Raw genomic sequence first — 245,142 nt, forward strand, 5'->3', positions numbered from 1 at the left:
GAGGTGGAGGTAAATGTTTGGTTTACCAGCACTATGACAGGTACGCACTGAGGCCCTGCTTTACCGACATTGCGTGACTATACAATCAACCATAGAACTCCCACTGTGTTCAGTGGAAGCAGGGGCATGTCCTGATCAAATAAAACCTTCAGCATGGTCATCTCTCAGACGGTTTCTCTTACTTTCACACTTGATCCCTTTAATGTTCACTGTTGAGGGTGTTATCCTGCCAGGTAGGTTTTGTACAGGAGATTTATTTCCACAGCAGAACTGTTAAGCGTACTGCGATAGTCGGGCCTTAGCATGTGTCCTCCCCACATACACACCCCCCCTCTCCCTTGCCATTGTCTCTAGTGGACATTATGATTCGTCTTAAGAACACCAGGTGGGAATTGCAGAAGGAACTCTGGATGCTGGTATAAGAGGTGGGGGAGCTGTGATGATTGGGATTGACTTTGGTACACATTGGCCTACGAGAGTATAAAATGCTGCTTAAGAGTGGACTAACTGGGTAAACTGGCCTCTTGAGGTTGCAGGCAGCTCCCTGGTCCTTGTCCCCAGCCTGTTCCCATCACATCCCTCCAGGAATGCCTGCAGGGTAAGTCCAGACCTGAAACTGGGAACACTCACTTTAAGATGGGTGAGTAAAAGTGCTAAGATCTGGTAAAACACAAAGATAAAATTCTAAAGGAGTTACATAGATGCTTTGTTGATTTATAATTCTGAATTTTGAAAGGCCAAAGACTGTAAACCTGTGTTTCTAGCCAAACCTACTTATTTTATAAACCTTTATATCTGCTTATATTATATAGTGCATTGACAACATTTAGATGATGCATTAGCAACAAATCTAATCATAATAATCAACATAATCAGTGTCACATTTCTTCTGCCTGGCTGACAGTCTTCTCTCTACCACTCTGCTACACATACGTATCAGAAGGTGCCTATCCATTAGCAGGAAGACAACTCCTTTACCATATTATGTTGACCAAATACAGACATTTAAAATTTAAATTTAAAATTAAAAAAACAGGAAGCGGTGTGGTCATTGTATTGGTGCTAGGAAAACAGCCTACTGGTGTCAGGTAATATTTTGTTCTTACAAGATGGATCAGGGAATCTTACATGGTCCATGTAGGAGTCTTCCATTCCAATAAGAATTTTTTGTTGAAGAAAAATAAATTGGAGTTGGATAGTCTTGCTATTAAGTGGTATTTCTGAAGCTGTGACACCTGACAACACACAATATCTGTGCAGTTTAGCTGTTGGAAGAGGTTGTACCATCAGTTTAAGCCTGTGATATTTTGTAATTTTTGCATGCTATTTATACACATGATTTATCAGCAGCATATTATGATCTGACAGCCCTCTGATTATGGCTTCAGTGGATTATGACAGAATTTGAATTTCCTAACCAGAACTTTGTGACTATCATGTGTGGTCCTGAGGCTTCACCTTTTGGCTTCACAGTCTGCAAAAGAGCCACAATGAGAGTCATCAGGCATATCTTCACGGAACAGTTAATAAAGGAAACAGAAAAGGCGGGAAGAATCTACAGCATTAGAGAAAATGCCGTAGATGATGAGTCCTTTGTCCTTCTTCAGACAAACACAACTAAAAATTAGGTCTGATACTCGAAGCAGTGTTGTTTTGTATGAACATTTTCATTAACCAATTTATTTCTATGTAAAAAGAAGCCTAGGCCAAAACACCAGTTGTTCCTATTTTGAAGAATGTCTGATCCGTATTTCTTACCTTGTTAATCTGGTTCACTTCACTTATACTGTTGAAAGCAGTTTACATATGTTTAACTTATGTGAATTCAATGAGCATTAGAGAATTAATCAATGGTTAAAGCAGTTGTTAACCTGACTCTTGGGCACTATATTACATTCTTAGGCAAGTGAAAATTTTCGGTCAATTCTGAGAATTAAGCAAACAAGATTAATGCCTTTCTGTAACTGAGAGTTTAATTGGCTAGCCAAGTTGTGAATTCCAGTCAGCTTGCCCAGCATGAATGATAAAATAGGAATTAAAATAGCTGAAGTGGAAAACCACACTGTATAGATTTTTTTTCCTAAGAGAGAAAGTCCTGATTTTCTTATGTTGAGAGAATATGGAAATATTATTCTCTGGGATATTTTATCTAGTAGAAATTTCCACAGTACTCTATTATAGTTTGTCACTCTGGTTTTCATGACTTCCATAGTCATGAATTAGGTGTTAAACTAAAATCCATTAGAATTACATGGATATATCTGCAAGTAAGAGGAAAACTAGACCCATCATTTCTTAACTCAAGAACCTATGTATTTATAGGTTTGGGGAAGTTTGTAATTATCTTCTAAATGGGATACTTACCAATAAAGAAATTACTATCAAAGTGTTGTGTGTGCGAAATTTTACTGACACCTGATAGCTAGTTGTGCAACAGTGGCCTCTAATAGCCAAGAGGAATGTCATTGACACACAAAAGGTGATTTATTTTTCCCTCAGGGGTCTCTGGGCCTTTGTAGTTCCTGGGAAAAACTTCTATTTGTACAGGTTTTGTGTGAGTTACTTTATTTTACTGACTGAGAATATATTTTTAAGGAATGAACTAAAATAAATATGTATTTCTATAAAAATATTTCCTCTTTTTAATTAATTCATCTCATCTTCATTTGCTGTTTTTCTATATAACATGCTTTTCCTCTAGTGAAATGGCGAAGTCTGAGAACTTTAACTGAAACATATGCTTGCTTCAAATATGAAACAACATATAATGCAGACATTTGTCATTCCCTATGATGGATGGTGGTTTGTTTTGACATAAATGGTATTCATTTGAGGACATTGTTTTGTAAACACAGGAATGCACATTACCTGTACTGATCAACAAATGATTTTAGACTTTTCCATGAAATGTAATTTGGTTTAGGAGGAATGGAAATATCCTTTAAAATGTCGGATTGTAGGTTTAGTTTACTTTGGCAGTAATATGGGTGTGGAATTCTGCTGCTAGGACACCTAATTTTTTTTTGGCTTGTTCCTGGTCAGTAATACTGTGCAAATAATGTTTTCTTTTGTTTTGTTTTTTGTTTGTTTGATTGTTTTCTGGTTTAGGTGTGTCTGGTCTTTGCTGGAAAATTCAAGCAAGGAAAGAATGTATTCTAAATGAACTGTGTTCAAAAAATCAGCAAAGCTGAGATCTAAGTTAATTCAGAAAGATTTTGGATTTTTCATTTAATAAAGCAGAGAGATTCCAAATGCAGAATAAGGAATCTGATCACATTGCAGGTGGTACACGTTCCTGCCGAGTGTTTTTTTTCCTTTGTGTGTAAGCCTGTACCATCCATCACACCATCACAAACGGAACAGACTTCACGAATAACTGAAAGAAAAAGCACAATAGGGCCACGTGATATAAATTGCTACTAGCCTTGCAAGGCACACATTTAGTAGACTATTAAATAATCCCAGAATATTGCTTTGTATTTGCTGGAGTATAGAAGTTGTATTAGCATTTAATTGCCACGTGCCATATTCCCCATTGTGATTTTAACACACTTCTCATAGCTCCTCTGGCACAAGGAGAGCATGCCAAGTAATTTAAACGGGAGCTACACATCCTTTGTTGTCATTGTTACACAGACTGCGGCACACGCTCGTGGAGCTTTGTTGCCGTGTTGCCGAGCTTTAAATCGAGTTTTAGGAGCCCTGCAATTTAATGATACGCTCGCAGGAGCAAGAAAATCAGAACTGTCAGAATCAGCCTCGTGGCTGGATTCGCGGGCCAGAAGAACTCGGGCACTGTCTGTTCAGACCCCCATATCGCAGCCACAGGGAGCGAGAGGCGCCCCGCGGGTGCGGTTCTTTTGTAGGCAGCGGGACCCCCCGCCTCTCTGCCCGCCGGGCGCGGAGGGGTGTGCAGGGGGTGTGGAGAGGGGTGTGCCCGCGGCCGTGTCCGCCTGTCCCCCGGCTCTCGCCGCTGCCCTGCAGGGGGGCGGACCCGCTCCTCCGGCGGCGGCTCCGGCGGGACCCGCCGACAGCCAGGTGGGCGGGCGGGGGTCGCCGGCGGGCGCTCGGAGCGGCCGGGGCGCGGGGAGGAGGGACCGGCGGCGGGAGGAGGAGCGGCGGCCACACGTCACTTTCCCCGGCCGCGTGTTTACGTGGAGCCGAAGATGGCGGCGCCGGTGGCCCCGCCACGGCAGTTGTCGTCGCTGTGAGGCGGCACGGCACGGCACGGGACGGGACGGGACCGGACAGGACAGCGAGCTTGTGCGCCCCGGCTGAGGGGAGGGCGCGGGGCGAGCCCCTCCTCCTGTTACCTCTAACACCCTGCTCTCCCGCACAGACGCCATGGAGGACGAGGAGCGGCTGAAGAAGCTGGAGGCTGGGAAAGCCAAGGTAGGAGGAGGAGGAGGCGGCGGTGGTGACAGGGCGGCATGGAGGCAGCAGGGTGAGGACGGGGGCGGGTTGTCAGCGGGGCCGGCCGCGGTGCGGCGGCGGAGCGGGGCTGCGGCAGGGGCTTGGCGCGGGGCCCCGCCGCGAACAAAGCCGCGGGCGGAGCAGGCGCTTTGTGCCGCCCGCCCTGCGCGCCCCGCGCTCCCCCGCCCTCCCGCCGGGCGGTGGGTGCGAGTGCCCGATACAGCAGCCCCCGACAGCGGGCACGCCACAGGTGCCCTCGCAGGACCGGGCGATGACAGCCCGGACGGCCCCCGCGGCGGCGACGGGCGGAGGAAGAGCCGAGGAGGGGGGTTAACCTCCTTATCCTTCACACCCAAGGCGCGAATCCCGTTTGCCTCATAAGCCTGGGAAACCCTGTGAGCCTTTAAGGAAGTTGTATAAAACTGACAGCTGTTCCTCAGTGTGGAGCTAATGCCGTGAGAGAGCCTTAGGAGACAGGGGATTAGCGGTGCCTCCAGTGGTGCGGAGGGCTGGGAATGCCGGGCAGTGCGTGAGTCACCTGCCGGCGCCGCCGCAGCCGCGGTGCCCGCACACCTGCGCTCGGCCGTCACCGCCCCAGGGCTGTCAGGCGGCTCAGACGGTGCCCTGCGGGCTTACCCAAGTGGTAATCGGGGAGCTTATCCTTCTGCTCTTTAAGCACGGCTCAGTACACACCGGCTGAACAGCGTTTCGCCTTCTGGGCAACAGACCAGTTACTATGCTTTAGGAGGACCTCTTTTTTACTTCAAAGAAAGCTTTGGTGTGGTCAATGAGATAAGATAATTAATGGCATCGTAGGAAAATAAGATAAAATTAGTGTTTTGGCGTCAGGTATCATCTGTTTCCTTCCTGCAATCATTGCTAAATGATAAGAGTTCAGAAGTTGGCCGGTCATTCATGCTAAAGATATACATGTAAAGTGGCAGGAGGTAGTAGTACAGCAACAAGAAGACAAGCTAAAGATGAAACTATGAAACAACATCATTGCCTTATTTATGTGGATTATGGAAAAGAGCATATCATTCATCTGCAAAGTATGAATAGGTATTTTGCTGTATTAGGAAAAAATTAGTAACTTAATGTGTTTCTGTTTGGGTTCAAAACGTCTATTGGGAAATTCTCCTAGACAGAGCTGTGTGTAGAGGAAAACCTGTTCTTTAAACGCTTAGTGCAAGAATGGTGTTTGCACAACATTATGCAGTACTCCTAAAAGGCACTGGGACAAATTAAATCCTGGTGACAGTACATTCTGTCACACACAGATTGGCTAATTCTTCTGTGGAAAATTAGGCAGTAGTTCACAAGGAAAATGGTTGGAGTAGATTTGGCATTATTATAAACCACAAAGAAGAATTTATCAAGAGAATTTAGATTTTTCTGTCCATGTTGGCTTGACACAGAAAACTAATGACAATTACTGAAAATTGAACCAAAGGCTAGGACTCTAGCAGGAGTTCAGTGGCCTCCTTCATACTTTGAGAAAAGACATGTACACACTTTACTAATTTGTTTTGCGTTTTAAGAGTATTGTCGTAACTCTCACTATTGTTGTAGTCTTTTCTGCTTAAAACCCAATGATGTTCTTAAAAACCCAATGATGTTCAGTATTTGACTGAAGACTTTAGTATTCTATGTTTTTAAACATTTCCCATGGTTTAAGTAATTATCACTCTTTAAAAGTGTATGTGATTTATGTGGGAAAAGACTATAAAAGCAGGGTTAATTTTTCAGATTTTCCTTTGGTGTTCTGTGTACCATTTACCCCTTCTTTTTACATGTGAATGATGTAACTAAACGTGCTGTAGAGTGGAGACTAGGTCACAATCTTCCAGTGGCAAGTCACTGATAAAGGCAGAAAAGAAGAAATTGTGTTAGCAAAGAATGGAAGCAGGAGTTGCTCCTGTAGCTGCTTTTCTCTTTTTCAAACATATTCACAAGTAGCATAATTAGTGCATCTCTTAAGATGCTTGGCTCCAGTGAATATTTTCTGAGAACCGTGGCAACAAGCATTCAGAAAACTTTTGAACCTAACCACTTGAGAGTTGTTTAAATAAAATAGTTGAAAAATGTATTTAAGTATGTGTTGTTACTGTGCTAAGAGTGCAGGTATTGCTACACTGCAAATACATTAAACCATCCACCTGAAATTATAAATTTTAAATGTAAATAAGATGTCTCATAAACTTCGGGATGAATGTAGGTAACTGGGATTATGGTAAACGAGCCTAGTAGACGCCATGAAGACAGCTGCTACATTGCTAATGGTGGCATCATTGTTCGAAATTGAGACTTGCATTCTTCTTTGGTTTGGTTTTGGTTTGGTTTTTTTCTTGAAAGGTAGGTACTGCCAAATCTCAGTAGGTGCATATCAAACAACATGAACTTTCTGTAAAGCAACCATTTGGTTGTTTTCTCATCATAATGTCAAGTAGGCAAACTGTGGATTTTTGTTTTGTGTGATTTGATCTGCTTTTGAACTTTTTCTTGATGTCTTCCTAAGACACTGTCTCTCCACATAACTCTTTTACAGAGAAGTGTATTAAAAATGGATTTTCTGCAACTGGTTTCTTCTGAGTCCTCCTTTATTGTTACTGGAAATAAGAAGCTGCATTGTGAATCTTACCTTCATTGAATGGTGCTAAGTGTACTCAAGCCTGGCAGAATGGGTCTCAGTGTGAGCACACACAGCCTTTGCCAGTACATCATTTGAAAAATGGAATAAAAAGCTCTTGATGGAAGCTCACCAACATTTGTGTTTACCTGGTGATTTTTGGAGACTACGCCAAGTCTGTATTGTGAAGCAGTTGCACCACATGTTGTCGTTCTGTCTGTTACAAGCCCAAAAAGGCAAGGGAGGCACAAAGTTAAAACCAGTAAATTATGTGTTCCTTTTTCCAGACCTGTAGTCATTCATTTTGTTTAGCTGCAAGGTAAATGTGCTGGATATTAACCCAGCCTCTATAAATGCCTGTCTCCCTCCCATTAAAATGATCTCTCTGTTTAAGAACTCTCTTCTCTCCAAACAGGCAATTTCTTCATCTTATATCATGGTGTGATTATGGTGGAGCAAGAAAAGTGTTTGTTAGAAAGGCCACTTAAGGGAAACGGTTGACTGTGATGGAAGTTGGAAGGGAGAGGATGTGTGCCAGCAATAGAAATACAGATGCATGCTATTAGGTTGATCAGAGCCCTAAAACAAAGTGACATTAGAAATCAATCATATATGTTTTGTGCCTTGCTAAGGAAATTCTGTAATATTGTTGATGGTCTCAAATAGTGTAGATGTATCTGGCCTTAAAAAAGACTACAGAAGATGGTGGTTGAAGAACTTGATATGATATTTATGTGGACACATACTATGTGTGCATGCCTGCATGTATCAGTTTCCGTGGAAATCTCATCTAACATTACAGAGGATACTATTTATGGTAGTTAGCTTGGGTATTTTAATTTCATGTATTTATTTAGCAGCTTAGGAGCTGGCTTTTCTTATCAGGATGTGGCACCATTTTGATCAACTTTCAAAACTATACAGAGTAATTTTCTATCTTCAGAATAAAATCATCAGTGATTATATTCCCTTGTAAGAAAATGGCTGAGGGTATTTTGATGTAAAGCTTTTGAAACTTATAAAAATATTTTGATTTAATTTATCCTCACACAGACACACATGAAAGGCACAGCTATTATAACTGGTAAAATTGAGATGAAGCTATCAATAGCAAGTTTTATGGAATGATCCATTTTACAGTACTGAAATTTGGTTTGCAAAGTGTTTAAATACGTGTTTAAATTTCTGTTGAGCAAAGGGCACACTCCTTAGCTGTGTGGGAGGAGTGAACAAGGGAAAAACAGTAACATGCTTTGTAAATTCTCCCAGGTTGGTCTAGGATTTCTGTTCTAAGGTTAGAAAGGCATAATTTAATGTCTTTTCAAAGCTTCTATGTATGTTTGCAATACATGGTTGCACTGTTCAAAGAAACTATGTCATTGTTGGAGAAGCTTAAGAAATTAGGGAATTGGTTTAGTTAAACACTCGAGCATAGAATAAGCAGTTTTACTGCTTTTGATCTATACCAGAGAATTACTGAGCAGATGGAACAGTGAAGTTGGTTTGGGAAGCTCTAATGACACTCAATGGACAAGTACTACAGGTTGTATAACTAGTTGGAGAAGTTATCTTGACAAATTGAATAGTAGAAAGAAATAATTGCATATTTTGTGATCTGGTCATGCATGTAAATATTTCAGGCGGCTGAAGATGAAAATGATATGTATTATTAAAATAGCATTGTCTAAGAGTCTGGGAATGTTTGCTCTTTACATGCTACTCTTTTGAGGGTAGAAAAAGATTTTGCCTGCTCATCACAAGTCTATGGGACCAGATGGGATCCATCTAGGGTGATGAGGGAGCTGGCAGAAGAGCTTTCCAAGCGGCTCTCCATCATCTACCAACAGTCCTGGCTCACTGTGGAGGTCCCAGGTGATTGGAACTTGGCAAATGTCATGCCAATCCACAAGAAGGGCTGCAAGGAGGACCCAGGAAGCTACAGGCCTGTCAGCCTTACCTCAGTGCCTGGCAAGGTTATGGAGCATATCATCCTCAGTGCAATCACACAGCACCTACAGGATGGAGAAGGGATCAGACTCAGTCAGCATAGGTTTAGGAAGGGCAGGTCCTGTCTGACCAACGTGATCTCCTTTTATGACCAGGTGATCTGCCTGGTGGATGAGGGGAAGGCTGTGGATGTGTCTATCTGGATTTCAGCAAAGCCTTTGACACCGTCTCCCACAGCATTCTCCTGGAAAAGCTGGCAGCCCACGGCTTGGAGAGGGGCACTCTGTGCTGGGGTAGGAACTGGCTGGAGGGCCGGGCCCAGAGAGTGGTGGTGAACGGTGCTGCATCCAGTTGGTGACCGGTCACTAGTGGTGTCCCCCAGGGATCAGTGTTGGGCCCAGTTCTATTTAATATCTTTATTGATGATCTGGATGAGGGAATTGAGTCCACCATGAGCAAATTTGCAGATGACGCCAAGCTGGGGGGGGGGGTGGGAGGGGGCATGTTGATCTGCTGGAAGGCAGGAGGGCTCTTCAGAGGGACCTAGACAAGCTGGAGAGATGGTCTGATTCCAATGGGATGAGGTTCAACAAGGCCAAGTGCCGGGTCCTGCACTTTGACCTCAACAACCCCCTGCAGCGCTACAGGCTGGGCACAGAGTGGCTGGAGAGCAGCCAAGCAGAAAGGGACCTGGGAGTTTGGATCAACAGGAAGCTGAACATGAGCCAGCAGTGTGCCCAGGTGGCACACTTCCCTGATCCTGCTGACCACATTGTTCCTGATATAGGCCAGGATGCCATTGGCCTTCTTGGCCACCTGTACTCAGCGTTGGTGAGGCCACACCTGGAGTACTGTGTCCAGTTCTGGGCCCCTCAGTTCAGGAAGGATATTGAGGTGCTGGAGCAGGTCCAAAGAAGAGCAACGAGGCTGGTGAAGGAACTCGAGCACAAGTCCTATGAGGAGAGGCTGAGGGAGCTGGGGTTGTTTAGCCTGGAGAACAGGAGGCTTCAGGAGAGACCTCATTACTCTATAACTACCTGAAAGGGGGTTGTAGCCAGGTGGGCATCAGTCTCTGCTCCTGGCAACCAGCAATAGGACAAGAGGGCATGGTCTTAAGCTGTGCCAGAAGAGGTTTAGGTTGAATATTAGGAAAAAATTTTTTACAGGGAGAGTATTTAGATATTAGAATGGGCTGCCCAGGGAGGTGGTGGACTCACCGTCCCTGGAGGTTTTTAAGATGAGACTGGATGTGGCACTTAGTGCCATGGTCTAGTACATGGTGGTGTTGGATCAAGGGTTGGACTGGATGATCTCGGAGGTCTTTTCCAACCCGGTCGATTCTATGATCTCTGGCCTCTTCACACTGAGCAGTTTTGGAATTCTCAAGGAAAGGTGTTGATTTGGGTTTTTTTGAAATAAAATACTCAAGCAAAGCATAGAATAGTTATGTGAAACAGTGATTAAAGCTCTAATTTAAAACTCCCATAAGAACTCAAAATATAGACTGTTTGTAAAACACGGTCCTTTTAAGCTCCCTGTAATTTATGTGAAAAGGAAAAAAAGCAGTATCTCAGTGGTTCTTGAGAGTTTTTCATCACAGAAGTCAAATTAAATAGATCTAAATGTTATATTTCATTAGAGAACTGGGCTACTAACACATCATCTTCTGATTTCAAGTGTAAACAGTTCATTTTGCTTATTCTCTGTCTGCCTCAAATAACTTGAACAAAACTCATTAGACAAAATCAAGGAAGCAAGAATTTCCCTTTTAGTCTGCATTTTCTTAGTCTTCTTTTCTCTTAAAATAAGAAGTCATTTGCCATATCACAAAGTGCTTATTTCATCATAAAACCCTAGTCATTGCTGTCACTCTTCATAAATTATGGAGGAAAGCAGCTTTTTGAGTTAAAAGTTCACAGAATGGGAGTCATGCTGAGCTATATTTGAAGATGCTGGTGTGTTAGTGGACAGGAGAGGAAGCAATTGGATCTCTTAAGAGTTTCCTGGGCGAGTGTGGGTGAGTTTTGGCTCAACAGAGCCTAATCTCTTTCTTTGTAGCAAAGCAGGAGAGTGCAGTGAAACTATGAAAAAATGCTATAATGAAGAACATTTTATTTGAAGAAGCCCTTTTTCTTGCACAGGAAGATCCTTATAACCTGTATCTAATTCCTAGGCATTTCTCTGTTGTATTGCTTAGCTATTTTTTTTTTGTAGGTCCTTCTGAACTTGTGGATTTTGGCTTCTCTTCTTTTACAGGCTTCAATCTCCTCTCATTTGCATCTCTGTCAATTTTAAATGCAAATAATAGAAGGTATGTGGAATTACCTGTGTATAGTTTGATTATGAACATGACTAAGCTTAAAAGCTGATTTTTGTCTTGCAGAGGAAGTTGTAGATACAGGGACTGAACAGCACCTTACAGAGAAAACATGTGGTTTTAAAAGTGTTTGAGTAAAAGCAGATAGAGCAGAAATTGAGTAGAAGTGAGAAACAAAGTGTGAGGTGTTTAGCTTGTTGTCCATGTATTTGTTTTTGTTCAAAACAGTGGATATCTTCATTTTATTCTAGAAAAAAAATTTTTATACATTTGAGATGTATATAACTTTTATCTAGATAATTGATTGCTACTGGAGTGGTACATAAGCTTGGATGAGAGATCCAACAGAAAGATTATCTGTGAAACCATTTTCAAGACACCTTCTGTAGCAGAAAAAATGGTACGACTAAGCTAATTTTTCCTTTGAGGGTAATAGAACTACCAGCTCTTTGCAGTTTACTCATTGTTCTTTTTTTGCTTTGAAAAAATAAAAAGAAAGTTATATTTTTTTGTCATGTGTTCAAGTTTTTTGTGGACTCTATTGGGTCTTTGTAAATAAAAAAATAGTACTTGAGTTGAAATTTAGGATTTCAAATCTCTTTTCAGTTGGCACTACTAGAACTCTTCCTGTTTCCAAGTGTGTTCTCTGTTTTTTTTCCATATCTGTGTTTTGATCTCCATTTCCCTCATTTCAGAGATCTGTTCTTGCTTTTAATACAGAGTTTGATTATCGATTTTAAAGGTATATTGATAATAACATTTTTGTTCAAAGCTTTAAAGTAGCTGTCTACCTTACTATAGTGATGCAAGGTAGAATGAGCTTAAACTCATACTTGCTTTCTTCTGAGAATGCAGAGAAATATCACTTCAGATAACCTTTGTTATTTTGCCAGTTTAGCGAGAACTGTTGTTTAATCCAAGATGCCCGTGAATTTCACATTAATTTCATCATATAGAGAACTGTCAACACTGTATTGTTAGTAGCCCTGCAAAAGCAAGGAATTGCATTGTAAAAATGCAATTTAAAATTGCTCCTTGCGTAAGGAAAAGGAATTACAAAAATGAAAACACAACATTGCTCTTTGCCTACTTGTAGGACTTTCTTCATTTTAGCACTAGTCTCTCCCTCATTTCTATGGTCTGCTTTCCAACTACTTATTTTTTTAGTCTGGGTGTTGCAATAGCAAAACAGAGATGACTGCAATATTTGTTTCCCTCAGTTATAACAGATTGTAGACAAGTTTGTTTGTTTATACTGGTTTGGAAATCAGCTTGATCAGCACCACAAATTCTTTCTAAAGAACTTTCAGTAAAGTGTATCTGATACTCCAGGGGAAGCACATTGGACCTTTTGGCATATGTAGGTGTTGCCAGAAAATCCTGTGGGTTTTTTCCCCATAGGAAATACTGAAACAACAGATTGCTTTTAAATATTGATGTACAAAGGTATTAACTGCAGAATAATGTGTGGTTACTCTAGCATTTTAGAGTTTGGAATAGGGAAAAATCTGATGGAAATGAGGACAAAAGAAAAAGTAGGTTGTCCTACCTTATGTTGCAATATAAGATTATATAGTAGTAACACAATTGTTGGGAATCCTAATTTATGGAGTGGAAGCTCTGACTTAAATATCTGCCCTATAGAGAGGGATTTCAAGGTATTTCTCTCTATTTGTTTCAAAATAATTTTGTTACTAATACAACCTAATGTGTCATTTTGAATTTGAAAAGATAAATGCACCACAGTTCACTGAAACACAGCTGATAATTGCAGTCTTTTGACTGCCATACTGAAACATAAAGTAAGTAGATCTTGAATTTTATGATGATGAGACATATTCTGTTGACTGTGAAGTGCTGGCATGCCATATCACGTTGATGGTCCTGGTGTTCCTGTTTCTTGAAAGAAACAATAATCTTCATTTTCACATGATTTCTTGAGAAGCCAACATTTTATATTATAAACTACCTTTCCTACAACCAGTGGACAAAAGACAGAGGAATGAATAAAAATGTTAAGATTTCTTAGAATTCTTAGTTTCTTGGAAGTATGGAGTTGGTTCTCCTGCTTCCCTCCTCTTCTGAAAAGGAGCCCCAACAGGCTTCCAGATGGAACAAATTCAATAGTTGTCAGCTGAGCAAAAGAATGTGAGACTCTGGAAACCTAACACTAAGTTTAGGGTAGTGGGGGAGTGATCAAATCACAGTTGTAACAACCCTAAGTTGTAGCATCATCACAAAACAAAGAAGAGATGGTCTTTTGGACCATGCTTTTAAATCTCACAACATGAAGAAATTTTAAGATTCTCCACTATTGGAGATAATAATGTTAAAGAGAATATATAGCATTTTTGTGATATTTTCAGAGGAAAGCCTAGATTTGAAAACTACTGCCATGGCAAAAAGACAGCATATCTCTAAAACTACAATAGCGAGCAAAAGATCCAGGAAGATCGGTGAAGTTGAAGAGATGGAGTAGAATGGCATCCTGGGACTGAGTATGTTTCTGTGCAAATATTGATAAAATAGGTGTTCCAGAGAATAAGCAGGGTAAATTGCATAAGACTTGATTCAAATCTGACTTCACTGGTAGGCTGTTATCCCTTCATCCTGGATTTATTTGCTAAACTTTTTTCTTGTCATCAAACTCTTCTCTCTGAAGAAACCTCCAGTATCCAACCACAAAACAAGGGGAAAATATTTAAATATTCCTGAATCCATTTAGATTGCCTAAGGGAGGTATAAAATTTAACATTAAAACCATACATTTGCATATATATATAGATAGATAAAGATATATATATAAAAATGTATGTTGAGAACATATGTTTTCAATTAAAAGGTGTATAGGAGAAATGGCTTACAATTACAGGTAACAATGCTAAGAAAACCCTATCTTGGTATGTTCAGTCATACGCTCTCTTGACTAGCCTAGTTTGCTATGGTAAAAGAAATAAGGGAAGTCCTGATACAAGAGTCCTCAAAGAGGGATGTGTTAGATTTTCTTCATTATTTGGAATATATTCCTGGAATTCAATTTAGCTTTATTCAGAAAAAAAAAAAAAGTCCACTGCAAGTCTGCAGTTTTGTGAGCAGTATCAGTGTCTTTGTGAGTTCGCTTTTCTCATTATTCAGAAGCATGTAAAAAGTAATAAAAGCCTGTCAAAATGGTACAAGCCTGTCAAGCCTTGCACACTGAGCGTGAAATTCATGCAGTTGGTTCTCTCCTTATGTCTGCTCTGCTTCTTGCAGAGCTGTCTCTCACAGGCTGCAGAGTTCGGGGGCTTTATTCTCACTCTGTTCAGTCCCACATGGTATGAATTAATGTAAAAGTGGCATAAACAATGTGGGAAAGTGATGAAGCACAACTGAGTTTGACTTGTTCTACAGTATTTTACAATTTATTAAAAAAAGATCAAACCCCAAAAACATTTTTTAAAATGAAAATTTAAGCTTTGTTCAGTTTCCATACAGAGTTGAAGCACAGAGATGGCCAGAATGCCTATGAATAATCTCCTTAAAATGTATTGAAATTCTCCAGACTACTTTTGAAAACTCAACATGATGTGTGTGAAAAGATTGCATCGACAACTGGATGGAAATCATCACATTGCTTCAGTTTATTAACAAGGAGTGGCTATTAGTTCCTGCTCAGCTTAAACTGAATTCAGACTATTGATCTGTATCTGAACAGTTGATTGTCTTCTTGCCAAAGATGTAACCTCTCAGACTCTTCATCAGTTCCTTTGTCTACTTGAAAAAAATTATAATCTTCTGCTCATTATTAAAAAGTCTTATTTAGACATTGTCTCTTCATTCTAAAGGTACCTTTTTCTTTCAGACTTCTTGGTTAATGAGAAATTAACTCTTCAGGTCTTGCTGTGCCTTAATATATTCTGTCTACCTGTTAAGGGTTTTTTCTCAATTTTTGATCTTTAAATATCTCTGCCATAGCTACATTTTTACTAAAGAGGACACAGTGTGGAGGGAAAAAATCTAGGGGTATGCTACATAAATACAACTAAATTGGTTTCCTCTTGGAAGGAAATGTTAAATTTACATGAATCGGCAATATAAGCAGTACATAGAGTTTCAAAGTAAACTGATAGTCGATGCTTTTTCTAACATCAAAAAATACTCTCTTCAGCCCTTTTCAGCCAATATCTAATAAACTCTTCTTCCTTATTTAATATATAGACTAAGTGCTCTAGAAATGGTAGGGGTTTTAAGTTAATTAATTCTAATTTGCATTTGGTTATTTCCAGTGTGTTGTGGAAGAATGAACTATGGGACCTGGAATAAAATATTGATTAGGATCCCACAGGAAGCAGCAGTTGCCTGCTATGGTTTTCTTTAGACGTATCAGGATTTTTGTTGTAGGATTCTGATCAGTATTCATGGTTTTTGAGAAGCAGCTGATTACCCCCAACCCTGGCCCCCTGGAAGCTACACTGATGCTTGATAATACACTGTAACCAAGGCTGCAGTCATCAGTAAGACTCTGCATATATTAGAGAGTCTCAAAAGACTGGCAAAGATTGCTCTTTGAACAGAACAGACTTCTCTAAATGAATTGTCAACATTTAGGTCCTTGGGGATCTGCACAACTGTTAATACGAAACCACCTTTAGGTAACTAGCGCTGATCCAAGCAGAACTTACTGAAAGTGTTAAAATTTTTAATACTGTTTGACATGGTCTTATAAGCAAACGAAAGACTTGGTCTAGGTACAACCATCATTTCCTGGCTACAACCAAATAAAAAATTGTACTAAGCATTATTTGTTTTAATGGCTTACTGTCAAAGTAGGTGGTCTTTCAGTCTTTCACAAAGCCTGTGTCACTCAGTATTTACATTATTAGCAGTGGAAAAAATGCGTGGGTATATGTAGACAGTACTAAACTGAAGTAGATGGGAAACACAATGAAAAGACTTAGAATTCAAAATGATCTGGTACAAAAGGACACAGAAGCAACACTCGAGCGGTTTTTTTGCCTCTTTGATGATAAAGGCTGTCCTTGGGCTTCCCAGGTCCCTGAGTTTAATGGCAGAATTGGAGGAGCGAAAGCATTATCTACTGTACAAAAGGTCGAGCCGAGGACCAGTTCAGTAATTTTGATGTATACACATTTACGGCACTGTCAGCATCCTGCAGAAGCTGGATGCTGCTGTTACAAGACTATTTATTTCCTCATCTTTAAAAGGTCATTGTCATTAGAGATTTCAAATTAAGCAGGGGAAAAAAGCAAACATTAGATCCATCTTCAAGGAGGGTAAGAAGGAGGATCTGGGGATCTATTGGAAAGTCAGCCTGGCCGCAGTCTCTGGGAAGATTATTTCAGATCCTCCTGGAATCCATATTGAGGCACATGAAGGGCAAGAGGATAAATGGAATTTATCAAAGGCAAGTCAGTTATCTTCTATGGTGAACTGAGTGTCTGAGCAGATGGGGACATTGTTTACCTCAACGTTAGGAAGGCATTTGACGTGATCTCTTACAGGTGATTTGTAACTAAGCTGGAGATAGGTGGCTTGGGTAGGTGGACTGCAAGGTGGGAAGAAAATTATCTGGACTGCTATGCTCAGACTGTTGAAGCAAAGCCCAGCTGATGGCCTGTGATGTTCCTCAGGTGTTGAAACCGTGGCTGATACTGTTTGATGTTTTTTAAATGACCTGCAGAATAGGAAGGAGTGTGCCTTCAGCATGTTCATGGATGAGACCGTTAGGGAGAGCAGTTACTGAATTGAAGTGAGGGCTTCTTTTCAGAAAGACTTTGGCAGTCTGAAAAAACAAGGAAATAGTTAGATACAAATTCATTCTTCCCAAGCAACTGCAATAAGATATTCCTTTTTGTTGGGAGAATGACATTCAAATAATCCATTTCACAGAGCCAGATTAGAGCCAACATAAAGGTAATTTAGGAAAATACAAATAAGTATGTATTCAGTAGTTTAGTACTATACTACATCCTAAGGAGCTGGGCTAATCTGTGCAACAAAAGGGTTATATAAAAACTGCAGGTTTTTTGGATGTAATGCCGTATGATGACTAGCAATTAAGATAACTTATGAAAGTGTCTCACTCTGTCCGTGCTCCCTAAAATAAGTCTGTATTTTTGAGTGTTGTCTTCATCTACTTGGTTTGGGGAAGGACATCTTTTTAATTTGAACCATAATGTCTATGTAGCTCTATCTGTGTGGGGAAAATGGGTTTCAAGTATTTTATTAGGAATCCACTTGAAGTAATGTGCAGAATGCTATAAAACAGGTGAAAGTATATTTATTCTGGTGATTTTTCCCCAGCTGAAAACATAAACATTTTCCTTATAGTTATTTCTTACATAAATGCATGTAAACCAAAATATAAACCAGTCTGGTAATATTCAAAATCAAACAGTGCAAGGAATTTGTATTTAGGATACTGGTATTAGAAACATAACTATCATTACTTTCCTTCTTGAAGCTTTTTATTTTTATAATTTTTTTTTGTATTTTTATTTGTATTTTTTATAGTTTAATGTTAATAGTTCAGTCTTTGTAAAAATGAAAAGTGTCAACCTTAACTTTTAAACATGTAAGACAATTAATAAGCAGAATAAAGTGTCTGTGTTACATATAAACTTGCAGATTCCCAGTGATTTGATTGACAAGCACTGTGTGAAGTTCCTGGCAACCATTGCTTTTGCATACTTTTGTATTTTTGTTGTTGGCTTCTAACTGGCAGGCACAGATGGCCATAGATTGTGATTTTTGTGTGTTTCTGAATTAGGGTATTTATATGGTATTTTAAATTTCATTGTATAAATATCATGTGTTATCTACTCTATATGGATTTTTATATTGTGCTAAGTTGGAGTGTGGGATTTTTGGAGCCAACTATTTTTTAGTTAATAAGATATTCTGTGCCCAGCTAATAATTAGAACATTTGTTCTCAAGTAACTTCTCATTAAGCAATCAATGTTATTTTGTGGCGTTTAATGGAACTTCGCAAAAAAAAAGAATCTTTTTAAAGTTTTTCTTGAAAAAGAATTCATCAGATTTGACACTATCAAGCCTTTATCTTGGTGATAATGAAGAATATTCTACCACAACGTCAGAATTGGTTGTTTCATTGATATTAAAGTCTTAAGGTCATAAAGTATTTAGGACTGCTCTAACCTAGAGTTTAAAATGCTTTTAGAGAAACCCTGTGAACTTCTCTTTGAAGGATCAGGCTTGTTCTGCCCAATCCATGAAGTTCAGTGTCCTGTATAACTTTTTTCTCCCTCAGATTCTTCATAAAAATGAGGAGTAAACTCTGTGTTTTAGGATGTGATAAATTGCAATTGGACATGGTTAATAAGAAGAAAAATTATATTTGAGGAGAAAAATTACTAAATATTAGATATGAAAATAATTTTTTATTTTACCGGAACAAAACTTTGCTCTTTCGATCCATTATTACTGAAACTTAGATTGAAGTTTAGCATTAATTTGGGCTCAAGGAAAAGATAGATTTACTTTTTCAGTGCCCCATAGTTTCAGGAATGTTTTCATACAGTTTTGAAGAAGGGCAGCATGTGAAGAAAATTAAGGAACAAGGCAGAGATTTATTAACTGTTTGACTGCTTGTAGCATTTGAGGACATAGTTTCATTGCTTTTTAGACTATACCTATCCTGAAAGACATTTCTTTTAACTTGAACCTTTTTTAAGACCTAAATATAGTGGAATGAACATGCTTAATGCTTAACTGTGTTACTGCATTGCAGTTGTTTTCTTAAAATAAATTGTTATCCTGTAAGAACTCTGAGGGATTAATTAAAGGCGTCTCCAGCTGTTGATTCAACTATATTTAGTTACATAGCTGATACCACTATATGCTTGTTAAAGAACAGGTGTTAAAACAGTTGCTTTAAGAAGAAATAGAGTGAAGTTACTACATAAGCAATGCTCAGATTGTTAGTAAGTTTATTTTTGTGACACAGAAGGGAGCATGCTTACTGACACGTGTCTGATGACTCTCTTGTTTTCCAAAAATTAAAGTTCTGAACAGATTAATGTGTTAATGCCTATATTTAACCACTAAGTTGCTACTATGCTGTGAAACATGTTTGTTGGTGTTTTTTTTGAAGCCCAGCTAAAGCTTGTTATCTGTAAAAGTCCGTTACTTCTATCTGTATTTCTCTTTCTTGTTGTGTGGGGCATATTCATATATGTGGTTTGTTTAAGTAATTCATTGGGAACAGTTCATGAAGTATGGTTCTGCAGGTAGGAATGACAAAAATTGATCCTTGTTACTCACTTGACAGCAATGGGTCTGTAGAAATCAACTGCAGTAAATGTAAAGCCTAACACTACAATTTTGTTGAATCGAATACAGTATTGAAAGAAAAAGCACATGTAAAACTGGAAGCTACTACACAGTTTAATACTTAAGTAGCCTGGGGACCATCTCTTTTTGGTCTTCTGTTCAGGAGGGCAGTATCTGACTTTTACTTTCAGAAGATAGCTTGTTTCACAAGGCTCATTTCATCAGGAATTGAGTGGGAGAAAAGTACTTAAAATCTTAACCACAGTTGTAATTTTACAACCTTACAAAAAATGTCAATGCAGAAGCTTGTGAAAGAGTTCATCTTTATGAAATATTGTACTAATTATGGCTTCTGTCTAATGATTGTTCTGCCAAGTGTATTTTGTTGGTATTACTTTAATCTGTCCCAGAGACTTTGAGGTCTGGGAGTGATAACTTTTGCAAGTCTCAGGCCTTTTTGTTTGTTTCTTTGTGTGTTTGCTTTTGTTTTGCCTTTATCTTCATGTGATCCGATTTATTGAGCACAAGCTTTGTCTTGGTTGTTCTGTATACCTTTGAGCAGTGGAGATTCATGGCAGTTTACTTTCCATTTGGTTGGTGTCGCATGTAGCACGTGTACACTATCTCATTTAGTCTACTACGTGCCACCAGTGGCTTAGTTTTATTAGTTATTCTTAAGTTCTAGCACAATATTTGGCAGCTTTTCATTAAGGTGAAGGGGGATCATGTTGTTACACATCGAGACCATGATAGGTAAGGTTGTGTCTCCTTTTGGCACTCAAAAATTTTATTTATTATTCTGTCTGTCATAGCCTCCACCAGTTATTGTTCAGCTGTTAAGTGTTGCTAAGATATGATCATTTGATATCTTGACTTAAATCACCAGAGATCAAATTGCCTGTTCGCTTCCTGAAGTCTGTCTTTTGTTTGTGTCAGCAAAACATATCACATCCGGTGTTTTCATTTGGTAGGAAAGTGATAGTAAAATCACAGTGTAGACTCTCACACTTTAAAAAGAACCTACTGTTTCACTTTATAGAACCTCATCTACATTTACATCCTGCTTAGGGTCCTGCACTTCACTGAGCTTACTGTCCTTGCATGGATGTCAGAGCTGAAGTTATCTACTGCTGTATGTGGATACCAAAACACCCCAGAAAAGTGCCTGAAGATAAATATTGACACATTTGTTTCTAAAGGACTGTGAGATAACACGTTCATACAGTCCAATGAACAGTGCTGTAACTGTGTGGAAAGCAGCTAATGCTTTCAGAGTATCTAAATCTAATATTAAGATTCATTTTCAAGAATGAATTAGTATACAAACCCGTCTTCTGGGCAAATTTTCAAAACACTTTCATGAGATTTGAGGAACGGCATGACAAAGCAGCAAAGTTTTCCATTTCAGAGAATTGGTGGAGAACATCATATGACTCCTTAAAAACTAGCAGTTTAGCAAAGTAAGTAGTAAAACTTTTTTTCCTCATTCTTCTAGAAGATTAAAATATAACTGAAACATTTGTATCTCCTTTATTAAAATTCATTTGACAGAATTTTAGCTCCGACCTGGAATTTATTGGCTGTAGAAGTTGGGTTATTTTAGAAAGGCTAAGAGAGTAGAGGGAGAAACATTTTTCTTAAACATATTCGAGAATCCATTTGTTAGCATTGTGATACATCCTTCTCCTTCCGTAACTTCCTACCAAAAATTTATTCAAAAGATTTTAGGACATTTAAGGCTGACTTTGTGCCATGGAGTTTTTTCAGCCTAGCTAAAGAACGTTTCGGGATCCAGTTTTTAATTGGTGTTAATAAACCTAGTGGAATAGGAGTGTGTTTCTGTCAGTGCATAACTCTTTTTGCCTTCCCCTTCTTACCCAGCCTTTGAAACTCTGGGCAAAGGCAAAGGATAGATGGTGTCTTTTGATACAACCAGTGACCTTCATCACTTAATGGAGAGTAAAGAAGGCTCTGTTTTATGTCAGATCCCTTTGCCTTGCTGGCCAAAGACTTCCTAATGTTTCAGGCTTCAAGTACGGATGATCTGTGTTTTTTTAGAGAACAGCATGAAACAAGCTTCTGCTGCCCTCTCATTTTTGTCACTAACAGCTTGGCCCAATCCGTTTATTTCCTCTTCACTTTGGGGACATATGGTACCAATGTGGGTCAGATGTTTTTTTCACCCTCTACATCAGCAGAGGCATTCAATGTGAGAAGAGTAAAGTTAAAAGTAGATAGGAACAATATATAAATCATGTCTGTAGAAGCAGTTTAGTTAAGACACCAGCTGAGCAATTTTTTTTTAGAAGATAGTTTGAGGCATTGCATTTCTTGAAGCAGTCCAGCATTGAAATGTGTTTGGTGTACTTGTGTCAGTCATTGTAACCTGACTTGAGGGAATTTTCATACACTTAACTTCCATTCCTTGTCCAGAAAATAACCCAACTGTAATGAACTTAGCTGCTCCTAGATCTGTTCCTATTTAAACTCTTGGGACAGGGAAGAGCAGACCAGATCAGAACCACACTAATTCTGAGGCTTTCCAGCTCACAGTGCCATCTGGAGGGGTTCATTCAAGTTCAGCACCCTTGGTTATTAGCACTGCCAACAGTACTCTAACTTGATAGAGGCTGCTAAAAGAATTGCCCAAGGTGCTGTTCTTCTCATCCTGTGTTGACCTTTGTGGTACTTCAGCTATAAATGTAAATTGTGGTGGTCCCATTGGTTTTCTTCAGAGTACTGCAAGTACTGTCTCTGAAGCTGAAAGACTCACAAGTTTGTATTTAGGCAGAGACTATAGCACTTCTTTGGAAACTTTCATAGTCTTATTGTCATCTTGTAATACTCTGAGCCACTGAAGTCTCTATAAGGGGAGACATTCTATAGTCTTGCTTTAACTATTTGGGAAAATCTGGCTATGAATGCAACCTAAAAATGAGATCTGAATTACCTTGTTCCTGGGTGATTATTTCTTGTTCATTCAGCCTAATGTTTCCCATTTAGTAAATTCAGCATCTCTTGAATGGAACAAATAAAGGTCCACTTGACTCAACAGATAAGCAGATTGAAACTTGCAAAGAACATTAATTCTTCACTTAGAGATTGGATTTTCAGCTATGTGACATAATAGGTATTTGCAGGTTGCTTGCTTATCTTCTTGAAGTTTTTATCTCAGGATTTGAAAAGAGTTGTGATACTCTCCTATTTATTGATTAGCAGACTAGAATAGAATTGGTAGACTTCACTAGAAAGATGTCTGTTTATCCTCTGTGCTTGAGAATTTTTCATTTGTCTCACTGTGTTATCATTTTCTTAGTATAGGCATCAGGACTCTATAAGAAGCAGGCAGCACTATAAATTTGCCTACATGTGGAGTTAGTGCTTTCACAACACAACCCTCAGTGTTTACACCTTTTGAGAATATGACAAAAAGTGACAAAGTGCTACTTTCTTCTCTAATACAGTTACCAGTTAACTGTTCAGCACCTCTTAGGGGACAGACTGTCAAGCTTTTACAGAACTTGGTGGCCTAACAGCAAATGAGTCTTAAAGAGCCTAGGCGAGATTTACTGCCTAAATCTCAGTGTTGCTGTCTCCCAGACTCTTTTCCTTATCGCTTTTGAGGGCCTCTTATCTGCTGCTGTGAAACATAAAAATGTAACTGTATATTGGGATCACAAAACCAGGTAATGACTGAGAGAGAGATTATGGCAGGTATTTTTTCAGTTATCCAGAGTAAGGTGGGATAGATAAGCTTAAACCACAGCAAATATCCAGCTTCTGAACAATGTCAAAATTTCAAATTCAGGTTGGCCTTTCTGCTTTGTCACTATCAGCTTGCAAAACACCCAGGTCAAGATTTTTTGGGATGTATATGTGCTTAATAAATGATCAAAACAAATCCCACCTCAGGGCCCTGCTTTTTCTTCTTTATGTTTCACTGAAAGCCTTTGTAGGAATTATTGCTTACCTATGGTCAAGGGGAGTAGTGACCTATCATTACTAGAGCAGGTGTTTCTTAAATTAATCCTTCACCTTTTAAGACAAGGTGTCAGTCTGTCTTAGTCTACACATTTGGTTTCACTGTCACTCTCAATAATCTTTCAGAATTTATACTTTATTATCATTCAGTGATGAGTATTAGGAACATTACGACTGGAAAAGCCTGAGCCTTTCTATCACAAGACTGCTTATGATCTTCCATGAGTTTCATGATATATCTGAATGTTATCATGTACTTGCAGCCAGAGTCTGTCTGATTCTGGCACATATAGTTATCACCAGTACAGTACAGTTTGCCACAATGCATGTTGTACTTTCAGATGCAGCTTGCAGCAGACTCTTTAGCATTCGCTCTATATGCAGACTAAATATATCTTTCTGAGACAAATTTGTGGCTTTTGTGTTGGTGGCAAGTCTGAAGCAACACTTGACAAAGAATACTATTTCACTTTTTCCTACCCTCCGTGTGCTCAGTTGCAGATGCTGCAGCTGTGGAGAGTCTGCTAGATTGAAAGTTTAAGATATGTTTTCTGCAGTTAAACACATCTGCATTGAAGCGCTGAAGCCAGGATTTGTTTGTTAGGCTCCCTGAGCTTTTTTCCATTGTATTGTGGGACAGATTCTCAAATAACAAATGGTATTGTTACCAAATCCTTTTTACAAAACATGGAGTCTTTTTAGTCATTCAGTAAGTCATCATCATCATCATGGCCAGTCTTCAGGAACGAAGATTTGGGAAAGGTCATTACCCTTCGAGCCTGCGCAGTGGATTTTTTAGGTGAGACACAGTGTGCGCTGAACTGAGCCCACCCTTTAATCCTGAGGTTCATCTGCCGGGGCCGAGCGAGCTCGGATGGTGGCAGCGAGGTCCTCAGGACGTAGGTTTGTTTAGAGTGACCTTCTCTTAGATGGATGGCCTTACAGGGCTGACGAGCTCCATCTGCCTGGAGGAGTTCCCTGACCGGGAATCGAACCCAGGCCGCGGCGGTGAGAGCGCCTCATCCTAACCACTAGACCACCAGGGGGCCCCCATTCAGTAAGTAGTTAATTGCAAAACTGGTGTACAGGTAGTTGGATTTGTAACGTAGTCATTTACTATGGCAGGCATTGAGAGTCATTTCAGAGCTACACACCACCTCAGTCAGTTCCCAGCTGTTACTGCAGTGTGGGATAATTCCATCCCAGGTGCAGGACTTGATGTTTATTTTTATTAAATCACGTGCAGTTCTTGTTGGCTTCGTCCTCCAGCATGTTGAGGTCTCTCTGTATGATGGTTCTTCCTTCTGGTGTATCTGTCTTTCATGTTTGTTGTGATTCATGAACTTGGTTAAGGTGCATTCAAATTCATCATCCAGATTATCTGTAAAGATACTAAATATTATAGGTCTGTCAATTTTACTTTTAGCCATTAACCACTGCTTTTAGCTAGAGACCAGAAGATTCAGAAGTCCGTGTCTGTTTACATAAGACGAGTGATCTAAAGATGGCCTGGTCCAGCACAGAACATTTTTCACTGGATACCAGACTGTTTGAGAACTTCTGATAAAGAACAAGTCCCCTTCTGTGAGTAGGATACATTCATCTGAAGTTTAAGGAGTATCTGGAACCTCTTTTGAAGTTATAGTAGTTGAGAAATGCATGATGTAGATTAGATCTCCATTCATGCTTTTATTGTACTGTGTAGAAACGAAAAGAATAATGACTTGCCTGTAGCAGCTTCTCTGAGGTTCCTTTTTGTTGTCAATCTGTAAGTTTGCCACTCATCCTTCTTTACTTGTTTTTTAAATGAGAATAAAAATAGAGATTTTGTACTCAAGAGGAACTGTGAGAGGTGAACAGAGGTGAAGCAGGTGAACATGCTCTTTCCATAAGAGGTGCCTATGCAGCACTGAATTTGAGATGTGTGTGTTTTTAGAAAGTAAAGTTTGAATCCAGTAATGTTTGTGTACAGGTACATCAAGTATGACTGTACAGCTATACTTGTACAGGATGTGCTACCTATAAATTTCTTATCTTAACAATTAAAAGTTGTTTTTTTAAACAGTAGCTGCAGCAAACATTGTCTATCTTATTTCATAACATCCTTCTTTGGAGGCACTGAGAAATTTAAATTCTTGTTAACTGTAATACCTTTGAAAATGGTAGCAGTTTCAAAGATCTATTACTTTGTCTGAGAATGTTAAGGAATAATAAGCATTCACAAAGCAGCATCCAGTTTTAAATGGCACTTAGTGTGTTTCTGTTTTAAAAAGTCTTTTAAGCATGTGAAATAAAAATATAGCTATTCATGCTTTATAAATGTAGCTTCTTTGATTTCCATGGATTTTTTCCAGTATTTTTCTTCTGCTGGTATATGGGCAGTGATTAAATGTTGCAACTTCTGTTCAATTTTTTTTTTTTTTAAGTGCTTAAGAGGAGATTGAGTTTTGCATTCTGTTGGAGCCAAATTTTATTTTAACATAGACTTTTACTATAGAAATAGTTCAGTTAGACCATATTTGAAATTAATCGATGGACAGTGTAACCCAACAATCTAGATTGCTGGCAGAAGTGCCAAGGATTAGAATCTGCTGGAAGGTAGCTCAATAAATAAATAATGTTCCTGTTGTAATTATAGCAGTACATGAGCTATCATAAGTGGCATAGTTTACACAACTAATCCCCTCCATTCTGCAAGTTAGTTCCCTTCTGTCTCAAGAGTAGTGCCTAATAGCAGTTGATTCTCTTCTGCTTTTCTGACTCTCTAGTTTGAGGATGTCGGCATTTAAAAATGAAGATAATGTTGGTCTGTAATTTTGGTTCAGTCTGTGATGTGGGACTGGGGCCAGTGTGTTGTTTTGGGATTCATGAATAGAAAGAAGTTGTAATTAGAACCAGATAAACACATATATCCTCTAAATTCCTGAGTTCTTCTATTCAATTGTTATTTTACTCTGGGAAATGCTTTTGAAAAGTATACCCATTACCAATCTGCATGCTGCTCTATTGTAGTCTGGTGACTTTCAGTAAATGTTTTTCTGTTTATAAGAGTCAACATGTCTTATGCAGAGAATTTAGTGCTAACATTCATTTCCCATTTTCCAAACTGATAGAAAGCTGAGCAGCTATTGTAAATGGCACCTCTGGAAATCTGAAAATAAACATGTAATTCTTCCCGCGCAATTTTATTGTAGCTTTTTATGCATTAAAAGGAAAGAAACATAGTTTCATTCTCAGAGTTTAGCTTAAAACTTCAGTCTATTTATTATACTTAAGAATGTAATTGTACACTGGGTTTGATAGAAATATTTCAGACAATAAACATAGACTCCATAATTTAATTTTTTTAAATGCTATGAAGTGGACATGCCTGTTTTCAAGAGGATTGCTTTTTTGCCTAGAAGCAGGACTTGAAAAACCTATGAGCTGGGAATTGCGAGTTGTTAGTTAATTTAGTTGCAAAAGCTGAGGGTCAAGGAGGAAAATTAGTTGTTTTTCACTATTGAAAAACACTGATGGAGTTTTTGACAGGGTTCAGTATTGCTTTCAGGATCCAAGCAAGGTTTTATCAGCAGGATAGGAGAAGCTAGAGACAATGTACTGGCAGATAGGTGAATACTGATAAAAGACGCTCTAGGCTGGTTTTCAGATGTGCTAAAAGCTCTGGTAAAGTTGGATCATGGCTATTCTCCCAATACTTTCCCAGAGAAAGGTGCTCGTTCTCTGTCACTCCTTGGAAGTGTATCAATGCAGAGAGCCTATTCTGAGTTGTCCTTCAGCTTCGATTTTTTTGGATCCTTCCTCCTCCATGGGTACCTCCTGTGTTTACATACTTGCTTACTTTACATGCTCTTGCTTGCAACTTTTGCAACTTTCTGTAACTTGACAGAGACTTGACATTGAATTGTTTCAAAACTGCAGATTCAGAACTGACTGAAGCAGCTTTAAGTTCCCCACAGGCTTAGTTCTGGCATAATCAAGCTGATGTGCCTGGAAGACAGGATTACACATTGTATCAGTGTGTATTTTTTTCATGTTTTGTTCACACTGGAAAATATATTTTTTTCTAGAAATACAAAATATGGAAATACCTTTCTGTTTAATTGAAACTTTTATTTCTAAAAAATTTGTTTTCCTTGGCTCCCATAACTGCTGGCAGACTTTTTCCTGCTTGTCATTGAAACATAGATAGATCCTCAACTCTAGTTCATGAGAAGGAATTTGATATTTGAGACTCCCCTCTTTTGGTGTGAGCATCACAGAATGTATTTAGTCAGCATAGCTTTATGTTATGCCACTTCTCTCATTTCTACTTTTAAAAATCTAATTTAAAATGTGAATTTAAAATTACGTTGCATTAGTAGCGTAACAGTTTTGTGTATGCTTGAACGTGTGGGGTAAAAAGTGCTACGATTTGTGGGTGCATCCATCACTAATAGTGCAGTTGTTTCCAAAGTAGTAGATGCTCATGCAGAGGTTGAGAACCTGTGTAATACAAAAACGTAACATGCTCACTTTCCCGTGCGTTTATCTTTCATGTATGCCCATCTTCGTCGGTGTTTAAACAGAAAAAAAACAACGTCTGCTTATAACTGCCATGGTAGATTTTAATCTGCTAATTCTGAAGAAGTGAAAGTCGACAACTTAATTTTGAAAGGAGAGAAATCTGGCGTGCCCAGATGCCTCAGTTAAAATATGCAAAATACTTGAAGAGGGACAGGGAGTAATTCACTTGTCCTTGAGCTACACATCTAATTTTGTAGACAAATAAAGACTGTAAAGCTGCTTTAAAAAAGCCAACTTAACTTGCCATTACAGAAGGTTTTAATCAAGTTGGGAAAGAGAGTTCTTGACCAGTGGCACTACATGTCATTCATTATTTAAAAATAAAAAGTAAAAAAACCAAAATCTTTTTGTAGTTACACTTGAAGTCGGGTTGTCTGCTTTCTGTCTTTGGGCATTTGAACAAATTCTGCTTGTCTTTTGGATAAACTGAAAATATTTTGTTGAGATAAATTTAGAGTTTTAGGAGAATGTAGAGTGTCCTAAGGAGACAACTGAAACCTTCACCCTTCCCATTTTTGAGAAGCTAAATCTCTGTTTAGTTGGGTTTTGGGGTTTTTTGGTTGGTTGATTGTTTTTGTTTCTTTCTCTTAAACTTTGAAGTAGGAAGAGACTATCCTTTCTTTTCCTGTTCAGAATTTTTGGATTTAATAGATTTTTGATGAAATAATGTAAGATGCCTATTTTAAAAATAGAAAAAAAATCATGAAGTTGAACTAATTAGAGAAGTAGTAGGGAGGAGGTAAGTATTAAATACTTAGGTGAGCATATTTGGCTCAGCAAATCTTCAGGTCCTCCTCCTGTAAACAGAGCAGGAGCCATATGCCAAGCTGTCAGTCGTTAAAAAGGAAGAGGAGGCTGAAGAAACCCACAAAGAAATACAAATAAAGGGACAAAAGCATAAACCAGCCACAAACAGAATGGATCTGTCGATGCATTTATTTAGATTGGGGCTCCTCATCTCTCTTGGGGCCAGATGAGAACCAGAGAGCACTTCAAGTGACAGCTTGCACTGTAACCAAACGGAGACTGGGAAAGGGGATCCGTGTGCCCTGCTTAAGTTGTGTGTTCCTGAAGAAGTTGGATGGAAACCTGGTTTTCTCAACTGGTGAATATCATGAGCAAACATGCTATCTTTTCTATATATTTTTCTTAAAATTGCAGCATATTTAAAAAAAACCATGATATTTGGATATTAGTTGATGTTAAAAGTTTAAAGCTTTAGTGTCTTTATTTGTATGCAGATACATTTATAAAACATATTGTAACAATCTTGGATTCTTCAATTGGAAAGTAATGATTCTTGTTTTCAGATTATATTGATAGAATCTATTCATTTTGAATGTTAATTGGTAAAACCTGACATGTTTGTTTTTCTTATTTAAACAGAAATTCTGTTCTTGTTAAGAAAAAATATTTTAAATGGATTTTCTTGTGTAAACCACTGTAAAGTGATTAAAAGTGATAAGCTCTTCAAAAGGCAATGTCTTACAGTATTTGAATAGCTTACATACTAATTGGTTTTTAAACTGTGTGCCTGGCTCACCTGTGACTTCTTGTTCTTCAGCATGTTTTGCTACAAGGTAGTGTGTCTTGTAATCTGCTCACTGTTTGGTTTTGGACTATTCCCTCATTATGTATTTTGCTATTTTGCTATTTCTTTATGATGTTTTCAATAATTTGATCTGCTTTCTGACTTGTAACTTTTGGAAAAAAACCTTAATATGATACCTGCTGGAAGACAGGTTTGCTTTTGTCTGTCTCTGGAATAAAAATTAAAAAGAATTTCTGTAAATTAATTTTCAGGTTGCTATAAAATTGAAAGACGAGATTAGAGGTTATTTCATTACATTTGTTCTTTATAATGACATTTGTACCTTTACCTCGGAATATTTTGATTTCTAGATATCAATCTGTGGAACAGTAACTTGCTAGTATGAAACTAAGAAGGAATTCATTAATAGATTGTTGGTTTACATTTAAGATATTTAAAGCAAACCATGTAAATGGAAAAATAATCTGTCTCACATATGCAGCATTAACTTCCAACTTGTTTGCAGTAGTGATTAGTTTGAAGCTTTATGTAGAATAGCAGATAAGCCTTTATAGAGGATGTCATTACTAATAAGAGGAAAACTTTCACTTTTAACAAGATTGTGTCTTCTGTTCAGCTTGCCCAGTTTAGGCAGCGGAAGGCGCAAACTGATGGTCAAAATGGATCAAAGAAGCAGAAAAAGAAGAAGAAAACAGCAAACATCAAAGATGAAGAATCAATACAAGATGGGATTGAAACCGATCGATCTCGAGGTGATGAAATCTCCACATGCAGCAGCCGAAGGGGAGCAGCAGCTGCTGACTTTGCTATTATCAGGACTTTGCATAGTGGAGAAATTATCAAACACAGCCAGGCTTACACCATTGAGGTAAGTTTGTTTTGACCTATAAAAAAATCACTTTTGGGGGGGTGTAAAATAATCCATTAATTTTGAGAGTGAGAATAAAGGAATTGGATGAGATTTTGGGCATTATTTCCTTACCTCTTCTGTCTGACCTTAGTATGTTCAGAGCAGTTTGTAGCTGCCTACTGGCAATCAGGTTTTTTATTGTAGTCAGTGTTGTATAGATTATGGAAAATTTGTTGGTACTACTGTACTCCTTAAATGTGCATAAATTAATCTTGTTTTATTAAAAGTTTGCAAATTGCAGTGGATTTTTGATCACTGCACTTATGGCTACAGCAAAATATAAAACTGAACTTCTTTCTTGTATTCATAATTTGAGTCACTTTGGTTAATGAGGCAAAGAAATGAATTTAGAAAACACTACTTAGAACTGAATGACTTGAGAGATTAATAAACAGTTACTCTACTTTTACTACTTAATGAAATATAATCCTGATTGCTAGTGGCTGAAAGTACATGCTCTGGGAAGTCTGTAACGTGCTGTGAGACACTGACAGTCCAGTTCAGTTCTGAGTGGACATGAATTCACACACTGTTCTTCCATATACAAGGGACAAGAGATGCTGATGTTATTTACAGAATAGCTTAGTCCACTTGTGAAAGCGTTGCCTCTAAAATGACGTGGCATTCTGAACAAGCATCTCAATGCAGATTCCCTGTGTTTTCCAGGTGAATGCAGGCTTTTATGAGAGATATGGTACAGATACAGAGATATGGCTCTGCATTTTGACTTGCCCGTCCTGTGCTAGGATAGACCATTCTATCTCCATTATTTAATTTCAAGCAACTGAGGACTAACAGAGAAATTACACTTTTGATTTTTTTTTGCATTTTTATTTAAAAAAAGCTTAACTTGGTGGAGGGGCAGGCAGACTAAATCACACATGGAAATAAAAACTTGTAACTGTTTCATTTATTTTACAGTTTTAAGCCTACAGCATATCTGTACACTAGATATTTTGAACTTTATGGATACATACCTTTAATAAATAGCTTTTATTTCTTAGAAAGGTCATGTTAGGGCTTCAAAACTGTTTATAGTAAGTCAATAAAACTGTCTGTTCAACTCACAGATTTTCCTGGAGGAGGTAATAAATTTTTTAAGAGTATTTAATAACAAAATAACTATTTCAGTAGGTGAAGATGGGATTTTTTTTTGCCTTCTAGGAAAAGAGAAGGCAAATGCAGCAGCTGGTTATCTACAGCTAAAGAGAGAGGACTGCTAGGGCAGAGAAGTGTTTAGAGGGAATCACTAAAAATGTTGTAATAATGTAACAGTCTGCATAAATTCAACAACTGTATGAAATAACTTTCTTAATCAAATATATTTTGAAGTTGCAGATGGACTTTTCTGATGTACTTGCTTTGTTAGGATAAATATATCTACTACAATTGGAGAAACAGAGTAAAGTAGAGAGTCATAAAATAACTTAGGTTGGAAGGGACCTCCGAGGTCATCTAGTCCGATCCTGTGCTCAAAGCAGGTCTAATTAGATCAGGTGGTCCTAGTGAGCTATGTTGGCCTCTGAATGCATACAGTACAAGTCAGATGATGTTAGAAATGGAAAAAATATCTGTGCTGCAGTTGCTAAAGGTTGCACTCATAGATGCATTCTGAAGATTGGGTATGATTTTTTTGAGGTCTATCTTATTCCCAAAGCAACTTATCTTATGTTTAAATAAATAAATACGGAGATGCACAGATTTTTCTGATATGTTGGGGTTTTTGTTTTGCTTCTTTCTTTTTTAAAATGTGGCTTTGAAAGAATAAGCCTGGTGATCATGTAAATTTGTGCTTTGACTCTCCTGAATTACTTAATCTTAGTGGCTTCTAAAACAGTACTCACTTCCACAAAAAAAAAGCTACTCCCAATTGGGAGAGCATTTTAGTTTGTTAAGTGTGGTCTGTGGCCTGCTTATTCATGTTAAACAAGTAATTGGTGTTTGGAGTTGGAAGGGGATTGCTGAAGTCTCTGTGCAGTGTTAATAGAAGAAGAAAATATCTGAAATAGTTTCAGTGAATCTCGTGACTTATTGGTTTTACTCTTGAAAGTGCAATGATTGGGACAGAGAGCCTGTATTACAGTAATTGGATTGGACCTTGCTTAGTTGAAATGGCAGCCAATGTAATAGGCAGTTTCAGGCTAATCTCTGCAATGGAGAATTACAGACAGCTTCCTTGAGCTGTTTGCTTTTTCACCCAACACTAAATCTTCATAGGCTGCTGTGTCAAGAGAGTGAGACAGGATTACTGGAAGCATTATGCAGGATCATTTTCTAGCTAAATTTTGATTCCACTTATTTATTTCATCCTTTACTGGAATTGATATTTAGAATTGTTCTTTCTGTACCACAAAATATACTCAGAATGTCTGACTATTCTGCCTGTCTATCTAAAAATATTGACTGGGGTTTTTTGTGGTAGTTTGTACTTTTGTGGTAGTTTGTGGGTAGAAGTTTATCTCCCTGCAGTTTTTATAGTATGATTTTTTTATACCCCAGTGGAATTAGCATGTCCAAATGCAGATAAAAAAGAGTTATCTTACTCAATATGAATAACAGAAAATGAAATAGAGGTAATCCTCTGGGAGCTTATTTCCCTTCTGAAGTTAGACCAGTTTCTTTTCAGAGAGGACAAATATGTTTAGAGAGTGCAAAGTTAGTGTTTTGCTGTCATCCCTTTCCCTTTTTTTGCCCCTCTCTGTTCCTAAGGGTGGGCTCCTCTATCTCCCTGTATTCCCTCCAGTTACAGAATCTAATTGGAAGAACTCTGGGAGAACTATCCTTAGCCATTCCATTTTACCTTCTATCTGAACTTGTAAATCTCTAAGGTTTTCCATCCTTTGTCAGAGGAACAGTTTATTTACTAGATTTATTAGAGAAATGCCAGCTCGTATTCCTTGTTTAAAGTATTTTGTTTCATGCTAAATGCTTTTTGTCTTGTTCTCACAAAGAGAATAATATATTACTAGAGGTACTAGTTGTATTTGGTTTTTGTATTTATTGTGTCACACACGAGTATCTTTCGGTATTGACATCCGCAGTGTCCTTTTCCATAGAGAAAAAAAAATCTAGAACACACAGCCTGGAAAATAAATTGGATCAATGAAAATCTCAGGTTTAGGACTGCTTCTGTTTTGACTTCTGCAGTTAAAAACGGGAGAAAGCAAAAACCACTTCCAGAGTAAATAATTGCTGAGATCACCCTCTCTGGGAAGTCTTGAAACAATGCGTTGAACCACACTGCTTTGCAGGAATGTCCTAATGGCAGGAAAGCAAAAGAAATTAACCTGTGTCACAGTAAAATTGTCCTTGAGTCACCTGAGTAGTAAAAGCTATTATACAAAGCTTCTTAGAAAAGAAAAGTTTAAAGTTCTGTGATGAAGAATACCAGCTAATTGACTAAGGTTGGATTAGTAACTCGTCTTTTGTTTTTCACAGGGCAAATCCTTTTGGTAATAGTTTAAGAATAGCTTAACTGTTTACTCAAGTAGGTGATAGAGTTTATAAGCTCCATCCATGCTCATTGTTTCATTTCTATAAGGTACTCCACTTGTTAGTGCCTGAGATTTTGACAGGAAGGAACAGAAAGGGAGTAAGAAGGAGACACTTGGTAGGATTCTTGAGAAGAAAAGTGACAGAAAGAAGAAAACATAAGCAGTATGATGAAACAGAGAGGATGCCTCAGTGAGAAAAGGAGTAAGTGGTGAATGTGGGTAAGGCATTCCTATGATAGAAGCATGAAAGCAAAGAGCGACTAAAGGCTTTGACTAGAGAAGAGGTATTTTGGGATGTACAATAAGATGAGGGATTTGAAAAAAATAATAGATAAATAAAATGTAGTAAAAATTAGCCCAGTCACTTCAGACAATCTAGCATCCCTTGAAAAATGTTTTGAAATTGAAGAGTGAAGATAGGCAAATGTTTGGAAATAGCCTGTTCAATAGTAAAGTCAGTGTCACGAGAGAAGATAGTAGATTCTCAGCAGCATATGGTTCTGACTGAAGCCAGTCATCTTTCCATTCACCATCTGGCCAAAAGATTACTAGGATAACTTGCCAATTTTTTTTGATTTATAAGGCAACCTCTGGTATTATTCCTTCCTTTATCTCTGTCAATACTGATATATAATAGATTTACTGACAAAGAAATTACCTGTATTTGAGAATGGTCTTTGCAGAATTACATAGTATTTCACTTTACATTAAACATTTATAAGACCATGTTACCAAAGAATAGAAACCTAATTGAATGCTTAGGTTACCTCTCTGCTGGTGGTGTTTTCTGATATGGGAAATTTATACACTGAGAAGTCTGGTACCTTGATGCAGATTACATTCAGATTTGGCAGCCATTTGTCTCCACTAAGATGCACACAATTTAAATTTGATCATAGTAAGTTGGTTTGGGTCATAAATTACCAGGGAATTTGAATTGAATAATTTTCCTGTTAGGAACTAGGAAAGACATGATGAGGCAACATATAAGAATAGCCCTTCATATTCAGAATGTTTATAATAGATCCATAAAGTTAAGGATGACCCAGGGAGAGGGTTTTCATGACAGGGATTTTCAATTTACATTGTCTTTATCTCACTTCCCAGTAACAGTCCTCTTAATTAGACTAAGTTGTGGTCCTTTATGAATTACTAGAGACCCATCTGAAAGTGGCCAAGCCAAAATAACTTGGTTTTGTTTCTACCAATGGCTAGTACAAGTTCAAGAATCAATCCAGCCTTTTGTAATTACATTTTTGTAACAGTTTTCGTTGAGGTCATATAAACATCAGTAATTAACTTCAGATAGAATTCAGCTCCATGTATACTCAGTCTTGGTTCTTGCTCTTATACCTTCATCCATTTTAATTCAAGTAGTTTAGTACTGGATGTCCATTCTTGCAAAATGTTTTATTGTCACCTACAAAAGGTTTCTAAAGAAACACAACAATAATTTTTCAATTCTTGTGGCCAATTTTGTATATGAGTTCTTTTGTGAATCCTGTGATAATATTGAGTATCCAGTGCCTAAGAATGTGACTTCTGAGCAATGCTTAGCTGCATACAGAAACAAGTTACTCTAAAACTGACCTCCTGTATTCCACAGACTGGTACTCCTTTTTTTGTGTCAGCTTGCAGTATTTCCTCTGAAGAATATATACAGATGGAAGTGGTTTTTAATTTTCTGAATACTTAAGTGTTATCTTTAAAAGTATTACCTGCAGAGTTGATGGAGATAGTTGACTATAAGGAGTCTTCGAGATGTCTTTCAGTGTACTCTAACTATCAACCACGTTACCAGTGAAGAAAATACTAAATAAAGAATTAAAATATCTTGCAAGAAGAGAGTAACTGTTTCTAGCAGGAAATTGCTGTGGGATGCAGTTGGTAGAATATGTACAAAACAATGGTCAGAGTCTAACAAATGCCTGTTTCCAATTCCATAAGGCATTGAGGAGACTGATGAATAGCTTTCTTGGCATTATCCTGTCAAAAGATGCCGTGTTGCTAACAATGTGTATATATGAATTCTTTTAAGTATTAAATATTTTCTTTTAAACCAGACCCCTGTGGCTCAGACAGATGAGCTATGTAAAACCTAATTACTTCTGTTGACCAAAAAAATAATTGAAGCCTACAAAATGGATATGCTTAGTAGTGGAAGAAACTGGATTTTGAAATTACATTGGTCAGGTCTTAGGAAGTGAACGTAGCCACTTGGAGGGCAAGATGACTGCCTGTAAAATTCTGGCTACTTGTAATGTTACAGAATCTCATAGCAAAAAAATAGCATGCAGTCTTACAGTGTTGGAGTCTAATGTGTGGCAAAAATACTTGATTTTAATAACCAAAAAACTATCTGCATCCAGGATTGAAGGAGACATTTTAGAAAGATTATTTATGCTGCTAACAGATATTGCACACCTAAATTGATGGAGAACTGTGTGGGTTTTGACAATTTTTAAAAAATTATTTTAGGTTGGGGTTTTTTTTTTATTTTTTGTGGGTTTGTTTTGCTTTGGTTTTTTGTGTTTGTTTGTTTATTTGTTTTACTTTAGATTGGTATTCAGAAAGGACCAGCAATATATTATTTTTTTTAAAATATGTCTGGCCAAATTACCATTAAAAAATTAGAGAATTATTTTTAGTAATCACCTTCCTTTGAGAATCATATTTTCTCACTCTCACCTAAGCTTCAATTTACAAGTTCTTTGCCTTTTACTATGATTATCTACTAGGTTTGAGTTTATCCCAGGATGTAAAAATTTATTTGTGATCTTTCTTATAAAAAAGAAAGTGTACTTATTATAGTGCACCTTATATAGATAATTTGCTTATTTTCCTACTAATATTTTGATTCTCAAACCTGATACATTTTATGTAGTTCATCAAGATACACTGTATTTAATTCAGGCATCTACCATGGCTTTGTTGAGGTTTTGTTCCTTTAATTCCTCTAATTCATTAGATCGCAAGATTTGAGTCTTTGTCCTTTTAGCTTTCCTTGGTTTCCATGGAAGCTGAAGGGTAATATGAGTGTTTGTTTTAAAATTCTAGTCAACATCAAAAGTCATGCATATACAGTTGTGTTCTTAAGCCAATAAAGTTCCTAATTAGGTAAAATTGATCCATCAGAGACAAGTCCTTTTCATGACACTCCCTATTTCTTTTTAAAAAATCAAAAACAAAACCCAAAAAATTGTTACATTTCCAAAATGGTATTTAGTACCTGTAGGTTGTTTGAAGATTTTGTCGTGTGGTTATAATGTTTCCATGGTCACAGTTCAACAGCTAAGTAACTTTTTTAAAGCTGGAATTTCAAGGAAGTGATGGTATCCTTCACTACATATATATACTCATCAAATTCATGTACACCTTAATATTTTCAAATACTGTATATTCTCAGAAACAGATGGAAAACATATTGTTTAGAGTGCCTTAATTGTTAGTATTTTAATATTTTATTTATTATATTTTATTTTAGCCGGAAAGTGAAATTTCTACCACAGTAGAAGATTACAGTTCTGAGGTAAGACTGAAGTAATGCTTTCCTTAACTTTCTTTTGACCTTTTCTGTTACATGTTTACAGCAATGCTGTGCATAGTTTTTCAAAAAGAGAAGGAAAGAAAGAGCAAATGTGATATTATAGACAAAGTTGTTGCATGTTATTACTGGTATGATTTACCATTAAAGCAAGCATTATGTCGACTGCATAATGGGATGACTACTGTAGTAAATAATGCAGTAGATACATAAACTGTTGTAACAATGTCATCCTTAAAGTTGTATGAATACTTTGTATTGTCATTGGAGTATTGGCTGTGCATAATTTCTACTAATTTTCTGTGGGAAACTATTTAACAAGTCAATTATGTTTAAATGAGTTTCAAAGCAGCCCTTGCTCGATGACTGGCTGAGTGTCAGTCTGCTGGTGGGAGGTGGTGAGTGAATGCCTTTGCATCATTTGTTTGGAAGTTTTGGTTTTTTTCACTTATTAAGCTGTCTTTATCTCATGAATTTTTGTTGCTTTTTCCATTCCAATTCTCTCCTGCATCCCACTGGTGGGAGAGTGAGTGACTGTCAGGGGGACTTAGCTCTAGTCGGGGTCAACCCACCACACATAGGCATCTACAACTCCTCTCTTGATGATCCACATTGAAGGGTAGTAGTGTATATGGAACTTTGGTCCTGTCAAATAAAGCAGTTTATTGTGTTTGTCAGGAGTAAACTGCCTCATGCACAAACATCGATCAATAACATGCTTGCAAGAAATAGCCATGGAATATCTGAATACACTAAACATTGTTTCTAGTTAAAAAAATTAATTTTTCATGTCTCAATCACTGTCTGTAGGGACAATCAGGGTTTTGTTTTGCAGATCTCTGTGCTAAATACTTTAAAACACAACCCAGAATCTTAAGCTTGGCAACAAGTAAGAAGGGATGAAGTAATCAAGTATGTGTCATTACTGAAGTAAATTTGGTTCAGAATACTTTGTTCCTCTCTCAGTTTAGCCTTTTATAAGAGAAGATGACTGTGCATTAGAATAACTATTTGTTTCATGCTACTATTATAACTGCTTACTGTGAAGCCTAAGGAATATACACAGCAGACAGTGTGTCCCTGAGCTGTCACACTGCATGGTGCAAAAGGAAAATCATTACTGCAGTGGGCAGTTTAGGCATGCCCTGAAAATGGGAATGGCTTTTCTTTCCCAGTAAATGACCTATCTTCACTTGCTCCTTCTTCCAGCCTATTTTCTTAATCAACTCCATATCTGTTTTGTATCCCCTAGTGTTTTGTAAATTCTTCCCTATATGTAATGGCTCCTGTCAGTTTTTTCACCTTCCCTTGCCCATTTCCTTCTATTCCTTGCTTGATTTCTTAACTCTGTCTTCGCAGCCTTTTTCTATTCTTCCTTTACCTTCCTCAGTCATTCCAAAGCCTAGTTTCTTTCCCAGCCTTTCCAACTTACTCCAAGCATTGTTCTTCCTTCTTTCTTATTTTAATATTTTTTATCCCTCTCCCTTGAAAACCTGTTCTCTTTCACTCCCTGTCTTTAAGTCGGAATCCTGCTAACGTTCAGCTCTACTTGTCCTAAGATGCAAGGAATAGCTTTTCTTTCCAACCTCTCTCATCAAATCCCAGTTAAAGTTTCCTTACTAGAGTTGGTCTTGGCCTTTAGTTGAATGCTTTTCTCGTCCCTCTGTTCTCCAGTTTGGCTCTTTCTTACCCACTTCTTCCCCCTACCCTTGTTTATAAGCACCCTCACTTTCTTCTGGTGCATTGGTAGAAAGCACTTGGGTGTACAAGTGCAATGTTCCCTCACGTTCATTATTGGTTCCTTTCAAATACAGAGGACTGAAACATGGGGACCCTTGATCTGATCAATTGCATTCATTTCTGTGACATGTTTTTTGTGATGCAAATTTTAAAAAAATACATCTGAGATCGCCACTTTTGGAATTGCTCTAAACAAAAGAAGATTTTTGTTGAGGGGTAGGTTCAAGGGCTTAAAGCAAAGTTTGCCTGGGGAAAAAAACGCATCCATTTAAAGATTTTGGTCTTTTCATAGTTAAAATGTGGTTTATTTTGTCCAAGGAATTCAAGTAGCAAAGAACAAAGGGAATCTGACTTTGCTTTCTGTATGGTAGGATGATAGGGCAATATGTGCACAGTTTGCCATTGAGTGTAGCAGACATGCTTTTGAACAACTGCTGTGACCTTACTGCACCTTTTTAGAATATGCATCACTGTGGTATGTGACTACTTTTAAATGGAATTTGCAGTATGTGAAGAATGAACCCTTGAAAACAGTTGACAATGTCATTGGTGTTCATGTATGTATTTTTACAAGTCAGACATATTACATATGTAATGAAATATGACTGTGAAATTTTGATCACTTATGAGGTGGTAGGAAGCAGTGTTGGAGCCTGATTGTAAAAGCTCAAGAAAACACATCTTTGCACAAGGCAATAGGATACAGAAAAGATCTGGTATAATGCCTCATGGTAATTGTGGATGTGTTTCTGATTTTAGTGTTTTGGGTTTAGTATCAGTTGAATTCAAAGCTCTCATTTTAAAATTAAGTTTTCACATCTAAACACTTAACTTTACCCTGCTTCAGTCTTCAAAGATTTCTGGAGGTACCTGCAGAGGATATTAGGGAGCAATTTTTCAGGTACTCAAGACAATAGAATTACAGTCAGACTGCCTTCTGAATGTTCCTTTTAAAAATTGCAGATTTGTGTAAAAATGCAATGACAGATTGCATTTAATAGGCACTTTTCACTCTTGCAAAAATACTTTTTAGCTCTCTGAGAGTTATTTTCGAAGGCATAAATAAACACACAAAACTTGTGAATAGTAACACGATACTGGATTTGGTGAAGAACAAGCTCAAGCAGTCAGAGTTGCTATCTTAGTAAGTTCTTTTTAATTCCAGCTCATTATAATTGGTTGGTATCTTAAATGGGGAGACAACATGTTTAGGAATGCATATATTTTAGGAACTGAATTCTCAATATGTTTCCTGTCAGCTGTAGTGTTACTTTTATTATTCAAAGCTCTGCTTACATTCATGGCCACACTGTAAATAAAATGATCTGAAACCGTTTCAGTTCATGAAGATGAGATTAAGTTAAATTTTGTCTGTAACAATGTAATTATGAAGTTGTATAAAATCTTGAGCTTATCTTTTTTACCAATATATAACTTTGTTTCCAGAATTATAAGAAACCACACATTTGTAGAAAGAGGCCTGTTGATCCATTTCCTGAGTGATTAGAACATCTGTATTATTTTCAGTGGTTTTTGCCAGAAATTAAGTTGAAATTGAGGTTGACATGCTTCAAATTGAAATAGGTCATAAATTGTTTTGTTGTAGCTGATAAAATAAGTCAGTTGTTTTTAACTCTTCAGACCTTTCTCTTAAAGAATTGGATAAAATTTAGTGGTAAGTTTTTCCCTCTTTAGGAGGCTTATCAGATACACAATTATAAGCCAATACAGTTGTCTAAGCAAAATTGAAGGAACCAGTATATGTTTATATGAGAGTTCTTGTCTTGAAGGACATTTATTGTAAATACAGTCTCTTGTTCAGTTTTGTTCTGCCACTTTTCTAATACCTACACGACCAAGGTGCTAGCCAAAGTGAAGATTGGTAAATCTTTCATATGAGCTTGTCTTTTGGGACAAATTGCTCAGTTTGCGCAGGAATGACACCTAGTCTTAAATTAAATTATAATGGTAGTTATCTATTTAAGGTTATGGTCTAAACTCAGAACTAAAGGTAGTTAGGCTTTTTCCAACAGGTAGGATTTTTGGGGGGTTTTATAACTGTGTAAGGTAAAGTTGCCCCCATACATTTTCTGTATGCCTCAATTTTATGGTATAACTGAAAGACTTCTCCACTTGGTTTTTTTTCTCTTATTGACTCTCTTCCCAATTTGCAAAATGTAGCTCTGAAAAGGTGATTAATATGAAGTCTACAAAGTCTTTGGTTTTTTTTTTAATTTTAGCGAAATTCTGTACCTTAACTACTACATAAAGAAACCTGTTGCTGTGCTATTAATATATAGAAAAATATATCAAGCCATGATATTTTAAAAAGCCATCAGTTGTTGTCCTTCAGAAGTTGCTTACCTTAGTTATATTACAGGATTATAATTATTTTCATCACAAACCAAAAATGGCTTTTTTTATGGAGTATAAAAAACCCTCCCCCCAAAATACACTGAAATTCATTTTCCCAGGTTGACCTAATTGCTAATTTTAGCTAGATTTCATATAGTCAGTTGTGACATAACTAGAAGATTGAGGAGAGCTAAGAACATTGACAAAGAGTGTCAGAGGTCTAAATTCTAATTTTTCTAAAGGAATCAGGTGTCCAAAATGTAAAAGAAGGGGGGAGGGGAAGAAAACACGAGGTAAAATTTTTAGTCCATTCCAGATTCTTCTGTATGTTTCTACTACCAAATCAAACAATTGTTTAGGCAAAAGTCTGCTTGTTCATATGTAATAGGTTGTATTATTTTTATGCACTAAAGTATTTTCTATGCTTTCCAGTGATTGAACAGTAGGTATTGATTTATGCTGAGCATGAATTTTCTATATAAAGGGACATCTCTGTAGTACTGAAATTAATGCTGTAAGTAGTTACACATCATATATTATTACTGCTATTTCTGAGGTATAATTTCAGGTCTTCCAAACTCTAAGGAACATTGAACAGGGTACAGTGATTTCATAAATTTAATCCTGACCTCTAGTGGCAATTGTCATGAATTGCTGCCTTGGTTCAGTGGTGGAAGTTGGTTTTCCTTGTGTTTCTCAGAAAGAAGATTCCTTTCGTTTATCTTAAGCATATGTATTTACTGATGCAATATAAATTAAACCTTTATTTTTAGCTAATAGACTGCAGATTATATTTTACTTTATAATTGTAAATACTGTTTCTGTGAGTTATTTTGAAAATACGAAGAAGGAAGAACAATCAGACAGAATGTCCTTTGAGGGACTTCCATAACCTTCATTTGTTTCATATCCTTTGTTCACCAGAACTGTTGCTGCTGAGTAGCTAATGTATTGTAAAATATAATCCTTTCTAATTTTGTGTTTATTTGATTATGCAAATTTTATCCAGAGCTCTTGTTACTTCTTGCTTCCATTATATTAAAATGTGTGTGGTTTGATTGTTTCTTTAAATGTTTAACTAAGAACATCATAAGGTATTAAGGCCTAAGGATTTCAGTGTTAAAGGTGAACTGCAAAGCTTTTAAAGAAGAAATTGTAAGAATCCACATTAAGAGTATTTGTGGACTTGCAGATCTCTATATGGGTAAATCACTGAGGCCATAAGACAAAACACAGGAGTCCTATAGGCCTTATCCAGACATTTAGTAACACTCAAGTTGGCATCTGGAGTACTGAATTAATATATTGCAGATGAGTGAAAAATTAATTCTAAATTAAGATATTTTGAAGCTATTAACTCATTCCCAACTTTCTATCTGCTCTGGCACAGCAGAATTTATCAAACCAGGAGTTGCCGGGCTCCTCCCAAGGTTTCCCTCAACACAGCACCCTGCTGTGGCTGTTTGGCATTTTTTTTCACGTATAGCAGTGCTGTTTGTTGTCTTGTCATGTTTCAACTTTCACTTTGCCAGAAGACATAAGGCATTTGAAAGAAGAAGGTATCAGATGAGAAACAACATGGACTGCCATGTTACCGCGATTCACTTACTCGTATGATGTCTAAGACCTAGGCTACTGTGAAATGAGGCAGGATTTCTGATGTTCTAGGCAGTTGTTCTCAATGTGTGTAGCAAAATTCCTTTTATAAGTTAAAGGTCTTTCATAGAATTTTCAGCTGCTAAGGAGTCTGGAACATCTAATGAGATAAGGCTTTCATGCCCTTCCTATTAGCTCTTGTTAGAAAGCATCCAAGAGTCTTTGTTGCACATAGCTGTGATTCACAGGAAGAGAAGCATGTCCACTGTTGTAGATTACAATAATCATATACTACATCTTTATCAATTAAGCCTAAATAAAATGGGAGTTAAAAAAAGGAAAGGAAGGTTTACATAATAGAGTTTCTATTGAACTACTAGTGTTACTAATCTGGGGCATGAGCCAAAATCTGCGTAAAGACTTTGGTGCCAGGCGCTTTGTAGACACTTGTGTATCTGAACATAGAGCAAACATCTGGCAATACACAAATGATACACAGTACCTCTATGAGTTGCCTGGACTGCCGTTTGCTGCAGTTTTCTTTATTCTTTCTAAACTAAGGTAGTAATCTCTCTGTGGTGCCTTCGTTTTACTGAGAAAATCAGAAATTGAGAGGGCACTGTCAGCCTTGCAAATTCTTCTCTAATGCAGATTTATTCGTTCTCTTAATACCAACTCAATGACTATATTGATCCCATTTGTTACAGTGCACTTATTGATTTCCTTAGGCATGATAGTTCTTTGTAAGTAAGCCCTGACCTAGGCTATGGCAGATGTCTGAGCAGTATAGCTCCTTTTTTTTTGTTTTAAACATAGTATTTGGGTGTGAAATACTATCATGCCTTTCCATTTCTAGTACCATTATTTTTGTTTCAGGCTTGGATGTAATAAACAGCTCCGAGGAGAAATACAGCTATTCTTGCTTTCTCATTTTTATACATTGGTCTGCTCTTTTAAAAGCCTGCCTATCTGTTTTATGGTTCCTCACATGTACACAGAATGTTCTTTTCATTTTGATTTTTTTTTTTTAACCTGTAACTGCTACTTTGACCTGTGCTTGCCTTTTGGAGATTCGTTGTTATTGGTTTGCACAGTCTGTAGAACCAAAATTCTCGTAGAAGCTGAAAGGGCTTGCAGTGTTAGGTGAGTGAAAGTGGATTTTTTTTTCAAATGTCTTATGTCAAATGTATCGTTTCTGTTCTTTTTCAATTTCACAAAATTCCTTCAAATTGAGGATGAGAGTCTATGATACTGTCTTTCATCCACTATGGAGAGAAAAGTGGCTTTCAGAAAGATTAAATCTTGTGGTGTATAACAATTTTTTGGAAAGCATAACTATGTTTAATAATATATAGAAATATTAAACCTATGATTTAAAATGCAATAGTACTGTATTTTAATAATTTAAAGTATAAAGCTTTGCGTTGACCTTTAAGTCTGAATTCCTTTGTTTTCTCTAGATGTTTAGATTTGTAATAAGATTTTTGTTTTAAAACGGTAGTATCTATTTTTGCAATTTTAGATGTTTTACCTGTTACCTATGCTTACTTTGATGCATTTTGCTATATATAAAGCTATTTTGTATTTCAAATGAAATAAATATAACAATTCCTGTGGGCCTGAAGGAATTGCCACATAAGATTCAAATAAATGGGAAATAGAAAATCAAGCATTATTTCAAATAATGTATTAGAAATTGTCTTTATACAGGTAAATGGTTGCAGTTTTGAGACAAGAACAGCTGTACTTACAGACTTAATCAGGGTACAGTATTGCAAATTGAATTGTAATACTAATGGAGAATACTAAAAACCTCAATTTGTTTTGAACAAAAACTGTGTTGCTGACTAATACTTTATTTTGCATGCTGTGCTTTGCATCTGCATTGTTTGCTATATTAATATAGTATATCATTCAACTTGAAATGCAAGCCAATTTACTCCATCTATTAAGGCTAAGATTATAAAGCAGAATTGCTTTATGTCATTGCTTTTGAGGTGTGAATTATATTAACAAAGGAGGTTACTATGGCAATAAGATCTTTGATGCTGTATTGTATGTTAATGTTCTAAGGTGGCATTTGGTACAGAATTTAATATTTGACTTTACTTACTGTGATAAAAGATAAAAAATGGTGTGTAAAGGAACTTGGATTGATTTAGGAAGAAGAATTTGGAGTTGGAGAGATTCGTTCAGAGCATGGAATGCAGCACTCTCACACGCAGCTAACGGTGATGGAGAATGAATTGACTGGGAAACAACAAGAGATGGAAGAACTAAGCAGAGAGATAGAAGAAATGAGGGCAGCGTATGGTACAGAAGGATTGCAACAGGTATAATTACCTTATGTTGCTTTCTACTTGCTGTTTGCTTACATGCAAAAATGCAGAGCATCAACAGAAAGAGTTCACACTTAATGGCAGCTGTTCAGAATGCAGTCAGTGTGTGATGTCACATTAATTACACATAATTTCTTTCAATCATATACCATGTGCTCTATTACTTTGAATGGCATTTCTGTTGTGTGTCCTTTTTCTCTGTATTTTGTGACTAAAATGCCAGTGACTTTCTTCAAATCCGGAGTGGAAAGACAATTTTCTTCAAGAAAAGCCCTAATTCATCTGTAGTTAGGCAAAGACTGTATGTCTTTGATGCCTTCCTGTTCCTCCAAGATCAAAAAAACTCAGGTTTTACTCCCTAGGGAATAATATAATTGAACCAAAATGTATTTGTTTGTCAGACTTCACAGCCTGAAATACAAAAACAACTGTGTCAGAATGTTTTAATTAAAAACATCTAATAATTTGGGTTTACAGAGAAGATTTTCTTATTTTAAAAATACCATTGAAGTATAAAGTTAGTTTATAAAGTAAGGAATATTCTTCCAATTTGAGCCAGTGGTACAACCCACTCAAGTCAATGATTTGTAGTGCTTCATGTCTTATTTGTCTCTCTCTTTTAATTTGGATTCAAGTTATGTCACTGTTTTCCTATTTTTTTGCAAAGTACTAGAGAATGAAAAAAACAAAACAAAGTTCTAATATTCAGTTATTTTCACCGTTATTATTGCACAGTTATAATTTTTTTCTGCTTGCATTTGTATCAGAACTGTGAAAATAGATGTGTTTTCCACAATATCACCAGTTAAGTGGGTTTTATCCGGTGTTGAATTTTAATTACTGTTTCTTGTATCTGTTGTGCTAAACATAATAGTCATAATTATAGCATAATAAAGAAAATAAGCATAATTTTAGTTTCTTAAAGTTGTAACTACTGTTAGTTTTTTCTGAAAGAGCTGAAAGTAAAAATGTTTGCGTTTTTTAAATGGCTATAATTGCAATTTTTAAACTAAAAGTACATTAAAATCTGGGGCTTTGGGCTGTGGTACAATAATTTTTTAATAGTTGCAGCATATTTTTGTATGATAGTGGTACAGTGCATAATATTTCAGTCGAGAAGTGCATGTGGTTTATTTTTCAGAAGAAACAAAAGGAATTGTAAAAGGGGATTGGGAAAGATAATTGTGTGCTTTAGTTCTACCTGTTGTGTCAAGAACAGAAATGGAATTTAGAAAGTTGAAAATTATATAACATTGTGTGGAGTGGAGCTGACAAATTTTTTAATTTGGTTTCATTGAACAGATGCAAAAGCAAAGGTGTGACATACTTATGTTCCTGATCTGTGCCTAATTTTCTCTACTGTAACAAACATCTATTATTTCCACAAGGCCCGTGCTTTTAAAGTAGGAGTTCACTCCAGTGTTCTGAAAAGAACTTTAAAATAATTTCCTCAAATTCTTTGCCTAGTTTCGCTAGGCAGAGACTTTTTGGTTGGGACTTTTGGTTTTTATGTCCCTGTCCTCTAAATCAATAAACTTTATCTGGAAGTATTTTACTGTTAGCATCCAAGACTCATCACATAACTCAGTGAAGATTTTGCAGGGGAAGACTGTAAACAAAACAGTTAGAGAGGGCAACTAACGGTTTAAGAAATTTGCAATATGTAGAGATGAGACTTCCACTAGCCTTCAAAGAGTTCAGATTAAAAAATGGACTTTAAAGTGAGTAACATGTTTATATAAATGCACACAAAAATATTACCAATTAGTATTGTAAAATTTCTGACTGCTTGAGTGTAATCCTAGAAAAAAATAAAACAGTTGCAAAGGATTTTTTGTACTCTTATAATTTCTTCATCATTACAAATTACAGAAGATTCTTCTATTAAATATGCTGTATCAGTTTTGCAGCTTGAACTGATGTTTTCATGTAGTTATGAATAATTCCTCTGGGTTCACAATGTAGGATATTGCATGGTATCTATTACATCCTTTTAGTACGATGAATGCAATTTATTGCACTTTCAGTGACAGAAGACTTGAATTTATTGTGGAAAAAGTGTGAGAACATGAGTAGTTGAACAAAATTGCTGAAACACTATTAGTAGATATTCTGGCTTCCTTTATGATAGTTTGTTTATGTGCTTTTTATTTTTAAAGCAAGTGATATATTTAACTAATTAACCTTCTTAAAAGTGCAGATTTTGTTATTTGTTAACTATATTTTATGGAGAGGTCATATACTGTTAGATGGGGGGAAAATTGTTTCTGAAATATTTACAAATAGAGTTTGTGAAAACATAAATGCTTTAGTACTATGACATCTTTGAAATGGAGATGACTTATTCCTACTTAACTAAAATTAGCTAGTATTACTTTGTCTGTGGCTTTTCTATGTATTAATAGTTTAAATTTTATCTTTTATAGCTGCAAGAATTTGAAGCGGCTATCAAAAAAAGAGATGACATTATCACTCAGCTCACTACTAACCTGCAGCAGGCACGGAAAGAAAAGGATGAAACTATGAGGGAGTTCTTGGAGCTTACTGAGCAAAGTCAAAAACTGCAAATTCAGTTTCAGCATGTGAGTTACAGAGCTACCAATATTTATTTGGGTTTGAAAATAGATGTTGCTTTGGAGACTCCATAAATAGCTACTTCCTGCAGAAGCACACAATTTTTTGTGCATTTTTGAAGAATTAGTCTCTTTGTATAGATCAACAGTCCTTTTACTGGTCCTACTGTTGTTGTTATAGTACCTGATTTATTTTACTAATTAACTATGAAATTATAAAGATTAGTCTGTTTTCTTTTCTAGTATGTGGTTATAGCTTCTGATAAGTACTGAATTATGGCAGTTATCTTGGGGAAAAACACTTGTGTAATTAGTTTTCAAAGCTTTGTGCAGAAATCTAACATTTTCCCTTTGAAATCAAGAGATCCAGCCATCAACTTACATGGGACACTATACCGTGCTGCAGTCCATCCTATATTTTTAGATAAAACCTGCCTTTTGTGGTATTATTAGAAGATAATTTAAATAACAAAGTGAAGCTTCAGAAAAACATTTCTTCTAAAAAGTGTGGGGATTGAGGTGCTATAAACACTCAGACTACAGCTTACAGTGTTGCAGTTGAATATTGTAGTATTCTGTGCTGTTTGAGCACATTATTATAGCTTATTTTCAGATTCAAGCAGGCTATATTCTGAAGCCTGAGCTTTTACTATTCAAACTCTGATTTTGGGCTCAGTAGTTGCAACTAGTTGATTTTACTACTTAGTAATGTTTCTGAGACACTGCTCTCCTATGTTAGCTTACCATTAATATTTAATTAGTATTAAATATCTTTCTATTGGCTAGCCATCCCAAACGATTAAGGATATTTCAGTTCCTCCAAAATAACTTAGAAATTTGTGCAATAATCTTTGGGCTTGCAATATGGAAGAAGAAAGTAAAGATCACTCTTTCTGTATGTAGTGCAAGCTGGTTTTGAAAAATGTGATGTATTTTAGGTTTTATTCTTTATCATTCAAGTTGCAGGCAAGTGAAGCCCTAAGGAACAGCAGCCATAGTTGCACAGCTGCTGATTTATTGCAAGCCAAGCAACAGATACTTTCACATCAGCAACAGCTAGAAGAACAAGAATGTCTGCTAAAGAATTATCAAAAAAAGAATGAAGAATTTGAAGAACAGATAACACGTCTTCAAGAGAAAATCACAAGATACGAAATGGTATGTTCCTTACTACACAGATCTCTTTTCCTAAACTCTTTTCAGGATTTTGTAGTTCCTTTGAAATATAAGGACCAAAGCACAGATAATGAGTGGGTTGTGTAAAATGCATATGAAGATTTTAGGACTGTTTCTGTTAATTAACTCATAATATGTGTATAATTTAAAACTGAAAATTTTATGTCAATTTTGTGTATTATGTTTTTAAAAGTTGCAGAAATATGTACAGCAAAATATGAAACTATACTGTGTGTTAGAATGCCTTCATTGAATGACATTATTCTAGAAAAAAAATTTAAATTACTTGTTTGAACAATCTTTTCTGTCTTAAGGAAAGAGGAAATTTTTTTCTTCATGTACTTTTTTTAATTATCCTTCATGAAAAACATTTTAAAAGCACCTAAAAAATTAAATGTCGTTAGAAGTGATAAGAGAGGGTGGGGGAGGCAGGGAGGAGTGGGGAGGAGAAGGGAAATGATGATGAAGATGAGGTAGGGATTCTCAGTTATTCCAAGGGTACAGAAAACCTCCAGATGAGGTCAAAAAGTAATATATATTTATTTTTTATCAGTTAGCATTCTAAAAAAGGCTAAATAGCCAAGTCTGTAAATGTTCTTATGTGTTCATATAATTAGCTAAAAATAAGAACATGGTTTTGCTTATTTTTTAAAGGAAAAACAGAAAAACGAGGGAGAAGATTTGAGTAAAATACAGGAAAAAGAAGCATTAGTTGAAGAGCTGGAAGCAAAACTTGGGGAAGAAGAAAAAAATTCACTTCATCTTATGGAAAAATTATCAGATGTCAGCAAATTACTTGAAGAATCAAAAGAAGAGATTTCACTAAAGAACCAGCAGATAACTAATATGAGACTTGAACTTACCACCTACAAACAGAAAGAAAGACAATGTTCTGATGAAATAAAGCAATTAATGGGAACTGTGGAAGAATTGCAGAAACGATGTTATAAAGACAGCCAGTCTGAAGCTGACATTGTGCAAAGAATGGAACTAGAAACACAAAGGAGACTGGCACAACTTCAGGCTGAATTAGATGAAATGCACGGCCAGCAGATTGTACAAATGAAGCAAGAATTAATTAAGCAACATACGGTGGAAATAGAGCAGCGTCTTTTGCAACAAAAAGTAGAATTGGAGAAAACTTCAAGTCTGTCTTTGAATGAGAATGTTAATAAAGATCAAATGCATTTAATGAATATTAAAATTAATGAATTGAATGTGAAATTGCAAGATGCTGATAAGGAAAGGGAAAAAATAAAGCAAGAATTGTCACAACAGATGGAATTAATTTCAGCAGAGAAGTCTCTTCAGCAAACTAGAATTGAAGATCTTCTCCAAGAACTGAATTTTTCAAGAGAGCAGGTTCAAAGAGCCAAGCAAACTATAGTGGATATGGAATGTAGACTAAATGAAACTGAAAAATACCAGTTTGTGATTGAAGATTTAAAAACTCAGCTGGCTTCTGCATCGGAATTTAGGAAGGATTTGGAATTAAAACATGAGGCTGAAGTCACAAATTACAAAATAAAACTGGAAATGCTAGAAAGGGAGAAGGATGCAGTTTTGGACAGAATGGCAGAATCTCAAGAAGCAGAATTAGAGAGACTGAGAACAAAACTTCTGTTTAGTCATGAAGAGGAACTTTCCAGACTTAAAGAAGACTTAAAAAATGAGCACATGGTAAACATGGAAAGCCTTAAACATAACTTGAATATGCACCATAAACAGCAGTTAGATGAGGTACAAAATGAAATGAGTCAAAAGATAGAAGCCATGCAATATGAAAAGGACAACTTAATCACAAAGCAAAATCAGTTGATATTAGAGATTACGAACCTGAAAGATTTACAGCAGTCTATTGTAAATTCTAAATCTGAAGAAATGACACTTCAAATACATGAACTGCAGAAGGAGATTGAAGTGCTTAGGCAAGAGGAAAAAGAGAAGGGTACCCTTGAACAAGAAATTCAAGAGCTGCAGCTTAAAACTGAATTGATGCAGGAACAAATGAGGGAGAGAGAGGATAGCCTTCAAAAAAAATGTTCAGAACTAGAAACCCAAAATAGTGTTCTTAAGGGGAAAAATGAAACTCTGGAAGAGAAATTAAAAAGTATGTTGGTAAACTCTGAAGAAAACGTAATTTGTAACAGTAGTGTTAACTCTGAGACAGAAGTTTTGGACTTGCAAAAAAGAATAGAGAAGCTGATTACTGAAAAAGAGCAACTTAAAAACCAAAACAGTCAACTCCAAGAGGACAGTGAAAGGCAAAAGAGTGCCTTTTCATTTACTGAGAAAAAACTTGAAGCTAATTATAAAGAGCTGCAGAAACAATGTGCAACTCTTCTGAAGGCAAAAACGGAATTAGAAGAGAATAAGATGAAGCAGGAAGCTGAATATAAAAGCAAACTCAAAACTTTGAATGAAAAACTTCACCATTTACAAAGTAATAGACCAGGTTTATTTAAAACTAAAACTTGTGGTTTTGAAGGAAGTAAAGAAATCAAGGTGTCCAGGGCAGACACATTTGAGGCTGGAGAAGTTGTTGAGAAAGATGCAACAGAACTAATGGAAAAGCTTGAGGTGACTCAGCGTGAGAAACTGGAATTGTCCCTGAGACTTTCTGATCTCTCTGAACAATTAAAGTCAAGGGATAGTGAAATTTGTCATTTAAATGAAAAAATCAAATCCTTAAAAGATGAGAAAGAACAAATTCTAGCAAAGTGTAAAGAACTAGAAGTCATAAATAGCCGTGCTCAGAAAGGAAATAGTAGTAGTAATGACTCTAAGACAAAATACTCTAAAGGAAAATCTCTGAAGACTGCTACTACAGCATCTGAAAGTAGAAATAAACCCCCTGGTCCGAGGAGTAAAACTGATGAAGGAATAAATGTAAGGGGAAATCTAGCTTTGGGTAAAGATAGGAGTCATGAGGTAACAAAAAGAAAGGAGGTCCAACAACTGCTGAAACCAGAACAGCAGTCTCTTGTAGAACATTTACATGGGATGCCAGACAGGCTGACAGATGAAGCATCATTAGTAGCCGTTGCACAAAGTGAAAATAATAATCTTCAGCAGCAAGTGGATGCCTTAAAATCAGAACAGGTATGTTACATAAGACAGTATAGAAAATAATTTGCCTATGAGAATTTGTAGGAGCTTGCACTTGGAAATTTGCATTGTATTTTTCCTGTTAGCTGCTTTGAAGTACAGGTGTGTGTCGTGTGTGTGTGCATGTCACTGTGGCCAGTGGTTGAAAGGGGTTACATGAATGAATGCAATTGTAATTCTGGTCAATGTGTATGAGGATGGTATTTTTCAATGAAAGAAACACTCTTTCTCTTAGATTTAATTAACAACAACAAAAAAAGGTAAGAAGATGAGTAGAGCACTTCATATTTTGGTGTAGTGTTTCACTTACATGAGGGGAAAACTTATTCAGGAGGTAAGTTTTTATTCTGTGAATAGCTTTTCAGTTCTCTAAGTGCTCATTCAAACAATGTAAAAAATAATGAAACTTCATCAGTCATCTCGTTCAAATTTTTGAAATATCAAACTTGTGAAATACTAATATTACATTATCAAAATTTTTGTGTATATGTGGTTATCACTTCTTAAGAAACGTATCTGGAAGTGAGCATGAGAAATAATGCAAATCGTGTGATTCTAACCAGTCTCTAAGTTTTGCTGGAGCAATTTTGCTTGTATTCTTTGGTATTGTAAACGAACTGCAGGCAATATAAAAAGGATTGTTATTTTGTTAAAACTCAATTTTCCAAATAATGCATGTTTAAATTTACCCTAATGCATACCGTATGTGCAGCATTCCATTCAACACATTATTAATCACAGAAATTTGCAAAGATGGGACTTTCTGTTTTCTTGTTTCTCACTTTTTGTAAAATGTGTCTTTTTATTCAAAGACTGATTTACAGCTACAAATGGAAGCACAGCGGATTTGCCTATCCCTGGTTTATTCAGCTCATGTAGACCAGGTTCGTGAATACTTGAAAGCAGAAAAAGAAAGTGCACTTTGCAGTCTTAAAGAGGAACTTGTTCACAGTCATCTACAAGAGGTGAATGATCTTAAAAAAATGCATGAGCTGGAGCTCCAGACCTTGAAAGTTCAGCAAACAGGTAACTTGACCAAATTTTTGAGTGAAGATCTTCATATGAAAAACAATATCTTAAAAAAACCCGACAAAACAAACAAGCACAAGAGTTTGTGTGTGTAGCTGTCCAATAAATTGTTTTTATAGAACACTTTGAAGTGGTTTTGTACCAAATTGTTTACCCATTGCCTGTAGTCTATTACTCAGGGAACTTTTAAAAAACAGTATATAAAAAAAATAGGGAATAAAAAGTATTACAGGTCATTGTTTTCTATTTCTATTAGCTCCATTAATTCTAAAGGACTATATAATAGATTGATCTGTAAGGTGAAATAATGAGTAAATACATCAACAAAATATTTTTGGACTTGTTCTGTTCTCTGTTCTTTGAATTCCTGTATTGACTCCCTGCCCATGTTAAGTAAACTTTACTACAACTTTTTGCCTCAGTGAGCTTTTACGTTATCATGATGGTTTTCTATCTTTGCTTTTACTGTCATCCCATGATTTGCTCTTGGGTAAATTTTTGGCATTGAGTTCTTTACCCTCTAATATGTTTCTGTGGTTGTATCTTTCTAGAGGCCACTAACACACAAAGCCATTTCTTATCTCTTGCTACTCTTGAACATGCAGCTCAACCATAATAATTGAATCTATCCATGTCTTGGAACAAGAAACAGGGGAACAAAAACTATGCCTTGCTAAAAACTGAAAAGGCAGTCTCACTGTGCAGGAAATAAGCCTTTGAAAAGTTGGTTTGCATCTAGTGTTTAAAAATAATGTGAATAATTTGTATTCATAGATGATGACATGAAATCTACACAAAGACTTATAGAAAAACTCAATGAAGCTGTAACTGAGGAATGTTCCAGGCTTGCTCAGGTAAGAATTAACAAAAAGCCTTTTTTTAAAATGAAAATTTTGGAAACAAAAAATTATGTGTACAGAGAATCCTCATATTTTTCTACATTATCTTTACAGGTTTTCTTTGCAGCTTTTCTCTTTGCATTGATCTGAAAATAGAGACTGCTAAACCTGAGCTTCCAAAATAGCAGTGCAAGGGGTTTTTGTTTGGTTTTTTTTTTTCCCTAAACTTGCTACGTGGGAATGTGTCTCCAGGTGCTGGGGTTTTCCGAGAAACCATCAGGAGGTTTTTTTCTCCTTTTGTGTAGCCTTTCTATCACCTTCCACTGCAGCATATCTTTCAAAGACTTAAAACTGTCTCAGAATCTAGGAAAATTGTTGTCTATATTGTTTTCAGTAACTAAATATTATAGTCAACAACTGAAGCATATTTTTAGTCTCTATTCTAGTACCTATCACCAATAATACTTCTTTGCCATTTTTTTTTTGTAGAGTCTAAGAAATCAGTGGCCCTTTCAGGTACTTTTTGACCAGGAATCAAGTTACTTATTAAACTTATTTCTAGATAAATTAAGCTACTTTCATCATTCATTATAAGCCATGGTTTTCCATTCTAAAATACTTCAAATGGATGAGGTCTGTGGTTTGGGTGTTTTTTTCCTTCTTTGCTGGACTTTTTTCAGCACTTTTTCAGGAAAGTGAATAGCAGAACTTTTTTACTTGAGATCCAACATAGGAGAGATTAAGCAGGACTCCCGATAGCTAACAGAAAGTGGCAGCTGAATGAGAGTTTTCAGCATTAGTTGTTTCACAGCTGTGAAAAAGGCTGCTGATCTGTGTGATTCCATGTTAAGCTTCTGGAGAAATTATGATTTTATTTTTGTAAATTGAATTTGGTGTCTGTTGAGTCTGAAGTCTTAAAAATAAAGCACTGTGTGCTCTGAGCAAACTGTTTCTTTTCAAGTGTCATTTATCTTCAGAAATCATATGACCGTCTTCTGTTTGCCTGCCCATTGTGAATATGGCAACTGTTTTGTTGACCATATAGCACCAACAAATATGAGGCATTCTGTTCATGACTTGGTTTTCTTATGCCATACCCTTTTATCCAATTTGTTCAGCACTTAAAGAGCAAGAGGAGCTGTAATCTCTAAAAAGATACAAATTTCTGCCATAGGGGAATCCTTCTTCCAAGTAAAATTGCAGCTTATGAGAATGCAACATCTACAATGTAAATTTGCTTTCCACATTAATAAAGGAGGCCTTTCTTTGCAAGATTTCAATACTTGGCAGTTCCAAATTAAATAATGATTTGAAAATGTGTGCATTTATGTTTTAGCTGAAAAGTCTTTTCATATCTGTTCCTTTTTTCAGAAGCTTTAAAGATTGTCTGGGTTCTTACAATTCAACAGAACATCTAAGCCATCATTTTCACTGCAGTTAATACTCACAAGATACTACTTTCCTCCCACTATTTTTCTTACTTTCTTTGTGAATTGTGATTGATAAATTAATAAAAAATTCTTTACTTTTTGCTTTGTTTAATTTGTTGTACAGGTTTTGTGTGGCAATCAGAATGAACATTCTTCAGTTGCTGTAGAAGTTGATGATAAGGACCAGGAAATTTGCAGTAAACCTGCTGTTGTGAAAGAAAAACTGAGTGTAGAATTACCAATACACAGAGATCAAGCTCAAGGTAATGACATTGTACTATCATGCTGGTTAAAAGTACTGATTTCAAGTACTTCAATCTGGCAAATTTTCCATTAGTTGTTCACATGCTAATTTGTCTGCTTACATAGGTGCTTTATAGATTTCGTTATTATTCTGAAATGCTCTTATTTTTTATTATGAATATTTTCTTATGCTGTTTTCATTATATTGGAAATTGGTATTAAAAGGTGTTTGTTTGGGGTTTTTCTCCTCCTCCTTTTGTAGAAGAAGCTAGCAGCTGTATAAAAAAATACATATATTACAAAACATAAGGAAGGGCCTTCACCTGTTTCAATAATGTAGTGTTTATCAGACAGTTCTTCAGGGGAGAACTTGTGAACAAATCATCTGTATTAAAATTTATGGTAAAATGTTTGTTTTCTTTTTTTAAAGTCCCTGGTTCTTTGTGTAATTTAACTGTGCAAGAACATATGGATGCACTTCTACACAAGATAATGGAAGAATACAGCAGGCTGAAAGCACTTCAAACACAGCTGATGAAGGATTGTAAACAGGTAAACTTTTATAGCATACGAGTACATGAGCATCTGAATTTTCTCTGCTTCATGAATTACAGAATCAGAGAATACGCTGAGTTGGAAGGGACCCCACAAGTATCATCAAGTCCAACTCCTGGCCCTGCACCCATTCCCCAGAGCCACACCCTGTGCCCAAGCATACCATCCAAATGCTTCTTGAACTCTGTCAGGCTTGGTGCTGTGACCCCTTCCCTGGGGAGCCTGTTCCAGTGCCCAGCCACACTCTGGGTGAAGAACCTCTTTCTAGTATCCAACGTAAATCTCCCCTGACACAATTTCAGGCCATTCCCTTCGGTCCTGTCATTGGTCACCACAGAGAAGAGATCAGTGCCTGCCCTTCCTCTGTCCCTTACAAGGAAGTTGTAACTGCAATGAGGTCTCCCCTCAGTCTCCTCTTCTCCAGGCTGAACAGACAAAGTGCCCTCAGCCACTTCTCATACGGCTTCCCCTCAAGGCCCTTCACCATCCTTGTTGCCCTCCTTTGGCTGCTCTTTAATAGCTTAATGTCTTTCTTATATTGCAGTGACCAAAACTGCACACAATATTCAAGGTGAGACTGCACCAATGCAGAGTAGAGTGGGACAATCACCTCCCTCAACCCTCTGGATGAGTGAGGAATATGTTTGAAATTGTCTTTATGTATCCTGACTGAGTGGCAGAGCAAGGCAATGATTTGATAAAATGGAGAAAGCTGCTGCCCGTGTCACAGAATTGTGGAATGGTTGAGGTTAGGAGGCACCTCTGGAGTTCACCTAATCCAAACCATTGCCCAAAACAGTGTCAGCTAGAGCAGGTTGTCAAGGACTGTGTCCAGCCAAATTTTGAGACTCCACAAGCCCTGTGGGCAACTGTGTCTTCTTCAGGTTATACATTCCCAGGTCTTTCAAACTCTCCTTGTAAGACAAATGCTCTGGGCCTCCCATCTCCTTTATAATTCGCTGCTGAACTCATGGCAGTATGTCCATTTCTCTCTCATACTGGGAGTGCAACTCTGGACCCAGCACTCCAGATGTTTTATGTCTCACCACTGCTGAGTGGAGAAGAAGGATCACCTTCCTCAACCTGGTGGCAAACACTCTTCCTAATGCAGCCCAAGAGGCTTCTGTTGTAATGGCACGTTAATGGTTCCTGTTTGACTTGGTGCACACCAAGGCCCCCAGGACTTTTTCTGCAAAGCTGCATTTCTACCCAGTCAATTCTCTGCACGTACTGGTGCACAGGGCTGTTCCACTCTAGGTTGAAGGACTTGGCATTTGCCTTTGTTGAACTTCATGATCTCCTCTCAGCCCATGTCTCTAGTCTATTCAGGTCTCGAAAGAGCAGAAAAACCATCTGGTTTGTCAACCACTTCTTCCAGTTTTGTACAGTCGGCAAACCTGCTGAGTGTGTACTCTTGTTCCATCACCCAGGACTTTAATGAAAAGGTTAAATAGTATCATGGTAATAGTAATAGTTCTGATATCACCTGATATCTTGTGCTCAGAAACCTCCCTCAATCACTGTAACCTTTGAAAGATAATGGAGAATGGCCTCGGGATAACATGGACCGGCTGCCTCAGCACTCCTTGGTGTACCCCATCAGGCAGCACCAAATTGTTCCATGTCCAGTTTGTTCCCTCGTCTGATCCTCCTCTACCAAGATTGTCTTCCTTGCTTCAAAATTTTACAGACATCTCAGGGGCCTAGGATCCCTAAAGACAAATATTATCAGTAAAATTGGAGTTAGGTACTTCCATGCATTAAATACAGTACACTAGCCAATTATATCTAGACATGGTTGCAGGTCACATGTACTCATGGATATATATGTACAAAAAAAATTTGTATGTGGAAACTGCATCTTTGGCCTGAGAGGAGGATATTAGTGTCTTCCTCTCCTTGGAGAGGAAGTATAGTGCTTCTGGAGTCAGAGGAATTATGACTTAACAGTTTATATCCAAAGAGAAGAGTTTGAGATTTACAGTGAACATTCTGCACGGGCTGGTTAAATAAATATAAATGTATACTTGGTCACTCAGACTATGAAATAAAACACATTGTTTTACTGGTTACACTCTTGTGCATTGGCCACCAACCTTTCTTACATGTTTATAATTGCAGTTAAAATTTTTGCATTATTGCTAGACAAATTGTTCTTAATTGCATTAACTTGATTATTTTTTAGGTCAAAGAACCATGGCTATCCTCTTCAGAAGGAAGGAAAGAAGAGGAACCTATCCATCTGGAAACAAGAAAGGAAAGTGTGAAGATTCCTTCACAGAGTCTAATGGGTAAAAAGATACATATGCTGGTTTTAATGTATATATATTCAGAGAGAGAGAAAAGACAATGACTTTGAATTTTAACTGATTTATGGCTTACTACAACTTGAAGCACATAAGAGTTTTTTTCAGATTTTGTAGTACAATAGTCTGATTTTCTTCAATCTCTAAAATATTTCAGAATTGTATTCTGTGAAACAGTTTTGGTTTAATCTTTTTCAGTGTTCCATAATTAAAGTTCTGTTACCCATATCAAATATAATTTTGCAAAATGGAAGATAAGGTTATCATTCTTTGTTATGGAAAAGTAATTGATAGGATGTCAGAAACTGGTTTTTAGTTACATTAATTATGCAGTCCATCACTGCTAAATACTTGTGAGGAAGTTAATTCAATGTCATTTCTTTCCTCCTCACCCCCCCATCAAATAACCTACATGTAGATCCTACAATTCAAGAGTACTGTTCGAAGGAGATAGGGAACCTTAAAAAACAACTTGAGGAACAGCATGCTCAAGAACTGGAACACCTCCGGTCCTATTTCCAACAGCAGCTGAAAGAAAGCGAAGAGAGGTACACTACAGAGATTGCCCATATGCAGGATAAGCTTGAGAGTGCTGAGGTGTCCTCTGACCACACAAGGTATTCATCAGGTTTTGAATGCATACATCTTTGCACTGTATACCAAACATGTTTTAAATAATCATTCCTGTAAAGCTGTGTGTTTTATTTCAAAATTTGAGAAATTCTCTATAAACACATCGCTCTTCTGTGGTTTTGTTCCTTCGGAGTTGTTAAGAGTCTTACAAAGAAATGACATAAACATTGCAAATTAAGTAGTGCAGCATTTATAGTTAATAGAGGAAGATTTGATAATTGGAATAATGTATAAATGTAATTTCATATATATGAGCTTTATAGCAGTAATTTCAAAACTTCAACTCAACAGACCACATTTAACCCTCGAAACTCCAGGCACTATACTTTACTTCTAAAGACATTTTGTGTAGACATAATTGCCTGAAATTAGTGATTTTCTAGAATGATTTGTAGCACTAAACTTTGTGGTGAAGCTTTTATCCGCTTAACACATTCTGGTTTTCACCAAGTCATGGGCCATGAAATACTGATTTTTTTAATTACTATTTCCCCTCTCTGCTTTTTCTACCTTTTTAGTGTAGCTACAGATTCAGAAAGAAAGTTAAAAGAAGTCTTCAGGAAAATAAAGTGCACGGAAAATCTTCATCAGAAAAGAACAGATAAAGCACTGGAGGTATTGTATAACTCATTTGACAGCTAATGAACATATGGTTGATAAAATTTAGCTGCTTTGGGTTCTAGGATGAAATTGAAATACGGACTGGGAATTATGAGCAATAAAACTTGCTTTATTGGTCCTGGGTTTAATTTTATTTATTTATTTATTGTAATTTATTTTATCTCTGAAACAAGACATTTAGGTGGGGCTGCTTCTTACCGAAGTGGAAGAGAGTTAGTGTTCAAATTGTGGGATTTATTCAGGAATCTTTAAAATATTGTGACTTTTCTTTAAACACTAGTTATGAAAGAAGAGCAATTTAAGTGAAGTCCTGGTACTTTTGAAGTATAGGCTGCACAGTTTAGGAGAAATTTTGAAAAGGTAATCCCAAAGAATTTAAGAGACCAAATGCAAATGGGAAATAGCCTATGCATTCCTCCCCTAGTAGTGCTGGAAACCTGGCTCAAAAATTCTGCATTTTGCAAAATAGTGATGCTGTTTTGTACTGTGATCTGTGCTTGCTGGCCTGGTTTCACTGCATTGGCGATTCAAATAGTGCTGGAAGAAGAGTTGTTGCAAACTCAAGTTTTAAAATTCATTTTGAAGCAAAAACAAGGCAAAGTCTTTTACCCAGTTCTTCTATGTTGTAGTACAAAATTATATGACTTGTATGAAAGCCCAATTGAGGAAAAAATGTCTTGTCAGATTGAAGCTTGAAATGGTGAAATAGAATCAAAAATACATGATCTAAGATTTCATGTTTTTCTTACAGCTTGGTAGGGAGATTGAAATGCGAAATGATCTGGATGTTGTTCAGTTACTAGAAAAGCAGTACCAAGAAAGATTAGAAGAAGAAGTAGCAAAGGTATTATTTTTAAGTTATTATTTTAAAATATGTTTTAAAAATACTGTCATTTTTCATTTGCCATTTCTGACAATTCGAACAGTTGCAATAGTGTATGCTGATGCTCATCAGTTCAAAAGATTTTGCACTTGACAGTTCCATAATATTTTCTGGTCATATATTGTTGTACATTTCAATATATTGTGTAAAATGCATTGTTTTTCTTTGGATCCAGTGGTTTTCTCTAAAACACAAAAAGTAAAATTAAGATTTTATAGGTAGACTATATTAATTTGTTTGTAGATTTACTTACTTTTTGACTTGCAGAAAAGTTTCCACTTTTCAGAGTGAAAAATTATTTCTACTTTTGTTATTCATGGTCTAAATAAAAATTAAAATGAACATAAATTAAAGACTGGGGAGGGGGGGGAAGGAAAACTTACTAAAAAGGTTTGTAATCAGAGCTAAGAAGAATGTTATAGCCAGCACAGGGTGATGACATTAATTTAAGGAATCCACATTTCTGGAGTAAAAGTTCCATTTCTCTTACCTGCTGCCAAGGAAACCCTTCTTTATGGGGAAACAAAGTACATGATTGGCTGTTGGGTTTTGTTAGGAGCTGTTTAAGTTCAAGAGACAAACTCACAAACAAGGAAGAGTTAGGTGTTTTCAAGTGTAACACTTCTGTATTTATTATACCATTTTTTTCCACACTTTTTGTAGCTTATGCTATAAACAACTGTATTCTAAATCTAGAAAAGAATTGCTCACATGGTTGGAAAAGGAGTTTATTTGTATTAGAAGGAGATACTTAGCAATACAGAAGTTACCAGCCTGTTGTAACTGCAACTGCAGCCAGTTAATGCCAGCAGTTTCTTTCTGGTCAAGTAAAATTCCTGTGCTGAGTATCAAGCACATGGCACTGCTTTCTTTATACAGCCAAAAATTCCATGTCAGTCAAACTTTTACAAAGGATCCTTGGTTAGAGAAAGCGTAGCACAGCTGCTCTTATGTCAGTATGCGAAGACTTTTTAAAATTGCCTAATAGGGTCTTCTTTAGAAGAACTTGATAATTCTGTGCTAAATAATCTATTGTAACTGAAAATAGCATCATAGTTTATTAAACTACCTTAAATACATCATGTCTGTGTTTTAAGATGTGACTGTTTATGAGATTGACAAGATGTCTCTGTTCTTTTACCTTTCTGTTTTCCTCTTTAAAAAAATACAATTATAGTTCACAATTTTTAGTACTTATATTTGTATTATTGGTGGTCATGAATGAGATTTCTTCAGCAACAGGAGATGTGAAACATAAACTAATATAGACTTCCCTGATTTATTCAGGTAATTGTGTCAATGAGTGTAGCATTTGCCAAACAGACCGAATTGTCAGGAATCGCTAGGCAGAAGGAAGAAGCACCAACACAGATTGTACATCAAGAGGGAATACATTTTGAAATTAAAAAGCAACATAGTGAAGAAGAAGTTGACAGCCCTCTTAGAAGAGCAACAGAAAAAGGCAGTAAGCATGAAGAAGAACTGAAATCACTTTGCAAGGAACTCAGTGAAGAGTCTGGAGAGATCAACTCACTTGGAGAACAGCTTCACTCTAATAGCAGCCCTGATTGCATACTAGGACAGACCACACATAAATCAGTGACTTCTGAAGAACTTTTTTCCCATGTGAAAAGTCTTGCAGCAGAAGAAACAACGGTAAGTGTAAAAAAAAATAAAAATATTGACAGTGCATAACACTATGTCTGGATAATCTTTCCAATGGGTATACAGTCCATTTCAGTGAGAAAATGGCAAACAAATAGATTAGGATGAAAATTCCATTTAAATATTTCTCTTTCCCTTTCAAAGGGTTGACAGCTTCAGCTCTAAATTAAATTATCTACCCTTCTTTTCTGTGTGCTATGCCTAATGAAAGGAACATGACACTGGTTACATGAAAATGGGTGATTCCATTCATGGATAAAACTACATTGCAGACAATAAGTGGTTTAAAGACTTTTTGTAAGCTAGGTTATATTCTAGTGTTTTGTACATTAAACATATTAAAAATAGTCCCTAACCAGTTCGAGTCCATTGTGACAAAGGATATCAGCTGAACACAAACATTATAAAAGTAATATATAGAGCATATATTTAGCATTTCACAAACATGGAGTGGAGGTTAGCTGGAATAAATAAAGTAAAAAGCAGTCATAAAAAGCTTAAGTTATTGGAAAAAACTTGTCTTTTAAATGGAGAATAATTCTAAGCCTGAGCCTTCCAAGAAGCAGGCAACACAGTAACGCTTCCACGATAATTACTTCTATTTGCGAAAGTATTTTCTAAAATTTTTTTGAATATTTACTAGAAATGGTTGTTGAACATAAAATGCTAAAATAGCTCCAATATTTCAGCGCTACGTTGAGATGACAGCATCAGACACAGAAACATCCAGTCAGCTGTTGTTATATGAGGAGCGTTTGGAAGACATGCGACAGGAGCTGGTGCGGCAATATCAGGAACATCAACAGGCAACAGAATTATTGAGACAGGGGCACATGCAGCAAATGGAACGTCAGAAAGAAAATCAAGATCAACTCTTAGCAGAGCTTGAGAATCTTAAAGTGCAATTAGCTGAGGTAATGTGCAGTTTGACTCAGTGAGTTAACGTGTTAACAAAGGGACATCACCAGGCAGATTTATATTTATTTGTACTTTTAAATCTGTAGGGAGAGAGATATTGAGAGAAATGCACATATTTACGATGTGCATGCATACACACCTGTGTGCACACACGTATCTGTTTGCATGTGTGTGTATATGGACACAGATATGCATGTATTTATAGAAGACCAGTTTCTTTAATCAAAGCTCTGTCAGAGATGGATCAATTCGGACTTCTGTAAACCTGGAGAAAAACTGCAGTGCTGCATAGTGGCCAGAAGAGAGAGTGAGTGAGGGCGGTACCTTGTCAATCATACCACCTTCCAGGTACATGGCCCTGTGCAGGATGCAGGCCTAGCAGCCATTTTCATCAGTGAAGCCACCAGCCACAGCTAGAAATACTATAAAATTCTTCATTTTTCCTCATTCCCACTTGTACAGTACCAGTGGCTTCCCGCAAGAATGTGTTTTGGCTTTTTTTTTCCCCCGAGTTCTGGGAGATAAGTCCTTACCACCTCTAGAATGAAACAAAATCTGTGGGGATTGGGAGGAAACATCAATATTTCTTTTCCTTTTTAAGCTTAACTTGCCATCACTCAGTGTCTATTCAAAGCCTGCAGTAAGTATGGTCATGAAACTCTTTAGTTTATCTTAATTATGAAGTCTTCAAAAATAATGTCATTTATATACATATCTTTCAAACATGTATATAAATACTTCCCTTGAGAGACAAAGTTAACAGAATTCAGAGGAATTCATCTTGCTCTGATTTAATTTCAACAATGTAACATTGCCATAATGCACATAAAGATAGTAATCAGTGAATTCTAAAATTCTTTGCTCTCACTGTGGAGTGGAGTTCCAGACCTTCTCCAAACCTGGTTCTGCTCTGCTTAAGTTTGGGCTCAAAGAACTGGGGAATCTAGAAAGGCAGTCACTTTTATCTTCGGAATCCTTTTCAGCAATGGCAGGTTGTCTGTTTCTCCTAGCTGCTTTGTAGGTATCATAAAATCATTTATCCTGATAATCTTTCCTTTCAATATATATATACTTCCTCCTTTTCCCTTTTTTCCAATTTGTAACTGCAACTTTGTCAGGGGCCGCAAATTCCTGAAACTGATACAAATCATTAAATAGAACTTAGCTGCTGGCTTTTTTCCAGCTTTTAATGCCAAGGATGTATGTTCCTAAGAACTGCATATGAATGTATGCATCGTATTTAAGCCATGAACACTTCTAGCTCTTCTGAAAGAGAGTACGTGTAGGCTTTTTATAAAAATAAGTTATTATCATCTTTTTTCTTCTGCAAAACGTATCATAGCATGTAATATCCAGAAATTCCCACCAGTTTGCATTATGACCTTTGTGTTTCCTGAAAAGCATAAATCTTGAAGAAGGTTTAAGTATTTATTAGCTGTATTCCATTCTAGAAAGCTTTCAGTATTTTTGTAATGATTTAAAGAGATGAACTGAAATTTCATTGTGCAAAATATGTAAAAAATTAAAAGTGACAGGATTCACTGTACTCAGAAGCTTAAAAAACTGTGTGTGCCTGTGTAACTCCTCTTTCTTAGCGTGTCTCAATGGAGAATGACAGCCTGGTTGCAGAGAGAGAGAGAATGCTTTTAGAAGAACTGGAATCATTAAAACAACATTCTGTACCCGGAAAAGAGAGGCTATTTTGTGAGCTACAAAACAGCAGCACACAGACAGAGGTAAATATGGACTTTGACTTTCTTGGCAGCTATGGCATGTAAAACCAGTAAGATTCCTTTTCGCTGCTACTCTTTTCATGTAATATATTTTTCTAGAAGGTATTGGGTATTGCTGGAACAGAGCAGGTTTTAAGATCCAAGAGGTGATACTGATAGGCATAGCTTTTTTACTTCAGGTAAGCAGAAGCTAGTTGAACAGCTTAAAGGTGGGGATTATTACTACGACTATTTGCTCAGGTAAACTCACATTTTCATATTGCTATAGCAACACCAACAGAAAATACAACAACTATTTTATCAGTGTAACAAAGTTCTTTCTAATTGACCCTGCCTTGGATTTCCTGGTTTCTTTTTGTTAATGTTTTAGTTAATTTTTCTCCATTGGAAGAGTACTTTTTGATTTCTTGAATAAGCAGAAGCTTATTAAAAAAAAACCACAATTAATTTAGGTTTTAAATTTCATATTCTACTGCATATAAGAAGAATATGTTGATTCTGACATGACAGGATTTCTGTCCTTTTTGTCTTCTCTCCCTCTGTCAAAACTTACCCAGAATGAAAATGAAAACCAAAATGTGAGAGAGCAGATCTTTGAGCATGAAGATGGGGGAAGAAAGCCTGATGAAACACCTTCAGCTCTTCTTTCTAAAGAAAGGTGCTTAGAACTGATAGAAAAACATTATATTTGTTCAATTTTGATAATCATGTTCTTACTGTTAAATTAAAATTTATAAGCTTTATTCTGACTGATGATAATGGGCATCTTTTGTTCTAGATAATCATATTTCTAAGTTTACATACTTTAGGTTAAACAGTGTCTTATTTTTTATAAAGTGTAATGATGTAATGGCATAGAGGACAAGACATCTTAACCTCTTTTACTATGAATTTCGTATTACACTCATGTAAAATCATAAACATTATTTATACACATGTATTTGTATACACATTTTAGGTACATATGTGAAATAAGATTATATTAATTTGATTGTTGTATTTCATCATTCCATTCAACTATTCTGTAACTCTTTTGATCTGTGTAGAGGAACAATCTTCCTATTTGCCACTTTGAGAAAAGATTAAGTTTATAATGCATACGAGGCAAATTTAGACCTCTGCTTATGAAGAATAACTAGATAAAACACTGAGATAAAAGTAGAAATATAGATAAATATTTTTTGCATATTTTGTATAAAGAACTGACTTTTAACACAAATGTGTATTTAATATTTACATGATGAGAAGTTTAGTCTTAAAAAAGAAATCTTAATTTTACAGTTTCAACTGCAAGTCTTTTCTGGTTGCAAGGGTGTATAAGGGAAAAAACTCACTTTGAAAGTAGAGAAAAATCAAAGGACTGATTAGTTTCTGTCCTGCAGGCACGTTTTTCAAAAGGCTAATGAAAAACTCATGAAGATTCTTTTAGAAGTTGTGAAGACAACTGTGGCAATGGAGGAGACAATTGGTCAACATGTTCTTGGGCTACTGGATCGGTCTGGGAAAGTCCAGCCATCTAAACCAGCCGCATGGGACGCGGAGACAGAGGAGTCAATAAAACCCTGTATCCGTGTGGGATATGAAAAAGGTACTGGTTGTAGAGTTTTATATTTCATAAGAAATATCATTTGCATACTTTTATTATAAATTTAAATAACCTTAGTTTTGAAAGTTTTAATCAAACTTTTTTTAAAAAAAACAAACCCCTATTTGTCATTTGAATGCGTTTGATATCCCTACTTAAGAGACATTTCAGGAGTTGCCTAGGTCATGCCCCAAGCCAATTACGACTCATGTCCAGAGTCCTGTTGCAAAACCTGCAATAGAATTAGAAAGTGATTGAGAAATACAAAAATAAATATGTTCCTGTTGAAGGAGACAAAGAGAAAGACAATGAAACGTAGTTCCATGACATCTTCCACCAACTTCCACCTGCCTTCCTCTGGATATATGGGTAATGGGAACTAATGTCAAAGGCTGTGTCTCTACTGGTGTGCTTGATGTATGTAGGTATGTTGCTGGTCACTGAGGCCAACTGGCATGGGACAAGCCTATATATATGTGCTTGGGTACTTCCTTAGCCTCCTACAGAGGTGGTTGCATGCAAATAACCTTTCAGAAACTGTTCCAAAAGCTCGCTAACTGCCTAGACTTGCCCATCAGCTGTTTTCAGGCGTGCTAGTTGACACAAACCTTAAAGGAGCATTTTGGTGTTGTAGTTAGTTGTTATCAGTGTTTAAGAACTCTCCTAGGGTCTGTTTATTTTCTTGTGATTGCACTAGAATAGTGTCTGTCCATTTCTCTTTTGTGCTGGAGTAGGTACTTGGTCATATTGCCATTTAGGTACCATTCAGGTTGTTCACATTCATCCTGGATCATGTGGGCAGGGAATGTGCAACAGATTGATTCAGTCTGAAACATATTATACATCTGGATTTGGCTGGAATTTTAACTACCATGAATGAGAAAAAGAACTGGAAGTCAAATATTACATTTCATTATTATGAAAGTGTCTACTACAGGGTAATAAGGCAGCTGGTAAGTGAAGGTGAACTTTACCTCTTTCATTCAAAATACATATTATTGATTCCCTGTGGCTTTAAATATAGGTCACATTAAGCCTTGGGACAAGTTAAGAAAGGTTATATGAATTTGTAGCACAATGACATCTCTTTCAGTTGATTACTCAAAAGGTTATCTGGGGTGAAATGCGAAAAGTTGTAGTCTAAAAATTCTTGAATTTTTCAAGTTAGCAGCACTTTTATGCTTGTACTGCTGTTTCACTAAAAGAAAAAAAAAATCAAAAACCAAACCCTGTAACTTTTGTTTTCTGCACATTTCACTGTATTTAGTTGTGAGGAAAATTATCTGTTGAAAATTCAGGCTTTTGAGGCTTTGCCTTTTCCCCCAAATAGTAGATTGGATAACTAAGCTTCTGGCCTTATTTTTTGATACTTATCCTTGAGAACATTTGCTACTAACCATACTTGAAGGAATCACTTTTTTCAAAATGAAGTATTCTTGCACTTTACTTTGTGATAGGAAATGTGTAGAGTTTGCTTATGTTAGTTAGAACTATGTTCAGCCACTAGCAACTATTTTCCACACAGTCTCCTAGCCAAATGGTAAAGTCTAACATCAGGCTCAAAGTCTAACATCACCTCCTTTTGTTTTTTGAGGTAGTCTTAAATTTTATGTAAACCTTATTTTAATAAGTTTTCTATATTAAAAGCAGCAATTTAGAAATATTGTATTCTCTTTGTATAATCTGAGGTGATGTGATTTTAACAAAATACATTGCCCAAAGAGATAAAAACTCATTCTGGTTATGAAGGCAGTGATCACAGGCTGTCACAGTTACATGTATCATTACCTAGTGCATTCACACTTACATCGTGCCTATTTAAAGAATATGTACTGTTGCTTTTCTTCCTCATTCTCACTTGCTGAGCATATTGCTCCCTTTTCTCAGGTAATGTATATATAACTGTATGTACAAAGTGCTAATATGGGATTGTTGCCCTTCACTACTCTCATAAATGCCTGCTGTGCACATTTGGAGATATTAGCAATGCACAATACATGCATTTGCTTTTTGCCTGCTCCTGCACAGCAATGTATGTACTTATATGTGTCACTAGTTATTGTCATTACCAGTTCTTAATATGGATTACTTGCATTACATGTATGTAGAAAAACACAGTTAGAAAGTACTTTTATTTGGTGTATTGGTTTATTCCTGCCTTTCATAATACTACTGTTTAAAGATACAGTGGGCCTTGTAATTGAAATGAATTGTTAATTTCTTGTTAAGTCTTCTAATGAAAGATTACTCTCTCTAAGTAGAAGAGAACTCTATTCCATTCTGCTAGTGATGCAGGTTGACTGTTTTAATTCTTGTGTTTGCTATCAGTGTATTTTGAAGAGGTATGTAAAATTTCAGTATTCTGTAACAAAGCAATATGTCTGTTATTGTAATGCACCTCCTTGATATAGAGCGGCATTTGAGCTGTCCACATACCAGTTGTTTATTCCAGGATCCTTTTTGCATGTTTCCTTACATTCATAAATGTAAAAATCCAAGCTTACAGTAGCTATAAAGGGTGAATTTATAGTTTGTAATATATCTTTGGGATTGTATTCACAGTTCTCCTTTTATTCTCTCGAAATTATATGGCAGCGTCCTTGCTGCCTCTGGGGTCAGCCAGCCATAATAGTAGTTTTACTATTTCAACAGCTAAAGTATCTGGTTCTTCTTCAGAGGGAATTAGATGACAAATTCTGTTATGTTTTCAGCAGTGTGACTGATGTTACTCAGTCACACTGTTATTCCTATAGTGACTCTAAATGGACTGAGGGGACATAACGTTTTAACATTTTTTCCCTATTGTTTTGTGGAAGTAAGAAATAGGTACACGCTACTTTTTTTTAACCTGTGCATGTTATTGTATTTTCTAATACCTAGCCAAACAGATCTTCCTCTTAAATTAGTTAGGAAATCTGTAGGAATAAATTCATACTGATAAAAATCTTAAATAGTAAAATAATGTGTTAATTAGAGTGAACTCTCTCTGATCTTCTGAACATAATCCATGTTTACTGACAAACAGAACTCAACTTACTGTTTTTGCTGAGTTTCAGCATTTTTTAAAGCTTTAAATCATTAAGGTCACATACTTATAACCACACCTGATTTATAGAGCATGTAGAGATTTATCTGGGACCTTGCCTAGGTTATCGGCAAGCACGGGATTTTATTTCTAGCAGAGTGAGTAAGGTTCAAATTTCAGTCATAAAACATATCATTTGAAGTGAACAGCATTTGTGCAAAGTGATCTGGTGAGTTAATTACTTCTGCAGATTTGAGCCAGGAATCACCATGCCAGAGCCAGCACTTCTCCCCCCTCTGTTGCACCTTGGGTAGAGGGACTGCAGTAATGTAGAAGCCTGTGCATTTATGGCATTTCTTGAGCATTAAACCCTCTTACTTTCTGAATTCCTTGTTTCTGAGCAGCATACCAGGAACAAGGTAGTAAATGGCTTATACACTGAATTGCCACAAAACTGACTTTTTGTTTTCAGCTTGTAATTCCTAAACTTAATTCCTCAGAGGAATCGCAGAAGTAAACTGAGATGTTGGCTCTACATGATGCAGTATGTGTATTGCTTCGTAATGTCAGTTGACAGCTCATAAACAACTTCTGTATTTGAAAGTTTTGAGTAAGCACTGTATAATTAAGTACTTTTCTTAAGATTTAGTCAGCCATGACATCTGACGTGCTGAACTGCAAGCTCCATGGCAAAGGAAACAATATGAACCATTGTTTCTTTGTTTTTAGTGTCTTTTGGGGGTTTTTCTGTTACAAGGAGAGAGTTTACACAAAGAGATGACAGTTTTACTTTGAGGACAGAGAATTTGATTTCAGTTCTGTTGGGGTGGGAGATTGAACAGCATTGTAAGAATGAACAAAATGGGGATTAGGTATTAAGCTGCAAGGGGTGGTTAATGAGACTGGACAACATTTCTATTTCTTGCTTCCACCACTGAAAATCTTCTGGAAGGATGCTGTACTAAGATGCTGTGTACTGAGACCATTTTGAGGGGAAAAAGATACAGAGACTTTCACTTTGCAGTTAGGAAGACATTTAATGTGAATTCATGTTCTTAAGTGCCACTTTGTAGAAATTGTAATATGGGTGTCGACATTTACCATTTGCCATTGATTTTTCTTTCTGAGTTTCCAATCCCACAGTATAAACAGAATTATTACAGGTTTTTTGTGCATTTGATACTTTTTTGTTTTCCTTTGTTGTCTTTGAGACTAGTAAACTTTCCATGTGCCAAATTATGCTTTTGGTGACAGCTTTGCTTTCCTCATTTTTTATAGTTAGCTTTCAGGTAAATTATGATGTTGTGTTCTGAGAGATTTTGTATAAAAAATTTATATTTTAACATTGATTTATTTGTATTTATCCAGAAGAAAAGGAAGTGAATTACAAAAGAACTGTCGTAAGCAAAACAAGAGTTTAAAGTCTTGTTATGAGTTCTTGGAGGCCAATTGCTACTGCTCTGGTCACTAGCAAGAAGAAATAATAATATTGCTTATATAAGATAATTAATAAGATATTATCAATGTAAGAGACATATTCCAGACCTGGCTTTTAAAAGATTGCATTCTGAGCAGGCATCAGTGTTTTTAAGTTTTCTCTAAAGGTTTCCAGGCAGCCAGAAGTTCAGATGATTTTGCAACCAACTGCATATTTCCGCAGCCTTTTTGTATAATGTTTATTTTTGTATTTGACAACAGTCATCATTGCACAATTCAGATGTACCTCTCAAGCAAATAATTTACTGAAACAGAAGGGTTACAGATTGTGAATTATGGGTTAAACCTGAGAAGGGAAACAGGAACATTATGGAGATAATTAGTACTCCATCAAGAAAGAATTAGATTGTGCAGTAACTAATATGTTATTGTCTTATCTTGTTTATAGCTGTGCCACTGTACTGTGGGCTTTTATTTTGTGAGATCTCTGAAGCTAAGCAGGGTCTTACCTGGTCAGTTCTCTAGATGGGTGGCCTCCAAAGAGCATCAGTTGTTGCAGTAAGTTTCTTGGTGGCTCAGTAGGGAGTATGTTTTCCTTCAACTCAGTCTTTAACCAATACTTTGGCACAGCATTTGAAAATACTCATGCTACTGGATGTCCATCTTAAATGAAGGTCCTTTCTACTCTGAGGATATTAAAGCTTCTGCATCACTATTGATACTATGAGACACCCAAAGCCAGCCCAAATTTGGTTGGTGAGAAATCAAAATGCTATAGAATAACAAATGTGAAATTGTTACTTTTTCAGCCTTCCTTATACTGCAGGGGGGTGGAATATTAAGGTGTTATGGGAAAGCTGTTATGCTCTACAAACCCATTGCAAATATACAGTGTGCTGGCAGAAAATGACTGTGATTCCACTGTGGGAGTTTATGATGGAAGTTCAAAAGTGCAGTACTCAAAAGTGCTTTGAAATCCTGTGTAGATGAAAGGTGCCATGTGAATGTATATTCTATTCATCTGGTTATTTGTTCCATTCATGCATATAGTGTGCTTCTGTTTTTTCCCTTTGGAGTGTGAAAACAGTTTGCAACATTATATCCCACCCATCTAAAAGGAGATATGAAACAGTAATGATATAACTAGAAGAAAAAAAAATACAAAATATGTCTGCATTTAAAAAATCTTAGCAATTATAAGAGAAAAGTAAACAAAGTGAAACCTTCCTCATTTAAAATTGCTATAGATTATTTTTTTGTATATGGGTCACATATAAGGCTGCAGATATTATAGTCAGAATATTTGCATGTATGAAAGTATAGTAAGTAGACCAGGCGGTTAATCATGTTGCAGCTTGTTATAAAAAAACTAAAAACAAACCTCAAAACTAGAATCTGACCTTCTTGACAGATTTAAACAACATCAGCAAGAGTACTTGTATTCCCAATATTATTTGCTTGCCTGTTTAAGAGGCAAGAGCAACAAAAACTAGCTACATTGTAAGACTGACCTATTATAGTTTCGTTTCAATTTCTGTAGCTAGACAAACTGTTCTAGTTCAGCAGTCATAATTTATGGAGTAATCAGGAACTTGAATTGAAAGATAATCCAGTATTGCAATTTCATTGCTAAACAGGTATTGACTGTTCTTAATTCATTTAAGAATGTAAAACGTACAGCTGTTTCCAAAAAAAAGGAGTTTTTTGAGAAAATCATAAGCAAAAACACCTAATTGTTTTTAAAAAAGCACCACACCAAAATATTTATTTTCTTCTAAATATATTTTAGAAATATAGTTCATTTAAATAAACTGTCATTTTAAAAAACTTTCCACAATAGCATTTATTTCCAGCATTACAAATCTATCAGCCTAATGACATAACACTTCTTCATTTTTAGAATGCATTATCAACAATAGTTTCTACTGTCACAATGTACCTACTGTATTGTTCTTTCATACTGAAAGTGGGATTTTAAAACCTCTCAGGCCTTTGCTTTCGCTTGCCTTGCTTAAATACAGCCCTGAATTCCAAATACGGCAAATTTACTGTTTTCTGGATGAATTTGTATCGGTTTAATACCACAGGCAAACTTTGTGTCTCTGGCTTTTCAGAAAGTATGGATAATGTCCTAAACTGAATCAGACCTCAGGAAGATTGAGGAGGAGGGAGGTGCCAGGTGGCTCATCAGGAGGGACAGTTAGTCCTGCTGCACTGTACTTGTCCAGCTACCCGTTTTAATAAACTTTTGGTTCACTAATAACAATGCTGAATTTTGTTGTTCTGTGCTCTAGTCTGTCCTGAGAAGCTGACTGAATTACATGCGTGCCTTTCTCTTTACTCACTTGAATCTGTGCATTTGATTGACTGACTTGAACAGTTTTGTGTTACTGCACAGTGACATAACTGAGTGTTGGGGAAACAGGGACTGACAATCTGTTTTGGTTGTTTGGTTTGGTTTTTTACCTAACTGTAATTTAAAGACAATCTTGCAAGTATTATTGCAAGTTATTCAAAGTAGTGAGGGTTACTGATAATAAAAAAGGTTTGAAGATGAGCATCAGAGCCCCAATGCATACTGAAAGTATGTCTAAAATATTCTCTGTTAGTATCTCCTTTTCTCTTTCCCTTCTGCTTATTTTTAGTTAACACATTATTTATCTTGTTTGTGTGAGTTTTAGTATGCAATATTTCCGTTTCTGTTTTTGTGACCAAGACAAATATTTAAATTGGTTTCTGACTTGTCTTTCTAATTGTGAGTCAGATGTGCGATTTTTCATGTTTTAAATTGCTAAGAGTCTGTGTGCAAAGCTAACTATTTTGTTTTTCCAGAGTCCTGTTCCTCCTATCATGGTAGTAGTATGGGAGATGATGATATTAACATGTGGTCAGAGGCGACAGATGAGGGACTGCTGAGCCAACATCTTGCAGAAAGTGGAGTGGAAATAGACCCTGAAAATGAAGAGCTCATTCTGAATATTAGTTCTCGACTACAAGCGGCTGTTGAAAAGCTTCTGGAAGCTATCAGTGAAACTTCAAATCAGGTAGGGTGATTTAATAGAGAAACATTTTGAATTTTGTGTCTCAGCTAATTTTCTTTCTTTCATTTTCTTGTGAACGTGTTTTTATTAGCCTAAAACACGTAAGCTGATTTTGAAAGCTGAAACAATACTTCAGGTGCCTACGCCTGAAAAGACTGCTCCAGGATGACTTTGCCGATTAATTTAGTTTCCGGTTAGAAATCTGCTTCAGTCTGCAGAAGCAGCATGAATTTGGGCATGTTTATCAATCTAGGACAGTCTTTCATTGCTTATATGGGTCATCTGCATTCTACTGCAATGCAGAGATGAGACAGGAGGTGTCAGAGCACATTGGGCTGCCCCTAGTGAAGAGGGAGGATTAAGAGGAACTATGCCCAGTTCTCTTGAAAAACATTTTAGTCAATTGACTGGCCATAAAGGTGGAGCTCCTCTACTGTTTCTTCCAGCTATGATTTAAACATGGCCAGTTAAGTACATATCCACCTTGCTATCAGAAAATGTGTCTGCACTCCAATGTTTATATGAGGTATGTGATTCATGAATAGTATCCAAAAAAGAGGCAGTTTGCTATTGGGGTACTTTGTATGGTGGGATGTTAGTTGGTCTCTGGAGTACTTCCTTGTCAATTGAAATGGGAGCTATATACCTAACTCAATTCAAATCACACTGCTTTTATCATGCACTTTACTTTCAGATTGTGTGCATCTCAATTTGAAGGTGTCAAAGTATTAAGCTCTCTTGAGGAACCCAGTCTTTAGAGTCAGCTCTTTAATCTACTTGAGACTTGAATTCAAAGGCTACAGTGTGTTTTATGTTACAGGCCAATCTATTAGTTAACCTGGTAATACTATTACTTAAAAAGTCATTGCTTTCTTATCTCTTGGTGTAAAATGTGTAAATCATAACTATTGGAAAGAAGGAGAAAAAGATTATGAAAGTACTATGACATTTCAACTGTCTAATGCTTTAAAAGTATTTTTTGCTTTTGAAAAATACTTAAAATATGAAGTTGATACTCTGCTTTTTTGTAAAAAACTGAAAAGATAAAAGACTAATTTGTGACTTACTGAAGTTAAAAGTAATTTAAATACAAATTCATCAAACCCAGCTCTGACTTATCTAAATTAAGTAGTCTGGTGGATCTTATGAATAAATCCGTTTCTACATTGCATTTATTTGCAAAGTCATTCTGTGAAAACTGTCTTCCCTTTGAGCATGAGTTCAGTTCAAAAGAGATGTCTGGCTCTATGAGGTCTTTTTTCAGCTTAAGGCCTAGCATTCCATAATAACAAAAAAGGCTACACAAATACTTCAATGTGCAAAAGTCTTAAAAAATATAGTTAAACATTTGTAGGAAATACTGCATTCAAGAGTAGCTGTTACAGACAAAAACAATTTCAGTTTTACAGTCACAAAGTATTGTCAATTATTTATTCCACTTGGTGCTTGTTTTTTCTGAACATTCGCCGCTGATCTTTAAAGGCAGTAGTTGTATACATAGCCCTAAATTTTTTTACTTTTGTGACTGATATTTTCGCAGTAAGTATTTGCTTTTCATTATACCAATGAAAACACTCAGTGTATTATAAGCAGCTTATTTTTATTTATTGTCAATTGATCAAGAAGGTTTATTTTTGCTGCATAGCTTTGTAGCTAAGATCTTGCCAATACCAGCAACTGAGTTATGTTTTGGCTCAAACACACACACATACACATTCTTTTCAATATTGTGGATTATAAAAAGATGGATTTATCCCTGATGATCATATATGTTTGGCTCTTTTTTTTTTAAGTTAATAAAATGTTCATCTATTTACACAGTTTCCCACAGTATAAATACTGACATCTTTTCTGCCTGTTCTGTGGAGGTACTCTGCAAGCATTCAAGCTTGTCTGCTTTGCAATGGCTGGTGTGTGCTTACTGGATTAAATACAGGTCTTGTAGATACCAGGGGTTTACAGGTGACTTGAAAATTGTTTTTAAATATTCAGAAAGTGAATACTTTATTTTTTTTCTACTCTGCAATGTTTTATAATCTAAAACTAGTTACAGGCAGAAAAGATTTTAACCTTTCCCCTTAGTCAGTTGTATTGTGCATACAGACATGTATTCATCTCTTCAAATAAACTTAACAGACTAAGAGAAACCTGGCAAAATCTTCAAAGTAACTATTTGAGACCTGTCTGAACACACACTTTCAGACCTGAAGTGCAGTTTGAATCTTCAGGCAAGGCATATAGTGGGTGTATTAATTCAAATTCCACCTGCTGGTGTTATGTGTAGGTAAATTGGGCCACTCCCCTGAACTCTTTTGGTTGGGAGATACAGGAAGCCTTTAAACTAGCAGAGTTTGAGAATGTTCTTCCTGTTGAATTAACTCCAGGAACAAGAATGAGTACGAATAATGACATAGCTCTATTTTTCTTTCATTTGCCGTAGCAGAGTTGGAAAATCATTTTTAGTTTCTGTTTTGCTAGCTTGCTTGTCTGCTGCAGCGTTCCTGTGCAGGTAAAACAAACATTGTGCTTCCTTGCCTTGGAAATTACTTGCCAGCTGCTATTGGAAGATTTCTGTTGCTTTTTCATGTGAAAATTCTCTGAGAAGGATGTTTTAGGAGTTACCATATGAAGTTTTCCTGTACCTCTCTATTTGGGATTAATCCACCCCTGAATTACTCTGCTTGAAACGTGATCTGAGGCTTCCTGTGGGTTCTGAGTAGGTTTATCACCGACTGTGCTGATATGAGTCTTCAGACTGCTAAATGTGCATGTTCTGTTATAAATTCCTGTGAGAAATTTCTAAAGCCAGCCTAGCTAGTGTGAAATACCTGCGTGACAGTTGAGAAGACAACAAGAGCAGTATTTTTTGAAATGGATTCTTACCGCACCTACTGGGCATCTAATCTGTTTAGTGGTCTGTGGACTGAAGGCCAAGAAGAAGATACATATGAGGTTGAATCTCGTGTGCCTTTACCATATCCTTTTCCTTTTACTGAACACTTGGATGAGAATAATTCTGTAGTTATAAATACTTCAATTTTTCACTTCAGTCACAAAAAAAATGGACACATTTTGAAAGTTGTCTCTAAAATCTCCTTGCCTACACCTCCCTATTCAGTAAGTATAAAAGTTTTTAAAAGAAATTATATTTTTAAACAAGCTTAAATAGAAGAGAAAGCAGTGAAAAATTATATAAACTTGTCTCTATCATTAGTTCCTATGTACTCCTGTCACATTCTTTTCCTAGTCAGTTTGTAATGGGCACTGAAAAAGATTTAATTCTACAATTCTCTGATGATTTCTAATGAAAGAAATTTAGCAGACACAGAAATATGTTAAATTCAAGAGATTTGAGATCTCTTTTTTAATCATTAAAATGTTACTTACTTATTAGATTACATTTTTCTCACTAAGAATAATTTATGTTGCAGGAGGGACTGCAGTCAGTTAAAGTTGTTCCTTTATAGCTTTGGTGCACTGACTAGTAACAGTAACTAGCACAAGCTGGCTAATTGCTTCCAGTGATCCCATGGAGAAATTGTTGATCTTAAGAAATCATGTTTGTGTTTGTACCTCCTTTTGGTTTTGCCCTGCGATACTTTTAATAATACCTTGAGTTGTCATTACTGAAAAGAGCTGGAGAATAATTTTTGTTCTGAGTTTTAATTCAATTGTTTCACGCATTTCAGTAAGCCACTTTTATGATTGTCTATGTACAGTAAACCTATCATACGTTTCTCTTTTATCCAAGATGGGTCTTTCATTAAGGACTTCAATGTAAGGATAAAGTCAGAATACTCTGTGACTTTTAAAAATATGTCAAACCAGTGCAGATAGTCAGCTCTACTGTTTAGACCTTTCTTTAACTCCTGTCGGAATAAATAATTAACATGAACATGTTCGTGATGTCCATCTAAAAAGGAATGTTGTAGAAAAGTAATCAAGTATTTAAATTCAGTGTATTATAAAAGAGAATGTACTGATTATTCAGACATTCTTTTCAAAATGTAAGTGGATAATTTTGTGTGCAGAGTTCTATTAAATGTTTCTTAACAGATTTTTCTGAGTTTTTAAAGCAAGCTCATCATAGTCATGAACTTAGCTGTAGTTAGTGAGAAAGCTTTTATTTTTTAAGAAATTGTGACAGAATATTTTATAGAAACTATAGATGTTACTATCTTCCAAATATATGCTAACATCCAGAATATTCAAAAGTAAAAAAAACCCAAAACAACAAAGAAGCAGGAAATATGTTATTTTCTGACATTGTTCTCATTCAAAACAAATTGCCTGATTTTGAATACAAGCCACACAAAGAACTAATATATAGTTCAGCTCTGACAACTTTATTTGTGTCCCTCAAAGAGGTGGATGTAGACTGTAAATGTTAATGGTTGAGAAGTAGAGATTTTGGTAATTGTCTTCAGTTTGCTGTTATCTTAGAACATTTAGTGTAATCAAAACTTCTAACATTAATGTTCCTTCTTTACACATTATTTTGCTTTTTTAATTCTAATTTTAATCAGTTTTGAAATTATCACTTTGGGTATGTCTGAACTGGATAGTAAGTATGCAATTTGATGTGACCTGGTTTTCCAGTACTTTAAGATAGTGGTGTAGTGAGATTGTGCTACATCTGTGTTAGTTAGTGTTAAATATTAAACCACCAGGCAAGTGGAAGAGAATAATAAAAGAATCCTTAATAATTCTACTGCGTGGACAGACACAATTGGAAGAAGCATTATTTTATTGCCTTGTTGGTTGAAAAGTGTGATATGTTCAAAATTCACATTGTCCTGGTGTTCTAATTTATTCTCATGTTAAGGAGAAAAAGAGAGGAAGCACCATTTGTGTCAATTTATAGTAAAGCTTCTACTAGTTCTATGCAATGTTTTTTAGCCATTCTAACTTTATGGTGGGTGATAACTGACTCATATTTAGTGCAAAACTCATATGTACATAAAGGTGAATCTAGTGTAAACTCATAAATCGGGAATTACCGGAACAAAGACAAGGATTTAGCCAGGTGGCTCACGGAGTTCACTACTGACAAAGCTTATTTGGTTAGACTTTTGTACTGTCAGTCTTCATATTGTACTTTGCAAATGGGTGTTCAATAAAGATATTATTGAATGTCCATTGAGGTTATGTGAGACTTATCATCACACTGTAAAACAAATGTTAATTAAATAGGAATGATAGAACAGTTACTTATCAGAAAATCTGGTTTATCTAATTTCTGTAATATTTTTCCTGTGGTAGCTTGAACATGCTAAAATTACTCAGACAGAACTCATGCGAGAGTCCTTCAAAAAGCAACAAGAGGCCACAGAATTTATCAAATATCAGGAAGAGCTACAAGAACGTCTTAATGAGGAAACCAAAGCCAGAGAGCAGCTGGCATTGGAACTTAGTAAAGCTGAAGGTAAGTTGCGTTTTTGATGAGTTGTTGGACTTTTCACCCACTTACCTATTAATTGGGTAAAGAAATTACAAATTTGATGAATTTCTTTGCAAATTTTAGAATGTTATCAGATTTCTGAATAGTTCTGGACATCATGACCTCTGGAGCTCTCTGCCAACATCAACCACTCTGTGATGTTGTTTCCCAACTTTGACTCACTTATTATTGTCTGACTTATTAAAAATAATAGAGTGCATATGTGTTAAGATCCTCAAAATTAATTTATTTCATTATAACATGTCTATGCAGACAAGCTTAAATATTAACAACTTAGAATCCTAGAGTCATAGATAGTTGAAGCTGGAAGACACCTCTGGAGATCCTGCTTAAAGCAGGATCAGGTATATCCGGTTGACCAGGACTATGTCTGTTCAGATTTTGAATGTCCATAACCTCTCTGGGTGCTTTTTCTAGTGTTTGACTGGCAAAGAGGGGAAAGGAAAAAAAAAATTTTTTTTTGTATGTTGCAATGCAGTTTCCCATATTTCAATTTGTGCCTGCTGCCTGTTGACATTGAAAAAAGAATCTTTACTCTAAATGTGATCATTGGGTGGTGATATGTTTCAGTTTGCACTGTTTAAAGTGATCTTTTAAAAAGTGTATTTGCAACTGCATTAAGGAAGCAATTAAAATTCGTAAGGTCTTACAACAGGGGAAATTTAGTAATTTTTTCTGACATTTGAAAAATATGTTCAAATCTTTTAGATATTTAATTTGTTCTATAGAAGTAGCTTTATTGTTTTGATAGCTCTGTGTTTTGTATCCACCCAGCATTTCTACCATTATGTATAATTAGCATCTGTAAAAGATGCGAAAAATCCCTACCTTATAGGTAAGATCTTTGTAGTACTAAGCATAAAGATATTTTAGGTAGTTTTGAAGCTCAGCAGACTTCTCTATTTCAAAGTGGGAGCATAGAGTAAAGTTTGACAGCTAAATGTTACTCCTGGAGAATGCTACCCTGCGAGGCTACCTCTTCTTTTTACACAGACAGATAATCCAACATGAGTCCACATGCTAATAATAGCTGGGACACACATAAGCTGAAAAGGAGTGCAGGTTTCTAAGCCACATGTCTAAAATGTGATATGAAGGACAGTCGGCAGCCTGTCAGTTCACACAGCACAAACATTGTGTGTCGTCAGCACTAGTACTGGCAGTAACATTTCAATAGCTTTAGCAAAACCAGAGAGGAGGAAAATTGATTTCAGAGGGAATAGATTCAAATCTGAAAGAGGCATTACTCCTTTTTCTTTTCTAAGATTAAGAGTGAAAAAGATCTTGTTTGGAACACATCTTTACATGCAAAAATACGAAATCTTCAAATATGATCACAAAATATAAATGACCTAAGAATGTGTATTCTGGCACAGATGGAGTTACAAAATGCTTAATATTGAAGAATTTCAGAACATAGGCAGCTCTTTATGCCTGTTGCTGCTCTCTTTGAAGGATAATATTTTTGTCTTGATATAAATTTTATTTTGCAAATTTGCAATTTATTGAAAATTTTCAATAATAAAATAAAAAAGCCTAATACATTAGGACAGAATGGCTGTTCATGAACAGTTCTAAAACATAACATAATTAGATGTTATTTTAGTCCTTGATAAATTATGTTGCACAATTGAGCTTGTAAGTTAGGTGCATTTGAAATTAATGCACTTGTAAATGACAGGCACCTTTTTTTTGTTGGTGTTGGTATAACAAAACAAAGATGTCATAGAACTCTCTTTATTTAACTTCTGCTCATTGAACTGAGCTGTGAGCATACTCTGATAAAGACAAACTACATTCTTTTACCAAATTCCTTAGGTAGGTATGCAGAACAATGTCTTAGTTCATTGTATATCTGATGGTCCTGTCTTCTCTTGACATAAAATGTGTCATTTTTGATAATTTCTTTCTTATCACAAACACTGCTGTAGCTGAGACATTTTCAAACCTCTTGTGTTTTAGTGGTGTCAGATATGACTTACCTAATATGATGGAAAAGCTAATGCAAATTTGTTCACTGAACTCTGACAACTTTCATTACATCTCTTAAAAAAAGAAAAAATGTGGCAGGAGTAAATACCACAACATGTGATTTTAGCAGATTACCTCTTCATTGTTCATACCTTCTTGGTGGAAGTGTGCGCCCCATTTAACCTGGGAATGCCCTCTCACTTCCAGTCTGTTAAGTACTCATTGTGAACAGCAGCTGATATGGTGGGAATAATTACTAGAGTTTATGTTGTCTCGAATTTTTGAAATGCTGCTAATGATGTTTCTAGTTCCGTATTTTCTGTTTCAATATCCAATGTCCTATGTGTCTGTGTTCTCTGTGAATTCAAATCTGGAAAAAAAGATTGGTCTACATTGTTAATAAATGGAAACATCTTTAGTTTTCATATATTTTCAAGATAGGGTAAAATCCATCTTTATACTGACTCGAGACTATAGATTTATACTGATAAAGTACTTTAATATTGAAAACAGTTTTATGTTGAAAAAATGCTACTTAGATTCTGTGGGTTTAATAAGAAGAAACCTATGAGATAGGTGTGTGTGTCCAACTAAGACAGTTTAGACATGGCGTGACTGATGTCCTATCTGTCTTTTGGAACCATTGGTATCCAACATTGACAGAACACACCTTACTGTGGAAATCTGGCATATCTGTTTGGTACCTTCTGTCACTCAGTAAAAATGGCTTTTTTGTTCTGTGGTCAGATGTTTCTGAATCATCTTAAGCCAATACCATTACAGGATCTGTTTAGATCTGTACAGCCCTCAATGAAATTAGGAAATTCCCATTTTTTTCCTATATCCTTAGCTTTGTGCTCACTTCTGCATCATTCAAAGATGGTGCTATTTCTTACAACCATAATATCATTCACTGAGCAGCCCTTCAGTTTCCTAGACAAACTACTTCACAATGAAGTAAATTTTAAAAGAATACAAGACATTCTCAAGGTAATGTCCATAATTCTCTATTAAAAAGATAATTCATTATTCTGTACTACTTTAAAAATTGTACATTAATAGTAAAGAAATTAAATTGTTTCTTAGATGTCAGCTGTTAAAAGGCCTTTTGGGAGTGATTCAGGTGCTAAGCATGGACACTTAATAGCCAGTTTGGGTGCCTTATGTTGTTGGAGGCATCTCTATTATACTTCACCTACAGGAGACCCATGATCTTACAGGAACTGTCGTTTGAGGTCAGACAAATGTCATGAAGCACCTAAAATGACAACTGAATTAATTTAAATTTCTTATTTCTTGTGTGTTAATTACACATGTATTTTTCCCTGGCTTTGGAGTTCCTGTTTGCTCTAGAGGTTTTGTGCTGAGAAAATATTAAGAGCTGTATTTGGTATTGTGCTACCCTTCCTGTAATTTGTTCATCACGAAAGAATAGCAAGGACAGGAAGGATTAGAAATTGTCAGGTGCTGAGTATCTAACATGCATGTGCATTCATGTCAGAATACAGTAGTGACTTCAATAAGAAAAAAATATTCAAATTGGTTTTGATTGTCTATTAAATGTGCCTCTAAATTGATGTTCTACAGGCCTCATTGATGGTTATGCAGATGAGAAAGCATTTCTGGAAAAACAGCTCCAGGAAAAAATAGATGTAATTGACCATCTTGAGCAAGAACTGCTATGTACAGGTAATAAATTGCAGGAGTTAGAGGCTGAGCAGCAGCAGGTCCAGGAAGAAAAGGAGTTACTCTCCAGACAGAAGGACGCCATGAGAGCAGATGCGGGGCCAATAGAGCAGCGTATGTATTCCTCACAATCTTTCTATGAGATTTTCTTATACTTTCAAATAAAATGATAGGTAATCTTGGTGAAAGTTTCTCCCCCCCCCTTAATAAAAATGTGTTAGGGCTAAATGTGATATTTTCATACCTGATGCCTAAGGTTAGCATGATAACTTTTCTTGATATTTAAACAAAAAATGACTGAATTTTTAGAAGTGTTGAGAAATTGCAATTGTTCTTTAAGCTAGAAAAAGCTCTATATCTCTGAAAATCTGCTTTTATTTATATTATCACTGGAGATGGAATAGCACCTATGGATAAAAATACTGATCTAAATACTTTCCAAATGGAGTTAAAGACAGACAAGCAAGCATACCCACCAGAACATGATTGAACTATATATTACAGCCATATTTATTCTAGGCATAGAAGACAAACTGTTCTGACAAATTGCTCTTCTAGGGAAAAATGGCACAACAGTTGCAGGATAAAGAAAACCTGTTATCTACTGGTAATGAAAGCTTTCAGCCCTGATGTTGAAAATTTCAGATAAATACCATGTCTATGTAATCTAACTAACTGCTTACTCAAAAAAAGCATTTACCCTCATGAAGTAAATGTGTCTTTTAATTCTTCCTTAAACTAATAACTGAAATTAATGTTTTATGTTTGAGAGGGAAGGAAGATTAGAACACTGGGGTTTTGAGAAGTACTGATCTTTCAAGGATTGCAGTGCTTGCATTGTAAATAGCGGGATGAAATTACCATTTTATTTAATTTATAAAAGTTTATGGCAATTTACAATGTTGCTGTTTTTATAGATTGCACACCTTAGCATGTATTTGCAATTTATTCAATCTACTTTGTGTAACAATGAAATTTTAAGAATGACCTGCTGCTTCCTACTCTGTAGTAAAGAGGATCCTTGTCTATGATTCCAGTTTATTTATTTGTTCTATGGTTTAGACTTCTAAATATTTTAAAGTTATTTTCCTGTATAACAGCTGTAAGGATAAGCCATTCTATAAATATGTGTAGGTACTTATATCGTGCATACCAGAATAACTTACCACATTCCCTAAGTTATCTCAACAACTTTGTCATTAAATGCCACATCTATCTTTGGCTTCATTTTCTCTTACATTGTTACGCCACAAGAAAACTATAGCTGGCATGTGAATTACTTTGCTTCTGTTTTTTGTTTTCTCTCTCTCTATTCTCCTAGGCCTAGTAGATGCTGCAATCGATGCAGCTTCCCAAGCAGGTGTGTTTGTATGTTGCATGGCCAATCTGTAATTGGGTGGAAGACTTACACGTACTGACTTCGTTAATCAGGATTATTGGGCTTTTGGCTTACTGACATTACTTGTAATTCTTACTGGCCTGCAGCTTTGATGTTGTATTTCATACTCAGTTTTACATTTCGCTAACAACGTTCCTTATAATTTCTAAACATAATTAGCAAATTCATCAATAACCATCATCTTATTCACCTATGAATCACAGATACTTAGATGGTATTGGAGAGATATTTTTGTAGCCTTTTATTTCTTTTTATTTCCAAATACAGCTGAGTCATTAATTATGATAACTAAACACTCTATTTTATTGATATATAATGCTTACCTAGAAATGAGAATTGGTTAAATATGATGTAAGATGATGGTACCTAAAGGATCTTTCTTCTATAGAGAAAGTAAATTTTATTGTTTCTGTCTAAATATCAGTCTTGTTTTAAAGATTCTCCAAAAGTAAGTGCACTTTGCAGTTTGGATTTTACCTCAAGGGATTTGTGCGGTTAGTTAATAGGTACTTCAGTGGGCTGTGGCTTAAGAGTCTTAATAAAGTGGTTTGGGGCTTTACTGTATGTGCTTGCCAGCTTTCTCATGAGGACTCAAAATTGGGTATCCATGCAGTCACTGGTTTTGCAAAGCTCCAGTTACAGGTCAGTAATTTCCCTCTCTGTCTGCCCAGCAACCTCGCTAAGTCTTTCAATATTTCCCTCAAATTATTCATATGTATCACATTAAAATAATGAAGACTGGGAGTGGATTGATTTTACTGATGCTGGGGATGAGAAGAGAGTTGGGTTTTCTGTGCTTCATTGTTAACTCCTGTACTGTGGTTCGAACCCAGGCATTTTCTTTTCTTTTCAGCTGTACAAAGACCTTTTAATTGATATGAAATGTAAACAGGGAAGTAATCTGATACAACTTTAGTAACAGTCCTTTGAAGACTAACTAAAGGATAGTAATTTTAACACGAATTTGGTTCAGTCATTATCATCATTATTTCTCAGAAGAAAATACATTTTCAAAAAAAGAAAAATAGTAAAAACCCAAACCGTTTCACATCCTCCTGCAAATTACAGCATGGATACCTTGGGGAGTGGTTTTACTTCATAGCATTCCTAACTATTCATATCTAAAAGTAGTGTGTGATGCCTCTATTATACCCAGAATTGCTGGAGGAAACAGAAAAGCTGATGAAAGAAAAAATTGAAGTACAACGTCAAGCTGAAAAAGAGTATGACGATCTTCAGAAGCAAGTGAAAGTCTTGGAAATAGACTTGGAAGAACAGGTCAATCGTTTCATAGAGCTAGAGCAAGAAAAAAATGCAGAACTAATGGACTTAAGGCAGCAAAACCAGGCATTGGAAAAGCAACTTGAGAAAACAAGAAAATTTCTAGATGTAAGTATGGCAAAAGGCTAGTTTCATGAGGGTGAGTGGGCACCTGTACTGAGGTTTGGTTCAGGGGGAAATGCTATTTTTTCCCAGATTCCGAGCAAACATAAAGAAGCAGATGATAGTAACTAACAGTGTGTTAGGTTCCAGCCCAAGAATTTAATTAACCGATTAAAAGTTTAATATTACTTTGAGGTGCTTGCTTGGGACAGCTCCATATTTGTAAATATAAATTAATAGGGTGTTTAAAATAATGGGAATCTTCTAAATTAATGAGGAAACATGTTTTTGTGACCTTCATTTTTTAAAGTTTGTGGAATTTCCATGTTTTTCAATAAAGTCTGTTAGAACTAGTATAAATTCTATGCAAAGTCCTGCACCTGGGTCAGGGCAACCCTCGATATCAGTACAGGCTGGAGGATGAAGGGATTGAGAGCAGCCCTGCCAAGAAGGACTTGGGAGTGCTGGTGAATGAAGGGCTGGACATGAGCCAGCAATGTGCACTTGCAGCCTAAAGAACCAACTGTGTCAGGGCCAGCAGGTCGTGGGAGGTGATTCTGCTCCTCTCTTCCGCTCTGGTGAGACCCCACCTGCAGTGCTGCACTCGGTTCTTGGGGTCTCCAGCACAGGAAGGACATGAACCTGTTGGAACAAGTCATGAATGGCCACAGAAATGATCAGAAGGATGGAGCACCTCTCCTGTGGGATGAAAGACTGAGGGAATTGGGATTGTTCAGCCTGGAGAAGAGAAGGCTCTGGGGAGACCTTATTGTGGCATTTCTATCCTTGAAGGGGACAAGAAAGATGAGGACAAACTTTTTGTCAGGGCCTATTATGATAGGACAAGGAGTAATGGTTTTAAACTAAGGGTAGATTTAGATTAGTTATAAGTAGGGAATTTTTTACAATAAGGGTGTGAAACACTGGAACAGGTTGCCCAGAGAAGTGGCAGATGCCCCGCCCGTGGAAGTATTCAAGGTCTGGTTGGATCGGGCTCTAAGCAACCTGATCTAGTTTAAGGTGTCCCTGTTCATTGCAGAGGGTTGGACTAGATGACTTTTAAAGGTCTCTTCCAACCCAGACTATTTTATGATTCTTTAAATGAAGTAGTCAGTATAATTTGTATTTGAAAATGAAAAACGTAATATTTCTTAGGTTTCTTTTATAGTCTTCCTTCATAGTGTCCAAGAATCTACCTCCAGATATTACACTGCACCTTCCAGCCAGTTATATTGTATGTGTACTTGTCCCCATTCACAGTAGCAGCTCCCTTTCTTTTACCCAGATTCTTCCTGCTTCAGGCCAATTCTGCACTTTTGTTTTGGACTCTGCCTCATTTTCAGCAAAGACCATCTTTCCCCCCTCCTTCTTTTCCCATTTTATTCTGCCGCTGTTGGGGAAAAAAACCTACTGTTCCCATGCCTTCTCAATTAACGCTCTAGCTAACAGCAGTAGGGTGGAATAACTTTTTACTTAATGAATATAACACCTGTGACACCTTCTCTGCATAATCAGTTACTAAGCAGTAATTAGCACAAATGAATTTGCTTTATTTCACTTTCTGCAGTTACAAAATTACTTTTCTCACTGAAACTAGCCTGTCATAGTAGGACAAGGTTTGGAAGCAAAACTTCCTATTACAAGTCCCATAGTCATGTATGCATTATGGTTTGGATTATCAATAGCATGAACCAGAGAGTTACACACACACTACTGAGATGAGTAGCTGTTTGTGCTAGCAGCATTAGAATTCTGCTGTTTCCTTGAAACAGCAGGGGAGTTTTTAAAATCTGCAGCTTGTAAAGGCTGAGGTTTTATTCTGGTTTCCTGAATTTTTGCAATATATTTTTTGCATTTCTCTTTGTATCAGATTCAGCTAGTTTATTGTAATACATCTGATAAGGTTTGTCTGGGTTATAGAGGGACATTTAGAGATGATTCTTCACTGCATGTTACCAGGTGTGCGTTATTTTCTATATAAAGTTGCATTTCCCAAATGTCAGACTGGGATATAACAACTGAAACTGGTCAAAAGTAAAACTGAAATACAAAATTCCAGCACTTTATAAGTATTTTTTTCTGATAGTTCCTCATCAGTATTAATACAGTGTAAATTTCTATTCTGAATTTCTATTTATGCTACATTTATCGAAGATAAACATTAGGAAAGAAAATCATAAAAGACTGGCTTATTGTTTGTGTAGTGTACCTGGAACAGAAGAAACAAACCTGTCATTTTTATGAAGTATTATTTGATGTGTCTATGCTGTGCTAATTTTTTGATTAAAAATGTGAAATTTGTTGCCCCAAATGACAAAGACATTTTTATTAATGGTAGCTGCAATAGGTTCTGCTGTCTTAAAAGTACTGACATACTGTTACTAGCCTCACATTAACAGAAGTAAGAAATGGTAATTTACATAATTTACTTAATTTACATACTTTTTAAATCAAGTGGTATATCCACATAATTTCTTAACTTACAGGAGCAAGCAATCGACCGAGAGCATGAGAGAGATGTATTCCAGCAAGAGATACAGAAGCTGGAACAACAGCTTAAGATTCCACAAAGGAGTCAACCTGTCAATGAACATCAAACCAGAGAGGTAACACATTTTATTACTTGCACTTAATGAATATAAATGACAAGTTGACAGCTGTTAAGATGTTATAATGAAGCTATTTTATGGTGTACCTACTCTGCATCCATTTACAAGCCAGGAAAGTAAATCCCTTGAGAATGAAGGGTAAGGTGTTGAGGAAAGTGGTGAAACTGTGTTTTGGAAGTTTTTTTAGGCTGGTTGGTTGTTTGATTTTAGTCCTACAGAAACTTCGTAACTTTCAAAAAGGCTCTCTTGTATAACTTAACTTAGAAAATCCACTGTTCTCAAAAGCCTGTGGAAACGTTCAGGACTGTTTTAGCAATTTTACGTGTTATGTTGTTTTGTGACATCCTGTTTGTAGCACAGGTACACCACTGAGGGAATTGAGTTACCAAGGTTTAGCACTTGAGATGTAGTAACACTCTTTATGTACACTTGAACCTCCCCAGTGAAAGTCTGTTTGCACTGAAACAAATTTGTACTGTACATGTTTAGAACAGCAGCTCAAGGGAGTCACAGAAAGCTCTTAGATCAAGGAAAATCAAGAAAAGTGGCAGCAGTTACAAATGTTATGTATTCTGATGCTTTTGCATATTTTGTTTGATGACCTGTTAGTCAATTAAATTTCTTTTTTTTTAATGTGGATTTTATTGTGTTTTGCTTTTTCATCAGTGCATGCATTTTGCATGATTTTCTTGCTTGATTTTCAGTATTAAAATGCCTCTTACTAAGTTGCAATGTGATAATCAAAGCAAACCTCTTACTGAGGTAGTTCTGTTGCTGTAATTCAGTTATTAAATCTTAGCAATATTTAGTATTCAGTATTGCATAAAATAGTGGAAGGTGTCCCTGCCCATGACAGGACGGTTGGAACTAGGTGATTTTTAAGGTCCCCTCTGACCAAAACCATTTTATGATTCTAGGATATAGATTAGGGCCATAGACAGGAATAGGACATAAATTGATATATGTGAGATGTAAGTTGTCAAAGTACTTATTTACTTAGAATTTACTGGTTTAGGACTGTATTTCCCTGGGGGGTTTAATATATTTTAATACAAAGGTTTGTAAGAAGTCTTATGAAGTGTTCAGTCAGTGCTATGTGATATGGTTATCATTGGCCTCTGTGAACAATGAATCTTCTGGAATTAGCTGGGTATGTGTTAAAAAAGCATACGGAGCAATTCTGCATTAATTTCCTTCTGTTGCAAAGTGTGTGTGCACTCCTCTGCTGCTGACACATTCCACACAGATAGATGGAGGGGACTCTAGCACAGTTAATTTTCCTGAATCTGGGATGTTCATTTGGGGTTTATTTTGTTATTTGTCTGTTTATAGTTTGGACCATGGGTAGCGTGTGAATTGCTGGTTAAAATTCTCACATTTAAAAAAAAATTCTTTCAAGAAAAAAATATTCTAATTTGATAGCATAATGGAAATTGTCTTATTTGTCTGTACAGAATCTATATGTAAAAATCATCCTGATTTATATGCACATGTACACGTGTGTATACTCTTAAGTTGGCAGATATGCTACAATGGAAATTTAAAGCATGCTGGAAAATGAAAGATAGCTGTAACTGTAATTAAAATTTTGAGATTAGTATTAGATTTTTTTAATTAGAATTTTTTAGTAGGTAGAAAGATAGACAGATAATGTCTGCAAGCACCACACGTGTAGCAGCTATTTTAGAGTTTGGTGGTGTTGAATGTGATACATTACAAATTATAGACAAGGATTTTCAATGCTGTATTAGATTTATGTTTATTTTTTATCAAATGAGGCACATAGACTTACAATATGGTATATCTTGATGTCACAATGTTCCTTGGAATATTTCATAAATATACATTTTATCATTATTTGTCATGCTTTGCTGAGATAGCTGCTTTATTTTTCATAGTTGCACAGTTTTTGAAATCCCCTTCTGCTTTGCGTGAATGCCGTGTTTTCAGTTGATAACTTTGATTCTTTTTTACTGTTGTTTCAGCTTTACCAACTTATTCCAGGGAGGGTTGTCATAAAGAGTCTGCTCTAGACTTGATTTTTGTTTTTCCATTTCTCTCTCAGGACTTTTCTGAGGTCACTTCAGACTTTGATGGATGGATAACGTCAATAATACCATCCTATCAGCTTTATGTTCTGATCTTCTTCTCTCCTATCTGTTGAAATGCTTTGACTCTTCTACATTTGGCTACATCATAACTTCCTAATTGTAAATACTGAAATCAGCTTCTTGAGTGGGACAAAGATTGCTTTCCATGTCTCTTGCTCAATTGCTTAGTTTAACTCAGGTCTTAACTCTTGCATCATACTATGGGTTTGTTATGCATCTTTCTTATCTGTAATTTCAATTAATAGTTTCTGAAATACAGCTAGAAATGGATAGATACTCCTATCTCTGCTACTTCACTTATCTTTTAATATGTTATTTCTGAGCTGCAAACATCTGACATACTGAGATTCAGAATGCTTTATTTGGATGCTTTGTCCCCCATAGAAAGTAAAATGATATCTTCCATGACATCTGTTTGGTCCCATTTAAGAAACTCAGCAAGAAAGCAAAACTTCCTGTTCTTGAGATTGAAGTATAGCAATTTTCTTCCAGTGCTAAAGACCCAGTGAGTTTTAGGATATTTCTGTATGTCACTAATCAGCTCCTCCTTTTGAATAATTTTGTCACAAGCTTTTGTAACAATTACATTCCTCAAAGAGGCAAGTAGCATCTTGACTTTAGGGTCAAGACATTCCATCCATAGATGTTAAAGGCATCTTTTTAGTGGGCTGCATAGGAATACCATGCTGCTTGCTTTTAAGTGACTAGAAAGTCTGAAGACTTCAGAAGGACAAAGTCAGTTCTAGAGAGAAGGCAATGTAGCACAGAACATATCAGTTCTTTAAAATACTGTTTATATTTGTTGGATGTAGTACTGCAGTATTCTAACTGTACATTCTGTTTCACCTAAAGAGTAGGAGTTTTGTTATTGCTGTGAAAAATGAGTGGTGTTGCTTTTGCTACCAAACCTTTCCAGTGTGGTACAACATAATAATCTTCTTGCCATTTTGTCACCAGGTTGAACAGTTAACAAATCATCTCAAAGAAAAAACAGACAAATGCAGTGAGCTTTTGCTTTCGAAGGAGCAACTTCAGAGAGATATACAAGAACGAAATGAAGAAATTGAGAAGCTAGAATGCAGGATAAGAGAACTGGAACAAGCCTTAATCATCAGTGCAGACAACCTGCAAAAGGTATTGCTTTGCCTAAACTTATCAAGGATTTGCTACTTTCTTATTTTCTTGAGACAAAAACAGTGTATTTTTTTATCTGACTATTACTAATATAATTTCTATTTAAAGGTAGAGGAAAGGAAACAGTTTGGTACCATCATAGTAAAGGGAGAATTACCTCTTGAAGTACAACTGCAAGCTGAACGAGAAGCTGTAGACAGAAAGGAAAAGGAGGTAAATTGCCTGTGAAATGTTCCATGTTTTCTCTGGTATTTTGTTTTGTCGGTTTTTGCTTTCTGTTGTGTTTAGTGAACTATACAGATCACAGAGACAGCAGTCCAAATCCCCTTGAAATTCTCTTGAGAGTGAGAGCCATGATAGTTGTTCTGTTTTAATATTTATGACTTGCAAGAATGTTTCTGAAATCAAAATTCAGCCCAATTAAGAAAAACTTCATGGCAATTTCAACTGATTTTTTAGCGGGGTTTAAAATTCCATTCAGTTTAAGGACTCGGGTCACTGAGTACACATTCTTTTGTTTGTGCATAGCAAACCAGTTCACTGTAGACATTGTACTTGAAAATTATGGCATTTAATTTTTGGTATGGCTGTCTACTCGTTTTCCACCTTTTTTTTTTTTTTGAAACATAGGTCACGAACCTTGAGGAACAATTGGAGCAGTTTCGAGAGGAGCTAGAAAATAAAAATGAAGAAGTTCAGCAATTGCACATGCAGCTAGAAATTCAGCTAAAGGAGTCCACTACACACTTACAAGAACTTGAACAAGAGAACAAATTATTTAAGGTAACTGCATAACAGAGAAGCCTAGAGCTTTATTCTCTCTCCTCTCCAGAAATAAAGTCTTTGAAAATGGTCAGACACCAAATTCTTTCTCTTTCTTAAGCATTTCATAGTTCAACTTGCAAAAATATTAAAAAGCTCATATAATTATTTCTCATTCCATGGAATCTGTTTATTTTAATTCTTACACCTGAAATACTCGGAGAAGTATATGCAGAAAATGTTATGTACACCTCTGACATGTTTTGTTGTTATTGTTTTTTGGCAGGATGAAATGGAAATACTGGGACTAGCTATCCAGAAATCTGAAGATACCACCATAAAGGACCATCATTTAGTGGCTGGGAGGCTTGCACACATCATGCAAGAAAAGGAGCAGGAAATACATCATCTTCATGAACAAATTGCAAAACTGCAACAGCAACTTGAGGCCACAACTGACAACAAGGTACATACTACTGAAATCTTTTTCAGAGTCCTACTTTGTCCTGCTAGTTGTTTGAAGGAAAAAGCCCCTGTGTCCCCCACCAAATACATTCACTTCTATTGCTGCCTTAGTTTAAAAACACAAATGCTTCAGTTTCAAGCAGTCTTTTAAACCTAATCTCTTTTTCCTCTTTAGTCTGATTTTTTATCAAGGATGCTTTTTGCTTGCTTTTCTTTTTAATTATTCTGCCTTATTTCTGCTTGAGTTTTTGTCTTAAATTCTTCATTTCTTATTCTTCTAACACTTCTGAACATTTAATAGTATGCAGATAGCTGAATTCAATCTCAGCATTCATTTTAACATCTTCCCTCCCGTGACTTACATTCAGTGTTATGTTTGAGTGACACCTGCTGGATCACATTAGATTTTAAATTTTTTTTATCAGTTAAACTTTTGAGCCCCATGCTTGTGTGAATACTCCGTCATCATACCAGTGCTGGCAACATCTTTTATCCAGTTTGAGGAGCAAACAAAATGCTGTGTTTTATTAGAAATAAAGACAAAAAAAAAAAAAGCAGATTCATCTTTTATTTACTGAGATTTAACACCTGTAGTTTTCTGCTATTTTTGAATGATGTGTTTTTATGATAATAAGCTTCATCTTCTTTTGGGTTACTTCTATTTTTTACAGATAAAACACAGATTGATTTCAACAGAAATACTACTTATTTTGCATTGATGTAAGTGACAGCAGAAACAGACCTTCAGTCACATTTTTTATAGAAAGAAAAATTGATTTTTTCAGTGGATGCATTTTTGATTCTTACCACCTTAAATGTCATTTATTAGCCATAAGCTTTAACTCAAGAGCAAGTATTATGCACTAAGTTAAGAACAGGATTTCTGTTACCCCTTAGTAGCTGACTGAATATTTAGGCTAACATTTATTAGGACATATTTAATCCACTGAAATAGAGCTCTGACTGAGCTGGATAATTTCACTGAGTCTTTATGTGCAAAATGCAGTTATAAAGAACCTCAGTGAATAATGACAGAACTTTGAATTGGATTTAGGAAATTGCATTTAGGAAACATCATACTTCAGGAATCCAGAATGGTTTTGCTCTATACAATAACTCTAGTAATAGAGTTAAAATTCTTACCTTGAGAAAAATACCCAAAATTCAGTTATAATTCATTTTAATGATTGGTTCTTCTCCTGTTATATGAAGCTTCATTTTCTTAATTTCATCCTCTTACTTGGTTTTATTTTTCAGGACATTAAATAATTACTCTGCTTGATTATGAGATCAGTATTAAATATTAATAAATTATTTTTAGGTTAATCCTTTTTCTAAGTCACTTAGACATCTTAGTCCCACTAAGTGCTTTTCTTTTAATTACTGTATTTGCCTTCTGTGGGCCTTTATTCCATTATGTTATGAAGAACAGAAACTGTTATGCTGAGTTGATAGCAATCACCAGGGTCACTGTTCTTTCTTCTGCCTGGTTGAAACTAAGGTCTCTTCCAGCCCAAACTGTTCTATGATTTTGAGCTGTCCGTAGTCTCTGTGGATTTTTAAAATTAGGTTCTTGGTTTGAAAATCAGCCCCCCTAATTTATATAGTCACATTTATCTTTTATTTTTGTACATATTATGCTTATTACAAAGTCATCGACTTATTCTATTTAACTAACTAAGCATAGTGAAGTATAGAGAGACAAAGGAAAAAGCATGACTATTTGAGTAATGAATTTAGTCATCTTTCTTTTCTGCATTTTTTCTTCATATTTTTAAAAGGCCCTTTTAGAGTTCTTACCTATTTTAGATACCATAACTGATTTTATTTATAATATGTATTTCTAAATATTTTTGACATATTTTCTTCTGTCTTCTTCATTTCCAGTGTAGAAGCACTGTTCATTTCAGATCTTCAAACATTCCATTAAAAAAATGCATCCACTTTGTTTCTTAGACTTACTACTTACAGTCTGGGCTGTCTTTATTTTCTCTTTGTAAAGACAAAATCTTTTGTCATTTTCCTACATTCAAATGAGAATTTGCCTCTACTGCAATTTAACAGGAAGGTTTTTTAATTAATTTTATTAAACTTATTCTATTGGACTCTAATAACTTCTTTTTATTCCTTTTGCTAAGACTTTTTTATTTAGTAAATTTAGTGTTCATCCACACTGGCCTTTCCATTTTTTGTTTCTACTCCTTATTAAAAGATGTCTTCTCTTTTCTGCATCACAAAGTCATCACCTTCGTATTTGCTCAGTTACATCATTTTATTAATTTCCTGGAATTTTGGGCCCCCTATGCAGTCCCTTATGCAGAACTTCTAAAGCCAAGTGTCTTTAGAAGTAATCTAGGACAGTATTATTCTCACTGTCTTCATGTCTTCACCATTTTGTTTGAATAGTCATATATATTGTAAAATAAATACTTCTTTAACTTTGTCTCACTTTACTTTGATTTATACTATAGCACAAAGAAATAATTGTGCTCTGTGTTTATGAGTACTATTTGCCCTGCATGTTTTTGAGCACTGCATATGTGTGCACACACACAGAGACAGACAAACACATATTTAGGTTTGTGGTAGAAAATGTCAGAGTCAACTGATAGGTGTTTTCTGTAGTCTCAGATTAAAAGTGTTCTTTCTCTGAATATTACAAGTGCTTTCGTTTCATCTGATGTTTTAATACCTGTTTTGCAGTTCTTTATGATCACAGGCTACTTTGTCAGTCCTGTTCGAAGTCTGTATTCTCGTAAAACTTTAGAAGAGACATCATATTAAGAAATTCACTGAGCGCATACTTTCATTTACAAGATGTTTCAACATTTGATTAAACTGTTTCTGTGAAGTCCAGGGCAAAAATTATCTGAGGTTTTAATAGTTACCTGTTATAAAATCCTTTTCTTGGGTTTGGGTTTTTTTCCCCCCAGGTTATTGAAGAGCAAAATGAGCATATACGTGAGCTTGAGGCCCGGGTAGAATGTCTGAAGAGTGAACAAGAACGTGTGAAGAAAAAAAATGATGAGGAAGTAGAGCAGTTGAATGATGTAATTGATAAGCTTCAGCAGGAACTGGCAATTATTGAACAAAAAATACCTGCAGACATTGCTGCTTTTCAAGAAGATCCTGACAGTCTGAAACACATGCTTGAAACAGTTCTGGCAGAAAAGGAAGCTCTGGAAAAGCAAGTAGAAAACATAAATGCAGAGGCATCTCGAACAAAGAATGAGCTTGAGGAAACTAAGTTAGAAATGAATCAGTTAAAGCAAGAAATAAGTATGTTAAAAAATGAGCATGAAAGAATAACAGAGAAATATAAGTGTGCACTGATGAAAGGTGATAAGTCAGAAACAGAAGATAGGAGCAATGGGAAAACTGAACAAGTGGACAAAGGCTTATGTGAGGAGATAGAGGTGCTAGATCAGTCCCTGCTTAGAGCTTCTGAAGAGGATACAGGAGTCACCATTAGCAAGATGGAGGTGCAACTGCAGCATCTTCAGGCATGCATTAAGGACAAAGACTCAGAACTGTGCCAGTCCTACAATGAAATAAAAGACCTGAAAGAGCAAAGCAAAGCTGAAAGGGAAACACTTAAAAAGAAGATATTAGAACTGGAAAAGACACTAGTGGAGAAAGTTGCTGCTGCTCTTGTGAGTCAGGTTCAGCTAAATGCAGTTCAAGAGCAGAGAAAATTCATGCAGGAAATTCAGGAAGCTTCAAAATGTGTGGAAGAAGCAAGCAAGAATGACCAAACAGTGGGTTTGAGTGGTGCAACTGAAAATGAGACAGAATCAAAATTATCACTCTTAACACAGAAGCTTAGTGAGTTGGAAGACCAACTGTCAATGGTAAATCATAACTTGGAGATAGAAAAAGAAAATGTAAAAGTTGCACAAAAGGAAGCTAAAGTGAAAGAAGAGCGATTCTTAGAGCTTCAGCAATTACTAGAAGAGGTTCAAGAAAAATATAAAGGCGAGATTCAGAAATACATGAAGCAAGAAGAAACGCAGACATATCAGGTAATTAGATGCCATTTTCTTTTGGCTTGTTTTCACTAAAACCTGTTATTTTATGTAAAGTATAAATGAAACGGTTCTTAATGAGAATAATTCTAAGAATATTCTGATATGTGGGGTACTTTAATTTCTATATTATTCCTGGAGTTATAAAGAAGAGAAGGGTGTTATTTTAGGTGAACCTCTCTACTGGTTTCCATTTTGCATTAAAAACATCTTGCCATTTTGTGAATGCAGGGTGATTTTGAATTTTGGACATATACTTTCTTATTCTTAATTTGAATTGATATAGAGTGGAATGAATTACACTTTTACATGATGTGGAGGTAGAGATATAAAAATTAAAATTATAAAAATTGTCTAAGAGAGGATTCAGAATGACATGGGAAATTATATCAATTTGTCTGTACAGGTGTTTTTGGGAGGGAGGTTGATTGTTTATGTCTGTTTTGATCTTGGTTTATGTTTTCTCACTTTCCCATCTCAGTTACGAAGATACTTCCCATGATTAGTTTTTCCACTATACATTTGTCCTGATTTCCACCCACACTGGTTTGTTGCCTCTGAATTTAAAACCTTCAGTCAAAATTGACTATGCTTGGTAATCTGAACATGGGCTCGATATCTCTAAACTTGAGAGTTTCAGCAATTGTGGAACCCAGTACTGGACAACAAAAGGTTTTAGGGTCTTTCATCCTAGTGCAGATTGAAATAATGTCATAAATGTCTTGTAAATTAAATAATATTATCATACCTCATTTCCTACTCTCTGTTGACCTTCCTCCCAGTGCCTTCTGTGTGGTGTAGGCAATTTCTGCTTGCAGTTCAGTAAACTGTAAGAAGATAGTCTTTCCTCCCATGGTCTCTTAGTCTTAATTTTTTGAGGCTGTGTTAATCCAAATAACATACCTTTGTTTTCCCCTATGGTCTTTTCGTTTTGTAAGTTAGTGGGAAAGTGGTCAGTGCTGATAATACTTGATTCTCTACCATTTCCCCTATCTTGTGTTGCCATCTAGGTTGGAGCGCAGCTCACTGAAAGTCAAAAAGAAAATGTGCTTATGAATGAACTTGAACAAGTTAAAGAAGAGGCAGCTGCTGCTAAGGAAGAACTGAGCAGTTACAGAGAAAAGGCAGAAAAACTTCAACAAGAACTAGCAGTAAGAACCAGATTGTTACATATTGTATTTAAAGCAACTGATTATATTGGACTTAGTGTGCAAATATGCCTGCTATAGTTTTTTTTATATCTTTTACCAAGAATGCCACCAAGAAAAACAATCAGTAAGTGCCTACTGTCAGTGGAACAGAGCTGATGCTGTAGATCAGGTCTTCACTTGTTGCCAAAGTACATAGTTCTACAGTCCACTGCAGTGCAACAGTGGATCTACAGATGTATTTCTTAGGAGATAATTTTTGATGCCATGTGTCGTAACTGCATTAAAATAGGACTTAACCGAGCTGTAATGGTTTAGAGGATTGCTTGGATTTTAGATATTTTAAGTATTTGGAAGGACTGCAAATGAGATTCTCCATATTTACAGGTAAAAGAGGCAAATCTGATACATCTTCAGGAAGACCTGTGCAAAGTTAAAGAGAATCTAGTTCAAACAGAAGAGAGGCTTGCGAGTTACCTGAGAAAGGACAAGGAAATGGCAAAAACTGAAAGCAAGAAGGATGCAGAAATGTTATGTGATTTGTCAACCCGTGAGTCTTCTCTAATTGGAAAAAGCTCCTCATCGCAAACAGACAAGACCGCAGAAATCAACAGCTGTATGCAAACTTCACCAGTCTCTGTTAAAAATGCAGAAATCCAAATTGATTTGCAAAATGAATGTTCTTCAGAAGAGATTGCAGAGATCATAAGAGAATTTACTGAAAAAATTGACCAAATGCAAGAACTCCATGCAGCTGAAATCATGGACATGGAGACAAGGCATATCTCTGAATCTGAAGCATTAAAGAGAGAGAAGTTTGTTGCAGTGCAAGTATTGACTGAAGAATGTAATACCTTAAAGGAAGTCATAGAAACTCTACGAGCCAAAGAGGTGTGTATCCTATTTTATATTCATTAAACTGCTTCAGTTCTTGTTCTTTCTCTTTCTACAAAAATTTCCATTTAAAGTCTGTTAAGCGTAAACCGCTCCATGTTCATTATAAAGCTTTTAAGTACTCTAATAGTTTCCATGACCTTGGGAGAAACTGTGAACCCCTTCCTCAGCAATTTAAGTTGCAAGGGTGCTCAATGATCAGGTGCTTCCTTGTGCTTCTGCCTTGAACCTGTTCTGTTCTGTCAAGTGGGGACAAGTGTATTGTTGAATGCCATCTTTCTCATCTCTGGTTTTATTACTTTGATTGCAGGGAAAGTGGAATAAAGTGGCTCACATTGTTTCCTGCTTCTTAGAAGTCAGTCCCTTATTGAGAGTGTTTAAAGGGGTGAGGGGTGTTTAAAGATTGGATTGTTTTCTTTTCTAAATACAGAGAATCCCAGTTTCTGGAGTAGCACGTTCTCCACCATATCAAGCTAGAGATGGAGGTTCTAGTGGTAAGAAAAAAATTTTTATAGATTTCAAACAGCATTATGTATTAAATCTGCTTTTTTGATATTAACTTTTCTGTTAAAGAGTTTGTGCTCTAAGAAATCAAAACAACTACTCCCCAGAGAGAAGTAGAAGCCTGTTGCACAATCAAAAGGTGCTGAGCGTGCCATGTCTGATAATTTGCTACAAAAGGAAAATGTCTAAAGCGGAGATGGGTTGATTTGAGGCATCAGATGCTAATTTTTTTTTCTTCCCACTGTAGTTCCTATATTCTTCTTACCTATTACATTATCTCTTCAGCGTAGCTTCATCATCTCTTGACAGTATTTAAAGCTACAGCTCCCTAGCAGTGGGGGATAAGAACAGGTGCTGACTTCTCCATGAGCAATAAAAACTATTACTGTGATCTTTTTCAAGGGGAAGGCTAAGCATATTGAGAGGGGGTCATTTGGCAGAATTGTTTGTGTAAGTAGTTGTTTCTCCTTTAAAACTAAACTAAGACTTTTAAGTTTGGTTGGGTTTTTTGGTTTGTTTTTTTTTAGTTCTGTTTTGCTTTTGCTTCTTTGAAACTGAAGAAGAAAAACTATAAAACAGGTAGTCTCCAGGCTTAGAATCAACCCTTAGTGACATGCAACTACCTGTTACAACAACAAATGAAAAATACTGTTTTGATGCCTGTTCTTCAAAGCTTCACAGTAATCCAGCTTTAATGTTTTTCTGTCCTTTTATTTTAGACTCCAGTTCAGACTGGAGTCAAGGAATATATCTTGCTCAGACCCAGGGATCCGACACAATATCTGAAGGAATAGATGAAGGTGAAACTTCAGCTGATTTACTTCCAAAAAAAATTAAGGTAAAATAGACCTGATCTTTTTTTTTTTTAATGGAACAAGAGTGATACTAAACAAAAGTTTAGATTAGCTGCTGCTTGATCCAGTGAAAAGAGAGCCTTTTAGATAAGTTTTAGTGTTGACTATTTCAATACAAAATAATTCTGAACAATGATGCACATTTTTGCATTTTAAATGAGATTAAATATGAATTTTGTAAATTGCTTGTTCTCAATTATGATTATGAGAAATAAAACTATTGTTAATTATAATTTATTGTAGTTAAACTATATTAATGATAATGTCATGATCATATGTTACGTAATTTTATAGATTCTATTGGTATAGGTTTAGAATAGTAGCTATGTTATGAAAACAAACATACATGTTTATTATAAACAGTAAGGGTATCATGCTTTAATTACATTTAAAAAAAGATCTTTTGTGACAAAGCCCCAGCTTCATAGTAATTTCAAAAAATGAATTGCAAAGCTCACTTGGAAGCTTCCCAAGACTTTGTTTTTAAAATGCCAGTTTCCATCAGCAACTATGCTAAAAAATTAAAAATTGATTTGACAGATGTACACTGGAAATTTTCTTTTGAAACTGAGGAAAAATACACCTATTTAATAAATTTCTATTTGAGAGATATTAGTAACTCAGTGAAACGTCCATCTTTGATATGGGGAAGTAGAAATAGTTTCTTTACGCTGATCAAATTAGAAGTACAAATATTCCAATATGTATGAAATAAGATTATTATTATTGTTGTTTGTTTTATTATATGTTGTTGTTACTGGCATTACTGATTTCTTTTTGCATTTATTGTAGGGTTTGCTGAGAGCAGTCCATCATGAAGGCATACAGGTGCTGTCTCTCACTGAATTTCCATATGGTGAAAGAGACCTGTCACCTCATAAGCAAGAGCCAGAACCTTGGCTAGAGGAAAGAAAAGCTTTTCTAAGCACCATTTCATCTTTGAAAGATCTGATTGCAAAAATGCAACTTCATAGAGAAGCTGAGGTATAAATGATGTCATAAGATCCTATCTAAATAAAAAATAATTTATGATAACCTGATAAGGCACGTTCACAGTTCAGGTTTAAATGCTTAAATATAGTGTTACAAGGCAAAATATTTTAAAAATATGCTGTAAAACTGCATATTGCACTTTATGGTAATAGTCTGTCTTAATTTACAGCTTGTATTTATTCTTCTGTGCGTTGATATCTTTTGACTGTATAGATCCACCTTTTAAAAAGAATTCTATTTTGAAAGCATATTCCAGGAGCAGTTAAAGTAGATTTTTTAATGATGTTATTTATTGGTGTAGTAGAACTTAGATACTATTAAAAAGATATTGTAGTGAGAGATGTTGTAGTGAGAGAATTATTTAAAATACAACATAGTATTAATCAGTAATCTGTTAAAACTTTTAAGGACTTACTTGCCTGTTAAATTACCCCAGTTAGACTTTTGGATGTATGTAGGTAGTTTGTATTATTTCAGCATTTTCTTTAGCATGCAAAGTGGGGAGATTAACTTCATGTCATTTAAAATGAAATCTTTTTCATACACAACGTCTGCACAGTGCTACATAGCTCTGTGACAGCCTAGGAACATACATGTAACATAAAAATTAAAAGAATGATGTGATACAATAATATAAATAGTAACTACCCAGGCCTAAGCTTTCAGTTACAAAAAGCTAAATCGCCTCCATCTAAAACACAGATAAAAGTTTAGCATTTGTGAATGCAGAAGAAATCATAACATATACAATAAATGCATCCATTTTTATGAATTAATGTTATACAGTTATTTAGTAAGAAAAGCTAAATATTCCATTGAAAATACACACTTTACATAAAATTATAATGATGTAATCTTTCAGTTCTGCTGATTAAATTTGTTTTATACCACTGCAGATTTATGCAAGTACTGAGCCTCCTGAAGATGTCTCAGACTGGCGAGGAGAACTTCTGCGTGCTATTCAACAGCTTTTTGTGAGGGAACAAAATGTTCTTCTTGCTGCGTTTCAAACTGAACTGGCAGAACTGGGCACAAGAGATGCAGTGATATTGATGAATCAGTTAGAGCACAGACTACAAGAGCAGGTAATATAAACCATACTGTAGTCAAAGTGTTTGTCTACGTTAGATTTTAATTTTGAATGTATAAATCCATTAAAAATATACGTATTAATAGTAGTTTTGACAGTCTAAGAGTGAAAACAAAGTCAGACTTGTAGGGAGAAGTGGTGTCTTTAAAAAAAAAAGTTATGTGGTATGGAAAAGAGACTTTGGGGTGCACGAGTTATAATACAAATACAGCTTTCAGAGATCAATTTTAATTAAACAGAGCTGTCCTGAGCAAGATGTCATTAAGTTAATTAGAATTACTTTACATTGTGTAAGAGAAAAAGGTAGCTTGTATATATGAAGCAAGTTGTAAGAAGAGGAAGTGCTAAGGCTGCTATGGGACAGAGAGAGGTCAGTTATCATGTCTGAAACATGGAAGAAATTAGTAAGAAATATTACAGTTTGCCGGAAAACTGATAGTTCTTCTCATTCTGTAACTTTGGTGCCTAGTAAAGAAATAAAAAAATAGTTCTTCAAAATATTGTAATATTGACTTAATTGAAAATGTTTTGAGTGTGTATGCACTATGAATATATAAGTAAATGTGATATCAACATCATAGATATTATTATATTTTTATTATATTATTATTAGTTATTCTAATTAGATATTCTAATAAAATCTGGAGTTTTACTTTGAAATGTTTCTAATGCTAATAGGCTACTAACCAGAGAGCAGCAATGGATTGTCTTCAGAATGCAGACAGAAGAAGTTTGCTGATGGAGATTCAAGTGTTGCATGCTCAGATGAAAAGTAATCCAAAGAGAGAACAAGAGATTGATTCAAAAAGCCAAGGTGACTTCTCTGGTAATATATGAGTGTTTCCAAACGCTTTCATGGAAGTGCTCATAATGTTATAAGTTACAAAAATGCTGACTTTCTTTGCTCTCTGATTTTGACACATGTTCTGAACATACATACTTTTCATCTTTTTCAATCTTATTCAACTAATCTTGAAAAAATTAAGATATAATCTGTGTTCTTATGACTTGTATCAAATTGAAAGTGATACAAAGTTATATTCAATTGCTATAAAAATTGAGCTTGTATTTTAAGGTTATTTTCCATGTATATGCTTCACTGTTTAGGTTCAACAGATTTGAAATTGTCTAAGTTGGATAGTCAGTCATAATGCAGAAACTAAGAAGCAATTAGAACGAAGAACAAAAAATTCAGAGAGCAGGTATACTTTAAAATTAAGTTAAAGCTCACTGTCAGTGTTTAGTCACAAAAATTGGGTCATAAGTATGCATATATAACATGCCTAACTTCAGTTATGTTAGTCATTATCCAAATTTGCGTATTATATGGTTGCACACGTTTTATAGCCTTTAAGAAGTTCAGGAGTTGAAGTGATTTCTTGAAAGTGTGAAAGGTATTCAAGTGTAAAAGGCATGATTTTGCTTTTATTCCACCTATGAAAGAATATATTTTTTTAAAATATCACTCTTAATGATAGCCTTGTGGTTATGCTCTGGCTAGGGAAAGCTTTGGACAGTGTTTGTTTACGAAATAATTTCCCTATTGATGGTATTCTCATTAGAAACACTGGAGTATAATATGCAGCAGAAGCAGTTACAGCTACTGGAGATGCAAGTGGAGCTCCGGAGTATGAAGGACAGAGCAGCTGAGCTTCAGGAACAGCTGAATTCAGAGAGAATGATGGGCGCAGAGCTGAAGAATGAACTTGCACAAGCCAAACTAGAGCTTGAAGCAACCCTTAAAGCACAGCACAAGCACTTCAAGGACCTAGAAACCATCAGGTTGGCTTTCAGTTGGCAGTTCAGCTTTCTGTGTTGACTGTGAAGATTCTCTTTCTGTCATGGTTTGAGATTGCCCCCCCTGGGAGCCGGGGGGCCTAGAAGTGATTGGATGCCAGGGCAGTTCCCCCTGGAGGGCCAGTCACCGCTCGTCTTGTTTGCTCCTGCTGAAAAATCATATATACACAACTGGCAGAAGTTGTGTCTGCTGTGTGTATGTGGGGGTGTGTGAGAGAAAGCCCAGGGGTGGCAGGGCCTCCTTCTTCCCTTCTGGGGGGCCCTGCAGCCCCACAACTCTGCCTAAGCTTGGAGGCAGCATTACTTTATTTGTGTAAAATAAATGTATATATACTTCCCCTTTCCCCTATAGAGGTGTCTGCCTGAAAATTTCTCTTCGGTGTTGAGATAAAATATTGGGAAGGGGTGGGGGAAGCCTGGAAATTGAATTTTGGATTTTTGTGGTGGTCTCAAACCACCACGTTTTCCTAATCTGAAATCATAATACTGATTTTATTAAGGGCACTGATCTCATGTAATGTAAATGCTTCTCGGTTTTTTTGTAAAACATATCTGAAAAAAAATAGACTTTTTCTCCATTCAGTAAAAAATGTAATTCCATTCTTAGTTTGATTTAATGATTTATTAATATCAAGTTTCTTTTTAAATTTTGACACAGTAGGCTTCTGTATATGAGCTAATTAGTAGACCATATTTATTAATGGTTTTTCTGCTTCTAAAACTGAATATGGAGAAAAAAATTCCAAAATTAAGATGATTGTGCAAGTACTTCCATAAGTACTCTTAAGTGTTGCTTTGACATGGTTGGCAGCAGAGGTAACAGGCAAAATATTTGGTACTTAAGAAAGCCATTATTATTTATGCCTGTACCAGAGAGATGTGCCCATGTACAGTATCTTAATGTTCAGCTCAGAGCTAACAAATTAATCTGGAGTTTGAATTAGGATTACTTTAAAGATTACTTTACAGCCTTTACAGACTATCAGGAGCAAAATTCCTTTGCAAACTGATGCAAAATTGATTTGCAAAAATGAAAATTCAGGTCATAGATTTTTTTTTTCCCCAGTATAAATTTCTTCTCTTGAGACACATGGCAGCAAGAAGCACATTCTTGCAGATTTTGGCCAGTGACTGGGTTAGGTTGAACACTAACTGCCTCTGAGACACAAGTTAATAAAAAATGGCAGCTACCAGTATATCAGGATGGACATACTCTGTGGTTCTTGAGCTGTGCAACTCTTCTGGTTTTGAGCTAGTCTTGTTTTTCTAAATAGGCTTTTCTCTGTTACTGTACTACACTGTTTTCAGTGCACAAGACAGAATAAATATCAAGTAACTGACCTTACTGTGGTAGGATTAGAGCCATTGCCTAATGTAAGGGTTGATCGTTTCTCTTTTAGGACTGAAGTTAAAGAAAAAGCAGCTGAGCTAGATATTCTCAAGGATACGATGGCCAATGAACAGAAAAAATCAAGAGAGCTGCAGTGGGCTTTGGAAAAGGAAAAAGCTAAAATAGAACGCAATGAGGAAAGAGGAAGAGAAGAGCTTGAGGTATTCCATAATCCCAAATGGCCTGGAACATCAAGGAATGAAATATATTGTTTTGGTTAATATTTCGTCTCATCTTACATTTTTGTCCAGTGCATGCTCCGTGTTCTGTTTTCAACTGCAGCATTATATCATTTAGAGCTGAAGAAAGATGTACAGAATCTGTGTGGCAAAGAAAGAAAAAGGCCCGATGCACGTTCCATTTAAATCAATAGGAATTCTACAATGCTTTTCAGGGCCAAGATTAAGAGATTCTGTAAGGGCCCTCAGTTATTCCACCAGACAGGATACTGCTAATGTGGCTACACCCAGCCCCCACCACAACCTAACTCATAAAATATAGTGTTTAAGAATATTATTTAAGGAGACATATTGTCTGTCTCCATTTTAAAAGTCAGCAGTTTCACCTCATGAAAATCAAACTAGGGAGTTTACCTTTGGAGAAAATGCATTAGTAGCTTCTTTGGTACCTCCACAGTATTTGATATAGTGAGGGAGAGAGCAGGTATCCTAGTACAAGTATTAAGACAAAAAAGCAATCGTTTCAACAGCATAGATTTATTCACATCATGAAATCTGAAGTTGAAAAATCATTTTCAGAGATTTGGAAAGTAAAAGCAGCTGGCCAGCTTCAATTTCAGAAGTACAGCTTTTTGTGTCTCAGTATAAAATATGTGTTACAACGAGTCTTTTATGAGATGATCTGATTTTAGAATAAAGATACCTGTGATATATTTTAGTATCAGATGTAACTGCAGCATTCAGAGTATTGTTGCATTAATTACGAATAGCAAAACCTGTTAAGAGCAACATGTGTAGAGGTAGCAGATTTCCAATTTGCAGAAGATAATGAAAAGTATATGCAAATGGCTTTAATCGGTTCTTCTATTTTCTTTTGAAAGGATTTAAAATTTTCTCTTGAAGATCAAAAACAAAAGAACTTACAGTTAACTAAACTTTTGGAGCAAGAGAAACAGCTGTCAACTGATCTGCAACAGAAAATCGAATCCCAAGAAGCACTCAGTGCTGCCCAGCTGTCACGTGAGCAAGGCCGTAATTCTGAGTTGCAGGTGCTTCTTGAATCAGAGAAGGTTCGAGCTCTCGAAATAAGCAGTGCCCTAGAAAGGGAAAAGGAGCTATGTGCTCAGCTTCAAAGTGCTGAAGATAAGGGGCAAGCTGGAACACCTAATCCATCTGAGGAATTACTTAAAGAGCTACAGAAACAAATGGATGACAAACATGACCGTATAGTGGAGTTAGTAAGTGAGATGGAGAAGTATAAATTGGAATCTGTGCAAGTGAGACAGCAAATGGAGAAAGAAAGGCAGATGCACAGGAAAGCATTACAAGCAGAACAAGATGCTAACATAATAGCACAGAAGAAACTTCATGAACTGGAGTCCAAAGTAGAAGACCTTCAGTGGCAACTTGGAGAAAAGAAGCAAGAAGTTCATAAATTAGGGAATGAAACAAAGAAGTTGCAGGAAATAATCCAAGATCTACAGAAAAAAGAGCAGGAGAACGAAGGAAGAAAGGAAGCTGAAAGGACACCAAGCCACAATCCGAATGAGGTACGGTAGGACTGAAAGCAATGTGTAATACTGAAATATGCAATTTAGCTTTAGTTCTTTTGCTCAGTTAACACTGTGTGTCTCTGTGCCTTTACTCAATCTGTGAAATAGCCTGAAGATTATAGAACATGGGCACCAGAGAAAGGGAAAGGGAAAGCATTTGAGTTTGCTACCTAAAACTATTCACACACCTCCTCCTGAGAGTGAAGTTATAGAAGTGTGTAAGGAGGAGCGTGAGCAGGAGAAATGTATCTGGATGTATACACACACTTTGTGTCTCAGTATAGGACAAGAACATTCCCTGCAACCAGTTGCAGGAATGAGCTATTCCTACTAAGAAATGCTCCAGGTCAGTGCCCTTAATCTTTAGTTCATAAACCACAAAGGGTCTTTGAAACATTTAAAAGTGATCTTCCAACAGCTTCAATAAATAAATGAGTAAACAAGCATGAGTATGTGTATGTTAGCTAACAAAATAGAAAAAAGAAACAAAGGTAAAAAATCAATTTAAGAATTTATTTATCCTAATTTTTTGATGAATGCAAGTTGGAAACTCTGTTGCTTTTCTCTCTCATAAAAAGTTTGGGAAGTTTTAAAATTATTTTTAAATTACTTTTAAAACTTTTAGAAACTTCCCTGTACAGGCTAAGTGTTGCTGGGTGAGTGATTTGTGGATAGTCACAGAAGGGGTTGACAGGAGACTTGCCTCTTTGCTGGCCATGTTTTTGCCCATCTTGGCATCATTCCATGCTTTTTGCAAGTTATCTATCTGTGGAGCCAGGAAGGAGATTTTTCTCTCCATCTAATTTGGCTACTGGTTTTAATCTTCTGAAACATTTGAAACTACTTACAGCTAGAGGCAGGATGTTGACCATATTGGTAACTGTGACATCAGCAGCCCTCCTGCCATGCTTAGTTTGTGCACCTTGTTCTTCTGCACAGAGGTAACTGCCAGCACTGTGGTCAGTGAATAGTCTTCCTGTGGATCAGGTTGACAACAGCTGTTGGGTTTTTTTCCCGTCCTCATCAGCAGACAGTATAATCTGCTTTCCAGAATCTGCCTGGAATTTCAAATAATGATTCTCCTGCTGCTTCCTGTGACATTTACAACACACTGCTTTGGTGTCACACTGTAGTCAAACAGCCAGTGGCAGAGCCGTGGACTCAGGTTTCCTTGTGAGGGATAGCAGTTTTTCCATGGCAGTGTTCGGAGGTTGTTAGTGATGAACATATCTTCAGGGCATTGCTTGCCTTGTGGCAGCGTTGGTGGTGTGGTTGCCTGTGACTGTGGACTGACCACCTTGACCTTCCAGCCTCTCTTCTTCTGGCACTGAATTGGTCACCAAAACACATAGGCCCAGTTGCCCAAATTCCATGTACCACTGGTAAAGTAGCTGCTGGTGGAAGAAACAGAAAGGCTTGGTGACTTCCTGCTGACTGGATTCACACTGTAGCTCTATGATTGCTAGATCTTAGTCAAGAAAGACATCACACTATACCTTTCACAAATGATAGTTTAGGGGTACACTACAGCAGTGCTGTAGTCACACTAAGGCTCTTTCTGTGTCAGAATTGTTTGTTCTTCAGTTTCTGGTTGTGTTTCAGAATCATATGTTTTCATTATACAGCACTGGATCACATACATTCCGTATATATATAAAACCACATATTTCTTTCCAGACTACTTGGGATACACCCAATGACAGAACAAGAAATTGGGTTCTCCAGCAAAAAATGGAAGGAGCTGAGACAAATGAATTGACCTACCGCACGCTGACAGGAGATTTCTCTGCTGCTACTGAAATTCTGGAAAAAGTCAGACAAACTCTGCAAAGTGCATCTCCAAAGCTGAAGCAGTTGGCTCGGAAAGCTGCTAGCAGGTTTGACCAGTCTTCAGCTGTTTGGTTTTGTTAATAGCAACCAGCAAGCTAATATTTTGGGTTTGAATCATAATCCACAGACTGCAGGATTTAATTGAGTTTGGGTTTATTCTACTTTTATAGTGTATGCTGCTACTTGAGATATACTGATGGAAGACAGGATCACAGAGGATTAAGTGCTGCTTTAAATCTTACATGTTTAACAGGATCCTTTAGAAGTCATATCAGTATTGTCTTTTTTTCTCTGAAAAGTGATAAGGTTTATCTGGGTATGGTGTAGGTAGATGAATTTAAAACAATTCAGTAATTAAATAATTCATAATGTATAAGGGGATGAATATAGGGATTATTGTTCTGAATCAACCCCAGGAAAAAAAATATATGGTAAAGTGAAACTGATCTTGATTCTTTTTTTTTTCATTATCTTCATAAGATTAAAAAATAACATAGTACCAGGTCCATGGGAGGTTTGAATCTGTTTTTATTTTGCTGTGATGGTAATTTAATATTAAACATTCATTCATTCATTTGGGCAAAGCAGAATGCAGTATATCTCGAAAATACCCTAAGATTTTGCTCACACAGATTCAATAGATTTGTGGGAAGCAGAACCACTATTTTAAATGTGCTTCATGTAGAACATCCTTGTCTACAAATGAGTGGAAGCTGTTCTTCTATACACATTTTTTATCAAATCGAGACAATTTAGTTTAGAGTCGTTGGGCAGTCTTGAAAATGTTGCCATGTCTCCAGTAACTGTGCTGAAGTGACTTGCTAAAGACCCAGTGCGTAGGGATCCATGGAAAGTCCTGTTGGGCTGGCTCATGGTGTCAGACTGCACCTGCTGTTGAAACTGTCCCTTTTGTTTCAGATTACAGTTTGAAACAGCAGATGATCAAGATTTCATTGCAGTACAAAGTGCTATTGAAGAAGTTATTTCTGAACTTAAAATACTGCCTGGATTGTCCTGTCTGGGAGAGGTGAGAGTGCAATGTTGTAACTTTGGTGGGAGAGTTTGGATGATGAGCTGTGAGCAGAAACTAGCAAGGAGTTTGTTAAGCCTATACTTATTCAGGTCTGTGCTTTGTAAAGGAAAACTCCAGTAAATGTTCTGAGTGGAGTTGGTAAAGTGTAAAAACCCCTTCCTTTTTTTTTTTTTCAATTTTAAATACTTTAAAGGTGATTTTTCAACTTTCAAATTAAAACTTTTCAGTTTCATTATAAAATTTTTAACCTCATGGCTTTTTCTTTAAGAAAAGATATTTTCCTTTCAGCGGTATTCCTGTAACTGAGGAAATTTTGCTCAGTACTTCCTGATATTAAAAGCAACATTTAATATTTACTGTATTGTGTTGATACAACACATTTGCTTAAACTGCCCTGTATTTACCAACAGAAAGGCCATTTGAAGATTGAGTAGCATGCACTTGGTGTAAAAAATGAAGTGAGGCAGTCTGTTACAAAGAGTTCAGCAATACCTGATTTTTAAGTGAACTTGGCTTGGTCCTTACCTGTATTTTAAGCAAGTGTTTTCAAAGTGACTTGAAAAAAGCTTTGAGACACTTCTTTTCCTCAAAGTTAGATAAACATAAACATAGTAGAAAAGCTTTGCATATTGTTATAGCTGGTACAATTGAGCTTGTATGAAAACATTCTATTATAACGTACAGGATAAGTGTAGACAAGGAAGTCACAGTTAAATAAAGTGTACATGTAAACAATACATTAAGTTGCTACAAAGTTATTGTCATTATCTAAAAAAGTTTTTCACTGTAAGCCAGTCATTTTCAAGTTGGCAACTTTAATCTAATACAAGTTGTGTTTGGTTTTCTTTCTTCCTTGTAGCTGAAGCTAGTGCTACCACCTGGGACTCCATCTAGCTCACTGACTGAGAGGCTGCTGAGACAAAATGCTGAGCTGACGGGCTTTGTCAGCAAACTGAGTGAAGAAAAGAATAATTTGAGGAATGCTGTTATGAAATTGGAAGAAGAACTGAGAAGATACCAGCACAGACAACCTTCTGGAGACTACGTATGTCTTTAGTGGTGCTGATGTAATGGGTTATGTATAGAGTCTTGGCTTCCCTCTGCGGAGTAAATGGGTGTGAGTTGTTCTTGTTCGGTGGTCAGTGTATCTCAGCTCCCTGTGTTTAGTGTAAACTTTGTGATTTTACCCAGCTGCTTTTTGTTAACTTCTCTTTGCTTTTAAATGCACTTTTCAATCTGTATCTCATCACCATGTTAAGTAGCAAATAGATCCAGATAACTTCAGGCTCATGAAGCTAGTATGATCCAACTGAGGGTGTGGGTTTTTTTGGAGAAGCTGTGTTTTTCTGGGACACTGATCGAGCTCCTAAACTCACTGCTTTTCAGGTGTCAGAATGCAAGGATGGCCTCAGATCCAGTCAGTGGATAGTTTTTCTCTCATTAATTTTATGAGCTTTTCATAAAAAACCAACTACTAGAATAACACAGCTTAAATTTTTCCAAACTGTGTGGTTCAAATTCAGTTTCTTTTGTCTTCAGTCTTCTAGGCGCTCATCGGATGTTGGAGTTAATATTGATACTCTTGTTGCCTCTGAGAAGGAAACTTGGAACAGAGAAAGGCTGTCACTGCAGAAATCTTTGAAACAAGCCGATGCAGAGCTCTCCAAGCTGAGAGCAGAGCTCAGGAGTGAGACTTTCCTCAGAGAACTGGGATCCGATTCTGAAAATGCTGTTTTAAGGGTAGGAAGACTTTTTTGCCCACATAGTAACTGCAGCTACTTTTTTCATTTTTATTTGGGCCTATTTTTCATTGTGTTCACTCTGCTTATTCAAAGTAAACAGGTATTAATTCAGTTTTAAAATGTTCATCCTCAGATACCAGACTGTTAGTTTTTCTCCCCAGGAATGACATGTAAGCACCTACATTGTCCTTTTGTGTATGCTCTGTTTCTTGCTACTTAGGTGATCCTCACATTATGAAGCTGCATTCAACAAGTGTGAGCAGCAGTGCAGTTTTCTCCATGATAGCGAGAAATGAATAATCACAGAAATGCTGTAGAAGTAACGGTGTCAAAAGACTTCTAACCATAGTCGTTCTTGGAGCTTATGGGGCCTTTTGTCTTTTTTAATTGTTGCAGAGAATTTATGGCAAATACCTACGAGCAGAGAGCTTTCGGAAAGCTCTCATATATCAGAAAAAATATTTGCTGCTGTTACTAGGCGGATTCCAGGAGTGTGAAGAAGCCACACTGGCCCTCATAGCACGGATGGGTGGACAGCCCTCCTACACAGACCTCGAAATCATCACCCATCATTCTAAGGGTTTTACACGATTTCGCTCTGCAGTCAGAGTGTCCATCGCAATTTCAAGGTAAACTGGAGGAAGTAATATTTTGAACAGATGTGACTATGCAGTTTAATAAATGCTTTTCTAGCTCTCTAGTGAAATCTAGAACTTGTCATATTCTATCCTGTTTAAATGATGTGTTTTTGGTATTCATGAATATAGGTAGATACTGTGTAGGGTAACAAGTTGAGCAGAGCATGGTAAAATCTGTAATAGGAATAAGCAGTCTGATTGTAGTTGAAGAGGGCTCTGTATTTGATAATCACTGATGGAGTATACTGGATAAAGTCATAATATTAAAAAAAAATATTAGCAATTCTAGGGATTGCATTTACTTGCAAAGGTTTTTTCTGCAACTTCATTTCCTTTAAAGGTTAAATTCTTACACATAAGTATAATGTAGATTTAGGAACTAATTTTCTCCATCTAGGCAGTCCTTTGAATTTCACAAGACTAAGGATAAGGAGGAATCAACAAGGAAGAAAAAGTAAAGTTTATTACTGCATTGTACTACCATGTTGTAACAAACCTTCACAAAGGTTTGAATCCCCAAGCACTTCTGCTTGCTATTGTTCTGAATTCAAAGAACTATTCATGTACCTATTATAAGTGAGGTTTTTACTCGTAGCACTCTGCAGTTGCAGTTTTGGGGCTGTGACAGGGCAAAAAAGTATAATTAATATCATTTTAAAATGCTGACGCACTGTTGCTTAGGTGCTTGAGCCATTTGCTGTCCACTTCAACCTATGCAGCACCTCTGGAATCACTGGAATTGCAGAGGTGAAGCTGAAAGCAGGCTTGGACAATAGCTGGTCTTTCTTAGGGATGTGTATAAGGATGTTTTCTATTTGATATTCAGGTTTTAGACACCCATCCATTAATTTTGCTTGCTGTTCAAGAAATTCTTATACCTCCTAGAATACAAGGAGCAGATTATTTTTATCAGACTATTTCATTTATCCTGAAGCTGGGTTTTTGTTGTTTTATTTTTTTAATTTGAAATGCAGAATGAAGTTCCTGGTTCGTCGATGGCACAGAGTTACAGGTTCTGGTATTCTGAGTATCAACAGGGATGTCTTTAGCCAGAACACAGGTAAATCATAGTCCAGTAATGACTGAAGAGATGGTATTTACAAGTCACACCACTGCTTAATTGAAATGGTTTTTAATTTATATTTTTGTCATGCAGAATGAATGGGGGCTGTTCCCCCTTCCTTTTGCTATAATTGTTTGGATTAATCTATTTCTCAGTTTTCTGAGTTTCCATGCTCAGCACAGGCACTAACCTATTTGCTTTCTCTTCAGTCTTGTTTTACTCCATTGTGGGTGGGATTTAAAAAAATATGGAAGCTTTCCCTACGGAGTGTGTTCATGAAAGCAATTTTAGCTGCATCATTGGAGTTTTTCTAGGAGATCTGCACCTTGGTCTTTTCTTCAGAACAAAAGCTTATCATTTTTTTGTTATAGCTTAAAGTCTGGGAAATAATGGTTTTCTCATTGCTTTTTTTGTAGGACTCTAAGGAGAATCAGAAGCTTCTTTATTATTTACTGACTCTCTAGGGCTGCACTAAAACCCTTGCTCAGTCTGTCAGTTTTCTCATTGACTTCAGTGAGGCCAGAATTTCACCTCTGCTTCTCCCTGAGGGAGTCTGAAAGTGGTCTACATTTGTTAAATACCATTTTTGTGATATGCAAACAGAAAACTCACATTTGAGATTCCCAGTAAAGTGCAAAAGATGTTAATTTCTTTTTAGTTTTCAAGACATTGCTTTTTGTTTTTCTAGGTAATGAATTACGGCCCGATTCATTCTCTGGTGGCATGGATCTTTATGGAGAACAAAGACATTCCTATAGATCCAGGTCAGGCATGGAGTCTCCTAGATCTTCTGTAAACTTTCAACATACGTACGTTTTATTTGAGATTATTATTCTCTGTCAGACACTGTTTAACTAAATGAAAGCATCAGTGTTTACTGCTAAGGTTTGTAATCTTTGATGCTGTAAGATTTAACTTTTTTTGTAAGGATATATAAAAAATTATGTCTCAGGCATTCAATGTGCGATTACTCATCACCTGATCAAGGCCAAAGCTTGCACACTTCTAAAGACTGGTTTGCGTCATGTTCTTGGAACTGGCAGAGATCCTGGATGGAGCTGTGGTTACCTACACCTGTAGGGTCTGGGCTTTGCAACCAAGCAGTCCTGCCCAACCTTCTGGTTGGCAGCAGTGTGGTGTGGAGAGGGGCTGCTTCAGGTGCCCTCAGCCAAAGGAGGGGAAAAGCAGGGCCACCCACAGTGGCTGAGATCACCTGCTTACTGTGGGCAGGGAGGAATTGCTGCAACCTCAGGACCAGAGCGTGGGTGGAAGCTGTTTGGCAGCTCCACTGCTTGTTCTTGTTCAAATACCTTTGGTTGGCTGCCCTATGCTGTGATACCAGAGGCATCAGTGAGTCAGATGCCTGTGAAACCAGATATTTTTCCTCCAGGGCAATGTTTTATGAGTGCTGTCAGTCTTTGATGAGCTTATATGAAGTTGTGAGCTCAGATCTTCACTGAGTATCAGATTCGAGCCATTTTGGTTTTTCATTTTCATGTATATGTATTCATTTTCATTCATCTGTATAATCTTAGTTTGTGATGACTGTAACAGTTTATATGGAAAAAACACTCTAATCTGTTATAGCCACTGTTGACTTTTACTTATAGATAATAATGACAAGAGGTAGAATCCTGTAAAGGTGGTGGTGTCCTTGTTCACACAAGCTTCTTAATAGAAAGCAAACTTTCACCTACCATGGCTTCCACTGCAGTCTCAGTAGAAATTTGCTGGTCAGTCCTTGTCCCAAAGAAATGCAGCAACAAATCAGGTGTAGTGAAGACGAGTGGGCAGAGTGGTTTCTCTGGGGGAGGCAGTATGATGGCTTGGGCAATAAATGGCAGGAAGATTACATGGGTATGATGTGCTGGCTACCACATGGGTAAGCTAGGGGACGTGCAGGCCAGACCATAAAGTATCCCTACCTACAGTAATTTGCTGTGTCTGCTGAAATTTTTACTTGAAAGTTCACTTTTTGACAACGTGTTTGTTGTTCTGCCCCTAGGTTCCATGGGATGCACGCTGATTTAAACCCAGTCTCTTTCACCTGTTCTCAGCTGCAGAACTACGATCCCGAAAGAGCTCTGACAGATTACATCCATCGGCTGGAGGCACTACAGAAGCGACTTGGCAGCGTGCAGTCAGGTAAGGGCACAGGTAGCCCTCCCTGTGGCTCCTGGGAGCACAAGGCACACTTCCAAGTGTGTGCTGGTTCTCTCAAAATAACATGCAAACAACAAACAACTTTGATTTTAGGCATTTTCAGCCTTAAGAGGCATTTTTCTGAGCTGTAGCAAAAAGCTCATGAAGATTATAAAATTCTTTGAAGAGACATACAAGTGTGCTGTAATTATAGATTTTGAGTTTATTGATAACACTTTAACTTCCCTGATTTCTAATAAATGTGCAAGGATTCAGCTGGCATCTTACTTAGATTGTAAGCTATATGAAGAAAAATGTACCCAAAGACAGGGATGTGGAAGTACAAGGGGAATTTCTTCTCCTACCACTCTGAACTACAGGAGTTACAGCTGTTTTGTCCCATAGATTATGGCCAATTTTGTGCTGCAAAAGGAATACATAAAATAAATTGTTAGAACAATAGGATGAAATTTATCAACCTTGATTTTTGAAGTTCCTGTGTTGAAGTCTTACTTCAGCATAAAATCCATCATTTGGAGAAGCTGTTCTTAAAAGATTTGACCTTTAAATGCCCCTTCCAACCCAAACTATTTTATAGTTTTCCATGTAAAATCTTTCAAGCTTATTCAGCTGAATGTCACTGATGCATCTTGGTATACTTGTTCCAAGTAATCTTAATGGAAATTCTTCTCCATCTTACAGGTTCGACATCATACACTCAGTTGCACATGGGTATGAGAAGATAATAATACCCTTCAACATCTCCATCACTGGCAGTGATGCTAACAGATTGCCTTCTGTAAATCTGTGCTCTTTCTGTGCTTTTGTACAACGTGTATATTGTGGGACCAATATGAACACAGCTATACGATTGTATACAGTTCCATCCTGGCACACCCACATAGACTGGGATTTATGTATGTAGGCACTTTGTGTTCATGGAAAAAAAAAACCAACCAAACAAAAAAAAACCTCCAAACAAACAAAACCCAAAAAAATCCCCCCAAACCCAAAACAAAAAAACCCCCACCATTAAATTACATGTATATTTGTGGAATGCTAATTTAAATGATTAACTTATGAAGTGTGTATTTATGAAAAGGGTGCGAAGATGAAACTTGTGTATTAATTAAATTGAGCTACATTCAGCAAAGTTTACTTGCACTTTTTCTGGCAAGGCTACTGAAATTACGTTGACTCTCATAATATTTGCTACTGGCAGTGCAGACAGAATATCACTTGTAGAGACCTATTTTTGTAATGGTAGAAGTTTTGAATTTTATGGGTATTTTGTCAAAGTACTGAAATAAAGATGACTTCATGCTTCTAACTGTGTTCAAGGACTGCTCTCTTATTTACACGGAACAAGTTGCTCCTACCTGTGGTCCTGCTTGTAGTGGCTGCAGCTTTACTTTTTACAGATTCCAAAGCACTGCTACTAAAGAGAAGGACAGGTACAAATCTGGCTTCTGCAGTTCCTGGTCATATCTGATAGGGCTGGAAGAGAACATCCTGCACTCCCTCAGCTGCCATGACTGATACAAATACAAGGTTTTGTAACTGAGTTCAGACAGGAAAAACAGGACAAAACCCTTGCTACACTGTGCACTGATAAAAGGGGGGAGGGAGCTCTTAGCATGACTAACTGAAGTTACTTTATTACAAAATTACTTACAAAAACTTTTCAAAAAGAACTGACAGAGTTGGGCACAGAAAACATCCCCAAGAGGTTTGTTTATAAATTTAATTCAAAAGTCACGTGAGCCAGAGCTCATTACCATTTATCATCACCACTTTTGAACCATAAACCATTTAACAATCCTGCATGATTGGTCCATCAGTACCAAACTGGACAACATTCAGCTATTTCACTTAATTTGTGACCCTTTTATACACAAACATCTTTTTTACGAAATTCATGGGTTTAGATCATCATATTGTTACTTTCACACTGTACATCAAGCTTCCAGAGATCACTATTTTCAGAACTTTTTTGTAGAGAATTATTTGTTGCTTTCTGAACCTAAGCATTTTACCACTACTTCAAGTTAGACAGTTAAATGACCTAAGTCTTTTCAAGAATAACTGTCAACATTTTGTACTCTGCCTACTACTGAGCTGTACAGTAACATTTTGTTAAATCAGCCAAGACCATCCCTCACTTGCATGGAACAGAATCATAAATGCCAAAGGAAGGGCACCACCAAGTACATTTCCCTGTGGTGCCTGTTCCCTGATGGACTTACTGAGATTGAGTGCAGAGGTAAGGTATTCAGCCTTGCCCCTTAGTTATTTGGGGTAAGTAATCTTCAATTATTTTTCAAAAGTAAAAGGTTCCACTTGTAGAAATCACTTATTTCTTCATTAAAGAGCTGGCATGCATCTTAAAAGTGTTACACCAATAGAAAAGACACTTTTGCTTTAAAAATACAATGAGAAAGTTGTAGAACAAGCAATTATACACAGCAGCAGTAAATGGTGGGGGCAAACAAAACAGATGCAAAAACTTTGCATTTGGTAGATAACTTTTGCTTTCCTAACAGTAGATGCAACAGCTTCCATTTGCCACTCATTCTGTCACAATTTTATTCAAAAGTCTGTTAGTTCACACAATTTAAATAAGTAAGGCTTTAGGACCAGAATTTACAGTGACCTCCTCTTATATCTGATAACGGGGTTATTAGGTGTGTGTATCATTGTTGTATAATTTATAGTCGGAAAATAGTCATTGATGAGATCAAATTCATACAAACGAAGCAAAGTAGACCAAATAGTCTTAATTTGAACATAAGCAAAGTTTTCTCCAATGCAGCGATGACGGCCTAGAGGGAAAGCCATAAAATGTAGTTAGAATTTTTTGTTATTAAATCCCCTTTGACAACCAGTTAACTTTAAAAGTTTTATGCAGACAGTAGTTGCTCCTTTCTAAACAATCCCAGGCTCTGATGTTGGACATACCCCATTCCATAACTTCACTTAAGTCTTATTTTTCTAAGCTGTTACTACGTTAACAGATGCGTAAGTGGAACGAAATTGTGTTGTTCTGTCCCCACTAGAAAGCATTAATTTATATACTAGCAAAGAAGCGTTTGCAACACTGAGAAATGAGATCAACTCTAACCGCACTGTGGCAATAATTTCAAGGTGACTCTGCAGATTTTTACTCTGCCTAAAACTGACCTTGTAATACCAGGTTTTGCCTTGACTTGAAAAGATTTGAGTCAAACATCACACATGCTAACCTAAAGATGCGTTTTGATTACTGCTCTGAGTGATATATACAGCTATGACTAATGCAAAACTATTAACTTGACTGTTTTAACAGCACTTCCACAGAAAGAAAACCTTCAGGCAGAAACAGAAAGAAAAAAATCTCTTCTCCGATGCTACAGTGTGGAGATGACTGGTATGAGCCACCTCAGCACACCTCAGTCAGGAAGGTGCTGCATTCTCTTACTCACCAGCACCAAATGGAATGTACGCAAATTTCTCTCCAGCTGCTGGGTTATCTTGGAGGTATCGGTCAGGCTTGAAGTCTAGAGCATCATTCCAGGAGTCTCTGAGTCTGTGGTTAACAGTAGGAGATACACAGACCTGATGGCCAGGGGGAATACTGTATCCAGCAACGGTCTACAAGAGAAGAGACAAGACCCTACACGTCACAAAATGGCTCCATTTTTCTTTTAAAAGTGCTGCCTGAAGAGTTGCATCATGAGGCTTAAATTTCAAAAGAGATTTTGGCTAAGTGCATTTAAAATTAATGCAGCCTAACACTCTCTCTCTTACTTGTACAGGTCACAATGTTCAAGTAGTTGCAGGAACCTTTCAGCTGCTTTAATAAGACTGGCAATTCTACAGGAGGTCTTAAAAAAAATTAATAAACTTAAAATTTATTGAAAGCTTTTGTCATTGGAGGGGCATAATTTAACAAAATTACTTATCTGACTTGGTATCTTATTTGTACAAGCACCAAGTTTTCTTTCAGATTTCCTAGCTTGTATTAAGTGCATGCCAAATTTTTCCATGATAGCTATTAAAAATACTTGGCAAACAAGAAATAGCTTTAAATTGTGGCACCAGACTAAACTCAAGTAAGACTGATAGCTACAAGAAAGAGTCAGTTTTGCTGCATGTGGCTGTTCCTAGATCCCCTCAGAGCCTGCCCTTCTCCAGACCAGTTCCCTCAGCCTTTCACCACAACCTCCTACCATCTTTGTGGCCATCTGCTTGCTTCACTCCATCAACATCTTGCTTTCTGGGGGCTGGAGTGGTCTGAAACTGGCCACAGTTCCAGATGAAGGTAACAAATACCAAGTTCAAGGTACTAATTCCTTTCATCAACCAACTCTGGCTATGCTACCACTGCCAGAACCACAGGTGACCATCGGCTTTCCTCCCTGCCAGCAAACACTGCTCACTTGTGTTTCCTTCTGCCAACTGAGATACCTCTGATCTGGCCTGTGCTGCTGCAGTAAAGTGAGCTCCAAAAAGTGTCCTCACCTGGGGAGTTCTGGCCATTCTCATCATGGTCATTATAGGAGGTCTGAGCCTTAAAGTTTCTTTTAGACAGCGATCCAGCAAACTGAGATCCTTGAGCTGAAAATATAGAGAAAATTATATATTGCGATATAGCCAAGTTTATTCAACACAAAATGCTATTTTATACCATTTAAAAACAAATCTTTAAAAAATTTTAAAAAATACTAAGAAGCTTGTATTTACATGTACTTTATGAGCTACATTTCTTTTTTTTTATTTGATTCAATTAAGAAGGAAAAAAAATCTCTGACCAGTGGAATCAAATACAACTAGTTTCTTACTGATCTCTCTCCTGAGTGTTTTCTGTTGCCTAATTAAAGAACAAGGTCACGTAGCATCACTTTCCTTAGTGGGAATATGAGGATCTTCTTCCTCTACAGAACTATCATTTCTTAAATAGACATAGAAACTGTAATTTCTTTAATGAACACTGATGAAGAAAACAGTATCAAGCTGAAAATTTACTTGGACAGGAAGAGAGGAGATGTACTGGCAAACAACATCGCAGAATGACTGTGCCAGTTATTATTCTATCACAAAGCATATGGCTCTATTTCATATTTGTTGATTTTTTAACTTTTTTGTTTAAATACCCAGCAGAAATAATGTAACGTACAAACCTGGTCGTAACTTAAGGGTGGCAAGTCATCCCCACAAACTGCTTTCTGTTCTGCATAGCACCGTTCCTGTATGGATTTGTCTCTGGCGAGGAAGAAGCCAAGCCAGGCACTGGTGGTGGAGGATGTGTGCTGCCCTGCCAGCAGCAGCCCAATCAGCATTCCAGCAATCTCATCATCGGTCAGCGGGCGGCCGTCCCTACAGCAGAGGGAGTTATGTTAGAGCTTCACTTGGTCACACTTCCAGTTACAACAGCATTTACAATTTCTTCTAACGTACTTCTGTCTCCTGCTACTCTTTTGTTGCCTACCCTAAATGGAGTGCCAAAAGATCCAGGGGTAGGGAGAAGGGAGAAAAGAGGGAGACTTTTAGGAGCTTTAAAGAAAATCATTCCCCAACAGCCAGCAAAGAGAAAGGAAGTAAACTCAGCAACCTCATAACCACTGATGAAAATCTCAGAAATATGAATAATGACTGACAAGTTTTAAAGCTGTTTTTAAGAACACAGCTAGGACCAATTGCTGGTAACAAAACCAATTCAGAACAAGAGGGAGTATTTCTTGGGTTTTGGTAGATAGTTTTAACTGAAGAGCTCAAAGCTTAAGTAAAATACCTATAAATGACAAGTCTCCAAACCCTTGGCTTACTTGTATGAAGCATCAAGTAGAGTTTGGAGCATGTCGTCCTCCTTTTCCTCAGACTTCCGACGTTTCTGGATAACCTTGTAGAAAATATTCTTTATTTCTTTGTGTGCTCGATCTCGGCGTCTGTGATTCAAAACACTTCTGTTAGCAACTTAATACATAAAATGCATATGAGGATTTATTGGGATGTCTAGAATAGCTTACAAACAAGAAATGGTGGGGGTGGGGGACAATCCAAACAACAAATGATGCTTAGACAAAATGCTTAAGTTGCTTTATCTGTTATTCCTGGTACCTGAAGCTTGGCAGAGGTAGCCAACCTGGCAGAAGCCAGGCAGCATGAGTAAAACCCCCATCCAGGTCGGCATACAGCTGAGCCACCTTCTCATTCAGCAAGCTTCTGATTTCTTTCCCATGTAAGCAATGACTTGCTGTCAAAATGATAAGTTCTGAAAGGGCTTCAAACAGGTCTGAGGAGAGATTTGAAAAACATTACTGAAGATGCATCTCAGTTGAGATGTTATGTTTTACAGGTCATTCTTCATTTTTATTTTGTAGAAGAAAAAAATAAGTAACTGTACACAGATTAATAATTTAAAATAGAGTTTTAGACTGTTTGACTAGGAGAATGAAGAATCCAATTTAAAATTTCTATGTGTCTATGAAGTGTCTCTTCAAAAAACTTTTTAATTAGATCACTGATTTCAACACCTTTTTTCTAAGGTATTTCTTTCTAGAAATTTTTCTAGCAGAGGTAGTAATCCTTCCAAAGCAAGCTGTGCATCACAAGCACAATCCTTTATAAATATAAGTGAAATCATACAAAAATTTAAACCTGAAATCCAAATCCATGGGAAAGCAGTTAGTCTTGCTGCTCATTGAATTATTTTTATATACTAGTACTTAGATATTGAAATATCAGATTATATATAACCATGTTATTAACTATATGACATAAATTATATCCTTTCAAAATATTTCAATATATTAATATATAAATTTAATGTATTTAAATATAAATACATAGGCTTAAATAAATATTTCTGACACTGTTAGCAGCTGGGGGCTTGCGACAATGGTGATGGTGTATGTCTAGGAAGTTAGTTGGGAATGGGGGGAAATAAAAAAAGAATTTCACTTAGATCACTAACCTAACCATATCAGCTTCAGGAATGCAGTTTTCCAGTGTAGAAGGTCCCTGAGCTTAAGATCTCCAGCACTGGCTCTGGGGAGTCAGAGCAGCACCTTTTCCTAAGGACTAGGAAGTGATATCATGCAAAACAGCACAACAGGTGCGCTGTCTGTGAGCTGACTAAGAAAGCAAAACTGAAACAGTTCTTCATTCCTTTCAGTAATTTTCTGAGCAGCTTTATTCTCCAATAGCCTTATATTTGATTTTAAAAAAACCTGTATTTTGTTTCTTCTGATGTTCAGTACGCTTTTACCTATGTAATTTTTAATTTCTTTAATATTGCAGTGCATAATTTACAAAAAACAAACTGCATTGACCTTAATTCCTTCCCAGAAAATAGGAGGAAAAATGCATCTGATATTGCTTACTTTTCTCTCCACTCTCTCCCCATGCTTTGAAATACTCCTTCGTTTCTTTTTCAATCACAGATACATGCTGTTTAAACTGGGCAATGTTTAGCCCAGTTTTGAGCATCTTCTTCTGTTCCAAAAATATCTAAAGGAACAAAGACAGAAAAGCAATCAGTACAAGGATCATCATATTAATGTAATTTAAACTTATTAGCATTTGTACTATAAGAACATTCGGAAATAAATAGGGATTATGATTAGGACTGCAAGGTACAGCAGATATTCAAATTTAAGTAATAGGTAATATTTTGGTTTTCACCTTCTTTGTTTTTCAAGCAACAGTTTAGAAATGTCCAAGTAAAATAATAGCTCAAAGGAGCTGTGGTTCTCTCTTTTGCAGTACCAAAACAAAAAATTATTTTAGTATCTTCATTAAGCTTTATCCCTGAAGACACAAGACGCATTCAAGGTTGAAATATGAAACACCCTTTAGATATATAATCACAAACCTAATCAGCCCTGTCCTTGGGAAGTCTGGATTCAGCCTGTGTTCTTCTGTGGCCTCCTTGCTTTCTCTCCCCCTCCTGTCTTCTCTCAGGCAGTCATACCTTACCCCTGGACTAGAGATGACCCTTTCTTTTACAAAGCCCTTTGATCACTGCCCAAGAAGTCAGACACAAAAGCACGGGGCAAACTGGTTCCTAGGAAAACTGTGAGCTTCACACTCTTCTCACCTTTTCCTCTTTTTCTTTGTACAGACTCATAGTTAATAAACCTACTGGTGAAAAGCCCTTCCTTAGATGAGAACCATTAAATGAACTGACAGGACATCGACTCAGAAAATCATTAATTTGATTTTTAAGCCCGAATTATGAATGAGGCATCTGTCCTACAGATCTGCACTGTGTCATGAGTAATACACCAAAAACTGCTTTTCCACCAAGGACTCTGCATGTACTATAAAGTATTCACAGAACAAAAGGCATAAAAAGAAAGGTTACTTCCTAGAAACTTCTGTTTTGAGAATGCGGTGGGGACCCCAGTAGTCTCTCAGAGGGTACACATGCCACAGAGCAAAGAGACAAGCACATTTTCCCTTGCAACATGCTAGCCAATCTCCAGCTTGATGGAGACAGGAATAACACAGGAGTGAACACATCCTCTGCCATTTCAGCTCCTCTCGGGAAACTACCTACAGAGGCTTGGAGGAAGGAGACAAAGAGTGAATACGAGTCAATATATACATCAATGAGTCCTATATATATATAGACTATGCATATTAATAATTACCAGAATCACTGGTAAATAAGCACCTTACTCATTTTAAAGAGTAAGGGGTGGTTCTTCTAAACATGTGACTGAAAGTCACTGTCAGAATGAAGAGACACTTAAAAGCTTAAGCAGAGAGAAGGGAGTCTCAAAAGAAAGTTTGGGATGATCCATCAACTGTAGAATGCCAATGAAATTTTCCATGGCTCTCTAAATGCCTTCCCATTAGATGTCTGAAATGAAATGGTGGGGGTAACACTGTGCAAAAAAACAGCTCACCTCTGGCAGAAGGCAGTCTAGCCACAACTGAGCATACCTACCTTCATAGAGGGAAACTAGAGATAATCAGTGTATGTCAATAGCAAAGTCCCTGCAACTCCCTGTTGTAGGAAGAAAAGTAATCTTTGTGGGAGAAAAATGGCAATTTTTTTTGTGGAAAAAAGGCAATTTTCTGAGGAACCTGAATCTGCAGAGAAAATAAGGAAAAGGTCCTTCTGGTATCAAAGATATAAATTAAATAGACATATCCACAGACACCCAAGGCTTACTAAGTAACATGGCAAGATTATTCTCTTGACTGGACTCAAACACATTTTAGGGGGAAAAAAACCCCCTAGGGTAACTCTACGAAAAGACCTCATTTCAGAAAAAGAAAAAAAAAAAGCTGTCTATGGTGGACTTTTGAGGTAGAAGGCTTTAATCATCCCTATATGCCTGAGGTACACAGTTGTAAAAATTGTCCATTTCCAAGGAGCTTACTGAAAGTTCTATAAAACTCCTGACAGATGAGATTAGATCCCATCAAAGAACTAGCCCTTGAATGAAGGCATTCAAATCTATCCACAAACTGCAGAGTGTGAAAGCAGAAGTCAAAACAGCTGTAACAAGTGGGCAAACTTTCACAGAATTAAGGACAAACCATCACCTTTCAGTTTCAAGCAGACATCCTGTGACAGTTAGAATCCAAAGAAGAAGCACAACACAGTGAAAATCTGGCCAATTCAGCAGTCTATATCTGATTCACAGACACTTTTTCTGGAACTATTACGAAGCAGAGAAGAACATGAAAGATGTATTGCAGAGAATCATGCACCCTCTACACTCCAGCAGCTGCAAAAGGAATTCAAAACTCCATCCCTGGCTTCTCGAGAAAGACCTCCTACTATTGGAACTGGTAGAAACAAGTCTGTTAGAATGGCCCCATTTGTGGAAGAGCTCTCGTAGGACACAAGAAACGATCTCCTACTTGCTGTCCAGGCTGCAGTCCTGCTAGTTTCATTCTCAAAGGGAGGAGCTATGCAAATCTGTGAAGGGCAAAAGAACCCACCACCCAAACAACCAATCCTTACCCCAAACTTTTTAACACTCCTTATCCACAATTTAATACATCCTTACAAAGCAGGAGACAACCAAGTTCTCCCTTACTTATTTACAAAGTAGCAAGATGTATATGAGATTCCCAAAAGAACGGGATAAGAACAACATACATACTTTGTGGATCATGGCAAAATGCAGGTGTAGAGGCAAAGTGAGTAATGATTACTGCTCCTAAGCCACATAATTAATAGGGTAACAATCACCCAAGTAGGTAAGGAAAAATGAAGAGGCATGCTAAGGAGGAAAAGAATTGATGGTCACAGAAACTATTACCAGTCAAATAACTGGCATTTATATACACAAAATCAGGCCAAAACTAAAAATCAAAAAATATCACAGTGGTGTTTCTGGCACCAAACTACTCTGCTGTACAACAGGCTGCTGATGTCAACATGCACTGAACAGAGTCCCGGTGGAGCAAGTCTCTCCACAGTCCCTTCTGCAGTTGGGAGTCTGACATAACAGCTCACACTCACAAACAAGAAAGCCACCAACGCTTAGCTCAGACACAATGGTACGTGACACAGCTTCTGTGCTTCCCATGCAGACTGTATTCTGCAAACACATACAGAATGATTTTTGCCTGAGCAAGACAAACGTTGTGGTACAAACTATTAAATTATTACTTCTGCGTCTAGATTTGTCATGGCATTGAATGAACAGTTATCACTCTTAAAAGCTGTCTCAGAAAAAAAACCTAAAGTTGCCTGGAAAGGAAAAGTCATCTGCAGTCAGTGGTGGCTGCAAGGGAAGGAAAAAGTGACTCACTTACTAGTTTTTCCTCTATGATTAGATGATTTCAAGAACAAAATATAACACCCAGACAGAACAGTGGCCAGGTGGTAAAGAAAGCAACCTGACCATGCTCAGTCTTGATTATCCAAATGAGACTATTTACCTACTGCAATATGCCAGAATTGCATATGAACACACAACCCCATCATACAGAGCCAAGAGCTCAGGGCTGCCTACTCAGAAGTCAAATTACACTACGTTTCCATTCATCTTATCTTTAAAATACATACCGCATTAGGCACATCATAAGCAACTCCTTTTCCAAAAACTGGTGTAGTTAACCGAGAGTATACATCCTCTGCATTCAAATCTTCATTTTTACTGTTGAACAGTAGAGCAGCAGCATCACTACCCAGTAAGTACGTGAACGTCTTGCCAACCATAGTGAAACTGAACACAGGTCCATACTTAGAGAGAAAAATAAAAAAAAAAATATTTTAAATAAGAAGAACACAAATCATTAAATCCCTATCTCTATGTACAGTCTTCCATAATAAATTACTTTCTCTCCTAAGAAGTGGATCCACAGATCTACAGATTTAATAAAGATATAAATATTTTAAACCACATTTAAATTTTGTGCTCAATATACTTACTAGTGATATCTAATGTTATAATGAACATATGTGATCTTGCACATTTTGAAACCATTTAAAAAACATAAATAAAAGATCAGCGACACTACAAAAACTAGCAGGGAGATGACAGCATATACTGCCTCCGGTAATCTACAAACACTGTCTCAAAAAAATCTGGATTTGGAGTTATGCATAGGTAATTAAGAGCAAATAAGGTTTTAAAATTTAAAAGTCATCTCCAGCAAACCTTCATGCAGAATCTAATTAAATTGGAATTAAGGCTCTACTCACTTAGTTAATTTCTTTTGGGCTGTTATAGTATAAAAACTACTAAGGTTTACCAGCCCTTTTAACATTGGCAAGGCCTTAAAATTCATCAAGTTGCCTCAGAGGTGGTCAGCTACATTCCAGTCTGGTCACAGATTAGTAAAGAATGTGATTAAAAGATATGAATTAAGGCAGAAAATAATGTCATTAAAATGGCTTTTTAATTAACTTGTGATCCAGCTATGAGTATTACCCAAATATACAAACATATTTTTTACATGTGAATCACAAGAGAGAGCTCAGAAAACACTACTTCTCTAACAACAATGTACATAAAGAGATCTGAAGATACCAGAGCCTACTGCGCACACTCTGTTCTATATTCAAGATGGTAAGTGAGAATGAACTGATTTTAAACAGGCTCCAGAGAGAGAACTTGATAGATACACAAAAATATTTTAGCATATGCTCAGCCAGTCATGGGGGAAAACATACTTTGTCATAAGCATTTTCCAAAAATTCAATGGGACTTTTTCCAAATGCGATTGCATGTCCAAGGAAAGGGATGCCTGATGAAATAAAAGGTGGGTATTTCTGAGGAAGAAAGAGAAAAATAATTATTGAATTTTCTTCAGAGAGTATTGCAGAATCATGGAATAATAGAATATTCTGAGTTGGAAAGGACCCACAAGGATCGAAGTCCAACTCCTGGCCCTACACAGAACAGCCCCAAGAGTCACACCATGTGCCTGAGAGCATTGTCCAAACGCTTCTGGAACTGTGGCAGGCTTGGTGCTCTGACCACTTCCCTGGCATGTCCCAGTGCCCAGAAGTAATAAAATAATGTCTATTTATATAAAAACTAACCGCAGAGGACGCTTTATACATGTTTGTTTAAACTCTTTTGTGAAAAGGTCAACATTGGACAACTGATTATTTTTTCAAATTGAGCCGCATTTGAAAGCAGCAAGGATTAAAATAAAGTGAATACGATCAAGATTCTTGTATGCTGCCTCTGAAAGGTACTGCAATTTAAAAGAAGGCACTCACAAAACAGTGCTGACAATTGGTTAAGCAGCGTCCCAAAAGCACAGAGCTTCAGGTTAGGAATGGGTTTCGCAGATAAATGGGCGTCTTCTTTTAAGCTCCATCGATAAAACAGCATCGGGAACGGCCTTTGCCTCTCCAAGGTCTGAGCGCCTCCGCCTCCCGCGGTACCAACCAGCGGGGCCCAGGGTGAAGCCACAACCACTCCTGCCAGAAACCGCCCTGGGGCTGCTGCTGGAAACGCTCCTCGCCTTCCTGAGCCGGTTCCCACACACTTGGATTCCAAGACCCCTTCCCGTGCGCTCCCAAGAAGGGCAGTCCCGAGGTGAGCGCCTCTCTCCTCCCCCGCCCGCACCCTAAAGGGACAGCGCCCGGCTCCCCTGCCCCGCAGGGATCACCCTTCGTGGGAGAGCGGCGGAGCCCGCCGGGTCCCCTGCCCGGCCCATCGCCTCTCCCAGCCCTTACCTTCTGGTCGGCTCCAAGGTGGCGCCGGTACCCCAGCTGGAACAGGTACCCGAGGCTGAGCGCGAAGGCGGAGGCTGCCAGCACCAGGGAAAGGGGATTGCCGACGGCCACCCGCTCCAGCAGGGACCCGCCGACCTCCATCAGGCTCAGCATCTCCTCGGCCACCCGCGCCATCCGCCGGGGCTCCGCTCGGCTCAGGTCGGTGCCGCGGGGCAGGCCAGGGCGGAGCGAGGTGGCCCCACCCCCAGCGCTGGGCTGATCCGAGCCCGGGTGACGATTCCCGGCGCTGGGCTGATCTCTGCCCATGTGACGATTCCCGGCGCCGGAGCCAACCCGCGGCCGCGCCGCGCGGGGTGACGGCATCGCCCGGGCTGCGCCGGGCGCCATTGGGCGGGGGCCGGGCCGCGGGAATGGGGGCGGCCCCCGCGCCCAGCGGCGCCAAAGCGGGTGTGCCGAGGGGGTGTGTAACCTCCGACACCCGGGGAACACGGTCCTGCGGCGGTGTGCCGGCGCTCCAGGCGAGCGTCACCGCCGGCGTCCCCCCTGACAGCCCCGTGCGCTGGTTCGTAAGGCAGCACAGCACGCGGAGGAGGAGGACAGGTCGTTTGTGTTTAATTGTAGATGCCCCAAATCTTTAATGTCAGAGAATCCGGGTACTGCTTCTGAAATAAGAGTTGCCACTAAGATCTAAGAGCTTAAGATCAAATAGTGCACATAGCGCATTTGGAAACTGAGAGAGCTCGTCGCTGCCGAGGTCAGGTCTGGTTGTCCGTATACAATTTTCTTCATTCAAAAGGAATGTATCTTAATACATTTCCAGAAAAATCTGTTATAGAGAGGTCTTTTAAAGGCAGAGTTTGTTCATCCAGTGAGTCCAGTCAGTTTCTACTTAAAAAAAACTCCTTTACATTTGTAAATCTGGGAATATTGGCAGGAAGCTGGGTTCATTATAATGTATGAGACATTTCAACAGGCTATAGTTGCGAAGTTTACTTGTAATGCTTTTAAATAATTTTTTTTGCAAAGTTCAGAAACCTAAATTTTAGTTTTGTCAACTGGAAAAGGTGCACAGGCAAAACCATAAACGTATTGTTACTGACTAGAACACTCTTTAATTTCTTAAAGTGTGTAATCTCCTTTGGTAAACCCTAAATCAAGGTCTCACGTGTGCTGAGTTTTACTAGCTGTGGGAGGTAGCAGAGAATGCTTGCGAATGCTGAGATGGGTGTGGAATCAGTTAAGTACCTTCAAACTCTTCATATCAGCCACAAGATCTAGTACAGTTTTCAATTTGTTGCTTGCAAGATCTGAAGTTTCAACACTTTCTGATGCAAACAGAAATTCATCAGTGCTGTAGTTGTGAAAGAGTTACTTAATATTTACAATTCCTTCAGGAGACATGACAGATGTCACTGGCTGTCACTGACATTCTGTACTGCTGGTTTATGAAGTAAGGATGTTCCTGGTGGCAACAGTGTCAGTCTACTCTTCTAAGGATTTCCAGAATTAATTACCTGTATTTGAATGCAATGGTTTTATTTCATTATTGTGTAATTGTCCCACCTGCGACTCCTAGAACGCTTCCATCAACGCTGCCTCTGTACAATCCTAAACATCCACTGGTCAGATTATGTGACCAATACGTCTGTTCTAGAACAAGCAGCAGTCACAAGTATTGAGGCCATGTTGCTGAGAACACAGCTGCACTGGGCAGGGCACGTCTCCAGGATGAAGGACCACTGCCTCCCTAAGATCCTGCTCTATGGTGAACTTGCCCCCGGCTGCCGCAAGAGAGGAGCCCCCAAGAAAAGATACAAGGACTCCCTGAAACAACATCTCAGCCTTGGCCATATTGATCAACATAACTGATCTACTCTGGCCTCAAACTGGGAGGCCTGGAGACACACCATCTGTAACGCTGCTGATGCCTTTGAGAACGCACACAGGATCACTCTCGAGGAGAAAAGACAACACAGAAAGAATCGTGTCTTGCAGAATTTACCACCTAAGGAGTGGTAAATGCTGTGCATTTTGCAACCCGACATGCCTGTCTCGTATTGGCCTTTTTTGCCACCAGCGTGCTTGTAACAAATGTGGGTAGAGCCCTTCCCAAATCTTCTTTCGCAAAGCCCAGCCATGATGATGTGTAATTGTTATATTAATTACATTTCAACTTATTATATCTTTACCCCACATTAATAATGATTATTTAAGGTAAAGGAGAACTTTTGCAAACCACACATGTTGTTTCTGTTGAGCCTGTATCTTTTTCATTACAGCCCATTTTTGAAGTGTATCCAGCTGTAAGCTAACAAACCTCTCCCTCCCTGGAGTAACTGTTCCCTGTCACCAAGCAGCAGCTGCACAACACTGAGGGAGCCTGAAGGGTTCCCCTCTGGACCAAGGCCTTCCTCTCGCACAAGCTGCTCACTGGGGTCAGGCGCTCGGTTATTCCACTTGGTAAAACTGTGCCTGCTTCCCACAGTTTTAAGTTTTCAGTTACTCTTCTGCCTTACAGGGCCTGGCTGGGGCGTTCAACTCTCAAATCTTTGCTTTTGGCAGCTGCACAGTTACTTGCTTTTTAAAAAAGCACTTGTTACATGGACTGTAAGTGGTGAGCTGGGCATCTCATGCTTACAAAGGCACAATTATCAGATTTGCCCATCTTGCAGCTTGTTTTCATTGGGTTTTTGTTTGGTAGAGATACCAGGGTTGTTACCAATGGTGTGTCTGTGTGGTGTTGGATTTCCCTCTGTTCCAATTTTTCATTTCCCCGCTTCCAGATGAAAGGATTATACCAGCCAGCCAGCAGGAGCTCGAAGTACCCGGGTGCCTGCTGGGACTGCTGAGTTGGGCTCTCAATGGCTCCACTGATGTGCATCATCTGCAAACCTCTGCTTTGCCACGACTAACAGTTTCCAGTTTACCTGATGAATTCTGGAGTGGTTTCTGAGGAGCGCTACCTTAATTCATAGTCACCATGGGACTCTCCCCACGATCCTCTCCAATGGTCTTCCTACATACCCTACAAAGATGAGCCTGTTACAACTTCCTGCTCTTTGGTAATAACACCTGCTTGGTGTAACATTTGATGGCTCATGCTGATTACAAAAATAAAAACACCAGATGTGACTTGTTGCAAACAATTTATTAGGTAGTAATAAATACGAATGTAGCAGAAAGGACTATACAGCAATAAGGCATATTAATTGTATTGTTAAATAGGCAACTGACACACTGTCTTAACATTTTCCTCTAGTTTTCTAAGAAAGTGCTATGTAGAGAAATGTATTTCTGATACCAGTGCCAAGTGATAGGAGGGATGCACTATGAAGGATCCGACTGTTGCATTATTTACCTTAAATAAAATATAACAATCCATGAAGATTTACTGTTATTTAGGCCAGTGACTTTTAAGTAGAAAAGTATAGCTTGCTAAGAAGAATACAAAATATAAGTCTCCTGTTCACCTTTTTAACGGCTTACTACTTTAATTTCTTAAACTGCACTTACTAGTAGTAAGGTAAGAGTAAAGTTACTATACAATAGCACAGTTCTTCACATTCATTTTAACTTTTATTTCAAAACTGAGAGGCAAGTGCTAATTTTTATTTTAAAAAAAAAATTATTTTACAAAATATTGCACACTATTTTAGCATGCAGTTTACATGGAAGAAATAGTCAAGTGCACTTAAAACCCTGAAATACAACCAGAAACTTTAACAATTTGTGTTACGGATTCTATTTTAATGTACAAGGATATGTTTCAGACTGCATAGAATCCCACCTTACGCTTGGGACCCAACATGTTGAGCCCCAGTCCTGACTCTACAAAGAGCAGGCAGAATACTTAAAACTGTATCTGGCTTCCTTGCAATATAAATCTTCATTTCTGCATCCTGCACTGCTCACAGCCTCAAGAAACTGAAGTAAGCAATCAGTAGGAAAATTAGTTTAACAGAAATAATTTAGTACGTCCTATATGAGTTTTTGCTACTGCATATGTGTTGCAATCCAGGGTAGGATTTATTTTAACTTTCTGAAGTCCTCTGAGTAAGGTTCATTTGTAAATCCGTATCTCCCTCTCCTCCATATACACATTTTATATTGCACAGTAAAAGTAAAAATCCATTTTAAAAAACAAGCATGCTAAACATTCAATATGGCTTCTGAATGATTTAGAGTATTTCCCTTTTGGCATCCTCATGCAACATTTTAGAATAAATATGAATACAAAGTATGAGAAAGTTAAGAGTAAAAATAAAGCAAGCAAAAATGTTTGCCAGAAACCAAACAAAAACCAAGAGTTTATCAAAAGTACTTGCTCAAAGGTCTAACTGGTCTTTTAAGCATATTTATCGACATATCTTAAAAATTAAGTGTGTCTACAAAATACTGTAACATATACCATACTTCCTTGATGTTCCACAGAATGACATGAAAGGTAAATAGGTTAACTGACACTTGCTTAATGGCACTGATAGTCCCATAGTCCTCTGGGAACAAAAGCTTTACAGGATTCATACTCGTCCAACTCGGTAAACCATTTACATTTCATTAGCTTTACTGGTTAAGCTCAAGCCCTACAATAGTTTATATATGAAACACAAAAATATTTATAAAAATAATAGATATGTTGTATAGTTTTTTAAAAAAATAAACCATGCAGCTTCTGTACAAAGTTAAAAAACTGTACAAATTGACTTTTCTACTGTGTAAAACTCATGTACATGGAAGTCTTCTGTTACGATGAGACACAAGTTGTTTTTTGCTTAGCCATCAGACGCCACTTCGTAACTATTGTTCCCTTCGATCATTCATTTCTTTCAGCTGGCATTAACTGGCCATTTAATTTCATCAGAAGTTTAACCACGAGACCTGCCTATGTAAAGGTATGCAATTAAATTCTATCAGCATTTCAGAACTAATGACAATCGAGAATATGACAAATGCAGTTCTCAGTCTCTGCTAGTTTCAATCGCAAAGTTACCGTCTCCAGCTCTGTAGTTCTCACTGTATTTGGAATATCCTTAGAGTATGAGGGATTGGGCACATGCAACAAACAGTTTCAATTAAAAAAAGTTTACCCTAGTGATTACAGATGCATTTTATGTATTTTGAATTCTGAAGCCTTCACATGCTAGGAAAACAAGCAAACATTCTGAAATATTAATATGAAAGTTTTAAAATAATTTCTGTGGGGGCTTGGCTTGGGCTTCTTTTATACTGTGCAAGGGTGGCCAACCTCCAGAGAGAACAGGGACGCAACTAACTTAGGAAAAAATAATTGAACATGAAGGATGAAAAATAATAATGCTTACCTGTTTGGTATGCACAATAAAGCTCATTTTGTTTTCCAGACTGTGGATTTGGAAACATGTATCTCCATCTCCCAACTGCCACATAAAGCAACCGTACTTTAGACTGAGGAGTAAAGCCTACAATGAAATGTAGGAAACTGTCACTCAGAAAATATCCTCCATACCTACAGACTGAACTTTTCTTTGTTCACTTAGACAGGATTCAGACTTAAAAGAAGCACATTCCACAATGTAGTTGTAGTTTATAAAGTAGTAAAGTTGATACAAGACTTTGTTAGTAGTGACTTTAAAAGATCTTAAAATCTTGGAAATTTTCAGTCAAGTTTAACTAAACAGTTGGATGTGAAATTACTTCTAGTACAAAATTTTAAGAGAACAGAATTAAGTTTAATAGTTATCACTGGCAGTACATTTAAGCTGACCTTTGTTTCCATATTGAGGAGGTGCAGCCCTTTTACATTTACTCCTACATACACTTTGATGACTTTATGGCTACTTGAACTTGCTTTGGTGAATATCTGTCCTGTGAAAAAAGCTGCTCCATAAGTAGGAATTTCCCAGCAATTCTGCAAGAACATGCGCTGAAGGTGATGCATCTCCTTACTGACACCTTCACTGGTGCTGAGATTCTAGAAATAAAGGAACAATGGCAATCAACAAGTCTTCTCAAGCAGTTGTGGTTACTTGAAGAAAGCCCCCTGTTTAGTGCAATTCCCACTAAACATACTTCCAAAGTGCTTCCCCCGCAACCATCTTCCCACAGTTAAATTAAACCTCAGAGCCACAGAAAGGCTCAAATGCTAGAAGAAACTGAGACAAAATCCAGATACCTGTATAAGCCTCAGAAATCTGAACACAAACACGTAACCTCTGAACAGCCCCACAGTTTTGCCTTTCTCAGAAGTAACCTGGACTTGGGATAAGCATCTGTGCACCCATCTGACACTAAATGCATCACAATCCTTAAAACTAGGCATTCTTCCTCCTTTAAGGGGTCTAATCCCCCCAAAAACATGGATTTTTTTTGTTTGTTTGTTTTCTAAGCAAAACAGGGGTGAAGATCTCTTTTCATTAGTGGAGCTTGCCCTCAGAATGAGAGAGGCTTCTGTTCCTTCCTCTTCAGTAGAGTGAGACAGTCAGAACAAACGATCCCTGGAGTGCTCCCACCTCAAAAAACTGATACCAAGCACACTACCAAACAAAAAAATTGGTTGGGCTGTGCACAAGGTGAGAAGGCACAGATATGAGAGAGAGCACAAGTCTTCCACAATTAGGGGGCCATATCTGTGGGTGTGGTAGACAGGATCAACCTCTCTGGATCCCCACCCTACATTACAGCTTACCTGAATTCTACACAGCCATTTTTAACATGTAAAATCTTTGGAACAAAAGATTACATCTCCTTTCTCCTTCCTCCATATCCCACACCCAAAATAATGGCCTAAGAGCAGAAGTCAAGAAAGCTGTGCTCATTCTTACATATAATCTGATGATAGAATAGAGACTACTTTGATACACCATAGTCATAGACCACCATCATCCCCTCCTTCATCTGTTTTAGAAAGAACAGGAATGATCTGCTGGATTTTGACAAAAAAGGTACAGGCACCAAGAGAAAGTTTACGATTGAGTAATCTCATCTCAAAAAGAGGGGCAAGGTCTGAAAACATTCCCTGGGTGGATCTGCAGTGTTTCCTGGGAGCTACCTTTAGTGATGCATGTCAGCTGGTACAGTTCTCTTCCTGACACACCTCACTTTTTCCACAATTATTTATGAAGATCACGAATTTAAACTGACTGCAGCCCTCAGTTAGATGTATTTTAAAGAAGGAGCCCAAGTCCACATTTAAAAATTTTGTTCAATCAACTGCTCTAATCAAAGGAGTCTGTGTGTGCGTGTGTGCACACATCAGCAGCACTATCAGATCCCCAACATACAGGTTACACTGGCAAAAAGGACTTGGTAATCTATCACAACAAACAGACATGAAAATATAAGTTAGACTTTTTTACATCTATGCCTGAATTGGAAGTATCCCCAATACAGAGGTAACACTGAAGGTAAATTAACAGATTGCAAATATATTTACTTCTAACAAAGAGATCAACTGTAATTGTACAAGAAAAACATTCCAAAAACCCATCCCAAACATTCAGAACATACACATTTCTAGCTTTATATACCGGTATTCCTGTTCATTACCTGACAACCAAAGTGTCAAAAAATGTTTAAGAACAGGATTTTCTACTATTTGCTTATTTATCTCACCTTGTATTCATGAAGTATCCTGTTTGTCCAATGAGGAGCTTTACTTTTTAGTTTAGTGATTGGTACGATAGATTTAAGATTTTCTTCACTAAGAGAAAAACAAAGCAGAAAAAAAGCTTTTCTTCACTAAATAAAGTAAGGAGAAAGAACAATGTCTGCCTCATTGTATCTTCAAGTCACACACTGAGCTAGAAAGTCAGCTCCTACTCTATCTCATCTCATCAGGTGAGATGGTTTACTGAAATGTAAGCCAAGGCTTCCTAAGATACAGTATAATACTCAGTTAATGGAAATCCAGCTTTATGTTATACCATCTGTATCATGCATCATGGACACGGCATGGAGAGGAAATGCCAGCAGCAGAACACGACTCAGTTGGTTACAGAGCAGTTTGGTGAATTCCAGTTTGGAAGCCAAAATTATATACAAACAGCCATTTGTATCAGCATATCACACACTTGAAAAATATGACAGACTGTAGATACTCTTCCCTCCACTCCTGCAGTCAGCATCACTGAGGACTTGGCCCAATTCATTTCCACTTGAAAGTTATATGTTACATGACATGAAAGAGAAGCTACTTATATAAAGTGGCCTTTTTCAAAAAAAACCAAAACACAGCCAACAAAAAACACTAAAAGGAAGAAAGCAAGCCTTTACTAGTTTGCTGTTATGTACAATTAAGACAGTCTCAAAACCTAGTAATGTAACCTATTGAGTAATTTTTAAACTGTATTTGTCTGTAACTGCACATATCATCTACCAAGCAAGAATCCTACACAGGACAATGCATCCAGATCTTTAAGGTCAAGGATACTCTCACAGAAACAACACCCTGGACATATTTTTGAAATTACCAGTGTTTTAATAAACATTTATGTCAACTGCAAAAAAAATTCAGACTATAAATCTTTTCATCTGTCTGAAGAACAAGTTGAGATATTTTCCAACATCTTCATTTGAACACGAACAGAAAGCATGGCCAAATGCCCATGAGGCTTTTTTTCCATCCCAAACTATCTTTCCAGGTAGTTCTGTCTGTAGAGTCAAATACTTCCACTGAGCAGGCTCAGCTTGGAACCACAGTACCGATATGCCTCAGTGTGGACAGGAACAGGAACACCACCCTGCAGCTGCTGGAAGTCAGCAGCGGGCAGTTCAGTACTAAACCCAGCTGGCGTTGAACTGCACCCTCATGCAAGTGGGTCCCACTTAAATCCCATTCTCCTTATGCTCCATCTACCAACTGTGTAACTGCAGGACAATACAACCAAAAAACCAGCAAATCAAGACAGCTCAGTTGATGCTGCGAATGAGAGGAGATGAGAAGCACAGTAGCAGTCCAGAACTGCACAGCTGCTGTTCCATGAATGAAGTGAGGTGGAGATGGCAGGGGGTGAAGGTGCACACAGTAGAGAACTGGAATCTTGATGGTCTCAGATATTGCTGTAGAAATGTATGTGGGAAGAAAAAGCCATATCCCAGAATAGCTCAGCTACTGTTGTGCTGGCATGCAGAGAGAAGGGGAGAGAAAAATACCATCTGGCAGAGCCCTACTGGTGCTATGGTTTTGACCAATTTAGTACAGTAGTTCTCATACCAATGACAGAAAATAAATTATATCTTTGGTCTGTCCTCTTCAAAGAGGGAGGAAAGTCAGCCCCAGAAGTTGGTCTGTTTTCCTTAGCACTGTTCAAAGTCTCAGTCCTGTCAGAACCCTTCACTCACATGAATACACTTACTCATTTTGGTATTATTGTAATCTCAGGACAGATTTACAGGATACAGAACCTCCATCCCTCTGCCTGGAACTGCAACAATTAATACATTTTTCAGACCCAGTGTCCAGCTTCTATTTATGCATACAAGGGTTATGTGATTACTCTGAACTACAGCTCAGTAATGGAGAAAAACAACAAATATATCAAAGCTAAAATGTGAGAGTTCCACAGTAAGTGCTATCTAAAAATACTTAATCTAAACCCATAATTTTAAGTTTTAAACACACATACTTACTTTAAAAAGCCCTGTTTATGTTTCTTGCTCTCATAATTCCCATAGACTATTTGTAGAAGCAGACTTGCCAGTGTGATCAGCTTGGCATCAGGTGATGTATAAAAACCTTTCAGTAAATTATATCTGGCTTCATCAAAAAGAATAAGAATAGCCAATGGATCCTCAATCTGTGAAAAAGATATAAATAATACGATTTCTTTGTAAAAAAGAAAATGAGCTTAGAAACTATAAATATAATTTCTCACTGATTCAGAAACAGAAGACAAAGGTGTGATCCTGACTGAAGTGTACATTTTAGTAGTGCTTTGTAACAGAAAAAATAACATATTTTCACTAATTTACTTCAACACTTCACTGATCTAACAAACAAATGAAAGGTGACTAGGATACCATGCCCAATCAGAAGGTTCATAAAAATACTGATACATATGGATTTTTCCTTCGTGAGTTCATTTTGAGTAATATGTTTGTATAATCCCATCAAAACCAACCAATTAAATAACTGGAAAACAACAGCACAAGGAAGAGAAAGAAAATCGGGCAGGTTGTTTTTAGCTGTATGACAGACAGACAGACAGAGACTGACACACAGAGACAGATGATAAACCAAACAGCTGAGAGGGTGAGAAAGAGACAGAGAACAGAGAGATGGCAGGAAGGTGAGAGAGAGGGAGGGGAGAATGTGAAGACTCAAACTATTACAAAAAAGGAGAGGAGATGTCAGGTTTAATAAGTTTGGATATTACTACAGTCACTATACACGCTGAGTGCTAGAAGTCAAAGTGTTCTGAGTCTGATCATGATTTCAAGCTATCACTTCCAAATGCTGACCTTTTTTTCTATTTCCAGTGGAAGTCTCACATCCCTTCTCAGGAAAAGCTGTGAAGTTTCCCTTTGAGGATCCAAGTTTGTCAGTTCAGTGAATATTTCAGGCCAGTCTCGAATATGTTGCAAAGGCTTGTGGTATGGCTTCAGCTGGAGGCCTGAAAAATAACAGGGTTTGATTCTAAATAATAAAACAGAATAACCCAGCACATACACACACACATATATACATAAATTATTAAACACTGCACCAAAACCAGGGTATCTGAAATTGAGGACTCATTAACAAATATCTTCCCTATGTTTTCTAAACTGCTACATATAAAAGGTTTTGAAAATATAGATTTATTGGAAAAACTCCTTGCATCAATTCACTAAATGCAGTAGTGATGAAACTTCGTTATTTTCAGTTTCTCAAGAGTAAGTGGTATTTAAAAATTTAATTGAGTACCAAGACTGACCTTAAAAACAAGATAATAAAACATTAGAGACTGTTTTCTCTGTTATTATGGGAGAAATACAAAGTCCAATAATCTTATTTCTGACAGAAAAATACAGATATAATTTATCTTATAAATGTATTTGCCATTTTTGTGTACATATATATTGACCATAAACTTTTCAGAACAGACATTTTTCTTTTTAATCTGTAAAATGTCTTGATTCTTCGCAGGATAAAGTCATTCAATGTTTCATGTTCTCCTCTGTATACGAGACATGCAACATTAATACAAAGCTTTCGGCTGCAGTCCTACTATGTACTAGTCTGTACCTTCAGCTCACTCACCCTTCCTGTCCTTAGATCATTGCTTGGCTTTTTCTAGGAGTGAGGCTGTATCTGCCTCCTTGTCACTGCTCTGGCTTTCACACTGTGACATCTCACATTATAGGAAAAACTTCAATAGGCATGTTATTACAGTGCAACATCATTCACTGAGAACAATCTGTTCATTCAACTTACTTACCCATCTTGTAAACAGAGGAAAACATTATCTGTCCTACCAGCAAGAAATCTATGGTCCTTACAGTTGTATGCAAACTGCAAGAAACATACTTCATAATGAACCTTGTCCCTTAGGTGTTTGAAGCCATAAAACAGAAGCTCATTTTCAAACTAAATATCTAAAGAATTAAACAATGTATCAGTGAGCTCATCCCCTCAAATGCAAAGGTGCAAATGCAAATGACTCTATGAAAACATGACATATTTAGAAAAGGCAAAAGCAGCAACACTTTAACACTCAAACACTTCCCTTCCTTTTCTTCCAGATCTTAACACCTATGTTTATCTCAGCGTTACAGTAGTCGTGTGGCATACAGCAAAGTAAAAAGGCAAAAGGCATGACACTGGGAGAGAAAGATTAAAGTATGAAGAAAAGATTTCTGCAATATCTAGAGCACAGTATCCTACCAGACCTGAATTGTGCTTTGTAATCCATGATAATGTGTCCTATAGCTATCGTGTTGCACCAGTACTGTTGACCACAATTTCTGACAAAACCCAATCACACTCATTGACTCTTTTGGGGTTCTGTTCATCTTTTCCTATATAACTCAAACAAAAATTATAATATACTTTTCATTTAGACCAGAAATACCAAAAAATATAACAAATGTAATAGTGACTTTTTGCATCAGAAGTCTCTCTCACCAAATAAATCTGAGAATTCATTTATCAAAAATTATTTTGGTGCACAACACATGAAAATTCACATGATTAAAGGACCTAATAAAAAAAACATTAATTGGCTTGCTTTAATTACTAGTTTTAAAAAGACTAAACATCTATAAACAACTACATGCATCCAATTTCAGATACGCTGGGAAGAAAAACACAACTAAAACCAGGATAAGCCAGCAGTAAGGACTATGACAGCCAAGGTGCCCTGTAACAGAAAGACAACCTGGACTAGCTTCATCTTCCTGGATGAAATACATTCTAGGTGCCACAGTGATCCACAGGCAGACCTACTGAGCGTCCCCAAAGTGAAAGCTAAAACAAAGAAGCTCTGTAGCTCTGAAAGCACACTTTGGAGACATCAGGCTGTAAAGGCTGTCAGAGAGCACGTTTCCTACTTTCCTAGGACGGTATTATTTTTTCCTAACGATAAGGAGAAATAAAGTATGATAAAATCTCAAGTATATCCATCATCCGTGTTGACTTACTGAGGTTCTCAGAACAGATCCAGATAGTGAAGTACTGCTGAGTTTCTTGAGACAAGCGCATGCCCTCCATTATTTGCTGCACAGTGGTATTGTTTCCATGTTTTAACTCGACAGAACGATAGGATCCATCCATACGGTAAATCCGTGCCTTTTCATACTACACAAAAATGTAAACATATTAAAAATCCAACTTGTTAAAATCCTTTCTGTTGGTGCTTCTGAAGAGGAAAGTAGTTTTACCATAATTCAGCAACATCCATAATGTTGGGGAAAAGAGCACTGCACAATTCCTGAATATTTATCAAAATTGCTTGGTTTTTGTCCTGTGCAACTTCATATACTGTGTTTTTTAAAACAATAACTTCCAGAAAGTTATTACTGGTATTTTGAGGACTTCTTTTAAACTTGAAGGTAAGCAGGCATTTAAAAGTTCCTTGAGGGATATGGGCTCAACTGCCTATGCATATCCCAGAATGTCTACCTTGCTATTACTGGCAGGTTATGAATTTTCCCCTTCATTAGTCATCTTTCAGAGGGAAGCATCCACCTTTTACTCAGACCCCACTACAATAAGAATACAATCTCATTAAATCCTACAGTGCTTCTATATTACTACTAATAAATCCTTTTCCCCTCCAGAACTCCCACAGCTTTCACTGGAAATTGTATGTGAGCCCACAACATGCCTCCTGAAAGTCATATGTAAACGTAAATCAGGTGCCTGAAGCATACACACACAAGCCATAAATTAATGAAATGTCTTGTTTTCATCTCTTTAACAGGTTAAATGTTTCAGCTGCTTGAATAAAAAAGTCATAAGAATTTCCCCTTCTAAAATCTACGAAGTCATCGAGAACTGAGTTCCTAAAAACTTTTGAAAAAAAAAGATGGATGACTTGAAAATGACAACTGACTGAAAATGAGCCTGGAATGGAAAACATCAGTCTATTTTTGCTGCAGTAGTCACTGTCCCTCCTACTGCAGTAATTTCTGGTTTTTTTATTTTAATGTATTAAATAGTAATAAGTGACAACATGATATCACCTCTTACACTGTGAAATCTACTTAAAATGTGTCCATTAGTCTTCAGAGTCATTAGACATACACACCTGCCATTTAATCAACTGCATAATAAGAACCCTAAAATAAAGGTCAGTTCCTTCCTTAATTATTTTGGAAGGTCATTCATACAGAGTAAAATGAAGATAATTTAAAACATCTTGAAAAACTGACAGGTTTACTACCATCTACCTACAGGGATATCAGCTGCATCTGATTCAAAGAAAAGAAACAAGTGGTTTTATATCATTTGGCTAATATTAAATCTACTTCAGGATAAGAGGAATCACATTGTAAATTTTTTTTCCTACCCTGGCTAAATATCCACTGGCTGCCAAGGAAGCCTACACTGACTAACTGATGTAAGGTCTACTTTGCAGAAGCCTACATTTAACCAGCTGAATACTCCTGTTTATCAACATATAAGATGACAATGCACAAAGAAAGCTGATGGTTGTATGATCAAAAGTAGACATAAAATCAGAAGCTGATGTGATGCTCCTACAAATAAATCAGAGCATCACGTTTAAAGTCTTACATGTATTTCTTGAGACATGAAACAGAACAGAAACGTTTAAAGAGACAAAATGTCAGTTTGCCAATATTTTCACTAATAATTTCAGTGTACTGCACTTTTCCAGTAACAGCTGTAAGTGAGCCTAGCTCTCCTACAAGTTTAAGTGTAAATTAAATATAAATTTTAAACTACTTAGAAAATGAACTCATACAGGTTTATTTATGGCTTCCTTCAGTAGTTTTGCAGCTTCTTCCCACTCATTTTGTTTGTTCTCTTCACAGACATTCAGTGGAGATCTTCCTTGTTGATCAGTAATGTGCTGTAAACACAAACAGAAACACTGATTCTAGCTCTATTTCACTGGAGTCAGGGAAAACATTTACACATTTTCAAGACAGTTAAGGTTCTTGATCATAGAGTTCAAACTTTTAATTAATATAAAATGGGAAGAGTAGGAGTAATGAAATATATTTAACCATTTTTTTTGTAATGTCTTAACAAGATCATTGTGTTTACACATTGTGATCTGGACACAAAATATTTCACATACACAAGCTAGAAAATGTTGCTAAAACTTCTATTTCTAGACATAAACTGAACTTACTCTGTCAATTTCTGGATGATTTAGTAGAATTTGTACTATTTCAGCATGGCCACCTCCAGCAGCAAAATGAAGAGGAGAACTAAGTTGGCCATTCAGAAGGTTTGGATTGCATTTCCCTTTCTCCAACAGCATTCGGGTGGCTTCAACTTTTCCATACCTGCAGACAGGGTTAAAGCAGAACAGACACAGCAAATGTAAAATATTTTTTTCAGATAGTCCTAAATATGAAAAAGTCTTTTCCTACACTCAAGAGCTTTTAGCTTCCAAATTACACCAAAGAAAATGGAACATTAATAAGTTTGTAGAAATTAACATCAGTTCTGCACTTCTTTGGTATTCATTGGTCTAGTAACCATTTATTGGATTAATTCTAGACAAACTGAACCTTGTTTTAAACTAGCTGAGTTTGGGCAGTTGTAGTGATTCAGTCATGGCTGAACAGAGTTCAGCCTTGGATGCGAAAAAAAAAAATCTCTGTGACAATCAGAGTTCAGCTTCTGATTGCAGGCAGCTGAATCTGGAGGATTCTTCAGCCTCATACTTATAACTAGTAACTCTTGTGTATACTTTATGTAAAAATTACTTGCAAACTTTCTCACAAACACTAAAAATCAAGTAAGGTTGTGGGTTTTTTATAATCAAGTTTTATCTTTGTGTTATTCATATCGTCAGACATACTGACCACTACATCTACAAAAGACTAACTGCTACAAAGATAAAACATTTTTACAACTGAGGAAAGCTTTCAAGTACTTACAGATTAAATCACAGTTAGAGTCAGACAAGTTGACCTCTGTAAATTACCTAGTTCAGCTTCCCACTCAAAGTTTCACCAGCACCAAAACATGCTCAGCTCAGATACTGCTGTGCTGTAAAACTGCTCATAGCCTTTAGCCAACAAAGACTGTAGAAGTTACCACACTAAACTAGACCCAGTGTCTCCAACAGGAATTAGAATAGGTACTCAGAAGAGATGTAACACGCAATAGGTAAGTGATGACATGATCTCCACACCTGGTCTCCTACAAAACCATTCAACTGAAAATTATCTCAAAACCTGAAGCAATCTTTCTCTTCAAAAAGTTAACACTAACATATATTAGAATCACAGCATAAGAAGTCTAGATGTTTTTTATTTCTTCTTTTTGAGGCTGACAAATTACATAAATTATTAGTGCTACAGAATCATGACAGCAAGAATGCATTTGATTGGCAAAACTCTCATTGACTCACCAGCATGCATAATGGATTGGTGCCCAATGGTCACTATCTAACTGATTAACAGAGAACTTTTTATCCAGGAGGTGGCTTAGTAAATCAGAGTCACCTTCACAAGCACTGCGGTGAAGAGGGAAATCATCTACCCACTGGTGTTCCCTATGAATTAAAAGGGGAAACAGGAGGAAAACACCATTCAGAAATATCACAATAGTGGAAAACATAAGCATTTTAAAAATTACTAACATAGCACTAACTGTAGATCTACATGAAGAATAAAATTGAAGTTCACGCAGCTAGTATTTTTGTCATGCAGTAGTCAAGCTAAAGCTGTATTTCTTATGCCAAGAAATGCTTCTCTAATGTTTGTAATTTACACCTTTCTTAATCCATCCTTTAACCGTTGTGTTTCAGCACTTAGAGACTTTAAAGTAGAATTTTTAATTAAAAAGTATTTATACAGTAAAGCCCTAAATTAATAGGAATCTCACTCTGACCAAGTCTACCAAGTGCTACCGTAATATAACAAAACAAAATTATCAACTAATGAAAAAGGAATGTAACGTAATACTTGTCCTCTGTGACACTGCTCATGCTACGTTGCCACTTTTCTCTTTTAGGAATCTGAATCTTTGAATAGTCTGGGGCTCCAAGGCCAAAGTATGGATTTATTACCACCTTGTCAACCTGTGAAGACATAATTTAAACATCACTGAAGAAATATCTTACTGGGATTTGCTACACAATCCCCCATCCAGGCGAGGTATTCTCTTGAAACCAAAGTTATGATAGTAACATTTCATAATTAAAGAGAATGATGTTCAAATTGAGGATTTGAGAAATTATTGCACATCTACTGCTAAATAATGAAATCTGACCGTATTAAACATAAAGCACACACCCATACCAAATAAATGAATGTATGAATGAATGAATGTATGAATGAAAATGTATGTATGTTTTAAAAATATTAAAAGAAAATATAGTTCTTACCCTGTTGGTATATTGAAGGTCTGACCCAAATAAAGGATTATAGATACACATATCTGCTTTCTCCAATGCCAGCATTTTACTCTTTATTTCCAGGGCAGTATAACCCATGTGTAATGAGCTCTCTGTTTGGCCAGGTTCTATAGCATAGGCAGGGTTTATTACATTTGTTTTAATTCTCTCAAGAGGAGATGGTCTGAATAAAGCTGGGATGGAGTGAGACTGGGTGTGCCGTTCATCCAACCACCTGCAGGAGAGAATGGGGGAATAACTCATTTTCAGGTAGAAAAGGATTATTTTGGTCATCTTGTCCATTATTTTGTTTGATTAAGAGCTGTATGTATGACAATCACAAATTTTAATTAAAAACATTATAATGTGCACAGTCAATTTTATATGACTAATCCCCAAACATGAAATTTGTTAACCACACACAGTTAAGCAATTGTATTTGCTGAAACACATTTCCTGCGGATGCAAACTTTCAAAGAAAAGGAAATTATAAGCTAAGAGTAACACTGGTTATAACCAAAAACTTAACCACACCAACGTGTCACCATTTCGTTTACTTTCAGTTTATCAATACTCCTGCTCCCAACATACAAATTTTGAAAATTAAAGCAGTTTTTTTAAGGGTCAGTTTCAATATCTGTGCTGACTTAAACCTTCCAAGTCATGTGTTTCATTAGGGAGAGACAGAAAAAGGCAAAAAACCCATAAGGTCCAATTTCCAAACTGCTAAGTCTCTTTCACATAGGCTACCACCTGCCTTTTCACAAAGATGTGCTGAAGTTTATTCTCTTCCCAGTGTGTTCCTACTGACAGTATAGAGCTTTAAAGCCCTCTTACTCTCAGCTACTGGGGAAAGTCAGTGCTGTGCACCTGCTCCATTTTTTCCTGCCACATATGTAATATAACAAGGTTCAGGTCAAGTTGTTCATCTTCGTTTTTGGATAAATGTATCTTCACTGAGCCCCTAAATTATTTTAGTGTTATGTTGAGTAGTGCACATTTTAACTAAGGGTCTAAAGCCGGGTTTGTATTTAGGTTTCTGCACATGCTTTCTCATGAACTTGAGGTAAACCTGTGCTTTGCTGGAATGTGATATAATCAGTTTAGTGATTTAGCCTGGAAATATAGATGAAAGAGAAGTACATACTTTGGACATTGACTGACAGACCACTGAGATCTTGTCTGTTCAAGAACCACGTGTAAGGATGGCAGAAGGTGACCTGCAGTTTAATGAATATGCTTAGGCCTGTATTTGTAAGTCCCAGACCCAAGCTATGACGTGCTACAAAAGCAGTGCTCTCTTCACTTACTCATGGTCCTGCTGGGAAGGAGGACTGTAAAATTGTGGTCATTGTGCTATAAACACACTCTAAGGTATTTTCAGGCATTTTCTCTAAATATTTGGTGGATAAATTAATTATGGCAGTTTGAATATTTGAGAAGTGTTTTTTCAGATTATTACATAGAGAACAACGAATATAAAGTATTTTCTCTTATACTTCCAAGGCTTCTCTCACAACTATGAGGCTTGAAACACTTTTAAGCAGAGCTTAGAGTCTGAAGGCATTCAGTAAGCAGTAAAGAAATATAACTGGTATGATGGTATACATGTAAATATGACAACTCTACTAATAAACTCTAAAAACCCTACACACAGAACCTTTTAGATAATAGCCTGTAATGTATGATTTTTCATGTTAGCCAGGAGTTTCAGATAACTTTATTAATGCAAATAAGCTCTGATATTCCTTGTTCAGAGTACATTTAAAAAAAAAAAAAATCTGCTCACATACTCAACTTCAAATTACTATAAATCTGGCTAAACAACTAATCACCTTTCTAAAATTTAATTCCCTAGTGCAAATAGATTTGTGTGTCTAGGGAAGATGCACTCCCTTTCTACAGGGAGATTTAATTTAAATGCAAATCTTAATGGTATACAATTACAGGATATTTTTACTACACTGGCAAATGCTCTTACAGGTGACAATTATATCACTTACAAAAGATTAAACATATGATTTTATAAAACATTCACTGTGAGCAAGAACTTCCAAAAAGCCACTTGATTTAGAGAAGCAAACCCTTCTCGAGTTTGCAAAAAAAGTTTAGAAAGATTTAAAAATCTGCTGTCAAGGTTTCAATTTCTGATAAACATGAAAACAATAACATGATATCATGATGATTTCCTTCTTAATCACAAGAATCCTATACAAACGATGTGCTATATCTACAAATTATCTTTTATATATATTTATATTTTTATATAAAATATGAAATTATTATATTTTAATGTATTTTTACTGATGGCATTTCTTACTTATCCAAGGCAATTAACATTTTTGCAGTCAGCGTAGCAAAATGGGTGCTGGATTCACTGCAGACTCTCATGATGTCTTGTAAACAGTAGAACACGGGGCATCCAGGACTGTATGTATACTTTGTATTATCTAAAAAGGAAACATGCTCTGAAGACACATCAGTGAGAAGAATCTCATTTTCCCTTCTGCATCTTTTTCTAGTTACACTTTCCTAACTAATTCAGAGTATATTCTAACTTTAGACTAGAGTAACTTAATTTTTTCAAAATAATGATCGATAGAAATTACATACAATCCTTACATTAATTCACAACCCAAAAGGGTAGACTTAAAAACCAAAAAGTATTCTGTCACTATTTCATCAGTGTGATCAGCTTCATCTGAGGAATTAATGTTAAATGTATACTATTACCAGAAAAAAAAAGAAGAGGACTCAGGACTAGAAGGGGTTACCAATAACTGTATCGTTATTGGTAACTCCACAATGGTATCTATTTGATAGGTTTCATCATTAAATGCTATAAGTAAGGCAAAAATGAAAAAGTTCCTCCAAAAGCACAGAGACATTTACTTCAGGTTTGGGGGTTTTTTTTAATATTTTTCTGACAAGAAATTTACTTTGCCTTCTACACTGTATTTACTGTGTAGAGACTTCAATAAGCATTCTTCTCCGAGTAAAGAACACTGAACTGAGTAGGATGTCTTACAGTTGCACTCAGCAAATTCTACACAAGTTAACGCTCATGTTTTGAAAATATGATCAAGTGCACAAATACTGCTTAAAACAGAAGTGTGACAGCATTACAGAAACAAAGGCAATACACTAAATACAAGTTTTTTTCCATAATTTTAATTAACTTCTTCAAGTTTTAAAATATTCAGAGAGAGTTTTTCACCTGAATGCAACTTTTAATGCTTAAATACAGAAAATGCCATATATCATACTCATAAAAAAATGAACCCTCAAGTGAACTGCTAAAACGGGTGCAGCTTCAGAAATCATGCTCAGCATTTACCTTTCACAACAGTTGGAACAATGTAAAGAGATGCCTCCTGGCCTGCCTTCTCTCCATCTAGAGGAAACTTCTTCATTAACACTACACGCTTTCCTAGCACAGTATTAAAAAAAACAACACAAAACAATTAATTAATCAACAAAACAAAGGAAAAAAATCTAGAGTTGGCTATCTGAAAGCTTACCAGACAATCTCCCTAATTTCTAGGAAGAAAACAATTACGATTATACCTATAATCTAAAGCAAGCTAAGAAAATCTAAATACATAAGAAAAACATAAATATGTATAAACCCATTAACATGCAAAAGTGACATGACTGTAGCCCTTTATAGCAGGGGTTTTTTTTGCTTATCTGACCTCAGCTGCATATTTCAGCAGCAGTCACACTAAGCTGAGCATATTAATGTTTGGGCTTTCTGTGCGAGTCAATTTAAAACTCTTTTAACTGTATAAGAAACAGATTTTGCTTTTACAAGGCATTCCTTGATGTGTATTAATTCTGTTATTCTGTGTTTGCTGAACAACAAGCTTTGTTAAGTCTGTCCAGCTGCAGCTATTGCCACCTGCGACATTTTACCATGCAACCAGCTATTCCTCCTTTCAATTGTCAGCACTGCATTGACTTGTCCTCACTGAACCTTCCCAGTAGAACCTTACGTACAAAACAGAGATGAGGTACATAGCAAAAAACAAAAGTCCTTTAGTCTGTATAGTTTATACCAATCGGGAAATGAAATATGCTGGAAAACAAATTTGTCAGCACAAGCGTGAGGTTCTTTACTAGATCAGCTATGCAACAACAATGAAAAAGAAAACGTACTCATTAAATTCCATCTGTAAGTGATACAGTTATGCCAGACTTTAGAACCTATGAATTCACTAGTGCAAGTCAAATTTTAGCTGAAATTAAGGATAAAAAAGCCACTTCCATCTGGTTTACTGGAAGTTTAGCTATAAACCTAAACTTGAGGTGAAGAAGTAGTATAGACAAAGTTTCATTTATTAAAAATCTTTTAGTAAGTATTTTTATAGAGTTGGAAGGTAAAGGAACACAAAGGTAAATTAAAGGGTTTAGCTGTATAGTTAGCTTGGGGTTTTGTGATGAACCTCCAAACATACCTTCTTTTTTTTATACTAATTTCATGCTTCAGGCACAACCTTGCCAAGCCAAATTAATTTAAAAAGCATTTTTATTAAGCTATCAATTATATATCAGATTAAAGTGTTTTTACCTTTAATACCCTGATTGGCTGGTGAAATTGGTTTGGTGGCTTCTAATACATAATCCAAGATGCTCTGGGTTATCTCAGTGCCTCCTTGAAGTTTAGTTTCCAGCAAAACTTTCTTTCTTTTTTTCTTTTGGCCTTCAATGGGAACTTCAAGCAACAAAATCTTTCAAACAATAATGAAACCAAAGGAGTTTAAGCACAACTGAAAGAAGCACAGAACCTTTTTTTATTATTATTATTATTTATTGTACTACTGTAAAAGCAGTAACAACTCAAGAAGTACTGAATATTGAGGAGCAGGATGGTGAAGTCAGGATGACCTCTGTAACAGGTTAAAGAGAAAAACACAAGGCTACACCCTTGTAACGAGCAGCCCGCAGGGCAAAAGGCCCTGAAATAAAATACATAGGTATTACAAAACCATAAAGTGTCCAAATACCATAAGGATGGAGCAATGCATAGTAGGTATATGACACACATAGACGTTACTTAAGTAATCTTACTGTCAGATTTTTCTCTTCTCCTATATTATTACTTATTTACTATAATGCATTATTTAAAAAAATCCAACATCTAATAGACAATAAAAATTAAAATAGTTTTACTTCATAGGATTTAGCTCGATATTCCCGAGAATTGAGGCTAGCAGTGTTTTTTGGACGTATCACAGCAACATATGCATCTCCAATGTTTTCTGGGTTTCCCATCTCTCCTTCTTATTTTATCACTGGAAACAACAAATAAACAGGAAGTAAAGGTTCAGTTGAAAAAGCCATCCAACAGCACAGTAAACTTCAGGATGTAGTGGTTATATCCACTGGTACTTTGCACTATTCATTTATTGTTCTTTAGCTGGAGAAATGCCAATGGCTGATATAATTCTGCTTCCTTTTTGTGAAAGGGGAAAATAGTACATCACATAATTTATTACAAATAATCTTGTTCTCTAACTCACTTTTAAAATAAAAAGAATGTATTTTTTTCACTTTGTAACTATCTTCCCCATTTTCCAAGCCAGGCAAAAGGTCAAAGAAATTTAGAACTCTGGAAAAGGTACGAAATCGAAAGTGATTCTAAAGTGACAAGCACTGTAAATTATAAAATGTGCTGCAACAAATTACTGCATTTCTATGAGTTCCATGGGGATTTCAAGAAAATACCTGGTTTTTTTCTCCTCCCCTCCAAAGTAGAACACAGTCTTGCCTACAGCCAAGTAACAAAACTCATAAACTATAATATGGATTCATTTACTTAGTTTTACTTCAGTGGGATTGCAAAGTGGTGCATAATTCATTCTAACAGAGCTTCTGAAAGGAATACATCTTTAGTTTTTGCAAAAAGTGGACAGAGGCTTTTATATTTAAGGAAAAAAATTGCTTACCCTTCTGTTTAAACCAAGGTGAGAATTCTTATAATCACAAAATTGTATGAAAATTATAGGGAAAATCTCCTAAAGCTAAATCACTCCACACATCAGCTTTGAGAAAGGTCATGCCTGACCATTAGCCCCTTCCAGCTGATCATTTTCTTCATCTGCAAATGAACACCCTTTCATTCCATAGCATCAGTAAGCGCATGCTTTTTGCAGAATAATTCCTCCACAGATTTTAAATGTTACTATTTCTAGCTTCTTCACCTCTCCTAGAAGAAACAGAGGTCTTCAGATCCCCATGCCCTTAGTCCAGTAATTTTCTTGGGATCAGATTACCTGAAAACATAGTAAAAACAAAAATCCCAACATAAATAACAGCATGTCATTTTCACCTTCAGTTAAGCTAAATACTGATGAATAGATGATTAGTCATGGTACCTGAATAGTAATATCCAAAGAGAAACATCTAATGATTGTCATTACAGTAGCATCTAGAAACATTAAGCAAGCAATGTGCTGACTTGTGATGTCATACTTTGCGATATTGAGAGTTTTAAAAGAAAAAAGAAACAACTATCCCTTATGAGCAGTTAGGAAAGACATGGTCCCTGGGTATCCCTACATGTACTGGGATATACTTGGCTCGGGTCAGTGGCTTGTGCGGAGGGAATCTGCACTGGTAGGGCCAGGCTACCTGGGCAGCAGGTGACGAAACAGGCAAATAAGCAGCGGGTCAACTCCCTCTGCCAGTGCTCTGCACTAAATCCAGAGCACGTCTGGGAAACCGACAGCCCCAGGAGCTGCGATACGAATGGAGAAAACAAAAATTGAGGATGAAGAAGGATAGGGCTGCAAGGCTGTAACAACAAACGGAAGGCACCACCGGGAGCTGACCCTGACCAAACCCAGTGCCAAAACGCGGCCCCATCCCAAAGGCTGCCGGTCTGAAGAACACGCCTCACTCCAGCTTCTCCCAGCACCGCCGACCCTTCCCGCCTCCCATAGCACCCCCCGGGACGAGGCAGACGGCGGCTCCCGCCGGGATCACGGCCCCACCACGGAGGAGACCGGCCGGGTTGCACGGCCTCCCCCGCAGCGCCGCCTCCGTGGGCATGGCGGGACCCGGCCGCTCTCGGAGGAGGGCGCCGGGCGGGGGCGGCCCCGAGCCCCAGCGCCTCCCGCCCCCGCCGCCCGGCCGGGAAACGCCCTCGAACTTCCCCGGCCGCGCCCAGGAGCCGCCGGGCAGTAGTCCCCGGAGCGGTGCTCCCGCTGCAGTCCCGTGGGGCAGGAGCAGCTCCTGCGTCCGCGAGACCGCCCTGGGGCCGAGGTCAGGGACAGCGCCCCGGTCCCGCTCGCTCCCTGCCTGCCTTGCCTTCCTCGGTCGCACCGGCCGTCGCCTGCCCGCCGCATCCTCCCGCCGCCCAGGCCCCGCGTCCCGCCCCGCTCCGCCCTATCCCGCCCCGCTCCCTCCCCCGGCGCGGCGGATCCGCTTCCCGTCAGAGCTCCGCGGGCCTCGGCTGCCGATGAGTTTCCGGGTCGGCGGCCTGAACTTGTGCTGCCTCCGCCGCCGATTGTTGACCGCGGGCGGAGATAGAGGGAGCGAGCCGGGACTGCGGCCCGGGCCGGGAGCAGGAGGCGCGGCGGGAGGGCGGGCGGGGAGGCGCCGAGCCGGAGCGGCCGCCCGGGCCCGGGGAGCGCTGCCGGCAGCAGCCGCTGTCAGCGCCGCCGCCGCCGAACAAAGGGGCAGCGAGCCGGCGGCAGCCGCAGCGCCCTGACCGCGCCAGGCAACTCGGCGGGCTGAGTGACAGCCCCTGCTGTCCGCGGGGCTCCCGCTGGAGGGGGCACTCCAGAGGGCGCCGCACCCGGAACGGAGCGGGAGAGACGAGCGGCCGCTGGACACATGGAAGCGCTGGGTGGTGGGCGCGGAGGCGCCGGGAAGGGCCGGGGAGAGCCCCTGTGAGGAGCCGGTGAGTGCCCTGCGGCGCTGGGCGAGGCTCGGGCGGGGGCCGCGGGGCTGCGGAGGGCGCGGCGAGGGGAGACCGGCCGCGGGCACATCGGGGCGGCGGCAGCGCCCGCATCGTGGGGGGGGCGGGCCGGGAGGCGGCTCCGGGGGCGCCTCGGCAGGCGAGGGGAGCGGAGCGGGAGAGGCGGGAGCGGCCGTGGGCGAGGTGAACTGGCGGCAGGTTATCGAGGCTGGAGTGGCAGGGGGCAAGGGGGATACGGGAAGACGGCGGCCGCTGGGGTGGGGGATTAGGGGGCAGAGAGGCCGCCTCCGGCCCCGGCTCTCGGTGGGCGGAGGGCAGGGGGGCTCGCCCGGAGACCTGCCGGGTCGAGGGGGGGTCGGCGGCAGCAGACCCGGGGCGGCAAAGACCGTCGGAAAGTTTGGAGCTGCCCGATGGCCTGGCTTCAGCCAGCCCCCGCTGCTGGGCTCGTGCCCGCCTTGTTTGTAGCCTGGAAATCCTGCCCGGAAGGCAGAAGGGAAAAAGTACGAGTGGCCAGAGTGGGAACGTGTGCGGTGGGGTGAGCTGTGACAGCGTGACCTGGCTTTCTGGCTGGGGAACGCCGTCAGAGCAGCCCTTGAATGAAATCAAACGCTCGCGATCTCGTGGGACTTCCACACCCCCCCGAGTTAAAAATTGAGTCTTGATACCGTAACAGTTTTATGTAAGTAGCAGTGTCGCTCTCCCAGGCATGTCTAAGCACATACTGGAAATTGGGCAACTTTTAAAAATTAATCTAAATTATGACTACTCAGTCTGTCTCTTATTTACAGTTCAAATAGTATGCGAGGAAATACAGAGTCACGAAAGCATGCTCGGCAGAGTAAAGCACTACAGCTTAAATTGTTTTCATGGATCCCTCCATTGTGACTAACTGTCCTTGATTGCTCCTTCTTTGAGTGCATTTCTGTGCTTAAGGGTTCCAGAAATGGAGTTTTAGTTGCAGACATAACATCAATAATATGCTGTAATTTAAGTACATTCACTAACAAGAGAGAGACCACTGTTGAGAGGATTTTGGCTGTAGAGGTTAGCAATGAGAAGACATTGTGTCTTCCTTACATGTATGCCTGTTTTTTCCTTTGATCTCTTTGACTTTCAATACGAAGCATAGTGGATTAATTTCTCTTTATTCTCTCTTGCCTATAGAGGAAAATTACTCTTCTTCCTTGGAAGGAGGGGGAAAGGCTTTAGTCATAAGGAAAGCAACAGCATTTTTCAACTACTTAGGATATGTGGCTACTTAGAACTTGTTTCATTAAGATGTCTACACAGAAGTGAACTGATAGAATTTATATCAACTTCTTGTTCTTTTTTTTTTTTTTTTGTGGACATGGGAAGAGTAAATGGCTGTCCTTACAAATCAGAGACCAAGTTACAGAAGAGGCTTCTGGAAACTTTAATTTCAAGACTTTTGGTGGTTCTGTACTCGAGCAATTCTTTCTTCAACAAATCTTACTTTAATCCTTAATCAAAAGAATAAAGTATTTTAATAGTACAGTATATTGTTCCTGAATTACAATATTACTATAAATCTACTAAAAAGCTAAACAATGTTGGTGGTGCCCTCTCTTCATATATGTGTATATGAAAATTAGTTTTAAAAGAAAGAAAAACAAAAAAACCAACAACGGCACTATAATAGTAATAGTATCAATAGCCAAAACCCAAAAATTGGGTAGGTAAGTTTTATGCAGTCTCTTTAATTTTTACTTGTGCCAAACACATCTAGATAGGACTAAGTATGTACATACATAACTACATGATTGGGCTTATTGAAAAAACACGGAGTTTCCTGGATGTAGTTACATATTGCATATGAGTTTATGTGTATCTGTCATATGTTCCTAGGTAGCCTACACACTCCAGAAAATTACAGAAAACTGAACATGTAAATTTGAAAGGGAATGTTTTCTAAGGCTGTCAGGTTTTATTCAATTGAACAACTGTAAAAATAGTTTTAGAAAATGTCATAATGTCTTTGTTCACTATATAAGACCTTGTTAACGCTGTGGTTGATTTGTTCTGTCCCGAGCAGTTTCTCACTCCTGGTCTGTGACACCTCTGCTGTGATTGCTTAGCACTATGTTTCTTTTTATTTCAGTAATAGAGCTTTGTTTATTAATCATTAACTAGTTTGATTAGCAGGATTTGTGGTGTTTTGAGTTTTTTGTTCGGTGGGGGTTTTTTTGTTTTTTGTTTGTTTGTTTTGGGGGGGTTAGCTTTTTTTGTGTTGTGTATTGAAAAGATTTCTTTGTTTTGTTTTTTAAGGGTTTTGTTTGGTTAGTTGGTTCAGTTTTGCTCTTTGTATACCATATAGTTACCGTTACTTGACTAGCTCATTAACGTCACCTTGGAATCTGATAACTAGAAGTTGCTCTCTGTTGTCACTGTTGAAGTTTTGTCACCTTTGCCAAGGTGACTCATGCCAGTGAGAAAGAAAATTGAGAAGCTGGAGGTTACTGATACATGTGCTGAACCAATTAGGTTTCAAATCACATTACTGTATTTGCATAATTGGTAATGATACATAGCAAAGAGAGATCTGTTTTGCTTGAAAAACAGCCCTGTGGAAATTCTGAAATGTTCAAAATTACATGGAAAATTCTATTTTCAACACCATTATAATGGCTCTGAGGAAATGCTGTTGCAGCCTTTCAGTATATAAAGGGAGACTACGAGAAAGACGGAGAGTGACTTTTTACTAGGGCCTGTTTTGACAGGACAAGGAGCAACAGTTTTTAACTGTTTTAGATAAGGCAAACACTTCTTTTGACCTAAAGCTTATTTGTAGTACTGCTAATATCCTTGAATTTTCTATAAGAAGTTTTATTGGAGTTGCTTAAGAGATATTTTCATTTGGTGGTTTTGCTTACATTTATATTTTTAAGCAGGTAAATTCTGAACTTTGCCTGTTGGAGAATAGTTGCAGTTAGAATAAGGTAACAGCTTGTAAATGGATTACTGCAGGGAAATAGAAGGGTCTCGCTGCTGAATGCTTGGGATCCTTCCTGGTTCGAGTGGCCTTATGGAGAATCGGTGTGACAGTGTTGCAAGAAAAGTTACTCTTGTAACTTTTCTTGTTCAATTCTGTACTGAAAAGGAAGACCCACGAACAAAATGAATTCTCTAAAAGTCAGTTTTATATTGATGCGTAAACTTACATCTAGAAATCAATATTTGCACACGGCCTGCAGTATAGTAATGTTATTCTTTGACAATAAGTATAGTTTAAATATTACATCATGAAAACTAAGATAGTGTATTATTAATTATTGTAAAATAATTCTTATGTGCAGGCTTCTGTGTTGGAGAAAACTTTATTAAATTTCCTGGAGATTTTTCCTACCTGAGTGAGTTTCCCAGTTGCTTGTGCTTACCATTTTGACACACCTGAAGAACTCACAGTAGACATGTCATGGAGGATTCTCTGTCTTCTCTCTGCCTGGCTGAATTCAGTGACTTAAGGGATAGGGGCAATAGTGACAAGTTCCTGCCCAGTGCAGCAAGTGTGTCTCCTCTATGACTGCCCTACCTTCCCACATGCCCTCACATAATACTTCGGAGTCTCTGCACGTGAAACCGAACAGCTACAAGAACAATGATTCATCTAGCTTGGAGGTGCTGCCAAGGTTAAGTTGACCTGTACTCTGCATCAGAACTGCTCCCACAAAGCGAAAAAATATTGTCGTAGGAGAGTCCATTCTGAAGGGAACAGAAGGCTCAAAGAGAAGGACCTGCTTCTTGGGGAAGTCTGCTGCCTCTCTGAGGCCAGGATTAAAGATGTGAAGAGAAAGTGTCCTACTGCAGTATGGCCCTCAGATTAATATCCATTATTGATTTTAATTTTTTTTTCAGGTAGGCACAATGAATTTGCAACAAGAAGTCTGAGGGTAATGAAGGGCAAGTCTCAGGGCCTTCGTTAAGAGATCTGGAGCACAAATAGTGTATTTCTCTATCCTTCAAGTTGCAGGGAACAATGAGGGAAGAAACAGCAAGAGGCAGCTGATCAATGCCTGGCTCCGAGTCTGGTGTCACTGACGGAATTTTGGGTTTTTTGATCATGGGTTGGTTTACATGACACCAGGTCTGCTGGCGACAGACAGGGTACACCTGTCTCAGAGGGAGGAAAGGATCTTTGCACAGGAGTTAGCAAGGCTCATCAGAAGAGCTTTAAACTACATTTGAAGGGCGAAAGAGATAAAAGCAGGCTTGCTAGAGATAAACCTGGGGCCAGCACACCTATATTTGAGGCATGGTATGCTGCTGATGCCCTTTGATCTTCCATCTCAGTGAAGGCAGGGGATGGAGATCCATGTGGCAGCAAAGACCAGGGGTTATTGATGTGTTAGAAACGACAGAAGCATGAGATTGGTCATACAGGAATTAGGACTTCTCCCCCAAAAAAGGTGGTATCAATAGCTTGGTTGAAGTGCTTCTACACCAATGCACACAGCATGGGCAACAAATAGGAGGAGCTAGAAGCCATTGTGCATCAGGAAAACTGATATAATTGCCATTAGGGAAACATGGTGTGATGACTCACAACTGGAGTGCTGTAAACTCTTCAGAAGGGATAGTAAAAGAAGGAGAGATGACGGGGTAGCTCTGTGGTTTTGGGACTGTTTGTATTGTCTAGAACTTCACTATGGTGTCAATAGGGTTGCGTATGCATAAGAATCGGGGGAAGGCCAACAGGACAGATATCCTGGTTGGGAGTCTGGTATAGACCATCCTGCCAGGTTGAAGAGGCAAATGAAATATTCTCTGAGCAGGGGGAAATTTTACAATTGCTGGCCCTTGTTCTCCTGGGGGACTTCAACTCACCAGATGTCTGCTGGAAATATGGTACAATGGAGAGGAAACAGTCTAAGAGGTTCCTGGAGTGTCTGGAAGATAACTTTCTGACACAGTTGACGAGTAAGCCAACTAGGGAAGGTGTTCTGCTGGACTTATTGTTCATGAACAGAGAAGGGCTTGTGGGTGATGTGATGTTTAGAGGCCGTCTTGGGCACAGTGATTGAAAACTGTAATTTCACAATTCTTGGAGAACTAAGGAGGGAGTCAGCAGAATTGTTACCTTGGACTTCCAGAGGAGACTGATTGACAAACTTTTGGGAGGCATTCCTGAAGGGCAAAGGAGTCCAGGAAAGCTGGGCATTCTTCAAGAAGGAAATCCAAAAGGCGCAGGAGAAGGCTGTCCCCATGTGCTGAAAGAAGAGCTGGCAGGGAAGGAGACTAGCCTAACTGAGCAGAGAGTTTTGTCTTGAAGTCAGGAAAAAAAGGAGAGTCTATGGACTTTGGGAAAAGGGGCAGTCAACTCAGGAGACAAGAATGTCGTGAGGTTACAGGGAGAAAATTAGAAGGACCAATTAGAACTTAATGTGGCTACACCTGTAAGAGTTGATAAAAAGTGTTTCTATTAATACACCAGTAACAAAAGGAGAGCCAAGGAGAATCTCCATCCTTTATTGTACGTGGGGGAAAATATATAACAAATGATGAGGAAAAAGGCTAAGGTACTTAATGCCTTCTTTTCCTCAGTCTTTAATAGCATGACCAGCTGTTCTCTGGGTACCCAGCCCCCTAACTGGGAAGAAAGAGACGAGGAGTAGAATGAAGTCCCTGTAATCCGAAGGGAAGTGGTCAGAGACATTCTACACCACTTAAGACACTCGCAAATCTATGGGACCAGATGAAATCCACCCAAGGATACTAAAGGAGCTGGCAGAAGTGCTCCCCGAGCCACTTTCCATCATTTACCAGCAATCCTGATTAATGGGGGAGGTCCCAGGTGACTGTAGATTAGCAAATATGACGCCTATCTACAAGAAGGGTTGGAAGGAGGATCTGGGGAACTACAGTCCTGTCAGTCTGACCTCAGGGCCAGGGAAGGCCAGATCATCTTGAGTGCCATCACATGGTATGTACAGGACAACCAGGGGCTCAGGCCCAGCCAGCATGGTATTATGAAGGCAGGTCCTGCTTGGCCAACCTGGTCTTCTTCTATGACAAGGTGACTTGCTTAGAAGATGAGCAAAAGGCTGCAGATGTTGTCAGTGAAGCCTTAGACACCCTTTCTCACAGTATTCTCCTGGAGAAACTGTCTGCTTGCGTGGGCATACTCTTCTCTGGGTGAAAAAACCTGTCTGGGCCCGGAGAGTCATGGTGAATGGTGCTACCTCCAGTTGGCAGTCACTAGTGGTGTTCCCCAAGGCTCAGTATTAGAGCCAGTCCTGTTTAATATCCTTATCAATGATCTGGGTGAGGGTATAGAGTGCACCCTCAGTAAGTTTGCAGACAACACCAAGTTGGGCAGGAGTGTTGATCTACTGGGATGTAGGAAGGCTCTGCAAAGGGGTCTGGATAGGCTGGATAACATCAGTTGGAAACTGATTCTCTCCCCCAAGTACTTCACCTGATGATCACTTTTCCTGGAATTGAGCATAGAAAATAATCAGATTTTTCTAGTTTATAAATATGATTTTGCTTTTAAAACAGGCCCTGCTTGTTCTTATAGCAGGTACTTTTAAGTGACCATGGGAACATCATGTCCTGTTTGTGTGCAACTGTTTTGGTCCTTGTGGTAAATTATTACAAATTAAATAACTTAGAGGAGAAAATTGTATTTGTTATATTTATTAGTTTGAGTTGTGTTTGTAGTCCACTTAAGATTTCCTCTTTAAGGAACTTCCAGAGATGTTAGTTGGGGTAAGCAATGGCCCCCTGCCCTTTTATTTTAAGTGGATTTCTAATAGAAATTTTGAAGGCAAAGTTACTAATGGTATATTTCTATCAAAGCTGTTGCGTAGAAACTCAAAACTGACTGTATCAAAAAGCAATAGTATGTTTTTGTAGGATGCTCAGATGAAGCACTGATGATAAAAATTGAAATACTTCCTGTTATGAACCAGCCTTTGGAGAAGAGATCATGATGTAGACTCATCAGTAGTTTTGCACAAAAAATACATCAAATACTGATTCTATTAAAGTTTATTGTAGACTTAAGAAGGAATTTTAGGACTGTTGTCATTTATTAATGGACTCTTCTATGTACTAAGGATTTGATTGTTACTGTGCTGCTGTGATATGCAGTTGTGTGTTTGTATTTTTATTAGCTACTATGTATGTAAGATATATGCAAGGCTGGATGCATATCAAGGACTGATTTTCAACAGTAACAACCTGTAAATGCTGTTGCAACAGAATTTTCCTCTGAAATGTTCTTTTTATTAACTTGCCTCTGAAAATTACTTGCAGAATTGTTACTTTTTTAGAATTTTTTATTTTTAAATCCAGATGGCTCTGCTGTTCTAGATCTCTAAGCAGCTGGGGGACAAGCAAATACAGTCATCTCCAGTAAACTCTCTGCTGTGTTGAAAGAGTACAGACAGACATGTAGAAACGTCCTGGCAGAGCAGAGACTATCGAAATGGTGAATTTCTTCAGTGTTGCAAAGGAACTGCAAAAATGTGTAGCTACTAAACTATGAAGACCAAAGTTTCAGCTGTGCTAATAACGCAGGTTATACGTTTTAACGTTTTAAGAACTTATTGACTGATGCAGTTTCATTCACATTTGCTAAATAGTTGAAGTTATCTCTATACCCATAAGGTGGAGATTTTGATATATTAAAGCTCAGGTCTTGGGACACAGCAGTATAGCAGACTTCATGATAGCAGAACGTGTGATTCTTCAGCAATGATCTGACACATGTGTTCTGTAAAAGTACTTCTACAAAATTGTAATACCAAATAATGTAGGCCTGTGAAACATTGTGACTTACATGTGGTTCTAAGAAAAAACATTTGTTTTTTATTAAAGAACTGCTGTTACTTGCATTCTCTGAAAGTTTGTATATGGAAGTACACAGCCTGCAGTATTGAGACCTTACTAACAGCTCTGTAGCTTATTGCAGAATAAATATATAATGGCTCTTAATTTAGGCCCTTTTCCCAGACTTCTTGAGAGTCACTGACACAGATACTTTATGTATTTAGTTCTCCATATTTAGAAGGATGTGTTGGAGAGAAATCTTTCATTGGAGCTATTTCAGTGAGTCACCAAGTGCAAACTGCCCATAAAAAAAAAAAAAGTACTGAAGAGGCTTTATTTGGTGACTTGTGTGTTGAAGTACAAGGTCTTTATAACATCCCATTTGCCAACCTGTTAATTAGTTAAAATTAAACTATGTGAAAGTCCTAGAGGAAGACTGCCTAGACAATTAGGGGACAGAAGCACATAATGTAAAAAGAGAAGCTGGAAGAGCTGGGTGTCCTCAGTGTTCAGAGAAGGCTAGAGTGGTGGATCTTGTTTTCAATTAAAAGACAGAACCAGACTCTTCTTGGAAGAGCTGTGAGACAACAGAAAAAGTTACAGCAAGGAATATTTCGATTATACATCAGGAAAGATTTGCATCATGAGGGTGGTCAAATGTTGGGATAAGTTGCCTAGAGAGGCTGTAAGATCTCTGGAGTTCTCTGAACTTGATTGAGGACGGCCTTGAGCAGCCTCGGAAGCTCTGGAGATTGCCGTGGGTAAAGGATTGAAGCAGTTGACCTCCAGAGGTTCTTTCCAATATAAATGAGTGCTTGCTCCATATCACATGATATGGTTGCACAAGCTCTTTCTCTGCATACAGCTGGTTCTGGCCCAGCTGAAGCGTGTGGCCCAGAGAGTTTTGTAGCTGTTAGTTTTTTGGTCATCTTACATGATTTGCACTATATGACTCAAATCCTGGTTTTTAACTTGACTTCTGCATAGTCAAAGATTTTAAGCGATCGATCAGTTTAATGCTTTGAATTATCATGTGTCTGTCATGAAATAGACTGATCCTGAATGAGATACAAAACTCTGGAAATGGGGTATGTTTGAATAATGTTAAGGGGTTTTTTCTGTAATAAGATTTACTTTTTTTGCTATGCAGAAGTAGCCTGATTATTTGTGCATTCTTCCAGGCAAATAAATGTATAATTGTAGTTGGAATATGGGCTTATTCTGGTTTGTTGTTTGGGGGGGGGGGGGTTATTGGGTGCTTGGTTTATTGGAGCTTTTTGTTGTTTTTTTTCCCCCGAAATTCATAAATCCAGACCTTCTCATAAGCAAGTAGCCTGAGATTTATAATTATTTACTTAATAAAGGAATAGAAAGTTAAATTCATTTGTCTGGAATAGGAGTTAGACAGCCAGCATGTTCTAGTATAAAATACTTTGCTGTAATCTTTAATTAAAAGGAGATAATTTGGAGGGTTTAGTCTTTGTTACTCTAAATGTAATTACAATATAAAATATGGAAACCTGAATAAAAGTCACATAATTTTACTGTAAATGCAATGTGAAGTTCCTATTGATTTGGTCTTTATTTCATAGAAATACGTTTTAAGTTAATTCTCACTGAGCTGCACTCGAAAATTCTGATTTATTTTTTTTCCTGTGCACATATTCATATTGTATATATATGAGTGAGGACTCAGAATGGAGAACCAGAGTTTTTAAATCGGTCTTTAAGAAGGTGATTGGTTAATTTTTTTTGTCTCTCTCCTTATTCTGTTTTAGCTATTTGCATCATTTTCTAAGAAGATAATGAGTCAAATTTCTCCTTAATTAGTTGCAAGCCTTAAAATTATACTGAATTAACTTCAGTTTTGTTAGGTTGTGGTATCAGGGTAGCCATGAGGAGTTACTAATAATTATGTCCCTCATTATTTTGCAAGTATACAAAGGTTCTCAATTTTAGCATCTACTCATGAGTGCAAGGGAAAAAATCATAAATCCCAAAATCATGTGGTTTTTGGGAATAACTTCTGCGTGACTAATACAATTTCTAGCAAAACCACACAGTGTTTTCTGTGTGCCTTCAGCATGCTTTAGCTCCTTCAAAGGAATGATGACATTCAGATCAAAGCAGGCTGGGTTAGTGCTAAATGGAGGTGTTCAAAAAAGTTTCTTTTTGAAACATAAAAACTCAGTATGAACTTTGAACAGAAAAATATTCCTGAAACAGTCTACCCATGGCTTACTTTGAAAATAAATCCTTTCACATTCCTACAGCCAGACAGTCCACCCTAATCATGCTTTGCTTTAGCTATTGTATACTTTATTTTCCCCAGTGCTGCCTCAGTCTGCTTAGTGTAACTCTTTGATGATTCCTGTTCTCCTTTCCAAACTGCCCACCTAGCTGCTGTATCCAAACAGCTGTAACTGAGGGCACACAAGAAATGTTCTGATGCTGTAATTGTGTGTTGTGGCTCCATTTCCCTACAACTGAGGGATAACAAATCGTTTCCATTTAAATGTGCTACATTCTTTGAAATGAGTGGCTTTAGCGTTTGTCCTCATAGAGTTAAAGACATGAGAGCAGTATTCCATTTTCAAAACGGATTAACTGGAACATGAGGCTGTAAAATGCAAAGTTTTGGCCTTTTTTTACATACACTTGCTGTTCTAGTTGATTAAGGAAATAAGATTTCCATGTTACACAGACACTTGATTATATCCTGAAAAAAATGAGCAAGCTATTGCATAGGTGGATTATATGCCTTTAGAGTAGGTGGTTCCATCATCCCCAATTCCTGGAACATTCCAGCCTCATGCCTTTCTGTTGCAATACAATAGGTTTTCACACAAATCACCGTTTGAAAACGGTTTGTGTTTATTTCACCTCCTTATAGAGATATATTTTGATTTTTGTATATGCTGGTTTTTAAGTTGTTAGGTGCTTGCTTTGGAGATACTTCTTACTTTTACTTTGTTACCAAGTGTTCTGTTTCACTTCTTGTCTATTGCTCTTTTTCACCTTTTGAATCTTCTAGAGAGTAGTTTTATGTGATTAGAACATCCTTCTTACTGTGCAGAATATTGTATGAATACATTAGGGTAAAAAGCCACCACAGTGGCTTTTTAAAGGTATTTGTGCCTGTTGAAGTTTTCAGAAGACTTTAAAACTTAAATCCTCTAATTAATATCTCAACCCTATTGATAAAGTATTGTTGTTTCTACGTATCCACCAGCAATTGAAACTCAAGTCCGTGGACTGTTCCCCAGCAAGTTTTAGGTCTGTTATGAAATATGGTGCAACAGAATAAGTGATATAGGAGGGAAGGAAGGGATTGTTGTTAAGCATCACCCTTTCCCAAAGTGCAAGTGGAGAGGGACCACATTAGACATATTTCTCACCACTCTGTGCTTCAAGACTGTGTTTGTTCAAAAAGCTTTGTGCCAAGTTAGTAGAGTTTGTTCTCATTGGACTCCTGCTGGGCCCCTGCAGCTACACGAAATGCCTTTAACCAGTTCCTTCTTTTTGACTGCCAGGGTCGCAAAGCTTGGACTTTTCCCTCTAGTAAGTGCAAGCTCCCCTGTGTCCTTTCACTGTCTGTTGGACAGGAATTTTAGTTCTTCCCACCTAGATGTTGCTTACCTAGTGTCAGGCACTAGAATAGCTGATATTAACAATTGTGGGGAGTTTTGCATAATGAAATTAAAACTGGATCCAGACAGGGGTACTAGTTTTGCTGATATTTTTGTAAAGGGCTGACGTGAAGTTGTTGTATCGGTTATTTGTTGAGTTTACATTCTGATCCACTTTGATACTCCTTTGTACACTGCTCAGCGTGGGTTCTTGCAAGCTTGGGTGCAGTTAACAGCAGCCACTGCTGCCTCTGGTGCTGTGATGCCTGCTCAGTGTCTGCAGTCTCCCACTCCACCCAGCTACATCCTGCAGTCCATACCCCATCCACCATCCCCTTTTAAGTGCATAGCCACTGTCAGAGTAATAGCTGATAAAATAATGCTGGGCTACAAAAGAAATTCTGTGAAAACTGTTTTGACTTCAGTGAATGCAGTGGTGCTGGTGTACTGCCTTGCCTCCAGCACCCAAACACAACTGCAGGCTTCGCACAGTTTGCATGTTGCTGGTGCTTCTGCTTCTGTCTGTGCTTCAGTATGAGCAAACACTGTTTTGAACATATTTCCACTCTTTGTAGTATGCACTGGTACAAGTAGTCCTGCCTCCCTATCACTGTTGCCATGCTCTGGCCGTTTGGACCATCAACATCTAGAAAGAAAATGCAGAAGGGGGGACTGATATGAGTCACATCTGTTCTGTTTCTCCGTGCAAAAAAAAAAAAAAAAAAAAAAAAAAAAAAAACAAGGGAAAGTGCAGAAATATGGATGAACAGAAAGGGTGATGAGGGAAAAAAAAGGGTAGGATCGGTTTTGGTGTCAATTAAAACCACTTTAGAAACTACAATGTAAGTTTCTCAAACAACATTAGTGTCATAAAAAGATAATGGAGACAGATTTCCAGCTTTCTAAGTGCATACTTCATAGTAACTATGAAAGTTACTTTATAATTTCTGAGGCTTTCAGGGAGGTCTCATAGAGGTCACACATAGATCTGGGCAACAGTAACAGGGAACTCGAGGCAGAAAAAGACAAGAACAAGAAGTGTAGGGGAAAAAGAAATGCACTTTTTTATGGCTTTTTTCTGACAAGTAGTGGGGGGAGGGAATGTTCTCTTGTGATGTCTTTTACTTTACAAGCAGGAAGAACTATTCTTAAATTTAAGTGCCTGTGTGTTACATTGGCACTGGAGCAGGTTTTTTGTAAGGCGGTCACCAAGGGATTCCTGAGCACCACAACTGTGCAAGCTGCTGAAAGTAATACAGCTGGTTCCCCCAGCTTGTGTCTCGTCTACCACTGCTTGCTTTTGCTTCTGCAGATGTGTGCAATGAAACCGGCAGTGGATATTTGTCTCATTTTCAGGCAGCCAAATACGAGTTTGCCAATACTTAGTAAATGCTGGATTGATGATTGAACTTCTCCTAGTGATAGGTCAGGCTACTTAAGAGCTGCTTTATGAGTCATGGTAGAGGAAGCTGAGTGGGCTTGTTGAGCTGAAGGAGAGACATGGTGACTTGACCGATGACAGTAAGCCCGATTAGCAGGCTGGATTGCATAGTCTCAGGTGGCCATGCACCATCTTTGACTGGACATCCGCTGTCACTGCTTTGCAGCCACGTTTGGTAGACTTTGAAGTAAAAGTCTTCCCTTCTGTGAGGAGGCATGCCTAGCTATGGAGGCAGCAGAAAGGGAACACACGTCCCAGTCACAGCAGCACCACCCCAGCAGGGAAAGCCCATGTGCAGATGTCCTCTGTGACTTTGTGAGCAGCATTCGGAAATAGCACTGGAGGAGAACCTCCTGTGCAGTGTCACTGACACCTCCCGAGTCAGGAGGATGACCTGGATCTTTCTGTTCTGCAGGACCTCCCTGTCTAATGTAGCACTAAATAAGGGACACAGAGGTCCTAAAAGTCACCTTACCTAACCAGAAGTACCGGATCCACTGGTGAGGTAGCTGTGTTTGCAGCACGGTCAGTCATTCTTTTCTTATGACCCTGGGAACTGTATGGAGCAGACATGGAAGAGTCAGTGATGAACACAGCCCAAGCTGTGTTAACTCTGCATTTTGTATTTTGATAGTAGATGATCTTGTGAGCAATAAGTATTATAAACAAAGGGTACGTAAGTCTAGTAAATGCTGCTTTTCAGAACACATATCTTCTGGAACAGTGACTGTCTGTAAAAAGCGGTAAAGCACAGCAGGTTTCCATTAGAAAAAAAAAGAATCCTGAAAAAATTTAAGCAATACACAAAGATGAACGAGCAGACAAGGCATGACATGATCTTGGGTATTGGCTAGCAAGCCAAAGGCTTCTGTTGAGGAGGGGAGCATTATTGTATGACCATTAGCAGTCTGATATTGAACAGGCTTATACCTCGTACCTCAGGTGATCTGGTTCTGTGGCAGTCCAGCTTAACTGTGAATTACAATCTAAATCTTTTTAAAGTGATTTCCTTTTTAGACTGTAAAGCATAAAAAGTAAAGTATTTCCTGACTGGTATACTGACTGTATAAATAGTATTGAATGCTTAAATCTGTTTCCGGATGGAGAAATTTTCTTTAGATTGAAAAGACAAGTGAAATTTTTCAGATATTCTTTAGCTATTCAAGGGGTTTTTGTGAGGAGGTGTCTCCTTGTTCTTCCCCAGGAAATGTGAAGAACAGTAAAGAGGGTGACAAAGTTTACAGACTACAGGAGAACATGGGAATAGGGAAATTGGGAGAAGAGGGGCAATTTTTTGGGAAAGTTTCCTTTTATTTGTTGCACAGAAACCATTTCTTCAGAATTAGGTTTAATCAATCTGTAAAAGAGCAAAAGATTGGTATGACAGAAGGGAGATCACCTGTAAAAGGTGATATGTAGAAGTCTCTAAAGTCACAAGTGGAATGGAGAGAATAAATATGAAAAGGTTTTGCTGCCTACCTCTCAGTTCTTGTAGACGGTGGAAATGAAATTTAACAAGTTGCAGGTTAAAAACAGATATTTCTTCACAATGAATAGTTAAGCTGTGAAATTTCAGTATGCTGTGGCTGTTAAAATTTTCCACAGATTTGGGGAGGTTTTGAACAACTTGGTGGAAGAAAAATGCATTAGAGGTTATTAATATAAAACTAACATGTCTGGCTCAAGAATTCATCAAGTGGTAAATTGCTGAAGACTGGGAGGATATTGTGTAAAAGTATCTGTTCCTGCTCGCCCAGTTTTTGTACTTTTCACTGTTATGCTCTGCTGACAACTCTCTGGACAAGGAATTAGATGAGAAGTATCTGATCCAGTATGGCCATTATAATGTTTACAATATTTAGAAACAAAATCAGAAAAAAAAATGCATGAACTAATGAAACCAGATATGAAGCTGTTTTGTGAAAGTACACAATGAACTGTATTAATCAATAAAATTTAAATATAAACAATAGAAGTAGTAAATAAGATTATTAGAATTGAAAAAGTTATCTAGTTTCCATTAATAACATTTGAGTATGTATAATGAAAATCATCTTCAGCTTGCCTTAGCTTATGTCTTGAAGTAGAATTGGTGTTAGGGATAGAAATCCTTCAAAGTAGGAATAAACTAGTTTTTCTATTTTTCTCCCATTTAGAATTTTGGATATTTATTCCTAAGCAAAATTCACATTTATTTTTGAGGATTGACACTTTTTTTTACAAGTCAGTCTGAAATAACTTCTAAAACAGCAAAGGACTCTTACCAGTCTTTGTCAGACCTACCATAATTTTTAATTTATGCTATAACCCTTCCAAATCTACAGAGCTGGAAAAAAAAAAAGGTATGAGTTTTACTTTTTGTCGTTTTTTAAAGGCTTGTTTCGTATTTTTGCAATTCTTCTTTTTCTAGTTTAGTAATGTAGCTACAAAAGGTTAAAGTTTTTACTTTCATAGTCTGCTGTAGAAGCCAGGTAATTTTTCAGAGTTTCAAATTACATATCAATTGAACCTATTATCTCAAGTACACATTGGCTCCAAGAATCTATTATAATTTTTTGAGTATTGAACACTCTGGATGCAAGGAATAAGAAGGCTCATGAGTAAATATCAATGATGAAGATTTCTGACTTCAGGACAAGGTCAACCACTTAATTGATGGACTAAAAAAATTTCTTCCCTTAGCAGATTATTCATTGTCTAATTAAGCTTTTTACAGCTCTTTCTGTAATAAATAGTTTTGACTGCTATCAGGAAAGGTAATGAATTCTATCAATTTTTGAGGTTGCCATCTAGGAAAACAGTCTCTCTGTAGCATGCAGAAGAAGGTAAATGCAACTCCTGCAGCTCCTCAATATCTTCTAAACTCATTCTGGTGTTACATCCACAGAATTCCCCAGGAAAGGATATCTGAGATTTTTCCAGAAGTTCAACACCATCCCGATCCTTTCTTATTAATTAAATTTCAATCTTGTTAAGCACAAGGATACTTACTGTCATCAAGGATCCTTCATTTCTTGGTACCCTAAAACTTGCTCTCTTCTACGAAAAATCATTGACTATTTCACGAATCTAGGCACTAGTTTTCATCCAGAAACTGCTGGTCTACATCTTTACCTTTTGCTGTCTCAAGTAGCCATTTACCTAGGTCAAACATGTCTTTGACATAATAGGTTTGGATCATCAAATTTAGCTGGGATTGTATCTTGCCCCAGATACCTTTGACCAGCCTTCTGGTCTGCCTTCCCTTAGCTTTTAGCACAACTGTAAGATAATGTCCAAAGAAATGTCTTTTTGTTTAATGAAAATTGCTGTTAAAAAAGAAAATTTTTAAAATACTTTGAAGGATTAATAATGCGATTATATAGGCTGGTTTTATAACATATGATATAGCCTCTGTTCTAAATCAATAAAACAAAATCATTCCTGGTTTTCTACAATGGTATTGCAATTATTTAAGATTAAAACCTACTGCAAACTGGTTGGCCTTGATCAGTACAAATGCCATTGGATTTGTTGAAGCACAGATGCTCTTTTATTGTTATGGCACATTTCTGCATGAACAGGGAGTTTTTTGTTTTCAGGCATAATAAGAAATTGAAACAGTGGATGTGATAGAGAAATGTTCCAGCAGACACAAGATTTAAGAATCTGGTGACCTGAATGTTGTAGTTCAGAATATAAAGAATGGGGTTTATATCAAAGTTTTGCTATTTAAGAAAGACTGTAACAGACACATGTAACAAGACTTTTAAAAGAACAATTAAAGAAAAAAAAGGTGTCTGTTCACTGATATTCTTTGGGTGTGTGAGCTGAAGTGTATGCCAGGCCAGAGTGAGCAGAAAAACTCCCCGGTTTATGCTCCCAAACTTCTCAGCAGTATTAGCTGTGAAAAGAACAGAGAAAAAGTGAAATTAAAAAATTCTTTTATTTCTGTCATAGAACGTCTGCTTTATTTATTTGTGAGTTACATTTTTAATATAAATATGAATTTTAAAGCACATTTTAACATATATTTTTCTTAAGCTTGGCTGTCAGGAAGAGTAGTAATATTAATCGTTAGTTTATGTTTCTCTTTGTTTCTGAAGGAAACTTTCTTGTCCTGACTGGAGCATTGTATTGACAAGTAGCATAGGTACAAACTAACTGAAGAAGTTTCAGCAGAAGAAAAGTCATTATAAGAAACTTATAGTCTCAACCATTTCCTAGAAATAACAAGTGCCAGAATAAGGAATGTTTGTTCAGGACAATCACAATTCACCTACTTGTGTAGGCCCTTCATTAATATGCCCTGTAGTTAAAATAAACACCTACTAGTTTTACCTTATTTGGCTTGCATGACAATGGCCCATGGATGATGAAAGTTTTGAAGTGTCCTTTCTCCTTTCTTTTTCACTTTCCACCCGCTGCCTACTGCAGACAGTTTCCCTTTGTTTTCTGCATTTTTCTTGCTCCTGGCAATCCACCCAGGCTTGCTGCTCTTTTTCCACTACCTTATCTGGTTGCCAGCAGGAGTAGTGAGAGCATAGGAGAAATGGCATAACTGCTGTTACTGTCTTCTCTGTCTGGCTTCATCGTGACCCCTGGATGTGATCACAGAGACAGCTCCACTAACCATCAGGCACCATTAGCTCTCTTATGATCCCAGTGTCTGTACAGTTACTTCTGGTTAAAGTTTCACATAAATAGTTGACAAACTTGTCAATTAAAGTAATAAAGATTTTATTACTTGAGTAAAACAGAATTTTTTTTCAGACTGGTTCTTGAAAACTTTTCTAGTATTAAGCCTGTATAATGTTCAGTTTCATGCAATTTTGATGCCAAACAGGTCAGATTTTGGAAAAATAAGGGACTCTGGTAGTTTGCATTTCTCCTTATACCGTTTCTTGCCTTATATAGGAAAGACCAGTAATAGTATTCCACAAAGAACAGCAGTCATTTGTATTGTGTTAGTGTCTGCATCAGTCACTAAGTATGTTGATTATGTTAACAGGAGAACTTATAGAAGAACTAATAGAACTGCATGGCCAGCAGGTCGAGGGAGGAGATTCTCCTCTACCCTAACTCTGCTTTCGTGACGTGACACTTGGAACACTGTGTCCAGCTCTGGGGTCTGCAGCACAAGAAAGACACAGACCTGTTAGTGAGTGCAGAGGAGGGCCACAAAAATGGTGAGAGAGCTGGAACACCTCTCCTATGAGGAAAGGCCAAGAGAGCTGAAGTTGTTCAGCCTAGAGCAGAGAAGGCTCCGGGAAGACCTTGTTTCAGCATTTCGGTATTTAAAGGGGATTTTTTTCAGAAAGAGAGAGGCTTTTACCAAGGCCAGTTTTGACAAGGCAAGAGATGTTGGTTTTAAATGGAAAGAAGGTAGGTGCGGATTGGACATGAGGAAGAAATATTTTATGATAAGGGTGGTGAGACACTGGAACAGATTCTCCAAAGACGTTGTGGATGCCCCACCATTGGAAGTGTTCAAGGTCAAGTTGGACAGGACTTTGAGCAGCCTAGTCTACTAAAAGATGTCCCTTTTAGAAGGGACATTATGATCTTTAAAGGTTCCTTCCAACCCAAACCTTTCTGTGATTCAAACTCAGGTTGCTTTGGATTTTTTTAATAGCTTTGTTCTCTCTCTCTGTTTTCTTTGGCTTGATATTTATCTTGAAGCCAAAAATCATTGTCATGCAACAAGGTTGTGTTTCATTTTAATTACACTAGTGTCAAGAATATTCTTCATAAATACAAACTGTATGTGACATACTATAATCAAATTTCGTTATCCATAACCTTTATGTAAATGATTAAACTGTTTGTGTGCAGTGGGAAAACCAGCCAAATATTTCAACAGAGGTGTTCTGGCAAAAGTTTAAAATAGTTCTTCAAGTTATGTGTTTGTTTAAATTAATGTTAGATTAGATCCAATATATCTTTTGCCATTTCCCTGCCAAAGTCAGAATTTTACCAAGGGATATATTAAACATTTTATCAGAAGTGCAGCAGTTGCAATTCTGGTAATTTTCTTCTCTACATAAGGTGCAAGTGATGGCCCTTGTCACAGCAGTTACCTGAATGGCTCATTCTTAGTTAGCAATGATGACTCCTGAGATTCTGGGAACTCGGCACCATGACAAGGAGATTGCATACCTCTTGGACTAAAAAGAGTTAAATAATTCCTGAAGTTGTCTCTCAGAAATGTTATTAAATGCTTGTGAAATATCATGTAGAAATCATATTTTGCTGTGGGAATCCATCTCATTTTAGACACACAGTAATCTCCTGGATTCTGTGTTTAGACCTTAAATTGAATGTGTTGCTTTGAAGGAGTGCTAACTAGTTAAATTACCTCTTTGTTAAAAGGAAATGGATTTGTTCATTCATCTGAAAAAAATCAAGATCTCTTTGAAAGATCAGCAGGGTCACATTGTCTTTTAGCTTTACGCAGAACAAAACGAGCTCATAAGAATGCTTCCAGGAAACAATAAAAGTATGTGCGTGTTTGTTTCCAGTCCAGTACGTCTGTGAACAATGTTCATCATCTGTCTCTGACAGCTGAATGTGCTTTCTTCACCTCCCACTTGAAAGCATGGAAACAGATACTCCTTTAATGTAAGCAGAGTATATTTTACAAAGTGTCATCCTATAGATATTTATGAAAAAAATACAATGCACCAAGTAGAGATTTACTCATATCACTCTTAAAAGTGTAGCTTGCTTAAGTGAAACTAGAGAACTCTGAAAAAATTGCATATTCCTTGAAATGTTGTATGATATTCTTTTCAGTGCTTTTGGTTATTTGGATAATAATAGAGAAATTACAGTAAGCATTGCTTAGTTTACTGAGAACATGCAACTTGTATCAGTGGTCTACAGATAGAGCACTGTCCTCTCAATAGTGTAGTTATGAACCAGGAGTCAGTGGTAGGATACTGGGATTGTTGCTTTCCTCTGACAATCTGAAATACAGCATGATATTTTGGGAGACTGGACATTGAAAAATCTAGATTTTGTTTGCTCACCTTTTTACTTTATTTAAAATACATTGTCAATTATGAAACCATTAGTTTTATGTTGAAAGGCACTGACTTCAGATATTCATTATTTCCAAATGCAACTGTATGCTTTTAGAAAGTGGTGGGATGATGCTTACTCTGTACAGTCTGATTGCAGGTGTCTGACCTTGTGTGCTACCTATCCTTTCATTTTAAGATCTTACTTGTAGCCCTATTGCATATTTACAAGCTCCAGAAAGAGCATGACCCTACCAACTGATACTCTTTCACATGAAAAAGCTTCCTCAAACGAAGAGACTTCTGCTTCAGGAAGATACTAAGGTTTCTAAATACATAAAGCATTTTCAGATTTTGCTGTGGAGGAGTGTGCTCATGAGCAGCCCTGTGTTGCCATCCTCTTTATTTTTACTTTCTGTGAATATGCCTCGGCAGACAATAAGTTTTGGTTTCAATTTTATCAGTTTAACACCACTGAAAGTGAAGTTGACATTCAAGCTTTTGACTGGCCAGATTCTACCAGAGGCTCTCCAGAGGGTTGTCTTTAGGCTGTAGTGCAGTTTCAAACTTATTTACCTGAAACTTAACATGGCTTTTAAAATTGTGCTAAGCTGAGCAAATATACTTGAAAAATACATTCTGGACTCAGTCAAGGCCAGGGTCAAGGCACATTGCAACCTGTTTAGATTGGTCAGTCAAGTTCCCCTTAGGATTTTCTGCATCTCTTTATGTTGCCGTCTTCGTTCCTCCTTTCATGTTCTAGCTGTGCTCTGTACCAGTACTGGTTGTCTTTACCCTCCCTTTTTCTAAGCAGATCAATGTGATAGGAACATGTGAATTTCTTTAGATTTTCTACTCCATACAGTGTCAATCTGTGTGTCCCATCTGTCTTGTTACTCTCTGAACCGTTGCCTTGGTGGTGGCTTCACTGTGGTTTTTTGGTCTGTTGAATCTGATCTTGGAGGGGACACACTCTTGTCTTTAACTGAACTGAGCTGGGTTGTCACTTATCTCACAGTCAAGCAAAGTGTGCTTGAATGTTTTTGGCAGAGAGGCTCCCATCCCAGCTGACACACTGGGCATGATGTGTGTATGAGGGTAAGGAGAAACTGGAGAAGCACTACGCTGCCTGAAGTGTGTTCAGGTGCTGCCAACATGAGAGGCATTGCACTGGTTAAGAACGTTACCAGTCTCTTTTTTCATATTCTTTAGCTTATCACTGATGCCAAGTGTCCTGAGCTGTCATCAGCTGCTGGTACTTCTTTATATGGGCGCTGGGTGACACTTGTTCACTTCTGCTTGATGAAAAAGTGTTGTCAGCACTGGCCCGTGATACAGAAGTCACTTTTATAGATATTTATTAAACTGACAATGTTTTATGCACTGTATCAAAGGTGTACCATTACTTTAATCAGTGGAACAGTCTGTAGTGAGCTTTTTATGATAAACCAAACAGTGTGCTTGGGATTAAAATGCCGGAACTATCAAGCATGTCAGTCTGTAGCTTGATTTAATCTAATAAAATGTCAAACATTTCTTTTTGTTCTTCTTAACCTTCTGATCTAGATAGAGGAGGTCTTAAGGTGGTAGTGTCAGTAGACTAGGTACAGATATTTTATGTTTTAGATTTGAGTAATCCACTTAACCTGCGGATTGAAGAGCTAGCACTATAAAAGTTCTGCTATATTTTATGACTGAAGCCTTAAAATACCATTAAGCTATCAAAATACTGTACTGGAGAGTGGTTGGGCACCACAACAGGGAAGTGTTCACAGCACCAAGTGTTCATGGCCTGACAGAGTCCAAGAAGCATTTGGACAACACTCTCAGGCACGTTCTTGGGGTTGTCCTGTGCAGGGCTGGGAGTTGGACTTTGATGATCCTTGTGGGTCCCTTCCAACTCAAGATGTTCTGTGACTCTCTTATATCACTGACTAAGCTATAGAAAATGAAATCAGATTATTAAGGCCCTGACAGATGGTTGCATTGGGAACAACTCCAAAGTGTTGTCTGGACTTGACAGAACTTTAAGGGTATGTCCTAAAGAACTTGGGCCTAGGAATGAATTTGAAATGATCTGCAATTACAGTTGAGACTAAAGGATATTCCAGGACGTAATTAGAGAACGATAACTCTTTTGTTGCATCTTACTAAATGGCTGCTCCCTAAAGATTAAAAAAAAAAAAAATACACCTCAACAGATGCTCTTTTTAACTTGTGCTGCTCGATTTTTTCCCCCTGACTATCTGCAGGGATGCAATCTTTGTCCAGCTATCACAGTGTACCTTTGATTTGGCTGCACAGTATCTCATCTCTCCTGCTATGTGTAGTTACCTACCCCACAGTGGATTTACCACATTTTGTTTAGATGATGAATGCAAGTACTGTAAACAACACAATTAAAATTAATGTAGCAATTACTTTAGCTCCATCTATGCAGAATTTTTTCTTAAACTCTTTCTAGTCTATGCTGCAACTGCCCCAGTTGCATTCCCATAAGTGTATCAGTGCAAAGAAAACCAAAGCCATTCTTAAAATCCTTTTTTTCTCCACAAATTGGAATTGTGAAAGCAGTGTGTCTGAAAGAAAATACTCTAGCTGGATGAAAGTCTTTATGCCTGAGTCAGTAAGCCAAAGTCTCAAATTACTAAATTGAGCAATAACTTTAAGCCTTCAATTTGTGGCTACATATGCCAGCATAAAAAGATTGTAACGTAAGTTGCTAGACTATCTATCCCACAAGCATATAAATGAGGAAATAATTAATTCTCTCACTACCCCACACTATGTTTTATTCAAGTCAACTCTCAACATTACTGCCACTTTTCAACCTTGGTATTTAAAGCACAGAGAATGTTATATTGATGATCATTGTATGAAGAGTGAGATGTTGGCATAGCAATTATTTTTTTGTTCTGTACTTTGACTTGTAAAATGTAACAGAATTTGATAATTTTGAGCCCCGTTCACAAATGTTTAAAGTGGTAGAGACACTTTCATCATTTCCTGTTGATGACTTTAGAACTTTTGGCACAAACCTTAGAATATTTCAGTGTGTGACAAAAAAAACCAGACAGCAAAACCAAACAAAACCCTCCACCACCACTTTCCCGTAAGCAATTCCCAGGCTTTGCAAGTGTATTTGTTACTTAAAGCTTTTCAGAGAAGTTCTTCCAGATACAAGTATCCAGAGAGAACTATTTCTGCCCATTAATTAAAATTTGGCAAATCTTAAATCTTTACTGTAAACACATAAAAATTAGATTTAGCCTAACCTTTTCTGCTGAATTTTAATTGTAGGCCAGCCGTACATAAAGCAGGCATGCACATTTGAATGCCTAATTCTTAATTTTGTCCTCCTGCTAAAGTGAGCTTTTTTTTTTTTTTGCTTTATGTAGAGGGGAAGGAGTAAATGAGGAAGAGAAGCACTAACAGGGCTTTTTCTGCTGTTTCTGGGAGACAGCCTGGTATTCTGAGAATTCTTGAACATAATTTTTGACTTGCTTCATTTGTGTTATTCAGTAGTGAGGATTAAAATTACCAACATCCCAACATGAGACTCATCCTAAGCATACCAAGTGATTAGGCTTTCTCCTAAACCACAAAGTTGTTCACGGTTCCCTTCTGCAATAAATTATGATTTATAATGTAGACTCTGCAGTAAATATTTTAGAAACTCAGTTTTTAAAAATGAGCTGTTCAACTGCAGTATCCAAAGCAAATAAAATAGCTACCTTTTGAGCTAACTGTACCTGAAGCAGAAGATGCTTTTATGAATGCATTACAATATTTCATCCTTTTACAAAAGCCAGGTGCTTTTGAAAAACAAGTAGTTTTGATATCTCCTTTCTTTATTCTTTTTGTGTAAGCAATTCGTTATCACTTGTCTTTTGAAACATTTAGAAACCATGTAATGTACACTAACTTTAGTCAATAGTATATTTTAATAGTATTAAGATTAAAGTATGAGGAGCTATGTAAAGTCTTACTTCTTTGAGCTTGGCTCGTTTAGCAGTTCCACTACAATGTTTTTATAGTTTACATGACAAACTATTTAAGAAGTAGTTTTTAAGGTTAAGCTGCAAATTGTGTTCAAACTTTTTAGGGTTAAACTGTGGAATTACACAGTGCTACATGTAAAAAAATGGTTGCAAATGATTATTAGATGCAATCCTGATCTTTGCGCATTATGTAGATAGTACTTTTTTTGATGCAAGACATATATAGCATCTTCTTCTCTTGGTTAAACCTGAGTATTTTTTTACTGATTTTGATAGATTTTCTAAGCAGCGTGATGTCATACAGTCTGTCTCCTTTCCTTTTTTCAGTCCCCAGGATTTAGAACAGCTGCTGTATGAACACGTGCTAGTCCTACATTCAGTGAGAAATTCTGCTTCAGTATTAAAGCAATTTAAATGTAAATTGAGAGAGGTGTGCTATCTCATGAAGGACTTGTGTGTTCAATATATGGTTTCTAAATGCATGTTAGAAGTATGGTGTTTCAAAAGTACTTACCTGATCCCCCTTGTACAATATTTTATCATTCATTACAAATTTCTAGCAAGCACCGTGGCAGCATTTCAAAGGAGAAACTCCTTCTAAAATGCTATTAAGTCATTGCACTTGTCCTTCTTCAAACTCACTTCTGTGATGATGCCCATGGAAAAATCAATAGTAATTGAGCAGCTGGTGCAACTGCTCTCAGAATCTCGTTGTTACCTTGCTCTACCCACGTCTTTCTTTATCCACTCTTTTCATCTCGTGCTCAGTCTTCAAGCTCCTATGAGAGTGGCTGTCTCTTTGTTAAATTTTTATAAAACTGTGATATCAAAGTGTTGCTTTTAGCAGTGCTAATAAGCCCATATAAATTAATTTTCACTGCCAAAGCAGAGAAATGTGATAGCCCTGATGGAGTTTATAAGAATCTTTCCTTAGACTTCAAGGTGGTTTTTTTTAGGCTGGAACTTCTGTTTGGCAATAGAGTAGTAAATACATTTTCTCATTTTGAATTGGATGGTTGATGTTTGGAATTCTGAAATAACTTGGGGTGTATTTTGCAAACTTGCATTTAGTTTTTCCTATAATCTTTGGTGTAAAATGTAATTATATTTGTGGTTATGATAAATGTTATGCGGTTATGCTAAAGGCTATGATGTAGCCTTTCTGTTGGCACAGAGCTTGAAGATTTGGTGAAAAGGTCTGCCAACCAAACAAATGGTCTTCTCTTTGTCCTATGAAATTCTATTCAAGTCTCATTTTATTTAGATAAAATACTTGAAAATTGTCATGTTTGTGTGGTCATTTTTGTTCCACTGTAGTGTTTTGTGATACACCACATTAAAAAATAGCCTAAGGATTTTTAATCCTGTGTTTACACAAACAGCAAAGCAAGACCAGTGACGCTGACATGGCACACTACCCCTGCAAGCCTGGGAGCTGCTGAAACTGCTTTAGCAACACCTGTGTTCAGCCCCCAGGAACTCTCCAGGTCCCTGAGACTGACTGGCTGACAGCTTCCAGACCACTTCCCTGCCACCTGTTTCTCCCCCTTCGGGAAGAAATACATGAGTTACATGCTCTTCACCTTCAAAAATGTGAAATGAGAGGCTGAAAGAGTGAACCAAGTTTCCCTTCTCTGAATGCCTGGTTCCAGCATTGGCCTTGTTAGCTTTACTGTCCTCTGAGAATATGTAATGGATTGGAAGCTCTTCAATGAAAAAAAAAGCTACATGAAGAGGTGCCAGACCGGGCCCCTTTCAGCCATTTTCAGATCCATAGTTTTGTTGCATCAGCTGATACTTTGTCCTTTTTCTCCTTCACTTGAACTAGAGACTTCTTTGGTGGCAGATGCAGTGGGTCTGTTTGCTCGAAGATTTACTGAAGACTGCGAATGGGCAGATCTTGAATATTTTACGGAAGGACACTCATGAGCCACAGCAGCTTGAGAGAGGCAGCAGCTGTCACGTCTTTGTTTCTTCTGGACTTCTAAACACGCTGGGAGCTAACTGTTAGAGCCAGAGTACAGAGACAGCTTCTCCCCTGTCTTTCTGTGTTTCTGCTGGCATGTTTGATTGCAATTCAGAATAGAAAAAATACTACAGTGTGGCCCACCAAATTTCCGAAGCATAAAAGGCTAATGCCTGTTGTAGTGCTAAAAGATGAAAGACCTTGTGGATACTGTATGAAGGTGGCAGGCATTCGTATAGTTTATTGTATCATGTGGTTTAAGTATGGAATTGCTTTCTGGGTTAGTTTTGACCCTGTCACTTCTCTCCTTGCATTCTTCCAGAGATGGGTTTCTTGCTATCACATTAAATATAAGCTGTTTGCCATCACCTGAAGGGCTTTCATTAACTATCCCCATTCTATCATCTTTCATTTTATTTTGATAATGTGATGGTTATATTTACATTAGCCATTTGCTAAATTTTCATTACCTCTGTGTTGATTCTAGGTTTTGTGTCAAGTTTACTTGTGTTTGTTCAAAGCCACATCATAGCTTTGTCTCATAATCCTTAAAATTCTCCCTTTTCTTTGGCTTGAGATTCATTTCATTTGGAGTCTGGTCCTGTTACAGAAACAAGTTTTTTACTCTTTTTATTTCATTTACCTCACTATATCATGTCTGTGTCATATATAGTCCTTTATTGGGCTCATAGGCTGTAAACTTTTTTAATGAAAGCAGATATCACTACTTTGTTCAGTGACTTACACAGTACAGTCTGCATATTCCTAAAATTCCCAGATGTTATGATAATGTGCATAATACTTCAAGCAATGTGCCTACAACTTTTATATTATTAGTCGTTAAAGATGATACGATGTTCTAATATATCCATACTCCATCAAAATGAAACAAAGTTAATTCGGTGTTGTAGTTCGCTGATTACAAAATGGAGTCTGCTTCGCCATTATCTCGAGCATGGAGTTAAAAAGCCTTGATGCCACAGCTAGGCTGCTGCGGAAGCCGAGCTACTTGGAGAAGCTCCAGGAGGCACCTAACAAGTCAGTAAAGGCAGGCAGACTAGCAAAAAAAGATAAAAAGTTGTTACAATCAAAAAATGTGAGAAGGAGTTACTCTCCCAAATAAGGTATGCCAGGCAGATCTTCTTTGGAAACTGGGAAACCAGCCAATGGACACTCAGGGCCCATCTTGGTACCAGGCAACCTTTTCTTGGATACTGGTGAACTGGCCAGTGGGCATCAGGGGGCTACCATGGGGAGGGTATTTAGGGCTGTGCCCGGGGACTGTGGGGGGCTGTTTGAGGACTGCTGCAGGAGCGGCTGCCACACTGTTACCCTGCCGCTTTGGCTCCTTCCTTGGAGGATACAAGGCAACCCGGGAAGAAGCCCTGCAGAGATCTACCTGCTTCCAAGCCAGCAGCACTTCATGGTCCTGGTAACTCCTGTCCTGTGCTTTTAACAGTTACCCTTAGCTTTTCCTACTTTTCTGTCTTCCTTCTTTCTCTTTGCTCCTTTGTGTCACAAAATAAAGTTGAACTATCGTTTTGGGATCCAGCATCTGGACTCATTTGTGCCTTAATCTCGCTTATGGGAATGTTTTAGAACCTGGTTCTCCTCTGCATCTAAGCGGATTGGAACAGATGTATAGAAGAATCAATGAAATGTACAATTTTGCCTTTTCTGCACAGCAATAACTTGAGCTTTTTAGTTCACCCCACACAGACCCTCATTTCTCCCTACCTAAACCCATTCGGATCTCATCTTCAACATCTCAACAGTACCACCCTATCCCCAATTTCTCTCAGATTGCCTGAGGGCACCATCTTATCTCCTTATACTCTCAATGCTCTCTCTCATCCCGACTTACGTTTGTTTAATGCTCCAGTTTTGGACAAGAGGCAGCATGTTCTGCAGCTGATGCAAGCTATACATGTGCTAATTTCCAGAAATATATATATATAAATACATGGCAATTGGTGATGTTACCTTCTAATTTCAAATGATGGAAGAAGCTTTTGTGCTTTTCTTGGTGTTATGGGCACTAGTGGGATCATTATTGATTTCCATGAAGATTCTGATAGCTTTCAGGCACTTGCTCTCATCTGATTTAGTTTCTAGTCTTGAGGGATGTTAGATAGGGATTGACAGATGATAAAATACCATATATTAAACTTTTTAGCAAACTTTACTGAAGATCATTCTTTCAAGTTTTTTTTGAGATCCAGCTGTTAAAGGTAATATGAACTGCTGATTGGTTAAGAAGAGTGTAGATTTTTTCTTGGGTTTGTAGACTAAAGCCTGAAACGATCCAGTATTTGGAGTAATGCAGGTGATTTTGCATCTGAAAACACATTAATCTACAGCACTGACATCTGTGGTGCTCTCATGCTCTCATTCAGTGCCTTTCTTGAAGAATATAAATATTAGATCTGCATAGTATCTGCATGTTTATATTTTAAAACATAGAGATGACAGAAAGATGCAAAATTATGCAGAATCCTTAGTGTGAAGAATCTAGGCTTTTGTTTGTGTATATAACTAAACATGTGAAGCGTGTCCATTTGCTTTTAGATGAGTACCTACTTTATGGTTCCTTCTTTAGGTAACTCTGGTCACAGAGGAGAGCATGGGCAAGATGTTTAGCATGTGGAGTCAGCTGATTCGGCAGTGTCATTGTTACCTCACAAAAGCTCAAAATCAGGGTTGCCTTACCAAAATTTTATAGGAAAAAGGAATGAAAATGGAGGCCACCAAGGCCACATCTCTCCTGTTTGAACAGACCAGACTGCACTGGTGAGATTAGGATGAAAGTGGTCTTTTTCCTCCCCTTCATGAGGTGATCTTTAAGAGAAACTATGGAGAGGAATCAGTGCAAGACTCCTGCTGGTAGGGTCTCTTGCTGAATGGGATCTGAACAAAGCCATAGTAAGCCTGGGATGCAGCTTGATACGTAAGTTCATCAGGGTAGCTGTGGGAGATCAGCTCCAAGGAAACAAAAATATTTCATTGCAGGTCTTCCCCAGGTTTCCCCAAATCCTTTTCACATGAATCCATAGCCTGATTCCCTTTGATTTTCTGCAGCTCTATACCCCTTGCATTCTTCTATTTCTTCTGTGTATAAGGCTGGTGGGGCAGCAGTTAACTGTGTTGAAAAGCCAATATAGAAATAGATGCTTTGAGATAGTCCCAAGAAGTTGAATATAAGGTACTGGGCAGCTCCTGCCCTGTCTAATTATATCTGCATATACAACATAGCAAGCCTTAATCCCCTAACCTGCTGTGCCTGGCATATTTGGATCCCAGCGTGTGCTTTTTGGAGTGAAAGGTCTGGCAGGGAGCAGTCTGGATGGGATGACTCATGCACAAAAGAGAGCTCCTAGAAGGTTCACTGTGCTACCAGCTGCAGCCTGGTGCTAACACCGCTGTCTGTCCCCCTGACAAAAACCAACATGTGCTCTTTCCAGCTGCACAACCGGATAAGCTTCTGCTGTCGTGTCCATGAGCAGAGATGCTCTGTCCGCCCTGCCTTTATGCAGCTCGATCTGCTGATTGCCTCCAGGTTAAGGTGAGAGGCTGGGGAGCGTAGCAGCTGGAAAGTACTTTGAAGTAAGGTGCAGTTGGTTTGTGCCAGTACAAATGTCAGGCATTGTGTGGCCCCATTCATTGTTGGTCTACATGTAAGGGGTAGATGTTTAAGAATCTGCTAAGGAGAACTATTAAGATGGGACCATGGTAATTCCTTTGTTCACATGCATTTGTCTTGCTGGCACAGAAGGGAACTGTTTACACCCACCTACACAAGCACAGGTGCTTCAAGCGCATTTTTACATTATTTTCTTTAATTAAAAGTTAAACTGATGTCTGCTTTATTACATGCTTTTGAAGAATTTTACCTCCTTGTTTAAGAATTTTACTTTAGATCTACTCTGTTTCTGAAGTAATTTCTAATTTTTTATTATTTTCTCATTCATGGAAATTCATTTTTCGTGGCAGTCTTCTAATACAGATGGATATTGGCCATTTATTTCTTTTTCATGTGTTCAAAGAGTATGGGTAGTGAAGATATTTACACAGAGAGGGAGATGGCACAATTTGTCAGGGAAATAATCTCTGAAGAATTGGGAATTTGTGTGTATTGACGTAGAAGGATTTCAACAATTCATGAGGAGAGCTTGCAGGCCCTATGTTCTTCTTTTTACCTGCCAATTTACAGTGCTGTAGCTCTGGATGAATTCATCTAGGAAAGAGTGTTTAACAGAATAACTGAAATATTGTTTGTCTCTTTTAGGCTGTGAAGCATGTTACAGAACCGTACAACAAGTGGATGAAGGGGAAAGGAAGAAGTGCCCTTGTTAGCTAGGATAGCAACATGGGAAATACAACCACCAAATTCCGGAAAGCTCTTATAAATGGAGATGAAAACTTGGCCTGCCAAATCTATGAGAGCAACCCTCAACTAAAAGAAACTCTTGACCCAAATACTTCTTATGGAGAAACGTACCAGCACAATACTCCGCTCCATTATGCTGCCAGGCATGGAATGAACCGTATACTGGGGTAAGTAGGGTTTGAAGTTTTGCTTGGGTGTGAATAACTGACCTAACAAATGCAAGTGTCAAGTAGGTTATAAACACCTGATGTGTGTGTGCATAGATGTGCACATATATGTGCATATGTATGTGTGTCTTGCACCACAGAGTTTGTAACATGTTCAAGTAGTAATAGAAAACATGCAAATCAATCTATAATCACAGACTGGTATAACAGTCTTCAGTTTTATTTTTAGCATCTGTTCCTTTCTTGTAGCATTAGTCTTAAGCAGTTTTAGCTTGCTTCCTGAAAACTCATATATCACAGTTCTTTGAAAATAATGACTATTCCATCATTCTTGTTGTGTTTTCCTGTCTTAAAATAATCTGTTTGCAAGACCAGATGGATACCATACTGGTTGTGACTACTTCTAGCTGTCACAATATATATTTATTCTTGTGTTATTCAGGCAGCTTTTACTTTTCGTGTTGGACAATAACAGTGAACATTAATATCTTGATAATGAATAAGTTCATTATTACCATAGTCAACATGGACAGCAATCCCTAATGTTAGATGGTGCCATTCTTCTGTATTTTTGTTAGTGCTCTAAGATCAGTTAAAGATTAGCATCTTACTCATGTCCAGACATTGCAGACACAAGCTATTATCATCTACTGTTTTGTGAAGCTAGTACCAAGCAAACACTGCTAAGCCTCTTCTTCAGTAGGCACTAAGTTAGAAAGAATTTCATAAATATTCTCTTCCTTTTATTGGGAAACAGAACAGAAATAACTACTGAACTGTGTTATTGATAATATTCTCTTCATCTCTGTGTTTATATCTACTGATGGGCCTGTGGTATTCATAGTGTTAGTTTCATACCTCATATGCTGTAACTTTACTTGCTATCTGGCCTCCCACCATACATTTTTCCTCAGTGTTTTAGATTCACCTAACAGGTTTTCATGCTTTAGAACTCTTTCTTACCTTGATTTCTGCTAATTTTAATCTGTTTGCATTTTCAGAGAAATTTACAATTATGAGATGTCCATATATTTATCTCTTCATTAAACATTTTAAATATATATCACCTAAGGAGTCTTTCTGCTGTGCCTTTTGCAATCGGACATGTCTATCTCGTATTGGCCTTTTTAGTCACCAGCGTGCTTGTAACAAATGTGGATAGAGCCTTTCCCAAATCTTCGTTCATGAAGCCCAGCCATGATGATGATGAAACATTTTAAATACTGGAGAATCTGTAGCTACACTAACTACAAGCTCTAGCTGTTATTTGTATGCATACCATATAATTCAATTTTTCTTTAAAGGCTGAAATTTATATTATTGTAAGTGGATACAAACTGACATGTTTACAGTTTACTGTGTGAGATTTTGTTAAAATAGAGTAGTGTGGTGCAGTTATTAATCCACCTTTTGCATAATAAAATACATTGAGTGAGATATTGTGGGGTGTTTAGAAATAACCTATCTGGCAATGCTGAGGCAAAGGGACAAACTCCCTGTTCCCACATGTATGGCGGGTGGTGACTGTCCAAAGACGCGGTGAAAGCACAGACACCAAGTTTGCAGTGAAATGGAGCTGGGGACATCCTGGTATAGTGATCTCAGAAGGGACGAAACAAGAAACTGGAGAAGACATGAAAGGGTCATGAAGCAAAACTCCTGACTTGGACAAACTTGGTGTAATCCAGCATGAAGAATACTGGCAGAAACTTAAGCCAACAGAACTTTCTCAATGATTTCAAGCTGCACAGTTGTTATGCAGCGTCTGAGTCATCTGGTTGCTTTGCCTTTCATCCAGCATTTACATACCAGAAACTGGATCAAGATGTAAAAATTTGAATATTTGCAGTTAATTTCTTTTCACAAGACTTAGCAAGAATGTGTTAAAAAATGCTAGGATTATTTCTTGATCATTTTTCTTGAGTATCATAGAAAACTTAAGTACACTAGGAATGTTGAAATAAAAAACGGGAAACAGTTAGACATTCCATTAATGTATAACTTCTGTTTGGTCTGCAGCCCTAAATAATGCTTACCTGACATATCAGTTTGTTTTAGAAGAGCATTTAATGTTTAAAAACCAAAAATCGCTGGCCACAGCTAATGAGCACAAACAAAAATTTTCAAAGCACTTGATCTCTGGTTGTCTCAGTAAGCTCATCAGAGAGAGGAGCCCCCTGCTCCAAGGCTGTCACAGGATAACCCTCCACCCCATCTCCTGGCCGTGACACCTGTCAGGAGGAGTTGACAAAAGGGCACTGTACTGGGTTTATGTGACAAGGTTTTGATAGCAGGGGGCTGCAAGGGTGGCTTCTGTGAGAAGAGATCAGGAGCTGCCCCATGCCGGACACAAATGGCTCCAGCCAGCTCCAAACCAGCCCCACCACTGGCCAGAGCTGAGACTGTCAGTGATGGTGATGGCACCTCTGTGATTACATATTTAAGAAAGGATGAAAAATGCTCTGCAGCAGCTGTGAGGGAGGAGTGAAAAAAAATGTGAGAGAGACAGCCCTACAGACACCAGACCAGAGAAGGAGGGGGAGGAGGTGCTGGATGCACTGGAGCAGAGATTCCCCTGCAGCCTGTGGTACAGACCAGGGTGAAGCAGAATGTCCCCCTGCAGCCCGTGGAGGTTGATGGTGGAGCAGAGATCCACCTGCAGTCCCCGGAAGAGCCTGTACCAGAGCAAGTGGATGTGCCCTGAAGGAGCCTGCAGCCCATGAAGAGCCCATGCTGAAGCAGGTTCCAGGCAGGAGCTGCATAGCCTGTGGAGAGGAGCCCACACAGAAGCAGGATTTCTGGCAGGACCCTGTGGGGGACCCACACTGAAGCAGTGTGTTTCTGAAAGGACTGTATCCTGTGGAAAGAATCCACACGGGAGCAGTTCATGAAGAACTGCAGCCTGTGGGAAGGACCCACGTTGGAGCAGTTCTGAAAGAGCTGTATCCTGTGGGTGGGACCCCCACTCTGGAGCAGCAGCAGAAACAGCAGAGATGAAACATCATGAACAGATCACAACCATCATTCCCCATCCACCACTGCTTGGTGGGGAAGGAGGTAAAAGAGAGTTGAGTGCAGGAGTGCAGTTGAGCCCAGTGGAAAAGGGCTTTCAGTTTTGTTTTTATTTCTCGCTATCCAACTCTTCTATTAATTGGCAATAAATTAAATTAATTTCCCCAAGCTGAGTCTATTTTGCCCATGACAATAGTTGGTGAACCATGTCCTTGCTCTTGTTCCTTGCTTTTTTGTTGTATTTTCTCCCTGTGTCCTGTTGAGGAGGGGAGTGAAAGAGTGGGTGGGTCGGCATCTGGCAGCCAATGGAGGTTAATCTACTACAGAGATCAAGGTAGTTTGGGGAGGGACATGCTTGGGATAACAGAGCAAGGGCTAGGAGGGGCTGATGACAATAATAAAAGATATGTAGCACTCAAAGGTGAATTTTGAGAGCTTTGTACAGCGTAAAAATTGGTCTTATTCCACTGCAAACATCTATCATGTTTCCTTATGAATTAAGGTCTTGACAGAAGATTCATATTCAAGAGGATAGTTCAAATTTCATTCCTTAAATGTTTGTAAAGATATTACAGAGAAAGCACAAACAGGAAACATGTTTTCTCTAGAAAATGCAGTCTTTAGATGATCAAGGACATCCAGTGCTCTCGGGCTTTTTTTTGCCTAAGGTACTTTTTAGACCATCTGACTGCTCAGGTAGAAAGAATTGCTATCACTGTGGAAAGTTATTCACTAGGGTTTGACTGTTGGTGAACCACTCCTGAGATACAAGAGAACAGACTTTTCCAGCAAGTGGCTGAGATGGAGTGACTGGAAATCACGAGGACCTACTTGACGTTGAAAGGAAAAAAACCTACTTAGATAAACTGTCATTTCACAATATATGTGGTGTGACTTTTGGTGTTGCAGCTTTGCTGGGAAGCTTTTTGGATCAGTGACAGATTTTCTTCATTGTGTGTTTCATACTGCTACATCTGAGCACTTTGTGAGTATTCAAGCCAAAAGTGAATGATTGTAGCAGTTGCTGCTGGTCTTGGGCTGAAGAGGAGGGGGGAGGAGGTGATAGAAACACGGGGCTGTCGGGAGACAGGACAGGGTTGTGAACCTGATTTTTTTCTAGAACAAGAAAAGCAAGGGTTTCCAGTTACAGAGATCCTGGAAATTGAGGCAAATGCTGAAACTAAGAAAAAAACCCACCCCACCCCTTCTTTTAACGTTCTTGGTGTCTGCCATTGCCATTTAGTTATAGGAGTAAAGGAACTCTGGCAATGAAGGCATAGCTAAGCTAGCCAGGGAGAAACACTGGTAAATGGGCCCAGGATTTGTTTATAGGAAGTATTTCTTGTTTCATTGCTGTAATTTGGGAAGTATTTTTCACTTAAGTAGAGTGACAGAACATCAAAATAATGGTGGTTTCCTCTAGGCTGATATTATATATTTATATATAAATATGCATCTCTTGGAATTTCAGCTACAGTCCTTTTTGGGCTGTTTAAGAGGTTTCAGAAATGACTGATCTAAGCAATTGTAATGCAATGAAAAAAAGTGTATTGAGATTACCAATATGTTATATAGGGTGAATTTGCCAGAAAACTTGTTGACATCAGAGGGAATGTTGCATTCGTCACAGCACATTCGGGACTGTATCTTCCCGTGCCAGGTTTTGTTGGCTTTTATTCTTTTTGCAGTCGAGTTGAAAACTAGTTTTGGATGAATTGGAGGGACATGTGTGTAGATTATTTTTCAGAACAAGATTTCTTCGAAGTTGAGAGGATATTAGAAGATTTTTGTGCTGCAAAAATATATGTTAAGGAGAAGTACTGGAGAAAACCCTGGTAACTTCTTTGCAGATCATCTGGCTTTAGAGAGGTCCCGTGGTTGCTTATTTTCAGATAAGGCTGAAGCTGCTCTAAATTTCAGATATTATTTTTTCTGGAGATGGAAATAAAAAAGAGGCTACTTCACTGTTTTGACTGGCAGAAGTTCTGCGAATATTTCAATTTGAGATCCAAATTGACCTAAATCATTCGTGCTAAAATCTTCAGAAAGGTGCTGCAAATCATATTCTTTCTTTATCAAATTTCTGAACATCTATTCAACACTTTGCCAGTAAGTCTGATGTTCCCTTTTAAATTACTTTCTGTAACTGTACTTCTGATATAAATGTGAGTAAAAGAAAAATAGTAAGGTTCTTAGAAGCTCTTTGTCTAATAAGGACAAATGGGAAAAATATGGAGGTATTAACCAAAACAACAGGATTCCAGGGTAAGGAAATTTTTATGAAATGTATGGATGTTTTCAGTAGGTTGTTCAGAAAACCTGAAGGAGTCTTTGAGTCTTTTTTTTTGTTCTTCATGGTAACTCCTTGAATGACTAAATTTTCTTGGAGTTCTCCAGGCAATTTTAAAACTCGTTTGGGAAAAAAGATTATGGAGGCATAATAGTTGACTAAACTTCTTTCCTAAAAGTAGTTTTTAAAAGTTTTGACTTCTGAATTTAGTATAAAAGATAGCTACCTAACTATATTCCCTTTCTCCCACATAACAAAATAATTCTGTCCTGTTTTAATAACTTAAAATTTATGATGCATTATAATATTTTATCTGAATAGTTTATTAGAATGTCAATTTCTAGATTATTCACTTTGAACAACAAAAAGCAAGCTTCTTTTTAATTATCAACAATTACACAGATAAATATTTAAAATATATTATTATGTATGTGTGCATTGGAAATATTCATGCTAGGCCCCCTTTATAGTCAGTGTGGGCCTAGGTAATAATCTAGTCAGAATGATTAGTGAAGGCAACAGCACAATTCACGTATCGTGAAGTTGACCATAAAATATTTTAAATTACTTGTGTACCAGAAGTGCCTGTTTCTTCCCATTGATTTTAAAGGGAATTTAAGAGAACTGGATCAGCCACAGTTGTCTGCACTATAGGTTGCCAGAGCTGCAAAGATGAATCTTATCCTACATTATACTAAATGTGTAAAATCAAATAGTAAGCACCTGCAAAGCTGTAAATTGAACTCTTTGGCAGTTTTACAATATGAGACATGAATGCTACTTGTGGGAGATACTGCTTGTGATATAGTGAGAGACAATAAAATTAAGAAGCCTTTAAAACTGAGCAGGTTTTTACTGTGACTGAATCCCCACTGGAGAAAACTGCCAAAGACAGAAAACAGAGGGGACACTTGGAGGAGCAGCTACAGACAGGGAATAGCAGCAGTAGCATTTGCTAGGTTCCTCAAAGGCTGCCACCCACTTGGGCACTGTCTTCTAAAGTACAGTAAGGCAGGTTGAAAAACTCAGACCCTTACTTGACTGACTTCCTTGGGGTTTTTCCTGAAGGCTCAAAATCTCACTTAAAAGCCGTCCTCCCTGACTAGGTGTGTGTAGCTTCCCAAGGTATCTTCACTGGTGCTCCTCATGACTTCCTCACAAAATACAAAACAGCGGCTAGACTTTATCCTAATAGTCTGACCAACGAGCAAAGCTCATCCAGTCAATGCTATGTTTTCAGTTCTTAAAACTGGCCTTTTTTCTATCTGATTTCTGGTTATTTTAACCTTAGTAGGTTGAAGATATGTGATGCCTGTGGAATTTGTTGCTCACAACACACACAGCCTTGCTCTCCAGTTACAGCTACTACTGTTGAGTATGTTGAGTTATTGCCTCTTCTTGCTGCAAGGTATTTCTGCACTGTTAGGAAATTGTTCTTATTTTTCTCTCCTTGTGGAAATCAGACACTGCGAATAAAATTGCTTTGTTAGTGGTGGTGAGATGTGATAGATTAGTGCAGAACACTATTAAAGATTGCTTATTCTGTGTTGTCTGTTCTCCTTAGTAGAGCCTTTGTGAACATTTTACCACGGGCAAAGTAAAATTTTATTTGGGTTATACTGGAGTACAGCTTTGGTCCTTCACAGCTGAGATGACCAAATCTTTATTTAAACTAATTTTGTTGCCAGGTAGAGTTTGTGACTCTGTCGAGTTGATTGGTAACTACTGAATCATTGTGTCAAATGGCTTAACTTCACCCTAGGGTTAGAGTCACACGTGGCTTCCTTACCAGAGAGATTTGTTGGCTCAGTAGTTACTGGAATAATGACTGAGAGACTTACAGTTTCTGATAAACAGAAGTAAATTCATCAGAAATAACTCATTAACTTTTATACCTAAATGCAAAATCCAAGCAGAATATTCAGTGACATTGTATATTGACCCAGTTTTTCTTTTTGTCAAAATTCAGACTGTGGATGATTTGATTATTTAAATTTGCAAATTTTTTTCAATTTAACATAATAAAGTTATGTCATTGAGACATTTAAGGAAAATAAAAATTAGTGTCATTAAAGATCAAGCAACATACAAATTGAGACAATTTTACTGGAGGGAGAGATAGAGGAAGATGAGATAATTTCTGTAACATTCATAGCTTTTAAGAAATAGAAGTGATGCAAAACTTGTTAGTATTTGCTGTGGAATTTCATAATTATTGCTGTATAAATAATATCAACACTAGATGTCATACACTGCCAAGTAATTTACAAGCTGATACTTAGATAGTGGTCCCACTCAGAAATAGAAATCTGTGTGTTTAAAAGGTGAAGATGAATGCACTCATTAGTAGTTTCGTGTTTATTATTTCATCTGACATTTTTTTGAGACCAGTTTAAAAATAATAGTCTCACAGTTATGTGAGAAGAGGATTCAGCATGGATGGTCTTTTCGGAAAAAAATGGGATTTAGAGAGAAGGCTGGAAGGCTGACACCCATGTTCAGGAATTGGTTCTAGCTGTAAAGAAATGTATATAAGAAAGGACCAGAGACAGAGATGTAAATCACATGGATTTTACTTTACAGAGGGCTGTCACAAAAGCTGCTGGTAAGCAGCCAGGTCCAGTGGAAGCCACTTCTAATTTGGCACTCAGCTCTATTTCTTTTGAAATCTCACTCAGAATATTGAAATAAAATCCAGAAGTGGCATGGGATCCTGGAAACAGTATTATGACTGTCCAGGGGAAGGCCAAACTCAAGTAGCTCATAAATAAATCAATAGATTTCTGGTTGCAAGTAACTTACAGATGTTATTGATACATTTTTGCATCAGGAATTGTTTAATTCTGTGTTTAATGCTGCTGTTCATCCTAACAGACGTAGGAACTATATATAAAGCATGATTTTTTTTTTTAGCCCATGGTAAAACAAATGTAAGGATTAGCCAAGTTTTGTGTTCCTTACTTTTGGTGTACACTATCTCTGGATCTGTGCTCCACAATTCAGTTGTATCTCCTTGCCACTCCTGCACATTGTGCCTCTTGCTTTTTTGTGTTGTACAAAGCCAAAGATTGCTATCTCTGTACAGAAGGTCATACTTAATCATATTTGCTGACACAAAACCACTAAACCGGAGAAACTTTTCAACCCGTTTGCATCTCTCTAGTAAAGAGAATACAAAGTTCTTTATTGATGCATATTTGTGTGAGACCTTTCTTAGGTGTATTTTAGCTGATGGGCTACTACGTTGACATGAAACAGTCCAGAAATGGAACTCAGATGCAGATGCTGACCTACTTTTAATCACTTTAATAGTCTTTTGGAAATGAGCTATTTGGAGAAACCATAGGTGAAATTATAGCAATACAGTGAAAAAGATGGTAAGGCTTTTTAGAGCCAGTATAGGAGAGAGTGAAGACAGTGCTTGCATTCTAGGTAATATTTTTGAATGGAACGTTACGTCAAGTCCGTAAGTGAAATTGGCCCAGAAGAGCACATGTTGAGAGAGTCAAAAGATTTCCATTTAAACCTGAGATTTCTCTGAGTAAAAGATGTGATTCATATGTTGCCGTAGTTTGGACTTGCTTCTCAGATTGGTGGTTTTCTCTGAAAATCTGCAGAAATTGAGTACTAGGAAATTATTTGACCTATTTGGGCAGGTGTACCATACTTGGTAGGAGTCATATGAATGGGAACAAATGGAGGCATTTCTATTTAAGAAAAATACAGAATTGGAGGCCGGAGTGGATTACTCGACGTAAGGGACCTTGGAATGTCTGTGAAGATTTCAAATTTCAGAAGGAAGAATTAACTCTTCACAGACTTCCATCAGCAGTGGTGACAGTATCATTGACAGCCTCCTGGATGCTTCCTTTGCTCTTAGTCCAAATTATCACTGGTATAACCTTGCACCTTACTACAACAGGATACTCCTAGTGTTTGTGGGAATTTTGGTAGTGTTAATAACAGTTCTTAGGCAAGGGGCCAACTGAATTAAGGCTTACAAAAAATCAGGATAATAGTATGTGGGTTTTCTTTCATAGTCTTTGTTTTACAGTAGGAATAGTCATTCTCTCCTGTCCAGGTTTTTACTGATGCAGGAGATTCCTAGGCTGTAAGAAAGACTTAAGAACCTCAGTGAAACAGAGAAGAAACTTTAAGTACTAATAAATAATTTTCTAGCACTATATAACAAATAAAAATATCAATAATTATGTTTACTCGATGTGGCTTTCAACATCAGGTAAATAATATACTCTTCACAAAATTATTTAAACCATTAATGACTAAAAAGATTTCTTCAAGTGCTTGCTAGTACTGTGGTTGTTTTGTTATACTACATTTGGGAGAAAAGTACTTTGAGTTAGTGAAATAATCAGCATTATTCAATGTTTAATGCATTAATATTGTCCTACTGTGTTGGAAGCTGAATATTCAATAATTGTATGAATTAATTCATTGCATATGAGTTTTAAATTATTGGGTAACAGGACTTGGCTCTTCTGTTTGTTGTTATAACTCACCGCTTACCTATACTTCTCTTAACGCTCTTAAAATACTATTCTTAATTCTCATACTTCTCTTAAGGCTATGAGCTTTAGGTTTATACCTTCACTGGAGTTTGCAGTGTAACTTTCTTTAGCAAGCTGTACTTAAAGGTCTATCCAACCCAAGGAACAGAGGGGATGCTGTGAAAGGGAACCCTGTGCAGATTATTCTGCATTATTGCTGCAGCTCACCTTTTTCTAGTACCTTACTTGTCTTGCTTAAAGCAACAGTGTAATTTTCTGTGTAGCACATAAGTGCTTTGCATTCAAAAATCAGTACATTTCACTGTTTTTGTTCATTCAGACATGCTTTAGTCTCCAGCTGTCAGAACTACCTTTATAATCTCATTTTACACTAGTTTTTATTTTGGTTTTATTTTTCCACACATAGGTACATTTTCATATGGTTTTATGTGCATATATATATATATAGCACTGAATCACAGAATGGTTTGAGTTGGAAGGAACCTTAAAGATCACCTAGTTCCAATGATGTATGTCTATATATAGCTATAATGTATATGGCATTTGTTTAGAGAGACAAAGAGAGACTGTAAATGTGGTGTTTTTCATGCCCTCAACCATTAAAAATTTTATTAAAACCTGAAGAAATGGTTGTGTTGATGTTAGTTTCCCAACTGAGGGCATGTCCCAGTTGTTTATTATTCAAGTTCATAGCCTTGCGATCTTGAGTCTCTTGCTGCTTTTCTGCAAATGCAGATAGTGGTAGGTGTAAATGTTACAGCCCTTTCCTTTTTGTCACTTCTTCAACACTTTTTTCATGCTTTTGTCACTTCAAGTTTGGATTCTGCAAAGAGCTACAGCTTAAAGCAAAATCTGGAAGCTGCAACTAGAGTAAAGTCTGGCTGCCTTGCAGTTAAGTGATATTTCCCATAGGCAATGCATATTTTCACTCTATCAGTACATTTCCAGGCAAAATTTAGCTTCTTATACCTCTGAAGTTGTGAGCCAAATTGCAGGAGTCTACAGAACTGATCTGTGGAAGTCTTATGCACCAAATACCACTGTTAAAAATGGAGTCTTGTTGAATAATGAATTTGTGGATGTAAAATTTACCCTTTTTTGGATACTAGTCATCTTCTCTGAACTTGAAGTCATGGGTTCACCTGGGCTTTTCAACACTGGCTTGACTTCACCTTGCACTGAAGAGCTGATCATATCCAAGTGCCTCTATAGAATACATCTCCTTGTCCTCCACTGAGTTATCTTTTTCTCCCTCCCTCCCTCCATTCTTTTCTCCCTCCCACCCATTTCCCTCCTTCTATCTCCATCTTTCCCACCTTCCTTCCCCTCCTTTCTGTCTCTAGTTTCGTACTATGAAAAGCTAATTCAAACCAGCAAATTGATTTTAGATAGTGTTTGATACTGGTTATCTTACCATTTCATGTAATTGACTCTGAAGCATTTTGCCTGTGTTGCTAAATCCCTTTCCTCCGAAAACAAACAAAAAACCCCCAAGCAAACAAAATATGCTGTAAATTTTTTTGGCAAGATCTTTAATCTCAAGTTTGGCATATTCATATTTCCTAACAAATGCATCTATCATGTCAGCTATCATGGAATGAAAGAGAGATTTCTCTAAGGAGCAATTTTGCTGCCAAAATAGGGCAACGTAGAGGAGACTGTTTTGTTTTTATCTTTTCCTCTGAATACTTTGTTGCCACTTATTTAAAAGAAAACAGTGTTTTGACAATAAGCTTCCTTATGAATTCAAACTGCTCAGAGATTTTCAGGAGGAAGAAAGGACAGAATTCTGACTGAGAAACAGCTACCATCAAGACATCCTTCTGTCGCAGGACCAGACCATCTGTGCCTAATTTTTCCTACTGAAATACTTGTCCGGACTGCTTTCAATAATTTCCAAAAGGGAAATTCCACATCCACCCTGTACAGCCTCTTCCTTTATTAATAAAATAGTTCTAGGATTATTCTTTGTCCTGAACAAAGCATTGACAAACTCTGAGAGAAAAGTGTACCATGTGGTGCCCGGTGGGATGTGTTCAGGGACAACAGAAAGAGGAGATGGCATTTAGACTTGTAACCATAGCATAGGGCAATAACTGAGGTAAATAACATTTTCTTTTGTCAGTTTGGTTACCAAGTTCTTCTGCTCACCACTGTACACCAAGAGCAATATTGTCTGATTTTTTTATTTAGGCAGCACCTGCTTTCAGGTGACTGAGCTGCCTGAAAGTGTTTGAAACTGTTTTTAATCGGTCTTAGGGATGAGGTCAGGGAGGGTAGGAGCTGGTTCCCTGCGCTGATATAATGAGGATTCCAGAATAACTGGTTTTTTTCATATTTGTAAACTATTTGGAGTCAGGGAAGAGCCTGGAGAGGAGATATACAGTGTTTCCTGCAGGTTTTATGTGGGGGGTGGTTTATGGGAACAGTGCAAGCATTTCTGCAGTGACTTCTTGAACGTACGTGCCATGCTTCTGATTTACCCTGATATTACCTCTCTGGGAACTAACTGTCCTTTCTCCCCTCGCATGGAATTCTTTCACCATTGCTGTCTCTCTGACCCCAGTGCTTCAAAGAGGTGGTCTTTCCTCTCTGCCGTTTCCTAACATTCACTCTCCCTTAAGAAAAATATATTATTTTAGTGTACATCAAAAGGCTAAAGCAAGTTTGGGTTCACAGGGCTTGTATGATTTGTTTCAGTTCTTCCGTTTCAGATCTGGATTGTAACTTCTAAAAATCCTTGCTGGCAAGAAGCAGCAGGGAGCTGCTTTGTCTCAGGAGCTGTTAGGATTCAAAACTGTGATTCTAAGAATCAGCCTGTTTCCCTTTTATTCCTAAGCAGATCCTTTTTGCTGGTATAGTTTATTGTCCACTTTGCCTCTAAAGCATTCAAGAGGAGACTTAAATTCTTGCCAACCTCCGTCATCTGCATAGGGGAGGATTTGCATTATGTTGCACTTCCATATATCCTAGAGGGAGAAAGCAGTCTTTCCTCAATGCGTGCAGAGCTGGCAGGAAAAGTATTTAAATTGTTTTAAAAAGTAGTAAGTGCTGCATTGACATCTGACTAAAGATACAGGAAAGGAGAATGAATTTTTAAGAAATTGCTCATTCATCTATTTGCAAACTACCAAATGTACTACTATTCAGGACACAGAGCAGAAGAAATAAATTATCTTCTTCATCAATCTTGTGACTTAATAACATTTATCACAATACAACACAGAATTGTAGATTAAACTTTGCCAATTAAAATTTATCTCACACACCGACAAATTATATATGATACTTAGTGATATTTCAATAATTCATCTTGATCTTGGCTCTCGGCTCCTAAGAGAAATGGAGGAGTGCTGTCCAGTAGTAATTATCTGTTAAAAGGCATTCATCACTAACATGGCTAATCAGAATCTTTGCAAGAAAAAGAGAACTGTCATAATAGACTCTTCCCACTTCAGGAAAATGAATGGCATTGTGCGCTAATTATTTTTCTTTTATTCTTTCCACCCTTGCAGAACTTTCCTTTTTGTTAGAGATGGTAACCCAAATAAACGGAATGTGCACAATGAGACATCTATGCACTTACTGTGTATGGGACCTCAGATCATGATCTCAGAAGGAGCTCTTCATCCTCGCCTGGCACGACCCTCAGAAGATGACTGCAGAAGAGCAGATTGTCTGCAAATGATCCTGAAGTGGAAGGGAGCAAAGCTGGATGAAGGACAATATGAACGAGCAGCCATTGATGCTGTTGATAACAAAAAAAATACACCTTTGCACTATGCTGCTGCCTCAGGGATGAAAACCTGTGTCGAGGTAAAAGTTCGTATATAATTATAAGTTTATATATCTGGTTATTAGTAAACAACATGCAGTGTTTCACAAAGCTGCTTGGGGCAGAATCTCATATAGTATATTGAATTAACTTTTTAATTCTATTTTTCATTAATTGGAAAAATTGCAGAGATAAACAGCCCAAAACATACACTGTAGAAAACAATTAAAGAAATGTATTATATATATATGAACTTCATAACATAAAGTCCTCAACATTAAGAAGACTCCTGTAGGCTTATAAAAGTTGAAATTAATTACAAGACTGTAACAGTGGAGAAAAAGCTTTAAAGTAGGCATAGGCATACCCGTATGTGTAAAGAGACGTGAAAACTGCCTTAGAGAAAATCAGAGCTCTTTTTATTTTGCTCTGTACTGAGACTGGGAAATGCTCTCCATGTTTCAAGAACAGGTTTCATGTCTTTAATTTACAGTGCCCAACTTTTTTAGAGGATGCCATATATCTGTGTTAACATACTTAATTACCTTTTCACAAATTAAAAATTAATGTTTATGAAAGTAGTGGATAGCAGTGAGTAATTGGGAATGACTTTTGAAGGTTTATTTATTTTTAAACTGTATCAAGTAATGAGAACCAGTATTTAATTGTGCTGGTAATTTAATTTAAAGAACAGAAGAACAGACATCTAACATTTTCAAAAACAGCTAACATCTTCATAAGTCCCTCTATTTTAACATCAAGATTTGTTTTTTCAATGGCAACAATTGACTCAGAGTTCAGCATTTATATGTAAAATTTACGTTCTTTTTCTTCTGTGCATAACTTCATGTTTATTGAGACTACACTTCACTCATTAACTTGATATCAGCAAAATTTACATCACCTCTTTATCCACCTGCTTTTCTAGATAACTACTTCATACCTTAAACAGTCAGGTCCCAGAACCCCTTGGACTTACTGGTCTCTGCAGTAAAAAATTATACTCTCCCTGTATTTTCCTGACTTTCTCTGGAGGTATTTTTAGTATTGGGGCTACTTTTCCTACCTTCTAATCTTGTACTGTGACAGATTTAGGCAATATGTTGCATATTATAATAAACAGTTAAGAAATTTCATATTTAAGTTTTATTAGGACTCATGAATATAAGTACCATTTGATGCTGGCTGTCTGTATTACTGTTTGGTTTATTGATTTTTCTAGAACCTCTTGTGCTGAGACTTCAGTTTGAAAGACTTACTTTTGTGTCCTTCATAAAGTATATGTTGTATATGCAGAGGGAACCTGGACTCCAACATTTCATACCACTTTTCTGCTTTTATGTTATTTGAGATTGCTTTTGCACTTTGTCCAGCAAACAACTTTACAAACATGTTGACAGATTTTCTGTGTGATGTTTTAAAATTATTTATTCTGAGTTGTTATGCACTTGGTATACTGCTCAAAAAACAGTCAGACCCTTCTTTACTGTGATTTTACATTTACCTTTCCCAGGCTATGTTCTTCACATATTCTTCATCTGGAGACATCTTCAGCTTCTTATTACCTGTTCGATTCTGTCCTGTAACACTATCTTGAAAGATTCTTCTGATCTTTCTAGAATTTTTTTCCACTTGACTTTTATTTAGTACCACTTTTTTTAAAGTAGGCAGTGGATTATTTGTCTTTTTACTGCTTCTGCAAGAGTGATGATTCTAAGTATGTTTTGGAAATTGTTAATGAGTGGTTCTTTGATGGTTAACATCAACTGAATTGCCTAATCCTCAAGTTGTCCTTCGTCTCTCCAGTAGAGAACCCCAGGACCACCTTTCGCCCGGTTTTTGTGGTGGTTACTCTCACTTCAGAACAGATTTCCTTTTTCATCATCTCCCTCCTTTCCTGTAACTTTGTAGGAAAACCTCAGTCCTGTATCTTCCCCTATCCCCACCACACCCAAATAAGAAAAGGAAAACCCAAATATAGATCCTTGCAGATGAACCACCTACTAGTTGATTTGTTTGGAGCTGATAGTCAAATGTGCAGTCTTGATACTGCTCCATTCACACATGTTCGACTTCTCCTCTGAGCAGAACAGCTGTGTGGAACCCATTGCTAATGATAGTTTGGGCAAAGTTAATGTGCTTACCCCAAACTACTGAATAGAAAAAAGTAACTTTCATGCCGAATACATTTGATTTTATGCAGATGCATTCCACTCTATCACAGTATAAGTAATAATAATAAACAAATAATAGATAATAATAAATAGGCAAAATGGTCCACTTTGGCCTTTAAAATCTGTGCATATGTTGTCAGATCAGTTTATAGCAAGAGACAAGGCTGGTAAGTTAATGAGAGCAGAACAATTAGTGTTTATTAGCTAGAGACTGCATTTTGGGGGGGTTACTGTCAAGAGACAACTTTGGTAAAATGGCCCAATACTAGACCATATTAGAATTATTGCCATTAGCATTATTTCATTTCACTTTTCTCACCTCAAAACCAAGGTACTACCGGCAGTATTTTGTTCCCCCTGTGAATTGGTATCCTGTCATCCTTCCTACCCAAGGAACCTCCCATTTTCTGTCACTACCAGTGTACCACCGCTGGGACAAATGGTGGAGTTATACCCATGTAGAAAGAATATTTAAAAGTGTTTCATCTTGCCAGGTGCTTGGGGGCCTCAGGCCTCTCATTTTCTATGGAGCACTGACCATATCAGTATAACAGTATTTTAGTCTTTAAAACCTCACAGACACATTGTACAGCATTGCCTGGTAATATACTTTTGAGATTTTGTGGTTCTGTGGAATTATGGTGGATATAGGTCTAATTATGCATAAAATCAAGCAGTAATTTATTTAATAACTATTGAGAATCTTTCTTTTCCAAAGACCATTGTTATTATATTTGTCTCTCTGTTTTTCTTCTTCATATTTTTTATGGCTTGCCTTTTCTTTAGGCTGTTATTAGAGTTGCTAATTAATAACTGTTTACTTTGCCGTTTTACTTTTCAGCTTCTAGTAAAACATGGTGGAGATTTGTTTGCAGAAAATGAAAATAAAGATACCCCATGTGACTGTGCAGAGAAACAGCACCACAAAGAGCTGGCTCTTAACCTGGAGTCTCGAATGGTATTTTCACGTGATCCTGAAGCTGAAAGCATTGAAGCTGAGTATGCCGCTTTAGACAAAAAAGAGGTCAGAGGATACTCTAAATCTGAAGTATTCTACACATTTATATTTGTAGCAGTTACATTGTGACAAAAGTCTGCAAAGTATTTCAGTAGGCACTGTCTGTACTTTGTAAACAATTTGATTTTAGCACAGCTCTTTATAACTTTCAAGTTAAGCTCGGAGAACATAAATACATTGTCAAAATTAATCAGAAATTTTATTCATATACTTAATTATGTGGACTGTCTTGAGAGGGTTGCAGGCTGTAAGGCTGAAGAAGATACAGTGGGGCCAGTAAGCTGGGAAACAGTTTCCCTTAACCAAACATTTTTTATATTTTTTTATTTCTTAAGATGACTTTTTCTCTCAAAAATGAGGGCAGGAGAAATTCTGAAAAGGAGAAAATCTGTGGGATAGAGAAGGGAAACTGTTCTCATGGATCTTCCCAGACTGAGACTAGTTGAATGTTACCAAAAATCAGCTGAGTAGTGCAGGACTTCAAAACAGTGCCTTTCCTTTCTTGTTTTATAACATGATGCCTGAAGCTACTGCATACCAGAACTGGTACGAAAAACAGGTAATAACAGGTGGTGTTGTTTCCAAGTCAATTATTGAGAGAGACAATTCACTGACACAAATTTGCTTGAATTCTGTTATGCCTTACACGTGACTATGATTCAATAAGAATAATTTGACCAGAAAGATTCTGAGTAAAAGTTCCCTCCCCACCCATGATCAGATTTTAATTATCTAAAATTCTAAATAAGTATACATAGATAATATCATTCAGTAAATATTACAAAGTAATTCTGTTTAAATTAAAGGACAGTAGATTTCTCTATGGCTACTTCCCTCAAAAAGAGCATGGCCTGGCCTTTTACTAGCTTAGTGCACCTAGGACCTAATGATGCTTAAAAGAAAATTCATTTAGATTTAGATGTGAGTAGGCTTAGATCACAGCAACTGTTCCCATGAAAAATGCCACTAATGGTCACTTTTACTTGAAAGTAAGAAAGTTTTTGTACTGTTCAATTAATTTCTTTACTAATTTTCTTGGATAAATTCAAATATAAACAAGCTTAATTAGATTGTTTATTCCTAGATGAGACATTTTGAGATGAGGTTTAATATACTTGAATTTACATTGAAATAGCAAATGTAATTAACTCCTTTTAATTTCTCTGAATGTTTCCATATTGCTGTAAGAAGATAGTTGGAAATGATATTTTCTCTCTTGGCAGAAACACTTTAAAAGACTGCAGCAGTTTCCTGCTACAATTACAGTTTACCACTCCTTTGGTTATACAAGTAGAACTGTTTGGATGGTTACGTTGTCAGCTGGATCATAGCAATGTTTAGGCTTAAAAGAAAAAAAAGTTTTAAAGAGTGGTAATATGTAATTGTTTTATTTAGGCTGACTAATTTTTATCTTTATACCATGGCTTTTCTGGCATATACACCAGCACAGCTAAGAGAACAGGGAACTTACAAATATGGGTGGGACAAATCAAGAACCACTTGAATAGGCATTTCGGCAAGAGAAAATACTGTCTCGTGACTGTTTAAAGTGGGTGCTGAGCAAAACCAGCTTAAAGACTTGATAGTTACAAGAAAATATGCAGTTGTCCGTCTCACATACCAGGGCAGCTTTCCCAAATCCCAAAAAATGTCAGCCTGGAATTCAGTACACTAATTGATTATCTTGGGGATTTACATAGAGCGATTCTGCCTTTGTGTGCTCCCTTCTGGTTTTTCTCCTCTTTCCTTGCGACTTTTCAGTGGGATAATTTCCCTAACTTCTTGCTTAGCTGTAACAGCATAAGTGCTGGCGCAAGAGAGATAACAAGAGCATGCAGCCATGAGAAGGTAATTTTTCAGTCTTAGCCCTCAGGGTGGGCTTTTCAGTAGAAAAAAAAAACAGCCTTAGGAAGACTTGCACTGAACTGCAATCCAAATGACCACATGTGCTCATCCTACAGGTCTGTGCACGAATGTCTGGATTGGGCAGTGGAAGCTGCAATTACTACTGGCTATGGTGATGCCTCCATCTGTTATCTTAATGGGGCATGAGAAGTAATCCAAAAGCCTTTCCCAAAACACAGATGCTTCACCAAAATTGCCTCTCAAAGATGGTCCTGTATTTTTTCCTCTCAATTTCATTTCTATATATTATTAAACACTGAGGTACCGAGTGTACAAAATGCTTGTTAAACGTAGTATTTAGCCTGTAATCATTTGGTGGTGTCCTTCAACATCCTTCCAAGACACAGAATATTCATTCATGAATAATTAAAATACTTTCAATATGAAGAAGTGCATTTTCAAAGTAACTTCATCCCTTAAATGAAGGTTACAGGAAAAGATGCATTTGAAAACCATGAATAGGATTTCTTTCCAGGCAAAACAGGCAAATGGACTTAACTCCAGTGTTTATATGCACGATAGTATCTGGAATGATAGTACCCAATACCTCCCCTTCCAGACCTGCTGTGTTTACAGGAGAACAGTCCTTTTTTTCTTGATTCTTTGCTCTTACTTTGTTGAACAATCTCAAAAAAAAAATCTTTGTTACATAAAATCTTAAGTTTATATTTATCTTTTAAATCTAATTGAAGATAGACTAAATAATATGACAGTAAGTGATTATTTTTAAACTGCCTTTATAAGTTTTGGTTGTTTTATTTGCACAGTCTTTTAAATTTCTGTTTACTGTAGCATGGGAGCATATTTGTCTTGGTTATGTATCCCTGGGAGATAACCACATTCTTCCTTCCAATCACATCGTACAATGTTATGAACTTACATAAGAAACACCTGGGAATGAGCAGTACCTCAGAGCAGATCATCCAGAACAGTTTTGGCCCTTAGTCAGAGTCGGTGGAATTTATTGTGCAATAGCAGAGTGTATGATTTCTTCATTCATTTTACATATGTGCCACTGCATACTGTAGAAATACACTGATAGTGAATGTGTCACAGATAATTTATTGAGTGTATAGTAATTGGAATGGTTTTCTTCAGTTCCTGAATTGATGTCATATAAAGACACAAGTAATGCAAATACCATAAGTACAAAGAGCAAGGAGTTATCTAAAATTATTAAAAATTATTTAATCTCTACAGATAGAGAATGGTTTATTAAGTGAAAGAAGGGGACTACAGTTAGTTAAGATATATGTACACTTATGTACATATAGTGCATATAATTATACTTGAATGAGTTAAATGGAGTATAAATAATTTTTTTAATATATGACTTCATTAATTGTAGAACTCCATCCACCCATAACGTAAGATATTTACGTGAAATGTTTTGACACCATTCAATTATTTAGTCATCACTGTAGCAAATAGTTACTTTGCCACTGTCTATTTTAATGGTACTTCAAAAGAGAAGAAAATAATAATAGATTGAAATGAACTGTTAAAATAGTCTTCTTACATACTAGAAGTATTTTCAGGAGAAAAAAAATATGTAATTTATGATACCTAAATGTTAATGGTAAAAACTTGAGAAGAAAATAGTTTAAAAGAACAGCTCTTGAGAATACAAAAATGTTGGAATCTGTAATGAGAAGCTCAACAATGCATTAAAGTAGTAATTCAAATAGTATATTCAAAATCATTATATAGTTGAATGATGCTAATATTGAACAGTGTCTTTTTTTCACAGCAGATATCAATAAAGAGCTCCTCAATAAATGAGCATTAAAGAAGGTCTCTGAGCATCACAGGCTGTAATCAAAATCTTTTATAGTATATGGCTTTGCAGAGACAAGTCATCAACGTTTGAAGTAGTTTAAAACAAAACTCTGTGATGTTACATAAAGGATGTGCATCCTTGTAACTAAAGACTGTATCTTCACGAGTCTCTACAAAACTGTCTTGTACACATTAACATTGTTAAGGGTTCCCATTGTATAAAGTCTTTGATCTGGAATTTCCAGATTAAGCTACTTAATAGTGTCAGCCTAAAATTTCTTTTCTTTCAGCTTCTTCTGTGGGCTCATATATTACTTTATGAAACAGATGTCTGAAGTTTCAAACACATTCTTAGGAAATATTTCCCTCATTACTTAAAAAGATAAAATTAGAATTCTTAAAAACTGAAGATCCAAAAATCCCCACTGGGTTGTGTGGAATGCTCCAGCTGAGATAATGTAATAGTCTGTTACTCAAGGGAGATACTTGCCAGTGTTTGACCTAGAACCAATCAGTTAAATATAATTTTGAGCATATCTGCATTTCAGGATAAAATACTGTGTCCTAAAATATGCGCATATGTTGCAAGTTTAACAGAAAAGACATTTCTTCTTATGATATATATGGTCTTCAAGAATTGAGTACTGTTGTGCTGACAAAGCTGCTTGTTTTACAATTGCATTTCAGAATGCATTTCAAATGCACTCACGATGATTTACTCTTTGCTTCCATTTTTTTGCTGTACATACGCACAATTATAATCACTCTGGCACCCATGTTTTTATAAATTAAAGCTTTTGTAAGAAATTAAGAAGGTCAGTCAAATTCCAGCATACTATGAATCAAGTGGCCTAGATGTATTTCAGTGCAAACCATTAATGTTCAGATTGTCCTTTACTGAGTCATGCATGGTCAGTATTGGAAGGACATACAGAAACTCCCTGAACTTGGGCAAACAAGATATAGGTCAGGACACTCACAGTTCATTTCTCTTCTGCTTTGCTTGCTTTCTAAAAAAGGACAAAGACCCAGTGCAGAGCCATGGCTCTTGCTGATCACAAAGTTCCTAATATTGAGAAGCACCTGTTTATTTTACTGATTAGCTTACAGGAGACATCCTTGTGGGAGCCGGTTGTGGTTTTAGGTGCATTTTGTGGAGTTTATTGTGATGTCTGGATTATAGGAAGGAAGTTATATTTTTAGAGTAGGTGTCTCAAAAGAAGAAAATCGTTTAGAAGCCCAGGGTATTCATTCTCCTCATCACTTCTGCCTTCTGTTTGTTATCCTCAAAGGGCACAGTAGACTTTTACTTAGATTGTAAACATCTAAAGACAGGACCAGTCTTTTGCTTTCTGGCTATGTATGTATGCATGTGTGTGTGCTTATAATGTAGCACTGGAGACTCCTGGACTATGCTCTACATAAAAATCAAAATATAGATAGTAAATAATGATGCATGGTCTTAACTGTGGTTATCACTGCTGCTCTGTGTCCTTTCACCTCCAAATTGCTGAAGACATTTGCCATTTGGTGGGCAGGTCCTAATTAGTCCTGAACATTTTATGTCAAATGCTTTAAATATTTTGTTAACTAACCTTTATAGGAGTAAATAAAATCAGTGCATGTAAGAATAGTATTTTTTAAATACCCTTTCTGTATCCGTTCTCTGTACACGCCCTCCCGCTTTTTTTTCTCTTTCTACCTTTTACCCGTTTTCTCTGTGCAACACTAACAAATATATTATTTGCTGTCATGTTCTTCCTTTCTTAGTTTTAAAAAGGAGTCTGCAAAAATATGTATGCATCTCTACTATCTTGGTTGGAGCTAATTCAGAATCCTAAAATTATTCTTTTTTGTCTTTCTGATTTGCCTTTTTTTTTATTATAATATGGAGGTGGAGCTCCAGGCTAGGAAGGAATCTGCTCTGACTGTGTAAGGCTATCAAAATTGGCCATTGTTTCTCAAAGAGTTTTGACATCTTCATGTACAGTGAATCCCCAGCCTTGAAGATATTCAAATACCAACTGGACAGCATCCTGGACAGCTGGCTCTAAGTGACCATACCTGAGCAGGAAGATTTGACCAAATGACATTATCTGCAAGTCCCTTCCAACCTCAGCCCTTCTGTGTTTCTGTGAATATTGCCTCAAAAGACCTGTACTGGCTTCTGTTCACAACTTCTCACTTTCTAATATCTCAATGTGTTCTCCCCCAGATCAATTCAAAGTTAACAGGTCTCAATTAACGTATAAAGTTAGTGTCAAAGAATCTATATGCAATGTATGCTAACCTGTCCTTTCTCTTGCTCTCCTCTAAATCCTTAGTTCAAATCTAGTCAGGCATTCTCATACCTATTCCACAATATCTGAGGCTTAATCACTGAATCAAAATTCAGCTGGATTCTGTGAAAATCTAGGGTTTTTTGAGAGAGTTAGTGTTAGGCTAACTTAAGATTTGAACATGCCCTCCAGATATAATGGAGAACTCTAGAGATACTGCTTTTAGATTTTGAAATGTACAAAGATGGTATTATAAATATTGCAAAATGACAGTGTTCCAATATAGCTTTGCATGGTCATTGGTGTGCACCCTGAATAAATTTTGTCACATCTCCCAGCTGAGATGGTGATAAGTAACAGTGCTTTGAATGCTTTCATTTTAATACTGCATTAGAGACTAACTGGAAAATACTAGACATAAATTGTGTTTCTTCTTCTTAAAGCCATATGAAGGGCTAAGACTTCAAGACCTGCGAAGGCTAAAGGATATGCTGATCGTGGAATCTGCCGACATGCTCCAAGCCCCACTCTTTACTGCAGAAGCTCTACTTCGGGCACACGGTAATCCAAATCCTTAGAGTCTAAAGAAACTGTTTTCAGCAAAATCAAAATGGCAGTTGTATGTTAGACTTTTATTTCCAAGTAAAAGAGAAGTAACAGTTAATCAAATAGCAGGAAACAGACCACAGAGTACTTCAGAAAGAAGTACAGCTGCAGTATGTCAGAAAGCAGTGAGGCAGACAGAAAAGCTGATAGGAAAGTGATTCAAACTAGGAATTACAATGGAAGACATTTTAGCTTGAGCAGTGTGGAGAAACAGAGCTGTCCTATTTGGTGAGACACAGAAGTAAAACTTTCATGGTTTTATATATTAAAAAAGTCAAATTCATCAAACCTATTTTTGTCAGACCTTTGGTTTACTGCCACTATATATTTGTGCGTAAAACTGGATCCAATTTTTTTTAATTTATTTTTTGTTGCAATAAAAGCAATCTGACCATTGTAATAATTGTTTGGAAATTGCCGTGGGGTTTAAATCGTATAAGTGTATGTCCTTTGAAGGATTTTTATACAGGGTCTGCTTTTAACACAGGGTATGCTTTAGTGTGTGTGCATATCTGTAACTAGTTTAATTTCACTGAAATAAGTATGTGCTCTTGTGTAATTTAATCTGGGGTTGTCAGAAAGGGGATATACTGAATTCAGTGTGTTTGCTCCAGACAAAAGTATTTCTGAAACTCAGTGTAAGCTTTAGGCTTTGATTCAGTGATTCAAAACTTATGCTTACTGAAGCATCTGCATTGTTATTTTATGCCAAAGGAACTACTCAGGCAGTTAATGGTTTGCATGCTCATCACCGTGTTACTGGATTAAGCTTTCATACCCTATTATTGTTGTGGGCTCCTTGTGAAAATCAATGGAAGAGGGAAAAGTGAAATAGGAAAACATTATTTTAAACCCACAACTTTTGGTAGACTTTCATGAAGAGTTGTGGTACCTGAAATTCATCTCTTTTACGTTATTTTCCATAGCTGGTATTTGCATTCCTTTTAACATTGAATTAAGTCAACATGAACATGTGCCAGTGTGATATTTAAGGCATAGTCTTTGCATATGATTTTTTAATGTTGAATGTTTATTTACTTCTTATATTGTATTTATAATATGTTCAATATTTGAATGCTAAAAAATATAAATATTTGACTGAGTATGCTCCATAACCTCTGCAGATATTTTGAAGAGGAAAATTATGACAATACTGTTCAAACTCCCAGCTCAGTCTTCAATAAGTCCAAAATCAGTGAGGTTGATGTAAACTGTGGAGAAATGTCTGCCAGCATCTAGCAAACAGGACTTGAAAGTTGAGAAGAAATCAGTCTGTGTTGGAATGGTCATTCTGCTGATGTTGCCTTAGTGATGTAGGGGTAACTTAATGCAATTGGCCAGTGCACAGAAAGAAGCACAGACAATTAGCAAGTCATGAGAAAGTCAACTATTTGCCTGTAGCTGTATTGGGTCAGCTTAGCAAAAGGAATAACTGAGCTATTTACAAAGGTTTAGACTATTGGGAAACATCACATGTCAAATTGTAATGTTTTTTGCATTAAATCTTGAAATTCGTGAGTGAATAATGTGAAATCTTAATTTACATTTCATGTATGAAAAGCATGTGTTAAAGTCTTGGAAAGATCACAGATACATAATATTTAATCTAACAAATTTTGTTTTTCTTATTGTACGACTATATCAATTTATCGACACAGTCTTTAAGAATTGAGTGTATTTTTCTTTTCTTTTTTTTTTTTTTAATTGAGAGACAGAAATACATAGAATTAAAGCCAAGATAAAAACATGTTATTATGGCAGTCATGAAAATAAATAACTTTACAGTTTTTCTGCAAGTATTTTTTCAACATTGTTTCTCTCCTAGTTCATTATACAGCAGGTGATTTCAGGATAAAAGAGAGGCAATTGAGGAAATATAACTTGTGTTTTACTAAAACTCATAAGTTAGTAAAGAGAACACAATGGATCCATTTAGTAGCACGTCTTAACCCTTTCTAATTTTAAAGATACAGTACAATCAAAGAAAGTTAGGAAAATTTTTAGCAAATGTTATATTTTATCTGTATCTTACATCAGTCAATTTCCGTCTGAAGGATTATAAGCTCTGGGTAATTTGAAAAATGCTGATAAAATTTCTAATTTTTGAAGTGTAAATATGTTCAGGGTCCATATTTTAAACAAATGAAATTAAACTACCCCATTATATGTTTTAGTTTAAACAAGTAAGGACTTGATCAATAAATCATCTTCACCTTGAAGAATTTTTTTTTTCAGATTAGGAAGGAGCAGATTTTAGTATGACTGCAATCATTATTTGACAGAGGCAATATTTTTACTAAGTTCAGTACTTAGGACATATATCTTTTTTTCCAGCACTAATACAGTATAGGAATACTATTTATCTTTTCCTTATAAAATATTCAATAAAAATAAGCCATCTCTTGATTAATAATATTGATATTCCTTTGGGAGTACCTAACATTTAAAAAAAATCCCAAACTTTAAAATATTTATTTTAAGTGATAGGAAAAAACTGGGAAATTTCTCTTTCTTTATCCAATTCAATTTTCCCTGAACTGTGCATACTGTTGATGGTTTTAGATTCAAATCCATATAGGAATTTGATAGATTTATATTTAAATTAGAACTTTAAAGTATTTTTGATAGAAAACCCCACTATTCTTATCATATCTTTAGAATTAATATTACAAATCAGAAACAGAAAATATTTCAAACAATTGTGAAGAAAGATTTTATTTAGTTTTAGGATATTAATATATAACACGTTTTGTTTCACTAGTTCTTTTTTTGTATATAAGTGAGCAATGTTAATTATGAATAAAAGTAAAACATTCTTTAACAATTATGGAATAAAATGTAGGAAGAATATATGCAATTTTCTTTGTAATCATGTGGGGTTTTTATTTCTTTTTTCCCAGAAACACATCACTTACATATATAATATATATTTGAAGACTGGAAACTCATTAGGTCACAAATCTTTTTGTAATCCAGTTTGGATCTTAGTTCTTCTTCCTTAATTTCATGGTTTCATTTAAAAAAAAAAAAAAGACATAGTAGATAAAAGTGAATCCATATTGAACAATTACTTTTTTCACAGAAAGGAAAAATATTAAAAATTCTGTGATGTGAGGGCTGCTATATTTTCATCTGTCTGTGAAAGTCAGTACAGTTCTGGTTCCCAATCAAATCTCCTAGCTGCTACAGTTGCTTTAAGTAAATAACAAAAATAATTTTAAGACTGATGTAACAGGGAAAGGAGGTGCTTGCAATGCAATTATTTACAAAAATACATTGTATTATGTATTATGTTGGAATGTGTTTGTTCTCTAAAATGTAGTCCAAAGTTCCATTCACTCACACTTTATCATGCTTATTTATTCTGAAAAGGTTTAGCTTAGAATTTATATATGTATGTATTTTAAATATTGTCAGCTGCATAATTGCCTGTATCTGTACTTACTGAAGACTGGGACAGGGAGAAGTTACTTGAAGCATGGATGTGTAACCCAGAGAATTGCTGCCAGCGTTCAGGGGTTCAGATGCCAACTCCCCCTCCAAGTGGATACAACGCATGGGATACTCTCCCTTCTCCACGAACTCCACGCACTACTCGCTCCTCTGTCACTTCCCCTGATGAAATCAGTCCCTCACCAGGAGACTTGGAGACAGCTGTGGTAAGTTTATAAATAGATCTGAAACTAGCAGGGCAAAAGACTGATTTCTAAACATAGTGCACTTGTGTAGACAGAGCTGCATCGTCCTCCCATTCTGAAAGGGCATTTGTAAAGATGTAAAGTGTTTCTCTTGCCAAAAGTGGTGAACAGAGAAGTTGACACCCTAAACATTCTATATGATAAAACAGTTGAGCCTCTGACTGATGTAAGTCATTCTGTTCTTACCTTGGCTGTCACTCACAAACTGTCATTTTAGCCAGCTGCAGTGGCATCAGTGCATTTGGCTCTTTTGAACTTCTCATCTCATCCTTATCAAGATCTTCACTTTCATTGTATCCATTTCCCTAAATGTACTCAGTTCTGTGAACCTTGCCTTTTGAAATTTTTTTTTTTAGAAAACAGAATTCTCTTTGTCTGCATTTTGAAATGTCAGCCCACTAGTGTACTGTAAGCTTATAATTACTTTTACTCTATGTGGGCTGCTTGAAGCAGTTCATAACACTATTGCAAATTTGAAATATGAAAGCTCCTTTCATTAAAATCAGTGTGGCTCTTTTGGAAGACAGGGTTCTCTTTTTAATAATCTGCAGCTGCAGCATTATAAAACTTTTGCTCCGTGACCTAAGCATTTTTCTAGAATATTATATGCAGTCTTGCAAGTGGATCATCCCTACATCTCATATTAAAATTAAGATTTTGCATTCCTGCATAGAAATTTTTTATTTCTTTTTATTGTAAAATGCTTAAAAAGAAGCTATATAGGAGGAACATGGTTATTGTACATTTATTTACATTAGAAGTTAAATATTGTCTGTGAATATTTCCTAATTAAATTTTTTATGGAAGATTATATGTCTTCAGTTCTACATTGTGTATTTTGGTTTTCATTGATGGTCCATAAGCCAGGAATGCAGGTTTGAATAATGATTGTTGTGCTTTATGTAGTATGTCTAAATCCAAATTCAGAGTTATACATTTAGTCTTCCTGTTTGTTTAAAAATCTTATCTAAACTATCAAATCTATCAAAACTGTTTTCAGAATGTTGTTGATGAAACAATACATATTTTTTTGAGGCCTCTCATTTTGGCAGGAACATTAAAACTAAAAGGAATAGATAAAATAAAACCACCAGCTACAAAGCTCCATTTCAGATTTTGCATTTGCATCCTATCTTATAATTAAAACTGTACCGGTAAATGTTCTTGCTTGATATTTTGAACTCAGGGCTTCATGAAGTTCCTTATTTTAAAGTTACGTTTTAAACAAAATTTAAAGCTTTTATAAATTTAATAGTGAACATTTTCGGTGCATTGTCAACTTTTAAAATATTTAGTTTTGGCAAGACAATAAGCTGAAATGACTAAAGCCACAGTAAATACCTTCCCTGAGTTTTGCACTTTAAAGGCTGATTTCTTTTGGTTTGATTTTGTTTTGACTGCGATACAAGTGCTTGTAGAGTGGCATACCACAGGTTAACTTTCTGAAAATGTCCTATGTGTGTATAATATCAAGTCTATTGAAAGTTGAAGTAAATTTTCATGGAATCTTTGTTCCAATGAAAAGAAAAATCCATTTGTATTCCTTGAAGAACATTAATATTTATTTTCACACAAAACCACAACCAATGACTGGTTTCATCCCTATGCATTAAATGTTTTCAAAGCGAGGGTCTTAATACTCAATGTTATTTTTTCTTTAGTATCATACTTCTGTAAAATTCAGCAGTGGTGTCTTCTGTTGGAATATTAGTAGTGTAACTTTTTATTTGGATTGAAAACATCAAAGTCTCTTTAAAAATATTATTTATGTGGATGATTACTTAAAATATTTGCTGCTGCTGCACACCCAAGCTGTTCCACCTTGATTTGGCCCTGATTGTGTGAGATGCCAAACATTCCTTGTAGCCTCTATCATCTCTAAAGTAATTTCTGGGTGTCTGTGAAGGTGATGACAAATTCAGGTCCCTTTTGGACCCAGAATTCTAACTCTGAGATCCCAGCACTCTGCAGGGTGAAGCACTTCCTGAGCTCGAGGACACAGCAAAAGGCAGCCCAAAATATGCTATTTGGATAGGAAGGTATAGAAACAGAGATGCCTAATCTTTCCCATTTCTATTTCTATAGCTTAAATAACCTTTTTTTTCTGATTGCAGTTAGATTTTTTTCCCTCTGCTGAGCCCTTCTTTGAATTTTCACTGAGACTTTCCAACCTAACTTGTTCTGCTAACAATATGAAAGGCTTTAGGGTGTTTCTTAATCAGAAGCATTTTTTTCATTTACAGTGTGACATTTGTATGTGTAATATTTCTGTATTTGAAGACCCAGTGGATATGCCTTGTGGACATGACTTCTGCAGAGCATGCTGGGAGGCGTGAGTATACATGCTTTTCTATCGGGAGAAACTTTCATAGTTGCCATTTTGAAGAAGAAAGGACAGAGACTGTAAACAGCTAACGTTAAAGTATTTTTTGGGTTTCAAAGAGTTGCTGGTTTGAACCTATGAAATATTTTAGTTGTCACTCAAACAACTGTTACTGACTGTTTTAGGCTTATGTAATGTTTGGTTTCGTCCTGACTCAGCAAAACTCTAAAGCAAATGTTTCAAGCCTCTGTGTAAATAGATAAGCCTACTCTTGATTCGTTCACTGTGCGTGTGCTGTTGGCAGCATTGGGGTTTACACTTTCTAAATTAAGTACATGCTTAATTCCATCTCTTGATTTAGCATACTGAACTTAGGCATAGTAAATCCATTTGCTGTCAGAAAAGCAATTAAGATGCTTTCTTATGTTGAGGGTTAATAACTGAGGAGTAGGTTTCGCTTAGAAGTTCTATTAGTGTAATGCTCTTGTTACTTCATAGGTCAGAACAGTCATGCTAGTAAAAACTCAGACATGGATAATTATGCTACTATAAATATTAATCATACTTCCCAGTAATAATTATATCTGTATGCAGTGCCTTTGTATTCATCTGTGTCCCCATTCAGGAGATTGTACTACTTGAACTGTAGCACTGTAGTGTCTTGTTACAGTGTCATTTCAGCACAGCTATTCCTACTGCAGGTCAGCCCAATTTGTATGAACCCATCCGCCCGAGGTTAAGGAAGAGCACTTTCTTTTCCATAGGAGCTTTTCAAAGGCAGTTCTTTTCAGCAGCAAGAAAATTGGTAGTCATGCTTCTCTTGTCTTGCAAATAGCTATGCAGCGCTGTAGAAGTTACCAACAGATCACTGGCTTGACATGATGCTTCTAATTTGGTTGCTGTACTGCGGTGTGTGCAGTACAGAGTCCAGCACAGAGCCACAGGCTCAGAGCCACAGCCCAATGTCAAGCAAGTGTTTGTAGTGGCACATCTAGGGTGGAATTCATATTCCTGAGCCAGTCATTTCTAAGTTACTCAGAGCATAGCCAGGACTGAGTTATCCTATTCTAGGATATGAATCCAAGATGGGATGAGTTGGCAACTCTTTCTACCTACCTATTAAAGGATCTCAGGTCACTACCTTAGAATAGCTGTCTGTCCTTTAGATGATTAAAGTTAGATGAGTATCATCCTTGATGTCAGATTAATAAATATATTATAGCTTTTAAACTAAGCAACTCTGCAAACTGTTACAAAGTCCAGCTTTCAGCAGATTTCTGAGCTCATTCCGTCTTGCATTCTGGTGCTTAGGGACTACAACGGTCACCATTTAGACATTTATGTTCAAGAGCAGACCTGTTTTTATTAGCACAATTGTAGAAATTAATTGCGTATCACACTAATTATTTCCTAGATTAATTACATTTACATGCTCCATTACTCATTTAAGGTAGAAGTAATGCTCAGTTTAATTAAACATTGCAGAGCTCTCTGATAAATGACAAGGTTGGAAACCACAAACACATAAGGTTAAATGTTGCTGATGACGCTCACATTTGGACCATGACTGTTCTTTTTTTTTTTATTATGCTATTCATCAAATTTGTAGCCCTTTTGAGCAGAAAGGGATACTTCTTATTCTTTGTTTAAAAATTGATTATTGTGAATATCTGTGAACTTAGTGTAAAGTACTTTTACTTTTTATTCACAAATAAAAAGCAGCCTTTTAACTTTTACTTTTTATTCACAAATACTGACTGACAAAATTCTGGCAGATTTTTGAATCTGAAAATTCAGGAGGGTGAAGCTCACAACATTTTTTGCCCAGCATATGATTGTTTCCAGCTTGTGCCTGTAGACATCATAGAAAGTGTGGTTTCCAAGGAGATGGACAAAAGATACCTTCAATTTGACATTAAGGTAAATTATTAAACTGTTCTTGTATTCTTGAACTGTAATTCATTTTATAAAAAATAACTTACAACTTCTGTGTGATACATCTGTAACTTTCCAAGTAGAAGTTCATAAGCAAATACATATACTGAGTTATTGGCTATCTTACATACCATAATATCAGTGTTTGCTATACCACAGAGAGAAAAAGAAGGAACGTTATTCCTTAAGTGTAAATGCCATACTTCCATAATATGTTACCTAATGCAGTATTAATAAAATCATTTGATCAAACTCATTTTTGTAACAGGTGATATGAAGGTTTTAAGCAGCTGGGGTTGATTGTGTTTGCAACCTGAAATTTTTAAGAGTTTTTGGATTATTTTTATTACCGAGAAACAGTTTACATTCAAAATTAGTACCTGTTTACTTTTAAAAAATTTATTAGTACAAGTGAATTACTGACATTTCTTCCATCCAGTGCTTGATATGATTAGTATATATAGGAAGAGGAGGAGTAGGGAAAGCTAAATTTGCTTTTCCTGTTCGTTTTTTTTTAATGTATTTATTTTCATCATTGCAACTTGTTTCTAAAAGCAAGCTTTTAATTCACCTTTTTTCTTTTATGCTAGTGTAGTAATGAACTAGTCTTTGAGTAATGTGCTACTGATCAGTGGTGGCAGGGCAAAAGAAAGTAGAGAAATATTTTTTAATTTACAGTACAATACTTTGTGTGATGAGTCTCTTTAATGTACAGTAACAGTCTTACACAGTAAGATGCAAATTAAATTATCAGATTTGATTAATCTTTTATATCTTTTTAGTGGCTGGTGATCAGCCTAGGTTTGAAGCAAAGTAGTGGAAGTTCCTATTCCTCCTCATTTATTAGGTATAATTTTTACAAAAGAAGACCTGTTACAATAACCAAATAGATTGGAAGTAAATTCCTGAATTAGTCCAGTTCTGATTTCAGGTTTATTGTGGATGGGGAGACATTATGGGATTTTTGCTTAATCAGTAAGGTTTTAATTCTTTTCATCTGCAAGAGTCAGTTCTGTTAATGAATGTATTGCCAGCACATATATAGTAGAACTTTACTGTAAGCCACATCACAAAGGAATTGACTTGCACAGATTGAATGTTTTGTTTGAAATGTAGGTACACTTCTTAGTGTAAGTTTGGAGTACTGCTGTTATTGAAAAAAAAAGATATTACTTTATTCCCTTTTATAACTATTTTAAAAAGTCTGTCATCACAGCCACAAGATTGTCCTTATGCTTTTTGGCTTTGTTCCTTTAAAGGAAGATTGTGAATACAGATTTATATCGATGAAATCTGATCTTATGTAGTCAAGTATTTTTCTTTTTTATTTCCACAGGCCTTTGTTGAAAATAATCCTGCTATTAAATGGTGTCCTATACCAGGATGTGAAAGAGCAGTAAGGCTAACAAGACAAGGATCAAATTCAACAGGATCAGATACACTTAGCTTCCCAATGCTGAAAGCCCCTGCAGTAGATTGTGGAAAAGGACATCTTTTCTGCTGGTTAGTACTAGCAACGTACCTACATCTCCATAAACTCACAGTCACTGCTAGTGCAGGTACTAATTCAAAAGTCCCACTTAGGACCAAGGGTGCAACACAAATTTGTATGGAATGGTATGTGACGATATTATCCTCTATCCATTCAGTAAATAACCCCATGTGCACAAATACTTTAGTATTTTGGAGCACAGCAAAGGTTTATAATACAATACTCATTATTGGCTCTGTTAGACGCAAAACAACAGCATGGAGTGTTGTGAGGTTCTGTTCTGAGGAGACAGAGGAGAAGTGGGATACTGGTAGAGGGATTTTTGTGTCTGCTCTGGATTGTTGTAGTATAATTGAAACATGAATTACAGTGCAGAAAATCAGCAATTTTTAGCTCTTTCTGAATTTTGGTAGAATCACATGAGAGAAGTTGGAGTTTAAAGAGGACCATTTACTTCAGACATAGCTATTCTGTTTGCAGGATCACTCCATCTTTGTTTCACTTTAGGATCAGCACTTTTTCTTTATGTTAACTTCTCTTGATGTATTCATCTTAAGATGAATACAAGCTCAAGAAGGAGTAAAAAGCCAGATAAAACACACCGCACATTGCCGATCTTCAGCACTTCCAAGGAAAGGACAAAACAGCATCAATGAAATTAAAAAAGTTTTGGGATGTTTTACTGAAGTGCAGAGCAAAGCCCTGTCCTAGTTCCTTGACGTTGTCAGACTTGACAATTTATGACTAATGTAGTGGGACATCTTTTCCCTCTTGGAAAAGGGTCAGCCAAAGTATAGATATTGAGACAAGCTGAGTAGTTCTTCTTTTCATTTTTCGTTGAAACCATGATGCAAGGACATCCTGAGTCATCTGCTTGATTCCAAATGTTGTAAGACTGTTAATGAAAGAAGCTTCTGGTTTTAGTTCTTTCCCTATGTGAATGAAAGGAAGGAATACAAAGAGGAAAATAGGCATAGTGAAACAACCATGAAAGTCAGAGAACAGAACTTCATGGGAAGACGTTATTCACAATGGACAGAGAAATCAGAAAGAAAAATAGCCTGTGGAAACAAAACTTAGTACTATTCCACAGGATGGTGGCATCCTCTCATCCTTGCTTCTGATTACAGACAGAATCAATTTTTCTGTTAACCTGAAGGAGAGAGCTTGAGACCACTTAAGTGTCATATTGACATGGTCCTTCAGATATTGGCAGCTTCTGCTTCCTTTACATGGGCTGAATGAACTAATGGCCCAGAATGTTCTCCGGGTGTGAAAATTACCTGAGTGCCTAAGTTTTATGATAAATGTTCTCTATATTTTGGTGCTTTGAGATACCGCACAGGCAAATACAGTTAATGCCTTGAAAAAGACGTCACATTAGCAACAAAATGTCCAAGAAGGCCTTTCCAAAGTCTCTTTTTTCATCCCCAAAAGAGTGAATGAAGAGTTTCAGCAATGGCAAGAAAATTCTGCTAGCAACCAAAGCATCCTGCAGTACTTAAATCAGAACCATTTGCTGAGGACAACCATATTGATCTTACAGTACAAAAACTCTGTGCATGAATGAGTTCCTCTGGAGAAAAAGAAAGTGTATTCTCAGTTCATGGTGTTTTCATCAGTACCATATGCTTAAAGGGGGCTTGTTTTATCTCTTTAAATTTCAGTCAGCACATCCCACAGTTCCATACTTATGTCAGTTCTACAAGTTTTACCCAGGTAATCTACAGCTTAGACATTGTAATAGCAACTGATAGTGCATTTAGTAAGAGATTCCTCAGAATTTATGTATTAGAAAGCCAACCCCTAGATAACCACTGGTTTTTATTCATATCTATAGCCTTCCTTCTCATAAAAGCAAGAAAATTCTCTGAGTCTATTGAGAAATTTTTTTTAATGTAGAAGTAGGAATTTTCCTCTTTATAATTTACTCATTTTTTCATTACCCAGCACTAACAGCATCTTCAGCAAAATATAATCTGTTGTGGCAAACACAAAATTCTATTCCATTTCAGAAAAAGCATTCTGAGCTATTTAAATGTAGTACACATAAAAACTGTGTACCAATCCTGCACCAGTGCATTATCAGATACATTCGATATATAGAAGACCTTAATGCAGTTTCAGAAGCACAAGTATTTGTAGCAAGCAGACGCTTCTGGAAAATAGTCTTAGCAGACAGCACACTTTGTTTGGTACCCTCAGTCCTTGCTCCTTTCATCTGAGATGGAGACAAAGGACAGAGTCTCATTCTGCAGGACTGACAACTCTTCAGGTGCACTTGGGAAAACAGTTATTAAGTTGCAACAGTGTTTTGCTGTTTTGGTTCAAAATTCATTGTATGATATAAGTATTATCACGAGTGGGGGGAAAAATCCAGACCTGCATTCTTCTTGAGTGATGTTTTTAGCCCTTTCATAAATTTTAACTTGTTGAAACTTGCCGCAATTTTAATAAGTATGTACTTTGATTCATAAAAAGTTTCACAAGCAATAGGCTCAGTGCTATTACTCCATTAAAATGACATCCCAGCATGAAAATCATTGTTTTGAGGTGGGCTAATGAAAGAACTTCTATAAGAAGTTGTTCTTGAACACTCTGTTGTGACTATCATATAGATAGATATAGATACAAAGTCAAAGATACAGATGATATAGATAGATATAGAGATATACATAGATATAGATATAGATATATAGATATAAATATAGATATAGCTGCACTTCATTAAAAATCCACGAATTTAAAAACATCAAAGACACAACTCCCTCCCCCTGCTCCCCCCATAAAAGATTGACTAATCAGCTTTTAACTTAAAACTGAGCTTGTCAAAGTTAAATTTTTGCTAGTTTCAATCTTTTCTGGTAACAAATTCTATGAGAAGTCAATGATCTAAGTGTACTACTGTCCCACAGAAAGGTGTCAGCTTTCAACCAGGGCTGAGATGGCCTTGTTATAGACCACTTACCCATTCCAGTACAGTCTTTCCTAGCTAAGATCTTAAGTCCAAACCAGAGATCCTTGTGTGCTGAATTTAAGCTTTTTTGTTAGCAGACTACCTAGCGGGGGGAAAAGTTCAAAACTGTTGCCATAGCCTTTTCTTTGTCCCTGCACTTCTGCTTAAGATGTGGACAAGAGCAATCAGAAGAGTATTGATGTAGCTTCTGACTCTGAACTGAGCAGTTCACCATTGGATCTGCAGAAAACTTGTGTGTGCTCTGATGCAGCTGGTGCCCATCTGAAATTGTTTTGTTTGATGTGGCAGATGTCTTAGGCTATTTGCTGCCATTCCAGTAAAAAAAGGAGTAATTACAAATCCGGAGTGCATGTTGGCACATCTACACTGAAGCACCATCTGGAAGCCATATATCTGCCACTGTGTAGTAGTGATGGCCATCCTTAAAGCTTGTATTAACTTCAGGAGAAGCTCAAGAGACTCAGTACTCCAGTGTGTCCATGTAAATAAGTTAAAGCCCCCATTTAAGAGGCTCTGGTGGAAAGAGTAAAAATCCATAAATACTTAATGCCGGTTTGATCTTGTTCTAGACAAAAAGCTTGAATCTAGTTAAGGATTAGTTATTACAACTGAACAGATGCAAGTAATTCTACATGAAATGCATTTCAGCTATAGGAAACTACTTACTTTTGGATAAAGTCTGTATTCTGGGTTATCTTTATGCCAGAAACTATACTAGCACTTTTGTGGCACTAAAATAGTACCCAGCTGATTTATTTCAGATTGTAATTTTAAGAAGCTTCTTTCCTGTCTCATTTAAATTCTTTATTAATAATGGTCATCTATGGTTGTGAGCAAGTAGTCTAAGAGTATTTTAAAATAATGTTATTTGGATGGCTTTTATCTTCCTGACTCAATTAAAGTTTAAGCATGTCTTGGTAAGTTTCCTTTTTTTTTAGCTTGAATCAATTTTAACTTTAATTCTCAGTCTCTTAGTTATAAGTAATGGTGTTTAAACCTTCATCTTCAGGGAATGTCTTGGTGAAGCACATGAACCCTGTGACTGCCAAACCTGGAAGGACTGGCTACAGAAAATATCTGAAATGAAACCAGAAGAACGTAAGAGCTGTGTGGGGCTGGGGGAGGAGGTGAAGCAGGTGTTGTGCTGCTGTTTTGATCTTTTGGGTTTAGAGGGATTTTTTTTAGTTGCATTAAGTTAAAAACTCATACTGGCTGAAAAATAGGGGTAAAGGGGAAGAAAATGAGGGGCTGCTTCACACTTTTAACTGCAACACTGTAGTAGTCTGGTCTTTGTAAAACATTTCTCCCCATAAATACACGTGTGGTTCAGTCAGGGCATATAAAACTCCTTTTCCTTCCTTTTAAAGCTTTGTTTCTTTAATTAGTTGATTTATTCCTGAATATTACTTTATTTATCCTGTCCCATTTTAATTCTTTTAGCCCAGTCTACTCTTCTGTTTGAGTAGTGTTCCATGCAGTTTTTGTGTGCTATAAAACTAATTCAAGCCAACAGGTGATAATAATAGTAAGGTTGAGGGTGAACTGCAAGGGAGCTGTAGGAAATGGCTGAATGATAAATAATATTTACTAAAAACACTAATAAATGTTGGGTTTACACAGGACAGACTGATCACTTTCTTGGTCAACATTAACAAAAAAATTAAATCATAGAATCATAGAATCATAGAATCGATTGGGTTGGAAAAGACCTCCGAGATCATCGAGTCCAACCCTTGGTCCAAATCCAGTCCATTTACTAGATCATGGCACTCAGTGCCACGTCCAATCTGCGTTTAAAATTCTCCAGGGATGGTGAATCCACCACCTCTCTGGGCAGCCCATTCCAATGCCTGATTACTCTCTCTGTAAAGAATTTTCTCCTGCTATCCAACTTAAATTTCCCCTGGCGGAGCTTAAGCCCGTGCCCCCTTGTCCTATTGCTGAGTGCCTGAGAGAAGAGACCAACCCCCACCTGGCTAGAACTTCCCTTCAGGTAGTTATGGACGGTGATGAGGTCACCTCTGAGCCTCCTCTTCTCCAGGCTAAACAACCCCAGCTCCCTCAGCCTCTCCCCATAGGACTTATGCTCCAGTCCCTTCACCAGCCTTGTTGCTCTTCTCTGGACCCGCTCCAGCACCTCAATATCCTTCCTGAACTGAAGGGGCCCAGAACTGAACACAATACTCAAGGTGTGGCCTCACCAACGCAGAGTACAGGGGAAGGATCACTTCCCTGGTTCTGCTGGCCACGCTATTTTTGATACAGGACAAGATCCCATTGGCCTTCTTGGCCACCTGGGCACACTGTTGGCTCATGTTGAGCTTCCTGTCAATTAGTACCCCCAGGTCCCTTTCTGCCTGGCTGCTTTCCAGCCACTTTGTGCCCAGCCTGTAGCGCTGCAGGGGGTTGTTGTGGCCAAAGTGCAGGACCCGGCACTTGGCTTTATTGAACTTCATCCCATTGGAATCAGCCCATCTCTCAAGTCTATCCAGATCCCTCTGCAGAGCCCTCCTGCCTTCCAGCAGGTCGACACTTCCTCCCAGTTTGGTGTCATCAGCAAATTTGCTGATGATGGACTCAATCCCCTCATCTAAATCATCAATAAAGATATTAAACAGGACTGGACCCAACACAGACCCCTGGGGAACACCACTGGTGACCGGCTGCCAGCTGGATGCAGCTCCATTCACCAGCACTCTCTGGGCCCGACCCTCCAGCCAGCTCCTAATCCAGGAGAGGGTACACTTGTCCAAGCCATGGGCTACCAGCTTTTCCAGGAGTATATTATGGGAGACAGTGTCAAAGGCCTTGCTGACGTCTAGATAGACCACATCCACAGCCTTCCCCTCATCCACCAGGTGGGTCACCTGATCGTAAAAAGAGATCAGGTTGGTCAGACAGGACCTGCCCCTCCTAAACCCATGCTGGCTGGGTCTAATCCCTTGTCCATCCTGAAGGTGCTGTGTGATTGCACTCAGGATGATCTGCTCCATAACCCTGCCAGGCACCGAGGTCAGGCTGACAGGCCTGTAGTTGCCAGGGTCCTGCTTGCAGCCTTTTTTGTGGATTGGGGGGACATTCGCCAACCTCCAATCATCTGGGACCTTCCCAGAGAGCCAGGACTGTTGGAAGATGATGGAGAGCGGTTTGGCAAGCTCTTCTGCCAGCTCCCTCATCACCCTGGGATGGATCCCGTCTGGTCCCATAGGCTTGTTAGGATCCAGCTGGCTCAGTAAGTTGCTAACTACATCCTCCTGGAATACAGGAGGGCTATTCAGCTCTCTGTCTCTGTCTATCTGCTCTAGAGGCCAGTTGTTCTGAGGGCCACCTGTCTTACTGCTAAAAACTGAGGCAAAGTAGGTGTTAAGTACCTCAGCCTTCTCCTTATCTTTGTTAACTATATTTCCCTCCAAGTCCAACAGAGAATTGAGGTTTTCCTTGCCCCTTCTTTTGCTATTAATGTATTTATAAAAGGACTTTTTGTTATCCCTAACTGAATTAGCCAAATTAACTTCAAATTCCACTTTCTTTCCCTAATTTTTTTCCTGCATGACCTAGCTCTCTTCGTAAATTCTTCATAAGTAGCCAGCCCTTTTTTCCACAGTCTGTAAACTTTCTTTTTATCCCTGATTTCTTTCAGAACCTCCCTATTTAACCAAGCCGGCCGTCTTCCCCTCCGGCTGGCCTTTCGGCACACTGGAATAGCCTGTTCCTGTGCGCTCAAAATTGCCTGTTTGAAGCATGTCCATCCCTCCTGGACCCCCTTGCCCTTAAGGGTTGTTTCCCAGGGTATGCCCTGAATTAGTTTTTTGAATAGGCCAAAATCTGCCCTCCGGAAGTCCAGAGTAGAAGTTTTAATGATGGCTCTCCTTACATCCCTAAGGATTGAAAATTCTATTATTTCGTGGTCACTATGCCCTAGGCGGCCTCCAACCACTACATCATCCACCAGCCCCTCTCTGTTTGTAAACAGTAGGTCTAGTGGGGCCTTACCCCTGGTAGGCTCATTTACCAGTTGATGAAGGAAATTATCCTCTATACACTCCAGGAACCTCCTTGACTGCCTCTTCTCTGCAGTATGAAGCTCCCAGCAGATATCCGGCAGGTTAAAGTCACCCATGAGCACAAGGGCTGGAGATTTTGAGACATCTGCCAGCTGCTTGTAGAATAATTCATCTCCTTCATCATCCTGGTTGGGCGGTCTGTAACAGACACCCACAAGGATGTCAGCCTTGTTGGCCTTCCCCCTGATTCTGGTCCACAGGCACTCAACCTTGTCACTGCTGACCTCAACTTCAACAGAGTCAAGGGACTCTCTAACATATAAAGCCACCCCTCCACCTCTCCTACCCTGCCTGTCCTTTCTGAAGAGCTTGTAGCCCCCCATAGCAGCACTCCAGTCGTGTGAGTCATCCCACCACGTTTCTGTGACAGCAACTATGTCATAGTTTTCCTGCTGCACTATGGCTTCCAGCTCCTCTTGTTTGTTTCCCATACTGCGTGCATTGGTGTACATGCACTTCAGCTGGGCCATTGATTTTATTCTCAACTCAGGCACTACACCCTTAGGCTTATTTCTGGAGAGAAAAGATTAACAGTAATTTGAAAACATAACTTACCTTGATTACCACAGTTCAGAGCCTTTCCATAGTGTTAGAAATATTTTGGAAAGCATAGAAAATTTTATAAAGAGGCAAAATACACCCTACTTTGTCAAACTATGCCTGTTTTTCTTATATATATTTTTTCTCTTTTATAAATTAAATGTCATATATACTGTATATAAATTTGTATAGAAATAGATGTGTGGAAATCTAAAGAAATAAGAAGTGTAGTAATATTATATGTAATATGTATAAAGTAGAAAATGTAATAATAATAAGTGTATTTATATATGTGAGAAATATATATAGTGAAGAACTTCAATATTTTGTCAAAGAAACAGATAAACATGCATCTTTCCTCACCTGATTTTCACAAAAGATTACACAAGTACAATTTCGACCTCTCTGTTTTTGCATGCTCCATATCCTCCTGTCACCCCCTAAAAGTTGTGGGAGTGAGTGAGGCCTATGAAGATGCTGCCAACTGCCTGTGGTTATTGACAAACTCCAAACCGTGCGCCAACTGCAAATCTCCAATTCAGAAGAATGAGGGCTGCAACCACATGCAGTGTGCAAAGGTAAGAAAGACCCATCATACAATCTGTTGTGGAACCATCGTTCAGGTTTGTATGTCCTGTACACATTTTAGGAGCACAGAGGTCCAAAACCTCTGAAGTGTCATGCCTGAGATCTAATGGAACCTGTTGCAAGAATTAGGTAATTAGCAAATGTTTAATATTTAGTGAAATCTGTTTGTCTGGCAGGTGAACATTGCAATGACTGAAATTTCATAAACACCTAAGAATTAAGGGCAATTCAGTATGAAACTTAGATGGTTAAATCATCATTAATAATGTAGAAGAGAGAACAGTTTTAGTTTGCAGAAGATGTTAGCATTTTAAGGAAGGGTAAGCTTTAATGAAGGTTTTGCCTTACTGTATTTTTCTTTTGCATTATTTCTCTAACATAGCAACAAAGCAGAGAAGTTTAGGTGGAAAACTGTAAACAGGAATTAACCATAGCAGGAATGAAAAGACAACCAGAAGTAATTCCAAGGGAAATGTATTGGTGACAACAGCCAGAAAATTAGTCATGAGTTTGCTACCAAAATAGAACAAAATATTTTTGCTGTGAGTTCAGTATCATTTGAGAAGGCTTTTTTTCTCAAAATAGCTAAAAACGGCACTTTTAGAATACTGTTTCTTTATGTCAGATCTTACATAACTACAAATACTACCTCTTAGAGGACCATCATTAAAAATAAGAAAGGACCACACACTTGACATAGTTGACCTACAATGAAAAGCTAACAGATTTAGAAAGTAATTCTTTTATTTTTCTGAAATGCAGGTGTCTCTCCATTGCTATACGTATCCCATTTTCTTTATATTATCACATATTCTCTCTCTTCCTGCGATATGAATTGAAGGTTGGGAGTGTTTTTTATGTCATTGACAGCAGAGAACAAATTCTCCTCCACTTTGGTTTATGCCAAGTTTCCTGGTTTGGTTTTTTGGTTTTTTTTTTCTTTAAATGATTTTTAAAAGAACTCGTAAGTTCCATAGTGCTTAAAACTGTATGTTTTTTGCAGCTGTTGCCTCATCTGAGCAACTGAGCTCATCTCAATTAAGCAAAGTATGGCTTCGGGCTGGAGATGACTTTGGCCATTAAACACTGTTAAATATAAATAATTTAATTCTGTACCATTCTGAGGCACTGGCTGACAACCACAGTTGTCTTTTTTTCTTTGATGCTATACCTTATAAACAGCTTAAAATGTCCTTAAAACAGTCGGATTCCTTTTGTCATCGAGAAATCTCTTCAAACAGCAGCTGCCTCCCCTCAGCCTAGTGAGGAAGGAGAGGAAGGGTGTCCTCAAGCCCACTGCAGGGCTCAGACATGAGGTATAGTGGTCACCACACTTGTTGCTTCCTCTGCTGAATTAACAGGAAGCTCACACCTACTACGTGATGGGCTACAGCTGCCTCTTAGCAGCTGGCATGTACCTTGGTGTAGAGGAGGATGCTCCTTACTCATATAATCATTTTTCTGTACTTAAGCAGACATCTTCTTACTGTTTTATGAGCCCAGTTTCTCACAAGGAAGGCTTAGGCAGTCCTGCTCTCTCGTGACCCTCATGTAGTTGTTTTTTAACCTGGGTACTTTGAACCAGATTTGAAGGAACAGGAGGGGGTTCATAGATAATAAATTGCTGCAAGTTTCTTGAAACTTGGTAGCTGTATGGTGCAGAGGCTTAATTTGTACTGCCACCAAGAGAGAGGCTGAAATACCTACCCAGCAGTTACTTGCTCAGCAGTTACCTGTTCTACTTGGCTCAGACTGTGGCCAGACAGCAGGTGGGACATGAACAGTTTCTGTGTTGTTTAAAAAAATGGGACTTTTTTTTTTTTTTGCAATAACAAAACCCCAGGTCTGATCAGGTGTATTTGATTAACTTCATCCACTTAAAACTTAACATGTAGATCCAATACAAGCCTATGATCCAAGGAACAAAAATGATGATTTACATGATTCGATAAATGGATCTCCTTAGTTGGTAAAATAAGGAAGGAGACCGCCCAAAAAATTTTTACTACTCAGAATGATGTTAATTCAGTTGCTCGTGGAGGAATAATGATGCCTAACTGCAAATCGAAAATGTTTCAACTTCTTTTTTCCTTTTTTTTTTCCTTTTTTTTTTTCTGAAGTGCAAATATGACTTTTGCTGGATATGCTTAGAAGAATGGAAGAAGCACAGCTCTTCCACTGGAGGCTACTACAGATGCACACGCTATGAGGTTATTCAGCATGTAGAGGAACAGTCCAAGGAGATGACTGTAGAGGTAACAAATGAATATGTGTTTTTGAAAAATACCACTAAGGCTGCAATTCTCCATTTAGGATAAGTTTAATCAAAATTCTTCCAAAACCAAGTTCCAAATGGAAAAATACAGCCTTAAATATATCAAAGAGACAGAAAGAAAGCACTACTTATTTGTGGATAGAAACATAAGATTTTTGACTTTGGTAATAATCACTGGTGACTTTGTTCAAGACATTTTACTCCTCTGTGCCATGGTTTCCTTTTGTGAAATGGGCATGATGATCCTGTAATTAGCTGCTATGCACTACAGAAGACTTGCCTTAATTTTGGCATTTGGAAAGTCGCTTTAAATAGCAGGCACTCACAGTGTATCAATTCTTTGGCTACAGTATTTGCAGACTTGTGAATTTCACAAATTACTTTTGTCTCTTTACTTACGTGGCACCATCAGCATTGCATACAATAGTTCATGTAGAAAAGAAAAAGTTGGTTATTTAATTATATCTAATGGTGATTCTATATTAATTCATAAGATTTATTTTGGTTTATTTTGTTTCCAGGCTGAAAAGAAGCATAGAAGATTTCAAGAGCTTGATAGGTTTATGCACTATTATACAAGATTTAAGAACCATGAACTTAGCTACCAGGTGTGGGTCAAGCCATTTTTACTGATTTTTGGTTTTATTAATCCAAAAATAATTATCTTACTGTGTTTTATTTATTTTATTTTTCTAGTTAGAACAACGCCTTCTAAAAACAGCCAAAGAAAAGATGGAGCAGTTGAGTAGAGCTCTCAGTGGAAGTAAGTATTTGCTGTGATCTATGAATTTGATTTGAAATTACATGTGATTGGCTAAACCTTCCTTTTTTGCATAGAGATCACATTGGTCTGCTGTGTGATGTGATCCCTTCAGTACTAGAATTCATAAGTGTTGGATGAAAGCTAAATGTACAGTAAATCTTACGTATTCCAAAGACTCAAGGAGATAGTAGCATTAGTAAGAAATTATTGTTCTGTGCTTACCTCTTTTAGTAAGAACACTGTGCAGCCATCTGTGCTGCTGTTTACTTGCAAAATATTTAACTGATATGCACAAAAGTAATGCTGACATCAGCAGGAAAATATTTTCACAATGTTTGTTTCATATTGCAGCTGAGGGAGGCTGTCCTGATACCACATTCATTGAAGATGCAGTGCAAGAGCTTCTAAAAACTCGCCGCATTCTTAAGTGTTCTTATCCATATGGATTCTTCTTGGAGCCTAAAAGCACAAAGAAAGAAATATTTGAACTTATGCAGGTAATACATGGACATATTTTGCTTTTCTAATGGCACTTTATTTTTTTTATGTTAGTTTTCAGTGTCTTTTTGCCATTTTTGTAGTATAAAACTGATATACCTGTTTTGTATTTGTAACCAAGTTTGGAAAAGTAGCACTTTTTTTTTACAACACTTGCTGCGAAAGGAAGGGGATAAAGACACATAGAAGGAGAAAGAAAAAAAATTTCCTGTTAATCTGTGAGGGTAACATTTTAGCTTCAGTCTTCATCTCCTTCTCTACCTCCTCTATCCTGTCTTTCCCTACTGATGTATCTTTACATCTGGGTGAAGGCAAAAGTGGGGGACTACCTGGGACTGCTGACTCCTTTCCTTTCCCTTAGGTCCCTTGAAGATGTTCAATATGTCTGAGTGCAGGGAAATCCTGCTCCAAGGTGTAGGACAGCATGTAGGTCAGTAACAGAGGAGGCTAGAGGGCAGACATTTCAGGGTATTTTGGTATTTCAAAAGGTATTTTCAGGAAAATGGATATCACTCCTCTCAGTATATATGGCAAAGAGCTCTGCCTGAGTCACGTTTTACTGTAAAACTATTTTATTCTGTATTATTAACTATTGCAGACAGACCTAGAAATGGTCACTGAAGACCTTGCACAGAAAGTGAACAGGCCTTACCTTCGGACGCCTCGCCATAAAATCATCCGCGCAGCTTGTCTCGTGCAGCAGAAGCGGCAAGAATTCCTGGCCTCTGTGGCCCGTGGTGTTGCTCCTGCAGACTCTCCAGAAGCACCCAGACGCAGGTAATCCTCACAAAACACTGCACAAGTCAAAAAAAGTTCATTTGATAGCTGCCAAAGTGGGTGAATCCACTGTTGTTTTTTGACTATGAGATAGATGCTAACTGTGGTGGTTGTAAATCACTGTGATGGTGATATTTCTTGGACATTCAATTCTTATGGGATTACAACCTTCGGGGGAAAATGTATTTGAGGATCACTGCTCTGCTGTTGCAACATAAATTGCTTCCCCATTTGTGATATATTAGATTAGGCTTCCATTTCACTTTTTTTTATCAAGACTACCACTAAATGCCTGATACACTTCAAAAATCTCTTAGATATTTACTAAAAGTATCAGGTACTTCTGTCATAGTCAAAAATTTATTTGTAGGGCTTTCTAGATTAATTTTGAGGCAAGAATTAAAGGAGAAGACTTGTTAAGTTTAGAGAGTTACAATTGCTCTAGTTTTTAAATTTCAATAGGTTTTGAAGCTCTGGAGGTTGTTCATATTTGTTCTACTTCTAAACTCGATGGTATATCTTTCCATTTTATAGCTTTGCTGGTGGAACATGGGATTGGGAATATTTAGGATTTGCATCCCCTGAGGTAAACTATTTCCTTTTAATTTTTTAAATTTAGTTCTGCATATTCTAGAAACACAGGTACGATCACAATCTGCATGAAGAGCTGCTTTATTTTGAGTCAAAGCATTTCAAGTTGGTTAAGCTTTCATTTCATTTATTTCACAATAGAAGGAAATATATTCATAGGTAATTGTGCAATGACTCTAAGCAATGCCTCTATATGATATAGTTATTTAAGGGGACATTAGAGAAGCTATTTTGAGTTCATCATTTTCCAAGTACCTAACCAGTTTTATAATTGAATATAAACTGGTGTCTGTGTGCTGCAGAACCTTAAAATAATAAATATATGAAATCGTTTAGATTACTTTTGAATGCAACATTAGTTCAGCAGAATTTGACAAAAAGCCTAAGAAATTTCCATCCTTCTGTCACAATCCAAGAAAAACATGCAGTCATACACATAAATATTGTTAACTATTTCAAATGTTTATTTTTATTGTTATGTATTGAAGCAGGATGAAAATTGCATACTCAAATGACATTAACTTTTGCTACTTAACTAAGAATGAAAATCATAATTTTTAAATTAATATTCTATGATCTGTATTTGGGAAGGAGTAAGTAGTTTTGGAGACTCTGCCCTAAAATATGAGAAGCTTCCTATAAAGCTTTCCTTTAGCATCTTAATTTTAATAGATGTTTTGAGAACATTAGATTAAAGCATTCAGTCAGGAAGGAAACTTCATTTCAATATTTCCTTGGTGTTGTTTTCTTTCTATCTAGTCATTTTTAAGCATCCTAGAAAACTCCATGTACTTCTTCTATATATTTCCTTTACTATTGTTGCTGGTGAGCATCACGCTGGTGAGAAAATGGCTCGCTTCTCTACAAAAGATCAGCTTGCTTCTCCTGTCCAGTTCCTTTAGTTCTTTCTTTTGAAATAATGCCACATTTGATAATGTCAAACTCATTATGATGTTACTGTATCATCAATGAAACTGGTTATGAGAAGAAGCTGGTAAGAAATGTGTTGATAAGCTGTTCAGCAGTAGGTGCCATTGCAGCTGTGCTTAGATCATTGCTTATGAGTATTTATGACTTGGCTAAATGTGGCACTGTGTAATGCAAGTTGGTTTCTTTGCTATGTAGCTATCATGAATACTTGCAACCACCTATGCTAAAGGAATTTTGTAGAATTAGTAATGGTTATTTTTGTTTATTTTAGTGCATTTCACTACAAAGTGTTTTACATAGTGCTGTACTTTTACTGACAAGCAGTAGAATGACTGTGTATAGCAGATTATTATAGAAAACAAAATCTTACTGATTTTAGCAAGGAATGCTGGTTGTTGTAGAACACTGTGTGAAACCAAGATATTCTTACCCAACACAATTAAAACTCCTTTTGCTCACATGTAGAAAATTGTTCCTTGTAATTAGAAATAAACTTTCATACATAGTAATTAAGATCTCTTTCTAAAGGTTAATAAGCAACCAAAAGTTAAATGGCTCTTAGTAAAATCTATTATTGTATTGCAAATAAATGACAGATAAGATCTGATACGATTAATAAATCTTCGTGTTCAGCAATCGCTTCCCATTATTACTTTCCTGATTCATAATGTTATAATTATATATTTTTAAAATAATTCAGTTATATTGTTCTATATCAAGGTTTGATTTTGTGTTGTTTGGGGCACTGCCTTCCATTTAGAAAAGCTCTGAGCTCACTAAGAGCTGGAAGAATATTTTAGAGAAGAATCACTTCCTTTTTACCCTGTTTTTTTATGGTGTTCCACAGACTAAAAAGCATTTACGACTAACCACAGTTGAAGACAGTATTGGGCTAAATGGACCTTTTGTCCAGCTCAGTTTTCATGGATCTTGTTACACAGATAAAAATCTGCCCATGCTGATGATTTTGTGACTATTCCTTTTGGCTTGCATATGTCACAATGAATAAGGACTTGGTCTGAGACAGTTCATGGAAAGAAAACATACTCCCATAATATCATCTACACATTGTGTAAGAGAAATGATACTTCTGGATTTAAGTTTTAGGTTCTTTATATATTGAGATATTCTATGATGAAGAGTTAATATAAGAAAGGAAAAGTAATGGTACTGGTAGCTTTCCCAGTTCATTTGGCCAAATGAAGCCTTTGGGTTACAGATTTCCCAACTTGGGGCTCAGGAAAATAAAGAGCAGTGTTCTTTGCTGAAGAGAAGCGCTAGTACTGTGTGTATATTTTTATTGCCTTGTGTAAATGAATAACTGCAATTAACAAAAAACCTTACCTACACAGTCAGGTTTAGTGTCAGCTGTACAAACCAAAAGCATATCTGGAAATTTGCCCTCAAGCAATATAAAATTAGTTTCTTAATATTAGGAAAGGTATGGAAATCAAAACATTTATTTCCAAGTATTAAGATAATTAACCCTTGGGATGTTAGCTTGATGTGGTCAAGAGTGAGTCTTTTCCATAAATGTTATATAAACTGGTTTTGGTAAATACACATAATATGAGAAAATACAGGCTGTAGGAGTTAATACCCGGGGGTATGGCTCGTTAGCAGCTTAGGTTAGGCAAAAATAGAGGAGATTTGTAATTCATGGAATAAAAACCTATCAAAGACAGCTCAGTAGAAGAGTATCAGCTGTGGCTTAAGAAGTTCCTGAGCCATAGTGTCCTGGAGGCTGGGAAAAGTATAAGATGTATGTCTGCCAGCTTTCTGTCATCTCTTAAAAGTTATTTTCTACTGGGAATTGCTGGCAACAGAGATTCTGAGATAACAATTGGTCTGATTCACATTAATTGTTTTTATGTTCCAAAATCACTATGTATACATTTATTAAAAAGTGTGTCAGTGTGTCTGTATATAAAGTTTGGCATCAAAGCTTGTAGACAAAAAATGTGCACTTAATGGAATTCTTGAAAAAGGAGATTGCAAGTATTAAAATGTTGTTAGTACATCAAGTATTTTTCTTTGCAAATTTATTATTTTATAGATAGGATTACCTTGGAATTATTTTTGTTGTTTATGTTAAGCGTTGCATGATACAACTTGCAATTCATTTTTCTGGGAGCAGGTGATTTTATAATAAACGTATAAAATCACACATTTTTTTATAAAAATGTGGTGCTTGTAACTCAGAAAAATAGTACTGCATGCTGCCCTGTGTTTTGTAACCTTTGGTTTATGCAGGAATATGCTGAATTTCAGTATCGGAGGAGGCACAGGCAGCGTCGACGTGGAGACATGCATAGTCTGCTCAGTAATACTCCGGACCCTGACGACCCCAGTGAGAGTACATTAGGTACGAACCTGCCTGGGGCTGGGCTTTTTCTCTTCCTGACTCAGAAATTGCTAGAAGTGACCACAATATTTGTTCTTCTGTGGATACAATTTAAAAAAGTTTCAAATACATTGCTGTATACAACATAAAGGCTTGTCTCTGTTAGAAGTGTTGTTGACTTCATTGTAGCTGCTCCTCTTCTTAAAGAGAAATGCATTGATCTTCCCACTAACAACTCCTCGGCTGTTTAGCACAGGTTTGCTTTCCTGAAGAAATTTTGAAGGGCACTCTTATATATACAAGCTCTTTTACACCAATTAAAAGGACCAGTTGTGTATATAGTGTAGAAGAAGGTTCCCTGCTACAGGCCTGTGGAAGGTTGTCATAAGGCTGTGTTTCAAAATCCTGCTCAGAGGCTGTATTGGCAAAGGTAGACAGGAAAGAAGTTGTCCTGGGCTGTGACTTCCAGCATTCTACTCTTCTGAGCAGTGCTACGGCTGGTAGCACCGTCCCTTAAGGTCACTGTAACTTGGCTGTCTGGGATGTCTCAGTTCCACCAGGACCTTGGCAAAGGTAAAAAATAGCTTGAATCCAAGTCATATTGTGACACTGTTTCTGCAGAGTTGCCAGTTTGTGTGCTCTAAGCCATGCTGCACAAACTCTCATTGCTGTGTCTCATGAACTAAAGTCCTATACTTTGCTTGTTCTTTAAAACCAAAAGGAGAAATCCTTTACTGAGGAGAAAGAATCAAATGCTTTGGTTCTTCCCTATTGCAAATAAAATGCAAAACCATCTTGTTAGTTTGAGGACCAGAATTTGACTGAACACTTGGATGTGGTAGTGATGACCAGTTCAATGTTAAAGCATGCAAGAGAGTATTAGTTTGTCTCAGTCTATTTCGAGTTTTGCAGTGTAAGATTCCGTTTTCCAAAGTCAAAAGAGCTACATTTATTTTTATTACAGAGAATTTCTTTCTGAAAATGGCATTTTACTTCTATTTTTTGTTGGTTGTTTTAAGAAAACAGCAATGTCAGTAATTAAGTTTACACTAATGACTCTACTCTTAATTATGCTGCAATGTTAGGGTAAAAATTACTGTAATGTTAACATTACAGCTGAGGTTTTGTCTTTGAAAGAACAGAGAAATGGGCAAACATTTGTAATCCATCTGTAAATACATCCTGTATTGTGTCCATGTGCAGTATTTTTCAGGGCTTTCCATAAATCATGTCTGTGCCTTTGCCCCTTCTGCCAACAGGCTCATGCTCCTGATAGCATAACCCATCCTTTCAAGGAGGGGAAGAAGGGCATTGAGAGTAGAAAGGTACAGATGAGCCAGGCAGTCACATTGTGTGGAGTGGGAAACAGTGAGACTTGTGTTTTGCCATTGTGTAAGAGTTGGTGTGGGAGGAGTGGTTTGGATTGTTTCATTCAGAGTGAATAAAGGAGTAAAATTACACAATTGGAATCCAAAAGGAAGAGATTCTGTAAGTAGATAATAGTGGAAAAGGTTTCCTCGCTGGTTCTTCAACCATTTTTGTTTCAATTGCCCAAACAGACACTCAGGAAGGTGGGAGTAGTAGAAGACATGGCACCTCCATGGTGAGTTCAGCTTCTATGGGTATTCTGCACAGCTCTTCGCTTCATGACTATACCCCTGTCAGTCGCTCTGAAAACCAGGATTCTCTTCAGGTATCTCTCCTAATCTCTTTTCCATTCTCTCTGCTTTGCTTGCCTTCCTCTGCTCTGCTTTTCTATGTCATTTTGTCTCTCTGCAAATTTTCTTAATTCTTCAATGAGACAGGGAGAATCTAGGACAACAAATTACACAGTCACACTGGTAAGAATTGCTAAACAATCACTAATGTAACCATAGTCACCTTTTAAATTGTGTTGTCAGTCTGTCAGTAAGAATTGTTTCTGATGAATGACCTATAGGAATAATGAATGAATTTCAGATTTGAGCCCAAATTACTTTTCATCCAAAATATGTAACAAGATGCAAGTTTTATGCTGAGAGCAACTTTATGTATTTCCACAGGCTCTGAGTTCTTTGGATGAAGATGACCCAAACATCCTGCTAGCTATTCAGCTGTCATTACAGGAATCTGGCTTGGCCATAGATGAAGAAACGAGAGACTTTCTAAATAATGAGGCATCTTTAGGAGCAATAGGTACCTCTTTGCCTACAAGATTGGACTCTGCTCCCATAAGTATAGACAACCCAAGGGGTGCTTTGAGCAGCTCTGAGCTGTTAGAACTTGGTGACAGTCTGATGAGACTGGGTGCAGGCAATGATCCCTTTTCAGCTGATCGTCTTCATTCACACCCCTGCAGTGATACAAGAAGTGGATTATACTCAACATCTAGTGATGCTGATTCCAGCAGTCAAGATCCCCATACCAATGAAAATCTACTTGGAAATATTATGGCCTGGTTTCATGACATGAACCCACAGAGTATTGCTCTGATCCCCTCAACAAGTACAGAAACAGATGAGGAGTCACAGCAACCCAGTACTGAAGATGGGTCAGCAGGGCAACCAAATCTTAGAGACACAGGGCTGGAGCCTCAGGAAGAGCATGCACTATTTGAGGATGCACTCAAAAACGAAGGCAGAGGAACCCAAACAGAGGAAAGCACTTCTGAAGAAAACATTATTCCAAGTGAAACAGTATCACAAATTGGTGATAATAACAGGGAGGTAACAAGCACCCTGGATGCTTCAGGAGATACTGCAAGTCAGACTCCTCAAACCTCAAGTGAATGGATTGAACATGTGCATCTGGTATGAACAAAAACTAAATCTGGAGTAAAAGAATGGCAGTGACAGATGGTACAGTATGTGGAGTAAGCATTATGGAGGCTTTGATCCACATAACTACAGCTCAGTTGTAACCACTGATGTAACAACGGATATTTAGGAGTTCTCTTGAATTGTAGTTCTTCATAATAATGTGAACCTTTCAAGGAATATCCTTCGCATTTATTTAGGTAGTACTTGCCTTTTTGCTCTCAAGAGAAAGGAATAAGTAGGTTGTATTCCACATTCCTAATACAATGCAGCATCTGTTTAGCCTTAGGTTGATGATCCTTAACTTGAAAGTATGGATTAAAGGCTTACAACTGATTATTTTGGTTGGTTTTCCTAAAAAATAGTTTATTCCATTTTTTTTAGAAATCATTATTTCACCAAAATAACATCTGGCAGTTCATTTGCATTTTGGTTTTGTTTTCCATAACTTTTCCTTACTCATCTTGCATTTTTGTTAGCAGTGTGAACGGAGGTATTTAATGCTTCTCTTTAGTACTGCTCCAGGAACAAGTTTTAGGGGATATTCTTTCCCATTAAAATCAAAGATTTTTTCATGTCTATTTACAGTCCAAATGTGCCAAACTGTGAACGGTTAACTGGCAGTAGCCTAATGAAACAGTGCAGTGTTACTCTATCCAACTAATCCCACAATTCTTAGCAATGAAAGAAACCACTGGGTAGCATTGCTTCTCTAAATTTAACTGGCATGTGTTGCCACGGTGACTGCATTTAATTAAATGTAGCCTGTATCTTAAGTTAATAAAACCTAATGCTGCTGTTAAACAGTTATTTTAAATATTAAAATACAGTGAGCTAGCAACAGCTATGCTGTATTTTAAGAGACACTTTAACGGAAGTGCAATCATAGTTCTTTGTTTTCATAATTCTACAAAGCATTTTATGCACTAATAGTGCAATTACTTTTAATGATAACATTTTATAAAAATATAGGAATACAGAATTTTCATATATTAGTCCCACAATTAAAACTTCAGATAACACATTCTGCTCAACATGTTACGGTGCCTTTGCCTAACCCAACTGGATAGTTGCCACAGTTAAACAAGTAATTCAAATTCAGTGTGTTCTGGAGTAACTATGCTATTAATTGCAAAGACCTCCATAAAACCACCCATGGCCTTGCCTTTACAGTAAATAACTAAACGTTCAGTCAGTGTTTTTGCATAAACAAAACACTACTAGGTATTTGTTCAATTGCACAATATTCATTTGCTGTGTGATTACTGTTTAGTGTAAGAAAAAAAAATTAAAAAAAAAAAAAACAAACCACAAAAAACCTTTTCCTAGTTGTTGTACCGTGAAAAAAACAAAATATACTGGTTTTAGATTTGCTTAAAAGCATCAATCTACAGTTAGTGAAATACAATGGTACAGTATGTAATTACAACTAGAGTAAGTTGTTCAAATGGCTGTTTTAATTACATATAATCAAAACTTGTCATAACATGAGCAAATTACATACACTCCATTTTAAGTTTTGCTTAACTGTTACCAGAGATTTGTTGATATAAAAGTTTATTACTACTGAGTGTGTATAGGCAAGTGTCATGATAGCAAAGTTTATGTATTGATTACTGTGAGTTCAAGTGAGTGTTTTGGTAACTAATTCATGCAAATCCAGCTTTGGAACCTTGCAGTCACGAGGTTCATATTAGTAAAAAAATGAATTAAGAGTATTTTACCTTTACCCCATAAAAACCTTGTCCATTTTGCAAGCATCTTTAGAGAAAATGAATAGAACAGTCTCAAATAATTTTCCAACTTTTCCTCTAGCCACCCTACTCCTGACATAATATTGAGCCTTTGAAAAATACCTGTAGGTATAAAGTCCTTCAACTAAAACAGTCCTTCATGACCCGTCATCATGAATTGGTCTGAAAGTTGTTTAACTCACATAGCTTCCTTGAATTTCTGACTAGAAAGATTCTCACAAAAAGAATATGTATTGCATTGAGATGTCTTGCAAAGTTACAGTAAGATATGTAAGAGTGCTCTCTGTGAAGATAGTGAAGTTTGTGGGTTCTGGTTTTTTGTAATTTGGTTAGGTTGTGCGGTATATCCATTGTTTCTGTGTTACTCTTATGAGCATGAAATTAGCCTATTAAATTTGTATTTTCTTGGTACTTATTTTAACACCATATTCATTGACTTTACAATTCAAAAATAAAAGTTTGGCAAGACTATTTTGTAAACCTGTTAATTTTATAATGTAAAAAAATTACTCTAACCTTGAATTGTTATTTGCACTTTCATAGTCTATACTTGATACATTCCCACTTTATATACAAGTAGGATACTACAACCATGTAGATGTTTGGCCAAATGAATGCTGTTAATAATATGTAAAATTCTTTGATTAAACATTTATTACTTAAACTAATTCCGTTCTGTCTTATTACATCTTAGACTTCATGTAGCAGATCCTTGAGACTGCTGACAGACATTTTTAGGATATGTTTAATCATGTGTCACATTAGGTGGGGACCACGTAGTAACTGAATGTTTTGATTTGTAAATATAAGGTACCATCATTAAGCTTTGAAAACAAAATCTAAACCAGACATTAATTGCTACAGCCATATTTTGCACTTGTTCTTTGTAGAGTAAAGCCTTGTCATTACAAATAGTGGTGCTAAAGAGGGGATGGGGCTAATTTTTGTGGAAGATTCTGTTAATCAGCGTTACTTAAGTGCCACTTAATATCCAGTCTTCATTGTTACCAGGCAATTCCAGAGCGCCTCTGTTACATTAACAGGCACTAAACTGTTCTGCTCCTTGTTACAGTAATGCCATCAACTTCCTCCACCACTCATTCCAAGATCACAGAATGTTTTTAGTTGAAAGGGACCTTAAAGATCATCCAGTTCCAACCCCCCTGCCATGAGCAGGGACACCTTCCACCAGACCAGGTTGCTCAGAGCTCCATCCAGTCTGGCCTTGAACACTTCCAAGGATGGAGCATCCACAGCTTCTCTGAGCAACCTGTTCCAGTGCCTCACCACCCTCACAGAAGACATCCCACTTTTTAATACTCATGGAGGCTGGTAAGAATGGAAGCCAAACATGCATAAAAGATAGCTAGTTTCTTTACAAAATATTGTCTAGACAATCTCCTTAGAACTGGACAATATCGTGATTACTGTCCTTATTACTCTTCCGTAGATCAGCCATATATGGAAATTTGAGAGATGTAGAGAAACCAGTGATCATGCAAGACTGAGTGTCATTTTTAGCATCTTGTCCTCTTAACTGAAGAGTAAGGCAAAAGATGTGCATCAAAAAGATCAACTGTAAATACTGCACAGAGCTGTTTGCTGTCAGTCTTTGTATGAGAGCAAAGAAATGAATGAAGCCTTGACTTTCTGCAATGCCATGCTTTCATTCCACTTCAAAAACAGACAAGCATAGAATTAATACTATTCCCCAAATACATAACAACATAAAACAATTTAAGTAGTTCACAAAAAATTACTAAAAATAAAATAACAGAGTAAAGAAAAAATGTTTTCTAACTTAACTGCAAAGCTCTTCCTCAACTCTTTGTAGTCACTTAAGGTTACCTCTTACTAGTGGAATGTTAAAGTTAATTGTTAACAGGGTGGTGTTATTTTAAAATTATGCACGTCTTCATCTTTACAGAAGTCCTTTCTGCATTGAATGCAAACTTGAGAAGGTTTTTGCATAGTTTTTTTTCTTTTTAGGTCATTTAGATGAATATCTAGATAAATAGAATATAAGCAAGGAAATATTAAATGTAAGTTTTCAGTACTATGCATACATAATCTTCAGAATTCGTATTATAGTGATATTTTCATCCAAGCATAAGTGTCTTATCCACCATGAGGTACTGGAAAAATGATGGGGGATTTTGTCTTGGGGTTTTTACACTGGAATTGTTCACTCTATTAAAATGATTTACCTTTACATAGTTTCAGGGAGTATTTGAAAGTTTATGAAGTTTATGAACCCAGATGTTTTTCTCTGAGTAACAGTGAACTATGCAAATTATTCATCAGTTATATTTTGGCCACTGCACCTTCTGCTCTAATTATCAGATCAGTTTTATTTATAATAATCTATTGGAAAGAAGGTCTTGTTTGAACACTAGTATTTTTACTCTGCAAATTCTACAGTCAGTCTTATTGTCTACATTGTTTAATGTGGCAGTCCGTGTAGCCAACCTCAACATGCCTTTAGGGAGGCAAACAAACAGCAGTGTCATATTAATTATCCAGCCCAGATTCACTAACATGATTGCAAAGAATGCTAGAGTTTATACATGTTATAGCAGAAAACTTCACATTCTCCAATTTAAAAAGCAAAACAAACTTACTTTGAAATTAGTGGTCTTTATTTTCAGTTCAGGCATCTGGAGTTTGAGGCCCTCTCTCTGACCATGACTCTTTGATGGCCTAAGTAAAAACCACGTTTACCCTATTTGTACAAAGTGAGCAGGGAGCTGCCTACCTCAGAGGGAAAGTTCATTAAAAAATACTACAATGACAATCCCAAGTAACCTGTTAAGTGTAGTTGACTGAAAAGGATAAACTTTTCTCCTGTTTTTGAAATCTCAGTGTAAACAGTAATAAACCGGCAATGGTAAATAACTGAGGTTGGTTTGCACTTATTGTGAAATCACATACAACTGGCAGATTTCCTTTATATATTTTTACTAATTAATTAAAAAGAAAGTCTATGTGATTAACAAGTCAATTTACATGTACAGTGGGAATGTGCATGTTGTGCCTTCAGGCATCATACAGGCTTATAATGGAGACACAAAAACATTTTTCAACAAAAAACAAAATGAGTTTCCATAGTCACAGTTAACAGCAGTACCCTCTATTGGCACTAGTGCAAAGAGAGTTACTTCCAAAGTCACAAGTGAGGTTGCACCCAAGGCCCACATCATTGCAGCAGCATTGTATAGGCTAAAAACCAAGCCTGAAGTATTTTTAGTGGCATGCAGTTTAGCCGGAACTACTAATTCAAAGACTGAATTAGAAATACTACTGTTCAAAGACTTAATATCAAAACTGCTCCAAGTCCTCAAGAACTGTCTCAAATGAAGCAGAAACAGTAACCTGTGAAGATAACCTGCTAAACAGAAAGCTGGTACTATGAGATCCCCATTTGCAAGGAGATGTAATGGTGACAAATTGCCAGTTGTTACAGGAAGAAGTCCTGAGGGCCCAAACCAACAAAACATGACGGGCAGAAATACTAACTTTTGTTAAAAGGTGTTATTTCTTCCTGTTCTTGTATCTAGAGTACAAATAAAGTCACTTCAGAGACAGCTTTGGCATGCTTTAAAAGAACCAAGTACTTGTGGTCATTTTATGTTATCTCTGCCATTGATTTAACTACCCATGTCCCACAGGGCCAAAAACCAAAGACTTCACAAAAGCTGAGGTTCTTGGCTCTACCATACCCTTGAAGGAGTAATTAAGACCCAGAAGCTGCAAGAAAGGTGCATGCTACCTATGCAAGTAATAATTGTGCAGCGTATCTCAAGAATAGCATTAGTTTTGGCTATGGGAATTAAGAGAATAAAACCTGCTTTTCTCACAAAAGACATAGTAAGTACCATAGTACAGGACCATGCAGAAATGCAGAATGCACCAGTCCATCAGATTCATACCCAATTTCAGGCATTTACAACAAATACTTCTGAAAAAGCATTCCAAGTGCATCCTCTGCAGCTGACTGTGGAATGGTGACACTCAGAAAATAAGAACAGAGGATTCTTCAGCTGTGTGCCAGCAGACTACCAGATAGTAGTAGGAAGCTAAGAGGAAACAATGCAATGAAATCCACTGCACAGCAATTCAACTCCTCAAGCAGGAAATGAACAGAGTGTGTGTGGATGTGCAACATTTCCAATAAAAAACTCTCACTGAGAGGTCCCAGGAAGAAAAGGTTCTGCATTGACAGCCAGTGTGTTTCTAACACAGTCCCCTCCCCAGGTGGAGCCAAGATTTTTTTTCTCCACTTTTTTCTCCTGTCTATTTACATCTGAAGTATCTCAGAGCAGGGATGGGTTCTGATGACTCCAATGGGCAGCCCTTTCTCTTACCGGAGCAAAAATAAAATGAAGTGGAAATTCCCATTAATTGCAAGAAAAGAGTTTTACTCTCCAACTTCATCTGAGCTTACACTGTGTGAAATCCCTCAGCTAAATCAGGCACTTCCAGTTCCAATCAGGCCACAGACTAAGAGTTGCCTTTCAACCCACTTCAAAGACAGGCTAGTTCTATTAAGGAGAATCAGAAAACTGAAGAGGATGCTCAAAATTTAGGATCAACATTCTAAAATTTGGGATCCCCCAGAGAGGAACTTAGAGAGGGGTACTTTTAAGAGGTCCTGAGCCCTCCTTCCCTGCTACCCATAATTGCCAGGTATTCGACAGCTCTTAAATCAAAACATTTCAGCTATTGCCTACACAAAAGTAATCAAAAAAGGTCACCCATGCTAGTTCTGTTGGGCAGAACTAAAATAAAAGACATGCTGGTTTTAATTTTTTGACAAAATATGCTAACCACTGCTCTTTCCATTATCTCTCAGGTGAGGTAGGGAGTGATCAAACAGCACTCACAGCCATCCTTGCCTCTCCCTGGTCTTTCATGAGGCCAAAAGAAGTGCACTGTAATCTCAAGGTGTTGTTTGACCTTGAATTACATTGAAATGATAGTCAAAGCCCCACTTTGACTTGCCAAGAAATGGTGAAATAAAACCCTTTTTGACAACATAACTTAAATACGGTTGGCTAAACCCCATTGAATTATCACCTCAAAATAGCTTTCTTAAAGCTTGAGCTTTTTTGGTTTGAGTTTTTAATTCAAGTTATAATTTAAAAGCAGAAAGAAAAATCATAGCAAATAAGTTATCACAATATACAGTAGCATATTTAAGAATATACAGATATATGTAAAATACACACATTCTACATTTGTGGCAGAAAAGACCCTGCAGCATTGTTTTGGAAAGACCAAAGGGTTAGAAGCCCCAGAGTTGGGAAGATGGTAGGAAAGCTACAGCAAAACTGGAGTTGAAAAAACCTATTTCCAATTTTACTTGTTATCCATTAGCAATGTATCTTATAAAAAGACGCAAAATGAAAACTTTCACAAAGTATTAAATACTTATCTGGACAGAAATGGACACTGTCATTCATTTCTAGGCCATTTCTACACAGATCACTGATGCTATGCCAACGTGATGGCACTGAGAGGGGCCCCAGCAGTGGAGGACTGCTGAGGTGGGTGGTTGGGAAGAAAAGCAGGCAGAAGCTGGAAAAAAAAGTGGTGGTGGAAAGAGTTTAAAGGTCTCTGTGAGATCACTGATCAGCAAGATAAAACTACAGAGGGATGCATTAAAGAAGTAGGAAACAAAAACAATGCCCAAGAAGTATAAACAGCTTGAAGGTAAATCGGGATTTAAATCAAAATTGAGGAAATAACTTGGGGACCTGAGACAAGAAAGTCAAAGCTGGTATGAAAGATGGGAGTGCAAGAGGTTAAGCATAGCTGGCTATGAGCCAGTACCAACCCAGGCAAGGCCTCTAGCCACTGCACACTGCATGAATGGAACATCTGTAAATAGATCCCTGGAAATTATGTCTATTTGTGTCCACTGAGAACAGGACAAAAAGAAATCAATTTAATTTGCACCAAAGAAGGTTTAAATAAAACCTAAAACGAACACCGAGTGTGGGAACTAAGAGGCTGCAAATCATTGTGCATGAACGGGCGTTTCTTTCTTAACATCAGACTAGACAAACATCTCCATGGGATGGTCAGAGACCATGTGAGTGGCATCAGGGTGAGGATGTTAGATCCATGGTTCCTCCATGTAGCTCTGAAAGTTTCACAAAGACACACATTCATCACCTTAGGTTTTAAACTATTTGATATGTGACAAAGGGTTCATGCAAGGGGGGCGGTTGGCTTAATGAAGACCAAAACTTCATGTATGTTGAGGGTACTATTCTCCTGAATCAGGACAACTGTTGGAGCCTGACTCCTGTCCTCTGACTTTGTGTTGAGCAGGAAGGATGACTGCTGTAAATCCTTGGATGACAGTGCCTGGTGTCCGCCTGCAGATGGGAATGGCACAGGTACCAGAGGCAGCTTCTGTGCTCTGCTTCACAGAATCACAGAATGTTAAGGGAGCTTAAAGATCACCTAGCCCCAAACACCCTGCCATGGGCAGGGACATTCCCACTACACCAGGTTGCTCAAGGCCTTGTCCGACTTGGCTCTGAATGCCAGGGTTGCGGCACACACAGTTTTCCTGGGCAACTTCTTCCAGTGTCTCGCCACTCTCACAGCAAAAAATGTCTTGCTAATATCTAACCTAAATTTCTC

The 245,142-nt window shown here is 37.3% G+C and overlaps 5 protein-coding genes across 16 annotated transcripts; 2 read left to right on the top strand and 3 right to left on the bottom strand.

The window, feature by feature from the left end:
* The first annotated feature begins 3,955 nt into the window (after positions 1-3,955).
* On the top strand, positions 3,956-117,667 carry AKAP9 (A-kinase anchoring protein 9). Of its 8 annotated transcripts, XM_027749133.2 has the most exons (52): positions 3,956-4,038; positions 4,340-4,392; positions 30,315-30,566; positions 37,587-37,631; positions 45,048-45,101; positions 45,500-45,670; positions 48,103-48,258; positions 49,210-49,407; positions 50,080-52,527; positions 53,346-53,559; positions 54,337-54,416; positions 55,956-56,094; positions 56,505-56,626; positions 58,815-58,920; positions 59,354-59,552; positions 60,087-60,183; positions 60,941-61,033; positions 62,360-62,728; positions 63,427-63,651; positions 65,251-65,391; positions 65,946-66,046; positions 66,771-66,976; positions 74,268-74,479; positions 79,739-79,901; positions 83,496-83,708; positions 84,916-84,954; positions 86,150-86,382; positions 88,863-88,982; positions 92,054-92,230; positions 92,339-92,443; positions 92,861-93,013; positions 93,279-93,458; positions 96,391-97,479; positions 98,493-98,633; positions 99,018-99,521; positions 99,955-100,018; positions 100,748-100,866; positions 101,675-101,866; positions 102,772-102,960; positions 103,644-103,791; positions 104,528-104,747; positions 106,163-106,313; positions 107,213-107,881; positions 109,562-109,761; positions 110,633-110,741; positions 111,607-111,792; positions 112,287-112,487; positions 112,886-113,118; positions 114,102-114,187; positions 114,879-114,999; positions 116,196-116,335; positions 117,035-117,667. In XM_027749133.2, the coding sequence occupies exons 2-52, from the start codon at positions 4,345-4,347 to the stop codon at positions 117,076-117,078; spliced, it is 11,865 nt and encodes a 3,954-aa protein (XP_027604934.2). In that variant the 5' UTR covers positions 3,956-4,038; positions 4,340-4,344; the 3' UTR covers positions 117,079-117,667. The 8 variants fall into 8 exon arrangements, with proteins under 8 accessions (XP_027604934.2, XP_027604937.2, XP_027604935.2 ...); XM_027749136.2 differs by lacking the exon at positions 3,956-4,038 and having other exon boundaries at positions 4,163-4,392; positions 114,879-114,954; XM_027749134.2 differs by lacking the exon at positions 3,956-4,038 and having other exon boundaries at positions 4,163-4,392; positions 103,644-103,779.
* A 297-nt stretch (positions 117,668-117,964) lies between these two features.
* Positions 117,965-129,747, bottom strand: LOC114002832 (lanosterol 14-alpha demethylase). The gene is made up of 10 exons (XM_027749158.2): positions 129,474-129,747; positions 128,457-128,555; positions 127,347-127,523; positions 123,694-123,820; positions 122,429-122,603; positions 122,137-122,256; positions 121,492-121,687; positions 120,833-120,928; positions 119,794-119,962; positions 117,965-119,154 (listed from the first exon to the last, which is right to left on the bottom strand). The coding sequence occupies exons 1-10, from the start codon at positions 129,645-129,647 to the stop codon at positions 118,976-118,978; spliced, it is 1,512 nt and encodes a 503-aa protein (XP_027604959.1). The 5' UTR covers positions 129,648-129,747; the 3' UTR covers positions 117,965-118,975.
* A 251-nt stretch (positions 129,748-129,998) lies between these two features.
* On the bottom strand, positions 129,999-130,874 carry LRRD1 (leucine rich repeats and death domain containing 1). Its single transcript, XM_039379991.1, is given in 6 exon segments — positions 129,999-130,142; positions 130,144-130,260; positions 130,262-130,419; positions 130,422-130,491; positions 130,493-130,709; positions 130,711-130,874. Coding segments are annotated over 6 exon segments (870 nt in total).
* Positions 130,875-132,602: 1,728 nt separating this feature from the next.
* Positions 132,603-153,120, bottom strand: KRIT1 (KRIT1 ankyrin repeat containing). 3 transcript variants are annotated; one of them, XM_027749150.2, is made up of 18 exons: positions 153,032-153,120; positions 152,674-152,745; positions 151,643-151,764; positions 151,041-151,200; positions 149,808-149,900; positions 148,791-148,920; positions 146,462-146,705; positions 146,040-146,155; positions 145,484-145,627; positions 144,251-144,407; positions 143,858-143,965; positions 142,071-142,227; positions 139,911-140,062; positions 139,080-139,246; positions 137,064-137,151; positions 135,217-135,423; positions 134,795-134,911; positions 132,603-134,355 (listed from the first exon to the last, which is right to left on the bottom strand). In XM_027749150.2, exons 3-18 carry the CDS (start codon positions 151,742-151,744, stop codon positions 134,287-134,289), a joined length of 2,211 nt encoding a protein of 736 aa, XP_027604951.1. In that variant the 5' UTR covers positions 151,745-151,764; positions 152,674-152,745; positions 153,032-153,120; the 3' UTR covers positions 132,603-134,286. The 3 variants fall into 3 exon arrangements, with proteins under 3 accessions (XP_027604951.1, XP_027604956.1, XP_027604958.1); XM_027749155.2 differs by lacking the exons at positions 152,674-152,745; positions 153,032-153,120 and adding an exon at positions 152,419-152,505; XM_027749157.2 differs by lacking the exons at positions 132,603-134,355; positions 137,064-137,151; positions 153,032-153,120 and having other exon boundaries at positions 134,821-134,911.
* A 758-nt stretch (positions 153,121-153,878) lies between these two features.
* ANKIB1 (ankyrin repeat and IBR domain containing 1) lies at positions 153,879-239,156 on the top strand. 3 transcript variants are annotated; one of them, XM_027749143.2, is made up of 20 exons: positions 153,879-154,376; positions 184,509-184,777; positions 198,124-198,424; positions 201,399-201,581; positions 207,982-208,099; positions 211,595-211,803; positions 214,086-214,174; positions 215,941-216,085; positions 217,437-217,603; positions 221,579-221,667; positions 225,621-225,751; positions 227,882-228,016; positions 228,558-228,644; positions 228,733-228,799; positions 229,151-229,296; positions 229,896-230,074; positions 230,609-230,660; positions 233,849-233,960; positions 235,499-235,632; positions 235,982-239,156. In XM_027749143.2, exons 2-20 carry the CDS (start codon positions 184,590-184,592, stop codon positions 236,732-236,734), a joined length of 3,285 nt encoding a protein of 1,094 aa, XP_027604944.1. In that variant the 5' UTR covers positions 153,879-154,376; positions 184,509-184,589; the 3' UTR covers positions 236,735-239,156. The 3 variants fall into 3 exon arrangements, with proteins under 3 accessions (XP_027604944.1, XP_027604949.1, XP_027604947.1); XM_027749148.2 differs by having other exon boundaries at positions 235,499-235,542; XM_027749146.2 differs by having other exon boundaries at positions 233,867-233,960.
* The last annotated feature ends 5,986 nt before the right edge of the window (positions 239,157-245,142 follow it).

This window comes from Pipra filicauda, unplaced genomic scaffold (genome assembly GCF_003945595.2).
Source record: "Pipra filicauda isolate LSUMZ 115617 unplaced genomic scaffold, ASM394559v2 scaffold105_size2325265_pilon, whole genome shotgun sequence".
Taxonomy (NCBI): Eukaryota; Metazoa; Chordata; class Aves; order Passeriformes; family Pipridae; genus Pipra; species Pipra filicauda.

What these genes read in the sequence shown, in the direction of transcription:
- AKAP9 (XM_027749133.2), top strand. Translation starts at nt 4,345, where the DNA reads ATGGAGGACGAGGAGCGGCTGAAGAAGCTGGAGGCTGGGAAAGCCAAG. An exon ending in AATGTTCCAGGCTTGCTCAG is followed by an intron (nt 54,417 to 55,955) that starts GTAAGAATTAAC and finishes TTTGTTGTACAG; the next exon opens with GTTTTGTGTGGCAATCAGAA. An exon ending in AAACAAGAAAATTTCTAGAT is followed by an intron (nt 86,383 to 88,862) that starts GTAAGTATGGCA and finishes CTTAACTTACAG; the next exon opens with GAGCAAGCAATCGACCGAGA.
- LOC114002832 (XM_027749158.2), bottom strand. Translation starts at nt 129,647, where the DNA reads ATGGCGCGGGTGGCCGAGGAGATGCTGAGCCTGATGGAGGTCGGCGGG. An exon ending in TGGAAAATGCTTATGACAAA is followed by an intron (nt 127,524 to 128,456) that starts GTATGTTTTCCC and finishes TTTCTCTCTAAG; the next exon opens with TATGGACCTGTGTTCAGTTT. An exon ending in CACCCTTAAGTTACGACCAG is followed by an intron (nt 120,929 to 121,491) that starts GTTTGTACGTTA and finishes CTATATTTTCAG; the next exon opens with CTCAAGGATCTCAGTTTGCT.
- KRIT1 (XM_027749150.2), bottom strand. Translation starts at nt 151,744, where the DNA reads ATGGGAAACCCAGAAAACATTGGAGATGCATATGTTGCTGTGATACGT. An exon ending in ATCATCCAGAAATTGACAGA is followed by an intron (nt 143,966 to 144,250) that starts GTAAGTTCAGTT and finishes TTGTGTTTACAG; the next exon opens with CACATTACTGATCAACAAGG. An exon ending in TCCTCAATATGGAAACAAAG is followed by an intron (nt 134,912 to 135,216) that starts GTCAGCTTAAAT and finishes ATTTCATTGTAG; the next exon opens with GCTTTACTCCTCAGTCTAAA.
- ANKIB1 (XM_027749143.2), top strand. Translation starts at nt 184,590, where the DNA reads ATGGGAAATACAACCACCAAATTCCGGAAAGCTCTTATAAATGGAGAT. An exon ending in TGCAGAGCATGCTGGGAGGC is followed by an intron (nt 214,175 to 215,940) that starts GTGAGTATACAT and finishes AAATTCTGGCAG; the next exon opens with ATTTTTGAATCTGAAAATTC. An exon ending in GAGTAGAGCTCTCAGTGGAA is followed by an intron (nt 228,800 to 229,150) that starts GTAAGTATTTGC and finishes TTCATATTGCAG; the next exon opens with CTGAGGGAGGCTGTCCTGAT.